The sequence below is a fragment of the Notolabrus celidotus genome, chromosome 22, assembly GCF_009762535.1.
Source record: "Notolabrus celidotus isolate fNotCel1 chromosome 22, fNotCel1.pri, whole genome shotgun sequence".
NCBI lineage: Eukaryota > Metazoa > Chordata > Actinopteri > Labriformes > Labridae > Notolabrus > Notolabrus celidotus.
In genome coordinates this window covers 10,497,907-10,781,070 of record NC_048293.1, presented here as the reverse complement: position 1 = coordinate 10,781,070, position 283,164 = coordinate 10,497,907, and the positions used below count along the sequence as shown (strand labels likewise).

At 40.3% G+C, this 283,164-nt stretch overlaps 20 protein-coding genes and 2 long non-coding RNA genes across 33 annotated transcripts in view; 10 read left to right on the top strand and 12 right to left on the bottom strand.

Annotated features, from left to right (window-relative positions):
• The window catches only part of ralgapa2 (Ral GTPase activating protein catalytic subunit alpha 2), a 105,468-nt gene extending 9,187 nt beyond the window's left edge, over nt 1-96,281 (top strand). The window contains exons 2-41 of one of the 2 annotated variants that reach the window (XM_034675645.1): nt 11,809-11,919; nt 12,317-12,366; nt 23,436-23,493; nt 26,427-26,470; nt 26,592-26,772; nt 26,942-27,057; nt 29,152-29,290; nt 30,638-30,846; nt 31,101-31,340; nt 31,583-31,765; nt 32,099-32,233; nt 32,340-32,488; nt 32,625-32,736; nt 33,067-33,304; nt 34,751-34,930; nt 40,041-40,160; nt 42,218-42,303; nt 42,404-42,494; nt 42,604-42,777; nt 44,185-44,364; nt 45,055-45,248; nt 45,826-45,924; nt 46,467-46,622; nt 50,296-50,424; nt 54,014-54,142; nt 54,365-54,423; nt 54,709-54,817; nt 57,784-57,894; nt 58,171-58,239; nt 58,498-58,635; nt 60,840-61,017; nt 62,904-63,741; nt 64,411-64,482; nt 65,093-65,216; nt 65,316-65,471; nt 68,167-68,325; nt 70,235-70,362; nt 87,993-88,114; nt 91,552-91,593; nt 93,611-96,281. In XM_034675645.1, the coding sequence (XP_034531536.1) occupies nt 11,809-11,919; nt 12,317-12,366; nt 23,436-23,493; nt 26,427-26,470; nt 26,592-26,772; nt 26,942-27,057; nt 29,152-29,290; nt 30,638-30,846; nt 31,101-31,340; nt 31,583-31,765; nt 32,099-32,233; nt 32,340-32,488; nt 32,625-32,736; nt 33,067-33,304; nt 34,751-34,930; nt 40,041-40,160; nt 42,218-42,303; nt 42,404-42,494; nt 42,604-42,777; nt 44,185-44,364; nt 45,055-45,248; nt 45,826-45,924; nt 46,467-46,622; nt 50,296-50,424; nt 54,014-54,142; nt 54,365-54,423; nt 54,709-54,817; nt 57,784-57,894; nt 58,171-58,239; nt 58,498-58,635; nt 60,840-61,017; nt 62,904-63,741; nt 64,411-64,482; nt 65,093-65,216; nt 65,316-65,471; nt 68,167-68,325; nt 70,235-70,362; nt 87,993-88,114; nt 91,552-91,556 (5,771 nt within the window). In that variant the 3' untranslated portion in view covers nt 91,557-91,593; nt 93,611-96,281. The remainder of the gene's footprint in view (nt 1-11,808; nt 11,920-12,316; nt 12,367-23,435; nt 23,494-26,426; nt 26,471-26,591; nt 26,773-26,941; nt 27,058-29,151; nt 29,291-30,637; nt 30,847-31,100; nt 31,341-31,582; nt 31,766-32,098; nt 32,234-32,339; nt 32,489-32,624; nt 32,737-33,066; nt 33,305-34,750; nt 34,931-40,040; nt 40,161-42,217; nt 42,304-42,403; nt 42,495-42,603; nt 42,778-44,184; nt 44,365-45,054; nt 45,249-45,825; nt 45,925-46,466; nt 46,623-50,295; nt 50,425-54,013; nt 54,143-54,364; nt 54,424-54,708; nt 54,818-57,783; nt 57,895-58,170; nt 58,240-58,497; nt 58,636-60,839; nt 61,018-62,903; nt 63,742-64,410; nt 64,483-65,092; nt 65,217-65,315; nt 65,472-68,166; nt 68,326-70,234; nt 70,363-87,992; nt 88,115-91,551; nt 91,594-93,610) is intronic. The other variant, XM_034675644.1, reaches the window with a different exon arrangement.
• Nucleotides 96,282-97,983: 1,702 nt separating this feature from the next.
• On the bottom strand, nt 97,984-102,653 carry insm1b (insulinoma-associated 1b). Its single transcript, XM_034674386.1, has 2 exons — nt 102,518-102,653; nt 97,984-100,954 (listed from the first exon to the last, which is right to left on the bottom strand). The coding sequence occupies exon 2, from the start codon at nt 100,479-100,481 to the stop codon at nt 99,006-99,008; it is 1,476 nt and encodes a 491-aa protein (XP_034530277.1). The 5' UTR covers nt 100,482-100,954; nt 102,518-102,653; the 3' UTR covers nt 97,984-99,005.
• A 12,608-nt stretch (nt 102,654-115,261) lies between these two features.
• LOC117806057 (kazal-type serine protease inhibitor domain-containing protein 1-like) lies at nt 115,262-117,784 on the bottom strand. Its single transcript, XM_034674726.1, has 4 exons — nt 116,936-117,784; nt 116,655-116,815; nt 115,546-115,693; nt 115,262-115,458 (listed from the first exon to the last, which is right to left on the bottom strand). The coding sequence occupies exons 1-4, from the start codon at nt 117,399-117,401 to the stop codon at nt 115,364-115,366; spliced, it is 870 nt and encodes a 289-aa protein (XP_034530617.1). The 5' UTR covers nt 117,402-117,784; the 3' UTR covers nt 115,262-115,363.
• Nucleotides 117,785-119,168: 1,384 nt separating this feature from the next.
• gale (UDP-galactose-4-epimerase) lies at nt 119,169-123,110 on the top strand. Of its 2 annotated transcripts, none has more exons than XM_034674723.1 (11): nt 119,169-119,324; nt 120,012-120,139; nt 120,336-120,448; nt 120,948-121,061; nt 121,399-121,575; nt 121,663-121,776; nt 121,900-121,966; nt 122,054-122,139; nt 122,254-122,331; nt 122,528-122,642; nt 122,749-123,110. In XM_034674723.1, exons 2-11 carry the CDS (start codon nt 120,019-120,021, stop codon nt 122,811-122,813), a joined length of 1,050 nt encoding a protein of 349 aa, XP_034530614.1. In that variant the 5' UTR covers nt 119,169-119,324; nt 120,012-120,018; the 3' UTR covers nt 122,814-123,110. The 2 variants fall into 2 exon arrangements, with proteins under 2 accessions (XP_034530614.1, XP_034530613.1); XM_034674722.1 differs by having other exon boundaries at nt 119,170-119,324; nt 120,333-120,448.
• A 396-nt stretch (nt 123,111-123,506) lies between these two features.
• On the top strand, nt 123,507-126,631 carry zbtb8a (zinc finger and BTB domain containing 8A). Of its 2 annotated transcripts, none has more exons than XM_034674720.1 (4): nt 123,507-123,698; nt 124,947-125,821; nt 125,960-126,129; nt 126,221-126,631. In XM_034674720.1, the coding sequence occupies exons 1-4, from the start codon at nt 123,634-123,636 to the stop codon at nt 126,536-126,538; spliced, it is 1,428 nt and encodes a 475-aa protein (XP_034530611.1). In that variant the 5' UTR covers nt 123,507-123,633; the 3' UTR covers nt 126,539-126,631. The 2 variants fall into 2 exon arrangements, with proteins under 2 accessions (XP_034530611.1, XP_034530612.1); XM_034674721.1 differs by lacking the exon at nt 123,507-123,698 and adding an exon at nt 123,913-123,946.
• Nucleotides 126,632-128,151: 1,520 nt separating this feature from the next.
• hmgcl (3-hydroxy-3-methylglutaryl-CoA lyase) lies at nt 128,152-131,315 on the top strand. The gene is made up of 9 exons (XM_034674724.1): nt 128,152-128,286; nt 128,515-128,598; nt 128,839-128,946; nt 129,079-129,174; nt 129,289-129,437; nt 129,537-129,600; nt 129,723-129,911; nt 130,245-130,370; nt 130,537-131,315. The coding sequence occupies exons 1-9, from the start codon at nt 128,191-128,193 to the stop codon at nt 130,636-130,638; spliced, it is 1,014 nt and encodes a 337-aa protein (XP_034530615.1). The 5' UTR covers nt 128,152-128,190; the 3' UTR covers nt 130,639-131,315.
• A 3,046-nt stretch (nt 131,316-134,361) lies between these two features.
• Nucleotides 134,362-137,162, bottom strand: cx35.4 (connexin 35.4). The gene is made up of 2 exons (XM_034674725.1): nt 137,011-137,162; nt 134,362-136,399 (listed from the first exon to the last, which is right to left on the bottom strand). The coding sequence occupies exon 2, from the start codon at nt 136,326-136,328 to the stop codon at nt 135,456-135,458; it is 873 nt and encodes a 290-aa protein (XP_034530616.1). The 5' UTR covers nt 136,329-136,399; nt 137,011-137,162; the 3' UTR covers nt 134,362-135,455.
• A 3,112-nt stretch (nt 137,163-140,274) lies between these two features.
• cx34.4 (connexin 34.4) lies at nt 140,275-142,430 on the bottom strand. The gene is given in 3 exon segments (XM_034674341.1): nt 140,275-141,038; nt 141,040-141,882; nt 142,287-142,430. Coding segments are annotated over 2 exon segments (792 nt in total). The 5' UTR covers nt 141,781-141,882; nt 142,287-142,430; the 3' UTR covers nt 140,275-140,987.
• A 404-nt stretch (nt 142,431-142,834) lies between these two features.
• On the bottom strand, nt 142,835-148,341 carry ppie (peptidylprolyl isomerase E (cyclophilin E)). Its single transcript, XM_034675815.1, has 10 exons — nt 148,211-148,341; nt 147,679-147,777; nt 147,537-147,580; nt 146,016-146,042; nt 145,808-145,889; nt 145,603-145,706; nt 144,776-144,899; nt 144,390-144,575; nt 144,130-144,272; nt 142,835-143,018 (listed from the first exon to the last, which is right to left on the bottom strand). The coding sequence occupies exons 1-10, from the start codon at nt 148,239-148,241 to the stop codon at nt 142,950-142,952; spliced, it is 909 nt and encodes a 302-aa protein (XP_034531706.1). The 5' UTR covers nt 148,242-148,341; the 3' UTR covers nt 142,835-142,949.
• Nucleotides 148,342-150,944: 2,603 nt separating this feature from the next.
• On the bottom strand, nt 150,945-161,559 carry pabpc4 (poly(A) binding protein, cytoplasmic 4 (inducible form)). The gene is given in 17 exon segments (XM_034674319.1): nt 150,945-151,346; nt 151,448-151,572; nt 152,030-152,160; nt 152,244-152,334; nt 152,428-152,558; nt 152,672-152,767; nt 153,647-153,738; nt 154,599-154,867; nt 155,004-155,099; nt 155,210-155,347; nt 155,425-155,465; nt 155,468-155,518; nt 155,604-155,743; nt 156,739-156,791; nt 156,793-156,855; nt 157,973-158,166; nt 160,600-161,559. Coding segments are annotated over 16 exon segments (1,884 nt in total). The 5' UTR covers nt 160,796-161,559; the 3' UTR covers nt 150,945-151,346; nt 151,448-151,470.
• Nucleotides 161,560-162,166: 607 nt separating this feature from the next.
• zpcx (zona pellucida protein C) lies at nt 162,167-164,887 on the bottom strand. The gene is made up of 9 exons (XM_034675575.1): nt 164,398-164,887; nt 164,204-164,316; nt 164,047-164,126; nt 163,787-163,958; nt 163,600-163,705; nt 163,438-163,523; nt 163,283-163,368; nt 162,345-163,179; nt 162,167-162,248 (listed from the first exon to the last, which is right to left on the bottom strand). Exons 1-9 carry the CDS (start codon nt 164,818-164,820, stop codon nt 162,227-162,229), a joined length of 1,923 nt encoding a protein of 640 aa, XP_034531466.1. The 5' UTR covers nt 164,821-164,887; the 3' UTR covers nt 162,167-162,226.
• Nucleotides 164,888-166,777: 1,890 nt separating this feature from the next.
• On the top strand, nt 166,778-172,368 carry tmem54a (transmembrane protein 54a). The gene is made up of 6 exons (XM_034675580.1): nt 166,778-167,070; nt 168,214-168,410; nt 168,653-168,712; nt 169,363-169,560; nt 169,673-169,810; nt 171,712-172,368. The coding sequence occupies exons 1-6, from the start codon at nt 167,058-167,060 to the stop codon at nt 171,844-171,846; spliced, it is 741 nt and encodes a 246-aa protein (XP_034531471.1). The 5' UTR covers nt 166,778-167,057; the 3' UTR covers nt 171,847-172,368.
• LOC117806602 (probable histone deacetylase 1-B) lies at nt 171,920-179,100 on the bottom strand. The gene is made up of 14 exons (XM_034675578.1): nt 178,789-179,100; nt 177,429-177,541; nt 177,231-177,348; nt 176,695-176,769; nt 176,430-176,568; nt 176,136-176,277; nt 175,930-176,022; nt 175,730-175,838; nt 175,495-175,635; nt 174,972-175,080; nt 174,676-174,806; nt 173,466-173,636; nt 173,277-173,328; nt 171,920-173,185 (listed from the first exon to the last, which is right to left on the bottom strand). Exons 1-14 carry the CDS (start codon nt 178,838-178,840, stop codon nt 173,158-173,160), a joined length of 1,473 nt encoding a protein of 490 aa, XP_034531469.1. The 5' UTR covers nt 178,841-179,100; the 3' UTR covers nt 171,920-173,157.
• Nucleotides 179,101-181,541: 2,441 nt separating this feature from the next.
• lck (LCK proto-oncogene, Src family tyrosine kinase) lies at nt 181,542-197,541 on the bottom strand. The gene is made up of 13 exons (XM_034675577.1): nt 197,371-197,541; nt 195,754-195,866; nt 195,116-195,170; nt 194,183-194,273; nt 193,022-193,120; nt 192,770-192,873; nt 190,965-191,114; nt 190,721-190,873; nt 188,954-189,133; nt 186,306-186,382; nt 182,633-182,786; nt 182,303-182,434; nt 181,542-182,178 (listed from the first exon to the last, which is right to left on the bottom strand). The coding sequence occupies exons 2-13, from the start codon at nt 195,859-195,861 to the stop codon at nt 181,982-181,984; spliced, it is 1,500 nt and encodes a 499-aa protein (XP_034531468.1). The 5' UTR covers nt 195,862-195,866; nt 197,371-197,541; the 3' UTR covers nt 181,542-181,981.
• Nucleotides 197,542-199,233: 1,692 nt separating this feature from the next.
• Nucleotides 199,234-201,690, bottom strand: fam167b (family with sequence similarity 167 member B). The gene is made up of 2 exons (XM_034675582.1): nt 201,262-201,690; nt 199,234-200,728 (listed from the first exon to the last, which is right to left on the bottom strand). The coding sequence occupies exons 1-2, from the start codon at nt 201,559-201,561 to the stop codon at nt 200,465-200,467; spliced, it is 564 nt and encodes a 187-aa protein (XP_034531473.1). The 5' UTR covers nt 201,562-201,690; the 3' UTR covers nt 199,234-200,464.
• A 1,493-nt stretch (nt 201,691-203,183) lies between these two features.
• Nucleotides 203,184-210,972, top strand: zgc:154055 (uncharacterized protein LOC556036 homolog). 2 transcript variants are annotated; one of them, XM_034675574.1, is made up of 12 exons: nt 203,184-203,694; nt 203,871-204,122; nt 205,157-205,213; nt 205,590-205,698; nt 205,835-205,960; nt 206,816-206,989; nt 207,076-207,293; nt 207,370-207,531; nt 207,636-207,777; nt 208,551-208,771; nt 208,907-209,058; nt 210,687-210,972. In XM_034675574.1, the coding sequence occupies exons 2-12, from the start codon at nt 203,938-203,940 to the stop codon at nt 210,785-210,787; spliced, it is 1,647 nt and encodes a 548-aa protein (XP_034531465.1). In that variant the 5' UTR covers nt 203,184-203,694; nt 203,871-203,937; the 3' UTR covers nt 210,788-210,972. The 2 variants fall into 2 exon arrangements, with proteins under 2 accessions (XP_034531465.1, XP_034531464.1); XM_034675573.1 differs by having other exon boundaries at nt 203,184-204,122.
• On the bottom strand, nt 207,495-217,188 carry LOC117806607. Its single transcript, XR_004629704.1, has 3 exons — nt 216,945-217,188; nt 208,536-208,748; nt 207,495-207,753 (listed from the first exon to the last, which is right to left on the bottom strand). It is a non-coding gene; the product is annotated as an uncharacterized LOC117806607 (long non-coding RNA).
• On the top strand, nt 211,071-215,271 carry tdh2 (L-threonine dehydrogenase 2). Its single transcript, XM_034675579.1, has 9 exons — nt 211,071-211,502; nt 211,652-211,857; nt 212,496-212,538; nt 212,618-212,688; nt 212,995-213,144; nt 213,232-213,404; nt 213,495-213,585; nt 213,680-213,949; nt 214,209-215,271. Exons 2-9 carry the CDS (start codon nt 211,665-211,667, stop codon nt 214,352-214,354), a joined length of 1,137 nt encoding a protein of 378 aa, XP_034531470.1. The 5' UTR covers nt 211,071-211,502; nt 211,652-211,664; the 3' UTR covers nt 214,355-215,271.
• On the top strand, nt 215,744-226,436 carry srrm1 (serine/arginine repetitive matrix 1). 7 transcript variants are annotated; one of them, XM_034675572.1, is made up of 18 exons: nt 215,786-215,870; nt 216,807-216,896; nt 217,054-217,176; nt 217,429-217,552; nt 219,333-219,503; nt 220,356-220,444; nt 220,545-220,769; nt 221,035-221,220; nt 221,347-221,466; nt 221,630-221,838; nt 222,253-222,333; nt 222,841-222,927; nt 223,124-223,259; nt 223,383-223,469; nt 223,546-224,028; nt 224,168-224,354; nt 225,238-225,411; nt 225,611-226,436. In XM_034675572.1, the coding sequence occupies exons 5-18, from the start codon at nt 219,348-219,350 to the stop codon at nt 225,620-225,622; spliced, it is 2,232 nt and encodes a 743-aa protein (XP_034531463.1). In that variant the 5' UTR covers nt 215,786-215,870; nt 216,807-216,896; nt 217,054-217,176; nt 217,429-217,552; nt 219,333-219,347; the 3' UTR covers nt 225,623-226,436. The 7 variants fall into 7 exon arrangements, with proteins under 7 accessions (XP_034531458.1, XP_034531456.1, XP_034531463.1 ...); XM_034675569.1 differs by having other exon boundaries at nt 225,604-226,436; XM_034675571.1 differs by having other exon boundaries at nt 215,795-215,870; nt 218,687-219,503.
• Nucleotides 226,437-227,097: 661 nt separating this feature from the next.
• Nucleotides 227,098-249,987, top strand: clic4 (chloride intracellular channel 4). Its single transcript, XM_034675581.1, has 6 exons — nt 227,098-227,502; nt 242,724-242,833; nt 245,165-245,290; nt 245,820-245,926; nt 247,026-247,207; nt 248,168-249,987. The coding sequence occupies exons 1-6, from the start codon at nt 227,434-227,436 to the stop codon at nt 248,330-248,332; spliced, it is 759 nt and encodes a 252-aa protein (XP_034531472.1). The 5' UTR covers nt 227,098-227,433; the 3' UTR covers nt 248,333-249,987.
• A 3,006-nt stretch (nt 249,988-252,993) lies between these two features.
• The window catches only part of LOC117806855, an 86,821-nt gene continuing 56,650 nt past the window's right edge, over nt 252,994-283,164 (top strand). Inside the window, exons 1-3 of one of the 2 annotated variants that reach the window (XR_004629773.1) lie at nt 252,994-253,302; nt 256,200-256,279; nt 271,817-272,078. This is a non-coding gene — a long non-coding RNA (uncharacterized LOC117806855). Of the gene's footprint in view, nt 253,303-256,199; nt 256,280-271,816; nt 272,366-283,164 lie in introns of those variants that run through there. The other variant, XR_004629772.1, reaches the window with a different exon arrangement.
• Nucleotides 269,281-283,164, bottom strand: part of runx3 (RUNX family transcription factor 3) — a 30,173-nt gene continuing 16,289 nt past the window's right edge. The window contains 3 exon segments of the mRNA XM_034675940.1: nt 269,281-271,979; nt 271,982-272,308; nt 277,135-277,209. Of these exon segments, the coding sequence (XP_034531831.1) occupies nt 271,828-271,979; nt 271,982-272,308; nt 277,135-277,209 (554 nt within the window). The 3' untranslated portion in view covers nt 269,281-271,827.

Sequence of the window (283,164 nt, the reverse complement as noted above, 5' to 3'; positions counted from 1 at the left end):
ACTACAGATGTGACAATATCTACAAACGAATGGAGTCATTTAGTTAAGATGTTTCTGTGTATTAACAATTCACAGAAAACTTTGGCAAGAAGGATCTTGTTTTTTTCAGTTTTGAGCTTATTGCATTTCTGTCATGTGTTTCAGAGCTTCCCTAAAACCCAAATTTTAGATACTGTATGATATAAATCACATGGTGTGGAATGAAAGGCTTTTTTTCTTTTAGCTACTGACCTGATGGAGAGCCAGAGATAGGAAAACACTAGTGCTCTGTGTTCTGCAGTGGATGATATCTGTGTAATTTAACACAGCATGTGAAAAACCAGTTTGTCTGGTTACACTGTTTACCTGTCCTGCTTTTGTAATAGCCAAACCAAGCCCATGACTTACAGTTTACAGTTGCCCCACTTTTTTTTTCTATCAAGAGGTTGATCTCAAAGTGGATTTTCAATGTTTCCTTTTTTGAATGCCCAAGCCCTAGCTAATCTGTAGTGGATTTCCAGGTTTTAAATCCTAGGGAAATAAACACTTAGCTTTCGCTTGCAGTATAAGCAGGCTTGTTAAACAGCAGGCTGCAACTTTGTGCTGAGTGACGATTGGAGAAAACTTTGTTTTTCAGGTCTTGTCTGAATGTGTTCTCTTCTTTGAACCGCTAAATGATACAATTTGTCTTGGAAAAAGAAGTTAGGAATTATTTCAAGATGTAGTTAAAGTGCCATTGTCATGTTTTTTATTTTGTAACTGGACAAAAACACAGATTTGGAGGAACTCTACAAAATAGAGTCAATAAATATGCATTATTTCTCTCTTTAGGTCTGTTCTCTAGACTTTACCACTGTGACTGCATGCACACATTACTGCACTTTTTCGCTGGTTTAAACTATGTTTTTATATTTACTTACTGTAGGCTTGAGGTTATGTATTTATTTCTTTATTTGTAGAGTCTTCTTTTAGCTTGTTATCTATTCTGTATGCTGCTGGACCTGAGTAATGTGTTTTGTTCCTTCATGTTTTTAAATATTACTGAATGACAATAAAATGAACCTTGAATTATTTAGGGATGTCCCAATCAGCTTTTTTGGCCCCCAATCTGACTTTTTAATATTGAATATTTGCCGATAGAGTCCTGATCCGATATTTGATATAGATAATAGTTGCACAAGAGATAAAAGAGTTGAGCTGCACATTATTTTTTTCCTTTAACAAAAATAAGTAATTAAAAGAATAACTAACATATGTCTTATGTTTATTCCATTCAACTTAATCCAGCTAGCATTGTTGTAAAACTCATAATTTGTTTTACAAGCTCTGCTGTATTAGACCCACGAAACCAGTATGCATGCATTTTAGCGCTTAAATCCTAGGCTGCTCTGAACGCAACTCTCATGAGAGTGCGTGATTCACAATGGCAGCATCAGGCTGCGAGACGGAGAACATAAATATTAGGAGTGACAGCGAGATTGAAACACACTGGTTGAATGCCACTAGCTACGGAGTGACATGCCGTTATAGAGTACAGCAGCTGCCGCTAGCCCAGAGGTTGCTAATGCTGTTGTAACGGACTGTCCTGTGTTTGGTTCATGTTTTTGCCTTTTTGAACCATATGTCCCTGGAGAGTTACCATAGGGTGCGTAAAGCATAATTATGCTTTGTCTGTGCCGTGTCTGGAGGCATGAACATAAATGTTGGGAGTGACAGCAAACCAAGTTGCATGCCACTAGCTACGTAGTGGCATACCGGTATCGAGAAAGGCAGCTAATGCTAATGTAAGAGTCTGTCCTGTGTTTGGTATGTTTTTCGGCTTTTTAGGCCATGTGTCCCTGGAGAGTTAGCATAGGGTAAATGGACCATATTTTTTCTGTAATGTGTCTGGCGGTGCACAATGTGAGTGCTACAATAAAATTTTAATCATGGCTCGAGTTCTACATCAATGTCCCATTTATTATTTTCTCATTATGTATACACGGTTAAGCAAACTTAGAATGCTCAATTACACTCACGCATTAGCTGTCACCTGCAAATTGTGTTCAGTGACAGCGGACGTAAATGATCAAATGAGATGTTTGGCTCAAATGCTGATCAATGATCAATTAAAGATTGCCAGATTGGCTGTGATCGGATAGTTGAGATCGGGATCGGGACATCCCTAGCATTACTATACATTTGTTAGAAAGGAAGATATTTTAGGGAAAAATATATCATACAAATAACTTAAACAAAATGTTTGCCTTTAATCAGTTGTTTTTCATTCAGAGAGAGACTTCAGTACAAGGCAGTCTTCAGTTTGACATCAATTCAAAACATATTAAAATCAGTTTTGTTTGGCTCTTCGGTAGGATATGGTCTAACCTCCATGCAAAGGAAGGTGTCCCTACAGTCCAGAATTAATCTTCTTTTTTCAGAACAACTAATATCTTGCATAGACAAAGATAAGGATTTCAGGGCTTCCAGAAGAGGAAGAGTGAAAGTTGCCAGTTTAACAGCTCTGCAGTGCTAAGCTGCTGAGATAAGCCACTCTCTCATGTGTGAGCTCAGCCTGGGTTAAGGTCAGGTCTGCCAGTTCTGCCATGACTCTTTCACACTGTGCTCTTCATAGACCCATAGGCCCCAATCTGTTACACAGCTAGACTCCGACTGCAAATTGAGAGGCATTCATGCTGCATTTGGCGCAGTGGCATCATAATGAAATTATATGCACCGATAGTGTTATGATTGCAGGAAAGCCCTTCCCACAGTGCTTACATATCTTTGACTTGTTTTAATGCTGCTGAAACTTGTTTTAAATGTGGATCAGAAGACTATCATCAGCTTCTCATTACTTGTTCAGAGACATTACAAGCCTGTTGACATTTTACATAAGACTTGCTTGTCACAGACTGCTTTACTTGTTTTGAAGAGAGGCTCTACTGCCTGTTCTGTTAACTCAGAAAGAGCTGCACGATTTGCTCTGTTGCTTTAGCCTGGCAGTTTGTTAATCATTCTCTGTAAACACATTGCTCATAGAGGATGATACATTGCAGGGCCGGTCAGTTATTCATGCTTCTTCTTGACTAGATCAAAATTCAGCCACTGCTGACTTAGAGGGATGTTGGTCCACAGTTAAGCTGTACAGTGTAAGCTTTTTTAGCTAAACCACTTCATAGAAGCCTTGTATTTTATCAGGGCTTCATATGTGGCTGGCACTACCTGCACAGCAGCGCTGTTGATGGCATCATGTGACTGACCTGCCCTCCCCAGCTGATTTCCATAAATATATGATTGATTTTGTTCTGTCACTGTGCTCAAGCATCAGTCTCCTCATCCACAAAGCTTCATCTGTCAGCTGACACGTTTCCATTTTTCTTCATATCATTGAACAGATTAAATACATTATAGAGTAGAATTAAACTGAATGTGGTTTGTGCTGCTTCCTTTCTGGCAGAGAATTTAATATGTTTTGATAATATTAAAAAGAACATTATTGTGTATGAAAGTCTGTTGTTATATATGTTTGTTATATATGAGTTACATTACACTAGTGCTCCTGCTAGCCACAATACGTGTCGGTGAGCTCTTCCCCTTTAATGAGAAAATTCCCAGAGGACCGGCAGGCAAGCTAGGCTCTGCAGACAGGGCCGCCTATTTTGCGTAATTTCGCCAAAGTTGAGAAAATATGATCCAGGAACTCATCACGGTGCAAATGCATGAACCTGTAGAAAAAATTTGAGCTATTCAGTTTGCCGTCAGAAAACCCCTTTCTTTTGGCACTATTTTCAGACGCAGACCGGTGTTCCCGTTTGTGCTCATGCAGCGGAAGAACACCGGTCTGCGAGGTGTGTCTGAAAACAGTGCCAAAAGAAAGGGGGTTTCTGTCAGCAAACTGAATAGCTCCATTGCTCAAAAAAACTGAAATATCCCTTTAAGGTCAAAGTGGGCGTCTGTCAGTGAGCCTTTTTGGTTTCCCTCGCCTATATGTCCAGATAATGTTTAAAAAATTGCACATAGAGAACATCTTTCTGATTTTTCAAATGATTACTTCTTTGCTGTCTTTTAAATTCTCACGTTGGTTTTTGTTTGCCACCATTTCATAAGAGTAACACCATACATGGTGTATCCAGCAGCTTCCGCATTAGCTTCCACCCCCGTATCTCTTCCACTATGTGTCAGTGCCCTCTAGGCATCCCTCTGCTGGGACCCTTAAAGAGTCCTCTGTGTCTGATCTGAGCAAACTGCCAGAAAACGTATCAGTCTTTTCTCTCTTCTCTTCTCCTCTCTGGCAAGAATCTAGTGCACCTGCAGTGTTAGCCAGCTCAGCCCAATGCAAATGAGTGCGAGTCTGATCAAAGGCCTGATTAGACCGCTTTTTTAGTATGAGGTGGCATATTAATGACTCTGCCTCAGGCGATATAAATGCATATATTGTATGTTTCCTAAACGTCAAACATGGTTTAACGCAACCTTTCAACATCGAATGTGAGTTCACACAGTGCATGCTGACTCAGTTTAAACAGGGAGCTGTGTGCAGAATAACACAAAGTTTGGTTTGAATGTGTAAATATACCATAGGCTTCAACTGACTCGTTGACCTTCACCCATTGGCTAACAACCCCTATGTGCACACCCACTGTGTACACTCTCTTTGTACTTGCAGGGCAAACCCACTTTAACACGAGGTCAGTAGAATAGCAAGCAACAGAAAAGCTTCAAATTAATCAGTTTAAGCTAGCAATTATTCTGCTTCTCCTATCAGATGGATGGTTTCATTCACTCCATCATTATCTTATGTCGTTTTTATGTACCAAGGGCATAAAAGGTGTGTGACTCTACAGTTTATTCAACCTTTTCACCCTTGACCCCAGAAATCACAGATCAACCCTCAGTCATGTAAGGGCATATGACATGTCAGAGTTTCATTTGTTCACCCTGTGGTCAGTAAATAACAACCAGTCTTTAAACTGACATTTGTGCTTTTTTATTCTTCCATAGAGTTCTTGTGGAAATGATAGTGAGTTTATGAAATCTGCCATTTTGGCCCATAGCTCTGGCTGCACATTAACATTTTCCAGTCACATGAGGTTGGAACATCTGCCCTTTACCGACAATTAACAGGAAACATGTTACAATAGAGAATAGTATCATCCAACCCAAACCTGTCAGGGTTGTCTGTTTGGCGTGCACTTTTTAATTCCACAAGGGAATATTGGTGGCCTCTGAATTAAGTTACCGCTGTCAGCAGTTTTTAGTCAGTTGAAAATAAGGCCGACTTAATGACCCCCATCCAAGTGAGTCTGCTTGCTTACTGTGGTTTAGGCAGCTTATGAGTAAAAGCTGTGTATTAAGCTCCACTCAGTAAGAAGTAGAATTATTAGGATAGCATTTTGGGCACACAATTGACCCTTGGTTTGGTTTGTTACTAAACTTGGCTTGGTTTCCCAGCACCCCTCCATCCCTTCTTATTTCCCTTTCATTAGTTTGTTACCAATCTCCAGTTTACAAGTGTTATGTGTGAATCACTTCATTCAGGCTTGGCATTACATTTGCTTCCTAGAACAGAGGGGCTCTGAAAACAGGAGAGCTAAAGCTATAGCAGCCCATTCATTATACGGTCACCAGTGTTTGAAACAAGGTCTCCTTAACAGCCCTATGTGATCACAGCTCTCTGCAGCTGCTGTTCATCCAGCACTGTTTCCCTATCTATGGCAAGAAGGTCTTGCAGAAAGAGTGGTGCCAGTTAAAGGACTCAGTTATCTTGCCAGACTAAGATGATATATAATGTCATCCCCTGAATTCTTAGGACCAGAAGAACAGGTTTCGTCTCTTTCAGGCTGTCACCTGAGAAGCCAGAATAGGCCACTGAAGGGTCTCACTAGATATTGCATGCACTTAATAATGCTGTATACTGTTGTAAATCTGCATCCTGTGATCCCAACCTTAACAAAAAGCCCTTCCTAAACTAGACAGAAGAAAAATTGTACATCTGTTGATAATTAATGGAACATTATGTCAGTTCTGCTTGATTGTTCTCATCAAGTTCTGCTTTTTTAGTCTTTCTCTCTGTAATGTATTAGTTCTTTTGATGTTGTTGTAAATGTAATTTAACCTGTTACTTAAAACAGTGTCCTCAATGAATTTCAAAGTAATAACAGAAGGGTCAGTTTTAGTTAACTAGACAGTTCTTCTTTAAGTATCAAATAAATTCCTATGGAAACTGTTTATTATTATTATTATTAGTAGTAGTAGTAGTAGTAGTAGTAGTAGTAGTAGTAGTAATAGTAGTAAAATTCTTATTGTAATTATAATTAGTAGTAATATTATTATTATTATTATTATTATTGTTATTATTATTAGTAGTAGTAGTAGAGGTGTGAAAAAATATTGATACAGCAATATATTGCGATACTTTCACCTCCAATATGATATCGATATTTTTGTAATAATAAAAATTCACATTTTAGCCGAGGAACTAGAATACAACTTCATTATTTCAAAAACAATAAAGTGGAAAAGTTGTTTTCAATCAAATAGTTTTGACTTAATTTGTCCTTTCAAATTTTGAGTAGTATTGTGTGATTTACATAAACTCCATCCCTATTTCTTCTTAGTTCACTGTGAGGAATATCGCAATATACCACAATATTGTGATATCGTGATATATCGTGATACTATCGTATCGTGACCTAAGTATTGTAATGCGTATCGTATCGTGAGGTTCTTGATAATACTCACCCCTCATTAGTAGTAGTAGTAGTAGTAGTATTTATTTTAAGAATGATCTACTTGATTGTTTTGGATCCAAAATTTGACATGTCTGTTAAAAGTAGTAAACAGCTACCTATCCCATGCATGTGAATTTATACCAACCTTTGACAGACACTGACATGTTTTATCCCCTCTGAAGAGAAACCACTAAAAGCAGATACACCTTGATTTTTACAATTTGACAGCCTTTGTCTAACTTTTACTGCTGGGAGGCTTATCACTGTCTTGTCAGGTTTTCCAAGATGGTTAGTGCCCGCCCGAGACTCTTGCTCCCTGTCAAAAGGCCTCTGATCTTTTTTTTCATTTTTTTTTTCAAGACCTCTCCTTCCATCCGTCATGCTCCAGAGGTTGGTTAGAGGTGTTTGAGCAGATGGAGAGCAGGGAGTTTGAAGACTGGAGTGCATAAAAAATGATGGCCCTGTGAGCAGAATGTGCAGTATGACATATGAAATTGACCCACCCTCCCTCAAGTCTTTCACACCCAACAATATTCAAATGAGAGTTGCATGTTCATTATGCATACTTCCTCTCTATACACCCTATCTTTCAAATATTCGCAATACAACTTCTGCACCCTTCAGACATTCAAAATGTTAAGTGGTAAGAAAGACATGTTGAAATCTGGATTAAATCAGAGAACACAGGCCAAAGCTACTCTATTTTGGGAGCCAAGGTAATGTGACAAATAAAAACACATGCTGTCTAATAAACAGTGTTTAAGAAAAATGAACCATGTATACTGAAGCAGCTTTACAATATATTCCTTGGGTGGCTTGTTATAACTAGATAGATTACAACCATATTAAGGATAATTTAACTGTCAATAAACCAGGCAGGCTCAATTAGGTTATATACAACCTCTGCCAATAAGAGTTGGGATCCTGTGAAAACTGTTGATATTAACAGATTTTGATGGTATACAGATGATTTAATGCCTTAATGTTGTTGAAAATAGTGCAAAGACAACAAAAGAAATGTTAAAACTGAAAATTGTTATTGTTTTATGAGAAATATATGCTCATTTTATTTGTGATGCCAGCAACATGTTTAAAAAAAATGGGACAAAACACTTTGAGGAACATGTCCCAACTAACTACATTTATTTGCAACAGGTTAGTAACATGACTGCATAAAAAAGGGTGTTCCAGAAAGGGGAAGAAATCGTTCAGCAATTCCTTATTAACTTAAAACAAACAATTGCAAAGAATTTGAGGATTTAATCAACTACAGTACATATCATTAAAAGATTCAGAGTACCTGGAGAAATCTTAGTATCAGTGATCAACCTTGTTCCTTTTGTACAGAGTGTCTAATCTTCAGGCCCTCAGGTGGCACTGCATTAAAAATAGATATGACTGTGTAGTGGAAGTCACTGCATGGGCTCAAAATCACATCTAAAAAACATGATTTGTGAACTTAATGTGTCACTGCATCCACTAATGCAGGTTAAAACTGCACCATGCAAAAAGGAAACTATATTTAAACCAATATATAAATGATCTAGAAACACTGGCAACTTCTTTGGGTCTGAGCCTATTTAAGATAGACTGAGGCGAAGTGGAAACTTTCCTCTGTTCTGACAAATCAAATTTGACATTAGGTTTGAAATCATCCTCTTTTCTTAAGATGGGAGACACAGTTAAAAATCCAGCCTCCATGATGGTATGGGGATATGTAAGGGCCCATGGCATGGCTAGTTTACCCACCATTAAAGCTGAATGATACATGCAGGTTTTGGAGCAACATATGCTGACAACATATGACACAAAAAATACGACCCTGAACTGCTTAACAGAGGAAATCCTATAGAAATGCAATATGCAGTCACTTATAGGTCAATACATACTTCTACTATTTAATTCTTCCTTGATGTGATTAGCTTAATGCCATCAGCAAGTTGAAACTAATGAGGTGTATCATTGTTTAGGAGACAAAGTTTATGCACTACTTATGATCTTCTGTGTGTAAGACACATGAGAAACATGTGGTTGAAGTTTTGAGCCACACATTTTCAAAGAAAAATTGCTCTCTGGCTTTAAATGTACATCTGGATCCACTGTCTAGATCTTAACTTTCAGCAAATGAGTCTGTTTTTTCCCATGTCAAGACTAGAAACTGGAGACATTCTTGCCTTTTATTTAATCACCCCGCCATGCATCATTATCTTTGCTTTAATCTTAGGGCAAAATAAGTCATCTAAGTATTTGTCACACACTACATCATTCCAGCACTAGTCTCCCCACGAGCTGGACTGCTTCTGGGAGTTTTCCAATTTGCCATGTGGTGGAGGAAAATAGTCGCAGCAGAAGGTGAACCTTAATTGCTGATATTGTGCCAGTGCTCCTCCTGGCCTATATTTGATTATTCAGGACAGGCCTATCTCATTACCACAGTGCTAGAAGTATGTCAAATAATAGGAGTTCATTACACAAGAAATTTGGGATTTTTCTTTTTTTACATGCCAGTCTGTTCACGCATGTACATGTACTGCTGATTTCCCCTCATTAACTACTGCTGCAGCATCTCACATGGCCATCAACATATCTCAGCATGGCCTCCAATCTAGACCACCATTCATCTTTTTCAAATGACTCATGCAAGCCGTGAACGGTAACTAACATCATGGCTTGATGTTCCCGCTCAAACATGTCTCTGTACGAAAGTGTTAAGCACAAGTATGATGATACACTAAGCTCATGTGACGACACACTACATGATATTGGGTTCACAAGAAAAAGACAATGTAACACTATTTTTAAGAACACTTAAATGATACATTATCTGAAGTTCAATTTTGAAATGTTTGACCGAATGTCAATTCAGTTCTTCTTTCTGATTTAGTATGAATTACTAAATACAGTAAAAGATAAGACAAACAATATTTCAGCACTTTAAAAGTGACGTCATACACATGTTAGTCTAATGTTGCTGAGAATTTGACTTGACGCACATTAGGGGCTTTTGCTTTCAATTGTCAATGAATCTTTATTTGTATAGCGCCAAATCACAACAAATATTATCTCATGACGCTTTTACAAACATAGCAGGTCTAAACCATACTCTGTTAAATCGTTAAAAGAGACCCAACACCAAGACAGGATATGACTCAATCTTTTCTCATCTTAATCCACCATGAGCATTGCACCTCGCAGTATTTAGCTTGTTACAGCGGCAAGAAAAAACTTCCTTTTAAAAGGCACAAACCTCGAGTAGAACCAGACTCATGTTAGACAGCCATCTGTCTTGACCAAATTGTAGTTACAAACATATTTACTCAGCTTTTCCACTGACATATTACTTTTTTCAAACCCTTTCTCAGGTCTGGATAGCAGTTATTGATATGTCTAGCTGTTTACATGACCTGACTGTAGCCTGTTGTCATAAACTCTAACCCCTGTGTATCTTTCTGCCTCAGTAACTATTTGCTGAAATAACATGTTTCATTTTTTCAACCTTTCCATCGCTTTCTGCTTACAGTAACAGTGAAAAGTTTGGACACACCTTCTCATTCAATGTTTTTTATTTATTTTAAATATTTTCAACATAGTAGATTCATACTGAAGACATCAAAACTATGAAATAATATGGTTTTGCCATAATATGGTTTACAACAGTAGTCAAATAGACCTATCCATTGTGTACTAGCCCTACCTCTGAACAACACAACTGATGGTCTCAAACACATTATATGATGGCAATTAATTCCACAAAATGAACCCTTGACAAGCCACCAGTAATTCAAAACCCTTCCAAGAGACGACCTGATAAAGCTGATTTTGGTTTGTCTAACACTTATTTGTTAATTAAATAATTCCATATGTATTCTTTCATAGTCTTGATGCATTCAAAATAAATGTACACTGTTGAAAATAATTAAGATAAATAAAAATCATTGAATGAGAAGGTGTGTCCAAGCTTTTGACTGGTACAGTACATGCTAACATGCTGTAGCCTAGACATTATGGAGCTAAATAAGAGGTGCTGTATTCCTGTCTGAATGTGATCGAGAAAGGGAGAAAGTGACAGATGGACAAAGTCAATGTGGATAAGTGCAAAAGTGAAAAGAAATTGGAACATATGATCATGGAGTGATCAAGTAAAAATGAAGATAAAATAAACTAAACTGCAGTCTGGAGTCTCTGTTACCAGGAACAAGTGGTGACAGCTGTCAAGTATTAAGAAAAAATAATCCCTCCACAGGTTGAACTTGCATTTAAATTTCAGACCACAATTATTTGTTAGGGACGCCCTCACCTGTAGAATAAACAAAGACACTGTCTGTAAATATCTAGCGGGAGAGTTTATTACCTTGACGAGAAATATTAGCATGCTTTCGCCTAGCACGAGACCTTGTCACACCCCAGTAGTTAAGTTGCTTATTCCAGCTCAAACTGTGTAAATGTATGTAGAATCCCATGCTTATTGTGGAACTTAAACTGTTTAGAATAACTACATAATAGTAACAATCAGGGTGGGAGCCAAGTCCAGCATATATTGTGATAGAGCTGCTTAAACAATGTAAAATAGCCCTAACTGAAGGTATGGATGAAGAGGGGGAGTCAAGTTTTGATGTCAAACAGGTGTATTTTACAAAATTGGAAACAGGTAAAAAGAGCTCTGTTCAACCGTGAAAAAAAATATTTTCATATTCAAATAAAATAAACCGACAGTCTAGTAGCCGTAGGTCAGTACAACTATGACACTTTTGGTGCATCTTCTGACCAAGATTTGATGTTGGATGTTCGCAACTGACATACCAATCCTGAGGGACACTGATGAAATATTTAGAACGTGACAGAAATTTTTGAATGGAGAAAATCATCAGCAATCTTAATATAGCCAAAGGCTAAAAAAATGTATATATACATGCCAGCAAAACCATAGTTAAAGTATGTATATCAAGTATTCTAGACAAAATCTATTCTCATTACAAGATGTATCTCTATCAGGTAAATGTCCTGATCCAGATTTAACATTTTTCCCAACAAGAAAAATGTAGTCTTCATGAGTGCTTTTTTTTATTCATTTCAAGTCAATGTCATTAAGAAGTGCTTCCCTTGTTTCCCCCCACAGATTTCATCGACAAGAGTGAACTGAAGGCGTTCTTCGAAATCAACTGTTCTCAGATTTATTTTATCTTCTATGAAAGTTTCATTACACTGGAGAGCAACCTAAAACAGAAAGGTAGGCACAAACAGCTTTTTTTCTCCCTTTCTTTGAGAATTGCACACCCAGCAGTTGACCACTATAATCAATGCTGGTTCAATAATTAACCCTCTCCCGGCTCTTTGTGGAAAGTGTTACTTTTAGGGCTTTAATGACCCTCTGCCCTACTGTGTAGTTGGCATTAGCCCACAGAGAAGCAATTTCAGTATATGTTAAGTGTACTTTGTGCACAATCTGACTCCAACAGTGAGGGACGGGGGATGAATTCTCACTGGGATTAAGCTCTCACAGGAACAAGTTTCTTTGAATAAGTGTTTGCCAAATGGCTTGTAGTATTGTACATTATTGATGAGCCTAATGCAGTATAGCTCTTAGTTATATGTGTAAAAACCTAACTACTTTCTTTATCTTTCAGGGAACAAATCTCAAAGGGAGGAGCTGGACTCTATCCTCTTTATTTTTGAAGTAAGTCATGTGTGTTTTTCTGTGTCACTGTCTTCATGTTTGGTTCCACCAATAGTGCTTCCTGTTGAACTCTTGGGTGGGATCGCTGTTTCCATGGTGCCATGCTACAACTCCAACTACTTCCTTGTTATTTAATAGAAACATTCAGAGATTGTGCAAATGAAAAAAAAATGGTTCTCCATCATTCTCCAAACTGTAGCAGGCTGTGTGAGAGCATAAGGTCATGTCCTGTGTTTTCAGTGTATATGCAAATCAGGGGAGGTATGCTTTGTTTTTGCGTGTGCAAGGTAGTGTTGTGTTTGTGGCTCCTCCCTCTGTTTTCATGAACTCTCTAATGTTGCATGTGCAGGTTAAAGTCCCTCACCTTGTTTTCCCACCTGACTGCATAGACAGCTCCAGTTTCCAATACAAACAGACTGCTCTCCAGTTACATTTGCTCAGGGCAGGGCTATAAGGATGGCAGCAGATCAAAAAAGAAATTGAGGGCAGTCTGTTTGTCCCTCCTTGTACAGTATGTCTCGTCCTATTTTTTATCACCTATAGCAAAGACATGGAAATGCCCCATGCATTTAGTTGAACATTGAGTAAGTTATTCTAAGTAGTGAATTCTTACTTTAGACTCAAATGAATGGCAGGTGTGTTTGTCATTTTAGAATTAGACAAGAATCTGCAGGATTCTGAAATTTCTGCTTGTCAGATAGATCTATTACAATGTAGGATCTGCTCTTGTGTTATCCGATTACATCTGTATGTCAGGGTGGTGCCTAATGTTTTATTAATGCATTTTAGTGCATGATTTATGTTTGTCTCCTGATGAGACTCAGGTCAGTCTTTGTATAATTTAGATTGAGTTACTCATTTTAAAATGTATGGCCAAGTTAGTTTGCTGTTTATCTCAATAACTCATTTAAATGCATTTCAAACTAGCTAGATTTCCCTTTATGCCTCACCAAGACACTTCCCCTGTCCATCTGCACACACCCAGCCATCTAACCTGTGACTAAAGCCTGGATTCATGCCTCCTACATATTTATGGAGTCATCTTTTCAAAAAGAACTAACATTGAAAGCAGCTTAACCCTCATTTGTCCCCTTTTAGCCCTTGTCTATGACGTTGTGTGCTCTTACCAGTGCACTGAGAAGATAAGCTTACTTTGAGTGCTGTATACAGGCAGATACAGGGTTGCTTTGATCTTGAGTACTGCTCGTACTGCTACACTGTGCAAACATTTCTTTATGCAATATTAGATCAGGCATGTCGGATCATATGTGGTAGTGAATATGACATCAATGAATACATTATACTCACAGACATGCAGTGCAAAAATGTATCATGATCTCCATGAGGTTATATCATGTAACAAAGGGAAAGGACAAATACAGTAAAGGATTAACTAGTAGGGAGGTAAGGATAAACTAACCCATGATTCGATACGATTCTCTAACGATTTTCAAGAAAACTGAATGGAACTCAACATTTGAATAACTATTATTTTATTTCAATTCTCAGATATGGACAGTTGCAATATATTTTTTTCCTGTCATTTTTCTTTGTAAACAAAGTCATCCTTTTTCATTTTTAAGGTGTGTTGTAATTCAAATAAAACCACTGCAGACTTTTTTTCCGCAACTTGATAAAACCACCATACAAAAATACCTTGTTGGAAATTTTCAGAACAATTATAGAGAAATTGAAGGTAAAAAATTCCCAAATAGGTATTAAATATTAAAACAAATAAGGTAAATCTCTTTAAATTAGCAATGTAAATTTCAAGTATTTTCTGTGATAGTTTTTTGGAAATGTTAACGATCAATTATCGTTTAATCATTAAAAAAACGTAAACTTTTCCATGTCAAAAAGAATGCCAAATGCATTTTTTTCCTCTAAATCAAATGTTCCTTCATGACAGTGTATAGTACTATGGGTATTAAGCTGCTCGGATAGTATTGAGGTGTTTAAAATGTTAACACGCTGAATATCAAGGAGTGAGGAGCAGGCTTATAAATAATCTCCGTGGACGCATGGTCATAAATTGAAGACTCAGACTACAACATGTGGATTTACTGCAACAAGACAACTGAACAGAATCAAATTTTGGACTCACAGTGACCCCTTTTCTCATTCTTATTGAGAAAAATAAGCATTTAGACGTGGTCAGGTGTCAGCCGGGAGCGCAACCGGGTCACAATCAGTCCGGCGGTGGAGCAAAAAAGCGCTCGTGGAGACCTGTCACTCAGCTGCTGCCCCAAGCTGAGCGTCTCCGCTGTGTGCAACACCTTTAGTCAGCTGATTCTGAAACATGCTTTAAACTTAAAACACCGCCGCTCAGCAAGTGACGAGAGAGCAGCGCATAAGACTTAATGATATTGAACAAGCAGAGTATAATGCAGAAAGCGCCTTCTACTGTTTGAATCGATTTTAATCCACCCTTATTTGTAGGGTATATATTATATATATATTATATTATATATTTGTCTATATCCTTGCATCCCTATTAACTAGGACAATATGATGAGGCATAGATTGTGTGTCCAGTTAATTTCCTTCTCTGCAACAAACACTCATGAATAACCTACGTTGAATATAAATTGGTGGCATGTTTTCATAAACATCTCAACACAGGTTGCTACTTTATGTGGTTGTGTATTTATTGTTTTAGTCACAGAAGTCTGCCAACCTTAACATAAGCCATTGCAGCAGTGTGTAAAGTAGAGTATGGATGGATTGTGGCCTTGCAACACACTTTAAGCTGTGTGATAGGTTAAAAACACCTTCAAAGCTCAACATTGTCTGTTTCTGCAGAAGATTTTCCTAGAAAGCCAGATTTTTCCGTATTCCTTTGGGGACCTGGGAAAATCTAGTCCCCATCACGCCCCATCACCTGACTTGCCGAGCATTCAAATCTGGTTGCCCATGTCTGTAGTGTGCTATATGAGGATTACTCTTCTGTCTCGATAAGAAATGTGACCCCTTTTTCCTAGGTAGCTGTGGGGGGAGTATGAGCCCTGATGCTTAGCTCGCTTGAGTAATAGATATCTAGAGGGGGTAAGCTTTTGTCCCTCCCCCTAAACTCCACTGGAGCACCCCACCCCCATCCCCACCGCCACCAGCAGCCACCGTCATCCCCTTCCAAGGTCTCTTTGTGTCTGCTTCCACAAAAGCATTCACCGTGGCACCATGTGCTTGTGTATCAGAACTGACAGAGAGAAGGACCTTATCTCTATAAAGAAGGTCACATTTATTGTTACTGTTATTCACTTTTACCTCTTAGTACCATCAAAGAAAAAGGCTCATGTTCTTTTTTTTTCACATTCAAGGTGGACTCACCTGATGTGAAATTGGATATGTGAAATTACTGAACAGCTTAACGGATCAACCGCCCTTATTATGACACACCTAAATTATTACTGGCACTGCTAATTGTTTTTGGAAGTTGAATAACAGGTTTAATGGAGACATGTGGGTAAGTAAGTCCCTGGGAAAGCTATCTCATGAAAGCAAAGTTGCAAATTCAGCAGAAGAGACAGTGGAAAGGGTTTGAAACAGTTATCAACCTGCTCGATCTTCCTAGGACACAAGAGTCAGTCACATGATGTTGACAAAATTTTAAGCAGGTGTAAATCTGCATAAAACAGGCAACCCTTTCAAACTGAACAACAGACTAAGATGTCATTTCTACGAGGAGGTAACTAAACCAGGGTCTAAATCTAGTTCCAGTGTTCCACCCTGAAAAGACCCTTGTTGGTGGGTAATACTTTCCAAAGGTCCAGGAACTTTAGATGGCAGGGCCTGCAATGCTGAACATTTCTTATTGGTAGAGTAACCACTTGGTTTAATAGCTCCTTAACCTACGTCTTTTTTTTTTTTTTAAGTCAGATAGCTTCAGGTTTTTCAGCTTTAAGTGTTATGAGTTTTAAGAGTGACTACATAAACTGGTAACCTTCAGATGAACATATCAATGGGTATAGAGTTCACAACGCTGGCCTGATTCACATAATCTTCATGAGACTTTAAGCCCCGGTGGAAATACTGACAACAATTGGTTATTTTTTTCCTTGATGAGTAGTTCCTGGAACTAAATGGTACCTATGTCCCATTGTTGTAGGCCTTTCCATTGGAGCCTGAAGTCTTGTGAAGATTATGCAAATCAGGCCAGTGACGTATGGAGAAGTACTAAAAGTAAATGCACTACACCCTCAGACCAGGAGAAACCAATAAGAGACAGACAAAGGCCATACAACAAAGGTGATGCCACACAAGGCAACAATCAAGAGAAACACAGTTGTGTGTAAAGCTATTGTGAAATCTAAACACTGCGGGTACTCTACCAATCAGAAATGTGCAGCATTGCAGGCCCTGCCCTCCAAAGTTCCTGGACCTTTGAAGTGTACTACCCAGCTTTCAAGGGGTAGATCAACTACCCTGGAAATTTAGACTCTGGTTTTGCTATCAAACCGATAGAGTTCCCTAGTTCCTGGGGAAAGCTCCTGCTGTTGAAAAGCACCCTAAGGAGATGATTCTAAGAGAGCTAGAGGGGTTCACTACTCAGGTGGTAGAAATTGTGCATACAATAGTGAAAATGGCAGATAGACAGACTCCAAGGGAATAACTGTTCTATGGTAAAGACCAATACCAAGGTTCTTTTTACTATTATTGTAAGTGCCTAGTTTAGTAAAGCAAGTTGAGGATGGGGGGTGTTATGAGCAGTAACACAGCATTCCTAACACGGAGATGCATGCAGGTGACACGATCTTGCTGAGGTATACTTAGCATCAACAGGACCTGACAGGCGTGTAGAAGTAGAGGATTCAGTCACAGAGAACTCTTAATAGGCAATACATGCAAGTGAACTTTGGCTTGCATGCAGGTGACCACAACACTTCATTTTGTGGTTACCTGCATGTTCAAGCTAAACACAAAACCACACTGTCCAAAAGCAAAAGTAGTAAAATCTGAGTTCAGGCTTTAACCCTGAAAGGTTGTGGATAGCACTAATCTAACCAGCCTATATGTGTTATTTATAGTATTGGAGTTCCATCCATCATTCTGTGTTTTCGCTTGTTGGACAATGTCTGCCATCCTTTGATAGCCATGGCTATATTATGTCAGAGTCAAGACATGGTTTATCTGACCTGTTTTGGTTGCTGCACAGACAATGTGCAAGCATATTTTAGTAAATACTAAGAAAAAGGTTATATAAAGCTAGACACTCATGAATGTCTAGGTGTGCTTCTAGAAATGAAGCTCAATAAGAGCACTCTCTGTAATGGATTTCTTTTGTGCGTGTGTGTGTTTGTCATAAGACCAGATTGAGCTTCTCAGGCCTTACATGACCCCAGTTTGTTTATGCTTCTGAATGACTTTAAATTACCTCTTGGTGTCTGTAAGCAGTTTGATCCTGGTGCCATTGAGGTTGTGGGACAGGTTATGAAGCTTTAGGGACCAATAAAGCTGACAGGGAAGTCTGTGCAAAGCTACTTTCTCCCCAGGATGTGACCTGAAAATGACCTGTCGTCCATCATCCGGACCTGAATCAGCAATTTGAGTTTCCCTTGGCATCCTCTTTGTAAACAAAACCCTCTTAAGGTTTGAGACTTTACCCCATGCATTTCCTTAAATGGATAATTCTTCTTATTAAAAGTACTAAATCTTGTTTTGATGGATCGTTGTGACTCGGGGTTATGCAAAAGCTGTTATCTTTTCAAAACTGCAGAAAATATGTGGCTGGAGATGTATTGCATTTAAATGTAAGAGGTTTGCTGGTCAAAATGACATCACTTCTAGATTCAGAGAAACCTTACAAAATCAACAAGTCACACAAAATTGTATATAGTACTTTCCAATAGTTATTTTTGTCTAGCTAAGCTAGATATAAAGCACTTACTAGTAAAGATGATTCAAGGATGTGACATATCATATTCTGTCTGCCGTAGTTCATGTTAAATACATCATTTATTACTCACTCATTTGACTGCCACTAATTAAAGTATGGTATAAGTAGAAGGTAATTGATAACACAGTTTTGCTGTATAAGCTGTAGAGGCATCATTCTTCATCCAAGGTTGCATCTCTGGAACTGTTCTTGACTTGTTTGTAAACATTATGCAGGAAAAATTAACCTTGGTCCATTTAGCTAAGTGGTTTCTTCCCCTGCCTCTCTCCTCTTTATGCTGTGCTTGTTATGACTGACAGGTTACCAACAGGGGGCTATTGGTGAATGCATACATGCAAATTTAGTAAGTGTTGCTTGGGTCTGCCCATTTTGATTTCAAGGGCTATGATTTAACCTCTGCTTATGCTAGGCCTTTGGAGTCAAACTACTTTAAAATTCTGACACACATTTTATAGACGTGAATGCTTCCCTTTTAAATGTTCCTCATGTGTTCCTCAAAAGCGCCGGCCAGATAGCTTTCTGTTTTTATGCACCAACACTGTGGAACTGTCTTCCTCTGGACATTAATACAGCAAGCTCTCTGGGTGTTTTAACAAGTAGACTTAAGACTCACCTTTTTAATCTGGCTTTAAACTTTGAGTACTTTCCTTTTAGCCTTCGACTGCATTATTACCATTATGACCATTGTTTTAACATAATTTTATTGATTTTATTTTACTCTTTCTTATTATATTATACTTTATTTTCATATTTATTTCCTGGTATTTATCTGATTTGATTTGATTGTTTTTATTATTATGATTTTATTTTTCTGATACTTCTTTGATTTGATTTTATTGATTTTATCGTCATTATTTCCTTTTTAATTATTGTATCACATTCCTTTCCACTTTTACTTATTGTTGTTTTCTGTCCCTGTTCTTTTGGGAAGCACTTTGGGTTGCATGCTTGAGTGTATGGAAATGCTATATATATTAAAATGAGTTGAGTTGAGATGAGTCGACTTGATCGGCAATATGCAAGACATGAAACTCAATATCACTTTAATTTTTTTCTATAACTATGATGTTTCTTGAAATAATTAATCTTAAATTATTCAAGTGTTTTCATGGCTGGGGACGAAAATGGCTCCAACATGGTCACTCTAGCATGGCTGAGGACAGTGGTAAAACTTGGTGGCTGAGTCCAGCGGCAGTGAGATGCACGGGGAGGAGTTTTATTACATTCTGCTACTGCCACCCTCTGGCTTTAGAGGAGAATGAAAACATCTTAGGCATATTTTGTTTAAACACATCTTTAAGAAAATTAGCAAAATGGAATTAGGTTTAAAATGATCAACTCAAGTAATTTGTATTTATATTGCACTTTTCATACGTTCAAGCATTAAGTCCAAAGTGCTTCACAAAAGAACAGAGAGACAACAGAAATAGATAAAAGTGGAAGGGGAAGTGATATAGAATACTTAGAAGATAAAATCATGACGATACAATCAATAAAAATAAAATCAGAGAAGTATCAGGAAAATAAAAAATAAAATTATTAAAATAAAATCAATAAACTAAAATCAGAGAAGTATCAGAAAAACAAAATAAAATCATTACAATGAAATCAATCAAATAAAATTAGATAAATAACAGAAAAATAAATATAAAATAGAAGAAAATAAAACAAAATATAATAAAATACAATTTTAAAAAATGAGGTTAAAACAATGGTCATAATGGTAACAATGCAGTCCAGGGCTAAAATGAAATTACTCCCAGTTAAAAAGACAGATTAAAAGGTGAGTCTTAAGTTTACTTGCCGTTTTAATGTCCAGAGGAAGAGAGTTCCACAGTTTTGGTGCATAAAAACGGCGCTTGTGAGAGACACATGAGGAACACTTAAAGGAAAAAATGTTCAATTTTCAGGTTTTTGCAATATGAGCTTTTGTCAGCCTTAATAGACAGAGACCTTTGATCACAATGAAGGCAAGCCAAGAAATTTAGTTGGCATGTAAATAAACACTTTGGTGTAGTTATCACACAGTAATAAACTTGGTTTGTACAGTGTCATTGTTTATTTTTTGCTTCAGTTTTGTTACACACATTTTGATTATGATATGTGCATCTCGTGTTAATAAGTACTGTATATTAGAAGGTATGTGCTTTGTCTCCAGTGTCATCGTGCCTTTGAAGAGGTTTCATTGTCCTCAAATGATATAATCATCACCAAGTTGTAACAAAAACAATATGCAAATGATTTTTTTTCTATGAGTATTATGTATCTGTTGCCATCAAAAAGCCCTTGCAGACCACCCCTTGGGGAAGTGTATTCTGTGGCATGATCAGGCCATGCGACTAGAAACCTAAGTGCGGATCATGTAAATGTGTTAAGGCTGTAGTTGTACCACAGTAATACCCCCATCTTTATGCTGGTGTATGGCTGCAGATTAGAGTAACTCCACCAACCCTCAGTCCATGTATTCGCTTCATATCAGCCAGTAAATTCCTCATTGTTGCGACCGCCATTCCAACACCACAGGGAGTCTTTCTGAGCTAGCTTCTCCATCTCATTCCCACTCTTCCATCCTGGTGCTCTGTAAGGAGGGAGAAAGACGGTGTTATTGTGTCTGCTTACGCACAAAACTCGCGCACGCACACACACAAAGGGAAAGGCTTAAGCAGGGCCACCCTGCTGTGTTACCGCCTAACATAATGTGTCTGCTGCCCCAAGGAGACTGAGTGTAGGAGGCCAGCACAGAGCCTGCACGGAGATGTTATAATCCCATGCGGATCAATAGCAAGGTGCAGCCAACGCTGGTACACGTAAATCATCACGTCTGTGGATCAGAGAGGAATTGAACAGCACTGATAGTCATCCAGTGCCCCCTTAAAGTGATGTATGTCTTTCAGTATCTGTGCTGTCACTGAGGATGATGGGGATTTACTCTCAGAGGACAAGAATGGAAAGTTAAAGATGGAGGATGACAGGGAAAGAAGGAAGTTGTTGACAAACTGAGACACTTAAAACATGAGGTGACTTCTAGGCCACCATAGCTCTCTGCTTTCTGTTGTATGATGGGGGCCAAAAATATGTTATTAAAGCAATCTTTCAGCACTTCTTTTGTGTTAATATGACATATCTGCACAACTACAACAAACAAGCATGTGAAAACTATTTCTTCTTATAAAAGCAGTTAGTTCCTCTGTTTACACATACTTAAAACTCACCTCTATTCTTATCACTCAATGTCAGAAAATCCTTGAGAGAACAACACAATGATTCTCCTGAGTCAAAAATGTTCTGCCATATCCGTTCTTTCTAAAGGATGTTATCTTTGTGCTTCTTTCATACACATTTTTGTAATGCTCTGTATCTTTCTGCTGTCTGTTTCCAGAGTTGGTTGTCTGGTTGAGTCGGTCAGAGCTGCATGTGTTAAGCAGTAAAGGGGCAGACTTGACCTCTACATTGCAATCATGAAGTCTTATTGGGTTAGTGATTAGGATTTGATGAGAAGAGAGCCATTGGGCCCTCAGTTGCTCACAGTGCACTGACTATTAACCAACCATATGTGCACATGCTCACACATCCATGAGCCCTCAGCCTTTTTTCCCCCTCTCTCTAGAGGGACCCTGTTAGCCTGTCCCTGCATTCAAGAATAATGATAGGCTGCTGAAAGGTTAGGGCACTCTAATTGAGTTGTAAAGTGATTGTTGGGGAGGTGATGACATTTCTCTGTGCTGGCCCGTGTTAAAGGGATATGCTTACACCCAAGGCCGAATGGAGGGAAATTTATATAATTTTTTCATAAGTGTCACTTTAAAAACAAAGTCAGCTGCTGCTTCCTCTCATTGGTTATTGTTGTTGTTGTCACACAGCGTCAGCAAAAAGCTATGCATGTCAGTCACATGTTAACAGAGCTAGATGGATGCTTTTAGTTGTCCCTTCAGCTAAAACTGAATATACTACTACTACTACTACTACTACTACTACTACTACTACTGATGTTAGTAATAATAATAATAATAAACATTATTATCATTATTAGTGGTAGTATTAATATTATTCACAATAATAATAAATGCTGTTATTATTACTATTAGTATTATTATACATATATATATATATATATTTTTACATTTTTTTATAGTGCCTTTTAAAGCAGTCACCTTACAATGCAAAGTAAATAAAAGAACAACAATATATATTAATTAAATAGATAAAATCCAAAGGACATGATGCAGTTATCATCGCTCTCTCTCTCTTATTCCCCTTTATCCCTCTTTCCAACCCAGCTCAGTCCAGGCAGATGGCAGTATGACATGAGTCTGGTTCTGCTCGAGGTTTCTGCCTGTTAAAAAGAAGGTTTTCCTAGCTGTTGTAACTAGCTAAATACTGCAACGTGCTATACTCATGGTGGATCAAGATCAGTAAGAAAGGACTGGATCTTGGGTCTTGATGTTGGGTCTTTGTTAATAATTTAACTTAGAGCGCGGTCTAGACCTGCAACCTTTGTAAAAGCATCTTGAGATAACGTTTGTTGTGATTTATACGGATAAAGATTGATGGATTGATGCAGTGTAAATAGTACATACAATTAACAGGATGGGATATAGTGCAGTGAAGAAATTTAATCACGTGTTTTGACAGTATTTGAGAGAGAGAGAGAGAGAGAGAGAGAGAGAGAGAGAGAGAGAGAGAGAGAGAGAGAGAGAGAGAGAGAGAGAGAGAGAGAGAGAGAGAGAGAGAGAGAGAGAGAGAGAGAGAGAGAGAGAGAGAGAGAGAGAGAGAGAGAGAGAGAGAGAGAGAGAGAGAGAGAGAGAGAGAGAGAGAGAGAGAGAGAGAGAGAAGAAAAAGATCTTAGAGGTATGGAGGACTAATCAGTTTGCTATCACATAAGACAAAGAAATCCAGAAAATAAACAATAAAAAAACCTGAAATTAGTTCAGAAGCATTTTCTCACTTAAGTCTTCAATGTACCATTGATTGATTATTAGATAACATAATCTTTTCTGTTCCTTTCGAAAATATATTCCTCATGGTAAAACCTAAAGCTGTTCAGTTGTGCAATGTGAATAGTAGAAGAACACACCCCTCCCCCTCTGTGTAACTTAAAGTAACCATTCTGTTATCTTCATTCCTGAAATGTTCTTAACTCATCATAACTGATCGCTGTTTGTTTTTTTTCCCTCAGAAAATTTTACAACACCTACCAGAGAAAATCTACAACCGTTGGCAGTTTCACAGTATAGGTACGTATCACTGACCATGTGACTTCCTTGAATGCTAAGCTTTGTCTTTCTGTTACACCTGACAGCTAGCTATGCACTGTGTATGTTTCTTTCCTCCTTATGCTTCTGTAACCTCTAAGATACACTTCAGGACAGGAAAAATGGCACCACAACTATGCCTAAGCCGACCATAATGAAGAGAAAATAATTAGTCGTAGAAGGGGATGTAAATGGAAAATGCAAATGAGTTCTTCATTTGAAATGCAAATAAGTAATTGAATTATGCTGGCATGATTTCAGTCTCACACGAAAAGGAAAACCCTTCCAAGAAGCGATAACCCCAATTATAACTGTTACTTGTCAGCCGTTGGATGCAGCCATTCAGGTCTTGATCATTGTTGTCGATTGGACATCTAGGCAGACAAATATCAAAACTATGGGTGGGACAGAATATCGACACAACATATCGTCTTACTGGCTCATGTGATATATATATTGTATCACTGGCATCATATATCTGTACATACATCTAAACAGATTTCCCTTCCAATTTTACTCAACCCATCACAACCTTATCAGTCCTCTTGGTGGCACTAATTGCATTCTTGCACTTCACCTTTTAGGAGCATTATGTATTATTCCCTTGATCAGATATTGGGATGTATCATTATAAGATTGATTTGTAATTTATCTATTAATACAAAACATGTTGTGACATCTTCCACACTGCCCTTTCAAGTTGCCACCTGGATTTAACGAAACAAATAGTAAAGAGCCTTGCATTGGATGATTACTGCAGTTATGAATATATTTCGGCTGGCAACAACTTATTTAACCCTAATTGATGGGGTGAGTAGCTTCTCATTTCTTAAACAACCATGTTGGAGGATATATCCTGTGGTCGTGGAAAGGATGTTAATCTGTTTCAGAAGGGTCAAATTATTGGCCAAGCAAAGAAAACAACTAAGGGGATTTGCTAGGGAGCATAAAGATTGGACTCTGGAGCAGTGGAAGAAGGTCATGTGGTCTGACGAGTTCAGATTAACCCTGTTCCAGAGTGATGGGTGCATCAGGGTAAGAAGAGAGGTGGAAGAAGTGATGCCCTCATCAAGCCTCGTGCCTACCATACAAGCCTGTTTGGGCGGTGTAATAATCTGGGGATCTTGGGGCAGTTGGTCAGGTCTAAGTTCAGCAACGTTATATACCCAAAGAATGAGGTCAGCTGACTACCTGAATATACTGATGACCAGGTCTTTCTATTAATGGAGTTTTTCTACCCTGATGGCACGGGCATATTCCAAGATGAAAATGCTAGGATTCATCGGGGCCAACATTGTGAATGAGTGGTTCAGGGAGCATTAGACATCATGTTAACACATGGATTGGCCACCAGAGAGTCTAGACCTCAGCTCCATTGAGAATCTTTGAGATGTACTGGAGAAGACTTTGCTCAGCGGTCCGATCATCAATACAAGATCTTGGCAGAAAATGAATGCAACTCTGGATGGAAATAAATGTTGTGACATTGAAGAAGCTTATCCAAACAATGCCACTGCAAATGTGTGCAATACTCAAAGCTAAGTATGAGATGTTCCAAGGAAATATTAGAGTGTGCAACTTTTTTGGGGGGGTCAGGAAGTGTATATTGTGGGCAGTGAAGCAGGTGTTTGGGGTGTGCCGAGATCACACGATACTAAAGTGTAGCAATGTTTCTCATCGTGGTGATTCGCTTTCTTGTGAGATCAGTACATACAGGATATTTCCTGTATGTTAAACCAAGAGGCGGCTGCCTTAGCCCAATTTCAGTCCCACCCCCAGCCCTCGTTGGGGGTGGTATGGACTGCATACCACAATAGATTGAAGTTTTCTTTTAAAAAAAAGTGTAAAAATATTGCCTCATCTCGTTCTTGTGAACTCCATGACTTGTATCGCCTCATCTTGTGAGCTTAGCTTACAGTCACACCCCTATCGAGAGTCCTTTTGGGTTCAACTCCCTCGGCCAGTTCGCCACTTTGGCCGTCATTGGACTGCAAGTCAGAGTCACGAGGCTCCCTCATGGCCTTTCCCTGAATTCCAATAAATGTTCTGTAGTCAGTTCATACTTCACTGTAAAAAAACAAAACACAGTGCCATCACAGTGGGCGTCTGCCTGATAGCTTCTTCCCATACCTGAGGTCTAATTGAATTATTGAGGGCTTTTTCTTTCACATTGTTCCTATCTTGTTTTTTTTTTTGCCCCAGATGCATTCCTTAAGGATGTGAGTGACTTGTTTGAAATTCTTTGAGCTGGTAGAGTAGGTCAGGAATGACATTAATGGCTTGTAGTGACCTTCTAGTGAAGTACACTTTGTTAAGTGACAAACATTTGACACCAACCCTTTAGAGCTGAAGAAAATACACCTTTCGTCATCTTTGTGTGCCTACTTCTACTTCCTTCTTTCCGGAGTCTATGACCTAGGAAATGATTTATTTTTTTATTTTTCATAGATGAAAATAGAATTGATTTGATCTGCTGAGAGGAGAATAATAAAAGCAGCACAAAAGCTCACTTATACGCTCATACATTCTTGCTGCTGTCCTAATCCCTAAATTTAAATTCACCATAAATGCCAGCCTAAATTTCTTCACAGCCCACAAGGACTTCATTAGAAGAGCTCTGTTTGCAGGCTATCAGGAGTATGTCCCATTTCACACACAAGGAGAATGTTTCCGCCTAGTGTCTCATTTGATTACAGCGTAACCATATTGTCTCCATGAGTGCACACCACTGCCAACTGGGGTTAATTTTCATCAGGAATATGTGAAGCCTTGTCACTGACCCCACCAAGGTCAATTCTCAGTGGTGGAAATGACAAACATCTCCCTTCTTGTTAGCTTTGTGATACTCGTGTCTCTGCTTATAGTGCAGGACACTTCTGATAAATACTGTATGTGGCTTTTATTCTGTCTTCCAGGTTCTATTCTAAAAAAGCTTCTACACACTGGAAATTCCTTCAAGGTAAGTTTCAATGACACAAGATTTAATAGATCACCATATTTAAGTTGTACGTTTAAGTTGGACTAATAAGAAATAAAACAGTATCCCTTAATAGTTCCCAATCTCCTCTTGTCTTGCCTAGATCCGCTGTGAGGGGATCCGTCTCTTCCTGCTGTGGCTGCAGGCCCTGAGGGACAACTGTGCTGAGGAGCAGTTCCTTATCTTTGCCTGCCTGGTGCCAGGATTCCCCGCTGTGCCCTCCTCAAGGGGGCCATGCACTCTCGACACCATCATATACAACCCCTTCTCCAACCCCCCTGATGGTGAAAATGGATGCTCTTCTTTAAATTGTCATATATTCTGAGACCTGTGTTGTAATAAGGGCAATCATTCAGGTTATCTTTAACTAACTTCCTTGACACTGGATTGTGTCTTAAAAATTTTGATTTCCTGCACATAACTGAGGTCTTTTGTATCTCTTGATTTGAACAGCAAAAGTGGTGCCTGAGGAGATCACCCCGCTGGTTCCGGCTGTGGTCGGAGAAAAAGTTGCGGATGATCAGACATGCTACATCCTTGAAACCCTTCTCAAGTACATGGTCATCCAGGTAAAAACTGATCATGGCAGAAAGTACACACACAGTTTTTTGTTTACATTGCTTTTAAGAGCTTCATTATTAGTGCAATTAAAATGTTCAAAATGATTAAACCCCTTCTGTTTGACAGTTACTGTACTGACCTAGTGGCAGCTTAAATGGAGCACCGCCTGCAAGCTACTTCAGGCAGCCAATTTGACCTGCACTGATTCATTCTGACACACCATCCTCTCAATGAGCTGACCAAACATCCTCTCACTTGGTGGTCTATTTAACCTGCCAATGCTACACAGTGTTCATTTTGGCAGCTATTTTAGATTTAGTCTAATTCTTTTGATGAAAATGCTCGTTAGTTTTAGTCACATTTTAGTTTTTCAGCCCTTAATAGTTTTAGTCTGGTTTTTATCGACTAAAACTGAAAACATTTTAGTCTAGTCTAAGTCACAATTTAGTCTTTGATTTTTGCCAAAACATTTCCTCTCTTTAAAGCTGCTGTGAGGAACTTCTGGTGTGTATCGATTCTGGCGCCCCCTTGTGCACAAAGTGATACCTCTTATCTCTTGTCATAAACATGCAAAAGTAGTGTTTTCAACAAAAACCTCATCCTGTTGTCTTTTAACAGTCAACTTTACCAGGTAATGTGATTAGTTTCCATGAAAACAGTCAAATAAAGGCTGTTCCTGAAGTCCATCATCTGGTCTGACACCTACCCCCTCAGGGCGGTTTCAGGCATTAAAAATGACAGCAGAGAAGGTGCCAGTGTTGCTGCTGATGGTCTTGTTTGCTATTGAAGGTCATAAAGAGCATCAGTATCATTTTCAGTCTGTTTCTCAGCCAGTTCAAAACTCCTCACAGGGCCTTTAAATTAATTAATTTAGACAATCAGATATTGGTATCAGAGTTGTACCAAGTTTTAATATGATCAATATTTCACTCTTTTAACACAAAAGAAAACATTCTTGATGTGACCACTGCAACAGTATTTTGATTCTCTTGTTTCAAATAAAAAATGCCGTGAACACCAAAATACAGGGCTGTATTGCACTTTTACGACGGTCCCTGAATGTACCTGCAGTGATGGTCAGTTCACAAATGCATCTGTATCTTTGATGACAACGAGTTGATCAAAACTTACTAATTGTGAGTGATGTATCACCAAACTTGATTGAATAAAGCTTCAGACTGAGCTTTTTTTGGTAATATCGGCAAAAATGTCAAATAGTAAACAGATGTCCCCCGGTTGTGTCTTTGTCACTAACGTACACCAGGGGGTAAAAATGATCAATGAAGGTGGGGTGGGCAGGCTCACACAACACACCTGCTGCAGGTAGTGACCAAGCTAACACTGCTAACCCTCAAATAATATATCAGCCTGCCACAGGAATGCATGGCTTTTATTTTGAAAGATCAGAAGCAAGGGAAAATATGGATTTTGAATGTCAGGCAGTGCGCCACTAATGATTCGTCTCGTAAAAAGAAAAAGAACAAACGTTCTTCAAAGTTTTTATTGTCAGTGATGCACTTTAGCTTGTCATATTCTCGTTTTCATCATGAAAAAACGGGTCGTTGAAGAACATTTAGCCTCATCATTTCATTAATGCAATTAACACGGGTGCTACTGCTGCCCTGCTCAAGTGCTGCATGCAAACTTCAACACCCCCTCCATCCCCGCATTTACCTGTAGGCTCCGATGGGGTTAGTCCCAGCTCATTACCCCTCAATTTCTGCATAGAAAGTGAATCTCCAAGGAGTAATGAGGTTCGGAGACTACTGTTCTGCTGCATTAATACACTTTAAGCTTAAAATTGTGTGAGTTGTCTGACTGAACTGGTTATAATGGGAAGAGTTCATTGACTACAAAGTGACGACACGTGTTCTACACAGACTGCTTTTCTTGTACAACACTAAGACAAAAACTTACTACCACAACATTTGTTAAGTGCTCAAGTCTTTTAATCTCTTACACAGCCCTCTATGTACTCTTTGTTTGTGCAACCTTGAGCAACTATTATGTTGCCAACGACACACCACCACTGTCTCACTGATGCTACCCATCTCCTCTCTCTGTGGTCTGACCTTGTCTGCCTTTTGTGCTCTGTCTGCCAGGCGTCCAGTTTAGAATGGAAGAACAAAGAAAACCAAGACACAGGCTTCAGGTTTCTCTTCAGCCTTTTCAAGAAGTACTACCTTCCACATCTTTTCCCCTCCTTCACCAAGCATACAAATCTCTACAAGCCTTTACTAGGTAAGCTGACATTCAATGTATAAGTACATTTTTGCCTTTCAGCTGAAGCCTTTTCAGACCGAGTTTTCTATCACTGGTTCGTTCTGTTAAGGTACACACACTACTCAAATTTCAAGAGCTGCTACTTGTTTAGTGAAAACCCTGTATGTTTATACTATGTAGTAAACTCAGTACATCAAACATGTATTTTAGTCTGATATTTGACACTAATATAGCTTTGGCTGTGAGCAGAGCAAGTGAGAGCGTCGCTCTTTCCAAACTGTGCTTAATTTTCTACGAACAGGAGTTTAGAGATACATTGACTTTTTTCTACACTCTTCTCAGTTTTTAATGTTGGTGTTATACTCCTTCACTTCACTAACTTGTACAGGTGAAGACTTTGCAGTTTAACAGCTGACAATTAAAATGTGGCTTTTCGCCAGTGCTGCATGATTAACGATTCACAACTATAGAAACCCCAAAAAATACTAAAAATTCCAATGTCAAAAATATGTCCTTTGACCCAAGCACCCTGACTGACACACTGTCTTTATCAATCAATCAATTAACCTTTATTTGTATAGCGCCAAATCACAACAAACTTTATCTTACCCGTACTCTATGTTAAATGATTAACAAAGACCCAACATCAAGACAGGATAAGATCCAGTCCCCTCTTACTGACAGGACTCGATCTTATCTCATCTTAATCCACCATGAGCATTGCAGCTCGCATTATTTAGCTAGTTACAGCGGCAAATAAAAACGTCCTTTTTTTAGGCAGAAACCTTGAGCAGAACCAGACTCATGTTAGACAGCCATCTGCCATGGCCAAGTTGGGGTTGGAAAGAGGGATAGAGGAGAATAAGAGAGAGAAAGTAATGATAGTGATGAGACGGCTAGTAGTAGTAGGAGTAGTAGTAGTAGAAGCAGCTGTTGCCGCTGGAGTTCAGCAGCTCCGTTGCAGCTATAGTCTGGAACGTCCACAGCTGCAGGTCATCTACCTCAGCAACTTAGATCTGTCTCAGGAGCAATGCGAGGAGTTCAATTTTGGCTAGACTTTTTAACAGCAAATATAAAACACATTTCCTTTAATATTCTGTTTTCTATAGGGTACTTAAAAAGATAGCTTGAAGTCTTTCTCTGAAACATTTACGATACTGAGACAGCTTTGTGTTCACCTGCAAACTATTAATATTCTGATTGACACATGCGAGTAGAGCAAGTTACTTTTAGATGCTTTATAATTGAGTGAACTCATTTTTTGTAACACCTTAATCTTGTTCCCATTGCTTTTCTTCTCATGTTCTTTTTCAATCCTCTTCCTCTTTTTCTTTCACCCTTCATCCCATTGTTCCATTCAATCAGACCTACCCCATCACAGACCAAAACCCTTGTATGTGCCAGTGACACGGAACAATGAAAGCACCTTCTGTACCAGGGACCAGTACCTGGCACCCCGTGTGGCCTTCATCACCTGGCTTGTCACCTTCTTCCTGGAGAAGAAGTATGTCAGCAGTGCTGCCATGGCGCAGAGCGCAAAGAACGGCACCGAGGTCATTCCCAAACTCATCCAGGTGAGCATAACGCTGTGGATTTCTCTGCTTGTCATTACTACTACTTGATTTAAAATACATAATACATATTGAGAATATTTTACCATAATGATCAATACAGTTGTTTATTCCCCTTAGAATTGGCCATAAACACAGTTAACTGAGTAAGGAATTTTCAGTCAGTGAGGCTAGCAACTAATTATCTTACAGTGTGATATCAACCTCATAGCATACCAAGTCACTATCAACTCTCACTGTGTCTCCTTGGTGCCCAGACTGTCACTGCAGGCAGTAGCAGCCAGGAAAAGGATAAGACATCAGATGGGGATCCCAATGGGCCAGCGGGGGAGCCTGAGAAGAGCCACTCCAACAGCAGCACACTGTCAGATCGACGGCCAAGTGATTCCAGTTTGTGTAGCATCGAGGAGGAGCACCGCTATGTCTATGACATGGTGCATGCCATCCTGCTTTCCACCAGGGACAATGTGAATTTTGTCAATGAGGTCTTCCATCAGGTACACTGGGATGCCAAAGCAATTTCTTTATTTGTTATTGTAAAGTTTAGTTACATCGCTTATCTTCAGAATCATGACAAGAATGCAGACTGGATGCTGACACAATAATAGCATGTACTCTGTCGCCCTCTACTGGCCATTTGTTAGCACTACTTAAAACCCTTCCTACTACCAGGATGCCTTCTTTACTGTCAATAATACTGCAATGGGTCAGACTTTAAGTTCATATTCTCGCTCCTTAGGCCTTCCTGCTACCGTCTTGTGAGGCATCAGCAACCAGGAAGGTGATCAAAGTGTACAGGAAGTGGATTCTTCAGGAGAAGCCCAGCTTCATGACAGAGCCTGAGAAACATGCCAGGATGGATGAAGTGGACGACAGCTCTAGACAGATTCTTAACACGGAGATCAACAGCATGCATGTAAAGGTGAGGCTTGTACTCGACAATACACCTTTTAAATATTACCAAGGAACACATTTGAGGTGACTTTAATCAAAAAACGGTAACGTATTGGGTTTCTTTTTAATTACTTAAAAACAAATGTATTATCTATTTGTTACAAGTTGTGATCTAGATTTAAATTTCAGTGATATATGTTGATGTAACATGGTTGGCAAATGAATCAGACCCTACTAAGGGATCTCAATAGAGCATAAACAGTCATGTTAAGATCTTAATGTGTCCTTTACAATAAAAATAAGACCCTTTATATCTTAAATATAGTGTCTCAGTTGACTGACCTGCCCTTTCCTCCACCAGACAATAGAGAGTCATGGCCACAAGCGGTCCTCCAGCTGGGGAAGGACTTACTCGTTCAGTAGCGCCATCAGTCGGGGATTTCTCACAGAGGAGGCGAACAGGGATGTCAAGGCTGGTATCCAGCCTACACTACAGGTCTGGTTCAATATTAAAAGTGGTATTTTTGTGTACTTATCACTTTAATGTACACTGTGCCCTACTTACTTTGTATTTCTGTCTGTTTGTGTGATTGTATTTGTAGGTGTTCCTGACCAATTCATCCAATGTGTTCCTGCTGGAGCCATGCCAGGATGTTCCTAAACTCCTGGATAACCAGGTTGAAGTGTGCAAGGGTGTTCTCAGCATCTACAGGCACATGATCATGGAGCACACCATGAACACACAGACATGGTCAGTTAGAGATGCTTATACACATTGAAGATTATTTCAGCTACCGTAATGCATCTGATATTGATCTTCAAATAATTCTCAATCACTACCATTTCCCATTTTTTGACGCTTGTTATTTACTGTCTGTGACCTACAGGGAGCAGTTGCTGCAGGTATTGCTGAGGATTACAGAGGCAGTGATGAAGAGGCCACAGGAAAACCAAAGAAAAGACAGCTTTGCTGAAAGTTTAGCCTCTATACTCTTCAGGGTATGTCTACTTTTTTCAACAAGTGATTTAATGTTTTGTTTTGTTTTTAAGGGGAGAGAGTGAGTGTGGGTTTATCATCATACTAACCCAAAGTAGTCTGTATAGTATGCTGTGATTACATAATTCTTGATGAGTAACCACAGGGGCAGGTGTGTGCGTGCATGTGTCTAAAATGTACTAGGTGTTGACACAAAGTCAAAGAGACATCACACAAATTAGATGCATCAGTGTGAGAATTGTGCTGCCACATCATATCAGAGTCTGGTATTCATCGCTGCAAATCTGTCAGTCAGAACTAATTCCTTGCTCCTTGTCTCATCTTGCATGCAGACCATCATTGTGGCATGGGTGCGGGCCAACCTTTGCGTATTTATCTCCCGGGAGCTATGGGACGAGCTGCTGGCAGTGCTGTCCTCTCTTACCTGCTGGGAGGAGCTGGTGACAGAGTGGGCCAGCATCATGGACTCGCTGACGGCTGTGCTGGCACGCTCAGTTTATGGCCTGGACATGGCCAACCTGCCTCTGGACAAACTCAGTGAACAGAAGGAGAAGAAGCAGAGAGGACGTGGTGAGAAATGGGAGAAGAAATTGAGATGTTTAAATTTTTCACTGAAAAAAAGGTTTAAATTGATTTCTTGAAAGGTTCTAGTCAATCTATCAATCTGTATTTGTAAAACACCAAATCACAACAAATGTTATCTCAAGATGCTTTTACAACATAGCTGGTCTAGACTGTACTCTATGTTAAATGATTAACAAAGACCCAACTTCAAGACCCCCTCTTACTGAAAGAGAGAGACAGTAAGTGATAGGGAGGTTGGGAGGAGAGGGGTGAGAAGTGTGCCATTTCCCCCGACAGTCTAAGCCTATAGCAGCATAACTAAGAGCTGGTCAAAGCCTGACCCAGCTCTAACTATAAGCTTTATCAAAAAAGAAAGTTTTAAGCCTAATCTTAAAAGTAGAGAAGGTGTCTGCCTCCCGGACCCTAACAGGTAAATGATTCCAAAGGAGAGGGGCCTGATAAGTTGCATTTTGGGTAAAGCAAGGCTTCTACCTCAAGAATTTGAGTGGGTAAAAGCAACATGTAAAGCCTTTTTATGGTCTAATTTTCCATTAGGTGTATATTACCTGAATCAGTTAAAATAAAGTAGATCAATTATCTGCACATATATGAAAGTGTCTGTCAGAGCACTCTATATTAATGTTGGAGCGGCAGTAGCTTAGTCTGTAGAGACTTGGCTTGCAAACCTGAGGGTTGCGGCTTCAAGTCCTGGTATGGACCAAGTTTGGAAATTGGGCTGGCCCTTGACCAAGACACTGAACCCCCAACTGCTCAAGGGGCTTATCAATGTGCAAGCCCCCTAACTCTGACTTCTATCCATGAATGCATTTCAATAGGATTCTGTTTGTGCATGTGTTTATTTCAGTCTGTGTGTCTGTAGCATAATCATAATTGTATGTGTAGCGTCCTTAACAGATGCAAAGTGTTGACAATTAACTTACAGTGATAAAAAAATCTGAAAAAAATTGTTAATAAAATAATAAATGTGAAAAAATAAATTAATAAAAAATAAGATAATGTATTATATTATGTACATTTTATAAATTGCCATTTTAGACATGTGGGGCTTTGACTGCGGGCTAATCAAAATGCATGTGACTTACCAACTTCCCCAGATTCATCCTTTGAGTTTCCTTCAGTCTGCATAGAGTGCTTTTTGATCCTACCACTGGTGGTCACAAACGTTTTTTAAAAAGTATGATCATTCACATTACTGCACAGAAGATCTTTATCTACGTGCTCAACAATGAGCTCATGCTAGGTTAGCTAATATACGTTCTATGTAAACACAGATGCTCACAGATTCTAAAACTGTGTATAAATATGAAGTTTATAGAATATCACTACGCTAATCATTGATTATTCTTTTTTTTATTCCAGCTCCTCTGTGTTACTCGATGCTCTGCTTGCTATTCTAAACCTTGGTTATCAGAAAGTGTTTTCTTCTTGCAGGAGTGATCCAGGACTCTCAGAAGGCGGCAGCTGTAGCACGTTCTTTCTCACTGAGTTGGAGGAACCAAGGGGATCAGGGTGGGCCCGGAGTTCAGGAGCCCATGAGAATTCGTTCCGCCACTACGTCAGGAGCTCCTGGTGTAGAGAAAGCCCGTAACAACGTCCGGCAGAAGGCCTCCGGTAAGAACATGTAATATTTTTCATAACAGCATTGTTGCTGTATGTCCCCATTCTCAAAATAAAATACAAAGGGATGGATTGATAAGACAGTCAGCACATATATACTAATCTATGTTCATGCTGTGTTAATCTTCTGGCTTTGTGTAAGCCAACATCACAGTGCTGATAAGCCTCAGGAGCACAGGGTTTATCAGATGTATTGACCGTGTGTGTAAGCCTTCAGACAGGTCCATGTGTACGCAAGCCCAGGTGTCACTGAAAGGCCCAACACTAAAGACAAAGAGGCCAGCAGATGGTCCCCATTGTTCCCCTAACATGTCACTGGCCAATGTCAACATGTTTCTATGTCAGCTCGATCGCAGGCATACAGCACAATCCCCCCTGATGACATGTCAAAGGCCAGTTTTGGACATTCATTGTCATTAGCTCAATTCAGACACTGCAAACCTTCCTTATCTGATGAGAATGTGGCAGGCTAATTATAAGTTTAGCTGAAAGGCAGTTGAGGAGTAACTAGCTGCAGTGCCTGTCTTTCTGGTCTTAATTTTGTCTAGACAGAATCTTAATGTGGAGGAGAAAAGACGCAGATGAACCCATAGCATTCCGTGCCCTCCTGTCCTTCCAATTACCACCAACATACTAAAATGACGAGGTTGTTGAGCTCGGAGCAGATGTATTTGTCTCAGAAGGATGAAGTCTTAGAAGGGGTTTGTGTGCAATTCTGTGTGTGTTTGCTGACTACATAGATTATGTGTCTCATGTGCATGTTAATGCACCTATTCTATTAGTCTGTTTATTTGTATCTGTATGCAAGCAAAGATGGACATTAAACACTACCGCTTCAAATTCCCTTCCCTTTCTTTGGCCTAATTGGATTCCTCCCCCATTGATCTTCAAAGGCCCGACAGCCCTCCTCCCTACTCCTCAAGAAAAGCCCACACATCAATTGCACTGCAGTTTTTTGATAGTTTCATTAAGAGTGTAATTAATGCTCATTAATATGCATAAATGGGAAGCAGTGGCGAGCTGCAGCAGAGACCATGTATCTCTCTCTTTCTGAAAGGCATAATTAAAGTGTGCTGAAAACAGAGAATAGAACTGTCCTCTTTCATTGCTCTCTTTGAGATTAAGTCTGAAGTGCCAGCACGATACAATGGCACTGCCTCAGCATTGAGAACTGTCAAAACTTGGCTGTACTTGTGCATGCAAATACAAACTAATATTGTTATGAACTCTTGTCTAAGGAAAGCAGCTGAGTATTTCATTATGGTACTCATTAATGTTCTCCAACTACAAAGAGCCAGTTGAACATGCTCTCACTTTGCCATATGCGTGTGGTTATCAGGTATAAATGAAATAATTAGTGTCTAAATTGTAATTAATAAGACAAAATCATTTTTAAGGAATTACGATCAGATATTGTAGGTTTGCCTGTATGCAGTAAATTTTTCCAATGTCTTGTTATACCTTCCAATAAAAGATTTGTATTTAAACACAACATCCTCCAAGAATACAATTTCAATATGAAAACTTAACACAGTGTGTGTATCAAAGCACAGGAAATTGATGTGATAGGTACATTAGATTTGGTAACTACTTCAAATAAGTGTCATTACTGCTGTTATGACTTCTTTTAATTTGATAATCAATCAGTCCATCTCTTTGTATAGCGCCAAATCACAACAAAGGTTATCTCAAGACGCTTTTACAAACATAGAGGTCTAGACCATACTCTATGTGAAATTATCAACAAAGACCCAACATCAAGACAGGATACGATCCAGTCCCCTCTTACTGACAGGACTCAACCATATCCCAATGCTCATTAGCATTGCACATTTCAGTATTTATTTAGTTACTGCGGCAAGGAAAAATTTCCTTTTAACAGGCAGAAACCTCGAGCAGAACCCGACTCATGTTAGACAGCCATCTGCCTTGACCAATAAGTTTAATACATTTAATCGTTTTTTTATTGCCTTTTTTTGTGTGAATGCACATGGACCTAGAAGTCAACACCAGTCCAGTTCTAAGCCTGTCTAATGTGTTGGATTACTAGACCATGTTACTGACTTAAACAACCAAAATTCATTTTTCCGGGATATACCACTATTTCCTAGTTTTTAATGAATTAAAGTCCATCTAGCTAACTAGCGAGCATACTATTATGTCAGGGTTTTTTTCTGGGTCACAATGAAGCAGAGGTGATACCTACCTATCAAATTCAAAAAAACATAAAGCTAACTTGTGTAATCAAGTCGCTACAAAAAACTTGGCTTACAAAAATAGATTGTGCCGTAGTGGGTCGGGGGGTGGGGGTCCAAGGGGTTAATTACAGCTATTTTGACTGTCAAGCACTTTATTTCCATGTATTCCAGTCAATTTTTATGCACAAATTTATCACGTAGTAATTATATATTTTTGTCACTTCATTGAGTCTATTTATTTTTCTAGTAAGATTGAGGTGCCATTACTTACACCATAGTCCAATAATGCTCATGAAAGACAGAGAGAGATGTCCTCTTACCTTGCAGAGTCGTGAATTATCCAGATTTCCATGTGATAAGAGCATACACTCTTGATTTGTGTTTTTATTGTAGTTTGAAAAAAAATGTTTTATGACTGTACCACTTTGTAGATATAAGCCTATTTCAGTACCACTCCCAGGTCTTGAAAACACTTGTAGATCTGTTTACATGACCTGTTGAACAACTCCTGACTGTGAATATGACTCCCCGTTGTCTCTTTTCCCCTTTGTGACCAATATTTATGGCAATAGCATGCTTATGTTTGTTTATTATCAATATGTAATTATCTATATGTCTGTGAAGGTTCCTACTCCCCAGGTCATTTTAATTTAAAGCTTGATGAGAAAAGGCAACTGGAAAGGCTTCTTCAGTCCTAGAAGCCTTTTGGAAGAGAGGTGAAACATCTTCAAGAAATTCTATCAGAGAAAAGAACTGGACTTGGTAGATTTTCTTGAGGACATTTCACCTCTCCTTCGAAGGACTTGTTCAGTTAGAACTCAAGAAGCCTTTCGGGGAAGAGGTTAAACATATTCAAGAAATCCTACCAAGTCCAGTTGCCTTTTCTGATCATCTACAATACCTCAGCTTGTCAGAGCTTTTCAATAACATGCTCCAATCAGAGTGCTTTATGTTAGATAAATAATAATTAAACATATTATGCTCTGACAGTGCCATAAAGAGAGAGAGAAAGAGACTGATAGCATTTGCATATTGATATAAGTGCAGGCTGGAGTCTCTGGAGCAGCGAAAAACTGTGACAGCTGTCTCAAATGAACGATTCATCTGCAGGTGAAACGTGCATTCAGAGACCTGCGTAATTAGTTTTCATACAAAATCCATAGTAGGAATGTCCTTGCTCTTAGAAGCTACAGTCTCTACGAAAAACATTCTACTTTTCTTCCCCTTGGGCAGGTATGGCAGGGTCTTTTCTGGGGCACAGCACTGATTCTGATACAGCAATGCTACCATAATAGTAACACTGTAATTGCTATTAAAATGACAAATGTAGTGAGCGATGTCCTTGGGAAACACCCTTCAAACTCTGACAAGTGCAGGGGCGGCATGAAACTAGGCAGAGGTTCCACCTTAAAATGTATTATGCAGGAAAAAAATCTGGTGGTCAGCATATCAGCTGCAACTCCTGAAAAGTCATTGTAAATGAATCATCTCCAAGAAGCCAGTTTGCAACCTTTTATTCTCACTGTACTGAATTGGCAGTTTCACTGGCTTCAAGCAGAGTTTTATTTTCAATCAATCAATCTTTATTTATATAGCACCAAATCACAACAAATGTTATCTCAATACGCTGAAACAAACAGCAGATCTAGACTATACTCTATGTTGAACTATTAACAAAGACCCAACATCAAGCCAGGTTATGATCCAGTCCCCTCTTAATACAGGATTCAGTCTTTTCTCATCTTAATCCACCATGAGCATTGCACCTTGCAGTATTTAGCTAGTTACAGCAGCAAAGGAAAACTTCCTTTTAACAGGCAGAAACCTTGAGCAGAACCAGACTCATGTTGGACAGCCATCTGCCTCGACCAACCAGCTATATATTGACCAAAATATGCCATTTCCCAATACTTCTCTCAGTCTTTCACTATGTGGGCAATCAATGGAAAGAAGGCTGTGGTTTCAACTTCCAGGAACAAGAAAGCAAACAATATCCTTTTAACAGGCAGAAACCTTGAGCAGAACCAGACTCATGTTAGACAACCATCTGCCTTGACTGAGTTGGGGTTGGAAAGAGGGATAGAGGAGATTAAGAGAGAGAGAGATGGTGATTTTAAGTCTTGTATGAACCTTTTTTTCCTCAGAGCATCAGTTGTATTCCTTGTGTTTTTGTTTTTTTGGTGTCTGTTTTACTGAACACTGTATTGACTTTGTTAAGGTCAAAAGCTACTTCAGCTCTGCCATGCTCTGTACTTTGCCTTAATTGAATACTGTCTTCTTCCCTCTACCTCTTTTTCTGTTTCCACTTCTTTGTTCTCTTCTGTCTTTGTTCCCTGATGGAAGCTAAGCGAAGCCAGTCAATCAGCAACTGTGTTCATCTATACGAGGCTTTGCCCACTACTAAAAGCGTTCCTATGCTGCTCCACACTGTGAGCTCTTTCTTGCCTGGTATCTCTTCTGGTAACTCTGCTTGCTCTCACAGACTCTCAGGTAAAGTGTTTTCTGAGAGCTGCATGTTTGTTTGTGTGTTTGTGATCTCCGCCCTTCTTCTCCATCCATCCATCCGTCACTGTCTGTTATATTCAACCTCTCACAGCTGTCTGTTGGGATGGACTTGGAGCAGAGAGGTTCATGTTTATCTGGAAATGAAGACTTTCTTGAACACATTTATTTGGAAATGGGAAAACCATTTAGGCACCCCTGCATTTGATAGGAGTATGGTCATAACAGTAGTTTCCCTGCATCATTACTGCATGTGTGCATGTCAGAATTTCCACCTATGTTTTAACAAATGTCAAAACAATTTCCCTTACACAGTGTCTTCCAGTCACTTAACAAAAAATTGCATTTTTTTTTTTTGTTGTTGAACTGTCCAATCATGTGTTTTATATTCTTCTGTCTGTCAGATGTTGAAGAGTGTCAGCTGTCAGAATGTGGGGGAGAGGAGGAGCTTGGCGGGGAAAGTCCTCTACCACGTAGCAGCAGCACCTCAGACATCACGCATCAAGTGTCGGACACTTTACCAGGTACAATCTGAGGCCCTCCTTGTGACATCTTTGATATATATGTCAGTATGAATAAACAAGATTTACTATCCTTTATTTTAACTACCAACATTAGGTTATCATACAGATGTTATATATGTATGTCATTTATTTTACTTTAAAAGGTAACACTCTGCTGCAAAATAAAGGCTACATTTTCTTAGCTTCAATCTTTCAGGACTCAAAAAGAAGATGTTAGTCCAAGGTCCCATTATAATGTACTGATGGTTTACATTACAATGCAAAGAAAGCTACTACCCTGTTAAATCCCAGCGACAGTAACAAATAGGTTGAGGGAGGGTTACTTTTCAAAGTTGTGTTTTTGGGCATTTTTGCCTTTATTGGATTGGAAAGCTGGAGAGAGACAGGTAAAGTGGGGACTAGAGAATAGGGGAAGACATGCAGCAAATAGTAGAGGCCGGGAGCCAAACCTGCTACCGCTACCACAAGGCCAACAGCGCCCCACAAATTGATAAATACAACCTATGGCAGCTGTGATACAGATAATGACTAATAATGGTTTAAGATTTAAGCATGTCCTATCAAATATCATGGCGGGGGCATGGTCACCCCTTGGTATCCCCTGAATCCACCTTTTTGTCACCTTCGACTAGACACACGCTGTGGCTAGTACAGCTTTGCTCCTTACAATTTCTTCATGCCTTTGTCTGATATTTTTATAACACTGATCAGCAGCACGTGTTATAAAGATGCTCCAAAAAACATAGCTCGCATTTTTCAATATTTCATCTGACGTCCCGTTATCACAACAGGTGATTTGTGTGTTGAAGAGGCTTGGTAACATCAATCAAAACTACAGCAACGAGCTGCAGAGCACGGGACGTACTGAGAGATGTGTGTCTTTGTCTCTCTTATCACTTGCAGCACTTGCAGATAACACAGTCAAATTGCTTAGTCCTGTTGTCAATATAACAGTGTACTCTGAAGGGACGTTCTGATGTAAACTATGGTTAAAGTTTTGGTGGCAGTTATTGTAAATTGTAAGTTACACCTTAGTGTATGTAGAAGATTGATTGCAAGAGACTGAACAAGATTCACATTTACGCTTTTACTTTAATTTGTTGCCTCCCAACTCCTCCACCACGCAGCCTCACTCCTCTTCCTCCTCTTCTCTCTGGCTGTTGACCCAGTTAAATTCCTTGTCCTTCCATTGTCAGACATTGTAACATTGTGTTGTGCTCCGGCTATATATATATACTTGCCAGTTGATGGTTCATGAGATGCACTTTTGACTTATGCGATGAACTAATGCCTAAATGTTGTGGAGGGTGAGACTATTCAACAGAGACCCATTATAATACATTTTGATTAACATGACATAAGCACTTGATAATGTAGGAAACAGCAGAGAATTGTCATCATTTGCATGGATGAACCAAAGCATTTGCAACTTGCTCAAAGAAATGAGAAACTGCTTTTTTGATGTGCACAAGTGACGCAATGATGTGAAGATTGAACAAGTAGTTTTAAGAATTTCAATTCTGATCTGAGAAATGTACCAAAGGGACTGAGAAAAACTGTAAACATTATTCACAACATATGCACATGGTTAAGGAGCAGGGGCAGATCATTCACTGAAAAGTCAAGCTTGAGTACCCGTCTCTGGTAAATGTGAAATAAAACAGTCATAAAAATCACCACCTCCTTTTATTTCTCACCAGGAATACCTTGATTGAATGTTTTGCTCCTCTAAAAGGAAAGGATAAGAATTGTGGTTTATCTATTGTTTATCTTGTTATCAGTTTTATTAGTTTATTTGACTGAGATCATGCTTCTTGAACAGAAAAAAATCAAATGAGATTGATAAACAATTTTCATATGTTGCCCTGATTTAAACCAGATGATAAACAGTCACTCTAAAATAATGCTTGTTTATCCAGTGACCTCAAAGACAGACCCCTTTTGTCTTAAATGTTCTGATAAAATAAATAAGATAAGCATTTTATATTGGGATAAAAAGAATGATGCAAGTTGCTGTGTGATAAATTAATTATTCTTTTTCTATTTTTTCCCCTCAGCCCAGAAAATAGAGTACTCCCCTTCTTCGTGTGGCTCTGAGAGCAGGACATCTGAGGGAAGGAGAGAGAGTACCGAGCCACCAGTGGTGAGGAGAATCATTTTGTGCTTCTATGTAACTTTAAACTAATATTACAGGATTTCCTGTACCACTGTCTCTTCTTTAATGTTTGTGTCTGTATTCTCAGATCATAATCCGGCAGAGCAGCAGTCCAGCTGAGACGGAATGCAATTCTGAGGGACATACAAACTACACTAGACCCAAACTCAGAGAGAAAAGTAACACAAGTCATCACTTTTTTCATGTTATTATCACTGTGATATCCGCAGAACCGTCATCTTAAACTTTATATTTTATTTATCCATCACTTTCATCCACCTTTTGAAGGCGAGAGTATAAGCAGCGAGACGTCCAACGGCTACCTCAATGAAGCTGAGGTTACCTGGCAGGCCTTTGATGAGGAAGCCGATACTCAATCAACTCAGTCGGCCCACATGGACGTGACAGCTGACCCCCAGAGCCAAGGGAGCTTACTTCTCAGCCACAATGAGGCTCTTGCAGGTATAAGAACTGTTAAAAACTCACCCCAAGCATTAGCTTCTGAGCTATTTTGACTGTGTTTTTATTCCAGATCATATGTATTCCAGAAACAATCAACAACAGTTGAGGAGACATCAGTTTTCCATAATTTGTAAATTGGTCTGTTGTGATAAGGTGCAGGATTATTACACGTTTAAGTCAAGCCCTGTTGGCCAAAAAGGAGGTCATAAAAGCTCTGCATAATGTTTTGATATCTGTCATCTAATGCTTTTATAAAGTGTTATCATTATTGTCATTAATATTATTTTTATTTATATAAAATTGTTATTATTAGTAGTAGTAGTAGTAGAAGTAGTAGAAGTAGTGGTAGTAGTAGTAGTAGTAGTAGTAGTAGTAGTAGTAGTATTATTATTATTATTATTATTATTATTATTATTATTAGATTCTAATTTTGTATTATTATCATCTTCATTATTATTATTAAATTATTATTTTTGGTATTATTACATTTATATTTTATTAGGTTATTATTATTATTATTATAATTATTATTATTGTTATTATTATTATATAAATAATAATTGCTATTGTTAATATTATCATTGTTATTATTATCATTATTATTATTATTATTACATTATTTTGGTATTATTATTACATTATTTTGATATTATTGTCATCATGTTGTTATTTTTATTATTATTATTATTATTTTATAAAAAATAATTGTTATTATTATTATCATTATTATTATTATAAAATTATTTTGGTATTATTATTATTATTATCATTATTATCATCATCATTATGACTTTTATTATTATTATTATAAAATTATTTTGGTATTATTATTATTATTATTATTATTATCATCATCATGACTTTTATTATTTTTATTATGATTATTATTAAACCGTAGAGCAAATCTTTACAAACACTCAGCACTAAGACTTTTTAAGAATTCAACGGCTCTGCAGGCTTAGCTAAGCTATGTATCATCTAGCTGGGTTTTGGTGCCTTCCATAACCATGGTCTTGATGGATAAGTCGTTGGCTGGCAGACTGTCACAGCAAGGAACTTAGACCTGCTTGCCAGAATCTGCTACTGTGTCTCTTTTGCCTGTTGCGTTGTGCTCACTTTGAAGAGAAAGTAAGGCCATGTCCTTCTGTTTGATGTGACAGAATATTTGTAAGTGGCAGTTACTTTTTAATTACTATAATATTCAAGATATTTCAAAATGGATATTATTCTGCTATCAAACGTTCCAGCTTTTCAGTTCTCCCTCCCTCCCCTCTCTCTCATCACTTTACCCTCCCTAGCCTTCTGTGTGAACTTTCTATGTGAACCTCATTGTGAAAATCATGAAGTTGTCACTCCTCCCCCATGCCCCCTTCCTCAAAGCCAGCTTTCCCCTTGTTGTTTTTTTAGGTCCTGAGTATCTCCATCCTCCCCACTCTGCACCCCCGTCCTACCACCACCACAACCACTACCACTACCCCCAGAACCCACCTGCTTCACCAGCCCTTCTGGTGCATACAGATTGCCCGCAGGACTGCCCCCTGGATGACAACATGCATCAGTCTGTCTTAAACATGCCACATCACTTGGGTACTGCTCCCCAGCTGCTACTCATCATCTATAGCATAGAACTCATCTGCCATTGACTCTACATGCTTTGTGTTTTCCAGCCTCACCTTGACTGTCTTTGCTTACATTGCACTTCGTTTCACCTTTGTCTTCTTTTTATTCATTCATTTTCCCTGACACTCTTGTTCAATTACTACATGGAATACATGAATTTGTCTCTTTTTTTTCATCCTGCTAAACATTTTGCTCAAAAGTTGCAAAATATTGGACTCACCTCTTTACGTTCCTCACATGCAATCTATTAGTTTCCCTCCTTTTCCTCCCCCTTCTTCTGCTGTCCACTAGATGGCAATGTCTGCTCACAAATCAACCTGAGTTGGCTGATGCATGTGACTTGTGCCTGGTTCCAAAAGTGTGACAAGTTTTATTAGACAGAGATCTTACTTGGGCACATTTGGAAAAAAATTCACAGGGAGCAAAAGGAATTGGTCAACAACTGCTCATACAATGACAGGAGGGGTTTACATTACTTTCATATACTACAAGTAAATCTGTTAATTATAACGCTTTATGAAAGTTGTGCATTTTTTGACTGATTCCTATAACCTCTATGTAATAGCATTTAATGTAGTTGTTACTGATGCAAACACATTTTAGGTGTTCATTTTCTCTCCCAAAAACTCCCAAAACCCTGTTTTTCTCACCTCGCAGATAGTAGTGAGTGTCTTGCTGATGATGTCAGCATCATAGCAGGTGGGACCCTGACTGGTTGGCATGCTGACTCTGCCTTTGTCCTGTGGAGGAGGATTCTGGGTATCATGGGAGATGTGAACATCATCCAATGCCCCAAAATCCACGCTAAGGTCTTTTCCTGTCTTTATGAGCTCTGGCACAAGCTGGCAAAGGTAAGGGGAAGGGGAAAACCATCAATTTGGTTCTGCTTGAGGTTTCTGCCTGTTAAAAGGAAGTTTTTTCCTTGCCGCTGTAACTATGTAAATACTGCAAAGTACAATGCTCATGGTGGATTAAGATGAGATAAGATCGAGTCCTGTCAGTAAGAGGAGACTGGATCTTATCCTGTCTTGATGTTGGGTCTTTGTTAATAATTTAACATTAACATGGAGTACGGTCTAGACCTGCTATGTTTGTAAAAGCATCTTGAGATAACGTTTGTTATTTGGCACTATAAAAATAAAATTGATTGATTGCCTGAATTTAAGGAGTTTATCTCAGATTAAGGAAAATTATACCCTGTTAATATATGTAACTTGCTGCAAAAGTCTGGGATACATTGACCCTACCCACTAACATAAAAGGGTGTGTTTCAGTGATCCGAGTGCCTATTGATCTAAGCTAACGGTATCCATGTAAATTGAAATAGTTGGCCGGTTCTGCTCTGTCTTACATACTAGATTAGAATACAAGATATAGAGATTATGCATGATGGTTATTTTAATTTATTCAATGAACATGTGCTTACAGATCCGGGACAATCTTGGGATCAGCGTGGACAACCAGTCCTCTCCTCCCCAGCCAGCCTTCATCCCCCCTCTTCGAATGCTGGCTTCCTGGCTTTTTAGGGTAACAAAAACAAAGACACAAAAGACAACAATCACAATAATTAAATACTGTGCACTTACAATCAATAATGTGCAGAGGTACTGAATGATAGATTGAAAATTTAGAGTAGTTTCAATGCTTTAATGTTATAGTATATGTTTGGATTAGCTAATGTACACAATATCTGGTAGGTGTTTCCCTAGGAAAAGCCTTTATGCTCAAGAGGGAATTGGATTAAAATTAATTAAATCAGAGTGACTTGTAGGCTTTAGCATGGAAAGAGGCTGTGGCTAAACATGCAATTAAATAAGCAGCATCTTATTGAACTATTTAAGGGACAAAAAAAAGTATCACATATTTAATGTAACATTATTAATGCAGAACAGCTCATCTGTTTGCATTACATTTTCAATGTCTACAGCCAATTCCAGTGGTGACAAGTTTCAGCCCAAAGAAAATCTCTTAATGTCCCTCATACATAACCTATAGATGTCAAACAAACAAGTTCTAGCATCTTCTTTATGGTACCAGACTCAGCGTCTCTTCTCTCCTCTCCTCTACAGGCCACCATGTTGCCTGCCGAGTACAAGGCTGGTAAGCTGCAGGCCTACAAGCTGATTTGTGAGATGATGACCAGGCACCAGGATGTGCTCCCCAACAGTGATTTCTTGGTGCACCTGTACCACATTATGCACAAGGGCATCACCAGTGACGACCAGGTATGGCCAGCAGGAGGCACCTTTAGGATGGCTGCCAGTTGCTTTGTTTTTTCACCACTAGATGGTACACTAGACAAGCTCTTGTGATGTACACACATTAGCCATGTGGAAAACAGGGAAGCTATGGCCTTAAGTTGAACATTTTGCCATTGTGTGACATGAAAGAGTGATTCCTAATCAATTATTAGTTATTGATGCAGATAGGCTATAATCTTGGCACATAAATGGGCTCAGTCAGTGGCACTTTTTTTTCTTTGCAGCTAATTAGAGGCAGAATGATAGCTGTTCCAGACAGGTGGAAGAATGAGGTTCATATAGGTGCTTTGGGTTGTAATTGTGTTGAGTCCTTGATTAAGGAAATTATTTTGAAAACCGTGTGCCAACCAGTGGTGATGAAGACCGCTTCTGTGTTTTGGCATTTTCAACCTCCTTCAGCCACACCCTTACTTGTTTTTAATTCTGGCCAGGCTCCATTTCTCCCAGACGAAGCTGAGTTAAGATGAATGGAGTCCCCAAAAACAAAGGAAGGGGATAAAAGTGTGTGTGGTTTGGGGGGTGTTTTGGATGCAAGTGTGTGTGTGTATATATGCCCTCCTGGCTTGGTCTCTATTGCGCCTTGGCAGTGCGACAAGCTTATTAGAATGTTTTCCATGTCGTTAAATAATGTTTTGAGCCCCTGCCGCGTATACGTGATTAATTAAGGATTGACGTCTGTCGCGCTCCGTTAGACTGACACGTCGGCCAGGGGCCCAGAGTAGGCTGGACTGCCTCCCTGCCTGCCTGCCTGCCTGTCTGTGTGTATGCAAGTGTGTGAAGGAGCGGGAGGGGAAACTGGGGAACGTAGTGGAGAGTAGAGCAATGAGGGGGGCACATTCAGGGACGAGGCAACATTCTCCAGCTTTTGTTGTGGCTCTGTATAATGCGTCGGGGGGCCAGAGCCAGGCTGGCCACTGAAGCATGCTCAAATTGGCCGGAGAAAAGAGTCCTCACGCCACACAATAGAGGACAGCCGCACGCCTGCTTAACATAAGAAAGTGGCTCTTACATCCCCCTCCTCCTTCCTCTCTGCCTTCACCCGAAACCCCCAACCAAGCAGAAAAAATAAAACAATATATATTTGCTTTCTGAATCTATCATACAAATACATATACATGTCTGTACATGTTTCTTTTTACTTTACTTATTTTTCATGCATTGATTTTTCTGTTAAATTAAAGAATAGTAACTGTCAGCCAAGTCTGGTCTGCAGATACTTTTTTATGATTGCTATAATGTAAATAAATTGCTGAACATTATGGTTGTTTTTTAGCTCAGACTTAAGCACACAGCCTTTATATTACTTTAGTGGATTCTAAACATGTGGAGCGTTTTCTTTGAACTACCTGCTCCTTAAGTCATAAATGCCTGCTTTAACCAACTGGGTTTATGGACAAAAAGGGGAGTCCCAGTGTAAACCATTTCCACTAAATTCAACTTAGCTTTGAGAAAATGACAGTTCCCTCCGAGGGATTCTCCTTCCAACTGACAGGCTGCCAAGGTCATGGCTATTGTCTTGATTGTTCGCTGGTCACTGCTCTCACAAAAGCTTGGCTGTAGCACAAAAGCAGTAATCTATCTAATAGGTCTACTGTCTGAGCTGCAGTAGTTAACAGCATATTTTGTTAAGTGTAGTGGAGTGTACACAACAAAGCATTTCTGCACATGCTGTTTAACATACAATACACTGGCTGACTTCTACTCTTGTGTTAGCACAAATTAGTTTTGTCATAAACATGTATTAGCATAGAAGATGTTGGGTACAAGGGCCTGTTATGTCTGTCACTGCAGAAGTGACGCCTTGTATAATTAATTTACAGCCAGATGAAATTGTGGCAGTTGACCCCTAAGTCACAAATGTGGTTGTTAATTGAACCTCCTACTTCATAGTTATGCAGGTGGGTTCTCTCTCTCATAACAGCCCTGTGAAGGGAAAACCCCAGATACTCACAGTGATAACAGTGGTGTTGAATTGCAACAGAAAATCTTCCCCATACTAAACTGGAAACATCCTGTAAACAAGACGAAAAAATGTGCGATGTTGCGCAGAGTGCTGTCATACCGAGCTGAACCCTATCACCCCAGGGACAAGCAGGTGGACAGCGTGTGCTTTCCTGGAGATGAGGCCAAATGAAAAGGCCTCTATTCAGAGTTACGTTAATGCACCTTTTGTTGATGCAGGGGCCATTCCTACTGCCAATACAGAGCCACACGCGGGGCTCAATTCCCATCTCTATACACACATCTCAAATCAGGTTCCCTCTACTTACACATACAATGGAAAACACTTTGTGTTCTACATTTGTGGCTTTCTCTAAAATGCTCACTTGAGGCAATCAAGCAACAGTTTGTTGCATGCTAATTACCTCTGACTGCACTGCACATTATGTTTCAGAGGTCAATTACCAACAAAATGAGGGTAAAATGGGCCCTCAGTCCTAAAGCTCTTCCCTGCAATTTTCCACATGTAGTGCATATTGTTGAGTTCTTACTTATTGCCCTTTGCCTGTTTATTTTATTCCTGTGTTTGCATCCCCTGTTTGCCAGTGCTTTGGGTAATTAATGTCAAAGATAGATAAATGTGTGCGTGTCGTGCGCATGTGTGTAAGATTGAGAGAGAAATTCTGTGCATCTGTTTTTTTCTATGGAGCTCTTTTGGTTCAGCTAAAGAGATCGCTAATGTTTGAACGGTCTGATTAACACAAGTTTATGGCCAGAAGGCAGGTGTTTCCATCTTGGACCTTGCCTTTGTGCACAAATGTACACACTCAGTATCAGATAAGAGTGAGGGCAATTTATCTTTTTTACAGAGTTGCTGCATTCTCATACCAATATTTGACCAACATAGATATTTGAAAAAAATATAGTTCAGTTGAATTTAATGAGATATTTTCTTTTTCTTTAAAAAAAACTTTCTTTTGTTCCTGAAAAGTAAAGAACTCAGCCTCTTTGCTGCAGCTGAATGCAGCATGGAAAACCTGTTAACAGCTTTTCATGCGCTTGTCTAGAATGGTATCACACTGTACATACTTGAGCAGTTTGTGCAGAGCCCTCTGCAGTACAGCATATGTCAATGTTGAAAGAGCACCCATCTGCCACTGAGCTGCCTGTACCTCAGCAAAACAATACCTTGTCTCTGGCTTTAATTACAGGTTTGCTTGTGTGTATAAACACGTGACTCACAAAAGTTGGGGTCTTTTGTTCTGCCTCTTATCCTCTGTGAACAATCCATCTGCTGCCCCTCTCTCTTTCTCTCTTTCAAACCCTGACTCCACTGTCTTTCTTTTTCCACTCTTTTTTTCTGCTCTTTGGTAAAAATGTACAGTTAAGTGCTTTATTCTCCTTAACTTGCTTGGCCTACCTGTTGGATAAAAAAAAGCCTTCTCTCTGCCCATATCTCTAATATTATGTCCCATTTGCCCGCATCAAACACAAAAATTTAACCCAAGGACATACTTTAGCAGTGCTGAGGTATTGATTTGTTGTTCAGAGCACTAATTGTAGTTAAGTCTTTAATTTCTGCATCAAGTCAAACCAGTAACTGATGGCTAATAACTTTAATATTAAAATGTGAATCACTGCGTGTCTTCTACTGATGTTTGTGAGTGTGTGCGTATGCATACATTTGTCTCCTCAGGATGTTTTGAACACTATGATCCGTTCCTGCTCTCCTCGTTTCTTCTTCCTCGGCCTCCCTGGTTTCACCATGCTTGTCGGAGATTTCATAACTGCTGCGGCCTGCATTCTCAGCTCAGGCTCTTCAGAGGTAAACACACGCTTTCAATACTCAGATTTATGTATGAACTAAACCAGAACCTTATTCTGATTTCAAGAACTAAAAAGAGTTGTTTGTAATGACAAATATTTCAAATATTTCAGGAATTTTGCTGCATTATGTTGTGTAGGAACAAAGAACAAAATAAACTTAAACAGGTTGCATGAACGAAAATCCTCCTCATATCTTTTGTGCACAGTTCCTGTCACAATTATTCATTACTCATGACTCTATGCATCCTTGTATTTAGCAACAATCCAAATTAGGGAAGACTGATTATTTATAGACTGTATAATATGGACATAGCATCTGTGACGTCACCCATCTGTTTCTGAAGCACTGTTTTAAGACCAATCGGTGGCAGGAGCCATATTGGAAATGCTGAAGTCAACCAAACTTCTGTCGAGCTAGTGTGAGGTAAAGAGGCGGGCTTTGAGCCTCCTAGCCAACAGCTACAGTGTTCCCAACTGTCAGTCAAGTCAGCTGTGCCTCTCACAAATACTCTTAATCTTAATATTGTCGAAACTGTTGCGTTATGAAAAAATTCACCCCCCCTACAGTGTGCCGATCCAGAAATGAGCTACCTAGACTACACTTGTTTTTTGTATTAGGCTGTAAACATGTTTATTTCTGCTGCAAAGATCATCTCTTTTGAATTGGTGTGTATGTGGTTTCTGGTACTGCAGTTTTTAACTTTTCCGCATTGGCTTCAATTCTCACGACCGGAAGTTGCCGCTTGGTAAGGCTGTATTGTGAATTCCAGTATCCATGTCTCTTGTGCGGCTTGCACGAAAACAAAGATAATGCAGGACTTTGCAAGGATGTCTAAAATTAACACCACCAACTATTTTTGGCCAGTAATGTCCTGAACATGTGTAAGTTTTGTTTTCTGGACTAACTTTGCTGTGGATAAAATGCTGTTTCTTCAGTGTGCTGTCTAACGTTTAATCTGACAGCTACCCCTCACAGCAGTTTAGAATCTAAAAATTATAATATAGAAATAGTCAGTTGTGTTGCTAATGGTATTGATTGCTTTTTGTGAGTCATAAGGAGGCATCACTGTTAGTATCAGTCTGTTTCATCACCAGTTAAAAACTCAACAAGAGCTTTAACCTATATCTACTTCACTTCCACATTATGTTGCACTAGCAGTATTAAAACTCATATCCCCATAAACAAAACATGGTTTAAAGGTCCCATATAATGGAAAACACATTTTCCTTGCTGATGCATGTATACCTTGGTCATCCTCCAGCAAATGTGGAAGCGAAATAGCTTACATTGTTTCCACAGCCCACCTACTGGGAAACACAGCTTCTACGAGGTGATTTGAATTATCTCATTTGGTGACGTCATGACAGGAGGGATTTTCACAGGCATGTATGCAAAACTAATCCTTGAGGGATTCTACTCCCTGTTATGCTGCCACATAAAGTTACACACAAAAGGCAAGAAAGCAACCCTTCACATGACAGGGCAGTGTTAGCAACATATGACTCAACTCATAGCAGGACTAAAATCAACATAGTTGCATTTGCAAAAAAAGAAAAAGAAGAGGCAGATAAGAAAAAATTACAAGAGTCAATGTCCAAATTAAGACTTATTTGACTTTACCATCAATACTGCATGTTAGATATGACTGCAGTAACTCCTGTTTATTCCCTGAAACAAACTTTTGCTCTGATGTATTCCTGTGTCAGTAGTTTTAGACGGAATATTTCAGCTGCAGCCTTGACTGTATGTTGATAATACAAATTAATTTAAAAACATGATCCATACAATAAGCACATGTCATTTTACATCTTTTAAGTGCTACACCTCAAAGACTCTAGTGTTAGCTGATTTCCGTCTTTGTTGAACTATGCAGTTCAATAAATAGCTTTCATCAATATTTTTCACGTGTAAAATCATACAGATCGGCAAATTGACCTACTGGTCTCTCTCCCTCCCCTCATGATCAGCTCACTGAGCTCCACGATCAACCAAACTGATTGGTCGGTACGTGGAGTTTCCTACAAACTTCTCCACTCTGCACTGGTCCCTGCAACAGTCTTTACTTTCCCCTCTCAGACAACTGTCTGACACCCAATCAGCGCATTGCCTCATTATCATTGCATCTCCTCCCACTCAGATCAGTGCATGGATAACGCCGTTAGAAACTGAGAGGCTGCAGAGATCCCACACAGGCTGAATGTGGGATGTTTATTGCAACTGAATTCAAATCCTTGCTTATAAGACAACTAGGACATGATGTAAATAGCTAAAATTACCTTTATATGGGACCTTTAAATATGCAACTCAAAAGTCCTCAGCTGTATTTGATAGTCAGTTAAACTATTCGATGTGATTAGATTTGTTAAATGCAAAGCATTCATCTTATTCAAAGAAGTTTTATTCTTTTTTTTTAATATTTGAAATATTTTATTTGGAGTAACCCCTTGAGATGTATCATATCGTTTTCGAGGGGGTCCTACAAGACAAACATATAATACACACTAGTAACCAATACACACATAAAATGAAAAAACAAAAACAAAACATATTCTGTGCTTGTGTATTCACATGAACACAGGCTTGTGGTGCCAACATTATGCATGGTTCTGACTGGATTTGAATTAATTTAAGTCTACTGTGAAAAGATTTAAGCTTAAACATGAGCAGGTTAATATTAATCAATCAATCTTTATTTGTTTAGTACCAAATCACAAGAATCGTTATCTCATGACGTTTTTACAAACATAGCAGGTCTAGACCATACTCTGTGTTAGATTAATGACAGGACTCGATCTTATCTCATCTTAATCCACCATGAGCATTGTACCCAGCAGTATTTAGCTAGTTATAGCGGCAAGGACAAACTCCCTTTTAACAGGCAGAAACCTTGAGCAGAACCAGACTCGTGTTAGACAGCCATCTGCTGAGACCGGTTGGGGTTGGAAAGAGGTAAAGGGCAGATGAATAGAGAGAGAGAGATGATAGTGTTGGGACAGGAGCAACAGTTGTAAGTCTGTAGTATGTCGTGTCCGTAGTAGCAGGCAGTCTGTGGCAGCGCCTCAGAGGAACCTACAAGACAATGGAGCTCAGGGACTCCAGAAAGGTCTATGGTTAGTAACTTCAATGGGACAGGGAGAGTTAAAGTAAGTAATAGGCAGAGAATGGGGAGAGATAGGATCCCAGTGTGTCAGTTCCCTCTGCAGTCTAAGCCTATAGCAGATAATTGTAAGATCCAGTCCCCTCCTACTGACGGGACTAGATCGTATCTCATCTTAATCCACCGTGAGCATTGCACCTCGCAGTAATTAACTAGTTACAGCAGCAAGGAAAAACTTCCTGTTAACAGGCAGAAACCTTGAGCAGAACCAGACCCATGTTAGACAGCCATCTGCTGAGACCGGTTGGGGTTGGAAACAGGGATATGGTAGAATAAGATATTAACTGTCCAAATTTAATACTGAGTGATCCAACTGATCCTCTCTGCTCAAATAGTTACCTTCCTATGTCCAGGAGGTTGATGTTGGTAATGTAGCTTGAGGGGATTGATGACGGCATGTAGGCTTATTTTTCCTCTCATCTCTGCCAGGCTCCGAGGATGGAGGCTCAGACAGTCCTTGGCTCCCTGGTGTGTTTTCCCAACCTTTACCTTGAGATTCCTATCCTGCAGCGAGTGCCTGGCTCTGATGACATCATTGTGGGCAATGAGGATATCAAGGTAAACAGTCAGCATGTGTCATGCCGGACATGTGGGTTGTGGATTTGTGTTTTTTTTATTTGAGAAAAGCCAGTCATACTTAATTTCCAGCATGTAAAATAAATCTTTATTCTGTAATACAAATTATCAAGTAATACCAATATTTGAATGTTAAATAGAGTCAATAGCTTATATTTCTATTTGCAAACATTGTGTAAACATAAGTTGTTTTTTGCTGTCAAGGATTATTTGATCAACATCCTGCTGGAGACTGCAACAAAGGAACACTGTGAAGGGGCCAGGTATGATTCTAATGTTGGCTATAGGTTTTTTGTTTTTGTTTTTATCATTAGATCACACTGTGATTTCTGTTAGGGTTTCCTTTGGACCATTGTAAATGTTTATTAAAATAAATGTATAACTTCATGTAGTGTAAAAAACAAATCTCAACACTGCACAATGTACATTAAACTCTGTGAGATGTATTAGTCTATTTATTAAAACGTTCCTCTCTTTTTTTATAACTACATTACAAACAATTCAAAACATGTACTATTCTCTGATGTATTACACCTTGTGTTTTTCAGGTGTATTGCCGTATGCAGTCTGGGTCTGTGGGTGTGTGAGGAGCTGATGCAAAAAGACATCCACCACCAGGTTAAAGATGCCATCAATGTTCTTGGAGTAACACTAAAGGTCAGTGGCCCTGTGCTGGAAGAAAGCTACGTTTGCACCAGGCATACAATTGCAATTTGATGTCTGCTAAGTAAAGTGTTATGAAACAGCTGCACTTTCTAAAAACGCTTGAATTAAAGCTTTTTTTGACCACTTTAATCAATCAGTGCTAGTCATAATTTCTTAAACTAAATGCTGCAGAGAGGCTGGGGATTTTAATCAGTCTTTCTGTTGTTTTACCTTCCAGGCCCTGTAGTGTTTAGCTCTCACAGAAATGATAGTTGATCACATATAAGTACTGCCCAACAGTTTCAACATAGTGAGTGGAGAACAGTGGGAGAGTAAAACACGTCCAGCGATGTGACTCCTGGGTATATTTCGAAAGAGCCCACTTTTTCTCCGTGAGTGAAGAGATGCAGCGAGTCAGAGGAGGCTGGGTTTTTTTTTCATGGAAAAGGGTTTTGGGCGGTGGCGTAATTTCCAGGCTACTCGCTCGCAGTAGATGTGGGCCAATTTAAGCAGCTACATCTCCCAGCTTCCTGCTCGAGTAACCCCCTCCACCCCCCTTTCTCTCTAATGGAGCAGTAATCACTCCCCTGTACAACTTGACACACAGACTCAGCCAGCCCAAAAATAGAGGGTATAGGCTGGGTGGGGGATCTAGGGGGAAGAGTGGCACTGAGAGTCTCTTTTCTAAAAGCAGGTGCTGAACTCTCAGGGCCCCTTTTTGTGTTTGGCCATTTCTGCACTCCCCACATTGTCTGCCCTTGTTACATGTTGAGAGGCATTCAAGTTGGAAGAAATGGGAAATTCTATTTCTCCAAAAAGAATTTCAAATCACTGAAGAAATCCACATTTGACAGAAAATTGTCAACAGCTCAAATCTTTCCTCCAATGAGTCTGGAGAAAATGAGCTGTGGTTTGAAGTGGAAATAAAATTATGCTGATTATATGCACATTAAGTAAAATTACCCAGAATTCTCTCATAGTCAGTCTGTGCCCACACTTTTTCTCCACACATTCAACAAGCATTGTCCCTCTGCCTTTACTAGAATTTGTGTATTTGAATGACACAGGACACAAATTCAACAAGGAAAAGTGCCAAGATATCCAAGAATATCTTACAAGAAATACTATGAGATACATGTAAACAGTGAAGCCTGAAAAATTAGGAGAATAAAAACTGTTTTGTCCGTGGAGTGCTTGTTTTTTAGAAATTAAATGCATATCAAAGGTACTGAAAGCATTTTGTGTGTAGAATTTCTCCACACCTTTTTTGTGTTTTTTGAACCCGGAAGAACTGCTGTCAATCAAGAACACACTCTTATTCTAATGAAAGAAAAACATCTAATGAGTGGCTACAGAAATTTGATCCAAGGAAATATCATCTACATTTTTCTATACATACAGTGCATTTGGAAAGTATTCATACCCCTTCCCTTTTTCTACATTTTGTTATGTTACAACCTTATTCTAAAGTGGAATAAATTCCATTTTCCCTCGACATTCTACACACAATACTCCATAATAACAAACTGAAAAAAAAAATTGTAGAAATGTTTGCAAAATGATTAAAAATAAAACACTCAAATATCACATGTACAAAAGTATTCACACCCTTTGCTTTGAAATTTAAAACTGAGCTCAGCTGCATTCTTTTTCCACTGATCATCCTTGAAATGTTTCTACAACTTGATTGGAGTCCACCTGTGGTAAATTCAACTTATTGGACATGATTTTGAAAGGCACACACCTTTCTATATAAGATCCCACAGTTGACAGTGTATGTCAGAGCACAAACCAAGCCATAAAGTCAAAGGAATTGTCTGTAGACCCCCGAAACAGGATTGTATCGAGGCACAGATCTGGGGAAGGGTACAGAAACATTTCTGATGCATTGAAGGTCCCAAAGAGCACAGTGGTGTCCATCATACGTAAATGGAAGAAGTTTGGAACCACCAGGACTCGTCCTAGAGCTGGCTGATGGACTAAAATGAGCGATCAGGGAGATGGGCGTTGGACAGGTCGATGACCAAGTACCCAACGATCACTGTAACAGAGCTCCAGTGTTCCTCTGTGGAGATAGGAGAACCTTCTAGAAGAATAACCATCTCTGCAGCACTCCACAAATCAGGCCTTTATGGTAGAGTGGCCAGACGGAAACCACTCCTCAGCACAAAGTACATGAAAGCCGGCTTGGAGTTTGCCAATAGGCACCTAAAGGACTCTCAGAGTCTGATGAAACCAAGATGGCCTGAATGCTAAGCGTCATGTCTGGAGGAAACCAGGCACCCCTTATCATAAGGCCAATAGCATCCCTACAGTGAAGCATGGTGGTAGCAGCATCGTGCTGTGGAGACGTTTTTCAGCAGCAGGAACTGGAAGACTATTCATGATCGAGGGAAAGATGAATGCAGCAAAGTACTGAGAGATCCTTGAGGAAAACCTGCTCCAGAGAACTCTGGACCTCAGACTACGGCGAATGTTCACAACACTCTGAATGTCCTCGAGTGGCCCAGCCAGAGCCTGGACTTGAACCCGATGGAACATCTCTGGAAAGACCTGAAACTAGCGATGCACCGATGCTCTCCATCCAAACTCATTGAGCTTGAGAGGATTTGCAAAGAAGAATGGGAGAAACTCCTCAGATCCAGGTGTGCTAAGCTTGTAGCATCATACCCGAGAAGACTGGAGGCTGTAATTACTGCCAGATGTGCTTTAACAAAGTATTGAGTAAAGGGTGTGAATACTTGCAATGTTTGAGTGTTTAATTTTTAATTAGTTTGCAAACATTTCTACAAATCAAATTTCACTTTGTTATTATGGAGTATTGTGTGTAGAATGTTGAGGGAAAAAGGAATTTAATCCACTTTTTCTACATTTTTTTATGTTACAGCATTATTCCAAAATGAAGGGGTATGAATACTTTCTGGATGCACTGTATGTTGCCTACTCTGTAAAAACCTATTGTTTGCTTTTTTGTGCAGTTTGGAAACAAAGCAGTGGCTCAGGTAGCCTGTGACGTTTTTCAGCTGCTCATCTCTCACTGGGAACATCTCCAGAGGTTGGAGTCAGCTCTGCCTAAGAAAATCATTGAGGTAACACACACATACACACCCACTCAGAGACACACGCATACAATGGAATTGTTAGCACCCATTAGGGAACTGTGAGAACAAACTACCAGTAAAAAAAATTGAATCCCCATCATGTCACTTTGGCTTTGAAATGTTAGTCTTACATGAACTATTACTCATCCATATATATACCCAACATCCTGTGGCATCGCATCCATTTAGCACACAGCCCTGACTCAGCTGATGAATAGGAGTGTGTCATCCAATTATCTTTCCTCTTGTTTTGTCCCAACACAGATCTTTGTGGCCACAATAGCTTTTTTGTTGCCGAGCGCAGAGCACTCAACAGTGGAAGCGGACAAAAAGGTACATTTTCGAAAGGAGGGGATATGAAATAGCTGACATCTAAAGGCCCTTGATCTATCATGCTGGAATGATGCATTTGCAGAGGAATGTTTCCACTGATGTCTTTTTTTTTCTCATTCCTTTTTTCTTTGCCTATATTTGTATTTGCAGCTCTCATCTATTACTGTTGTTTATCTTAAACTTTCCAACTCTTTTTCAATTAAGGATATGTTTTTGTTTCAAACTTGATCTGACTCCCTTCTTCTTGCCCATTGCTAGTTGATGGTGTCCCTGCTGCTCTGCCTGTTGGACTGGTGCATGGCCGTTCCTTTGAGTTTGCTCCTCGAACCCATCACCACGCCTTTGCAGGAGAACTGCAAATCCCACAAAGCCCCACTGCTGGACTATATCTACAGGGTGGGTACCCTCACTGGCAGACGTGATGAACGGCCTCTTCTCAACCAACCACTTTTGCCCTTACCCCCAAATGGACTTTCCACTTTAATTGGACTCACCTCCATTATGACCTCATGAATATGCCTCATAAAACATTATAGTAGCTTGACACCACAGCAGCCGCCCATAATTGACTTATTCTGTTGGCATTTCATCAAATGCAGAAAGTCTTACAGTTGGGTTTCTAGTAGCATCCACTTCCTCTGTTTAATTTGAGCCAAATATTCTGATTTCAAGCCATTTCTCCGTATTTTTGTCTCTAAGCCTTTATTTTATGGTCTGACCCTGAGGATGAGGGCCAAGCTGCAGGCACAAATGAATGAGGTATTATTCATTCCCTCCTGTCTGGGCAGATGCGGTCAACGGCAGATCTTTGTAAGGATGTCACCCCTGATAAGAAATGGTCCAATTATTCAAACTGAACCCTTTGTCCACTTGATAAGCTCTGGCTATAAATGCTTGTCCTGAAGATTTGAATGGAATATGTCTTAATATGAGAGCGACTGCAGCTGCTATGAAAGCAAAGACAATTAGACATGATTGGTTGTCTATCAGCATACAAAAGGCATGGCCCCTCTGGGTTTCATTGAAAACAATATATTACACCAGACAGCACAAGGTGTGACAATATTAATGCAGTATCAAGTTTAAAATCTATACATATCCACTGATACACCGGCTGCTAATTATTTTCTAAACAAAGCAGATAACCGTCTCCTTTTCCTTCCATCACTGGCCTGTAAGCATCCATATATTTTTCATGTGTCACCTTTCTTTAATTAAAGCTCAATATTTACTCCCGAGCTATTAAACCTGAGCACAAAATATGCTCCCATCTACTGAAAGTAGAAAGCGTCATGCAATCTCTCCTGAGAAGATGAAAAAGTGTGAAAAGCTGTTTTGGTGTCCAACAGCATGCAGATTGTATTCAGAGCAACACTACACTGGACCTCATTGGTCCAGTGGAGTTCTGTTCAAGCCTCTCCATCTGCTCTCTTCGCTTGCCTTAGCAGCCAGCTGCACCACTCTTGTGCGTTTATGTGTGTGAGGGAGAGACTGTGCATGTGTATTATGTGCGTCAGGAGCCAAGAGGATAGGTACATTAGTGCATGTGTGCACCACCTGTGTGATTCTGTTTGCATTTTTATTATTGGATTTATGTGTGCACAGAGGTGCTCTCTTATATCCATACAACCTGTGCTGGTTTAAGTACAGTATGCTTGTTTCACTGTACCTTCCAGGAACTGTTGCTATGCAAAGTGTAGTTGCTTAGTTGTCAAGCACAGCTGTGGGTTTCCCCCCTCCCTTTTGGTCTCTCCACCTCTCCACAGAGGAACCTCTTTGGTGCTTTGGCTAGCAGCTGTTTGGTTCAGGTCTTTTCAGTATCAAGCTTTCAATCCCTCCCCCCAGGCACCCAGAGGTCTGCTCTGTGGAATCATCCACATACTGTCTACATTGCCTCACACAATACTGTTTCAGATGGCAGGGCCAGCATGCCTCTCAGAGCGTCTCTTAGCCAAGTATGAGCGTATGTGAATACTGAATGGGATTAGCCTTTGCATGGCTTTACCCAAGTTGCTCTGCTCTGAATGAGAGGCCCCCTCATTTACATACATTAGGCATATGTTTTACCCAATCCTTTACAGCACCTAACCTTCAGTCAGATTATACAGTATACAGGTGTGTTTGTGTGTTGTCTATGTGCATGTCTGTTGTAGGAGCTGTGCACCAGGATAAAGTCTTAATTAAATCAAACAGTGTAAACCTGTCCAATGGCTGTAATCAACTGCCCCGGTGCGTCTTATCTAGCCCTGCCAACGGATGCTCTGCCATCTGTTATGTGGATCGATATACTCACACATCACAGGAGAAATGGATTAGTGGCAATAAAGACCCTCTCTTCTCTCCTCCCCCCCTTCCACCGCCTTATGATGTAAATAGACCATATATTTCTCTTTCATGTGCTCCTGGATCATGTCAATCTAGATCAGGCCTGCAGGGGTGTCACTGTTCACCGTCTCACCATATCTAACAGGATGGTGTTGTTACAATTCATAGCTCAAGTTCTGTTAATAAAGAGAATTTCAGTTTCGTGTTATAAAAGTTCCATCCAGGAAACTTTTTTTATTTTGGTACAGTAACTTAAGTTCTCTGCTTTTCTTTAGGTGCTGCACTGCTGTGTGGCTGGCTCCAACCTGCACACCCAACAGAGCCACTACCTCCTCAGCCTGTCAGACTTGTCAACTGACTACGACCTCATGTTGGGTCAGATTAAGAGCTTCGAACCACCACCCTCCCAGACGACTAGCACTGACTTTGGCAACCTGCTTACTGTAGCTGAAGGTAAGAACACAAACCCATTCTCACCTCTTATTTATCCATGTGAAGGATTTCACTCTGCTGATAGATGAAATTATGCTAGATTCATTCACTCTGTCGTTTGTGTTTATATGTGCAGATTTTTACATGCACGTGTGGAAGTAAAAATTCAGTTCATGGTTCATTGCTAGCTGTCACATCAAAGCTAACCCCAACATAACTAAATCTGATCCCACTTTGACTCACATTATTTTGGCTCCATACTACATTTCTGGTGGACTACAAAAGTGTAGTATGGAAAAAAATAGAGGGAAAAGCAAAGCCAAAGTGGCCCATCCATTTGGGGACTCTCTATTAAATGTCAATATCTTATTAAAAGTATAAAAAGGAAATCAGTCATCACAGGGAATGGGATGTTCGCATGAGTACTCAGCCCTAGAGTGAAGACCCATTATGGGGTTTTGATAAAATGTGATTTTTTTCCTTCTCTTTTTGTGACCTTGTGATTCCATTAGGCAATGTATTCCTCTCTCCTGTGTCCTTAACTTCTGAAAAGTCCTTTTAATTCAGATATACAGCGCATATGTCGACTGAAACAATGTTAGACATTTGAATTGTAGCTTTTGCCTGAAAAATTTCACCACTCTTCAGGGTTTTTTTGTGCACAGCTGCATAGAGTCTTAGTAGAAATAACAAAACACTATCAAAAGGGCAAACCAAAGAGTGCCGGCCTAGTTATATTCATGCCCCCACCTCATATTGATCAAGTCACATCAAAGGGCCAGCACATCTCTAATGCAGCTTGGCCTGCTTTCTAAAGAGCTTTCTCCACTTTGATGGGGGATGATGGTATTGATAGCACTGTCACAATGCAGGAGTGCATCTTCTTGTTTTTCCCCACATCACTGCAGAATAAAGCACTGCATGCCTTTCTCTTGGTTGTAAAAACCTGTGCATTTACATAAATGCAATTCACGAGGTAGAGTTCTATTAGGCAGCTTGTAAGGATGGTGGTTCTCATTAGCACTCAGCCAGTCCTGATGCTTGTCCATTGAAAGAAGACTCAATAAGCTTTTCAAAGTTGTCTCTCATGATTAGATGCTACCTACTAGAAAGTGTGCTTGCCAAGCTATTGTGAGAAATGAATAAAGTTCCCCTATTAGTGATCATAAATGAGATTTGGCTTTGTGTGAAGAGCTAACAGAGATGATAGCATGTTGACAAACAAATGTGGGGCTTTAGAAATATGGTAGTGAAGTCTGCTGTGGACATGTTATAAAAAATATGCAAGATGCCCACGTGCATTTTTTAATACCAAACCAAGCACCAACCTCCGGTCTTAAAAATTATGGAGCCCATGCGGAAGTGCTAAAAAATTGCAATTCCTCAAGCGTCCACTTGAGGCTGGAATCCACAAACACACCCATTCAAAAAAAGACGATATTTGCAGCAATAATAAACATGTTTACAGCCTGCTTCAAAAAACGGTTTAGGTCTGAATAGCTAATTTCTCAATCGGCACACACTGTACGAGGGGTGAATTTTTTTATTACTTGGTATTTTTGAAGATATTAAACTTACAAGTTTTCCCAAATAAGAACATGGTGGACTTGATTGACCGGCGGGCACCCTGTAGCTGTTAGCCAAAAAGTTAAAGGCCCGCCTCTTTACCTCACACTAGCACGGACGGATGTTGTTGTTGTGTTCTGCATTTCCAATTTGGCACCCGCCAACGATCGGCTTCAAAACAGATGGGGGACGTCACAGATTCTACGTCATTTTTTTTTTATACATGTCTATGTTCCAAATCCATTACAATTACCACTGATCACATTTTACATTTTATCTCACCTATTTACCTGAGACATGAAGTCTTTATTTCTATCTTCATCAACTCATTCTTCCAACAGAAAAGCGACGTCGGAACATGGAGCTGATTCCTCTGACAGCGCGGATGGTCATGACACACCTGGTAAACCACCTGGGCCATCATCCACTGAGCGGTGGCCCCGCACTTCTCCACAGCCTAGTGAGCGAAAATCATGACAACCCGTACGTGGAATCGTCAGAGCTGTCCTCTGAGGTCTTCAAAAGCCCCAACCTGCAGCTGTTTGTCTTCAATGACAGCACACTGGTTTCCTACCTGCAGATTCCGTCTGAGACCCCCGCTGTTGGACAGCCCCCTAAACCTTCTTCACAAGTGCGCGTCATAGTCCGGGACATCTCCGGCAAATACTCATGGGATGGCTCTATACTTTATTGCACAACCCAGGACGACTTTGTAGACATGGGAGTTTTTAATTCAGTTGATCACCCGCTGTCTCCCACCACCACAACGGTAACTCACTGCAGAAACCAGCCAAACTCTCCAACAAAGGGGTCACACAAAAGTAAATGCTCAGTCTCAGACTCCCTCTCAGACTGCTGTGAGGAAGAAGAGGTCGATATTCTGGATACGCTTTTGGAGGACCTGGGCCATAGCAGCCCAGAATGCCTGCCGCAGCCACAACTCAGGCTCAACCAGCCTGCAACCTCACCCCATGGGATGAACCTGGAGCAAGAGAGTGCCATCCTGGAGGCCATTTTGCGTCAGACTCAGCAGGAAGAGGAGCAAGTGAAAAGGTGGGATGCTGATGTAAGCTTTCGGGCTGCATGCCAGAGGGAACCCTCTCCCCAGGAACCCAAAGCTCCTTTCTACTTCTGCCGGCTGCTGCTTAATGACCTTGGCATGAACTCTTGGGACCGCAGGTACGCTACAACCTGAAATTGCTGACAATATGTGGCCCAGTTTACATTACACCAGAGAAGGCCAGAGATAATAAAAAAAGAATAGTTTGTAAAAAGTCACACAGGGTTCTTTCGTTTGTATCTCAACATATTTCTTCATCATTTAAATTTTTTTTTTTTTAAATGTTCACAATATACCAAAAAAAGAAATCTAAACAAATAATGTTATGCCCTCAAAAGTTTATTTTTGAGCCCAGGATACTTTCCTCTTTCCCAAGTATCGCAGCTGTTTGCTCGTTACTCAAAAGGGAAAGAGTGAAGTTAAAAGCACACTGGAGTCTGCAGTATCTTAATCTCCTCTCCACAGGATAAAAAGTGCCCAGCTGTTTTCACTAAGGTCTTCTTTGCAGAGCCACATCTTTGCAGTGCTTCCCCGTAAATTAAAAGCTTACACCTCTTAATGGTTATGGTGCGACGCGCACACAGCTAGTAGGAGATTGCTTTTTGCACCTGTGTCCATTTTGCCTTTGTTAATCTTGACTCCGAAACAAAAATTTGTCGGACAATTTGCTTGTAGATTATACCACTTTTACAAATGTCTGTTCATTGTTGCCATCATGACAGTTTCCTGAATTGTGTTTTATGGACAGAATTGGTAAAGTCTAAAAAAAAACCTTCTCTCTCTGACAGGAAAAGTTTCCATTTGCTGAAGAAGAACTCTAAACTCTTAAGGGAACTGAAGAATTTGGATTCCAGACAATGGTAATTCCTTTATGCAGTATGAGGTGGATCATAATGTGTCCTGTCTTGTGTTCTACATAAGTAAAAGTGGTTTGTGTAGCTTATCCTACTGATCACAGCCCAACAAAAATCACTCATTCTGCCCCCCTCTTGGAAGTCCAACTAATAAGATCTCCACATATCACTTATAACAGAAGCTCATTAAATAATTTTCAAAGTATTGGACGTCATTCTCCCAGATGACTGGACTGGGTTGGGCAATAACAACCTGTCGGGAAGCATGGAAAGTGCCCTTAATTTACCCATGCATGTTTTACTGCCATGGCAACAAGGAAAGCTGCGGGGGGTGTGGCTCTTTTCTGGACACATAATTGAAAAATTTAGCTAAGTTGTATTTGTCACATTCTACGTTCCGGAGTTTATTCAACAGCTCAATCACACTCCCACACAATTACCTTGATAAGTAAAGTGTAGTGCTTTGAGTAATTTCATTCACATTTCAAATGTTTTTTTTCCAAAGTAGCTGTTGTAATAAGAAGCTTCTCAAATTCTGTTGTGTTTATGAAATTGCTCAATGTTTTTTTTTTTTGTCGTTCTTTTAATAATTGCCACTTTCTATTTTGTTCTTCAGTCGGGAGACACACAAGATTGCAGTGTTCTACATTGGAGAAGGCCAAGAGGACAAGTGCTCTATCTTGTCTAACAGTGCAGGCAGCCAGGCTTATGAAGACTTTGTGTCTGGACTAGGATGGGAGGTGAAGACAACCGCACTCACTCAAACAAGCACTCTGTATCCACACATACAACCGGAATATTCACACTCACACACACTAAACTGTACAAGCATTCCTCAGGTGGACCTGGCCACACACTGTGGCTTTATGGGTGGCCTACAAAGGAATGGCAGCACAGGTCTAACAGCTCCTTACTATGCTACCTCCACCATGGAATCCATCTTCCATGTCTCTACGCGTATGCCGTCTGATTCTGATGACTGCCTCACCAAAAAGGTAAGAAGTCATGTTTCTTTTTCTGATCTAATCAACCTGTGTAACAGGTACATTTGTACACTTGTTCCGGCCTACTATTTTTTTTTATGTGTTAATAATTTCCCATCACAAGTTCAGAGAATATGATCCTTAAATAATTGCCTGCTTGATGCAGTGAAATGGCTACACAGCCCTTCCTGACCATAGCAGTATGTTGTTGTAGCCTTCAGTTTTGTGTTAAGCTGCGATCAGGAGGTGTGACTCCAGAGTGCGGGCATTGATTAGTGACCCCAGCCAGGCAGGCCTGAGGAGTAGAGAGTTGCAGGCGCGTGAGTGAAGAGAGGGCATGTGCCGTGGTGGTAATGACTGTGATTCTGCTAGCCCATGCACCCCTCCCTGTGTGCTGTGACCAAGGCCTGGATTCAACCATTAGCTCTCCCTGCTAGGGCAGGCGCCGGCCGGATGCCGGCAGGATCCTTTTATCCAATTCCTGCTGCCGCCACAGGAGCAATCGATTGGGTTCTGCAGTGGGATTCTGAGCTGTAGTGCACCAGTCATAGTTAGCACAAAGAAATGAGCCGCAAGGCCCCTGCCCGTGCTGCCAATCTTCTCATACAGTACCCTGCTGAGAAGGGAAATTCATCAGGCTCTCATCACATCCAGCCCCCCTCCAATACTCCACAGATCTCCCCCTCTCCATCTCACAAATAACCCCCTACTCCCTCCAACCCATCTTGAACGTCTATGTAATGACTGTAAAAATTAGTTAGACTGTGTCAAGATTTTGACTTTGGCTGTCCAGAGTGAGGCGTTGGAGGGGCCACCATGCCCAGGGAGGAGTGTGCTGCAACTCTACCTCCATTCATTTTCACTGGGAATTTCTGTAATTTTCTGATGCTCACCTTGCACAGATCCACACACCAGCCACAGGCTGCACAGAAATTGGCAGGCTGACTGCATGCATGGATGCTTCAGAAAAGATTTGAGGACCAGAGAGAAGAGAAAGTCGTATGAAGAATTGGAATGTGAAACTGGCTTTGTCCGTGGGATGTTTCCCTGTCAATTTAAAAATAACACTTTAAGTCCAGCAGTCACCCACTTTGCAGCCTGTAACCATAGAGGCATGCTGTGGGGGAGCGATGGATGGGTCAATTCTCGCTGGGCAGATTGCCTGTTAGTAGATGATGGAGGGGGGTCAGCTAAACCAAAAAGAAAAGACACAAAACCATGAATTCCTCAATCCAATTGTGGGTTTCGGGGCAATGCAGGCTGCAGCAGTAGCAGCTGGCTTCAGTAATTCGGTTACAGAAGTGACCTACAGGGTTGGGGTCAGGCTGTGTTGACTGTGGAGATGTGTATGTGTGTTGGTGGAGGAGAGAGAGGCAGAGATAGACAATTGCATTGGCTGACAAATACAAACCCAATATCTACACTTAACTGGGCTGCTGCAGGTTGTTTATATAAGCACCTTCTTGTGTTTTCGGGGTCCTCTGGTCTGCTGTCTCCATGTGTGTGAAGCCCATTTGCCGGGTGGAAGGTCAAAGAGGACTAATTGGACAAGAGCCTTTGACTTGAATCACATTGTATTAAATAAGTCTCAAACATTTGGGTGTGATTAACAAGGGAGTAAATAGATAGTTGCAGGCGATGATTGACTTGAGCATAAGCATCCTCATTAAACTTTGATTAAGATCATCCAAATGCAAATATCTTAACCCAAATTAACACCCTGTGTTGATTGTCTAGTGCAAATGCATATTCAACATTTTCTTTGAAATTGTCCCAGTGACTGACCTGCTTGGTACCTGCTGATCCTTGGACAGACAGACTGAACTGGCAGGCTTCGGTAATCAGCATGCCGTGGATTTGTTTAAGATTACCATATTACCATAATTAAGGGTTTATAATAGAATGTGCTAATTGCATTTTTGGTGGCGAGGGCATGCTTCTTAATGGCTCATTAGGCCCACAGTACATCGGCAGATGTTTTCTACAGAGTAGAGGCTGACTTTTCCGTGTCCATGATACCCCAAAAAACATCACTGGACTACAAGCTAGTAAGTAATCTTCACAGGGAATATAATGTAGCTGTGTCCTTTCATTTTACTTTAGAAAGAGGACAGCTATTTACCTATTTTAAACTAGCATAAGTCAATTTCCTTTCACTTAAATGTACCATCTTGCCCTACCCAGTTCATTTGTGTTTGTGAATAGGGTGGAAATTGGAAGCAATTTAGTCTCTGATGGGCCAAGTTAATTGGATCTGAATTATTTGGTTTTGAAATGTTCAATTTTGTGCATTTTGTGTTTGCAATTTGAATTTGTAATAAAAAGACTGTAAAAATAGTCAAAACCAGGACCTGGGCCCATATTTACACCATTGTTCTAAACAGGCTTTATGATGGGTTTTAAATTACTAACTTGCACTTACACCTTCTGCTTTTGCATGTATTGCTTAAAACAGTTATTGCACTTAATGTGTTTAACAGTAACTTATCAATTAGCATTATATAGCATGTGCTATTGGTCAATCCCTTCTTTATCTCTTAAATCTCAGTTCAGTCTAGAGATAATGTAGGTAGGAGTTACTGAGTGGATGCGCCAAGAGACATGCCCAGGGTTCTCTAAATTTGTGTTCCAGTCATTGTCACCATAGGGATGATAATTACCTGCACTTGTCATGCTCTTGATTAGGCTGATTTTGTTTGTTTGGCAGCTACGTCACCTGGGAAATGATGAGGTGCACATAGTGTGGTCAGAGCACACCAGGGACTACCGACGTGGCATCATCCCGACTGACTTTGGAGATGTGCTGGTTGTCATCTACCCAATGAAGAACCACATGTTTTTCATCCAGATCATGAAAAAACCACAGGTAAGCTACAACTGTCAGTACCGTTTTATGCTAAGACCATCTACCAGTATAGGTACTAAACATGGGTAAACTGAGTAGAACTTAGAAGTTAATTTAACGACATGTGATTTCATTTAATTATTAGCTTAAAGCTCCTGAGAGGAGTTTTTATCTGGTTATGAAACTGACTAAAATTAGTATTGATGCTACTTAATGGCCTTAAAAAAGCTAAAAAGAATTCCATTAAGATGAGTGACTATTTCTTATTGTTAATTTTGCTGTCTGAAATCAGTACCAGACTAAACCGTTAACTGCATGCCGCTGATACAGCTTTTTTTTTACATGTTCCAAAGCAAAGATAAGAAACACTGGTTATGTAAGGGTTATGTATGGTTAGCAGATGGTTATGCGAAAATAGAATCAAGCCAGGGTGTGACAAGATCCCCCTACTTCTTATCGGTGTCTTGTCCACTCTGAAGATCAAAATCAGCAAAGCTCACTTTGTCCACAGGGGATACCGAAATCAACACATACCACAAGTTCCTCCCAGGGTATTACATATATTAAGGTGATTAATGGGAAAGAAACCTATGACAATTAATTTCAGCATTGAATTTATTTCATGCCTCTTTTCACTTTTCATTAGTTAGAGAAGTCCATTTCCCTTGCATCCTGTTCCGGTTTTGTTGTGAATTGCATCAATTTTTCTCTTGCTTATGTCTAAATGAGCTCAAATCGAAGTTTTACCAACAGTGTAGATATGTGCTCCCAGAGATGGTGACCATGCTGTCTTTGCTAGCTTTAATCTTAGGTACTCGCTAACTCTACCCGATACATCCACTTCTACAGAGAATACTGACATTCCTTTGTCTGTGGACGAACAGCTTCTGAAGTTTAGGTGGATCCACAATATTTTTTTGTGTAAATATCAGAAGCTGTTTGTGAGAAAAATTTATTATAGACCTTTTTTGTCATACTTATATTTTAGGAGTTGTCCGTCTTCAAGTCTAAGTCTCTTTAGCACGTGATCATTTTCAGAGTGATTGTATATTTGTAATGCCTTAGCTTAGTTGCACCATAATAGATTAGTTAAATTGTGTAATTAAACTTAGGAAAAGGAAGATTTGTACTGTGATTGCAGCAGGAAATCACAGGACTCGTTTAAATTGGTCAATTAAACCGTACGACAGCATGCTCCAAGTTTGGTCCTTTTCCCTCTCCTTAGCTAAAGAACAGTTGGAAAAGGCTGCCACTGTTTTAACCTTGCCTAACTCCACCTCTCCCCACCCTATTCCAGCGCACATTTCTTTTCAAAATTCTACACATTTAACTTGTTTAACTTAAAGTTATCACCTTTTGTTTGAAATTTCTTAACATAGTGTCACAGAGGTTTCTGGTGTGTGGAGTATTATTTCTGGTAAAAGTCCACAAGCTGTGTAATTTGACTGGTTATCATCCAAGCTGAACTACCAAGTTGAAAGCAGCAGGACCTTTTGGAGAGTCTTTGACATTCACGTCAACTTCCAGGTCAACGACCATTGAGGTTTAGTGATTAAGGGCCCCCTTCCAATATGCATGAACAGACGCATGTACCCACACACACTCACAGGCTGCTGCTAAAATGCATATTGCCCCTTTGTATTTGTTCCATTGTTTAGTATTGATTGTCATTTTAATTTCATTTACCTAGCATTGATTCGCATTAGATCTGTGTGGTTGTCATGCAAAGTTAGGTAAAAATCCAATTTCAACTTGAACCCTTCCCCCAAACAGATGGATAAACGGTTAAAAATATAACAGGCAAAAATACTTTTGATCATTTTCTTGCACAAATAGCCTATGGACCTTACCCAAAACATTCCTGGATCAATGTGGAAGTTTTGATGTGTCTTGTTTTTATTTTTGTGTCTTGTTTCCTAACTTTTTCCAGGTTCCTTTCTTTGGGCCTCTGTTTGATGGCGCCATCATCACCGGGACGCTGCTGCCAAGCTTGGTGCGGGCCACTTGTATCAATGCCAGCAGAGCTGTCAAGTCCCGGCTGACACTCTACCAGAGTTTGTATCCTTTACTCTCAATGCCTTCTGCTTAATTCAGTGTTTGCCATCATGACAGGAATGGCTCTTAAAAATGCAACATTATTTTGAAAGTCAACCAATGATTGTACATACAGCTCGGACCATTTTGCTGTGGGTATATACTGTATTTAGTACTATTTTTTAGAATGGTACCATTAAGTGTTCAACACAACTGATCTTGTATTTTCAACACCACCAGTGGCTCATTGGGGTAAATTCATTGAGACATGTGGTGTGGTTGTCCTGTCAGCCAACGTATACAGCTGAGTGCTGACACTGATCTTTATGGGCTTGCTGATTTACATACAGCTATTAGGCCTGGGCTGTTTCACAGCCTGAAGCATCATGGGAGGTTATGCGAGGCTGTTTGAGCAGGAGCACTGATAATGTGTCATCATCTATCACTGCTGTTTTATAGAGCACAAGGAGAGCCAAAATAAGAGTACCCTCAACAAATACAAGTGCATACAAACACAAGCATGCACACAGATCCCTCCACCCATCCATCCAACAGTGTGCCGTTAAGGGCCTGACTCCAGCTGTAGTTGTCAGTTGGTTTAAAGGGAGTGTAATCACCAATGGAGATGAATTAGCATGTGAATGCCAGCAGCTCAGAGTTGGTGGGGGGGGGGCAGAGTCAGGATGGTCCCCGGAGGGAGAAACCTGATCTCTCTTAACGCCCCGCTCCTCCTCGGACAGCATGTACAGCGCCGCCTCACCAGAACCACGCTGCCCCTCTGGCGGTTGCTATAGAAACCTCCCCCAAGGAGTTTTCATTTGGTTGGAAGAGTAGTATCTATAGTGTTTGAAAAAAATAACATTAAAAAAAAGTTGTTTTGAACATTTTTTTCAATCATTACAACTGAGTCTTTTTATAACAAAGGCTTTTTGTCTTAAGTTGCACTATAACAGGCTGTGTATGATGTTTACAGTTGTGTGTGTGTAAGTATGTGCCTGTATGCATTTCACAGCACATCACTTCCACTGGCTCCCCACCTCGATCAGGCCTTGTGCGTGTGTCCCCTGGGGCATCCTGAGTGACAGATGTCTGTTACCCGACGCCAAGTGAATTAGCCCAGTGTGACTCTTAGTGCCAGAGGGGGGGCAGCCACAGGCCTGCCCGCCTTTTTGAGCCTCAGGGGGGTAGGGGGTGGGTTGGACAGTACTGGGCCTGTGGTGGGCCACAAAAGCCTTTACCTGGCATTCCTTAGCAGAGTAGCAGACTGCACAAAGGCATGATCTATGAGAGGAGATAAGCGCTGCCTCTGGAGTTCTGGCACTGATAGGTTGCCAGGCCTCACACACTCCAAGAGAGAAGATGAATGAATGTGCCAGGCAAAGCGTGCTGCCAGCATTAGTTATTTGCTGAAGCTTTTTGTCTTCTTAAGTAGAGAGACTCTAAGGACAGAGGTAATGCATAAACTGTTCGGTTTGGTGCAGGCACTACATTTAGGAGGATGTTCTGCTTGACACAAAGTCATGCAAAACAAAACAAAGTCTTCACTAGCAGGTGGAGTCACTTTTTCGTATGCATTCATCCTTGGACTTGCTGATGTTCTACACCAGTCTATTCACTTTTCAACTTCCAGCTGTCATTCTTCCATCTCCCTAGTTTATGTAGCTATTTTGCAGTCACAGATTGGAATAATGACCCATTTTCATGGGATTTTTTTTATGTGTGATTGATGAAAATCCTCATCCTTAGATTACCCCTCTACAATGCCTTAGCAATCCACAGTCTGCTCTCTGCCTGTGAGGCCACTCTCCAAGGTAATTAGTTGAATATTTCTTCAAAGAGAAGCTATATGACCCCTGCGTGTCCAGATAAAAGGCCAGTATGGCGCTGTGGCTCCCTCTCCCGCTCTGTCACAGGCTCAAGAGGACTCCAGCAGTCAGCTGCAACGCTCACAGGATCTCTCAGACTAATAGGATTTGATATTGAAAAATGACCGCCAAGAACATTTTCAGAAAATACACGCACAGATAGGCTACACAAGTGTTTTTCAAATGGATACCCCCCCACTTTTGTAGTTTTCCTTGTCACATACTCAATCCCTCTCTCTGTCTCCTCCATCTCTGATTGGGGAAATCTATTTAGTTGAGTTTGTTATTTTGTACAGTCTCCATCCCTCATTGTCAGTTTGAATTTGTGTCAATTATTTCAGTCAAGAATTAACCATGGCCTCATGGACATCGCATCACAAGCCTTTCACAGACAACTCATAATGTATCATCTATTATTTATACGCCTGATGGAAAACGCAGCTGGTCTGGCTTTGTGTCTTCTAAGTGTATTGTCTGCAACTCATCCACTTTTCACTGCTGCATTTTAAATTTTGACCACAGAATGTTCAATATAAAACAAATTAAGATTTTATCCAACCACCTTCTTTTTATTGATACACCAGCAACAGAGTAGTAATTGGATAATTGTTTCTCTATTAATGCAACCTATCACTGCATGCACACATACCGTGAGAAACATATTGGCATGAGGGAGAAGAGAAAGTTTGTTTCTGTCACGTGAATCCAGCCCATCACTGGATGTCTTTGCTGTTGGCTTGAAACCTTTGTATGATTACAATCCTTCAAAATGTCACTATGGTGTAATGTCTTCATCCAGACGCTGGGAGTTATCTCTGTCTTCACAAACACTTGAGTTTGATGTGGCGTCCATCACTCTTTGTGATGGGGAGTGTGTTAAGAAGTGTCAGTTTTGTCAGTGTGTGTGTTTCAGAGAGATGGCAAGTTTCTAATAGGTGAGATAGTGCAGAACTGACCTTGATTCACAGACACAGCCTCCCTACTGGAAGGAATCAATAGTTTTTGCACGCTGCCCCAAGTCCCCATCCTCTGTACTGACACACATAAACAGACACACACACACTCAGATTCATCTCCAGGCAACGATCAATAACCATAATCTGTTTCTGCCCATCGCCAGTCATGCGAGCCAGGCTTTTAGGTGGTGTGTGTGTGTGTGTGTGTGTGTGTGTGTGTGTGTGTGTGTGTGTGTGTGTGTGTGTGTGTGTGTGTGTGTGTGTGTGTGTGTGTGTGTGTGTGTGTGTGTGTGTGTGTGTGTGTGTGTGTGTGTGTGTGTGTAGCAGAAAGGAGGGAGCCTTGATCCTTTTGGGGAACCCAGAAAGCTGCTGAGGTCTGTCATGTTCCCTCACAGGCTTATGTGAGCATCTCTGCAGTCCCCTGCTCCCCTGTTTGCCAAAACAAGATTGAACATAATCTTAGTGAATGTCTACTAAAAACCTAATCATGATATACTGTATTCACTCCTTTGTGAGTTGGGGCTGGCCCCCACCCCTTCCACACACACAAACACACACACACACACACACACACACACAAACACACAGACGCCATCATAATTATTACAGTCACTGCATTGACAATGACACATTCTCTCACCCCTTCTGAGCAACTTATTGTCCCACTCTCACTGTGTCTTTGTCCGACAGCAGTGCGTTCTATTGTATACTGTAAGATTCCTCACCTAGCAGAGATGAAAGTGCGCCTGTATGCATGATGGGATGTCATGAATACGATCTGCCATGTTAGTGTTGTCTCACATGAATTATTTAGCATTGCTGATAGGTCTAATTTGCCAGCTGTTGTGCCATAACTGTCAGCAGTCTCATAGATAATACTCAGCAGTCTATATCACTGTGGAGCACAGTGCTTGACTGGGCACAGTGAGACGCCAAGCTTGTCATTATGTGTTGGATTCATGTAATGGTCTAAGCTGGTATGAGCGTAACTGGCCAACTTCCTGTTTATGGAAAACATGGCTGAGCATCAAAAAGGTTAAGTAAAAATATGTCCCACTTCAAATAAAGTAGTCTACAAGAGAGGCTAAAGAAATCACTTTGACTTGACTCAAAGTGTATTTGTATGACTTATTAAGCCTTTTAGTTAAAGTCTGTTGGCTGTGTTGGGGTGCGTAGGTGGTTGGGGTTAAGTATGGGATTTCAAGTGCTCTTTCGTGATGTTGGCCAGAGTAGTTTGGGCGGAGGTTTGCATTGGTGTTGTGAGTTCACGCAGTATTTGAGGGGCTACACATAGAGGAGGGGTCTCTCCCCCGCTGAATGTTTTAACCTAATCCCATTATCAGTGTAGCGCACTGCCTCTCGTCTTTTTCCCCTCCTTATCCCTACCCCCTCCCACCCTTCTCTCCAGCTGACCAGCTGTTCCTGCCGGGATTCACGACAATGTCCGATGTGTTCAGATCACTGAGTATCCCCCCACCCCCAAAACACACATACGAATACACAGAGTGCAGTCCATGCACAACCAAAGCAATTGCCTCTTCCACTGCTGGAGCTAAGGAAGGCCTAGAGGGAGGAGGGCGTTAGTTATGGGGGTGAGGAGGGGGCAAGCACGGGCCTGTCAAACCAAGAGCCCTGACTCAGGAGGCAGCCCGGCTCGGATGGCATATGGCGTCTAGCTTCATACAACATGCAAAAGTATTCTTTCCCTTCAACCCCCCCCATCATGCCCCCCCCCCACTCCCTGTCTCCCTCCCCTGCTGCTTGTGCAGAATGACTCATAGCATTACTCATTTTTTTTCTTCTGTCCCCCACACACCCCAACATCAATTCCTCCTCCTCCTTGCCACCCAGCCTGCAACAAAAGGCGTCCGCTGCATGGCACCCACACCCTTTAAGCCCTGGGGGCCCAGCCCATCCCAGCCAGCACTCTGAGGTCTGAGCTCTGTGGGGGCCGCCCCTTTTAAATACAGGTAGAGCAGGCGTGGAACCAGACGGCCAACAGCAGGGACCCAGAGCCCTGCCTGGGGAAGCGTACACACACACTGCTGGTGTCAAACTGTTGTGCCTGTTGGTGCATTTGTGTCTGTATGTATATGGAAGCTACCACCATTCTTTTGTGTGTCTGCTCTCACAAAACCATCATGCTTTGTGTTTGTGTGTTTATGCATTGTGTCCTATATGTGTCTCTCTGCAACCTCTGACAAATAATCATTGTTTGTTTTGTTTTTTTAATAATTCAACAAACATTAGATTTACTTCTTTCACTTGTAACTTCTGACTCGTTTTGTTCACTTTTCTCTATATTTCTATTTTAATAAAGTAAAATCAGACCGTCGGTTTCCAGAGAAAACCTGGTTTTAATACAGAATACAGTATACCTTATGATAATAAGATAAAAGAGTTTAATGTAGCATAAGTAGAAACTGTAGAGCTGACCCAAAGAGTGTTGCACTCTGCGTATTTCTAAACTTGAACCCCACCTCAAGGGCCCCTCCCCTTCTCTCTCTCCGTCTGTTATGTATTTGTGTCTGACATCTGTTTATTTGTTAGCATTAGCAGCAAAGTGAAAGCAAGCAAAACTCCCTGTTTATTTATTTATTTATTTGGGCTCCTGGTCCGCCCTATCCCTATTTTACACTTAGGTGGATCAGATTATGAGGTAGAATGAATTAAGGAAGACTGACCGATATCATTGTAATGACATATCTTTATTTTTTTTCTTTAATTGAAAAAACTAAATTACCACAATGTTCAATCTATTAGATGAAATATAGAGCTTATTTCTTGGAAAATTGTATTTAATTTAGTTAATAATTTGGAGGCTTTTGGAAGAGTGTTGAAAACTACAAATGTCCTTTCAAAGTCTCAAGGAGAAACTGAATTGCTATAGTTGCCTTTTTTGATAATGGATCGTTGGTCTCTGTCCGTCAGCCAAAATGTCCCCACGTTATGCCTTGGCGTTTGGAAAACATGTTTATTGTGATTGATGTGTGGCGGTGCTGGTTCTAGCATGCAAGTAAAAAACCTGTCTGTCTGCTTGAAGTGATACGCATCCAGCTAGCCATTCCATCTGTTCCCCCCAGTCCTGTTTAATTAATGAACTTTCTTTCTCCACCCCACAGCCAACCAGCACAACACTAAATAAAAGCTGTTGGACCCTCAGGTTTTCCAAATGGATGCTTGTTCTTAGCCCCCTCCCCTCCAGTTGGGTGCGTTCTCATTGATTAGTTATGTTTTGTTATCCCATCTTTTGTCTCGTGTTTTTTTTAAGGTAGGGTTAATGAGCTTTCCTGGCAGGCTGAAGCACTTGGAATCTAGGGATAAATGGGAATAGTTTTTTTGTTTTTGTTTGTTTGTTTTTTGCTTTGTTTTGCTTTATTCCTGTGATGGACTTGGCAGAGATGTGAAGCCTCGTGCCCCCACGTGTGTTTGGGTTTGTCCATCATTAATAATGTCTGTTTGTTTGTGTGTATGAATTACTTCCATTATCCCTCTTTAGAAGAAGGGAATAGAGTACACTCTTTAACAGTCGGCTGTCTCTTTTCATCTTCTAGTCATCTCAGCAAAACTTGTCTTGTCCTCCTTTAACCATCAAGTACTCTCTCTCTTCCTTTAAGTCCCCTCTTCCTTCCGTGTCTTTAGTTACAAGGCAGTGGACAGGCCTTTGTCCAGCTGGGGCTGCCCTCTTTTGTTTGTTCGGCCTTTTTTATCCTTGTGCTAATCGCCATGGTCGTGTGCCTGAGTTAGGCCCCATATTTCACGCTCAGCTCTCCTTTGTTTGACACACTGCCCCTGATAAGAATCCCAATTCTAGGGCCCCTCTGATATTGAAATCCAACAGCGGCGTAGAGAGAGCCTTCAATCATCCATTATCTGTGCTCCAGTGATTACCATTCAATCTCCCAGGGTCCATGCTCCTCATCACCAGCCCCAGAGCTGAGGCTGTCCCCTGAAAGAACCTGCATCCCTTAACGCCAGTGTCACATACAGGCATATCCACAGATATTTCCGACGCCGTCTTGAGACAGGCAGGCATTGAATGCTGCTGGGAAATGTCAGTGAAATGTCACTCATCATTCTCCTCTGGAATCTCTTGGTCTCTGATGTGGCCCTGGGTTTTTCTGGACTCTTGTGAGAACATCTTCTGACATTATTGGGTCTCTTTGTCCTTAAATGGCTATTGAATTTTCAATTCTCCTTTTTTGTCAGGAGAAAAGGATTGCTCTTTTAATTTTTACATAAGGCTACCTCTCCTATAATGTCACACACTTAATCTGCTCTTTTAAGAAGATATTAGTTGATTATTTATAAGTTGCACATTAATGCCTCTTTAAATAGTTCAAAGGCATTGCGGCTCTTCTGCTGGCCTGTGTCCATTGTTCCCGTTTAGAGGATGTCCTTGTGCCTGCAGCATTTGCATTTTTGCACTAAATGGAATTTTCTGTATTGAGAACAAGGTGAAGCAAACAAAGCCCTAAAAAAACAAAACATTGAAGTATTCACCTCTGTCCATTGTCTGTCTCTTCTTACGATGAGCAGCCTTTGATGTGTTAATGCTAGGAGTCTGGGTTTTATAGTCAAGTGATGTTGTGGCTAGAAGAGATATGCTGAAATACATTAGCCAAATCTTCCCATGTCTCTTCTATGTAACACGCTGTGATGATGTTGAGTTGAATGTAGAAGGAAGAGAGAGTATTTGGTTGGCAGCTGCAGAGATATGCTTAACATATTCTTGTAATTGGATCTCACCTCAAAAAAAGAAATGCATCTAAGGTACACATTAGAATAAGAGTTTATGCAACATGGGATTATAATTTAAGAACTTTTTGCATTCATTCTGCTCATTCCTATTGTTGTGGTGGCAATGTAGTGAGTCTTTGTGCTGCAGACGTCCACTTATCCCACACTCTCTGTTTAGATACACAATAGCCCTCAGTACCTTTGTTTAATGTAGTGTACACATCTTCATTAGTTATGTATAGCTTCTAATTACTATTGATGAGACTCTGGCTGATTTGGGTACAAATCTATAGCTTTTGTTATTCTAATGAGTGTTATTTATCCTCAGATCTTCAAGCCAGGGGGCTTTGGGATGGGGCTTTGTGCGGCCAGATATAGCCAGGCCGCTCTAGCTACACCCACTTGTTTTTGTATCTGCCGACTTTGACAAAATCCAGTTTGCCTCCCCCCATCATCAACAGCCTGCATGGATGTATAACACTTCCCGCTCCTCCATCTGTTTTTGTCCACCCATGAAAAGGTCCATTATAATCTGCAGGATGCACAGTTGACGTGCCACTGGCTGCATTTGAGCCAATCAGGGCTGCACGCTGAACTTCGACTACAATTTAAGAGGCCCCGACCCCTCCCCCAGCCCATTTTATTATCTGGGCTTTCTGTCTGAGATTTTGTGTGAGACAAGTTTTTATAACAACATTGTCTCCATCATTCCTTTTCCACTATGAAAGCTTCCATTCTGAATGGAGCTCCATGTATGCCCAATGGATGATGGCAGGCTCCTGATTAACCCTGGAGTAACTAGCTAATGTCAATGAAGGAGGGCCACCTGGCTGTGAGACTGTACAGTCAGCTGCCACTGAAGGGCCAGAATAGGAGACGACCAGGTGTTGGGCTCCAGCCCCCCTAATTGTTGCCATGTAATAGCCTGCTTGACTGCACAATATAGCCCAGGGGCGAGGATTAGAAAAAAGCTGTTGCCAACACAGAAGTCCATTTTCTTTATTGTGCAAGGTTTTTGTGAGTAGGTTTCTTTTTGAGGAATGCTTATGTATGTATATATGTACGCACAGAATATCGACAATACACACACACACACACACACACATACACAGTGTATATATATATATATATATATATATTTATATGTGTGTGTGTATATTTATATATTTATATATATATTTATATGTGTGTGTGTATATTTATATATACACACATAAAATTATAAAATCACTCCTGCCCCCCTTTTGCCCTGTGCATTTAGCCCTGCTGTAATCATATGTAACCCAGTGCCAATCATTATCATTCCCGCTAAATGCCTGGCATTTTGCAGAAGGCCAGGCAGCCTAATTGGCCCAATGAACCTTTCATAGTGGGGGCAATAAAGGAACAAGAGATTACATGTGCAGCGTGTCTCAGTGGAGAAGCAGACTTGGATGCTTGGCGTTAAGGCATCACAGTTATTCTGTTGCACATGCCACAAACATCATTAAAATTGCAGAAGCCTCTGCCCTCATTTTGTTTTAATATTTCATCAGTGTTTGTAGAACAGTGTTAACGTATGGTTAAAATCAAAGCCATTTGGCATGACCTAGAGTTGGCATGCTCCTTGTGTCTGTCAGTGTCAGACTGCTATTTAGATGTGTCAGATAGATTATTGAACATCAGGGTCCTCTGACTTCTCTGCTGCTTTAAGGTTGGGAACAGGTGGCCAAAAACCTCGTTAGAGACTGTATCCTTAAAATGATAATTATTACAGTTCAAATTTATCATGAAAGTTTGAAGAAAGAAAGGTGAAATACCTCACTAGTAATCAGATGGATTTCAATCAAAGTCTAGGTCCTGTGTACCCTTTCCTGTTTCATCTTTGACTTTTTATTAAAAGTTCAAATTTAGATCAGATAGATGCTGTTGTTCCCTGTCTCGGTTCTGAGCAATTCAAATATCAGGAACTGAAGGAACAATATGACACGTATTCACCTCAGATAGCTCATAAGATGCACACCTTTGTCCTGACCTAATAATGTTTCCAGAAGGCTGAGGCATTCATGCCACCCTGGCCATCATCACTGACAAAGAGAACCTTCAGAGATCTCTCACCCAGTGACAGAACTGTATCTGTTAATCTTCTTCCCTATGAGCCTTTTTGCTCATCTTATTATGACTTTCTGTTAATGCACGGTGAAGGCCTGTGTGACTGTCTGGCTGTAATGGGCCTGTGTTTGATTAATCATGTCGATCCATTGTGTTTCACATCTAAGGCTGCTGCGTTAGGACTCATCAATGGAGACCAGAGTCCTTTGAAAAAGAGATTGGTTACAGACTCAGCTCATCTGAATACACAACCCAGCAGGCTTTGATGGTTGTGTTGTGTTGAACAATACATGCTACAACAAATTATGATGTCACCAGATAGCTTGTGGCTATCCTGATTCTCAGTGGAGTGAGGATAACTTGTGGCTAGATCATTTATATGCGATGAAGCCCAAAAAATCAGTAGGTCCGGACAAAGTTTAGAGGTTAACATTGACTTTGTTGTAGGTGCATGTCTTATGATTTGTTGTGGAGCAGGAATCGATTTTAAGTGCCCCCGAGAGGGACGGTGGGCTGCCAGAGGCTTAAGCAAATGGGTGACTACTTCCTCCAGTCAACTCATAAATAACCTGCTCATACTAGCCTGCAGACATCAGATGTCTGCAGCAGCGGCAAACCTGTGTGAAATCACTGATGGGCAGTGATGATGTCACAAGTTAGGAGTGATGTCAGAGCCATAATTTCCCATGCTGCTGTCTGAATGCCAGATGGAGGGTAGAGAGGTGTGGAGGTTGGAGCTTAGAAAGCTCTTGCTGTGGGAAACTCACCCCTCAGGAGATGTCATTAACCTGGGCTTACTGTTTGACCCTGCTCCTTTGGGGCTCCTGAGCTCCAGTTTCCTGGACCTGCTCCTAATTAGGCTACTTGTTAAGACTCTCTGAAAGCAGCCATTTCTCTGGAGCATATGATGTTGTGTATGTCTATGCACACCCAGAAAATGGACACACAAACACCTCCACTCATCATAATGCATCTGTGACACATTCAGACATTTTCTGTTCAGTACTGTCTACAGCAAAAAGCTGTTAAATGAGACACCAAGGTTTGAGTAGCTGCTGTATAAAATGGGAATGGGACATACACTCACACCAACACCATGCAATCACCCTACTGGCAGGTTTCTGTCATACACACTCTCACTTTATCCATGTCTATCTGTTGTTCCTTCCCACACCGCCATTATTCCAGCAGCCAGCTTTATCGCCACATTCACTCTCTCTGTCCGTATCTTTCTCTCTCTCTCTCTGTCTCTCCATCTAAATGTCTCAGTCTTCCTGCCCGTTTTCCCATAATCACCTCACACCTTTAAGGGCCTCTGCTGAGACGAGCTTCACACCTCAGCCCTCGCTGTGACAACAGGTACCGCTGGCACTCACCGCCTGGCTTCCCTCCAATCAACACCTGCTCTGCTTTATTCCTCTTTCTTCCCATCCTTTTTTCCATCTTCCCCCTCCCTGTTTTCCATCTCCACCCTTGTTCTCCATTATTCTGTCTGTTGTTTTAGTGGCTCCACCAATCCATTTCCCAACTTCTAAATGTCATTTTTCTACATGTTTATTCCTTTACTGTAATGAATAACAGTTCATACATAAGCAGTCCAAGTCACTTTTAGAAAAACAGATTCCTCCTGGAGATGGCACTATGGTCCCCTGCTGATTTGAACCATATTATGTACACCAATTTGCTTCCTTCACCTCCTTTGGTAGCCAGGGTAATGACTGGCAAAAGCAACCTGTATGCAAGTTATTTCAAGGTGTGCCTGGCCAATATTTGCCGCTTATCAAATCTAACACTCCTTTGAATTCACTGCTGATGCAGCTCACCTAACCCCAATATATATATTTGAATAGATGCACATTATTTGTGTCTTCTGTGTGAATGACATGCAACTAAAGAAGGAACAAATTAAAGCATTGTTTTACTCCGCTTACTCTGACAACCCAACACAACCATGCACCCCACCATCCTTTCCTCTTAGTAAGCCAATTATACGACTGCTCAGAGTCAATGGTGCTGTGAGCTACTCCTGAGCTCTTCTCTTCATCAAGGTCAAGCTGATTGGCCCAGGTTAATGGGCAGACGTGGGGCTAAGAGAGGAGGGGGTCAAGCACCTAGAGGCACCCTCAACCTCGTCTCTAAACTGTCCCTCTTCACTACAAGAGCCCCTTTACCAGCAGTGCTTCTACAAACAGGGTTAACCTTGGCTTATGCCGAGGAGGCCCTATAGGAGCACTGGAATGGTTCTTTCACTGTAAAGGGATTGTGTATATTTGTCAAAATCTGTTCAAACATTTTTTTGAATTGGTGTGTTTGTGGTTTCCGGCACTTCAAGAGCCAGCCTTGATGAGCTGCAGTTTTTAGCACTTCCACACTGGACTCGTATTTTTAGACCAGAGGTTGCCGCTTGGTAAAATTGTCAAAAAAAAAATTGTTCTTTTTTTGTATTGTTCCTATGCACATAAATGCAATAAACACGTGTATACCAAAAACATTTGTAATTGCAACAATTTCTGGGAGAAATTGTGTATTTTCTGGAAAATTCCAGGGGTGCCAATACTTTCGTCCATGACTGTAGCTGGTCGGTCGAGGGAGATGGCAGTCTAACATGAATCTGGTTCTGCTCAAGGTTTCTGCCTGTTTAAAGCTAGTTTTTCCTTGCCGCTGCAACTTGTTAAATACTGAGGTGCAATGCTCATGATGGATTAAGATGAGATAAGACTGAGTCCTGCCTTAAGAGGGGACTGGATCTTATCCTGTCTTGATGTTGGGTCTTTGTTAATAATTTAACATAGAGTAGACCTGCTATGTTAGTAAAAGCGTCTTGAGATAATCTTTTTTGTGATTTGTCAAAGGGTGACAAATACTCTACATTGCAAAGCCTTTTGCACAAAGTCCGACTAAATTATTTAATTTTACTTCACTTGTCTGCTTTCTTGCATCCTCATTGAGATGTGATATTTTGCTTTAGGCACAGAAGTCGAAATATTAACAGCATCTTTGATAAAAGGGAGGGCAGGAGACACCTTCAGTGGATCTGTCCTCTGACTTGTGTATGTGACTGAGAAGTGGATAGAATGGAGCTTAAGTAGTGAAATGCCAGTATGGGGCTTCATAAGACCCCTGCTAATGCTCCTTTGCCTAATCTAGACTTTCACACTCTGTCCCGCCTTTTCAACAGATTAAGCATGTACGTGTGTGTGTGTGTCTCTATCCATCAATTTTTCTCCCTTCATTTGTGCAATTACTACAAAAGAAAGGTTAAGATTACCTAAGAGCTTGTCTTCACACATCTTTCCTTAAAAAAAATAATGCACCAAGAAGGGTTCTAGTCCTGCCCAAATATTTTAGTTTTGACTAGTCTAGTTTTAGTTAAGAGTTCAGTCTCCTTGTCACTGTTGCTCATATTCATATTGCATGATACTGACACCAATGCAACTCATTGTTTTTGAGTTCTTGTTTGTTTTGTCCCACCATGCTCCTAGAATCTTTGAATTTCCATTTGGTAAGCTCCAGATGGCCTGTTGCCCAGGGGTCATGGGGTTCTTAAACAGTTTTGGTAAGACCTTTTATAAGAGTCCATGTCCAAACGCTGAATTTTATAGTTTGATGACTTCTCTGTGAACTGTGGGACGGTGGATTGAGAGGTTAGAGGCATTCATTTCAATATCTTTTTATTACTTGAATAAGAAGGATAAAGGAGGTATTTCCCCCGAAATGTTGTTGCCTCATGTGTTCAGTTTGCAGTTTTATGTGTAAACATAATTTTAAAGTGACAAGTAATCTTGGTGATTGTCCCATGCTTTTCTTTTTATTGACAATTGGTTTTGGCAGTGCTTGAAGAAGTGTTTAAAGCTTTAGGACAATGTAGGAAAAGAAAGGTTGTGTGGCATTGTCACTGCTGACTTATTCTGAAATCAAGTACTTCAATCCAATAAGAAAGGAAATCTATTCACCTGTTTGTGCTGGTGGTGAGAGAAAGTGAAAGAAAGCACCCAAAAGTGCCTTTTAGTAAAGGAGTATTGACTGAGGCCATGATTGTCCCCGTCGGCTATGTGTGTTTTAAAAGATGTTGAGTGTGTGTCAGAGGCCTGTGGTGGCGTGAGGCCTTTTGTCAGCAGGAGCACAAAGATGGAGGCTGGATGGTAAGGATGCTGCTCTCCAGAGAGACACCAGTTCAGAGGTCAGGATAGAACCTTTTGAGTAGCTGTGTGTGCGTGGGTCGAGAGTGTTAGTGCACGTTATGGTTGTGTGTGTTGTGTCTATTTATGCACAATTGCCTGTGTGTGAGCATGTGTCTAGATAGTGGGTGGGGCTACGCACGGCTCAAAAAGGATCCCAGTGGACTGGCATTTTCCTGACAGGTCCCTGTGGACAGGGAAGAAGAAGCGATAGAGATGATGATGAGGATTGGTGGCGGTTGGCCGATTGGGTCCAGCAGGGATGGAGCAGCCTGCTAATGAAGAGCCATCTGAGGCCTCCATTCACCTTGAACATGGGCCACTGCAGCTGCCCTGACCTTGGCTTTGATCCATAAAGATGCTTGACCCCCACCATTCCCCCAGAGTTACCCCTCCTGCCATCTGGACAGCAGGCATGCATATGTATACATACGTGCACACACACACAGATACATATGCATGTACACACAGGCTGACCCATATGCACATGCACATATGCTGTTTAATTCAACCACAAACAGCGATAGTTTTGGGTAGGTTAGCTGCATTTTGTGTGTTGGTGCATTTGACCTGTAAATGTGTATTGTTTTGGTTACACAATTGCCCTTAGACCCACATGTTAACCACAAGTCCTTTTCTTGTGAACTATTGACAGAAGGAGGGGAGGGCAAGTGAGGGATTCACCAATGATATATTATCCCAAATGAAGCTTTTGTCTGTGTAGCCAATACTCCATTTTTATCCTTCATAACCACAACCTCCATTTTTCTACAAATCAAGTCCAGCTACTGAAAGTTATTTTACATTAGCCTGAATCTGTATTTCTTCTCTAACTGCTATCCCAACGGTTGCCACGCTCCGTAGATATTACATCGCTTTGACTCCCTTCTCTCTAATAAGAATTCAGCAGCTTGGAACATGGGGGGTCCTTGGAAATTCCCAAAGTGGTGCAACACACTTATCCTCCCACACACTGGCTTTTCTTTTTTGTCCACCTAGGTTAGCTGTGAGTGACAGTCATGTCACGGGTGACTTAAGTTGCTGTCCATCTGTGGAAATGCAGACCTGCCTGCATTTTCCTTTTCATATATTCCATTACTAGCTTTGTGAGATTTTTTTTTTTTTTACAGCTTAGTAAAGTGATGTTTCATGCAGTACAATAAAGCAGTTCATCACATTTTTATATTGCGTAACATTTTGTATTTTATGGTCTGTCTCTGAAGAAAAGTTTGACACAAAAGGCAGAGCTTTGCCAGACAGCCATCAATAGCAGAGGCAGCAGCTTATTTTTCCCCAAAAGTAGGTCAGAGTCAGCAGGTTTGGTGTCCATGACACGGACATGGTCTTTGCGTCACTGATGTGGACCTGTCCCTTGATTAAGTTACTGCATGGAGGCAGCAGCATCTGTGCATATGCAGGGGAACAAGCTGTGCCCATGGCTTAGTAATTAGAGACAAGCAGAAAGATGAGGGAGTGTGTGAGAGGGAGAGAATACAAGATTACCCCTCACTGTGCATCAGGTCTGATCTCTGCAGCAATTTTTTTACCCACAGATAACATCGTACATTTACTTAAGTGAGCTGATTATGGCTCTCGCTTTCACTCATCTCCAAAATACCTTTTATTAGCCTGCCTCCCTCACTGCCTGTCTTTCTCCCTGGCAGGCTGTCATATGTTTAATACTTGCTCTCAATAATTCTACACTATCTTTCCTCATTTTATTTTTTGAGGGTTTTTTTTCTCACCCACTTTAATCCATTTGTCTTACGAGGATAGAGAGCAGCGGAAGGAAGTAGTGGAGGAGAGGCGTGTGTCAGAGTCAGAGAGAGCGTCTGCTCCAGCTGGAGTCAATATTTGCTTTAGGAATCTCAATAACAGGCCTCCAGTCATCTGCATCTCTGATAATGGACAGCCATATGGCTCTGTTGACCCACGCTGTGCCGAGGTTGTCTCCCTCTCTCCTTATCCTTCTTTGCCTTTCATTTGTCAGTGTTCTAACTTCTTTCATTTATTTTTTATTAAGTCTTTCCTTCTACCGTACTTTGTCTCCTACCTATTACCTATTTGGGCACATTTTGTTCTTTTACAAACATCCCTCCTCATTGTCTGTCATCCATAAAAGCCTGGATATGACCCACCACACAGAACTGTGACCCAAGTTACCATGGCAGCAGAGACTAGGATGCCCACTCTTTGTCCAAAACTGTTTCCAGCAAGTGACAGAAAACAGTGACGTTGCATGTCTGGTTATGATGAAAGATTGATATGGAGCTCAGGAGGGATGTGCTGATATTTGCCTCAAGTGTTGCTGCTGGCTTGTCTTATAAATGGAGATGCTGACCCTGTAGTGATTATGTATTCGTTCAAAGCCACATATTTTGGCCCTTTTCTGTTTTCCAGCTCAAGATAGTAAATATGATAATTAAAGTTGCCAATGTTGCTTTTTAAAAAGATATGGAATATAATATAATAAAATCAGACTCACAAAGCAGCAGTAGTTTGCTTTATCAGGCCTACAGTCAACAGAAATAACAATCCCTCTCCCTTTTTTCCTGTGTTACCGTTTCCTTTGTCTCATTATGCTCTCTGTCCATCTCTGACTGTCCCCGTGAGCAGCTTGGCCACACTACCCCCTGGAGCTTCCCGGCTCAGGTGCCCGTCACCCCAGCTTTGCCACGGTTCCCTCAAAGCCATTGGTCATGGCTGCCTTGGCCCCCACTGTGGCGGCATGTGCCCACAGCAGGACCCCTGCCCAGTCACTGTCTCGTCCTATCTATCTAACCCAGACCGGAGCCTCCCGGCCCAGTCCAGCCTATCTCAGCTCATCCTGGTTCAGCCTTGGCGTCAGCAACAGACCAGTGCCACTCCACCCTGGCAGTCATAATGAGATGAGGGGGAGGGAGCCTCTTTGCTGAGAGTTCTCAGTGTGAGAGCGACAATTCTTGTTTGTCAAGCAATTTGTTGGGTGTTGTCTATCAAGGAAAACGGCCACAACAGATAGTTGTTTGAAAAATTAGGCTCATTGTCAAACATACACATGTATAGCTAAATATCAAAGGATCTTTGTATCATTATGCCATCACAGAGACCTTTTTTTCTCCAATGCATCACATTTCATCCTGCACTTGTCTCCATTCCACAGCATACTTTGCACAGTATACTTCTGATAATATGATAATAGCCATCAAAATGTTTTCCACAATCATCCAACAGCCATTTTGCAGGTTTATTTATTTATTTATTAATATGAGCTTTCCAATTTCAAATCCGGCCATCCATCCTGCATGCTGGCTGCCCAGGCTCCAGTCGCTGCTTGTCACTCTGAATTTCAAATGGCTCCAATTTTCCCCCTGATGGCACGGAGAAGTGGCAGGCAGCACATCGGGGAGGGTGGTCCTAGACATGCTGCCTGCAGCAGGGGTTCTATTAGAGAGAAGAGAGGGCTGAGAGGGGGGACAGGAGAGGTTTGGAGCATCACGCCAGTAGTCATGTATTCTTTCTTTCTTTTTTTATGATTATTTTGGAGACTGCTTTCTCATTTGGGGATGTGTGGCATGGCTGATTGTTCCATCTCTGCTTCTGGCTGGGTTGATGATGGTGGAGCTGCCCTGCCTGCCAGAACTGCCTCTCTCTCTCAGCTCACTCTCACCATACGTCGTACAGCTCTGGAAAAATGTGTTTCTAACTGTTGCTTTCATTTGGTCCTAACTAACAAATTGCTCCATTATTGGGTTTAATCACTCATAAAAGCATACAAATTGAGCTGCCTTGTGATTTTTCTTCCACATGCCATTACGTTTTGTTCCTTAATAAGAGCTTCTCAGCTATGAAGAGCGAGCTCTCTACTTGGAGGCTATTGTTCAGAACCACAGAGAGGTCATGACCTTTGAAGACTTCGCCTCGCAGGTCTTCTCCCCTTCTCCTGGCTATCCAATGAGTGGAGCAGGTGAGAAATGAACCACACTGCAGCTCTGTCCTCCTACATGTTTCTTCCATTACGTCTATTTTGCTTCATTTCTTTCTCTCATCCCTCTGTTGCCTCATCACATAAACCCTCTTTTGCCCTTCTTGGTCATCTCTTTTCTTGCCCCTCCTCATCAACAACACACCTGTTTGTCCCCTCTTCCTTGAATCCCTTCTTCCACGCCTACGCTCACTGATGAATATCAAACGATGGGCCCGGCTCTTCACGCTGTCCAACCGACATCAAACACACTGCTTTCTCCACTTCCTCAAGCCCCACTCATGTTACTTTGTTCATTTTTTTTGTTTCAAACTGCATCTTTCCATGCAATTACTTTCCTATGAATATAAGCAGCCTTGTTAAATGGCAGTTGGAGAGTGCATGTGTGTGTGTGTGTGTGTGTGTGTGTGTGTGTGTGTGTGTGTGTGTGCGTGCACATGTGTGCTTGTCTCCATGAGCTCATTCACAAACACTTAAGAGACCCGACCAACAAACAGCGGCTCACGGATGTCAGCACAGCACTCTTATCAGTCCATGATGAACAGAATGGAAAACGTGTCTTATCTTGTTCTTCTTACTTGTAGCAGCTCTGATCGATCTGCAACAGCACTGAAATCAATACAGGATTGCACTTTTCCACTCTATTGGATCTCGACACACGTTCTGTTTTGACAAGGAAAGCACTCCACAAAACCACACCATCCTGTTATTTTCAAATCTGTCAGTGCTTATTTATTTTAAGAGTGCTTTACAGCGTATGTAATATTTTCATTCCGTATGATGGCATGTGCAAATTAAATGTCCAAATTTTCTAGACGGTGTGTGTGTGTGTGTATGTAGGTATTCGGCTTGTCAGACAGCAGGTGTGATATTCAGTCTGTCGAAGGGACACGAGATGGTCAGACACATTACCATACTGTTTTCCCATCTCTTCTGCACAGGTGTAAAATCTCCCCAGACTGACCTCTAGTCACCTCCTCTTATCCTCAGCACCGAACATGCCTTAAGACAGTGACTGAGGGAAGAAATAGGCTGAGGAGCAGGTGGGAGAGGGACAGACTCTTTGCAGCTAGAAACAGAGAGGTTAGCCAGGCTTCAGAGTTATGTTTCACATTATCCAACATGTGTTGTTGCTAATGTGAGGCCATGACACATAAAATCTGTGAGGCTGATGTATCACCCTCACTGCAGCAGAAATGTCACACATATAAATTGATTCATGTAAAGTTGTGGTATATCATATACATATTTTACAAGCACCCACTTGAAGAAGGGGAACATTTAACCTCTTAAATGTGGCTAATTGCTGGAAAAATCTTTATAAAATATAGCTTAGAATTGTTAAAACCATCAAGGCTGTACGTGAGCTTCAATTTTTAGAGCTTTTAAGTTATCTACTTTAACAACTGCTTTGAGCTAAGGGTAATGCTGGGGTGTCTGTGAATCACACACTACATTTAGAGAGGCAATAATTCTTGTAGCAGCATCCTGGTTCAATTCCCATCCACAGCCCTTTCCACAAGTCATACCACACTCTCTACATCCTGTTTACAACTTTATCCACTAACCTGGCCTCCCAGTAAAGGCATAAAAAATGTATCATTAGTCTAAACATTTGGGGCGGCTGTGGCTCAGAGGTAGAGCGGATCCACTCTCCCCAAGAAGGTTAAGGGTTTGATCCCAGCTCCCATTGTGACATGCCGAAGTGTCCTTGGGTTAGGGTTGGACATTGAAACCTAATTTGCTCCCTTGACATAGTTAGTGTGTGAACACGTTTGAAGGATTATAGCCAGTCCTCCGCTAGCTTCCCTAGCCATTTAAGTGCACGCCGTATATACTGAGGTAATTGTTTTTGTTGCAGCTGTCATTGGTTGGGCTCCTGGCTACGACCCTTTGCTGCATGTCTTCCAACCTCTCTACTCCCCACATGTTCTGCCTCTCTTCAGATGTTCTGTCTAATAAGACAAAAAAGCAGAACAATAACTTGAAAAAAAGGAATGTGGTGTAACTGGGTGATGGGTAGCATAAAAAGCTTTGAGCAGTTTGAAAGACTAGGGAAACGCCATAAAATTACAAATCCATGTACAGTTTAACTGTATCCACATTATCTGCATAAATTGAAAGCTACTCTTTAGCTGAAATTTAGAATTTTGTTTTTGTTTGTTTTTAAACCACAGGTAATGTGTGTATATATATATATATATATATATATATATATATATATATATGAGGGGACATATTAAAAGGGTCCTTATATGCTGTGTCTGTCATACCTCATCCTCTATTATCCGTTATGTACACACAGTAGCTTGAATGCAGCAACGGCAGGCTGACACTACTCCTCATTCTCACCTTTCTGCAATGTGCTGCTTCACCTCCATGCTTTACGTGACTGAAAGAGCATATGTGCGTGTGAGTGAGGTGGGTTGGGTTGGGTTGGTGGGGGGGTTGGGAGGTCATATACAAGTTTGTCTGTCCACACGTCTGTTCGTTTCACCCCGCTCTGGCCCCCATTGCTGCCACTAACATGTCATCCATGCTCCATGACAGCGTGCAGGCGTTGGCCAGGGATGGTTTGGGACATGGAGTACCCCTGGGCCAAACTGGACTGTAAGACTCTGCCTGCTTCCTCCACACTAGGCATGATGCCCAGCCACGGCCCACCTAACATTTCCATTTATTCTTTCAAGTAGCTCTGGGTTGCACTTCATTTAAACATTTTTTAAAAGCAAAGCAGGAGTGAGATTTGAATACACATTCTGCATGTTTCACCACTTACACAGTAAGGCATCAAACCTCAGCACTTTAGCTTGTCAGTATCATCCTCAGTCTGTGATCCTAAATGCACTCTCATCCAGTCCAGCCAGTCGTGGCTTCCTGCATGAGCTAGTCCATCCATCATAGTGCTTTGCCCTGTTTCACCTGCACTGCTTTTCTCAGTTGTTGTTTTTTTATCTGTTATCTTTAAACTTTTCAAAATGAGTAGCTGGACCACAAGGAAGCTCATACTCCTCCCCCATGGATGGAACAACCCAGCTTCCATGACCCTGAGTGTTCCAGCATCTTTTACTCTCACCCTAACCCTCTTACAGTGACTCTTGTGGTCCTTTTTTTCTCAGTCTGTTGTTGCCATGTGAACTGCCCACTGGTTTCAAAAGAGTTTTTACTTTTGAAATGTGTGAATGGGCAGATTTTCATCTTCAGAGAAAATCCAACTTGTTGATTAAATTCACCAACCAAATCAGTTAACTTTGTGTGATTTTTAAACCTTCCAGTGTCGACTAACCTGGACGCCACACAAGCTGTTTGAAAATCCCTCCACTCCAACCCTCAAATCATGGACTTTTCAGCAGTATTGTGTTGTGTGGTGTGTCTACTGCTCTCTAAAATGATGCTCTACTGTGTTTTTCCCTTTTTAGATTAAAAATATCTTAAAGGTCCATATACTGTTTCTGGCGAAGGTAAGCCCCGAGTCAGACCGGAAGCTTGTTTCCGTCCAGCGGTCTACCTACCCTTCGCTCGTGCACTCACCTTGGCTGTTTTCCCCCACCTCTCCTTCTTTCATATAGCACTAACCTCGCTTTATTTACTGAGTGCTCTGAAAAAGAGAAGGGGACAGAGAAACCAGGCTGTTTATTGGGGGGGTGTCCTACTGTTGAGGCCAGGCTGGTAATTGAAAGTGATGCACTGTGGGGACAATTAGCACCTGACTAAGTAGCAGCATGAACAATACGGCTACACTTCTGGCCCTCGCTTCTGCATGTGGCGCGCCTTTATCTTTTCCCCCAGCAAGCACTTTTCTCTTTTCTTTCTTTCTTTGCTTTTTTTCCCCAATCCCTCCACCCCTCTCATTTCCTCCTGTTGGAGTGTGCCTGTTTGCCTGAGGCAGACTCTGAGACTAACACCTGCCGCACTGGAAGACGTCTTTGTCATCTTAAGCCTTGTTTAAACTGCTGCAGAGAGGGCCAATGGGATGGCAGGGCCCTTTAAAGACTCTTTGTCTTCTTTCTCTCAATCTTTACCTTCTTCCTCCCATCTATAATGAACCTTAGCACAAGGTGGTTTGGGCTAAGTAAGCAAATGCATGGAAATAAAAACACATTACTTTCTTATTTTAACCCAGTAACTTAATATGAAAATAAGGCCATACAGTGAAGAACATTAGAAACCGATGCAACCATGGTCATTAAGTGACACAGTGGAACAGTAGAAGTGATGACTGTTTAGTGCGGCATGTTTCAATTGCTGCTCATCAAGAAGGGAAGTCTGTTGAGTAGGTGGTGAACAGTACCACATGATTTTCTCTGTGTATTAGCTGGGATAGATCATGCCATCATGTCTTCAGAACACATGCAGCCAGAGTTCATCAAACTACGTTTCTATGAAAAAACAACAACAACTCTACTGGAGGAATGAGTAGAAGAATACGGGAATGCAGATTTCTTCCCACCATAAGGCCAGCCTACATTTTAGCCTAACCCTTCCCTTTTCTATATTCATATGCAGATTTGAGAATGCGTGTTCAGACCCCCCTCGCCTCCCCTCATGCCCTTCACAATGAACACACCAAATGTGTCAGCCCTTCTCGCCCAGCAAGCTTCGGCCCTGGATGCTGCCTGTGTCCACTGTGCTGCTGAGTGTCTGTTACTCCAGCCATCTGCCATTCCTTTTAGCCGCTGCAACTTGAGATGCTTCAGAAAAAAATGGCAGGAAATAAAAGGATAGGAAAGAAAATAGGCAACCAGATGCCACCTTTCTGACAAAGCAGAAAAAGTTGTTTAAACTTGAGGCATTGGGCGAAAAAAAAGGGGGTGGGGTGCATCAGGGGCACACTGAGGAAGTCGGGGCCAGTTTCACAATACTTCATTGTCCCTCACCAGCGTTGATGCCCACCTCCCAGCTTATTACTATTTGCCATCCCGCAATCATGGATGTGAAGTTTTTCTGAAAAAGCACAATGTTTGACAATGGGAATGCTCCACATGTTCACAACAAGAGCATAATGTGTAATTTTATTTTCATTCAAAGCATTCTGCTGTCACACGGCGAACTGAATACTTTTTTTTGCCCTTAGTTACAAAGGTTACCTCTCATTTTTATGTCCTATAAGCATTTAGGAAACTGTGTTGGGGAAATGGTAGTTTCTTCTTAAACAAGCTCTGCTTTTCTACAGCATGTGAATAAGGCATGTAATTTCAGAAACATATTGTATCTTTCTTATATCTTTATTCTGATGGCTCAAGGTGTCAAACAAACTCTAAAACTAACACTTTTTTCACAGTTTGTATCGCAAAATTTGTGAATGTTGGTGAATATCCCATGAACTGGGCAATCTTGATTTTGGGAGAACCATATGCATGACAAAGCATGATGGGATAAACAACAATCACACAAATGCCAATGGGCTCCAATCACATCTGACCAGCTCTGTCTTTTTTGATATTCTATCTACAAACTTTCTCTCCGTTTCTCTCCCAGGCTCCTTCACTGGCAGTGTGGGCACAGAAGCTGGAAGTACTGTAGGAACGACGGACTCTGTTGACCAGGTGTCTCCCACAATGCCCCGGGCCACAAAGAACCGAGTTTCGGGAAAACTCCGCCGCTCAGCCAGTGCTATAAGCAAATCCTCCAACTGAGCTTTTGAACCTGTCCCCCTTTCCCCCCCTCCCGATGCAGCCTTTAATCTTTTCTGGAAGAACCTCAAACACCCAGCCGTGACTGCAAAAACTGTCTTGGTTTTTTAGTTTGTTTGTTTGGAGTGTCTTGTTTTTCTTTGTTTGGTTTTGTGTCATATTAACATGTAACTGGAGCATATTGCAATTTTTAATTTAAGTGGCAATCATTGATTTTGTTGATACATTTCCATTTGTTGTGCTTGACTACTTAATCTACATGAACATGTGACTAAGCTATTTATGTTCATCCTGGTGGTTTCAGCTTAAGAATCAGCCGCATAGGAAGACTTGACTGAGAAGTCTTAAAACAAATGTCAGTTTAATTCTTATTTTCTAGTGCAGTCTCGATGCACTAGAGAGGGAAGTTCTTACTATAGTAAGGGAAAGGGAGTCTGCTTTACCCTATTTCTATATTGCATCTAGCTCAACATTTAATGTAAGGAAGCACTGAATGACACAGCTGTGAATGGCATCATGCAAAAACTGCACATGAGATTGGTATCCATTATAAACATGTCTGCCTTTTTACCTCTTTCTGCACCTGCCACAACCTTTCTGTGTCAAAGATACCACTCGGTCAGTGACAGGATGATGATGTCCTGCTTAGTAGCACCAGTTGGGACCATGTTTATGGACCATCTGCCTTCAGTGAAGAAACTAATGCATGGGGAATACCTCCCCAGAATGATTTTTACTCCCTGCACTTCCTGTGCGTCGAGTCTCTCGTACGTGCAGCCAGTGTTTTAATTGTTTTGAACCCAGAGTGGACAATCAATGATGTCTATCCTGCTTGTTGTTCTTCTTTTTTTTTATCTCTAGTTTTCCTTTTTAAATGAATTCCGATGGATTATGTCATGATTTGATTTATGCAACCTTGCTGGAATGAGAAAAAACTGCGTTTGTAATTGTTTTCTGATGTCGTTAACATGGGCTCATGTCCGGTAATTGAATACGTTTCTCCTGTCTCTTTCCTCTGCTATCAGTTTCCCTGTCTTCTAGATCTAAGAAATCGACATTCCAACGTTTTCAGACCGACGTTTTTGCACTCACTGTCATTGATTAACTTGCATCGAATGTTTCTCTTTTTCCTTGGATGTAAGTTGCTTTACGTTTCCATGTTGATGTGTATAGAAAGGACTATTTGATTAATTATTTCCTCTGTTTTTGTTTTATGTGTTCATGTGCTATTTAGAGGAAAAATACCGCCAGAGCCTCAGGTGAATCTTAACTCCATGCACTGGTGTTTGAGTGTGAGTGTGTGCATGTACGTGTGAGTTCCCAGGGGAGCTTCTTTCTCACAGTGCCTGTGTAATGTCTGTCCTTTTAAGATGCTGTCCTACACCACCCCTACTCCCCATAATCAGATTTTAGTTTATCTTCATTGTCTGAGAATAACCATGGTCACTCTGCATCACATCTCCGTGTTAGAGGACTAAAACAAAGGCTTTTACTCCTCCGTGTGTCTGAAGGTCTGTCTCATGCCTCGCACAACAAAAGCGTCAACAACAGATGGACTTGATCATTGCAATGAGCATTGAGTCTTTATTGTAAGTGGCGAGTTGCTCGGTATTTATCTGTGAATGGAATCAAGTGGCACCGACGACGACTCCTCTTTCCCATGATCCTCTCTTTTCCCCTGTTGCCTCCTGGTGAGCTGAAGGTGGCATGCCAGATCTGAACTTTTAACAACCGTCCCAGCAGCGACCTTCTCAAACCTGCCTGCTGATGTTGTGGTAGCCAGGTGTCCTCCCACACACACATACACAGTGACACTCACCCTCTGAGGGCTCCACCCAAGCTGCAACACTATCCCCATCTGTTGCACTACTATGCCTTACTTTACCCATGCTCTCCTGACACTCAGCTCTCATCTTGCCTTCTTTTGTGAGTTCATTCCCTGAGCAGAAACACAGGGGATCCAAACAATGGGAGGACTGACTCATCTTTTTTCCTTTTTTTTTTTTTTTTTTTTCTTGTTTATTTGAAGAATGTATAGATAAAGTCTAAGCCTGGATCACAGGCTGATTTTTATTTCCCCCAATGCCACTTGAAGGAACCTCCCAGGATGCTGATATAAAGATTGTAGGTTATAGATGATGTCTGTTGAGGGACCCGTGCTCCCCCTTTGGTGGCTTAGTTGCTGGAGTTGTTAGTTTGGACCAAGATAAGGATTGTGTCTTATATACGTGAAGAAATTGAGCTGGTGTTAGTTCTAGTGTGTTTCTTCTTCTCTTCTCATTTTAGAAATCCTTGTACATTGTGTCAAATTTGAGGGCTTCTGCACCCTCTAAATATAAATATATTAAATAATGCCTGTAATATAATCTTTGTATAAGGAAGAGGAAAAAAAAGCTTGAAGATTTCATCATTACCTGTCAACATATCAAACTGTTTTTAATGGCCGAAGTCCTACTATCTTTATTAGAAATGTGAAAATTGAAACATTTCATTAAATCAATTCGAAATTCTACGCATCTTTGTCTTTGTTCCTCTTCTTCATCAGCCTATTGTGTTAACCTCTGATTTTGTGGAGGTTTTATCTATGTGTTCGCACAGTCATGATGGTGCTGTTACCATGGGCTTCCTGACCCTGGCCTGGCAGTGCTAGCAGCAGCAGGGGTAACCTGACCCTCCTCCCATCTGTCTCCCCTGCTGCTTCGCTCTGCTTAGGGGAGGCCGGCATAATGGAACCTCAACAGGAGGCACAGGTGCAATGGTTGCAGCACCTACAGGTGACCTGTCTAGCCTGGGTCACATAAAGGCACAAGAAAAGCACTTGACTGTAATTGGAGCCTTTTAAAACTGTGTGTGTGAGAAAGGAGCCTGATGTTGCCTCATTTCAGATGATGCACATCAGAACAGGCTGGGGCTGGGTGTCCCAGCTCCTCTGAGGCTGACATTTTCTGTTATTACTACCTGACTGTATTATCTCATGTGTTACTCTTCTGGCTGTTACACATTATCTGTCTTATGCATTGCACTGATAGCTTACATTTTAAAAAGTTTGTGACATACTATTTGGCCTTGAGCATGTGCGGAGTATTAATAATGGTGGTGATCCTGGGTTATCCCCGTCTGACAGCATGTGTCTTTAAGCCTGGCAGGCCTGGTGAAACTGCCTGCTAAGTTACAGCTGACTTCATCCTCTACAGGTTAGGGAGGTCAAGTGTGAAGCCAACTGAGCCCTGATGGATCCTAAATCAGTAGAAAACTAACAAAAATCGAACTGCATGAGTCCTTTAAAGCAGACAGATGTTTTACTGCTCCAGAGGTGAGCTCTGATCCAGCACCTCTTTGTCCTGCCATGTCCTGACTCTGTACTAAGGAGTCGATTTATGATAAGGCCCTAAGTGCCTGTCTGTGACAGTCAAAAGGCGTCTGTTGAGCCACTGTAGAAATGATTTGTGATCAAGGAGTCTAACAAACGAGGAATCGAAGGCAAAGGTTTATACTGGGGGGGTTCAGTTGGGTTCTTTTTCTGTGTTGGTTGGATCAAGAATCTAACCATTTTGAAGTGAGAGTCTTTGCAGAAGAAAAGCATACTTTTCGGAACTTTTACTGTTAACACCTTTTTTTTTTTTCAAATTGGCTACCTCGGGGAGTCCACTGCCCCTGCGTGCGCTTTGAAAAACGTGGTCTGCCGAAAACTCAGTATTAAAACTCTCAAAACATGTTGGATGGGTAGGAATTGCTTGCTTCTGAATTTCAGAGTGTTTTGAATTGTTCTGAATACAACACTGATAATACAAAATTAAAACGAATTTATGGAGTGGCTTTTAAAAAAAAGTATGTCAGGGTTATTGCTGATGCATAATTACGCAAATTTGAAGTAGCGCAGTATGGTCCCTTTTGAGCCCTGAAGTAACAAAAGACAACAAATTCTGAGGCCTTTTCAAACTATTTAAAGTATATCTAATGTAAAAGAACCTGTCAGTGTCATCCTTGAATGATGTTATGTACTGAGAATTATCAGCCAAGAAATCCTCTGAGAGGAAACATTTACAGAAAGGCGCAGTGAACACACATCAACAAGCTGAGAAAGCCAGAGTCTTTAAAGTCAGTGATTCTTCTGATAGATGGAAACTTCCGCTTTAGAAATAGTCTCTAAAGGCCATGTTACTTGTTCTACTCCAAGTGAGGTAAAAATAAATCTACCTCGAGAGGTGTGTCCTTTTGAAAATATTTTATTTCGATAGACAACAACGATATACACTTACAATCAAAGCGCTATAAAAGCCAACATTTAAGAAAATAACTTGTCCTTAAAAAAGATTGCATCTAAGGTAAGAGCTTTACGTTTTTTCTTCTTTTACAAGAGCTGTGGAGATTGAAAAATCAAAACCTGACGACAATTATCACAACTCATACTGTAAATTTGACCCCCAAAAAAGACATTTTGGCTATACGACATGTAAACTGCCAGAACGATTCACAGAAAAAAATCACAACAAACACAACAATAAGTTACATAAAATAATTAGAATAAATAAATAAATAAACTCATGATGAAAAATATTGCAACAATCTTCAATAACAATAATAAAATATGTGCCAGCATTCAAAATCAAAACAGTCTATGATGACTTTTTTTAAGGCAGTTATACAGCAGGATTTGGATGTGTATGTAGGCTATGTCGGACTAAGCTTATTGTATACTAAAGGCATTTGTGGTTCTACTAAACAGGGAATGCTTCAGTCACTCTTCTTTTTTTCCCATCAGTACAAAGTCTATAAGTTTTGTCATTCACAAACTAGCGTAAAGCTACAGTGATCGAGCAATCACGGTCGGTGAATTGAGAAGGCTTTGATAGGGAAAAGGATTTCTGAGAATTTAAAAGACATTTCTTAGGTCTAGAAGCTATCATCGAACACATGTGCTGTCCTAGAAAAATACCCTTTAACAGTCAAACTAACGCTTTGTACTCTTTTTTTCTTGATAAACTAATTTGAGAAAAGAAATCTCAAAATAGGCCTATATGTAGTTCAAATATAGAGAGAAGCATTCAACAATCACTGATTGGCATGGAAAAGACACCTCATTAAACACCACTTAAACATCAAACCGCCCTGCCTTCATTGGCCTAAAGTTATGGCAGTGCGCGTCGAAAACTCTGGATTTTTCACAACCCAAAAGCCCCTTTTTTGTTTCTCAATTTTTTTTCTTTTTCCCCATTCAAGGCACAAGTTTGGTGATGTTTTCAGCAGGCGGGGCGCACCGGCATTTGGAGCAGGATCACCTGCCGGTTCTCTGAGGGGTGGCACTTGTTTATGTGCCTGGTGAGCCCCGGCGAGCTGTAGAGGGTGGCAGGGCAGTACTTGCACGGGTAGATCTGGGAGGAGTGCATGAGGCGCAGGTGTCTCTCCTGGCCGGCCCTGCTGGTGAAACTCTCCCCGCACACCGGGCACAGCAGGCAGTCCACCGGGCTCAGATTGAGAGGGCTTTGGTTCGAGGCTTCCTCTGAGGATGATGATGCTGAAGAGGAGGAGGAGGAAGAGGAGGAGGAGGAGGAGGAGAAGGATGATGAGGATGAGGCCAAGGGCTGCTCTGCCGCCCTGTCGCTGGTTTGAAACCCGTGCTCCTCCAGCACTTTCTTTTGCAGGACCTGGTGTCCCATGATGTGTTTTCTTAGGTATGCCTGTCGCTTAAACCTCTTCCCACAGAACTGGCAATCATAGGAACCATCTTCAGAGCCCGACTCGGACAGACCTGGACTCGGGGTGTCTCTGTCACTCATGTCTTTGGCTTCGTCAGAGACTGATTTGACACTTAGGGTTGGCATTTTGGCCGTTTCAGGTTTGATGCCCTGTGCGGTGGACATCGCAGGTGCGCCGGTGTTCCGGGGTTTGTGCCAACGACGGTGAGAGGCGAGGTTTGCCGGGCAGCTGAACATCTTGTCACACTCAGGACACCGGTACTCGACCCTGACTATGCGGGAGCACTTGTGCTGAGCCAGAGAGAAGGGATCAGCATACGCCTCCTTGCACAGCTGACACACAAACTCCCCTAAGGGCTTGTTTCCCCCGGAGGTCTGCGCCCTCGGCTTCATCTCCACGGGCCCCTCTTTGATTTTGAGACCCAGCACAGGAGAAGTAGTCATTTCGTCTTCAAAGTTTAGTTTTCTGATGGCTTTGGGCTTCTTGGGTGCGGGTTTAGATTTGCGCTCTGTGCCGTCAGCTGCGGGTCTTTTGGTAACGACCCGGTTGCTCGGTGCCGGGAGGCTGCTGGTGGTCCCGCTGCGACTGCTGTTGCTGGTGCCGATTTTCAGGTCGACCGGTGCGTAAAGGAGGTGGTCCAGGCCAGAGAGGGAGGCAGGTGTGGGGAATGACTCGGCAGAAATAGGCGAGCCTAGATTGAAACTTCGCTCAAAATATCCCCTGTCGTGCTCCTTGCTGATGGGCCGGGTGGGGCTGTAAAGGGCTTGGCATGCCGCCTCTGGGTTGCCGAACTGCGCCGGCTTCTCCAGTCGTGGCACCGACGCCTGGGCTGCAGTTAAATCTGGTGATGCTGCAGCGCGGTCCGGACTGGATGCCACGGACATCGGTGGGGAGGGGTCCGTGTGATACGGCAAGGCAGCTGGGGTGGGATGCTCCTGGTGATCATCTTCGTCTAACCGAGTCCTGTAGGAAACGTGCGTAGATTTCTTGTTTCTTTTTACCAGGAATCCTTTGGGCATCTTGGCGAGTTACAGCAAAAAGGCACTTCGGGGAGGTGGATGAAGTCTCGAGTATCCAGGTTTGTTAAAAATATGGCAACACTAGAAGCATATGGGACTTTATCTCCCCAGTATATCGATCCTTCTGTTGCTGAAATGTTTTCGTCTCCAAGGCATAGCTCCACTCTTTTTATGCCGGAATGATGCTATTGTTCTCACCCCCCCTATTGCAGCCTCCCCGACCAATCGGATGAAACCAAGATCCCAGTGGATTTGATTGTGGGAGGGCTTAGAGCCTGTGTTTGGTGGATTTCGTTGGAGGATGTGCAGATAGCTTAGCAGATGTACTGGCGGTTTATTACATTAATGTGTGCGCTCAGCCCCTCCCCGACAGAGGCACACGCCGGGACCCTCCTCCTTTTACGGTCTGATGGGCCCCTATACAACTGCACACGTGCCACGGCTTTGTGGCTCTCCTCTGGGGGGCCCCGACACTGCCAAAAGGAAATGTCCGTCACTGCCACAATCATCACAATTTAAAATTAAGACGGGATGAGACAAGTATGTTAAATACAAATGAAAATATCAGTTACATTCAATTTCTGCTGCGATGTTGTTGAAAGCTGTAAATCACTAAATAAATTCAACTGTAAGAGTAGTTGCTGATTTTAGTATTTCAAAATTTACCTCCACAGATCACAGTCCTTTTTTCCTTTCTATCCATACTGTAGACACTTTTACGCACGACCTTTACGCACACGAGGCGGGCCTCCCAATAAACCAAATAAGGCCGTTTTTATAGACCTTTATTTTATTGTGTCTTAAATAAACACTATAGAGGGAGTGTTTTCTTTATTTTTGGGCACGTGTCTGTCTCGGTAGTTTAACTCGACATATAAATCAGACATCTCGCTGCATACATAAGTAATAAGAAGGCCCTCTGGTCTTTGTGCACAATAGCCACGTCTGCCCGTGCTTGGATATCCCTGTCTCTTTTTTTCGTTTGAAAGGCAAATTGACCTCTTAACTGTGAAACGGGACTCACGGCCAATCTGGCCCACAGCTAGACGCGTGCTGGGCGGAATCAGTGCTCCAGACAAAGAAGGCCGCGGTTGAGACTTAGATTGTAAAATTGCTGCAGATATAACCAAAGCTCAGATGGAGCTGCTGTTGTTGCCGGCTACAGTCAGCACATGTCTGTTCTTTAAAAACAGTACAGTTTCAGGATTTAGTGGTAGAATCATTGTGCCGAAAGAAGCGTTTTAAGTTTAGGATCTATGTTTGCAATGATTTTAAAGTAAAGATAAACAATTACTTTGATAAATTATTTTGTTTACTGCAGCCTTATGTCTCGCCAGCAAAGGCAACTTTCTCCAACAAAAATGTGGCCTATTTTCTTCACCGCCCCCCTATGGTTTCTCTGCATACCTCATTTATTGGGTTTTTGTCCTTTTTTTCGTTCTAATGGCTAAATGTAGGCTGCAGTGCGCCACTTGGCAGAGAGTGCATTCTTTCTCCTTTCAGTCGGCAGACCAGGGAGGAATTAATCTCCATCGTCGTACATTGTTCCCCTCATTTGCATAAAGCTGCAGTATGACCAAGTCAAATAATTACACAATCGGAGCTGAGCCGCAGGCCTGTGCCTTCCTTTCAATAGGCCTCTGTGTCCCCGTGCCTTCTCACCTGCCTGAATGCACACCGTTATTTGGGAAAGATATGGCTCAATGACAGATCTGCTTGAGGAAAAATAAATGTTTTAAATTATCTTTGGATAAATATAAAAATGGATTACACCTTTACAAAATTTAGTAAAGAACAAAAGTTTGAACATATATTTGAAAGTAAGCACATTTAGCTGAAATCACAGTTTTCAGAAGGATAAGTTTCTTTGTCGAACTTATAGACTATCGTATGTCCACAAGTTGTTATTAGGCTTCTTTTTTTTGAAAACATACTTGTTTTCCGATGGCTTCACTGTAGTTTATATTGCACTAAAATACGGAAATGATCACATTTTTGTTAAAAGTGGGACGTGTTTGCGTCTTCTGATTTCTTACTTGCTGTCCTTTGAGTCTGCATCTATTAGTCGTGGTTTGTTGGGACTACAAGCTTTGATGGCATTTTAACGAGTTCCTCTTTCCCCAGTGATAATTTCTGTGTGGCGCGTGGGCCGGGTTGCTGGTGTTTGCTCTGAGGACGCATGCGCGTGTTTGATCAGTGGCGCGTGCTGCTCTGGTGGACGGGAAGCATAGGCGCCTGATTAGCATACAGCTGCAGCCGATTTAAGGCAGACTCAGCTACATCCTCCTAAACCTTATCGCATGCTATGGGATTTTAAATGCTTCTCTATTTTTCTTTCTCACTGCAGGCAATGCTTTCAACATAATTACTTATATGAAAGGCTACAAAAAAAGTCGAAAATCTCAAAATGAGTGGGCCTAATACCTAAAAAACGCTCTTGTCTAGAATCATGGTTCTCTTTTGTGGACCCAAATGTGGCGAGCTTTTTTACAAAGTAGACCCTTTGAAATGAAGCTTGAGCTACTTTCTGCCTGAAGCCAAAAAAACACGAGTTAATGGTTTTACTTAAAAAAAACAGAGGTTTGAGTAGAAGACGTGATGTTTCTGAACTTCTGGCACCACAGTCCAGTTCTTACGTCATTGCACCACCTACAGGATGAATTTAGTCTGAGAACAGGCTGAACAAGTTTTGCCCAGAGCATAGCTCTACATTTATTCATGTGAATTTCATCAGGCTGTTTCTTTTAAACATTTCTGTGCTATCTGGAGTTGTGGATCAGTTTGGCTGTTCCACAAAGATTAGAATACCCTTATTCTCACCATACATGTAGGGAAACCTGCTGTACTTCCCCAGTGAATGATTGGCTCCATGTGCTTTGCCATCTCAAGCTAATTTGAAAGAGCAATAGGACATGACTGTAATTGGTGCTCACTACATGGCCACCTTCAATGCATTGTCAATCAATTATTGTAATGGATTAGCTGAGGTCCTATTCTAGCTGGGTGTAATCTGATAGAGGGCTCTTTCAGCACCATGGAGAGAGCCAGCGAGGGACCCAGATTTAATCAGGCTGGCTGTGGACGCAGCACAACCCCGGCCTTAGCCTTTGTCCCTGGAACTGAGAGTAGGCAGTGACCAAAAAGAGAACAATGACACAGTAGAACAAAAGTGCCAGAGTTTAATGAAGTGATTGGTTTTTGAATGTAGTCCTATGTGGGTAGGTCCAATACCTATCTCTACAGAGGGAGAGCGGCCCGGCATTTCTGTATTCTCTTCTCTTCTGTGTGAAAAAAAATCCCCAAATATTTGTATTTGTTTTTGTTTTTGTTTTTGTTTTTGCTGTAAATTAACAACACAATATGTATTTTAAGTTTTTAAGGTTATAATGATCATTCAATTCTGGGAATGAGAGCAAGTACCGTAACCTCTATTTTCCATTCTGATTCTTTTTTTGAAGTATCCTTTCTTTTCCTTCCAGAATGAATTTCTGTTTTTAAAATCAACTATCAATTTTAGTGACTTAATTCTCTTCCACTGTCCTTGGCAAATTTCTGATAGCACTTAGTTGTAGAAGACCTGGGAACTATCAGCGGGCGTTCTTAGTGAAGTCAACAGGTGATAGTAAAACTTTGATAAGGCTGCACTTGTAAAGGGCAACCATAGTAAAATGTTTGTATGAGATTGTAGAAAAGAAGTCAGACTGTAGCTTCCAGAAGACCAATGGGGGGATTGCTTGTTTGGCCATGAGAGTAACATCGAGGTTACTGTCTAGACTTTAAAGTGTACTTTAGAAGGATGCCCATGAGAGCAGGTTACATTGAAAAGCTTTGTGAAGTGGTATGGCTCTGAGCTTAGGCCTAATGGACCTCAGTGTTGACTGGGAATGTCCCTGATGACATCTGTGCCTTTGACAATGATACTGATGAGCCTGTGCAGATAGCGAAAGACATATGCTGAAAAGGTTCTGAGAAATTGGCTGATAAATGTATATGCTCTGCAAATTAACTTAATTCTATTATGCATCTTTTGAGTGGAATTACGATCATATTCACTGGGAAATAGATATAAAATGTCATATCAAGAACTGCAAGAGGTTTCTGATGTCTTCAGATAAAACTATAGATGCTTTAATTGATTATATCTAACACTCTGGATGCAAAGAAGTACAAACAAAGGCTTCAAAGGGGCACCACCAGATTTTCTTTTCTTTTTAAAAAGCCTGTTATTAAAAATAGGTCTTCCTGCATCTCAGGCATATCAGTTGCTGAAGTCCCAGGGGCATGTTTAGCTCTAATTTACTCATCAAAAACATCAGAGTGTCTCTCGATAATCTCCACAGTCCATTGGTTGTTTGGGGTAGAGTCCCCTGCCAGAAAGCATGCCCTGGAATGTTAAACACTAATTCACCTCTGAGCTGTGGAGGTGGATAAAGTGATTGTTCTATCTGGGAGCTGATTAAAACAGCTCTGGCCTGTTTCTCCCCTCTGTGTTCACCTCTGACGTCCACCACATTCATTTCTGTATTCATGAGCGGATGAGAAAGCGCAGGCAGAGCTGCTGCCGTATTACAGATAATAAGGCCAGCGGGCACCACATTCGCTGCCACAGGTTTCCCCCTGCCCCGGCTCATTCAATTACTTCACAAGAGTCCTCTGAGGCACAGCTGCACTATGGGGGTGAAGAGGAGTAAATTGAGGTACATTCATGTAGACACACACACACACGCACACATCTCACAGACACAAAGAAGTGGAGGAGGCACACATGCTGTAGCAAGAGAAGGCGGCGTATAAAGGATTTTACTGACAGGCATTTTTGTTGGTAGTCAATACATTTCTGACACAAGTAGATGACAAAAAAGGTCCATCCTCTGATACCCACTGGCTCCCTGAAGATTGTAATGATACTGATAATGACTCCATGTAAGAAAAAAATAAATCAGGGCCATTGCTCATAGACTCCATATATGAGGTCACCATTATCTTGATGAACGTGTAGACAGCTGCTGTATCATTGCGGAGCATGAAGGATGGACCTTGGCAGACCTAATGGGCCATATCCTTAATCTATTGACATATGGAGCTACACATTATTCATCCCTCTCATTGGTTACAACTATTAGTCAGCTTATCTCACTTATTCATTATCTCACGAGAGTAGAAATCACTGTAAAATATAACATATCCATATCCACAGTTATAACAAAAACAATACTTTCAAATGTGGAAGATCTGTACGAGTTTGCCACTGGTTGTTGTCTCTCTGGTTGCTATCCATGGTACTGAAACTCTGCCTTTAAATTTTAAAGATGCAGCTGCCTCTTAGCAATGCAGGCTCTTTAAAACACACAGGACCAGAGGGAAATAAAGCCTGTGCCTTGATGTAACAAGTGTTTAGAGCTCAGATAGTAATGTTTTAACATCATGTTGGTAATACTTGATTTTTATGTCTTAAAGGAAAACTAACTCACTAATACTCTCATGTGTAAACTGTAGCCACCTAAAGCTTATTTTAGCACAAAGACACACATGTGTATGGCTCGGCCTAAATGTAAAAACAAACCCCTTCCAGTGCTTCCTAAATTAACAAATTATACATTGTATTATACATTTTATGTCTTGCCGTTTTTCTCAGTCGCTTTGGTACATTTCTTGAATCATCCTCGACATTTGCAAAACAGTAAGTGCATTTCTCAAAACAATTCGTACAAATAGCAAAACACCATGGATTACCTGCAAAAGCCAGTATCTTGCTCAAAATCCTCAGTTCATCTCTCAAAATTAAATATGTGTCAATGAACGCGTCAGTACCATCAGAATGACAAGTCCTTGAGTCATTGTGTACGGATAAGACAGTCAAATAGCTTAGTCATGGAGGGACGTTCTGATGTAAACTATGGTTAAAGTTTTGATGACAGTTATTGTAAATTGTAAGTTACACCGTAGTGTATTGTGGCTCTTATCTCATCAGGAACATGCATATGTCTTTTGCCTCTTCCTCTGTTTTGCCTCCCAACTCCTCCACCACACAGCCTCACTCCTCTTCCTCTTCTTCTCTCTGGCTGTTGACCCAGTTCAATTCCTTGTCCTTCCATTGTCAGACATTGTAACATTGTGTTGTGTTCCGGCTATATTTACACTTGCCAGTTGATGGTTCATGAGATGCACCTTTGAGCTATTTCAGAAAACTGGTTGATCTAATGTTTTACATATTTCCCTTTGTTAGAGAAAGTCAAAATTCACCTGGGAGCAATTTAACAATTCAAGACAGATTTAGAAAAAAAGTCTAATGGAAATGTACAGAAATATGACTGACATATTCTGACAACATGTTCAACAGTTTTGCATGTGAAGACTTGTGCAATGAACTAATGCCTAAATGTTGTGGAGGTTGAGACTATCCAACAGAGACCCATTATAGTACATTTTGATCAACATGACATAAGCACTTGATAATGTAGGAAACAGCAGAGAATTGTACATAATCATTTTCATGGATGTACCAAAGCATTTGCAACTTGTTCAACGAAATGAGAAACTGCTTTTTTGATGTGCACAAGTGACGCAATGATGTGAACAAGTAGTTTTAAGAATTTCAATTTTTGGAAAAAGGATAAATAAGGGCATTTTCCAAAATAACAAAAAAATAATGAAATACCAAGAGAGTCATCTTGTAGCAATCATACTTCAGGCTCAGTCAATGCATATTTTTTTCTTCTTTAATATTTTGTGGCTATAGTTCATGTTGCTTTGTGGTATGTGGAAATATTCAGGGCTCAAGTATTTAAGTACATCATTGACATATGTACATTAAAGAGGAACCTTTTGTTGACCCTTGACTTCGGAATGCTACATTTTCCAAACCAAGAATTCCCAGAACCGGCTCACTCCTCATTAGACTGCATAATTTGCATTCTCTTATAATTGTGCTGCTTCCTTGATTATTAAATGATCACCCTAATTAGGGAGAATAATAGGGTTAATCAGACTCTGCTCATCACACTTATTATTATTCCTGCAAAAAAATGAAGGAAAAGATACAGTACTTGATTAATTATATCAGCCTTTTCATCAGCTGGGCTACCATTCCCCCCTCTGAAATTAATATCATGTTGTAAATGGAAGGAAGGAGCTGGCCGGACACAGACAGATGAAAGATTTCACTCAAATTAATTAAGCACTAATTATGCGGTGGGAGTTGGGAGCAGTTTGCATAATGAGCTCTATCAAAAGAGATCAGTCATGGAGAGGGGCTGTAGAGTTTCTCTACAGCCTTCAGATGATATACAGACGCCACTGCAAGGCATCAAGAGGGCGACCACAGAAGTGGGAAGAGGGTTAAAGCACTTGGAGGATTGAGTCGTGAGGTTGAGGAGTGTTTTGTTTGTCAACATGCTGTGAGCCAGCAGCTTACTTGCTTGGTTATGTTTGTTCCATTCTAACTTAAATATATTACATTTGTCCTGGGGCTATGTGTGTCTATTTTCTCCCTCAGCGCAAGCATCAAATAATGAATTCCCTCCTCCAGCAGGAGGCAAGAGGAACAGAACGTCCCTTTAAATTCAAGCTAATCACAAACAACCTGCATTCACTCTCAAGGGAGCTTTAAGGACCCTAATCACCTCTCTCTTCATTTCTTGCAGTGTCCAGTCATTGTTGATCAGGGACTAAACGGTGGCTATCTCTCTTAGACAATAGCCAGAGGGATTAAATGGACAGAAACTCTATGTCTTAATTGTCTGTTTAATCACAGCCACTGTGTAGTGTATGGAGTTGAGTTACTTGAACTGATTTGTGCCACAGCAGCAGCAATCATGCATAGGCTAATCAGGCTGCACAGCCCAGCACTGCCCTTCAAGGTCTCCAAGTGGAATTACAAAGACTGTGATTAGTTAATCAAATGAAGAACCCAATGTCCTTCCTTTATTTGTGTATACACCTTATCTAAATGGAAATTGTATAGCTAAGGCACTTCTACAAGGACACATCTACATGTGAATGATCCTCCTTGAGCCCTTGGCAGCGAATACAGAATAAGATCTTTTATACCCAATCATCATGTTATGGCATCATGGAGTCTTTACATGTCTGAATGATATTTGTTGTCAATGCTCATGTGAATGATGCAATCAGTCAGTCTGTTGTGAGGTGAATCAGAAAGCACTAGAAAGCATCTCTTCAAATGCACATGATGATGAGAGCCAGAATGTCAAGACTGTATTATTTTGGGCGTGGAGAAAGCGAGCCAGCAGGGTAAGTAAGACATCTTATTTGTAGAAAATAAACTGGTTAACTTTGATGTAGATAGATCATACCAAGATTATATCCATTAACTTTGATTGATAACTGTTCTGTTCTCAAACACATTTTTTGAAAAAAATGTGTTTAATGTGTAGCTCATGTTTGGTCTCCACACTCTTGCAAATGAAATTAAATGAAAAAAAATCAATTAATCCTTATTTGTATAGTGCCAAATCACAACATGTTATCTCAAGACGCTTTTACAAACATAACAGGTCTAGACCATATACTCTATGTTATATTATTAACAAAGACCCAACATCAAGACAGGATACAATTGAGTCCCCTCTTATAGACAGGACTCAGTCTTATCTCATCTTAATGCACCATGAGCATTGCACCTCAGTATTTAGCTAGTTACAGCAGCAAGGTAAAACTTCCTTTTAACAGGCAGAAACCTTGAGCAGAACCAGACTCATGTTAGACTGCCATCTACCTTGACCGAGTCAGGGCTGGAAAGATGGATAGAGGATATTAAGAGAGAGAGAGAGAGAGAGAGAGAGAGAGAGAGAGAGAGAGAGAGAGAGAGAGAGAGAGAGAGAGATTTGGAAAGAGAATAATTGTAATGAAGAACTTGCAAAAGGAAAATACTTTGCTAAAGATTCATTGGAATTTATTTTTAGCATTTTTATTTGAAATGAAAGTATGTTGTTTTTTAATAATTTAGCATACTGTTGCTGCTGGAGTTACAGCTGGTGTCTGGAGTTCCATAGCAGAAAGTCGTCTATGGTAGAGATCCAGAGGAACCTACGAGATAAAGGAGCTCAGGGACTCCAGAAAGTAACTTTAATGGGACAGGGAGAGTTAAAGTAAGTGATTGAAGGGGGGGGGGGGGATCTACTAAGTTGTTAACAGAGCGAATGTGAGGGGCTCTGGTGGCCTAGCGTTCTAAGTGCCCCACATACAGAAGCTATAGTCCTCGTCGCAGAGGTCGCCGGTTCCACTTCCGGCCACGACTATATGCTGCATGTCTTCCACCATTCTACACTCCCCTCATTTCCTGTCTCTCTTCAGCTGTCCTATCAAATAAAGACATAAAAGCCCAAAAATATTACTTAAAAAAAAAACAGAGCAAATGTGCTAGCTGAGTATGTCATCCACTATTAGACTGATAGTTATGATTCAATGGGGAACTTGAAATAATAACAATTTTGAAATGATCTAATTAAAAAACATTTGGGATTATGTGCATAATTCTATTGATATATAGGCTATCATGTTTCTGTGTTTCGTTTGCCTGTTTAGCATAAGCAGTAAGAGGATGAATCGGAAAAATAATTTAACAGTACATGCATTATTTATAAAATTAAGGGGGATAACCCACCCAGCTGTGTTGATTTACCAGTATGGCTTGGGTTTTATTAAAGATAGGCAATTTCATTAAAATAAATGCCCTTTATTGAAATTGAGACAAGGCATGTTAAAGGAGCTCTTGATATATATCTTTGATGTTTTTCTGTTGCCTGTTGAGCCAGATGTTAACTTAAATAAAGTAATAAAACATTTGTAAAGCTGACATCTATAGCTATAGTTTAACTTATTGGCCAGCCCAAGATTATGACAGAAATATATTGACACTTAGATTGAAACATTGATCATGCATGTACATATTATGTTCATTATAAAAAAGAATAGCCATAGACAAATAAAAGGCAGTGCAATCACTCTGGGTTAGCCCATATTGGACTATCATACAATGTGTTGGCACAGAAAATATTCTTAAGTCATATTTTGCATCAAAGCAAACTTTGTCTTGCACAGAACCTTCTGTCAGTCATGCTGTTTGACATTGTGACTGCTGTCCAGAAGGAGAAAAGATTTCCCTCCACTGCTTTGTGGTGACTTCCTTCCATGGGCAGCAGACTTGACCTGCTAACTCCTCCTCGAATCACCTCTATTATTTGTCAGTGACAGCAGCCCTTTGGAGGATGGGGGCCACGCTGAAAGTTACAGGGTCGTGGATGTCCTAATCCATCTCTGTCTGAACTGCGATTGATTGTGATTTAGTGCGTGGGGCGGGAGATAGTGGGGTTCCATTCTGATGAGCGATAGGTGGGAACCCTTTGACTCCCAGCACATGGCAAGCAGAGGCAGGGCTGTGATGAGGGGTCACGGGCAGCTGGTGGGGGTAACTGGGGTGGATCTGGGGGTTGGATGGAGGCAATTTGGGGATCGCATGGATCACAAGATAAAAGGTGTCCGAAATCTTTGACAAAGCCAACCAACCAACTGCCTGAGTCTATCACTTAGCCCATCCATCACCCATTCGCTTTGTGGTTAGCGTAACAGCCCAAGCTAATCATTTCATGATCAGAGATAAACAAGTGACAGTGGATACAGCAATGTGGAATCAAAAGTATAAAGCTATAATAAGGCGTTAATGGGAGCTAGATGAATTCAGTCCCTGGCCTCCTGACTGAAATAAGAACCATGTAAGCACCTCACACTGAGCCTTTCATTAAATGTTTACCTGTTGAAGATACTTGCAATATGACGGCTGAACATCATTCACGGTTTCAGTGAGTGATGTAGCTTGCTTGGAGTTTGAAATGTTCGGCTGCTCTTAGATTTCAGAATGAAACTAACATTACTCTGAAGGGATTTACCCCATATGGCGCTCTGAGAAACTCAGAGGAGATATCCATCCAGATTAAAAGAATAAAAACTCATCTAGTGTGAAGAAGACATGCTTGATATCCTGTCAGCTGCTTGAATGTCCCATTTCTCTTCTACATATCACAAGACTCCAGATATGCATAATTTAAAGTATTTGACTGGAAGCAGAGGAAAATGGCTTTAACCAAAGTCAAATAATCTTCAAATCTCTATACTCAAGGGCAAAGTTGAGAGCTTTCCTTGAATGTTTTGACTGAGATTTGTCTCCCAGTTGAAGTGCATGCTGTGGAAGCTACAAGCTATCCTAGGAAGGATGTTACACCAAGATTTATCCTTGCTTCAGTGGGCCACTCCAGCAGCTTAACTTCATAATCAACCTGAGAGGCCTCCTCGGGGCTGGATTGTGAAATAAGAAGACAGATGTGAGGTTACTGGGAATATGAGTTCATCTGGTGTTTATTCTAACAATATTTTTTTACTTCTATCCAAAGTGTTTAAAATCATGTTTTCTTGAACTTTCTTAATTATCAAAGCAACATCAGTATTGTAAGAGCAGCAGTGAACAAAGACAGGTTTATTGTCAATCACAGGAAGTTGTGCCAGCCAGGTGAATGTGAAGCCAGTAACCTGATCTGCTGTTGACAGAACAGGGACAGGTGCTGCAGCCAAACTAATCCATACATGAATGCTAGACACAGGTCATCCATTAAGGCATATTGATTCAAAGCTTTAAAAGACTGCTCCTCAACAATCCCAGGCCTGGACGTACCTGTGCGGTTGCCATGATAATTGCAGTAATGCGAGATGGCTTGTCTGGAAAGGGAAAGGAATGTTCTCTGTTTATTCAGCTAATGCTGGAAACATTTTGTCACACAAGGGACCAGAGAACATCTCTAGAATTGATGTTTGAATTTCGTGAGGGGAAAATAAGATAACTGAGTTGTGTACTTAGGCTGAACTTTCTTGCTGCAAAAATGATATATGACTCAGGGAAGTTTGACGTCAGTAGGTTTGGAGTGGATACTTATGGGGTCTTATTTTAATATCTTGCATGACTATTTCAGATGATAATGTTGTGAAGGGGAAACGAGAACTCCCTTTGATTCAGTGCTTTTATCAAACCCACTCCCATAAGACCTCAAATGCCAAATAAAGGTTTACAGGCAGAGGCCAGACATCTGCTGCTCTCTGATTGGTTGACAAGCCAGCCGCAGTCTCACCTGTTATCCCCAGCCCAGTGCATGGTAAACACCCTCAGTCAGAGCTGCGGGGAGAAGGAGCCCATCTGGTCAGCAGCATTAACAACCAGCTCTTTAACAATGGCTTCCAGGAAAAGGAGAAGGGCACAACAGGCCATATCTGCCAATAAAAACAGGCTATGCATGACATTTAGCGCCTGATGCAGGGCTTAGCAGCGTACAGGTTACCCACTGTCCACACCAGCTCCTGGCAATAAAACAAAAGGCAATCTCACAGAGCGGGAGGACATTGTGTGTAAAGCCGCCTGTTTCAGGCTGTGATCTCATAATTTGTGTATAAAGATGCAAATAGAGCATATAAATAAAATGCATGAAGGGAATCATTTCAGGATGCTTTTACCTATACAACAGACAAATACAGAGGAAATAGTTTTTCAAACACTACAACCGACACCTTTTATATCCATCCCTATGAGAAAGAGTCATTTCGTCTGCAGAAAAGGGACTTTAAAGTATGATACGCTGTTGAGCAATAGTTGTTTTTGGCATTGTGTAAATAGGAAAAACACAAAACAATACAGGAAAAGGGAGTTTAAAAAGATCTTGATGTGGACGTAAAGCATAGTCGAAAATTTGAGTGTTTTTTTGACCAAACAGTGCCACCTTGTGTTCAAAATGTTCATGTCAGAAAACCCAAAAGGTTCAAATTGCACATGGAAATAAAACAAGTAGTTGTGTTCATTAAATTAGCTTTACTGGGGAGAGTGAAAAACTATGAAACATATTCAAACAATGGTAACTTTTCTGATCATTTACTTCATTTACTTCCCTGGGCAGTTGGCCTTGTGTTTTTTTCTGCAGATCAATGTTGTAGAAAAATACTGAAAATGAATCTAACAGCTTAGAACTCAAAGGTTACTGTAGCTGTTTAGGTGTACATGTTGCTGTTTTTATAACTGCCTCTGCCTTGCAAACAGGGATGGAGACAAAAGTCTAAATGAGATCTTGGGGATACAAAGAGGAGTGGGAAGACAGAAAGGTTAGGGATGGAGTTTGAACAGCAAGCAATGGGCTCTCTACAGCTGCTGGCACTAATGAGGATAATTACCCGAGTAATAACATTAGCCTATCTGAGGGAATGGAGGGGAAGGACAAGTGGTTGTGTTTGTGTGTGTGTGTGGGTGGGTATGCAAGCATGTGTGCGTGCATGTTGCTGCTGCTTGTGTATGTGCATGCATGGCAAAGCGCGTGCCTTTCCTTCTATCTCACTTGCAGTCTCTCCCTCATTCCCTGAATCTCAATATCTCTTTGTTAGCCCACAATAATTGTATTTGGGCCTCATATCCGCCATATCAGATTCGAGTTTGTACAAGGTAATTAGCAAGGGAAGGGAAGCCTCCACACCAGGAGGACAATTGCCCCCATGACATCATTCTGGCTCCACTCAGGAGGGGAAGCTTTTTTTCCTCTCCTTCTTCTTCCACTTCATCTTTCTTGTCATTCAGCTTTCAAAAAAGAGCACTGAATAGGGGCAAAAAAATACAGTGGCAGGCAAAAGTCGATGACATTGAAAAGGAGGAGAGTTGGGATTAAGAAAGTAAAGAAATGAAGAAAAGGAGGAGAGATAAAGGAGAGAAAGGGGTGAAAAGTGATTTGAGAAGAGATGGAGGGCTGTGTTTTCACCGCAGGCCTGTAATCTCCAATCAGCTTTGACTAACAGACAGCAGGGGAAAGTTCCTCAGCGTTAATGCAGCTTTCCATTCAGAAGGAGCCAGTGTATCCAGCTGGGAGTCAGGGGATGAGGGGAGGATTAACTGGCACTCAGGTGGAGAGAGATGAAGAGAATCAGACGGAGACCCTGCGGATGGTCACACCCTCTCTCACTCCCTCCATTACTCTCTTTCTCCCTCAGAGATTAGATGTACTGTACTCTGTTTTCTTTCTTTTCCTTTCAAGGAGTGTGCCAGTGTTAAAGGATCCTTTTATTATCATCCAGTGTATGATAATTAGACATATATTGTACATTCTTCTTAGCAATTAAGACTAGGGATTAACGTGTGTAAAAGTACAGGAGAGGATTAGGGCCACTGAAAAAAAATAAAAATAAGGTGCGATATTTTTTTTATTATCATTCTAAGATTAGAGTCATACTTCTGAGAAAAAAAACTTAATTCTGAGATTGTCATAATTATGTCATATTTATGATTTTAATCTTAGAATCTGTCTTTTAGATTAAAGTAAGAATTCTGAAATGTATGTCAGATTATGATTTTTTTTTCTCAGAAATCTGACTTTAATCTCAGAATTCTGACTTTTTCTCTGAAATCTGACTTTTATCTCAGAATTATGACTTTCAATCAGAATTTTACTTTTTTCTCAGTAATATGACTTTGAGATTAAAGTCAGGATTCTGAGATTAAAGTCAGAATTCAGAATTCTGACTTAAATCTTAGAATTTTGACTTATTATCTGATCTCAGAGTAATAAAAAAATATTGCACCTTGATTATTATCTTTTTTTTTTAGCATCCCTTGTCCTCTTCTGTATAAAAGAGCACAATATGAGAGTGATTAATAATAACAAGATGACTGATTATGAAGAAAAGATAGCTGCTCTGATAGCCGCATAGCTGATAAACGCTATGTTCTTCTTTTGAATTATGTTAGCTGATTCTTTATCTTAGTATACAGACTTTTTCTCTTTATACATCTTTGTTTACAGGCAATTGTAATAATTGTAACAATTGTAACAATTGACTAAAGTGAATCAAAGCAAGTTTTCCGTTGCCACTTGTCCATCACCACTGCCTTCTTTCAGATAATCAAAGTGTTCCAGTTCCTCCTCAACATGTTCCTTTATCCCTGCAGAACACATACAATCAAAAAATCAAGACAGAATAATTAAAATTTACCTTATGACAATATGCAGTATGATGATCAAAGACTCACCGTGCTTCAATACTGTGAGCTTTGCTTCTGCAAACATTTCTCCCAAGGCATTGTGGGAGATGCAAGAGTAGATCCCTGCATCTGAGACATGAAGACCCAGTATCTGTAGCCAGGTGGAGACACTGTAGCGCTGGGGCCCTCCTCGAGTCTGTCAAAAGACGGGATTAAATCTCAATATTTTCAAATGAATTCAAGATAAGAAATGTTTGCACTGGGCCTTTAACAACATAAGGATTAAACAAGAATCATATTCAATTATATTCATCATTTCTCTATTACTATCCTTATTGATACTCTAGCACAAACATCTTCCTGTGTTAAAAAAAAGTCTGATCATTTAGTACAACCCCTGTGTTGGGTATTATTACATATATAACTATAAACTTTCTGGTTCTCATCTCAGCCTTAGAACACAGAACAACAATCAACTGTTTTCCCATTTAAAGGAGTACTTCAGGAATCAGTCACTTCCACAAAGCGGAGGTCTCACAAGAAAAGGGGAAAACAGAAAAGTCAATATTTTGTTCACAAAGGGTAAAATATTCTGACTTCTATATTGGCCAACCTCCAAAAACAGTGGTTTTCTCGTCTCACAGAATGCTTCTTATTTGCATCTTTTAAGACATCATCCATCCCTCAGACTTTGAAAAGCCACAAACATACTCCCCATGATGAACTAGAAGGGCACTCAGAGGCCACAGACCTCCAACAGGACAAGTAGTCTGGTCTGCTTTGATATGTAAATATGCAGTCATAGCAATTTCAGGCTACATTTCCAGACTGTGAGAATTCAATTAGGTCAAATGTATAGCTTTTCTGAGAGTCTGATCTGTTTTCATTGCTTGTATATGAACCACATCCTCCATAATTGTTCTTTTTCAGGATTCAAATCGGGATCAAGAGTGACGATCCTTATTTGCCTATGCTACACACAAGTCTAGTAAAAATCAGTTGAGTGTTTCTTCAAAGAAAATCAATCAGAAGAACAAAAAGTGCCCGATTACTCAAAGACACCTTTATCCAATACTTGTAGTTAACAGAACAAGGACCCTTAAATTTAAAAAGTCATACTGAAATGATACTTTTCAATATTCAAATACACTTCTTACCTGAACAGAGATGTGAGGATCATCTCCTGGCAGAGAGTTGTCATGTCCTTTCTTCCTCCAGCTCAAGTATGGAAGAGGGTAAGCTGAGACCTCGCACCCAAACACGACATCACTTCCGATGTACTTTGAAAGGTTTCTCGGCGCCTTGAAAATGTGGGGAGCTGTGGAAGAAGAAAAGGGATACCCCAAGGTTCAAAGCTTGGCTCCCTTAAGATAATTCCTATCCAAATAAGATTAAATCTTCAAAATGCTAACTGTGACTGATAAAAGAGTGCAGTGACCTGAGTGGCAGGGACCCCTTTCCACAAGCTTGAGGGTGGTGTTAAGGCTGCTGGCGGTCTCTTTCATCTGACAAACATTAAGGTATGTCCATCCATCTGAACCACACACATGGCCTTTTTCCTCACATACACAGATAGGTTCTGGATCACCCCTGTGTCTCATCTTTGGTATTTTCTTCTGGCAGACCAGGCCCTCTCCACAGCTACCATAGAACTTCTGAGCCCCATCTGGGTCACACTGCTGCCCCTCAACATTACCACACTGCTCACAGCATCCACAGGCATCCTGAACCCGACCTGCAGGGCAGACAGAGACCAGGGGACAGAGGTGCTTGTTGCACTCCCCACAGCTGTCGCCTTCCTCCCACAGCCGCAGCCACCCACGGTGCTGAGGGGGCAACCCGAGGGAAAAAGAGAAACACACACTCATCCATATACAGAGCTTAGATATGCTATTGAACTTCATCCTTGTGTACAAAGTTGAAACAACAGATGTGAAAACTCTGTAAAATGGTTAAACTGTGTCTAATTTACAAGAACGACAGCAGTCCTGTTGTTCTGCTGATGTCAAACAGTCACATGTTGTTCCTCCTCAGAGTTTTAAGTGTTTCCTTCTGTCTCTGTCCACTTCTGAAAGGCTCTGTTGTTGTTACTATTACTATGTATCCCCACTGAATTATTCTTCCATTTCGTTTTCCTCCATCAGATCCAGCTGTATTCCAACAAAAAGACAGCATTTGCAGAGAGCAGACAGAGGACTTCACCTCCAAGGTATCTGACTCGTCCCATTTATGCTTGCGTCCCAGTTCTGCTCTCTTTCTTCCTGTGCCAGTGTCTCTGAGAAGGGCAGGGCTTTCAAATGGGCTTCAAAAATGACACATATGAACCAATCCTGCTCAATCTGCACTTTGTTGGCATATAATGGGAAAAAACATCCTTCTATAAAAAATAATGATTCAGTGTATAGTCAATATGCATCAAAAATCACATGAGGTACTGAAGTTAGTAGAATTATGTTTAATTTTAGAAGCACTCTTTCTTGTAATCTAATGTGAAATTCTTTATTTATGAAACGTTCGCGGATTTTTCATCATGATTTATGTACGTTTTGAGGAGGTTGTGCAGAGCATTGTCTAAAATTTCAAATAGTGAGTATAGGAATTTATGTTATGCTGCTATATTTGTTCTTAGTCATACTGTCAGTCATCATCTATACTCTATTTCTAAGTCAAACAGATGTTAACTGCAGATTTCCATTTGATCTTTCATTCCATCTATCTTCAGAACTCAGTGGTCTGAAATTATGCATGGAAAGACATGGCCATAGTCAATCAGGATACTTAAGATTCTTGGTTTTGACAGTAGATTAGGTAATAATGTTACAAACATTTTCCTCCAGGACTTGATTTGTTTGTTTGTTTCTGTATACACTGAGTATGCTTGAGGTTATAGTTTTTCAGTTTATATTTTTGAGAATAGTATCATTTTGATGCAATGTGCATACATTTGAACTGTATTCTCTGACGTCCTTTTATACATAAAGCCCTGAATAGTGTGAATAATTTTAATCATATGAAAATGCTGACTTCAATATTAAGATGTCTTTGATTCCACTGATCCTGGACATTTGTCAGGTAAGAAAATATGCGAATAAATAACATTGTTTTTTAGAAATTACTTAATTTATGTTGTGTTTTTTAGTTTGTTTTCACATTAGAGAGCCTTTATTTAGTACTATGCTGCATTCAAATTCATGGATACAGCTTTGCCTTGTAATCGAGGCTCTTGATTTGTTCTCTAAGTTACGTGGCACTTCTTCTTCTGCCCGTGTATTAAAGGTTGGACGGGTGGCTCGGCACAATCGCCTCCTTGTGTGAATGGTCAAAGGCAGGGCTTCTTAAAAAAAAGTGCGGCCTGACGTCACGGCATGTGAGGTTCTGACGTACAACGGCTCTGACTTACAGGACAGTTAAGGCAGCGGAAATGATCGTGTAAATCAGACTATTACTTCAGAATAAAGAAAATAACACGAAATTAACGTTTGATAAAAAAGACTTCTAAGTTACTTTTATTACACTACACGAAAATCATCCATCCACTGATTTCTTCATTATAGTCATAAACCGAGTTTAACCGGATTTAATGTTAGTTTCTACAAATTTAGAGTCCGTGAGCTTTTATTTTGAAAGTAAAACACAGGAAGTTATGTGCGATCGGTACACTTTTACTCCACGTTTAACCGGAAGTAACACATGTCTGCAGGAAAAGATCCTAGAATGAATTGACAGGTAGACCTTTTATTTTGTTCTCTCGCTCTACCTGTTTCTTCTGACTAGTTTACCGAGAGACCCCGACGTGAAGGATATTTACACCGAAGTTGGGGAACTAGGTAAGCCTTTCCTTTTTGTAAAAAACATATGGTCTCATCTGTCTCTGTGACAGTTTGTCGAGGAAGTTAAACAAATGGGCTACTGAAATTGATAAAGATGCAGGGATGAATAAAATAACATGATTTACTATGACTCTTTGAAAGGATAAAGTTTCACACATAGCTTAACTAATTGATTTGTCTTCTGTAATCTGGTCTGTAAAGTCCAAGCATAGTATACAAATGATTTAATGGGGAAATCTGGAAGAGTGTTGGCACATAACTCAGGCTTAACAGTTTCCCAAGCAGTAAGTGATAAAATGAAGTCAAGCAAGTTGTGCAATGTAGAGTACCATTTGAAATCTGGATTATCTCTAAAGATCTAATTATAGCTCACACTATAGAGGAGTAGTTGTTCCTGACTTTTGATCTTGCAGGGACCACAACTGTTTTATGTGGTAGGACAGGTTAGGGCTTGAATTTGCTGACGTGGGACAAAACGGGTGGGTCACATATTTGTCAAGTGGCATATTGAAGTGCTTAAGCAGCTCAGACAATAAGGATATCCTGTTTGTCAAGAGCAGGTGTTGATTATGGCTTCAGGTCATGTTACTTCTCAGGAATAAAATCATGCCAACTATTAAATAAAAACAGGGTTTTAAATGTAGGGTTAACTGCATGTACTAAATTGTGTGTTGTGTTTTACAGGTCTAAAATGGCAGAGAAGGTGCTGGTCACAGGTGGAGCTGGCTACATTGGGAGTCACTGTGTGATTGAGCTTATAGAAGCAGGTTATCAGCCTGTTGTTGTAGATAACTTCAGTAACGCTGTAAGAGGTAAGCTCCCTAACTGGAAACTCAGGCTAATGAATAACTTTGTATGTCTTCATGAACTTGGCTGTTCACTTTGTTTATTGGAATGATACTCATATCTATTATTATTGTGTGTGTGTGTGTGTGTGTGTGTGTGTGTGTGTGTGTGTGTGTGTGTGTGTGTGTGTGTGTGTTCTACATCTTCCTGTGACTGGAGGAGAGGGTGATGTGCCAGAGAGCATACGAAGGATAGAGAAGCTCCTGAACACCAGCATTGAGTTTCATGAATTGGATCTTTTGGATCAACCTGGTTTGGAAAAACTCTTCAAAAAGGTCAGAAAAGTTTCATAAATAATATCAGAAATGGAAAAATAATTTGCTTAAATGTTTAATGGATGAACAAAAAAAATTATATGTAGCATTTTTCACCATTCATCAAGTAAAAAAAATATAAGGGGGGATATTTTCAAGCAAAAATATGTTTTTCTCTCTATATATAATATTTTTGTTTATGTGAAAAATATATATATATTATAAGAGTTTTGATTGAAACATTTTTTCTTGAAAATATCCCCCAAAATATTTTTTTACTTGATGAATGGTGAAAAAAAGGAATATATTTATATATATAGATGGATGGATGGATGGATGGATGGATGGATGGATGGATGGAGGGTGGATGGATATATATTCCTGCCTGCCACTGTACATTCTCATAAAACATTGAAAATAGTTGGTGAGACTTATGGCCTGAATACTGTATGTGCATATTCATATAGAAAGGCATACCACATTGGTCATACCACTGACTGCATATCTCTTTGTGTTGCAGCATTCCTTTAGTGCAGTGGTGCACTTTGCTGGACTGAAGGCTGTTGGAGAGTCGGTGGAGCAGCCTTTACGCTATTACAGAGTCAACCTCACTGCCTCCATGAACCTGTTAGAGGTCAGTGTTAGCTTTTGTCATGTTCTCTGACACCCTCCGTGTTCTATGATGTCTGCACTTCCCTCATCATTTCAACCGTCCATCATTTCAAGCGATCATCATGTGCACTTTCCTCATAACTTTGCTTGAGAGTGGGTTTATTGATACTAGATTATGTAACTCTAACACTGCACTTTTGATAACTTTTGATAATATCTGGAATTCGCCCTGTCTAATGCAGACAAAGGTTCTGCAAACTCATATGGTGTTTGTGTGTGTGCACTTTGGACTGCTACCTCACTGGCATGCTGACTGTATGTGTGTGCTGAGAGTTTGTGTGCATCTGCATGTGTCTCAGGTGATGCAGGCTCACAAGGTGCACAATCTGGTCTTCAGCAGCTCAGCCACAGTGTACGGAGACCCTCAGCATCTTCCCATTGATGAGCAGCACCCTGTGGGTGGCTGCACCAACCCTTACGGCAAGACCAAGTACTTTATTGAGGAGATGATCATGGACCACTGTAAAGCTGAGAAGGTATTGATCAAGAAAAAGAAAGCCAGTCACAGGCAAATACAAAAATGTACTATACATGTTGTCTAATTCATGCTTCTTTGTATGCAGGATTGGAATGCAGTGCTGCTCCGCTATTTCAACCCAATTGGAGCTCATTCATCTGGCCTGATAGGAGAGGACCCTCAGGGTATCCCCAACAACCTGCTGCCATATGTTGCTCAGGTATGCTATCTGCCAAATTTTCAGCTACATGAGAGCATATAATGTGCATCCCACAGTGTGTTGTAGTTTTTGCTGCCAGGAAATTTGACATTGTTTGCATTGTTTAATTAATCTATCTCAAAGGTTGCCATTGGGAGAAGACAGTGCCTCAGTGTTTTTGGGAATGACTATGACACACCCGATGGCACAGGTAATTAAGGAGACCTTCACATATAAAAATTGTGGATTGAAATATTCTTTTGGGCAAGATTCAGAAACAGGTTTTCTCACTTTCTAGGTGTGAGGGATTATATCCATGTTGTAGACCTGGCGAAGGGACACATATCAGCTCTGAAGAAACTGAAGGAAGACTGTGGATGCAAGGTACATTTAAGAAAAGAAAAAAGGGGAGCTTTTGAACCACATTTACTTATTTATTACGACTTCACAATGTATATTTATAAGCTTGCCGGCATATGTTAATTACGGTGTCTGTAGGTTTACAACCTGGGAACAGGGAGAGGCTACTCGGTGCTCCAGATGGTGAAAGCCATGGAGAAGGCATCGGGAAGACAAGTGAGTGACAGCAGACCCCCCCACCCCGTTTAGTTCCTCATGAGAGTAACTTGGAGTAGTGACCAGATGTATTGTGTTTCACTGAGTGTTTAAGATTGACCAAGCTGATGCCATCAAGAGAGCTGAAGTTCCAGGTTTTATGCCAGACCGCCCTTCTTTTTGTCAGTTTAACACGTCTCGATTTGTCCTCTCATAGATCTCATACAAAGTTGCCCCGCGAAGAGGGGGAGACATAGCATCCTGCTACGCTGACCCATGTCTTGCAGAGAAGGAGCTGGGCTGGAAGGCCCAATTTGACCTGGAAATAATGTGTAAGAACATGCTTAAAGATCATTCATGAAAAAGTCTGCATTTATTGTGTATTTTCATACATTTTCACAAATATAGCTCAATAATTATATTTTTGAATCTGTGTAGGTGAGGATCTTTGGCGCTGGCAGTCCATGAACCCCACAGGTTTCTCAAATGGTACAGCTTCATGATGAATTTCCAGACTTGTGTTATCATCAAACATTCTGCTACATCATAGGGCCAAAGGGAACCATACACTTCCTCATCTTTGTATATCGCATTAAACATTAAACCTGAAGAGAAGCCATATGCTTTGTTTTGTTATGCTTAATTTTCCATTTGTTCTATATTCTCAATGGTACTTTAAAATTGTCTGTCTGGTTTCTCTTTCTTCTTATTTCAGATAAGCCTTTTTCTTTACTCTATGAATGTACTGATCTGTGAGCCATGACAATAAAAGAATAAACACATTTTCTTACTGAAGGTAATGAAGCCTGCATTTCCTCTTCATTTTGATGCAAAGCATGTAGACTGTCACAGTACTGACTAAATTGTGTGATCAAGTCAGACCCATAACACTAAGAATATTTTAGGGGAAGATATACTTTCATTCATATTTTGCAAATGCAGTAAATCCACTATTTAGCAGCAAAGAAACACAAGTACCTTTGGAAACATTAGTGATAGGTTATTAGGAAATCCACCTCTATGATCTTATCAATAGAGGGTGAGTGTCACATCAGTCCCAAAAAAATTATAGTGGAAATGTTAGGTTTTTTTTGGCTCGAGTCTTAGTGGTGTATATTCTGTCCATGCAGTGCATGTTAACGGTGCACTAGGGCTTTAAATGGCTCCTTGAACCCTCGGGCACCCAGTTAATAAACACCCACGTCAGCACAGTGCTTCAGTTGCTCTAACCGGGTTTCGGTCTTTAGGGCTGAACAGGAAGTGCCTGACTGTGGACCCTTGACGAGAAAAAAAGAGCAAAGAGAAAACGCAAAACAAATTAAAATGGATATGGTGGCGGACATGGGGGCGAGTAGGCTGTATCGGGCGCCGGGTGAATCGAGTCACCAGTGAGTATCGATGGATTTTGTCAGGCATTTCACGGCATGGGGCGTAAGCGGGTCCTTTCTGACACCTCACGCCTGGGAACGAGTAGCTCGGTTTGGGCAGCAGGCAAATCCTCCCCGCTGCTCTCTGCGCTCCGGACCTCCGGCGAGAAGTGGGGGTGGTCGGGAGCATGAAAACGGGCGTGTTAAGTGCGTCCCATCCCTAGTGTAACACAGTGTTCACGTAAATCAAAGCAGAAGGTTCAGATGCTGTAGGTTTGTGTCTGTTTTTCTATTGTGTGCTGGCTGAAGCCTGAAGTGGGCGTCGCTCCAGGACAGACTGGGCTGCTCTGGTGCGCCGCTACCCGCTTTTTTCTCTCTGGACTGCAGCACTCTGGTGTCTTTTTGTAGGTCGCTTGATGTCTGAATTAAAGGAGGATGGCTTGGTTTAGAAATAAGACTCGATTTCATGCAACACGAAGAGCACTTTTGAGTAATGCATGCGGGCGTTGCACTGTGTGGGTTATCGGGCGCTGCGGAGCCTCTCATCAAGCTTCACGCAATTCAAAAATAAATGTGTGTGGTTCATATTCGACGTAATGATGCCTAAATGGATTACTGTAGAAGATGAAGAAATACCCTGCAAATGGGGTTGCGGTATATTTTTTAGTCGTTAGATGACATGTCCAGCTACAGCAGTTTTATATGTTCTCCACCTATCAGCCTCATGTGTTTGTGACATCTGAGATTTTACGCGCGCCTCGGCTTCCCTCAAGGGATGATTACGGGGTTTTGTCACCCGATGCTCTCTGACTGGAGTCGGGTGTAGCCCATTAGAAGAAGATTTTGATTGAAGGGTCGTGCAACCAATCTTTATGCAGAATGGAGTCCTGGGGGCGGGCTGCTTGTGGAGCTGGAGATGGGCCAGTGTAGAAACAAAGGCAGTGGATAATTGATAACTACATCAAAGGGCTGACACGGCTATGTTTATTATGTGACCTGCAGTTAATATTTGAAGCCTTTATAGTGACCATTTACCAAGGTAAGCTGACTATCATAATCTTAGATGTCCCATGAATCACTCTCCAGTGTGTAGGCATACAGACCCATTAAATTCATAGCTTGTAAATCCAGCATCATCAGAATGAAAGTCTTAGTTTCTACCATAGATGTCCAAAAGGTCTGCAACACGTCTGATTTGTCATTTTCTTCCACAAGTTATTCTCTGGTGCAGAAACAGAAAGTGAGTTCTGTTATTGTTGTCTCCTGCAGGCAGCCTCAGAGGTGGTTCAACACCGCTGACATCACAGTGGCTCACCAAAGCAACCTGCTGAAGCAGTTAAACCAACAGCGCCGCCAAGAGCTTTTCTGTGACTGCAATGTGTTGGTGGAGGGCCAGCTCTTCAGGGCCCACCGCAACGTCTTGTTTGCCAGCAGTGGCTACTTTCGCATGCTGCTGTCCCAAGGGCCGGATGGGCTGTCCGACTCTGTCAATGCCACCTTCGATGTCTTCAGCCCTGAAACTTTCACTGTCATTTTAGATTTTATCTATTCTGGGCAGCTTGACCTCTCCAGTCACAATGTGATTGAGGTGATGTCTGCAGCCAGCTATTTGCAGATGAACAATGTCATCAACTACTGTAAGAACTTCATCAAATCCTCCTTGGATATCAGTGTGAAAGATGAAGATAGTGAACGCTGCCTTGGTTTGTCTGAGACCTGCAGTTTCACTAGTGGAACAGGAGAAGAGACGTCAGAGCAGCAGCAGCAGGGCCCCTGCTCTGTCAGCCCCCCACCAGCGCTCTGGACAAGAGACAACTCTAGATCCCAGTCTGGCTTTATGGGGAAAGACTCAGACCAAGAGGCATTGATCTCAGCCCCAAAGACTAACCCAAGTAGCCCCACTGATGACCTCAATGTAGAGGCAGATGAGCTGCAGGACCCTGAGGATCCTCTGTACACTTTGCCTGGGTCAGAGCGCCGGCGAGGCAAAGGAGGAACCAAGAGGAAAGCACCACATGGCACCCGCTCCAACCAACATGAAGATGTAGCCATCCAGGAGGCAAGGACACAGAAAGCAGAAAAGGCAGAGGAGCTATATGCTACTCTACCATCTATTGTGGGCGTTATTGGACATTTTAATAAAGGTGATATGGACTACACTAGAAAATGGAAAAGTTTTAGTTTCTGCTTTAACTTTAACCTTTAGACAAAGACAGAAATACTGATAAATGGGGAAGAACCAGAAAAGTCAAAGCTCTGCATGTTTTTCTTCCTTTTTTCAGACTCCAACCCCTCTATGCGGTTTAAATGCCCATTCTGCACACACACAGTGAAGAGAAAGGCAGATCTGAAGCGGCACTTGCGCTGTCACACAGGGGAGAGACCATATCCCTGTCAGGCCTGCAACAAACGCTTTACTCGCCTGGAGCATCTTCGTAGCCATTTTGAAACGGTAGGTTATCAAGGCTCAAAATGCTTTGTTTTCAAATTCTTTTTTATGTATTTTTCTTATGTCACTGTTATTTTATCTTACTTGTCTATAGATCCATCAAGCCAGGAAGCTGGTGTGCAGGAAGTGTAAGTGTCAGGTGACAGAGGAAACGGGTCATGTGGTGTGTGAGGGCACAAGACGCTATCGCATATGCACCACATGCATTCAGGAAGTGGGTTGTGACGAGATGCCCATGGACAGTCTAGATGGAACAAATGAAGAGCCAGCCCTGTTGCTGGGGGTGGATGGGGAGGAGGAGGGGGACACCAAGGGCAGCTGGATGGTAACTGATGACGATGACCTGGCTGAAGACTCGGGGGCTGACCTCATCATTCAACAAGTGGACGACAGTGATGAAGAGTTGGAATGAATTGAAACCAAAGTGTGTGCAGAAGCTAGCAGGAATATTGAGTGTGTGCTCATAGCCATGCAAGAGAATTTATGCATAAAATACTGTATGTGATCAGCTGTTGTATATACACAAGTTTATATTATGTTCTATAAGTTGTCTATCAGTTAATGAAATGGTTCATCTTTCCTTTCAAAGAGATTGTTGATTGTGATAAAACAGAATGATTTCTGTTAAGCTTCATGAAAATATGCAGTATCCAAAGCATGAAAAGTCAATGTTTCCTTTGCTTAAATTATAATTATATACTGACTCTTTCAAAGAGGTTTTTGTATATGCATGAAGAAATGCCTTTGCTTATTTTTGGGACTACTTCATTGAACTAGCAAACATTTAAGCAAACAGAGTGACAGGAAACGAAGATTTGTATATTTCAGTGTGTCATGGTTTCTGTGCTTTCTATGATTATGCTTTATTATAAATGCACTATGGTATAAAGCCAATTATAATTTATTTCATTGTTTTTTTTTTACTGTTTGACACATTAAATATATTTTTATACATTTCTTTGCCTCGTCATTTCATCTTCCTTTTTCTTGGCAACTGGAAAGCACAATGACATTTTCAAAAAATGAACACAAAAACGTAAAAGGAAAAATACATTTAAAAGTATACCAACATTTTCAGGATAACGAGGATAACGACTACTGAATTTTTTATTATTGAGTCAGAATTCTGAGAAAAAAGTCTGGATTCTTGGATTATCTATTCGGCCCCCATGCCATATTTTGCTATATTTAGTCTGCCAGGTCTCTTAGTGCAATAAAGCAATTATAACCTCAACCCTTTTAAATACGAACAAGTTATGGACATCTATTTTTTCAGGACAACTTGGGCTGTTACAATATGAACATTTTAATGATGACAAATTGAAACTTAAGTTGTACCACAATTATAATATTATATAAATAACAAAACGGAAATTGATTATCACAGATCTATATTCAAATCACAAACAAATCAGCATTAAATAGTAATGTGAACTTCTGAACATTGTTCCCTCAAGTCTTGGCTATTAGAAGAAAAAGAGCAACAACATCTGACTTTTTTCTCAAAATTCTGACTTTAATCTCCTTATAAAATATATGTACTACTCCTTACATTTTTTTCCAGTGACCCTAATCCTCTTCCATATACATTTAGTGCAATAAGGACAGAGTGGTGTTTTTTAAACTGCAACTTAAGCCTTAAATTATCCTGATCCTTAAGGAGTGTGTCAATTAAATCAAGTGCAAGAAAACAGGACAAAAGTTGCTGCACATGAACACTTGTTAAGTAATATCTAGCAATAAAATGAAAAACTATTTGAAATTGGTTGTGCTCTATATAATAAGATTCAAAAATAATATCTTAATAAGAGTCTTGAGCCATTTCAATACAGTTTGACTAAATAGTCAAAAATCAAGTGAAAAGGAGATGTATGAGTGATTCAAAAAAAACATTGGTGCTATGTAATGTCTTAGTACTTTTTAGTTATATTTTTTGAGTTTGATTATAAACCCCAATAGAAAACTTTCCCACCAGTAGATGGCGCCCTGTAGGTGCTTTCCGGTGCTTGTTTCCTCCCTCCAGTCCTGAGGACAAAGTGACGTCAGTCTGGAGGCTGGTCCAACATGGCGGCTGTCATGAGGCTTGTCAACAGAAGCACTTTAAGTTCAGCAATGGGTCAACAGTATTTGGCGTTCAGCTCCGCAGCAAAGCTACAAACAGTGAGTTTTGTAATGCTTTCATCTTCCAGATAGCAGTATAATTCACGTTTCACTAGCAGCCTCAGCGGCGGAGCTTGTCGTGCAACTGTGAGCGTCCTGAACGGTTCATTTGATACAATGGGTTACCTAACAGGAACTTTTTTTAGTTGGTTACTTAGTTGCAAATAATAATAATTATAAAACGCTTCTGTCTATGTGTGTTAAATGTATGTTTTTGTGTTTTTGTAGGCTGGCGTAAGAGCAGGTCAAGCTCTTCCTGAAAAAGTGAAAATAGTGGAGGTGGGACCAAGAGATGGTCTACAAAACGAAAAGGTAAACCGTGTAATGTTCATTTCACTGCACAGACTCATTACAACCTTAATGTCCCTGTTATTATTTAGATATTATATATATATGTATTTACTTAAAACTGGTTCTTGTGGTCATTTAGGTTGTATTGGATTTGAGCAGGTGCATTGTTAATGTGTTATGTAATCAGGTAGGGACCAATTGGTCATACATCTCAATCTTCAAGTGTCCCTCATTTTGGTGCTTTTCTGCTTTTACTTTAAGACCATTGTGCCAACGGAGACAAAAATAAATTTGATTGACATGCTGTCAGCGTCAGGGTTGGCAGTCATTGAGGCCACCAGCTTTGTATCTCCAAAATGGGTTCCACAGGTGAGTTAATTCTCTGAGAGCTATTCATATGGAATGTGCTGACACACCCACAGAGAGCAGTACAGAAACTGCATCTTGTGGGATTGTTTTCTCCCACATTAATTGGTTTCTGTCCCCTTTTTTGATCACCAGATGGCTGACCAAGTGGAGGTGATGAAGGGGATCTGTAGGAAACCTGGGGTGTCTTACCCAGTTCTTACCCCAAACCTCAAGGGTTTCCAGGCTGCTGTAAGTGTCAAACATCTTTCCTACAAACACATACTGCACATCCAGCTTTTTCTAACTGGTGCTGTAGCTAAAGTTCCCAGAAAAATCCCCTGTCTTTGCTCTTACATTCTACAGGTAAAAGCTGGTGCCTCAGAGGTTGCCATATTTGGTGCTGCATCTGAGCTGTTTAGTAAGAAGAACATAAACTGTTCAGTGGATGAGAGTTTACAGCGCTTTGAAGAGGTTATGAAAGCAGCTAAAGAGGCTGGTGTGCCAGTTCGAGGGTAGGATAACTTTAACTGTCAACAAAACATTAAATCATTTGAATTATAGTGTTTTCTTTTTTTTCTGCTTTGTTTAACCTATTTTTTTTGTCTCCACAGTTATGTGTCATGTGTTCTTGGATGTCCATATGAAGGCAAGGTAGCACCTGAAAAAGTTGCTCATGTGAGTTCCTAATGCACAAAATTACAAGAAAACCCAATCATTAGAAAAAATAAAAAATAAAAATAAATCAAATAACACAAAACTGTCTTTTTCTGCAACCATCTTTGTTTCCTATCTTGTAGGTAGCAAAGCGTCTTTACTCCATGGGCTGCTATGAGATCTCTCTAGGTGACACTATTGGAGTGGGGACTCCAGGTAGCATGACTGAAATGCTGGAAGCCGTATGCAGAGAAGTGCCAGTCAATGCCTTGGCTGTACACTGTCATGATACCTATGGTCAGGCCCTGGCTAACATCCTTGTAGCATTACAGGTCAGTCTTGGTTGTGATTATTGTTATGCTATCAGAATAATGGAAGTTTGGGTAGTCTATTAAAAGTGCAGTATGGGGGCGCTAGTGGCCTAGCGGTCTAAGTGCCCCACATACGGAGGCTATAGTGCTCGTCGCAGTGGTCGTCTATTCGACTCCCGGCTGCAACCATTTGCTGCATGTCTCTCTTCAGCTGTCCTATCAATAAAGGCAAAAAAAGAAGCCCAACAATATAACTTATAATAAATACATTCAAATAAAATAAATAAAAAACAGAAGTGCAATATGACTTCTGTTAATTTTAATTTTAATATGAATATTTATTTTGTTTTGCAGAAAGGAATCAGTGTGGTAGACTCTTCTGTAGCTGGACTTGGCGGCTGTCCCTACGCCCAGGGGGCATCTGGAAATGTGTCCACTGAAGATGTTGTCTATATGCTGCATGGACTTGGGATTCAAACAGTAAGTACCTCTCTTTGGCCTCCCATGTCTTTTATTCGCTACAAACTTATAGTTCAGTTTTTCAGTCGCTTATTAACTTGTGATTTATCTTAATTTTCTCTGCTTTCTTTAAGAAAAAGCTCTCTTAATCACTAGTTTGACCCTCAACTATTTGTTCTTTTCTTAGGGTGTTGACCTGCCAAAGTTGATGGATGCTGGAGCTTTCATCTGTCGCACCCTCAACAGAAAGACCAACTCTAAAGTGGCGCAGGCCACCTGTAAGCTGTAAACAAAAGCCTAACCGCACATGGTTAACAACCATACAACCCGGAGCAATCATCTTTAACATATTTAGCTCACCACATTATAACTATATTTATAATTTGTCCCTCACCTGTGTGAGAATTCTACTTTTAATACTGGGATGAAACAGACAATTACCTCTGGTTAGATATCTGATCAGTTATTCACACAGCTGAAAAAGTGCCTTATGTTAAGTCACTGTAATCCTTAATATCCTTCCTGTCTCAAGCCATGCCTTCACCTGTCTCTTTTAAAGTGTGCTTGCACTACTTTCCGGGCATTGGGTGAAAGCCAAATGGAAGCACAGACTTTGTTTATAATCTAGTAAAAATGTCTTGGAGGAAGGTAAACTCACTGTTGAAGTCATACAGAGACAGAAGTGTTGTTTTGATTTCTATCATCCTTAATATGTAGAGGCGACGGTCTATAAATGAATTATCTGAATAAGCAAAGGGGGAATCTTTGGAAGTTCAGCCTGAATGAACTTGGGCATTGTATGGTGTGTGAATATGAGATGTATTCCACTTATTTCAAAATAGTTTTGTATATGTAGAAATTCTAGTTTGACTGAATGTATTTAATTTAAATTCCCTGTCTTGAAATTCAAATGTACATATTTAACAAGATTGTGAATTTGGAAAATAAAATCTATTCATAAATAAATGAAATGCATCACAGAGCTACAATTTTTAATGTTGATATACATCTGATATCAGCCAAGTTGTTTATTTAAGGGTTAAAACTGCTTTTAAACTATTTAAATGGGTTAAAAGAAAGGATGAGAAAGTCAAGTTACTACTATGTTTATACAGTTTGCTAATAAAGCAGGTGCTAGATTGACAAATTCAGTAAAGGGTAAGAGGTTTTCAAAAAGTTAAATTTGCTATCAATTATATAAGAAAGGGAAAATTTGATGTCTTCTTGAATCATTTCATGCAAACTAAAATGTTTTTCAATTTAATTTTGAGAATTATGAACTACATTTTTTTATGTCTTTTATATCTAAACATAATGTATCTCTCATGCAACCACAGTCATGGAGAGGACTGCTGAATTGACAGTTGTCCAGATGGTAATCATCAACACCTTCCACAAGGAGGGTAAGCCACAGAGGTCATTGCTGAAAAGGCTTGCTGTCTCAGATTGCAGTATCAAAACATATTAACAGAAAGTTGACTGAACGGGAAAGTGTATTACGTAAAGGGGCACATGGACTGTTAAGAAAAGTCAAGAACTTCAGAGAGCTTCATAGGGGAGAGTGGTTCAGCTGTAGACCTCCACAACCAGGCCCCTACCTCTGCAGACCTACCCAGTGAAGCACCTCCACAGTCAGGTCCAGAAGTGATATTATTTGTTGTAGTGATTACGGCTATTCTTAAGTGTCCAAAACAGCGAAAAAGTAATTATGTATGTTCTGTACTTGCATTTTTTCATTTTTCACAGTTTTATTTATTCTAGACTTAAATCAAACTACTGAATGTCACACCAGTACAATGTCTTTTTTTGTTTTATAATAGTTACAAGAATGTTAGCGTCAGCTGTGATACACAAATTTTAGCACTAGTTACAATACACAAACATTAGCATTAGCTATATATGGATCATAGAGGACAAGCCTTTTCGTTTTTGAGCTTGGTTATAAAGTTCTTTCAAGAGGTTTTGTGGATCAGGTTAGTTATTTGTTCGTAATAAAGATGAATAATTTTACTGACGGTCTGTCCATAAGGAGAAAATGTTAACTGAAACATGCTGTCTTCACACTTAAGCAGCACTAAAAGATTTTGCTGTGCGATTAAGTCTTGTTTAATATTTGACCTGTTTTGACAGTTTTTCTGTCTGTCACACATCATTCCATCACTTCATGAAGCACAAAGCCTACTGTCGAATGCTGCAAAAGATGGTGTAACCTGTACCACTGCCCTCATTTAAACCCAAAAAGAGTCTCCAAGATGTGATTGGTCCCTGATGATGTTTAAGGATGGGCAGGGTCACAGTGTAGTTCCTCAGTAAAAAAACATCTATTGTTGTTTTCAGTGTGTGGTTTTTTGCTTTTCTAAAGTGAAGCACTTAATAATGCACAAGGTTAAACTAGAAATAATGAAACTTTAACTTTATCTAGAGTTTGCAGCCAATAGTGCAGTACTGTCTAACAATAAAATGAGAGTAAGGAATGCCAACATACTAGGATATATGAAAGGTATATTTCAGCTGAGATGTATCTGAAGTTCCAGTAGACTCATTGAGCTTTATTTCACCCTCAGTAGAGTTCATTTTACATTCTTACTTTATAAATCAATTTCAAATACTGAAATGTTACTGAAAGTGAACATCAGATTTTATTTTCTTACATGGGCTAAGGAGAGAGACCTGGACTGGTGCTCTGTGGCCCAAAGTCATCTTTTCAGATGTAAGTAAATTTTGCATTTCATTTGGAAATTAAGGTTTGCGAGTCAGGAGGAAGAGTGAAGAGGCATATAATCCAAGGTGTTTGAAGTACAGTGTGAAGGATGGGGTGCTATGTCATCCGAATCGGTCCGAAATCAACACAACTGTCTGCCAGGAGACTTGAGAGCACTTCATGGTCCTATCTGCTGACAAGCTTTATGGGGATGCCAATTCTCTTAGCACCTGCCCACTGCGCCCAAACTACAACCAAATGGTTCATTGACCATGATATTGTTGTGTTTGATTGGCCAGCCAACTCACCTGACCAGAGACACATAGAGAATCTGTGGGTTATTTTTCAAGAGGAAGATGAGAAACACCTGACCCCAAAACTACAAATGAGCTTCAAAAACACCACAGCAGTCCACACTATATCCGTAATATGTGATAAAGCCCCAGCCAAATATTGGGTCTATAAATATACTTAGTTGTCAGAGGTTTGACATTTCTGTATTCTAAATCTTTTTTTTTGTCTAGGAAATATACAAATTATTTGAAATGCTTGGTTTCTCAATTTCATGAGCTATAGGCCAAAATCATACCAAAATTGGCTTTAAATAATTCACTTGACATGCAATGAAATACAATCTTCAAAAGCTGAGCTTTTTAAATGAAATTATAATTTAAAAAAATAACTCTTTTTAAGATATTCTAATTTTTAAAGATGAACCTGTATATGTGGTATGTAAAACTTTGGATGTTAGATTTATTCTTTTTAAAGCCACCATCAGCAATTTCTATTTAGTAAAATTTAGTTGAGGTCACACATCAGTTCCCCTTTAAAAAGGGTCTTCTTTAACAATATTCATAGTGATTTTACAGTTTGTGACGGAAATGATTCAGAATAAACAGACAACTGTTTTCTTTGCCACTCCTTCTAATAACCTGATTGACAAGTCCAGCAGGCAGACTGAGATTCCCTAGTGCCGGCCTCCGCAACACTTCACATATGCAACAGAGGCAGGGGAAAAACGTGTCATAATGATAATGAGTCACAACAAATTTATATGGGTAAATGCTAACAGACATGATCTGTTGATGAGTAGAGTAAAAACTTAGTAATGAGTCAGCAGGATAAGAAAAGTTCCACTCCTTCAATAGAGGGAATGATGGGACATTGCATGTGAGGAAAAAAAAATGGGTAGTTTGTGGGGTCTTATATCAGTTGTGGTTTTCAAATAGCTCTATTATAAAAAACAAGTGAACACAAGCTATCAATAAGCAACCTTTGCTATTAAAACAGAAAACAAAAACACACGTTTAATTAATTTAATATATTTAAATTCATGAAAATGACTTTATTAACAATAAGTGCAGAAAGATGTTTTTCCATTTGATGTACATATATAACAATTAGGGACTCATATAAATGGGAAATAGTTCAATGAGCCATCTGTATGTCCAGCTTTCCCCCTTTCTTCACTGTGCTCCAGCTTTCAACACAGAATCAAGCAGCAGCATTCCTTTCGCCTTATTTGAATCAACAGTGGTCTTGGATGAGGCGAGTTTGTGTACAGGATGTCAAAACACAGACACTCTATGAACAACTTATGGCTTTGCAGCACAAGAGCAATCAAATACCTACCAAGGCTTTACCCAAATAAATATACCAGTGATGTATGCATTTTCTTGATGTAATAGATCTTAACTGAGCACATAAGTTGGGTAAAAATCCTTTTTTTTGGTCAGTTAGCAAACCTTCAAGTAATACTCAGCCATAACTGTATGACTCTGCAGTGTCTGCACTACCCTGCAGAATATTTTACCAATCTCATCATCTTCTTATCAGTAGAGCAAAGAATAAAGATGAAGCTATGGTTTCAGTACAGTTAAATAAAAGAGATCACTGAAATGTGTATCTAATGGGATGACAGCAAAGCATCTTGACACAACACTGTAGACACTGGCAGTGTGGGTGAATACCTCTGCCAGGTGTGTCCTGCTTTCTTGTGTTCAGTGTTTCCTTTCCGTCCCCTCCCATGTTAAACTACTATCACAAGAAAGACAGAGCAACCACACTGGAATGTTCTAATATGGGTGAAGGGGGTGAAGCTGAAAAGCAACACAGACCATTATTGTATTAAAAAAAAGAAGCCCACATCATTAACAAATCATTTTTGGCTCTATTTGACTTGTAAATATTGTGGATGTTTACTTGGAAACCAAAGTTCATTAGCTCTAAAAGAGTCTTAGATGTAGACACAGAGGCCCACAGGATGAATCCAGTACTGATGACTCAACTTCCAGGGTCTGACACACACACTGTAGTTTGGCTCATAGTTCTGAGTCTGTTTCTGAGGCTTGTCATTGGGTTCTCACCCAAGCAAATTCTTATCTCCTGCTCTTCCGTGTTTTCAATCATGAAGAAAGGGAAAGATTTGGAGCAGAGGCCCGAATCTTCTCTTCGAGTTTGAGTCCAGATGGCCCAAATGAAGGCTTAAATGCAGTTTTAAAGGCTGGAGGCCTTTCTTTTAAGTTCAACCTAGACCCCCTAGACCCAGGCAGGTTGCAGTTGTTGAAGGGGTCGTCGTTGTAGTTTTCATGATGCACAGCCATGTTACGATTGCGCCTCTTGACCTTGTTTGCACATCTTACGACGCGTTTGGAGATTAGATAAATGATCTCGCAGATGTTCAGGACAATACAGAGAGCCGAGGCGCCAACCATGAAGTAGGTGAAGACCTTCTTTTCAGTTGGGTGACCAATGTAACAGTCCACCTGGTTCGGGCAGGGTGACACCTCACACTTGACCAGCCTTGGCAGATAGAAGCTGTCGTAGATATGATGGAGGATGTAGAGAAAGGAGACTTCAATGCCTGTCTTTACAAAGAGGCTGATCAGATAGGTCCACCACAAGCCACCATGTTTTTTGCCCGTGTTGCTGTACAACTTGCTGGTGTCGCCATGCTTGGTCTTGTACTTGCGCTCACGGTCATCACGGTATGCCACATGCATAACCACCATGAAGGAGGGGCAGGTGACAAAGATGAGCTGCAAGGCCCACAGGCGGATGTGGGAGATGGGAAAGAAGTGGTCGTAGCAGACATTGGCACAGCCGGGCTGCTTGGTGTTACAGTCAAAGTCTTTCTGCTCATCGCCCCAAACTCGCTCCGCTGCCACAACGTACACCATCACCCTGAACACAAACACAACAGACAGCCATACCCGCCCAAATGCTGTGGAGTATTTATTCACCCCACTGAGCAGGGCTTGGAAGGTCTTCCAGTCCATATTGTAGACTGGCAGTCAAATGATCTTGTCTCTGGAGTTCCTCTTTTGCTGGTGGTATTTTGTCCTCAGACCTGGACATGGTAGAATGAAGAATGGTCAAAAATGTTTTATTGTCTTGGAAACATCCTGATATTTTAAAACTAGCAGTAGGCTACTTCTTTCTGCTGCGATTTAATGTGAAAACACCTCCTACTGGTCTCATCCACATACGTACCAGACGAAACCACTAACAATAACACATAGTTACGGGTAGGCCTGGAGCTAAACTGTTCATTAAGGAAACAAGTTGGACCAACGTTTTAACACACCCACAGTTAATATTTCTCTTCAGAGGTAACATTAACATCTAAATGGTTTTTATATAAATATTTGTTAAAGATAAAAAGTGAATAGAAGCAGCCATCTTCTGGTTATCTGTTCATATTTGTCGGAGTCACACTGCCCTTTACGCACAGACCAAATGCGTAGTTTAGACTTATTCTCGTATCAATAGTGGCTCTTTACCGACACGTGTTTTTTACTACCACAACGGAAAATGAAACTTCCATAGACTGACTCATACAAGACAAACATTTAGCACATTTTAAAACATCAATTTAAGATTGCCTCGAAAGGCGAACTTCACGAAGCGCTCCTCGCCTGACGCACAGAAAAATCGTTACTGAGAGTTTTATTCACTTACCGGGAGAAGTTTTAGTCCATTCTTAGCATATACAATTCGGAATTTTCATGTTTCCGATTAATTTCTTGCTGATTTAATGCCCCTTTAGTCCTTCAACGCACAGATTTGGCTCCCCGCGACAGGTAAAGGAGCGCTGTGTTGAGAAATGCGCCTGTGGGTGGGGTTACAGAAGAAAGAATGGAGCTGCCCCAGATGTTCCCCTTCTCTCCCTCCCTCCCTCCCTCCTTCTCTTCCCTCTCTCTCTCTCCCACTCACACGCCAATGTTAGATGGCAAACCAAATATTTTTTTTGCAAAACAGTTATTTCAGGTCTCAGGTACTAAGGACATGATTTGAGATGAGCTTACACACATGAACAATTATGTGTGGAGCCAATCAGCCTCATCAGTTTGAGGTCACATATGGTTTTGTTCTCTTATTGGCAACTAAAGGACAACAAGGGGTCCACTGAGGGTTTAATTAGGACCAAGATACAGTCTAGTTTTATTTCTCAATGACTCGTGAATAAATAAGAAACATGCACCGCTGACCATTCAAACTACAATAACTAATGTATATTACATTTGAAGTTGTATCACAAAGGGTTACATAAGGCAAACCATCCTTGTAATGATTAAGGAGACATACGATTTAGGCTCATTTTTTTATGTTCCAAGTTTCCAGGAAGGGCTCACATGTCTCAACAAGTTTGTGAGTACTTCACTCATAATACGTAAGCAGACACACCCTGAGGTGAATGCATTTTTTTTGTTGTTGGAGCTGTCTGCTTTTGTTGCAAGTTTCCTATGGCATTCTGAGTGTGAGACTGTACATACATGTGAATGGAGGAGGGGGGTCAGAGTGAGAAGATCAGCTCATCTGTCCCAGAATTAGAAGGTTAGTATGTAACCAAAAAAAAAAGTTTAATTTCCTTGTTCTTTTTTTGCTGCTCTTTCACTTTTTCCTTTGTTATTGCAACACCCACTAGAGTGCCAAAGTGTATTATGCTTCCTTTATTCTTTTTACAACTAAGCTCTACTCAGATAACACTGTCACATTCATAGACTCTCCGTCCTTTTAAGCTCATCCTTATTGTCACCAACCTCACTGGTCTGTTGGGAAAACAGATAGAAGTCACTATATCAAATAGCAGCATGATCAAATGCCTTCGCTGTGCCACAGCCTGCCAGTTCTTGTAGGCCTGTGCTGATGTTCGAGGCTATTGAAATCATAAATTCACTTTTGTGTATCACTTGTAGAGTCATGTCAAGTTAAGTCATGTTCTTTTTAGTGTTGTTTAGTACAATCACATACAATGTGCCAATGAGCTTGTTTCAGGCTTACAACAGCATCGTCTCCCAACCAAGCACATAGTTTTTACAAAGATAAGGAAGCACTTAACAAACGCATTTCCTGTAATCAGTCCAAGTAATCAGGTTTTTAAAAAGTAAGTAGCTTGAACATGTATTGAACAGTTAAATGCTTAGATTGCACAGCTTTTACAGTTGATTTTTCCCCCTTTGTTAATCGTATGAAAAATTGAGATGTGAAACTCCGATGCTGACCACAATCCAGTCTGGCACCAGGCTAAAACATGTTTAACCACAAATAGTTTACATGACTTTATAGTTTCGTTTATGTAGAAATGTAGAAAATAAACTGTTTCAGTTGTAAAAAGTAAGATTTTTCTAACACTGAGAGTATAAAGTAACATGCTACAGAGATATTGTAGTGTTTTCACTCTAAATGAAACACTCCATCTCAAAGTCTCACAGCTGAGAGCTAAAACTCTCAAAGGATTGTTAAAGGGATCAAATCCATCAGTGCTTTTTAAGAAAGTCATCCAAAGCTTGAGCACATGGACACAACTTATGCAATCGCAACATTAAGGGCAGTTAAGTACACAAGAACTGTATTCGAGTGGGGGAGGGGAAGAAAAGTTCCTTCTTGGCTCCTGATGAAGAACTGGTCCAGGCAGTTTGAGGGACACACCTGGAGGAATGTACTGTGTGACTCAACCTCTGCCAGCCGCAAGTCTCAACAAGATGCACCAACACATCAGGGTAAACAAACTCCTTTTCACTGCTAATGCTGTGATAGGAAGGAAATGTACCCGAGAGAAGAGAAAGCAAGGACAGAGGGAGAGAAAAACTAACCCATGAAGAGATGGGAGGTTCTTGAAATGGGAGTGATTGTTGGTTCATTTTGAGAACCACCCATACAGGCTGGGCAAACAAAACGAACAAAGAGAAGGGCACAGTCTGAAGTTTACTTATATAGTCAGAATCTATAGATGTTATACTTCATAGTATTTGAAGCTTAGATGTGGATACTATTCTCACCAGTACTAAGTGCCAGTTTAGATTTGGCAATTTGATTCTATCTATTTTATAGGATCAGAATTAAGAATTATTATCCACCTTCTCCTCTTGGTGTCTCTCCAATCAGATAATTTTGGTTCATATGCTTAGGACGCAGATACTTATCTGCAGCATATCCGCTGCCAACCTGCTAAGGCAGAGGTGATAAGCTACTTGTTAGCAGAAACTTGTCCTTCCTGAAATGTTGGCCTTGTTACTGAAGACACTCTACAGACCCCAATTGTTAATCCTCATTGAAACTGTTGAATGACGTTGTCTTTAATGGTTTTCATGAATGCTGCTGATATGCCTGCAGATCATCCTCTCACTATTTGTGGAACTGCTGTTTGATTTTTTAAAATGGCATTGCTCCAAGCAGGAACAATATTTGTTCTTCTTTGTATTGAGGTGGCAATTACTGCACAACTTTCAGAGTCGGGTATGTCAAAGAGTAAACTAAAAATACCTGCTCAACTTAGTAGCACTGAGAGAGTAAGGAATATGCCATTTCATTCTCACTAAATCTTGACTATCAAAGGTTGCAGTGTAGAAACAGCAATCATCCATTCACAGGCTACATGGATTGACAAATTCCAGTACTGGGTGGGTCCAAACCCGTCAGCACGCATGAATCAAACTGAGGAGTGGGAAGCTCCTCCTCTGCTCTCCTAAAAGTACCAATCAACCTAAACAATAAGAGTTCTGCTCCTAGCAACCTAGCAATCGGTGTGCCAACGAGGAGGGCCTTATGAAACACATGAAAAAAGTCAAAGAAGAAGAAAATCTCTGATCTTAAAGTTAACTTCCTTTCTTAGTTTGGATTTGTTGTGCAGTTCCTGCACATGTTCTGAAATGAATGCCATACACACTTTTCTGTTTGAGCCTTTCTAAACTCTATTGCTCAAAGAAAATGAAAACATTCTTATTTTAAAACATAAAAATTATCTTTAATGAAAAAATATGAACATTATGCAAACGTGTCTCAGCTCTAAATATGCACATATTGAAATCATTACTCTGTTTACGACATAACATTTCAACTTCATTACGCTCCTCTGTTTACAGAACACAGTTTGTAACATTTAACATTTGAAACAGTAACATGCACAATAGCACAGTCTAGTATACCTTTTGATAAATTATGTATAGAACACAGATAACAAAGAGTCTGATATGAACATGAGTGCAGGGTGAATACAGAGTGCAGTTTGGAGTAAAAGTCTGGAAGTTGGGTGCCGAGCAGGGGGAAAATCTTACACAGAAAACCACATGTGTTTGTAAAACCACAGTGTCCAGACCTCAGGGTGACTCATGTAATTGCTATCAAGGCTAAATTCAAAACTGCATCACAAAAAGTTGCTTTTTTCTCTTTGCATGGGCAAGTTTTCATCTGTAAAAATCTCCTCAGACCCAAACCCACAACAGTGGGCACATTCCAATGACATGTCTTGCAGTCCAGAATTACAAACAGTCTGACAGAGTACACAGAAACAGTAAGGAACTACCTTGACTGTATTCAGTTTCTCAGCAGAAAAATGTCTGCTGACAAGTCTTTGAAGGAAGTGCCTGTAGATTGAGGTAAGGCACATTTCCTCATCCATGTCTTTGTTTACAATTGAGTCTTTATTCTCACTATCTTCAAGATATGGCCACACTGTATGAAGGAGCTGGCGTTTGGGGTGTTTTTTTTGCCTGTAAGCTTGAGAGTGTTCGACTCCATCAAGTTGCTCCCACTGGACAGCGTGTTGGTCATGGTGTGGTGAGAATTGTTGACGGAGGAAAAACATTCACGGCAGCGTTTACCCACCAGGTAGACAATTTCGAAAATGGAGAGGAGGATGCAAACCAGGCTGGTAATAACCATGAAGAGGGTGAAGATTCTTTTCTCAGTTGGGCGAGCAATGAAGCAGTCCACCTTGTTGGGACAGGGCTTCTGTTCACACTTAATGAGTGAGGGGAAGTCATAACCCTCATAGATGTGATAGAGGAGGTAGACAAAGGTGGTGTCCACAGCTATTTTGAAGACCAGAGTGAGGACATACGTCCACCAAAGACCTCCACGTTTCTTGCCAGTGTTCAGGTAAAGACGGTGGCAGTGCTCTCCGTACTTGAGTCGGTTTTTACGTTCCCTGTCTTCCCTGTAGGCCACATGCATCGTCACCAGGAGAGACGGGCAGGTGACAAAGATAAGCTGCAGAGCCCACAGCCGGACATGGGACACTGGGAAGAAGTGGTCATAACAGACATTGTGGCACCCAGGCTGAGCTGTGTTGCATTTGAAGTCCTTTTGTTCATCACCCCATACCTTCTCTGCTGCCACCACAAACACCATGACCCTGAAGAGGAACACAATTGAAAGCCACACTCGGCCAAAGGCAGTGGAGTACTTATTCACTCCACTGAGGAGGCCCTGGAGGAATGCCCAGTTCATGATGAGGTTTGTTCACAGTCTGTCTTCTCTTCCTGCTGATGGAAGACAGGAGAAGCACTTCTCAGCTGAAACGGCACACTCAGAAGTCGGGGATGTGTCACACTAAGACAAAAAAGGAATACAGTCATACCATAGATAGAGGAAAAGTCAAAAGACACAGCAGAAACGAATCAAAGTGAGGTTTGATTGTCATGAATTCACGTGTAAACATCTTTAAGGTTCAAAAGATGAGGAAATTACGCACTTAAAAGTGTCTCGAATTTGACTAAATATAAACTTTGCGAATAAACAGAAACGCCTGGACCCGTCGCTGGACTGAAATACAGCCAGGCAACTCTCACTGAAGTCGCCGTTCGCTTCCCTAGCGCTGGGGTAAATACGCTGAAAGGATTGAACTTTCCACGCGCAATTACGCATAACCAAAATAACTGTCTGTTTCGAAAAAACCCGGACACGTTTACGTTTTCATACTGTTTAGTTAAAATCAAAATCATTTGAATACTTACAGTTTAAACCCTTGCGTTGCCGTTCGGTGTCGGAGCGGAGGAACAGGCTTTGGGATGAGCCTCGCCGATGAGATTCTCAACAGATTTCTCAACAGTGAGTGTGCGGGAGTGGAGGGGGTGGAGTTGTCTGCCTGCCATGCCTTCTCACCACTCAACCTGCTCAGGTGGGGCAGCCTTGATCCATCGAATACTTGATATCCGATCAGGTAAATAAAAAAATAAATATTTAATTCCTCCCTGTGTTGTTTTTTTCAAATGATTTCAAACACGTCTTTATTCTGAAATATATTAGACAATACTTTGGCATGTATAATTTATATGGTGTGGTTTTCTTAAACTTTCATAATTATTGGTTCATTCAAAAAGTAACTGTATTCTAATTTTAGCCGGGTTTTTTCTGAGAAAAATATTATAAAAACATATATTTATTAGATTTTTGATATCTAAATGATAAAGATGAAACCATACATAGATAATCATGCAGTAATAAATGGGTCAGATAACATCAGCAGACGTGACAAAGTTGGCAGTAAAGTAAACAGATGAGATTTATTTAAAAAAAGTTATTTATTGAAATATTTACATGACAGATGTGTATTCAAAGTACAAAAAGACCCTGAAAAAACTCCTCTCAGACACACTTAACCTGGAACACTTAATCATTCAAACATATTCTCCACAGTCAGAGATGATAACTTTCTGCTTTGTCTTGCCGTCCTTTGCTCCCTGAGCCTGCAAAAATGAAAAACACAGATACATTAATTACCTTTTCATTTTTCCTCTTTCTTTTTTTTTTTTTTTTTTTAGAGAAACAAGGTCAAGACTGACTGTAAAACAAAAAAATCTGTGGATCCTTATCAAAGCTCTGAAGTTCAGTTGACTGCTATACTAGTCTAATAATTTGCTCATTTTGGTGTCTGTCTCATGTAGCTCAAGATGAGTGAAAACCTATGGCCACTTTTACACCTGGTTTTAGTTTGTGTCCCGAGTGAGTGCACAGCTCCTACTATAGGAGTTCACACATCGCAGTTGATTACATCCCCACTTGTGCACACAGTGACTACTGGTGATCATATCTAACCTCCCTATTCTTTATGAAAACAAGCACATATCTTAATTACAAATAAAAAATCAGCAGATAAGCTGTGATGCTGCATCATAGCAGAGACACAGAAAGGGGGTTTAAGTGTTTATATAGAATTTTACACTGATCAGCCTTAAGATTATGACCATTATGACCTAGTATTGTGTAGGTCCCCTTTTCCTCAGGTAAGGGCAAATACGGCTTTGACCTGATGAGACATGGACTCTACGAGACCTCTAAATGTATGCTGTGGTATCTGGCACCAATATGTTAGCAGCAGATCCTTAAGTTTTGAGGTAGTGTGGGCAGTGGACAGGAGTCAGCATGGGCAGAGACTGATCTGCAGAGACACAACCCCATACAGCAAACTGTGATAAGAGATAAGATGAGATACTCAATATTCGTCTCACAACAGGGAAATTCATGGAGTTACAGCAGCAAACAAGAAGGTGAAATGTGTCTAGACTGGGGACATCTTACAAGAGGTGCTGTGATGAAGACGTTTTGGATCCAATGCATTGCTCATGGTGGATTAAGATGAGATAAAATTGAGTCCTGTCAGTAAGAGGGGACAGGATCTTATCCTGACTCGATGTTGGGTCTTTGTTAATAATTTAACAGAGTATGGTCTAGACTACTATGTTTGTAAAAGAGTCTTGAGATAAAGTTTGTTGTGATTTGGCCCTATACAAATAAAGAAAAAAAATCAGACATTCAAGTATTTAAAGTAATCATTTTGTGTTCCCATCCCTCTCTTACCTCCATTGCACGGAGCACATCCATCCCCTCTACCAGGTCTCCAAACACCACATGTTTGCCATCCAGCCAATCTGTTTTATCAGTGGTGATAAAGAACTGAGAGCCGTTTGTGTTTGCCCCCGAGTTGGCCATGGACAGCTGCCCTGCAAACAAGGATGACACAAAGTTTGGTCAGTTATTCACAAGATCTGCAAGTAAATATTAGCAATGAATCGGATCCAAAAAGGGACAGCACACCCCAACCGCCTGTTCCTTCTTACCTGGAGCAGTGTGTTTGAGAACAAAGTTTTCATCGTCAAACTTCCGACCATAGATGGATTTGCCACCGGTGCCATTGTGGTTTGTGAAGTCACCTCCTTGGCACATAAACTGAGGAATGATGCGATGGAAGCTACTGCCCTTGAAGCCAAAGCCCTTCTCATGTGTGCATAAGCAGCGGAAATTCTCTAATACAGAATACAGAAAGGATTTCAATGTTTGTTAAACCATTTTTTCAACACATTTGAGGCAGTGTTTTACTGAAGTATTTATATGTATAGCCTATTTCAATTCTAAACATAAGCAGAGCAAACATTGTGCAGCTACAGTATTTGCTAAAGATAATATTTTTGTCAACATTGTGATGATGACCACACAGCATACACACCTGCAGTCATGGGAACAATGTCAGCTCGGAGAAGGAAGCGTAGTCTCCCTGCTGGCTTGTTTCCAATCTTGATGTCCATGTAGACCTGAGGATTAACTCTGCCCTTTTTAGCTGGAGGTTCATCCTGCAAAAACAAAACATCCATATATCTCTATCTGAACGCATTTAGGGGTCACTAAGGCTATGTTCACACTGCAGGCAAAAGTGGCCCAAATCAGATTTTTTCAAATCAGATTTAGATCACTTCCATATGTGGTCCTGAATGAGATACAGTTCTGATTTTTTTTCAATTCGACCTCAGTGTGAACGGCCAAGGCTGATTTGATGCACATTTGATACTTTCACATCACTTTATAGCGACACACGTCACAATTCTGCGCGGCGGTAGCCTTGCAAAAATGGAGGAAAGCAACGATGGAGCAAGTCAATGGAGCGAGGTCTTGGAACTTATAAATATATGGTGTGACACTTCCATAGAAGCAAAGCTTGAGGGTTCATACCGTAACCAGTCTGTGTTTGAAAGTATATCGAAAGAACTTGCCAAGCGGGGACACAGAAAAAAAAAAATAAACAAAGGCAAACATGCTGACTTCCTCCATGTTTACGTTTGTGAAACAGCTGCATGTGACGTCATTGTTACTGTTCTTTTGCCCATGCGGGGCAGTTCGGAGCCGCAAACAGTTCACACTGGAATCGGATACAGGTCATATTATAGATGGTAATGTGAACAGGCAAACAAAAAATTGGATCAGAGCAAAAAATCGGAATTGATCATTAAGCCTTGCAGTGTGAACGTAGTCTAACACACACAAAGAAAGTTGTCATACCTCCTGTGCTGCAGTGTTGGTTGATTCTCCACCGGCTGCCTCCCCCTCTGCCTCCTCGCTGGTTTTCCCTGAAAATTTCTTCAGCCAGTCGTCATCCGACCATACTGAGGGAACACAAGAGTTAAATTCAGCACAACACAACAAGGAAAGGCTTTTTTAAAAAGGCAAAAGACTTTAAAAAAAAAAAAAGGTTTTCATCAATCACCTGGTCGGGAAGAGCCTTCTTTGATCCTCATGGGTTTAGCTGTGTTGACCCGAATAGTTCTTCCAAACAGCTCAGACTCATTCTAGCACAGATAAAGGGGGGGGGAATCAACTGTTAAACAAGAAGTTCAGTCTTTGTGCTAGCTGCAATTATGAGGTCTCAGAAATTCAACCCCACTGACAAATTTTCAGCAATGTGATGCTCTTACCATGTTATCAATAGCTGCTGCAGCATCCTACAGAACACAGAGAGCAAAACATTTCAATCAAGAACAACAAAATTGTCAATATGAACAATGCTTAGATTAAAATCAGCAGCTGTCCAATCAAATTGTTCATAGAGGATGGTGATATTAACATTGGTTAAGTTTAATTTATTTGGACATCATAAAATAACCTACAATACAGAGTAATAGTATAATAAGCATAGTGCAGGGGAGGTTAGAAGCCTTAACAAGACATATGGGAATAACAACAGTTATAACAAGTAGCAATACAGATTAGTTTTGCTGCTTAAATACCACAGCAGAGCTATAATAATGAATGGATCTCCTCAACATGTAATCTCTCTTATCAGTATTACTGCACCTCAAATCAAACTGAAGGGTCAAACGTGTCAGTAAGTCTGGTTTAAGTGTTTGGGGTGGCTGTGGCTCAGTGGGTTGAGTCGGTCGTCTATCAATTGGAGGATCTGTGGTTTGATCTCAGCTGGTAGTTACATGCGGAAGTGTTCTTGAGCAAGACACTGAACCCCAAATTGCTCCTGCTGTTGTTCAGTTGCGTGTGAATGGGTAGGAACGACATTAGCTAATATTGATGGTCCCTTAGTTACTATATAGCAGCTTCTACCATCAGTGAGTGAATGAGTGTTAATGGGTGAATGTGATGATGAGTGTAAAAGTGCTTTGAGTGGTCAGAAAGACTAGAAAGTGCTATATAAGTACAAGTCCATTTACCTCCTCATATTTTCTTAAAAATGCAAAATATTTCTTTGAGTGAGTTATGTTTACTCTGACTGTTAACTTGCTCAAGTAAAAATATCCAAGTTGCAATGTTAACTAACGAAGATCCTAACTCTGAGACACATTTAAAAGCTGTTTATCAAGTTAAGATCAGAATTATGCAGACTTTTTATTTTTAAATTTTATTTATTTATTTTCTCTTCCTTTTCCAACGTTTTGATTACTATTATTTATTTATTATTATTTGTTTGTTTGTGTGTGTGTGTGTGTGTGTGTGTGTGTGTGTGTGTGTGTGTGTGTGTGTGTGTGTGTGTGTGTGTGTGTGTTTACTTATTCATTATTGTTATTTTAATTTTTTTCTAATGAATTATCTTATTTCCCCTTTTGCTTACTTACACATTATGTAAAATCTGGGATGTGGGGTTGATGGGAGGGCTGGGGTGGGATGGGATGGGACAGGGTGGGGCATGGAAGGGGAATGGCAACCTTAAATACTGCAGCAGCTGTTCTATGTTTTGGGGTTTTTTTGTATGTGTTTACCAGCTGTGTATGCTGCAAGAAAAATGAATCATGATTAAATCTATGGAAAACTCAATAAAAAAAGTTAGAGAGAGAAACACCAGAAACCACATACACGCCCATTCAAAAAGATGATCTTTACAGCAAAAATAAACATGTTTACAGCCTGGTTCAAAATAAATACAATTTTTAAAAAATAATTATGCAGACTCATGTTTCTCAGTGCTTCAGCATACTAACAGTACTTACCTCTCCCATTTCAAACTCAATGAAAGCGAATCCTCTGTGCTTTTCTAGAAATAGAGCACAAGAAACATCATTTATCTTTGTTTTCATGTAAATCAAAGTGTTAAGATACCATCACACTTCAAATCAAAACTCCAGATCTTACCTGTCTCATAGTCCAACGGTATCTGGATGTCTGTGATGTCTCCAAACGGAATAAAAGCTGCATGTAAGACTTTTTCGTCCACCTCTTCTGCGAGTCCACCTGACAGGGACACAACGTAATGTTACTGGGACTGAGCTGGTGAGCTGCAGTACAACACACATCATCATTGATGATAATAGAGTAACAAGTGGACGTTCAAGAGAATTGGAGGAGTTCTTGGCTGTTGCTATTTCGTTAGTTGCTTAAATATATTAACACGTCAGTATCCAGTTTGACCTGAATCACTATAAGGCTAGAGATATTCAGTATTTTCAAAGTAATGCGCCTCGTTGGCATGTTCTGAAGTGAAGCCTCCTTGTTTCACTGGCAACATCTTCGCTATCCACGGCTTTTAAGGCTATATTTAGGTGTACCTTTCACGTGTCTAGTAGTATCAAATTACGAGTAGAATGTAACATCTCTTTGGCATTCCCCAGTTACTAAAATAAAGACTATAACTAATGCAGTTTCATTAAAAGTAACATCAACTTACCGACATACAGCACTCGTTTGTTAGCCGCCATATTGGATTCAACCCTTCAACTTTGACCCCAGCAGCTTGTCATTGGTGCAGTAAGACTAGAGCCCGCCTCCCAATGTTCAACTGCTCTCGAGCGCTGCCTGTCGGAGGAACCCACCACCAGCAACCCTTATCACTCAAATTTCACAGTGTAGTAGTGATTAGTAATAACAACATTACATGTTGAAGACAACATATGAAACCGACCTTACACCATGCCATACACACGTTTTATACAGCCTATGCTTACACATATAAAACCGACCTTACCAATCATAATACAGGTGGTGTTATGATTGGTAAGGTCGTTTTTGCCACCTTCCAATTATACAGCTGAGAACAAACTGAGTGGTTTGTGTGTGTATTCATACATAAACATATAAATACACAGTACACACACACACACACACACACACACACACACATATACACATAAATATATATATAAATATGTGTGTGATGTGTGTGTGTGGTGGGGGTGTTTCTATATACTGTGTATGTATATGTATATGTGCACTTACAAACCATTCAGTTTGTTCTCAGGAATATGACGTTTTTAAAATTCAGTCTGAGAGGCTGTTTGTATGCATTTATCCTGAAAGACATACATTGTATGTCAAGCACATTTGGTCATACAACTGATGTATGAAGTAACTGTTAATTAACATACCTTAACTAATGATGTTTAAATATTGAAATGTTCAAATTCTCTCAAGCGCTGCCTGTCAGAGGAACCCACCACCAGCAACCCTTATCACTCAAATTTCTCTGTGTAATATTGGCAGTATTGCACTTTTGTAGTATGTAAAGTAAATGCATTGATCAAATCAATGACTGGACGCGCCAGAATTTTCTTCAGTTAAACAAAGAAAAAACTAAAATGATTGTTTTTGGAGCCAAGGAAGAAAGGTTAAAGGTTACTGCTCAGATACAATCTGCACAGATGAAATGTTCAAACCAAGCCAGAAACCTTGGTGTAATCATAGACTCAGACCTTAATTTCAGTAGCCACATTAAGACAATTACAAAGTCAGCCTACTATCACTTTAAGAATATCAATAATCAAGGATTAAAGGACTTGTTTCTCAGCTGGATGCAGAAATGCATTTATCTTTAACAGACTAGACTACTGTAATGGGGTCTTTACAGGACTCCCTCAAAAGTCCATTAGACGACTGCAGCTCATACAGAATGCTGCTGCTCGAGTCCTCACAAGGACCAAAAAAGTAGACCACATCACTCCAGTTCTTAGATCCCTGATGCTTTATAAAGCACTGAATGGTTTAGGCCCAAAATATATTGCTGATCTGCTATTTCTAATTTTCCTTTTCTTTTCTGTTTTATTATATTTGTCATTTTAATTTTGCTCTTTTATACCTGTCTGAATGTTTCCAATGCTTTTAATGTTTTAATGTAAAGCACACTGAGTTACCCTCGTGTAAGAAATGCGCTATACAAATAAAGCTGCCTTGCCTGTGTGTGTGTGTGTGTGTGTGTGTGTGTGTGTGTGTGTGTGTGTGTGTGTGTGTGTGTGTGTGTGTGTGTGTGTGTGTGTGGTGTGTGTGTGTGTGTGTGTGTGTGTCAGTCTGAGAGGCTGTTTGTATGCATTTATCCTGAAAAGAACATTTTATGTCCAGCACATTTGGTCATACAACTGATGTATGAAGTTACTGTTAATTAACACACCTTAAATAATGATGTATTAAACACGTCATCACATGAAGTGATAGTGACAGGATCATAAGTTCATGGTGAACAACAGGAATGAATATATAAATCAAATTCATCATGAGTCATGCATTACTTCAACATGAATTAGGCATTATTTCACTGAAGAACTGTATCATTATTGCAAAGCGTTACCAATAGTTTTTTAACTTAACACATTCAGAGTTAACTCTGTGAACAATTAAATGAATGTTATCTAAAATAGTTGTTTTTATTCTCACATAAAATGTATATTATATAAATACAAATATCCGTAAATTTAGAGTTACTATTATATATTTTTTCCCCATACCACACCATGGAGAACCCTCTTATTGTAGACAGTATTGCTACCTTGGAGTTCTATTCTTTTAGCCATCTGAATATAAACACAGACCCACCTATTCCAGGAATAAATATAGTTCATATACGTAGCTTACATGTTGCAAAATATTTCCAAAACCAGCCACTCAAAGAGTCTGTTCAAACAGTCTGATGTACATTTCATTAAAGGTGTGCAAAATAGGTTTGACCTTTAGAATGCCAGCTTCCAGGGAGGGATGCATAGAATGGTGAACATTTGAGGAAAACACAATGGGACAGTTTGACCAGGACATTAAAACCTATTAAATTGTGATTTTATTGCATCATTATATCATTATTTACAATTTTTCTTTTGCATTGGATGAATCTTCACCCTGAGAGCTTAATATCAAACCATGCAAAAATGACAAACATGAAGACTCTGGAGTTACAAATTTCTGTTAAGAGTTTGCTCAATCCTTTGATGATTCATAGTTATGAAGTCACAAGTTTTCTATGCAAAGCTCAGTGAAGTGTTTTTGAAAAGTCATATTGAAAAAATTCCGTCTTTTCTTGGATTGCTTTCAAGAGAGAACATTTTGAACATCATCCCAAATAAGGAATTAGCTAGACAAGCATATACACTTGAAACCGTATAAATAAATGTAACGTAGACATTAAAGTAACACAAGAGTGGTAACCTTGATGTATCATCCCTTTATTAAGAATACCACACACCCATGATAACATGATAGGATGGAGGAGCCCGTCATTTCAAATCAAACATAAAACTGTCAAGCAAAGAAAAAGAACAAGGCTCATATTCCTTTTAGAAAAAGGTTTCTCTCCTTTGCCACAGAATCAAGGGCCTTATTCAAAACTCTTTAGCAGTATTTCTTTTGGTTTGCAGTTTAAAATAATTACAGAACTAGAAAATTATGAAATGTAACATTTTCAAATGTTAAAGTAGATTTTAAGAATTAAATTTCCTTTTTTTTTTCTTTTTCTTTTTTAATATCTGTGCACATTTGTCCAGAGGAGTCAGCGTTTGGAGTCAGCGTCGAAAGTCTCTCCCCACTTCTGCTCAGTTTTCTGTGTCCTGAAACAACACAATGACTTTTTATCACTACCTCAAAGCTGGAATTCTGTAAGACTAACTCAGTTAGTATGAACAGCTTCACTGATCATGTATTATCATACCATCTTACTACTGCAAGCAGCTCTCAGGACGTGGTGGCAGCAGCAGTTGTAGCCATGCTACCCACTTTTTGAGTGGCATCTTTCTTTGCCTGGTGGGCTTGTAGAACAGCAACAGCTTCTTCCACCTGTTCAAATATAACATCCAACACAAATAATTAACACAGTGACTGTGGTTGAAGCAGATGGCTGTCTAACATGAGTCTGGTTCTGCTCGAGGTTTCTGCCTGTTAAAAGGAAGTTTGTCCTTGCTGCTGTAACTAGCTAAACACTGCAAGGTGCAATGATCATGGCGGATTAAGATGAGATAAGATCAAGTCCTATCAGTAAGGGGGGACTGGATCTTATCCTGTCTTGATATTGGGTATTTCTTAATAATTTAACATAGAGTATGGTCTAGACCTGCTATGTTAGTAAAAGCGTCTTAAGATGACGTTTTTTTTTGTGATTTGGTGCAATACAAATAAAGATTGATTGATTGATTGATTGATTGATTGATTGATTGATTGATTGATTGATTGATTGATTGATTGATTGATTGAATAAATAAATATAAATGTGGCAAAATTGGAGGTAGAAACGTACCTTTGATCGCAGAGATTCATGAGACTCCAGCATATGTAGCAGTTCAGAGTTGTCAATCTCCAGCAACATGCCAGTGATCTTTCCTGCCAGGTTGGCATGCATTGACTGAATCAGTGGGAAAAGACGCTCTCCTATTTGGTAAAAGACAGAACCTTTAGCACATTTAAAGACTGAAAAGCATCACAGTATATGTATTATGCTATGTCATTTTTACCTAGCATCTGTTTCTGTTCTTGGGGGGGTGCAGCAGCCAGCATTGAGGCAGTGAGGGGCTCCTGGCCCTGAACGTGCACAGCCGGCTGAGCCTGGAGTACAAAAAGATAAGAACACAGAAATGAAATATTAAGCTTTAAGGTTTTGAAACAACTGGAACGAAATGAGATGTCTTTCATCCATACCTGCTGCAAAGCAATAGGTTGCACGACCTGGGGGTTTGGGTTACGGACACCGGTGGCATATTTATAAGGAGGCATAGCACGGGGGCCGGGGACTCCCATTGAGGGACGAGGAGCCATGGCCTGGCCAGCAGCTACAAGAAAAAAAACTAAATTAGCTCAAGGTCTTGACCACTTTGTCAGTGAAATGCAAAAGAAAACTTGTGGTGATGTCTCTTATGAATTGTTATTGTGAATGTGAACACACCTCGAGGTCCCTGTGTGCCACTTCCGGGTGACATGTGCCTCAGGTTGGCACGAGGTCCGGGCTGACGCAGTGAGCTGGGCATCCCTTGGAAACCACCTGGAAGTGACAAAAGAAGAGATACACAAAAATAAGACTTATACTGCTAACATTTGAAAATACATCTATTACTGCAGATTCTTTCCTGGCTTTGTTTCCAAGCAGCTGTGTTAAATAGTAAATCGACTGTTTTTATATAGGGCTTTCTCTACTCTTCGGACCACTCCAAGCGCTTTGGCATTACATGTAACTTTCACTCAAACACACTGATTTAAAGACAACCGACTCTACAACTGAGCCAATGCTGCCCGTGTTAAATACTTGACTCCGATTGGTCAAAATCTTTGCCAACAGTAATGCATTCTAAATAGTAAGAGCAGTGCAAGAAACAGTGTTGTTATCTTATATTTTATTCCTAATTTATTTCAACAGCACAAAACTTTAGATTTATGGTTCATAGTTGATCAGTCAACAGCACAGAAGAGACATCAGGAGGAAACCCGTGCAGAAACTAGTAAGGGATGCTAAAATATTCAAGGAGCCGAGTGAAAGAGACTTCGACCAAACAGACATGAAGCAACCACGAACCGCAACCGGGTGTGGGCTTTGGCAGTGTTATAGAATTGGTGAGTGAAAAGAAAACACCAGTAGAAAAGTCACAGGGAGAGGTGGCACTGTTATTTTCTGCATCTGTTGAAGAACGCTATTGTTTTAATGTACAGCCGATGATTTATGAAAGCAAAGAAGGCTAATGTTAAGACTTTAACTAGAGAAGACCCCTCTGATTAGCATTGCAGTCCTGTCTCACTCTGACAGGATTCTATTTTGCACAATTACCCACTCACCATACATTATCCATTATATAACCCTGATGTAAAGTAATAAAGAACATATCATAGGCAGCTGCAGCTGTTATATACAGTAGTGGCACATGCCTACCTTGGCCTCTGCCTCCTTGTTGCTGCCATCTGGGGTTGGGTCGCATTTGGGCCAGCTGATTGGGTGCATAGTATGTCGTCCTATTTTTGGGCCTGGTGGGTACAGATAAGAAAAAGGTAGCACTATAGGCATGTGATGGCTGTCTAACATGAGTCTGGTTCTGCTTGAGGTTTCTGCCTGTTTAAAGGAGGTTTGCCTTGCCGCTGTGACTAGCTAAATACTGAAAAGTGCAATGCTCATGGTGGATTAAGATGAGATAAGATCAAGTCCAGTAACAGGGGACTAGGTCGTATCCTGTCTCGATGTTGGGTCTTTATTAAAATTTAAAATAGATCATGGTCTCGACCCGCTCTGTTTGTAAAAGTGCCTTGAGATGACGTTTGTTGTGATTGGTGCTATACAAATAAAGATTTAAGATTTAAGATATGGCATAAAGGCATATTCTACTGACACACCTATTTTGACTCCTTCAAAGGTATGGTATTTTAATTGAAGTAACATTGAAACAAAAGTACCAAAACTAGCATCTTTGAATTATCAAATTCTACCCAGTGTTTACTTATCTCAAACCTACATCAACGGATTTTGTTGGCCAACAGTGGCTGTAAACACAACACTGACCTAATTGCACTTATCAATGTAAATCTGAGCCTAAACCAGGCCCCTTCTAATCTCACATATTGACCCTGTATTCAGGCTCTTTTACACACAAATTTTGCTCTTCATTCACTACTATAGAAAATATCTGGCCTCTTAAGCCATCGAAGATTCCACAATCTACACACCAGTTGAGTAATTTTGCTGGTATGTAGTTGGATGCTCAGCAAAGTAACATGCCTATCACATAAAGCTATGTGCAAATTCTCGTTGACTCACAGCCTGTGGATTATTAATTTCTAATATTGTAACAACATTCTCAATACACTGTTATCTCAGACTTTGATTCTCATACCTGTGGCACAGCTGGCATGAAGTAGCCACTGGTGGGCTGGAACTGATTGATATGGCGTTAGCAGGCATTGCCCTCATGCCAGCAATACGCTGCATGTACTGATTGGTAAGATGGGCTTTGCGCTCCTCTTTGCGCTGAGCGAGAGCCACATAGAGAGGTTTGGATCCAACGATGCGTCCGTTCATTTCAGTCACAGCCTTAGTGGCCTCTTCAGGGGAGGAGAAGCAGACAAAACCAAAGCCCTTGGAGCGGCCCTCCTCTAGCATCACCTAAAGACAAACACATTTTGTCTGGGTAAGTACAAAAATGTTGTAATTTTCATGCTGTTGCTTTATTCATAAATCAACTATGTGTTATCTCTTCTCTAGAGGTAATGAAAGTTCACATTTGTTTGATTTCCTTCACCTTTGCACTTGTAATAGATCCAAACGGAGAGAACTCCTTTCGCAGTTTCTCATCATCTATGGTGTCATCCAGGTTCTTGATGTAAAGATTCACACCCTGAAATGAAAGACTCACTGTTAAGATGCTTGAGGGTGAACATCTTTTTTCAGAACAACAGATTGAAGATAAAAAATAATTTGATTTATTAAGAGATTAACTCCATAGACCTGATAACGACTGATCCTCTCTTGTTTCAGCAGCTCAAACTTCCTCTTCAGCTCCGCCTGCCGCTCCATCTTCTTCTGAGCCCGGCCCACAAACACTGTCTTGCCATTGAAATCTGTGCCATTCATGTCCTCTACAGCCTTTAGTTGAGAATCATTATCATCAGAGGAAATTACCCATGAAAATCACTTGAAACATTTCCATGAGACTCAAGTACCTTGTTAGCATCCTCATGTTTCTCGTAGCTAACGAATCCAAGCCTCTGGATTTTCCGGTGGGGTCTGTCATCACCTTCACACTGAGGGTTTTGCCTGCAGAGGTTAAAAGTTGGTAAGTGGATGAAATACAGCAGAACCAGAATACAGATTTCTACCCTTGAATGCTGTCTAATTTTACCATATTTGTCAAAAAGCTCCTTCAGTCGCTCATCATCCATATCATCCCCAAAGTTCTTAATGTAAACATTGGTAAACTCTTTGGCTTTGGCACCAAGTTCAGCCTCCCGTTCCTTGCGAGATTTGAAACGACCCACAAACCTGAAAATAGAGTAAAAGAAGCAATATACAGTCCTTTAAAAGAGTACCGACATAGATAAATATCACAACAGGATCCATCTCTTGCTTTTTGTGCTCAAAAAACACTCCTGATTTGGGTTTTCCAGGTACAGAAAGATCCGCAATGACAGAGGGAGACCTGATCAAGGAAGCATGGGAGGTAAAAGGTAAATTCTTTTACACAAAACAAAAAAACAGGGACAACCATTGAACAAATTAACAGCTATATGTCATCATGTGACTCATCATTCCTGGGGTAAACAAAACCATACAACTGCTGTTAATATCACCACAGGCAGGCATATATGCTGGCATGCTTGAAAACACAGTGAGAACCATCTTAATTCTTGGTCCTGACTTGATGATGAGGTGGATGGAGTGGGGTGGAGGAACAGAGTCTCACAGTACAAAGGAAAGCTGAAGAGGACCAAATGATCTTATATACCTGGCTATGATGACCTCTCTCCTTCCGCCATCCAGTATTGCATTCCTGCATTCGATCCATCACTAAAACACACAAGCGTGGTCATACACACACACACATACAAACACTCCAAGGCGGGTGACCAGCAAGTGGACAAATGAGGCAACAGAAAATGCGTCTAGTAGAAAGATAAGAGTGAGTAAGAGTTTTTAGTTTGATATCTATCAGTTTGGAGGTTATCTACATACAGGCAGTAGTGAGAAGTGAGCTTAGTAGTCAGATTATTCACACACAGGCCCAAAAAAACTGAAAAAAAAGACACAAAAAGTCAGTTCACTCAGCACAAGTGTAAAGAGTCCGGTTTATACCTTACGACACAAAGTAAAACAGTTTCATACACATAAGCTTTTACCATTATCAGCACATGCTCAATTAGTACTCCAAACTTCTATATCTGAATGGTAGAACTTTCAATATTATCAAAATCATTTTAAAGTTTAAGACAAATTCTTCCAATTTTCCAAAACATTAACAATGATGATCAGACACTCACACCTTGCGGTCATTCAGGAGCATTCCATTCATCTTCTCAATGGCACGGTCGGCAGGCATCTTGGGTTTCAAAGTGGACAAAGGCATAGCCCTTGGAGCCATTTTCATCACACACCACCTGGGAGATGGGAAGACATGAAGCTAATGTGCATACAGTAGAAAGGTATCATGACTCATCTGGGCGGTTTGTTAAACTAAATGTGACAGTTTAAAATTTTGAGATGTATGCTTTGTCTCTCTTGCTGAGAACATTTTAAATCAAAACCCTTTAAAATACTGTTATCTAAATAAAACTCTGCTGCCCCTTCATTAACCACAGCAGCGGACAGTTGCAGACAGCTAGCCTTTATGGGGCGCTGTTTGTAAAGTTGTGCACACTGGAAATAACAGCAACAATTGTCCATATTTGTATGGGGGGGGGGGGGGGGGGGGGGGGGGGGGCGTTATTACAAAATGAAAGCTTCATAAAGCGATACAGATATCCCAACCATAGTCTGTCAGTACCGACTCCTACAGATAACTAGCCAGACTGCCTGTCGTAAAAATTTTGGAAAGGCAGTTTTCGAGGCTATTAAGAGATTTCACAATGCTCAGAAACAGTGCAGACCCAGTCTATGGTGCAGACAAGCTAAGTTGCTATTGCTAAGTCTGTATCACTTTATCAAGCTTTTAATTTGGTATTTCTGCTAAGTGGTAGTGTGAATTTGTATATTAGCTAAATATTTAGGATTGCAGGGCAACACTTAACATTTAGATTTAACATTTAACATTTATGTTTAACATTAAACATTTAGATTTAACATTTAAATTTATATCTAACATTTAGATTTAGATATAACATTTAGATTTAACAGTGATTGTAACTTATATATATTTTTCACAACAAAATTAAATGTGAAGAAGATCACAAATGTTTCTTGAAATGTGATTAAAAAAAAAAAAGAAAGTGACTTTTCAAAATTTGCAGTACGTTTGATGATATTTGGAGCTAAATGTGTAGAGTTGTTACTTTATTTCAGTGTGCACAACTCTACAAACGGTGCCCCATAGCCTTGCTCTACCAAAGTTAAAAACTGAACATTATGTGTTTCATTGTACAATTGCAGTCTGCGCCATTAAGCACAATTTGTGTAAACCTCCATGCAGGTACAGTTCTTTTCCCTCCAAAAGTAGGATAAAATGCATAAAAGCAACATCTCTCTTTACAAGTCCCACAGTAACCTCTATAAATGTACCTTGCAGGAGAGGATGTTTCCAAAGGCAGAGAAGGTGTCATACAGTGCTTTGTTGTCAATGGACTTGTCAAGGTTCTTGATGAACACGTTGCCCACTCCAGACTTCCTGAGAGAGGGATCTCTTTGGGACCACATGATTCTGATTGGTTTTCCCTTCACCACGTCAAAGTTCATCGTGTCCAGGGCTCTCTCGGCTGGGGTGGCAGAGAGGTGGGTGAAAGGTCATGGGTGTTTGTTTACATGGAACCATGAGTTTGAAAACATGCAAGTCACTGAGGTTCGTCTCTACCTATAATACACCATGCATTTCTGATCTCTATCAGTACCAGTTGTTGTAATCCAGCCATCTCCTTAAACCACAATCCCAGCATTAAACACTCTTGGAGAAATATCATAATTATACCATGGACGGTATTCAAATATTTTTTCCTTTTTTGGGGTGGAAGCTACAACAGTACTATAGCACTACTCGTACTCATATCAGTGCTGCCAGCCCATTCAAAAGCCTCATGTATCATGGTTAAGTTACTGCTATGGACCATGTGGCTGATGAGCAGCTGGGACAAGTGTGGTGGCAGCTGCACTCCTGGGAGCACATGGCTGCCTTCTCACTGCATGCTGCTTGGCCTAGCTCTACCTTGGCCAGTTGTATTGGTAGCACAGTAGGACATTAGATAAGACAAATGGGAAATAAATGAGGTGTTAATAGTTAATAGCCCTTTTTTTCCTTTGCAACAATCAAAAGTCTTCTTTGGGTGCAGCTCAATTCCTCTTATGCCATTTCTAAACAATGTTTTTAATCATATTACTATGCCAATTGCTTTAACTGTAATATGGCTTTCATGTCCATTTGGGTACACATGTCAAACATCCCTTTGTTCAGTCACTCCCCAGTAACACACAAACACACTCTCACACTCACACCATACACAGGGCAGGCTTTCCAACTAAAAGTGTCTGGTAAACAAAACGGAGCTGCCTTGCGTCTGCTGGCATCAGCAGTTTGGCTCACAATTGTACTTCATAGCAGTGTGTTCAGATAAGGTGTGTGATCGCTGTCAAACATGAGGACCTCTGAAGGTATAAAGAGGGAATCCCAGCATGAAAAGGGACAGAGTAATTTCAATGATACGATGTAGTTCTTTGTTTAAGGTGTACCATTAAGAACCGTTACGTTTGATAGTGTTTTCAAATGTTAGCAGAGTTGAAATACTCATTAACCATTTATGTCATGTTAGGAACTTTAATGTATTACTGGCAGGCACATTTTAGACTACTCAGAAAGACTTTCTATATTTAGAGAGGGGTCCTGTGAGGTATGTGCTGGCATGAGGGGAGAGTAGAGCATTCTCTATCATTGATGGGGAAGAGACACATTCAATAAGAATGCTAAGATGAGCAACAACAGGTCTTACGTGTGTTTACACATAATCCAACAGAGAACACACCATCTTAAGTTAACTACTCATTTGCTCCTTTTGAAATCAGCTGTACTGACAAGTCACAGTTCTGTGATCTTCCTAGTTTTGATTGTTTTTTTAAAAGGTAGCCAACTGTTGCCCCATAGACACGTGCTGGAACTCCATGTAAATACCTAAATTTACCATCCCCCATGTCTGCACCACCAATAACAAATGGTGTCCTCTTGCTCGTGGCTCTTATTACATTTACTCAAGAGCAATACTACCTCCTGGAATTGGGCCATTTGTAACCTATCATTACTACAACAGAGATAAGCACAGATATATTGTGACAGGTGTTAAACAGTGATGCAAACAGCAAAGAATTCAACAAAATGTAAACAGAACATCACTGCCCCCCCAAATGCAACCACAACAGCTGCTACTATAACTCAGTGCGTCCATGCCATTGACTGTACCTGGAAAAAACACTTTACACACAGTTGCTACATGTTTGAGTTGAAGCCACTTGGGCCTAATGCTTGAGTAACAATGAGAAAGTACTTTATGCAGTGAACCTACAGAAAAACAACCATATGATTCATATACAAGGTCAGAAATTAGGCTGGAGTTAAATCCAAACACAGATCAGATTGGGTTTGTAATATCTTGCATGATACAGACAATACAAATTGCACTGCAGGGGTTATTGTTCAGCTGTGCTTGTCTTTTTTTCTTGCTGTCAGTGAATGTATTAGCAGGTGGCTATGGGAATTAAATCACTCAGTGGCCCTTTAAATAGGTGCAGAAATGGGTCATTTAGGGCTGAAACTGTGATCTGCAATAGGCACATATTCCCTCATGCAGATATGTCAGTGATGACTTATCTAATATATCTAACGGTGCAGTTATGGGAACTCATGCCATATATTAGCACAGTACACAAGAACTGGGACATGCTTATATGGGTCAGATGAGTGCTTCCACCTACGAAGAAGTGTATGAATGTCCTGTGATTAGACAGTAATGTCACTTTAAACATAATTCATGCATTGTCATGCTTTCTTTCTTTTATTCCCAGGGACAGTGTCTCCCTGAGTTTGTATCGATTCTATATTCTAACATGATTGACATTGAGAACATATGGTGACATTGACAATGTTTAGTGAATGCTCTTACACGTATAAGTAACATGTTGGTGGTCACTGCAAACGTTTCGTGTCTTACCATCAGCAGGTTGGGAGAAGTTCACGTAAGCATATCCCAGGGATCGCCGGGTGATCATGTCTCGGCATACCCGAATGGAGAGCACCGGTCCGGCAGGGCTGAATTTCTCATACAGCATAGCCTCCGTGATGTCGGGGTGCAGGTCGCCAACGTAGAGAGAAGCCATCGGATAACTCCCGGTAGCTGCTGTGTTCATATCTTGGAATTCACTAAATGTAAGAACGCGAAGCTTCCCCTCAAATAGCGTGAGAAAAAAGCCGGTATGAACTGTAGTCTGGGTCCAAACTGCGCTTCAGATAATAAAGACACTGACAGCTGGCTCTCTGTTCCAGCGCGCTTAGACAATATCAACCTGAAAAATCACGAGATAAATCGATATCTCCTGAAGTGTTTCTTCCTTAAAAGACGCAAACTTCGGGATATGCCCGATGCCTCCTGTTTCAAGTGTTTTTGTTTTTTTTTGTTATTAATATTTTACTATTTTTAATCAACGTTTGTTTTTCTTTAAGTAGCTATTACGGTACTTGTTTTTATAAAGGTTTTGTAGATTTTATATTTTTATTTAATTTTATTTTAAGTTTTTTCAAGAACAGTGAGTTAGACACTCACGGTTGTTTTGTGGCCGGGGAAAGAGACTGCGTGAGGACAAGCATGGGCACTTTATAGAGAGCGGCGGTGCGGAGGAAATAGTGGCAAGGGTCAAACGTAGGATAGAAAAAACACACACACACACACTGAGCATGCGGTGTAAAAGAGAGAGCGCACACTGTACTACCCCAACTACACAGCCCGGCTCCCTACAGCGACATCTGGGTGGGAAGACAAAAGGCTTTCACAGAAGTTCCAGGCTTCATGTGCACTATTTTATAAGCTTGCTGAATTGATGATCCATCAAACAAAGATATTAAACATAGACATTTCCAGGGGCGTACTGAGGCTGTTTGAGGAGCTGGGGCGAAAACCTAAAAAAAAAAAAGGGGCACATTCATTCAAACCGCTGGAACTCACAGCTAAGTGTTAATTTCAATGTATTGAGGCAGAAGTAAAATTTTGAGCATCTGACACTTAATTCTCTGCATCATGTTGAATATTTTTGTTACCAATTGTGGTGGAAATTAAATCATGAAAAAGGAAAACACAAAACTAATGCTATATTTCTATATTATTGATTATATAACAATATTGACATAATATAATTATGGGCAAGAGGGCACTTTTTTTTTACATTAATTTCACTAGAGGGGCATCCAAAGGGCCCTTTTTGCATTCAATCCAACAAAGAGGAACCCTGAGGGCACTTTTTAAAAATTTAACAATTGAGGGGCACCCAGAGGGCACTTTTTTGCATTTAATACAATTTTAGGGACATCCAGAGGGCACCATAGGAAGCCAATTTTTAATGTATCTACTACAGTGGAATCAAAGAGGGCACTTAGCATGGTTTCTTTTGAACATGAGGGCACCACTGCCTATTATAAAAGGAGAGTGTCCTTTTTGACCCATTGTAAACCTGCGAGGCTCACCAGAAACTATGAAATTACTTAATATTTAAAAATGAAAACCAAAATACATTACCCAAGAGTTTTATTCACTTAAAGTACAGTATTAGAATGTGATGACATGGCAGTTATTCTTCTTTGTTAATCCTCCTGAAAGTAGAAGTTACAAGTTAGTTCATTTTTTACAAGCAAGAACAGGCTGATATTGGAACCAAACAATTTGAAAATATTTAACAATCCAGAGACCTTGTCAAATCAAGGAAAGCCGATAACATCCCTCCATGCCTGTGCTCCTGTTGTGCTTTATTCTTTTCCATTCCAAATCTCGCGGTCACACCTTTTGCCTTTTGATGCTTGACCACTTCTTCCTCATAACTCACAGTCTGCAACCCATCAGCGCTCTTGGAAAACTGAAGCTTGGAGCGGATAATCGGCCGAGCATCTTCTGTTTTTTCTTGGGCCACTACTGCTGCATCTGCCTGCATTTCAGTCAACTCATCTTTTTGGTCAAATTCATCCTGGTTCAGTACATTTACCGTTATCTCAGCTTGCAGTGGGGTGTCAACATCTTGAGGAGCCTCTGAGCTTAACATCCCAGATTTTCCAAACCACCTCTTTCTTTGAGATTCCTCTGCAATAGCTGCTTCATCTGGATGTTGGGGAAGTTCCCACCCAGAAACCAATGTGAGAAAATTCCAACTTTGGTCTCCAGTCTTACGTGTTTTTATGTTCAGAAGAGACTCCTGGTCTTTAGCTGAATGCTGCTGCTTTGGGGTGTCATTGAACTGCATCTCTTTAGACCCAGAACCAAGATTCTTGCTGTGTTCTGGTTCTTGCAACTGTCCAGGTAGCCAAAGGGTCAGTCTTGCAACTGGGTCCTCACTCAGCACCACTACACCCTCAGGGGGAGACGATAGTTTGCATCTTGATAAAGTAGCACCAGACACAATTGCATCTTTAGCTGCTGCAGCATCAGACTGCATGATAAACTCTTGTTGTTCAGAAACTGACAGCTCTGGACTTGTTGCTACCTCTTTGTCCAATATGACAAAGGGGCCAGTGCTGACAATAGCCTTGGCATCTGAAATGGCAAATAGAAAGTCTCTGTTGAGTTAAAACAGATTTTTTTTTCTATTTCCTGAGTCAACTTTTGTGAAAATAATGATAAATGTAAAAAAACTGACCTTCAGATAGGTGCTTGATTGACAGGCCTTTACACCTTGAGCTACAACACTTACACACTTCTGTAGTCCCACTCAGGTCCTCCCATCTGAAGTGTAAAAACATAATTCTCAAAGTACTGAAAAAACATAACTAACTTATTTTTATGTATAAATACCTTGATTGGATCACATTGTAGTTGCAGGATTTGGAGCTAAAGGTGACACCCTGGTCTGAGAGAAGGACACTGCAGTGGATGTACAGCTTCAAGGGGAAGAGAGTTTTAACAAAGAGTTGTGTAGTGGTAAAATGCCAGGGAGAAAAACACAAAAACACATACCTCTGATAGAAGATAAGATGTGTTCAGAACAAAATTAAGCACATCAGCTCTGTTGGAGGCCACAAAATGTACAGCAGCATGAGGAGAACCCAACGGGGCTGTGCACCTAGCAGGAAGTGAGGGAGTCACTGATGAGTGTGGTTCCAGCATCATAGACAAAGTTCACAATCAGTAACTGGCTTCTCACCCTTTATTCATAATGACTGCATGTCTTGGTTTAATCTGAGGATCAGCAGATGCTGACACAAAACACGACTGGATGTAAAGCTGCTGTTCAGGTCCAGTTCTGGCTGAAACTTGTAGGTTGATTTCCTGGCCTCTTTTGTACACATTAGACTCAGCCGTGTTGGTCCAGGATGCTGCAGGCAGAAGTACATTACAAGTACAAACATTCGAAAAATATGTAAAACATGAGCCAATGGTGTATTTATGACTCATATTACTTACGATTCACGGCTCTGATGTTGAAGGTCTTTCCATTTTTAGGGAGTGCCGTTGAAACAACGCCATTCTGATTACCATATGACCTGAAAATACATGTATCCCCTTTTAGTGTGCGGATTATTGGCTATTTAAATATATTTAAGTTACATAACTGAAGCACCTCTTTGGGATGCATGAGATGTGCAGTGTGGAAGGTGTTAGCCACAGGTTGTTGGGAGAATCTTTTAGATTCAAGTGGAGAGAATTGGTGAACACTGTGTTGCTATTCTGCATCTGCAAGAGAGAGTCTGGTCTCAAAAAAAACAAACTAAGTCATGGGAATACAATAACCAGGAAAAGCTTCAGTCAACTTACCAGCTGTTTTGTTCCACACTGATCCAAACTGTAAGTAAAGATAAATTGGTTCGGTAGCTCTCCATTGCTATAGCAGTCATTACCTAGCCGGAGCTCCTCTCCAGTCAATGTGACACCATTAGATCTCTTATTTACCAGTAGGATTAGCTTAGATTCATCACAAAAAACCTCTGCTATAGGAATCGTCATGACTGGAGGTAATCCAGCAAGCATATGAAATTCAGGGCTCCAAGTTTTCCATGAGCTGAAGAGAGAATCAGGTAAGAAATCAAAATCTCTCTTAAATGGAAAAGGCCCTATACTGTCAAAAAAAGCAGGAAACTCCTCAGGGAATGTGACATCTTGATACTTATCGAGTATGTCTGATTTAACAGCAATAACATGTCCAAAAAAAATGCAAAGAAATAACTCTATTGTCTCCATTGCTGACTACAAAGTGAGCCAAGCACTCTGATCACTTTTCTGCACAGGTGTATCATTAATGAACTGCAGCATGAGACACAGGTGTGTCATTAATGAGCTGCAGTGCAGGAGACACAGGTGCAGGCGATCAAGCTTACAGGAAGTGGTGCAGCCAGAAATTATACATCTGAATGTTGGTTTGTGATCTGCCAATAAATATAGAGAAGAAGCTCATTGAGACCTGGGGGATCTCAATGAGTACATTTTTTGGGTGATATTATACACAATTCTGGATTAAGAAGCTTTCAAGACTTAAAAGATACATATAAATTGTCAAGCAACACTTTCTTTTTGTTTTTACAACTGCGCTCTGCCATACGAGCTGCAAATATCCCCTTGATGCCCATCCAGTTATGGTAATTCTTAAGAAACTTTTACTTTTACCCAAAGGACATGTCTCACTGGTTTATAATATGCTGTTAGAACAAACACAAACTCCATTAGCAATTATATCTAAATGGAATAAAGACTGCTATAAGTCATCCATAAACTGGGCCAATGTCTGGAGAAATACATCTCATTCATTGCAAAATCCTAATCATAAATTAACAAATTTGTATTTTATTTATCAAACCTATTTGACACCTATATGACGCTACAGAAGGAGTATAGCTAGTTCTCCATACTGTTCTCTATGTGAGTTAAATCAGGTGGAGACATTCCTACATATCATGTGGGAGTGTCTACCTGTCCAAAAGTGTTGGATGCAAATGACAGAACTTCTAACTAAAAAGCTTGGTTTGACAAACACTCGCTCTCCTGAGCTCATGCTTTTGAATGATGAATCCAGGCAGATTTTTAACCAAACCCAAAGACTGCTGTGGTTATCAGCATGCACTGCGGCCAAAAAGATGCTGGCGGTAAGATGGAAGCCCCTGCACATTCTTTCTATAAATCAGTGGATTAATTTGTCCATAGAAATATTGACATAGGAGCTCTCTGTTGCTAGGATGAATGAGGCAGGCCAGGTTATCCTTAAAAACAGAATGGAGGCACTCAACTTGGCCAGAAGTATATTATGAATTAACCTGTTATATTATACCATTGTATTCATATATTGAATGTATCAATCCTTTACCTATTTATTTATTTATTTATTTATTTATTTATTTATTTATTTATTTATTTATTTATTCATTTATTTATCTATTTATTTGTTCATGCATTAGTCATTTTTTTCTTATTTATTAATCTGCCCATATGGGGGTCAGTCAAAAATGAATAAAAAGTGAAATGAAAAAAAATATGAGAAGAAGAAGAAGAAAAAGAAGAAGAAGAAGAAGAAGAGGAAGAAGAAGAAGAAAAAGAAAAAGGAAAAAAAGAAGAAGAAGAAGAAGAAGAAGAAGAAGAAAAAGAAAAAGAAAAAGAAAAAAAAGATTAAGAAGAAGAAGAAGAAAAAGAAGAAGAAGAAGAAGAAAAAGAAAATGAAAAAAAAAGAAGAAGAAAAAGAAAAAAAAATGAAGAAGAAGAAGAAGAAGAGGAAGAAGAAGAAGAAAAAGAAAAAGAAAAAAAGAAGAAGAAGAAGAAAAAGAAAAAAAAAGAAGAAGAAGAAGAAGAGGAAGAAGAAGAAGAAAAAGAAAAAGAAAAAAAAAGAAGAAAAAGAAAAAGAAAAAAAAAGAAGAAGAAGAAGAAGAAGAGGAAGAAGAAGAAGAAAAAGAAAAAGAAAAAAAATGAAGAAGAAGAAGAAGAAGAGGAAGAAGAAGAAGAAAAAGAAAAAGAAAAAAAAGAAGAAGAAGAAGAAAAAGAAAAAGAAAAAAAAGAAGAAGAAGAAGAAGAAGAAGAAGAAGAAGAAGAAGAAGAAGAAGAGGAAGAAGAAGAAGAAGAAGAAGAAGAAGAAGAAGAAGAAGAAGAAGAAGAGGAAGAAGAAGAAGAAAAAGAAAAAGAAAAAAAGATGAAGAAGAAGACAGGAATATTTTTCAGTGCTGGCAAGTTAGTGTAACTGACAGCTGATGGGTAAATATATCTGTTTCCTTCAAATATCTAACACTCTACCTCCTCCAGAGAAAATATCCTGTGGCTGCCGTCCATGGAGGCGGGGTTTATCCACTGAAAGGCGGGGAGTCACGTCTGTTGTCCGCAGGTGAGCGTCTGTCGAGGAAGAAAACGACGTATGAGAAGTAGAGCGCTGAAAAAACCTTCAAACATGACTCTAACATAAGTCGTACACGAACTGGATTCTTAAGGACATAAAATCGACCATGGTGAATTTAGGTAAGTGTAGTTTAATGTGTTTTTCACTGGAGTTAAAGAATATAGGCTGTGCCTGAGTTACGTGCTAAACTTTCTAGGCGTGGTCTGCACGCACGTTACCTGTACTAAAAGTAAAACCCCTGCATGCATTGTCTGATGTTTGGCTGTAGGAACAAAGTGTATCTCATACTTTTGTGTTCATGTTTCCGAGGTAGGGATAGTATTGTCACTTAGGCTATATATACAAAGTGGAACTCTATGTACCTGATGCATTGGATGGTCCGGGATAGCCTACATTATAAATGATGGATCAGATAAAGTCCTGAATTCTAATTTACACAATGATTGAATCCATTAAGAGTTCAAATATCAAACTTATGGTGCCTTAGTATAAAATAATATTTATTGTAGAGAAATACATGTTCGTAGGCATGTGTATACATTCACTTGTGTTAATATGCAAATACTGGGAATATATGATCATAGTGTTATTTTACATTGGAGAAACAAATGTGATAGTGTGGCAGCAAACAGCAGTCTAACAGTATTATGACCAAAAACATTGTGAGTTGTCCACAACACCCACATTAGATGTAGGCCACTAGGCAGGATTCTGTTTCTGGGCCCTTAGGTCAGATCAATGTTGTGTTGAATGTTTGTAGTGCCCCACCCATAGCTTTGTCCTGCTGGTCAAAAGGAGGGGCTTACTTGGCCTTAACTGAGCTGTTTCACCTTTCCTTTAAGTAAGGAACAAAATATCCCTCCTGGACCTCATTCATGTCACCATAGCTGCACCGTCTTGCACCATGCACTTAAGATCATCAGCTGTCTCTGTAGGGGTCTAATTTGTTATAGTTATGGTAACTGCCTTTTTTCTCAAGCATCGTCACATTGCTAACCACCAGGCCTGCTTCCTTTGACTTTGCTGAAACTGCAACGTCAGACAGCTCTCTCAAAAATGTAACCTTGCACATTACATTAGTTCCTGTAAATAACTGATGCACACTGCTTTTATTTACATACTCTTGTGCTGCACCAGTGTCACATGCCTCAGCCTAACAATACGCACCATTGTACAAACAATATAATGAACTAGTTGTTTTTCTCTTAAAAATTTCCACAGAGACCATGTTGCTTTGACTGTTTTATTTCTGCTTCTTCCAGGAGTATGCTGTGCCAGCCTCAAGGACAACAAGACCCTGATGAAGATGGGGCTGGGGCTGGTGCTGGTGGGCCATGTCAACTTCCTTCTTGGAGCACTTGTGCATGGCGCTGTGCTCAGGCACATCAACCTGCACTCTCAGGCTAGAACCATGGTGTACGCCATCTCTAATGTCATTGCCATCGTGGCTGGCTTAGTGGTAAGTGGAAGAAAACCTGCATGAAAACTTTAAAGCAATTTAATATTTAAAACACTCTAGACTCACCAAACTTGCAAAATGATTAATAGTATGCTGCTGTAACTCTATATCTAGTTATTGTGCAAATCTGTATGTTGTGTCAAAGTATTTTAGTCCTAAACCCTCATTTTGAGTTTTAGTAAAATATCACAAATTTGTCAAAAAGAACCTGCCTTTTTTCCTGAACATTTTGTGCTCCATAGGGAATCATCAGTGGAATAACGGCTATTGTCCTATCCAAAAACAAGAAAAACAGGATCCTGGTAAATACTGCTCCCCTCTCTTTGCCACTGCTTCTCCCTTCTCCATTGAACACACACACGGTTGTCTTTTGCTCCTGTTAGGACTTGCCCATCATGTTTGAGTAAGAGCAGGCAGGAGTGTATAGACAGAAAATGATCATTTCTGAAATCTGTAAAACTTGTGTACATTCAGGAGAAGAAATCAGTCCAATGCTTAACTATTTTAAACTTCTACTAGATTAAATTGTTTTACATTTTAAAACTCCTGTAACGAACTTTAGGATTGTGTTGATTTTTCATTACTCTGTGGTTAAAGCTGCGTCTGTTTTCATTGCTGACCTTGTCCTGTACATGTGAGATCAGTGTTTATTAATGAAACATCTAATCCTGTTTCTTTTAACCTAAAAATATACCACTCACTTTTAATCTTTGTGTATAAAATGTAAAAAAAGAGGCTTTGTTTGGCAGATAGATAGATATTACTTTCCAGAAATAATCAATCTTGTTGCCTCCTTTGTTCATTATATGGAGGCATCAGTATTCATTTCAGTCTGTTTCATTTCCAGCTAAAAACTCCTTTATATGAGCTTTCATTAGGAAAAATGCCTTTCACACATAATATTAAGAGTTGTGTTTTCACTAACATAAGAGGTCTTTGTTTTACCTTGCAGCAGTGGGTCCTGTTGGTCATCAGCTTCATTGCGGGTCTTCTGGCAGTTGCCTCCATCCTTGGCTTGTCAGTTTCTATGGTGAAAGCCATTATGCACAAAGGACGGAGCCTGCTAACGCACTGCACTTTCACTGATATAGATGCTGGCTCCTCTTCCAGCATCACTTACGAATGCCCCTTTGACCCCACTCGCATTTATGTAAGTTGAAATACATATTGGAAATTGCTAAAAGAAAAAAAAAAGAATTGATCTGATGAATTGAAATGCTTTAATGGTGCGATGTATTGTTTGTGCTTGTGTGTTGAACCAGGGGACAACAATCATTCTGTGGGTGCCTCTCATCTTGATGTGTTTGGTGGAAACAGTGTTCTCTTTCCGCTGCTTCGCTGCCTGTACTTCATACCTCTACCTCTGTCCTTGCAGGAAGAGGCCGATCATGGCCAAAAGGGTATGTTGCTGTTAGAGCACTGACACTGCCAAACTTGTAGTGTTTGTCATATGCCGTGTTTGTGACTTAAGTGCAGAAAAGGTACTGAATGCTGAGTATCTATCTCACCCATTATAAGTAATGTCAGCTGGACAGGTGCTGAAAACTGAAAACCATTATTGGAATATATATACTAATTGGGTAGTGAGATATGTGGGTTTCTAGTTGGTGAAAACTTAACTAGTTAAACTTTACAATAAGGAACGCAAAAAAATCCATGTAGTGAAATGAACAAATACTCCACTGTAGCTGTGTTTGATATACAACAAGTGCGAATATTACCACAGAAATCAGCACTTTTTAGCCTGTTAACTGATATAAAATAACATTCTGAATTTTACTATGGAGGGCTGTTTGTAAAGTTGTGCACACTTAAAATAACAGCAACAATTCTCCACATTTAGCTCTAATTATATCTTAAAAATGTATTGTGAATTATAAAAAAAAATCCCTTTTTTTAAAAAAATCACATTTAGAGGAATATTTGTGGCCATTTTCACATTTAGTTCTGTTGTGACAAATATGTTTAAGTTAAAATCACTGTTAAATCTAAACAGTAGAATTTGCTTACCTTGGACCGTAATAAATATTGGTTTCAACTGTCCAACAAACCCATTCCTTCATGTCTATGTACATTTTTTAATTTCAGGACATTTTTTAATGTGTTCTAAATCTAAATGTTAAATGTTGAATCTCTGTTAAATATAACTTTGAATGTTAAAAAATCTAAATGTTAAATCTAAATGATTCACTGCGATCCTGAATATTAAGCAAATATGCAAATTCAGTTGCTTTTATTTTGGTACTTTTCCTAGGCGACAGTGTGAATTTATATTAAGCATTTAGATTGAATGGTTATTTTATCTTAAATATATTTGTCACAACATAAATAAAGTGGGACAAGATCAAAAATGTTGCTTTAATGTGATAGAAAAGAGACATTTAAAAATTCACACTACATTTTTATGACATTTTGGAGCTAAATTTGGAGAATTGTTGCTGATATTTTCAGTGTGCACAACTTTACAAACGGCAACCCATACTATACTGCTTGAGGGTAACTCCAAAATTCACTACATAGATTATTTCACTATGAGGTGATTGTTGTTAAGTTTGTTTATAATTTTTAAACTAGTTTAAGAACTTGCATATCCCCAAGAAGAAACCTTAAACCAAGCTTGTGTTAAACAGTAAACTGACTATCATATAACTTTACCCAAAAAGCAAAGGGACTTTGAATTTTACATTGACATTTAGAAGCCAATGGTTAAGACCTGCTGACACGATGAACATAAGCAGAGCACTGTGGTTTTCTGTGTCTGTCTTCCTGTGCTAACTGCATAATCACATGGCTTGAACTTGAAAGTGAAATTAAAGAAGCATGTTTAAAAATGCACAAAACAGAAACAGTGGCTTGGTAAATCTACCTTCGTTTGACCTTGTCTACTCAAAGACTCAAACGTAATCATGCATTAGATGTTGATTTCATTATCAAGATTGCAATTATATATATATTCTCATCTTAAAACAAAGACAGCTAGTGAAACGTGTAACATTGTTGTCTGGCATGTATTACTGGCTCGGATAAAGTTTTTCCCCCATGCTCTATGAACAGACAGCTTTGTGGTCTGTGTTTGAACTTGTTGAAATAACATTTGTAAAAAAAAAATGTACCAATTCAAGGAGTGAACTCTTAATTTGTCGTGTTAATTCTAAAATGTTTTAAAGCAGCCTGGCACCATGTGTTAGAAATCCTTGCTATTGTTATCCCAGCTCTTAAATATAAATCTGATACTTACTGTATTGTCATGTCACATTTGCATATCTTAAGAACGTCTTCCTTATTTTTGTATGTGTTTTAGGTGCGCATCCAAAGAGCTTATCCTCCAGCCTCACCTCCAGCAAGAGCTCCATCACCAGATGTTGAAGCAGAGCCTGCTGAGCAGGATGAACTGCTGGACTCCGGGACTGCCGTGGAGCAGAGTGAATGGCTCTGATGCAGATAAACCTAATAAGATAGGTTGAAAACTGCTGGGCTCAATTTTATAAAAGGCACTGTCAATTGTGAAGTTGTATTCTGTTATGCATTTATTGTCTGAAAGCGACATTTGACTTTACCAGCAAAAGCAACTGCATTTTAATCCCCTTCTTATCAAGAGGGGGGACTTTTTGTAAAACAATATTGCTGTTGGTTTGGTCCCAAAGTATGCAATTTTCTGTGTGTACACTGTTATTGTCTTGAAAATACTGTTAGCTGTTACACTTGTCTTGGTATTAAAATGGTTTGCTTTTTAAAATGTGAAACTTCTTCCTGAGACCGAAAGTAACTGTTTGTAGTCTTACTTTGGAAATCCAATAACGTTATAGAAAAAAAGCTTTGTAAATTCTTAAGGGCAATTTTTTTTATTGGTTTTGAGAGTGTGTTCAACACACCAGGGTCAGATTTATAGGACATTTGCAAGCTCTGTTGTGAAACACTATTACTCATGTCTCAGAATATAAATATATACAACAAATGAGTTCTGGCATATATCTTGCTTCCTGTCTTGCACTGTGTAGTATTGGGCATAAAAGTCAAAATTTTCTTAGATAACTTTAAAATTGGTAGCAACTCAACACCTACAATGGTTGTGATGCAGGAGTCCAAGAAACTCACCAAAGATGTAAGTGTGTCAGTAAAAGTCCTACACTGAAAAAATAATCCTAAAATACAAGACCGTAATATATGTTGACTGTGACACATTATAGGTATTCAGGTACATACAACCCTCTTTACCACATATGGTGACCTTGGCAGGCAAGACCAGCGACACAGATGTATTACAGAAAAAGATCTATTGCATAAACATGCTTCAACTACATATTCAAAGACAAGACAAGAGTGTGACTGAAAGACAAAACAGAGTAGCCAAAATATCTATGATTTAAATAAATTAAATCCATCAGATATATAAAAGCATACATGTACTAAGCCATTTTTACAGAGTTGTTGCACAAGGGAAAGGCGAATGACATAGCATAAAAAGATAAAGGATATAAAATGAGAAGGCATACAAAAACAATACTCAAAAAACATTGACTGACTTCAGTCCATAAACAGCAAAGGTTGAAAAGGTGACCTAGAAAATCATGTTTAGATACCCGTCCTATTTTAAAGGGAGGGAGGGCCTCACTACTAAGGTATAGTCCTTCATGGATTTCCACAGCAGCAGCCTGGAAAGATGAGTTACCCAAAAATATTTTGCTTGGAAAAGAAAAAAAGGTTCCGTCCTGATCATTTGCGCTGGTATCAACATCTGCTGAGGACCTCAAGGTGTCTTGGACTCTTCTTTTGGCCTACAAGGGACATAAAGTAAATAAATAATCCAAATTCCCAGTAAACAAAAACCTAAACCGTATGGTAACTTAGTGTGGTGTGTTCTCTTACTTTGATGTGTCCATTTTCTCCTCTTCTGGCGCCTTCTCTTCTTCTTTTACTTCTAAGAAATGAACACAAAAAAAAACACTCTTAGCTCTCTGAATAACAACCTCTGTATCACATGGGATGATAAAACTTTAAAATATATTTTAACATGTGTAGATCAAGATTAAAAAAGGAAAAAAAGTGAATAGATACCTTTTGTTTCCTCTTCACCTTTCTTCTCCTTTTCTTCGCCCTCTTTCTCTCCTTCGGTTTTGGCCCGCTTGGCTTTCTTGAAGCTGGCTGTGTTTCTGCGGCCTCCTTCGCCTTCATCTTCTGAATCAGAGAACTCCTCCTCACATGCTATCCTCTTGTCATGAGCACGGACTAAAAATGAAGAGGACAAGGTTATTATAAAACATAGCACTGTGTTACAGAGAACTGACTGCTGAATATCTGTACTGTTTTAAATGTAAAAAGTAGCCTAATTTCTAATTTAGGGCAGATTTTACACTCTACTAATGTTTAGGGGCCAAAATAACATGTTGTAATTTGCAATTTCACCACTCATTGTCACTCTTATTTTACACTCTAGATCAATTATCAACTCATCATGGTTCTTTTTCATATTTTACATCCATTTGTGTTGCTGTTACTCAATTAACGAGAGTTTTCAGCAGTTGCTTTCAGCCGTTAACCCTATAGAGGTAATCATAAATGAGAGTCAGCACTTAAACTTCTCATTAAGAAAAGAGCTCTTCACTGATTGGCCAATTTTGTGCTCTACTAGTTGGGATGAACTGTATGTAACTCTACAATGAAAAAACTCAAGTTACAAACTAACTAGTTTCAATGTTTTGATAATGCTTATAGTTTGAGCTAGCTCAGGCTTGGACCAGCTCTTAGTTATGTTGCTATTGACTTAGACTGACAGGTGAACTGGTACCCTGACACACTGGGATCCTCACCCCTCCCTCTTTCCAACCCCAACTCGGTCGAGGCAGATGGTTGTCTAACATGACTCTGGTTCTAGTCGAGGTTTCTGCCTGTTTTAATGAAAGGATGCTTTTTCTTGCTGCTGTAACTAGCTAAATACTGCGAGGTGCATTGCTCATGGTGGATTAAGATGAGATAAGATTGAGTCCCGTCCGTAAGAGGGGACTGGATCTCCTCCTGTCTTGATGTTGGGTCTTTGTTAATAATTTAACATAGAGTATGGTCTAGACCTTCTATGTTTTTAAAAGCATCTTGAGATAACATTTGTTGTGATTTGGCACGATACAAATAAAGATTGATTGATTTATTGATTAAATGTATGGCTTCTTGTGGACTTGGCAACCTAACTGAAGACATAGCTTATACAGAGCCGGTATAACAGGCTCGTGTAAACGTGGAAGAAAAGTAAGTCTATGAGAGATGGTCTTACTGGAGATGCGTTTGTTGGGGTCATCCTCCTCCTCATCACCACTGTCCTCCTGCACAGCATCCTCAGGGATGGCCTGCATCTGAACTCCAGGGGCGTGGGGCAGCATACGCAAGTTCTCAAACAAGCGCTGCCTAAAAGGACAGATCACAGGTTAAACACAATCACACCTGGCAAAATAGCTAAGACAACATTGTAACTTAAGAAGATGCAGCATAATGTGCATTATGAAACTCACATTTCATTGAATACATTAAGAGTAAAAAAAGGGAAAGGTCCTGGCTGTTTCATTCACTTACTTGATCTTCTCCAGATAGTCATTGGTGTTCTGGTTGGTCATGTTGGAGGGGCTGATATGCAGCTTGAAGTCAGGACCAAAGTACTCAAAGTAGTCGTTGTAAGGGAGCTCTGTCAAGATCAAGAATGGTAATTTAGAAACTTTACATAATTTATCATGGTAACATAACAACAGTTATTAACTTGTTTGCACAAGGCTACTACAAATGTTTGTCTATTTTATTATTTCTAACTGGTTCAGTACGTTGTTTTCTCGACTCACTATGTAACGTGCCATAATGGCCTGAAGGATAACGTGTGTCTGTTATTTGTCTATATGTCAGCCCTTCAATACACTCGCAACCTGTCCAGGGTGTGCCTGGCCTTTCGCCCAATAACAGCTTAACCAACACAGCTAACAGGTCAAGGGCTATAGATTACTGATGGTTTTGTATATCTATATTAAAAAAAGTTGCCAAGAGTGACAATCTAAAAGTCCCAAACCAGGCAAGCTGTATTCAGTGCATCTTAGGCATTACTACTCACCATTGGGGATGGAGGTATCAAGGGCCACAGCAGTCTCGTAGGTCCAGCAGCGTGCAACATTGCGGATGGTGTAGCCTCCACCACCCAGCATTAGAAGTGGCAGATTGAAACTCTTCATGTACTCCACACACTTTGCATGACCTGCGCACAAGTATGAAAATAATTGAGAAAGTTGCAGCTGCACACCTCCTTACTATCAGGGTACGCAGGGCAGGGTTTTTTTCTGTTAAATTACCTTTAATGGTGAGGTTAAAACAACCAAGCCTGTCTCCTGACAGAGAGTCGGCTCCACACTGCAGAACCACTGCACTGGGCTGGTACATCTCCATCACCTTGGCCATTATCTACATACAAATAAATGAATAAATATCATTGGTGCATTTAAGTAAGATCTCAGCTACAAAAACATCACAGTCGACATGTCCATGTACTCACAGGTTTGAATATGGCTTCATAGGACTCATCATCAATTCCATCCCTCAGTGGGTAATTCACAGCGTAATATTTCCCCTTCCCTGCACCAATGTCCTGCAGAGAACAAAGCATAATTTAGTTCACTAAATGACAATGGCAAATTTAACTTTATTGTTTAAACACTCCCCTTAGCTTGGCGCATTTGTTGTTAAAATTCTCCTGCTTACCCTTAGGTCGCCTGTTCCAGGAAAGTACTCTCCATACTTGTGGAATGAAACGGTCATAACACGGTCTGTGGTGTAGAAAGCCTCCTCCACGCCATCCCCATGATGAATGTCGATATCTATGTACAGGACTCGCTGGTGGTACCTGAAAGGAGGGGAATGATCCTTTAGGTTCAGAAACGTTTGTCCTATGAGATATGTGTGTATCTGAGAACACATCTAATCAACCAATATCACAATCATTCTCTCCTGCAAACGTACTTAAATGCCTTTGATTGGGCTTTGCTTTGTACTCACTTCAGTAACTCCAGAATAGCCAGTACAATGTCATTGACATAGCAAAAGCCTGAGGCCTCAGACTTCTTAGCGTGATGCAGCCCTCCAGCCCAGTTGATGGCAATGTCAGTCTGCTGTTTGTTCAACTTAACTGCACCAGCTAGAGCACAGGAAGGGGGAGATAATTAACAGTCACAGCTTACACTACACTAAACCAGTTAGTAGTTTAACAAAAGCATGATGACCATCCAACATTACTTGTCTGCCTGAGTAACTAGCAACTTACCAATGGAGCCTCCACCTGAGAGCTGACAGAACTCAAACAAGCCATCAAACACCGGACAGTCCTCTCCCACATTGACTATAAAACAAGGACAGAGATTTCATTATTTTATTGATCTGTTCATCTCTAAAGAGTTTGATGGGGGTAAAGAAAGAAAGGTACTTTATTAATCCCCAGGGGGGAAATTCCATTTTTTCACTCGATTTTTTTGGACATGCTACACACATGGTATATACATACAATCATGCACACACATGCAGTGAACATGCTTAGGAGAGATGTCAGAGTGAGGATGCTGCCATCAACCAGCGCACCCCGAGCAGTTGGGGGTTCGGTGCCTTGCTCAAGGGCACCTCGGCCGTGCCCGGGCAAGTGAACCAGCACCTCTCCAGCCACCAGTCTACTTGCCAAACTTCGTCCATATTGGGACTCTAACCAGCGAGCCTTCGGTTCCCAAGCCAAGTCCCTATGGACTGAGCTACTGCCGCCCCCCTAAACATGGTGCATCAGATACATAGCCTTCCTCTGCTCATACTCACATCTTTGCATTTGTTTGCTGTACTCAGACATGTTGTCCGGCCGGATTGAGCGAAGAAATTTGATGTAATCATCACTGTGATACTTGGTCATCTCCTCTCCGCTGGCTTTGTGTGGACGCTGTAACACAGAGGGTAGTTATGTTAAAACACTAGAAACCCTATTGAGTTCTATAAACGTAAAAATGTGATATGACTTACATAGATCTCCATCTTTCTGTACAGGCCATAGTTGAGCAACAAGTTATGGGTCATGCGGATTCTGTGGGGCTTCATGGGGTGCCCCTGACCATAATAATAATTTCCAACATCACCTGAAATTAGAGTAAATAAAACATTTATTTTAATCATCAATCAATCAAGCTTTATTTATATAGTACCTTTCATACAAATCGAATGCAACCCAAAGTGCTTTACAGCGATTGAAAAATGAGAAAGAAGCAGAAATGAAACAATGGCAAGACATATTAGGGGACAATAATAAAATAATAAAATAGTAATAATACAAATTAAAAATAGGAACAGCATAAAATAAAATAAAATAGAGACCAATGCACACCAAAATAAAATATGTGTAATTAAAATAAGTTAAGGCATTAGAATTAAGAATAAAAAATAGTTAAAATAAATAGATTTTAAAAAAAGGGTGAGGATAAGAGTTGAAAAATAAAACTAAAGCTAAAAATATCAATAAAACTGAGAAGATAAATAAAAATTAAATAAATGAATTAATAAATAAATAAAAAATAGAATAAGATAACAGTTAAAATTACTAAAATAATAAAGCAACATTTAAATCAATATTACAGTAAAAGGTAAGTAATAAAATTGTTAAACCCTACATAAAAGCCAGACTGAATATAAAATCATTTCATGATTTTAAATGCAAAAATCACAAATGTCACGTGAACTTATCATAAAAGGAACTCAACAAGTGTACGTGAAGCACTTAAATGAAAGAGAAGGAAATGGAAGGTGTTATCATGAAAGGCTGAAAGGATGCTTGGATTGAACCTCTACGTTAACTTAAACACGGGGTGATCAAGTCTTGTCTTAGAAACTCTACTTCTGTCCCATTCTGCTACACTTAAAGGATGGCGCTTTATTAAACTTGAAGATTAACGTCGACCAAAATATGTTCACATGCCGAACTACCCGGCACGGTAACAAGATGGCCCATTTGAATGTTAGCTTGGTGTTAGCGTTAATTGCGGCGACAAGTACTAGTATCCCCTTTGTTAGCGCTCTTGCTAGTAACCCAGACTAATCTAGTTTAAGTACAGATATGTACCAGATAAACGCGTTAAATTGTACTCAAGGCCAAGGGGCACATTTACTGAGATTAAATGCACAATATTTGGGGATTAATACAATGTAAGGATTTAGCGACACGGTATTAGACTGAGATGAAGACAGCCGCCTGCGACTCAAGCTAGCTAGGTTAGCTAACGTGCCAGGTTAGCAAGAGGTGAAATAAACTGCAACCTTTGTTGGTGCAAAGTGGCGGTTTTCGTTCATTTATGCATCAACCGGCAACGTAACAGGTACACAAAGTACTCACCATCATAGTAGTAGCAAACTTTTTTCTTTGTTCCTTGAGAAGTAAGCGCCATTTTAGTGCTCTTTGGCTGGCTTCACCGCACACCGCAGGAGACAACAGCGACAAGAGGCGGATAGTTTGTATCACGGCCAATCAATGAGAGATGTAGGGGGAGCTGCTTTCAACAGGGGGCGACAGAGGTTTGGTCTGTCTCTCTGTCGTTGTGTGTTACATATACTACAATGCAGAGCCGGCCCTAACCGACTTGGTGCCCTAGGCAATATTTTAACTGGTGCCCCTGGTATTGTAACCAACTATTTTATACAGTCTATGATTTTAACCAACTCCAACGATCACATCACATACACACTTAAAACACAACTGACATCCTGCTTTATGTTTTACAGGTTTCCATTGTTTTAAAAATAAAAATAACCTCTAAAACAGGGGTGTCAAACATGCGGTCCGTGGGCCAAAGCCGGCCCGCCAGAGGTTCCAATCCGGCCCGCGGAAGGACTTTGTAAAGTGAAAAATTACAGAGAAGACATTATTAACTGCAATTTTTCAATAAAAGTAACTAATATTTTACATTTGTCTTCTGGGGGTTGTATAAAATCACAGTGCTGACTGAGATCTATTTCTCAAAGTGAGAAAATAGATTACTTACTGTTTGCATAATCTGGTTGACATTCATAAAGACTTTTTAGAGCACTATAAGATGATTCACTAACTACTAACACTAGCACTAACCCTGGATACAACACTGTCCAGCAAGCAAACTGTTCATGCTGGAGCTGAGGGGTTCAGGATAATCAACTTTACCTTCTTCATTATTATAATCTCTGTTCTTTTGCTTTTAACATTACACTGTGTCGGGTGGATGGGTAACCTTTGTGTTTGGTGTGTTTTCAGCAGGTTTCAGGGCTTAAAGAGTAAAATATTCTGCCCACTATGAGACTCATCATGGCCAAAAATACAACAGCTGTTTTTGTAGAAAGATAGTTCATTATATGGAACATTTACAGAATGTACTTGTACTTTTTTGCATTAAAACAAAGGAAACATTTGGAGTTTTCATTATTTATAGGTTATTATGTTGTGATTTTACTGGTCCGGCACACTTTAGATCAACTTGGGCTGTATGTGGCCCCTAAACTGAAATGAGTTTGACGCCCCTGCTCTAAAAGAACATTAATAAAATGGTAATAACACTGATGTTTTGCAGGGGATAAAAAAATATAATAAAAATACATAATATTGTAGTAGCAGAATTTATTCAGTCATTATATAACAGTAATTTTCACAGTGCAGACACTTTCAACAAAACAACAGTAATGTATTTAGTGGTGACTGAGAAGGCAGAAGCAAAATGCTTATTTAAGCCAAAGTGTAAAGAAAAACAACAAAAACTGATTTGCATTACAATATTTTTTAAAACCCAAAGTGAATCACAAGCTTTTAAATGTTTGCATCATTCCACAGTTTAATCCAAAATTAAATTTGATAAAAGATAAGATAAGATATTACTTTATTGATCCCCGGGGGGGAAATTCCGTTGTTACAGCAACCCATACATAAGTACAATTAAGAAAGAAGTTTCAATAAATAAAAATAAAAATAAAATAAAATAAAATAAAATAAAATAAAATAAGTAAAATTAAAGCTAGAATACAATTTAGATATATACAATGTTACAATGGAATTTAAATTAGATAGAAGTAATTACAGGCAGTATTAAAAAAAATCAGTTGAAAATGCAGTATAGGATGAGCCTAAACTGTATAAAATGCAAAAAAAGTGCCCTCTGGAGGCCCCTCAAATGTATAGAACATAAAAAAGTGCCCTCTGAATGCCCTTCAAATGTATAGAACATAAAGAAGTGCCCTCAGGATGCCCTTCAAATGTATAAAAAACAGAAAAAAGTGCTCTCTGGATGCCCCTCAGATGATTAGTAAAAAAAGTGCCCTTTGGATGCCCATCGAATGTATAATACATAAAAAAGTGCTTGCTGGATGCTCATAGAGTGCATAAAATGCAAAGAAATGCCCTCTGCATGCCCCCTTAAATGTGTAAAGCATAAAAAAGTGCCTTTAAGATGCCCCACCAATGTGTAGAATTTAGAAAAATGCCTTCTGGCTGCACCTCAAATGTATGAAATGTTAAAAAGTTCCCTCTGGATGTCCTTCAAATTTATACAACTTTTAAAAAGTGCTCTCTTGATACTCTTTCAAGGAGTTCAATGTAAAAGAAAAGTGGCCTCCGGATGCCCTTGTAGTTAATTATGGTATGTTATGTCATGTTAATTAGGTAATATAATCAATTACTTTAGAAATAAATAAATAGTTGTCTGTTTACTTTTTCTTTATTCATTTTCCATCACAATTGGGCACAAAAATATTTAACATGATGCATGAAATAAGTTTTAGGTGCTAAAAAAATGACCCCTCCAGACCCCCATCTCTTTTATCTCTGCATCAATACATTTAAATTCACTCTAAACTGTGAGTACAAGGGTTTGTTTTCACCCCTGCCCCCCAAACAGCCTGAGTATGCCTCTGGAGAAGTAGGCTATCATTAGAAGGTAATGGAATTACAATCATCGTATTTTGAATGGTTCCTTGTGCATCAGATTTAAAATGAGTGTACTTTAGTTTTGGTGTGAACTAACTTGACTGGCTTAACTTAACATACATTTCTATGTTTCTAGGTGCATAACATGAAAGTACAGTGTGACGGTATAAGGGTGAATGAAAAGAAAAAATGAAGTACTAATAGTAAGAGGTACATCTTTATTACATTTAACAAAGAAAAGTGATTAGTAAATGACTTGCATTATATTTATTATACCCGAGGGATGAAACATAGTTTGACAGTATGAACATATTAAAAATCAACACCAAAGAGCAGCTGCTTGTTCAGCCACATCTCAAGTTCCCAGTTACCTCAAGCATCATGATAGCCCTCCTTTCTGCCGTGTGGTCCAGCTGTTACAAGAGTTACAGGTCCACAGTTTTAAATTACATTGTATCATTTCAATAAGCTTACTTGAGAAGAAGGCTGATGCAGAAACAAAGTATTCTTACCTGGAAGAATCTTAGCATGTACTGTATCAAAGTAAAGGCATTTAATGTCCAACAACAAAACAAAATACAGCATCTATCTCAACAGGCTGCACCTTTTTTGAGTTTATTTATGGTGATCTGCTCTTTCAGGGCTATTCCTGGTACTGCCTCTCTGTGGCAGTGAAGAAATCCTCCAGAACGCTCCTCAGGTACTCAAAGGTAGGCCTATCTTCAGGGTTTTCCCTCCAGCACAAACACATGATGTTATAAAGCCCCTCTGAGCAGTTTTCTGGTCGTGGCATTCTGTAGCTCCTCTCAAGGTTCTGGATTACCTCTGGGTTGGACATACCTGAACACAGGATTAAATGTTGAAAACCAGTCAATGGATATGATTTTTTTTTCAGCAGACACATTCTCTGCTGGACTTGCAATTTGATGATAAGGTAGTATCAGTGTGGGCAATGAGTATTTACCAGGGTAAGGTATACGTCCGTATGTCACAATTTCTGTCAGAAGGATCCCAAATGACCACACATCCGATTTTATAGAAAAGGTGCCAAAGTTAATGGCCTCTGGAGCGGTCCATTTGATGGGGAACTTTGCACCTATGCACACAAGAAGAAACTTGAGTTGTCAAAATGAAATACAAAAAATTATCCAATTTCCTTTAAAATCTTTCCAGTACAAATTAATTCAATGAACAAATGCCTAACAAGAACATAAATGGGATTCTGTACGCCGCACAGTTTATCCTGTAAAAAGATTAATGGGCCAGATAGAACTGATATGAGTACTCTTTTTACCCTCTCTCGCTGTGTATTCGTTGTCCTCAATCAGTCGTGCCAGTCCAAAGTCAGCAATCTTACAGATGAGTTCATGAGACACCAGGATATTGGCAGCTCTCAGGTCTCGATGAATATAATTTCTCTGCTCAATAAAGGCCATTCCATCAGCAACCTGCAGGTGGCAGCATACCATCAGACATGCACCATACACGATGTAGATTTAGTACATTCAAGAGTAAAAACATGACTATGAAGGACCTGTGCATGTGTTAACACTGTGTTAATCTGTGTGTGTTGGGCAGATGAACAGAAGAATTCCTAAAACAGGGTGTATGCCACTTCCCCAGGTCAGTTCCTTTTTACCTCTGTACTCCACCCAGGTACGCTGCTGTGCCTCTGCTTCCTGAAGCTAAGAGCTACAGCCCTGATTCTGTACCTCACAACAGACTGGCTGATCATTCTAGCGAATATGTCTTTGATTCAGAATCAGAATCAGAAGCTTTTATTGTCATTGTAGTGCCACAACAAAATTAATATTGACACTCAAATCAAATGATGCACTCACGGACAAAAACAAATACACACATTCAATAAAGACAAGACATACCATAAAATCAATTTAAAAGGTAAAGTGTTGCAGTGTAATAAATAAATATATAAAAAGTGTCTATGTGCATCAAAGTGCGCAGTGTAGACTAGCAGCGATAAACCTTGTTTGTTTTTTGTTTATTGAGTGTGATGATGACTGTGAAAGATACTGTGTCTCTTAGTCTGGTTCGGGGTTTGGCAGTTCTGAGGCATCTGCCAGATGGTAACAGTTCAAAGAAGGGGTGACCAGGGTGGGGGGGTCTGAAATGATGTGTTTTGCTCTGTTGGTGTAGCATGAGGTGGCGAGTTTGTCCAGAGGGGTCAGGGGACAGCCATTGGTCTGCAGAAAAGATTCTCCAGCAGCTTGCTCTCAACCAAACATGAGTCATTTCCTCATTGGAACACCTCAGAGGAACTGTGGTGCTACATTTCATGTATGGGGCAAAGATGCGTGAGATATCTGAATCAGTAAAACCCCAATACATTTCTCAGAATTCATCATCTGGAACTATACCTTTTAAGAGTCTGAGTTGTGGGTGTCAGTGTTTGTGTGTTCAGAATTCTAACCCTCTCTATTTTGCTGGGTCAGTGGTGTATATTTCAGACATCTATCACATAGGTCCCATTGGCCCAGGGTCTTGTCAGACACGTGAGATGTACATAAGACGTGACTGTGTTTCAAATACTTCCACCGTTGTCATGACTGCCAACTCAGGGAACATAACACCTCTTTTGACTCTTTGCTCCATTTATTTGCTGTTTGGGTCAATTTGAAATTTAAACCATTATATGTGGTAAAGTTTCATACCAACTTTAATTGCCTTTAGCTAACATATTAGAGTTAAATCTTTCACTCCCCTGATCACATACAGGACAATATTTATTTTGAGCAGTGAACAGAGGTCATCAACAGGTCATCAATCACTTTAGTTTTAATGGTCATCACACAATTGTTTCTGGCATAGCCCGTTAACCTCAAAGTCAGAGTATACATAAGAAAACTGTTTTCAAAACATTGTTGTCTAGAGTATGTAAACCACAAAGCTCTGTCAAACTCTATCTCTCTGCACAAAGCCCTAAGGTGTCAGCGAAATATCCTGTTCACGAATCCTTTCACCTGTCTCTTGAAGTTGAAACTTCAGTTTGTCTTCCTGTGGTGGCGTTTTCCATCCCCACACCCTCAAAACATGTAAGTCAAACTTCCTATTCTGACATGCAACAGTCTAAGTAGTAGAGATCCGGATGAAATTTGATATTTTTGGAAAAAATCTTAAAGGTGCTGTGAGGAACTTTTGTTTTGTATTGATTCTGGCGCCCCCCTTGTAGACAAAGTGATGCCTCTTATCTCTTGTCCTACACATGCAAAAGTAGTGTTTTCAACAAAAACCTCATCCTGTTGTCTTTTAACAGCCAACTTTATCAGGCAATGTGATTATTTTCTATGAAAACAGTCAAATAAAGGCTGCTTCTGAAGCAAGATGTCCATCATCTGGTCTGACACCTACCTCCTCCGGGTGGTTTCAGGCATTAAAAATGACAACAGAGAAGGTGTCAGTGTTGCTGCTGATGGTCTTGTTTGCTATTGAAGGTCATAAAGAGCATCAGTATCATTTTTAGTCTGTTTCTCAGCCAGTTCAAAACTCCTCACAGGGCCTTTAATCACTCATAAAGGTTGATACCACTCTCATTTCTGCACAGTAATTATGTAGCGTCACTTGCCATTTAACTTAGCTTTAAGACTGGGAATAGAGTGGCGCAGCTAGCTAGCCCTGGCTCTGTCCTAGTACTTAAGTTTAAGTTAGTAGCCGGGTAATAAGCTTTGCATCAGGGTCTATTCCACCCTGTGGGGATTCTATACCCCATAACTACCTGCTAACCATACATTGCCCCTTACTTAACATTTTCTGAACTGTTAACAACAGAATAAATCAGGCATATAAACATTGAAATCTCCAACAGTATTTTTCCACCGAATAACATTTTTTTAAAATGTGTTAATGAGTGAGTTTGATTTGGGTTATGTGCTAAACTAAGCTAAGCTAAGCTAGGCTAGGGTAAGCTCAGCTAAGCTAATTGTCTAGTGGTTATATCTTAAAACTCAAAAGACAGGTTGAAAACAAGCAGCCAATGCAGAAGTGTTTAAAACTGCAGTTCCTTGAGTGTCCACTTGAGGCTGGCACCGGGAGTACCAGAAACCACAGACACAACAATTCGAAAAAGCTGTTATTTACAGCAGAAATAAACATGTTTACAGCCTGGTACAACAAAACGAGTTTTGTCTGAATAGCTTATTTCTCATATTGCAGCAGTTTAGAAGATGTTAAGATTACAAGTTTTCCATTATGAGAGGCACAGCTGACTTGATTGACAGGCGAGAACACTGTAGCTGTTGGCGAGGAGGCTCAAAGCCCGCCTCTTTACCTCACACTAGCTCAACAGAAGTAATACAGTTCAGCATTTTCAATGTGGCTCCTGCTTACAATTGGCATCAAAACAGCGCTTCAGAAACAGATGGGTGACGTCACAGATACTACGTCCATTAATCATACAGTCTTTGGTTGAAAAGTGATTTTTTTTTTTTTATCAAAAGCATAACAAAAAGACTAAAACTTACTGTTACAATGTTTAAATCTAATCTAACTTTTCCTATAAAAAACTGATACTTGCTTTTGGCTTTTCATTTTGTGAAGTCTTGTGAACTTTTACCAATTCAAGTTTATGTTGAGAAAACATGAACTGTTAACTGTTATTAACCGTAAACAGTAATTATCACTTTGGCACAGCATTACACTGTGGAATGATCAAAGCCAGCAAGACTAATTCAGAACAATAATCAGGAAATAGGCATCACATGATAAGTTTCAGTCTTTGCCCGCTATGATTTTGGCTGTCTGAGTCAGCACCTTGTGGAGTAGATACAACTTTGGCTGCCACTTGCATGCCGGTCCTGTTATAAGATAGGTGTTATAGCAATTTTGAAGCTTGTGTGAAAAGTGCTCGGACCACCCAATGTTGGGGATTAAATGAAAGGGAATCTGGTATTTGTAATGACAGGGGTACAGAGGTGAGAGCAGACACATTGATAGTTAAAGTGATGACTTGCCTGAGATGCCATGTCTATCAGAGTGTTCATTGGCAAATTGCTTCCTTCTGGTGTTTTCAGGTAATCCACTAAGCTACCTGTGAAAATGAGAATAGAGTTACACCTTGTTAGAAAATCAACCCTGTCATCCTTACTTGTTGAAAAATATGAACTCAACAAAACCTAAAATCCTGCTTTGCCCTGAAGATTGATGATATTTCCCCGTGCTATTAACACTTATTGCTCATAATAAAAATAGACAGAGATGGACCAGAATAACAGCTCAATCAGGGAACATCAGACTACAAGGGAAGTACACAGAGCATCAGTCAACATGATGCATGGTTTCCGACAGTTGACTTTCTGTTGAATTTGATTACAAAGAACAATACGTCTGCACACCAGTCAACCAAGTCAAACCAAAGGAAATACTTTAAGAGGAATGACCGTGCCAGGAAAGAGGAGGCCTTTGCTCCTCTGCTTAAGTCCGGAAGAGTGCTTTTGAAGTCTGAGAGCCAGAGGAACGCTCTTTGTCAAGGTCACAAAGGGAAGCTGGGATAACACGCCTGTTATTTTCCATCTTTGTTGTCTTCAGTAATAAAACAGGACAAACTGAAAAGACGGGAACTCCAAGCCATCCTTTCTCTTGATAACAGAGGCTGTGATTGTGTCCTGTCCACACGTGGATCCCAGACAAAGAGACAGCCTCATGGAGGGCCACTGCTGGTGGTTTACAGGCCACACATGCACCACTGCACAAAGGCACTCTAGTCAATGCAGCTGGATGGTGGCTGCTGTGTTAGTGACTGCATCTTTTTGTACATTTTGTGATTGTTCTTCTCAGTGAATAAGAATTACAAAGAATCATGGGCTAAAAAGAAAACTGCATAGTATCACTTCCATATGGCTGCTGCATTTTGATATTGAGTGTGGATTGTTGAGGTTGGTTTGCAGCTTACACTGCGTTTCTACCACATAACTCGTGCTGTGTTGTAATTTGTAGAAATGAAACTTGTGTTTTGTTATTCAAGAAGGCAGGGAGGGGAGGAAGATCAATTTGAAAGGTGCTGAACACACTGCCATTGTTGAAGACTGTTTACTACCATGACCTTATAGCATTCAGGTATTTGTGTCCATGTAACTGTGAGCGTCTGTGAATGCAAGTGCGTAATACATACACTGGAAAGACGCCAGGTCTAATCAGGAGTGAACAATAAACCAGTGAGTCACCCTCTCCTATTTTAACACCCCCTTGTCCTGGATGGACCAGGAGAGACTTCCCCTCTGTGAGTAAACACCAGAAGCCTGTCTGGAGAGGTTCTGGAAAAGAAGTGAAAGTTCATGTTTGCTTTGAAATATTTTAGTGGAGTGGTGAATACAGAAGGGTCATGAGGAGAAGCTGAAAATAGCCTATCAGAGGGCAGGCCACTTCAGCAGGGTAACATGCTTTGAGAGGCCGGGCTCATGACTTAGCTCCCTTATTTAGTTTCATACCGCTGCTTTCATCTACTATCACAAGAGACGGTTATACTGTAAAGTTCAAGTAATGTGGATCTTTTATTTTATTTCTTATGAAACACAAATAAATAGGAGGGCAGCTGTGGTTGTGTGAGCAGTGGGTAATTCAAAAGAACCACTGAGGTGGAACAAAAGTGTGAAAACAGCATGATCCAGTATTTTGTTGAAGCTTGTGCTCTGGCAAACAGAGACTGATAACAGATCAACATGTTTGATCCTGAACATCTCTGGCATTGACTGTAAACATCTTCTTTGTGTTTGCTCCAGGCACTGAGCTTACCATGACTCTTTCTTTGGTGTTCAAGGTAACAGAGCAACGGCTCAAGGAAGTGGTTGTTTCTGACAGGTTAAGACATGTTTTATGTGATGAAACTAAACTGCAATAAGCTGGTGTGATTACACAAGTGTTAGTTTGTGACGTCTCTCTAAATGATCATCCATTTCATGGACATACCCATGGACTAGGTCTTCCTTTTCATTCAGTGATGTTTGAAATTCCCTTTTGACTGTTTGTGTTATTAACAAATTCCTAGTGTAGGTGACACAGATCTTGAGCAGTGGTGTCCTGTTGGATTAGATAAAACATTACAAATTGCCGTCTCAGTTGCCCTTTCATTGGAAAATGCATGAAAATGTGCTCTCTGGATGCCCCACAGATATATAAAATGGAAAAAAGGCTCTTTAGATGCCCCTCAAATGTCCAAAACGTAAAGTAAGGGCCCTCTGGATGAACTATTGAATTTAATAAATAACCTCTGGATGCCCTTACGGTAAGTAAATTGTTAAAAAAGTGTCCTCAGGGTTCCTCTTCATTGGATTGAATGCACAATAGTGCCCTTGGGATGTCCCACCAGTGAATTAAATGAAAAAACTGATGTCTGATTGCCTTTGTACTATATTATGTTATGTTAATTATATAAAATAATCAATGACATAGATATATATCAATAGTACTGTGTTTTCCTTTATCATAATTCAATTTCCACCACTATTGGTCACAAAAATATTCACCACAATGCAGGGAATTAACTGTTAGATACTCAAATTTTTCAAGGGGAAGACCCTCAGACTTGAGAAGCTGGTGCCCTTTTTGTGTTTTGCTCCTGCCCCTCAAACAACCTGAGTACGCCACTTTGAGTATTTCTACCTACCATTCTCCATGTACTCTGTGACGATATAGATTGGCTCCTGGGTAACAACAGCAAAGAGGCGCACAAGGCGTGGATGCTGCAGGTTCTTCATCATGTTGGCCTCTGCCAGAAAAGCTTCCACCGTCATTGTGCCTATCTTCAGGTTCTTAATCGCCACTTTTCTGTCGTTGTTATAGATACCTGAAAATAGACACACACATTACTGGATTTCTTAAAAGTATTAATTCAAACAAGGCACTACTGCCTTGCTGGCAGCTCTCTTGAAGCTGTTTCAAGATATACATGTCAACAATTAGCAGCAGAATGAAAGCAAGCTTTCAATGGCTAACTAGCATTTAATACAAACTAAGCAAAGGTTGAAAGTGATATTCTTAGTTTTGCTGCTATTTACTTGAGTAGTCAAAGTATTAGATGCTTATTAGACATGTCAAAAACTGAGTATAGTTCATCTTGGGGGACACAAGTCAAGAGCTGTGAGACACTTGAAACATTTAGAGGCATCTGCAAAGGATCTTGAATATCTCTACAGTGCTGATGTCAGTGGCAATCCAGCAAATGGTCTAAAAGCTATTCAACTACAAACTGATGATTCAAACCATGTGTTGTTGCTAGCATATATGGAACCAACCAACAGAAATTGAAAGCATGTTTTGAATTAATTATAAAAAAAGTATTGAATGTGACACTAAACCGGAGATGCTTTTATGTCAATTTGTTTGAGTTTGACGATGGCATTGCCGTGAGTTATGGTTATATGCTGAACTAACAACAGTTTCACATGACTGTCACTCAAACAGGATCTCATTCCAGCTCTGGAACAATTACATTCACTTATGTTATGTCAAGCAAATCGTGTCAACAAGTTTTGTATCCAGTCATACCCCACATCGAGGGTTGCGCACAGTAAACTAAGCTTGGAATGTCAGTAAAAAATGAAGGTCACAGTTCAAAGCATTCCTCCATCTGTTGTATCTGCAGTTGAAATCTTCTCACCGTCATTGATGGTTGACGCTTATTTTCATTTCCGAAAGAAAAAAAAACATTACACAGCACATGACTGTCACTCCCATTATTCATTCTCTAAGTTTGTTCTTGAACCAGTGTTTGTATGAGGACAGAGAAACAAACGCAGTGCCCAGAATACATGCATGAAGATTCGATAAATAGATAGAGGCTGTGAAAAGAGGGCAAGTTTCATGGTTGGCAGTGTTTAGTGCTAACAGTGTTGTGTTTGGGATGTTATATTGTGCTGGCATTTGAGGATGGAAAATAAGAGCGGATGTGAAGATCCAGTGGGATAATTGTGGCTCAGATTATTCCAGCTGATACTCTTGTGATCAAAATATTTAACTTAATACTCTACAATGACAAAAGACATCAAAGCAAGTACTTTAAATACAATATGCCTTAAACCTGTGACCTTAGTGAAAAGATAGCTTCTTGTAGTTTCAGTGGTGTAGTATAACAGAAATAATACTTCCAGTTAACCAGCTTATACAAGCCTACAATTAAGGTTGTATAGGGGAAGCTGTTCTGCATACACAACAGGAAAAACTGTTAAAACGCTGTGCAGCAGACACAAAGTCAAACCTACAATGTGAGAGAGGAACTTGGTTTTGTAAATGTGCTGTATCTTTGTAAAAAAAGTTCCAACTTGAATGTTGATAAAGCTTCAGTGGTTGCATTGGATTTAATAAATCAATGATGTCACATATTCATAAACCATGTGAATATTAACATTCTTTTTTGATCTTCTCCGTCACTTACCCATCCAGACTTCTCCAAATTGTCCTGCTCCAAGTCTGCGCTCCAGTTTCAGAGACTCACGAGGAATCTCCCACTCATCCTGCCACCAAGGCTTCTGTGGTGCCCTCGATTGGCAAGGCTTCAACAGCTTTGTGCACAATCCATCTGCATCTCCTGGATGACAGAGAGAGAAAGACTAGGATAAAATGATTCCAGGGAACATTTTCATAGTAATATGTAATCCTGATTAAGAGGCTGTACGCACGTGAGTGATGCTGCACAAGCTCTTTCAGTGAGTTGAAGGATATCTTGGCTGTGATGTAGAAGCCTCCATTGTCCATGTTGCGGATTCTGTAGTGCTTGACTCCTTCGCCAGTGTTGTGGTCCAAGTCCCTGATTGATAAGGAGTATGACCCTGGAACATTGAAGGGAAAGAGAAGATTTCATTTCATGTGCTCAACAAATGCAACATTTTTCTAGTTTTATTGTAAAACTTTAATTGATACCACACATCCTTGGGGGCTAGCATTTTACTGTTTGTGCCCTTTTTCTGACAGAAAAAATAATAAATGGAACATGCATGTAGAACATGCAAGACTTAACATTTTGCAGTAAAGCAAAAGTGATACTAAAGGAAGATGAAGGGAGTTGGGGAACAGGAAGGGGGCTGTATCTTGTGTCTTGTGCTTGCAACACTGCCAGAAAGAGATGGGCTGTTTTCGAAACCGCCTACTATACAAGCAGTATGTACTGATTTGGCCAAAATGTAGTATGTGGTATGCAGTATGTGAACAAGAGAAATATCTGCAGTGTGCCAAAACTACTCGGATGTCGTACTGATTTGGGAAAATTTCTCAGTATGGCTCAATCTCAATGTCCACACTCACTGACTATGAGGTGCGTTCTTGCTAAGTCCACGAGGGCTTAGGGTTGTCTTACTGTCAAATCTTCAAGTGTGTGAGGGATCTCTTGCAGTCTTTTTGAGCCCTTTATGCCCCCTTTCCGTCAGTGGGCATTTTTGCAGACTTAGCATAAGGGAATTGTCCATAGTTCATAGCATTGTGACGTGAAACACGGGATTCCCAGAAAAGCCCTCAAGCATGGATGGGTAAACAAATGTGTGACATGACATTTTAAAAAGAGAGACGGTAAACAAGAAGAAGGATGAAAGGTACAACCAATGTTGGTGTAAAAAAAAAGTTTGTCTGTAAGTATAAATGTAGAAAACAGTCTTAATTATATGTTTATAGTTATATTTTTAGCCTATATATTTTAAATGTTGTGGTTAAGCAGTATGTACGGTAAGAGTCTGGATCACATGGCAGTTAGTCCATCCCTTCAGTGCCTTGAATTTGAGGAAGTAAAAATTGTGCAATGAAAATTCCCAATGCCGCTAAAGTGAGCTACATGACGTCATACAGGTAACGTGAGGAGTCGCAAAGTGCTGTCCCATTCCCAGTTCTATGGTTTTGAGCCCTTATAGCCGCCTACCCTCAATCCAGGTGACGTCAATTAAGTCAAGTAGGGCTCAGGGCTTAGGGTTCAGGGAGGACATTGAGATTGGGCCTATGCTGAGGCCCAGTCTCCCTCACGTACTGTTTCACACAATGCACAGCGCTAACGTTATGCTTCTTCTTTTTTCCGTATATAACGGGGGTCAACTCCATATAAACCACTTCTTAACTTTTAACTCATAAGTGATGCTAAAGAAGGAGTTTTGCTTTCAGCTTGGCCGTTGTTTACTTCTGCTTTCCAAAACTGGAAATCTAGCAATGTCTGGCCCAGCATACTGCAGAACAGATCCAACAGAGCAGTCATAAGACATACAACCTTCAGACACAGTATGCGGTACGCACTGCATTACTGCATCATAGGTAGTATCTAGCAGGCGGTTTTCAAAAACAGCCACTTCCTGGATTCTACAGCAAGTATACTGATGTTTAAAAATGCGACTCGGAGCACCTCTAAACCAATATACCAGACCATACCCAGATACACTGCTGAAAAACAACCGTGTGAAATATGAACGTAGTGTGTTAAATGTATAATACGACTGAAAGATGATTTCACCTGGGGTTGTCTCGCTCTCTCGAATCAGGAAGGAGCCCTGTGTATTCCCAGGAGCGAGAAGGAGCCTCATCGCTTCATTTCTAGAAATGTTCTTAAAGAACCACCTGCAGTACAAACACAAAGCATGCTTCACCCTGTGAGCTAACCACTTCCCTTCCCTCAGGGACACATTTTGCACCATATAAAACTGTGCTGAGGCTGGGTAACATGGAGGTGAGAGATGTATGATATCATGTTTCTTGTATGACGTACGTTTCAGTCTCCACCGTGGTCATTGCAACAAAGTTGTATGGGATGTAACCCTGCTGGCCTGTGGTGAGAGACTCGGCCAAATACCACTCTGGATCATCCCTGGGTGTTAGAAAAGATGAGTGAGTTTACATGTCGGTGATGTCTCATAGCAGTCTAGACTTTCTTGGATGAATGGTTGCACCTCAAGACAGCACTTTCAATAAAACCCCCACAGGCAAGGAGTTGCTTTGCAATTTAAAGGAACACACATTTAGCATTGAAATATCTTATTAAATATTTTGGAAAAAAAACTGAACATGAGACCGTAATGAGGAGAGACCAGCTCAATAAAACTAACCCAATACATTGTGAACTTATTTTTTAACCTCATTTCTTTGACTTAACCATTCATTAAAAGTTGCATTCAGTGTCTTTTCTTTGTATTAGTTCAGTGTCATGTGAGTAGAACACAACACTCTTGAATATAAATGTGCATATATTAAAGGTTTGTAGACCTGCAAACAGATATCATTTAAATCAAAAGATTTCAGTCAACCAAAACAAAAACAAAGAAAGACAAAATAAAAAATGATGTGTTTAAGTGTGTACCTTAAATGTACATTTCCCTATTTTTCATAACGATGCTTCAAAATTTCTAAAACAAATCACATCTTATGATCTCAAAATGTCTTGAAATTGAAAAATTAAACCAAAGTAACAAATCTGCCCCTTAATATTTTAAAATTTCACAGCCATTTTTTTATCATCAAAAATACATACATTGCAGCAATTTTCCTAACAGGTAGTTTTGTGTTGCTTAGCAAATGCATTCATGAACCTCTATATCTTGTATCTGTATGTTACAGAGGAACAGGTTTTTTTTTTCAAACCTATTTAGACTCATCATGAAGCTACATTTTTTATATTCTTTAGGACTGTTTTAAATACTTTTAACAGTAAAGAAAGAGAAGAAACATCTAGCCTGATCTGGGGCGTGACGACGCAACAAGTCCCCCAGTCAGAAATGTGATTGCATGTTTGAGTGTCAGACCACTATAGCTCACATTAGAGATCCAAGCTATGTTCTTGAAGTTGCAGGTGATAGTAAATACAACGAGTGAGTATGGTCAGAAATGCAAAATTTCAACAACAAGTTGAAGGATATAATAGTCAGCAGCTTACTTGTTGAGGATCTTGAGTTTGTCTCCCTTCTCAAAGCCCAGGTCCCCATCATGGTTGGGTTCATAACTGTATATTGCCACCACAAGGTTGTCTGCAAGAGAAGGTGAAATACATTAAAGGCGTTGTTCAAAAATGTAACGGTTGAAGCAGAGGAAAGGCTCAATTATTTGCTGGGTTTTTAAGTTCCTTTTGGTTGGATATATTGAATAGTGAATGCTATAGACGATGGTAATGGAAAAGAAAAAGAGAGATGGTTGCATATATTGATAACTTACTGTCTTCCATCAATAGTGTGTGACACCAGAAGGAGTTATTGGAAGTTCCAGCCATAAGGATTAGATTATTTTATTTTTTTTAAATAAATACTGCAGGAAATAAAAAGCAGATGCTCTTAGGGAAGTTGAAGCGCAAGTGGCATCATGAGGGGCTTATAGGTGTTATGGTGACTTAGAGGTGTTACTTAAAAATGGTGTAATCAATTTCCTTGCGTAAGAAATAAATACAGCATAATAGTTCATGGATTTTGTTTCACAATCATTTTTAAATACTGACACAATATAATATAAATTATAAGGAAAATTTGAGATGTTCCAAAAAAAAGTAATAAAAAAATCAATCAGTCAATGTTGTGAGTGTAAAATATATAATGCATACTAGGATAATTTAAGCTAAGCTAAATTGATATACGCCTGCTGAGTTATGCTTTAAACTTTGACAATCAGAATTAAGCGATTAAGCAATTAATTAAGAAAGACCATTTGCAGAATCAAATTTAAATTGACTTAAGTTAAAGGGAAAAAATAAGATTTTAGGTAGTACTCCCCTATGTACAATTTAAATTTTGATAGAGCAATTCAGACACTTATCGTAAGTGCACGAACTGCTCCTTTAACACTGACAAACAAATATAGAAGACAAATAGAATCTTGTCACCTGGTAAAGGAGATGTAGGAGGTGAATGCTGTGATGGGATCAGCTGGTCTGTGTACTGTGGAGAAAAGAAAGATCAGACCTGCATCTGAATAACAATACAAGATTGGGAAAAAGCAGGCACTATTAAATGTCCCATTCTCAGTCAAATAAATGAACCATTCTGTTTTATTACCTAGATATCATTTGCTGGTGGAGCTTGCATTTTAGATGTATTGTGGTTCTCACAGGTGGTTTACTCCTTTATTTTTAATCTAATGGGACATCTAGCTATAAACAGGAAACAACAACACTGAGTGGAGAATTACACTTCCATTTAATCGCCCATACAGAACTTCCCTCGCAGTTATAAAACCAATCCTGACTCCATTACACAACTGCATTTCATAATGTTCTTCCTAATGGCTTTGTAATTAAATCATCATGATAGGAATTGTGAAGGCCCATGTGATGCTGACACCCCCTCATTTTTAACAGTGTGTGTTTGTCCTTTAAGTGGTCATTCACATTCAACCACAGAAGCAACCAGAACCCATTCATGTCAGACTCAGACGCTCATTCATTTACTACTGACACATGTGCCTGTACGAATTAATAAAAACACACATATGACAGCACAAAAAAAGTGCATCAAAACTTACTGGATTGCATGACTGGGGAGGTATGGGACAGCTGCAGTGTTCACAGATTTCATCCAAGTTCTCGATCCAGTCCCCGTCTGAATAGTCCGAACTGCAGTTACATCCCATCTTTTCTGCAAAATAAAGAATCAGTTTATTTTTAAAAGGTATTCTACGGGAAAATCATGTTAAAAAAATAATGATTCATAATGATTTCTATAATGGTATCTTTTAAAATCTTTTTTTTTTTTTTTTTACCAACATCTTGGTTAGGTATAATCTTCTTGAATTAACTTTTAGTCCACTTTTTGAACATAATAAGCTGCTGTTTGAGTTACATGATATCTTTTTTTTAAAAATTCAGCTTCATTTTCTATGACAACAACAGGAGATGCAAAAAGTTTCATTTTCCTGCTCTAATTGAACATGACTGAGGGCCTTGCCTTAAAATGGAGGCTCAGTGGTGAAACTCTGAACCCAACAGATGTAAAAGCTGTCACAGCATACACACTTTAAACACTTCATAAACATTTGTAACACACAAAAATCTTTGCAGAATTGTTACCAATGACTAAATGGTTACACAGAGACATATCACAGGCCTTAAGAGTGAAAACCAAGCTCTTGAAAACAGTAAAAATACTAATCTCGTATAATCTTAAATCTGCACGTGTTCTGCATTGAGGTTTACTGTGGTGCACTGAACAAACCAGCTTTCTCAAGCTCACTTAGCTCCCACTGGAGCTCTCATGGAACAGGGTCAGTGGGCTAATCACAGCGTCCGTCTGTCCCAAAGGTTCAAAGCCGTGAGAAAAATCTGGGGACGCCTGACCCGGCAATAACAACCCACCACTGTACTGAGACCCTGAGGAACCAATAACAGCAGGATCACTGGGGTATGAGGAGTTTTCTTTATTTTTCAATGATCATCACTCCTACGCCTAATGGCCAGCTCTCAGGGAGTCACACAGAGTCAGCATTTTCCATTGAGGGGCTGCCCTCTTCTTTTTATGAACTACTGCTGAAGGCCTCTCCAAAAGAATACTAATGATTGTTATCGTTTGCAAAGTATTATGAGTATGGTGGAAATGAGGTCTGCAAGAGTCACTCGGGACATTTGGCATTTTTAATTAACTGGCTGAAGTATGTGGGTTACTATATCTTTTAAAACTTTCTCTTTTAAAAAAGGCACTGAAGAAAAAATATACTTTACAAATACAAATTAATTTAAAAATAAACCAAAATGTATAATTATCTAAAATTGTATTTTATTTTGTATTCAATGATGAAACACTCAATTGTTCTCATCTCATTTTCTTTTCATACTGACCTTATATACAAGTGACAGTGAAAACCCCAACATCTTTAAAAGCCTTAAAAAATAAATTTTAAAAATAATATATGGACACATTATTAGTACTTTAAGCTAACTGGCTGATATTTTGTCCATTACAAGAAGTTGATTATATAAATAAGTCATAAAATCCCACCAACATTAAATAACCTCTCTGGTTTACATCGCACGGCATATAAGACACATGTAATTACAAGGTAATTAACATTTTCTATCTATCCTTAACCACAGTCTTTTCTTATACAACATTTTGATCCTACGTCTCGATGAAGTTTGAAACTTACCTCTCTAGATATGAAATGTCTCTTCAAGCATCCAATAATATCAGATTTTAAGTTCCGCCATAGAAATGTTCCTCACTGAATAGGCAGTCTTCATAAAGAGGCTGTGAAGATCATCATTTGCTGCTCTTATCATAACCAACTCAGTGCTGCAATGCTGATGTGTGACTGTACACAACAATACGCAAACACACAGTTTTTAGAGGAGCTGAGGTAAGCGACCCACTGAGTTTCCTGTCGTTGAAAGGTTGAGGGTTGCTCTGTCGGCTTCTAACAGGTGCTTCACTATGCAGCTGCATGTGAGCAGGGGAAGCGTTACAGGCTCCATCGTAAAGGGGGTCAGGACAGCACCTTTTCCCAATGTGGGAGCCGAGATGCAAATGTTCCAATACAGTTCCAAGTCAGTGGTGAGCTTATATTTGTATGAATATGTGCCATTTCTGTGTATACCATCTGCATGTTGGTAACTTTTGAGGTAGTGTCAGAGGGGAAAAATGAACAAATCTCAGTCAATTGATGACCCTTAAACTTCTGTGTTAAATGGGGTGTACAACATGCACACATTTAACCCTGAGTGGAGACATGAATAAATCAAGCCTGTGCTGTCGTGTCTTCAACCTGTGGGCCACATTGCTGCTCTTGTGGTGAACGGCTGCCGCTAAGGAGTGTGCACTGGCAGGAAGTCAGTCCAAACATTACAGGAAGTGCACAGAGAAGTATACTCAGAAGACTGCCAAAGCATAGATTAAGTGTCACTTGCAATGAAACCACATTAGCTCACTCTTTTTTTCCATTAACATAAGCATGAGTTTGTCAATCTAGAAGGGTGGTTGCAGTAGTTTTCACTTTTTTTCTGTATGTTGATGTTGATGTACTGTATGTTATATGTTTCAATAAAAGAAAATAGACACATTCACTCCTATTTAACTAGTTTCTGAAGCCAGAATCAACAAAGTCTTCATGTATAGTGAAATTTCACCATCTTTTCACAAGGGTATTCCTAGTTTCCCCACTACCACAGCTGTTAGTACCTCCTAACGAGGTTGGAAATCACATTCTATTACGCAGTCAAATATAGATACAATCAACATGCATCAAGTTTTCCAACCCTCCTACCACCAGCTCCACAATGCAGGTGCTGGCCTCCTTCAAGCGTGCAAGTGCAGCATGTTTTTTTTGTTTGTTTTTTTGGCTCATAGAGACTATCATACAGTCTTAAAACCAAATTAAATATTAGTTTAATATTAAAACAAACTGAGAATACATTGGAGAATACACTCCTCTATCAGCCTCTGCTCATATGACATGTGGCATGATGTGGGGAAAAGGTCGAAGGAAAGTATCTTCAGGGCAGGGCTGAATAGCATGAGAAAGACAAGTCGGCAGTGCTTCATGATAAAAGCTTTCGCTGGATAAAGCCTGGTCGTACAATACCTTGACCTCTTAGCATTCTCCTCATGATATTCATTTCAACTTTAAAAGTCTGACAGCACACAAGAGGTCACACATGTCCTGGAGTATGTCATATTGTGATCATCCCAGCACTTGCTTTCATTTCACACAGTGACCGCACTCTGCCAAGGCATATTTGGTTTCTTGTTTGACTAATCATGTCGAACAATGTCTGGGTTTCTGCACATCCACTCTAAGGCCTCATTCATATGTTTAAATTTTACACCAGGTCATGAATGTCTCATGGACAAAAAATAAGAGACTATTGTGAATGGTGGCTTCTAGACTGGAGACAGATAACAAGGAGGAACGTGATGGAGTATTGGTGACCTTTGGTCTCAATATCATGAGACTGACAGCTTTGACAAAAACCCAGAACTCGTGTCTCTATACATCATTTTAATGCCAATCAAATAAAGGTGGTGACACAGATAGTCTCTTTAATATTGTTTTTTTTATATGCTGTTGACATTTAAAGGCATTTTTCATTCTCACTTGTAACACATACATTAAATTTAAAGTAGCATTGTTATACAACCTGCATAGAGTAACAATAAAGCTTATAGGTTTTTGTTTTTGCCATATAGTGTTTTTACAATAAATGTAAAACATCACTCGCCAAATATGTTGTATTCCTTCTATCATTACTTCAGTAAGGTTAAATAATAAACCATTTAACCTGTCTTGCAATTGCCCACTAATAAGAATCAAAATACACTTGGTCACTTTCCAGCCATATATGGTTAATCTGTGCTCTGTGGCATCTGAACAGGGTAATGGAAAACAGAAGGCATCAGGCATTGCCTCCTGGGTCCTGTCACTGCAGTGACAAGGCTAAGGAGATATTTTTGGTTTATAAAGAAGAGGCGTAAAAAATGCCAGTGTGAAACCACACTTCAGGGACAGTCAGAAAACATTGCCTTATCAAAGCAATAATCAGCTGTAAATTTCCGCAGTAGGCTACATTTTCTTAATCTGGCTGGACAAGGTGCGATCTCAATATTTTATCATACATTTCAGATTTACTTGTAATATAAAGGTGATCTCTAAGGATGGAAGAATGTCTCCTTGCAGCCGCACATTGTCAGATGTGACCAGTTGAATCAGAATGTAGCCTAACAAGATTAAATATGTGTTTAATGCTACAAAGATGGATCAGACTTCTTGGTTCTTGTCTTGTTCATTGATTTATCCTGCAGCCTTCCTCTCTAGTTCCTGACCCCTTGTTTTGAGCCTCCCATAATGTAATAAGCTGTGTAGTTGTGTGAAAAGCTCCCCAAATCTGATGTGAGCTCCTCCATTTTTTTTTTTTTACTGCTGATTCAAGATAGTAAACTTATTGCCCATTTACATGTTTTCATCAGCATCTCTACTCCACTATGTGAAAGAAACAGTCAGCAAACGAGAAGAGTAGGTTAAGTTCAGTCCAGCAGCAGGGTGTGTTGATACTGGTCCGCTCACCAAAGCTTCCTTGTTTATTTCAAGCCAACGTGCATGTCAAAGGAGTTGTTTTTGTTTGCACCCAGCACACAAGTGGCCAAGAGTCACTTTTCATTATAGTGCCGAAATACCCTGAGCAGAGAAATAAAGCCTCATAATATGCATGTATACAGAGGAGGTGATACGAATATCCTTCCTTGAGGTCTTAACACAAGGAGAATCGCCTGGAGTTAATGTTCATCTTGGTGACACCCAGGTGCTTGAGTGGCGTGGACAGGGCAAAGGCGGCCTTCATGGGGATATCACACAGCAGGTCAGACTCCTCATCGCACTCCTCCAGCTCATACGTTGCATCGTCCAGCATCTCCTTGTGGCGGTGGCACACCTGCTCTATCTTCAGTCGGTGGATCTCCCCACGCAGGTGAATCAGCTGACGGGCCAGATGGTTGTCCTGAACCTGCATCTCCCTCTGAAGAGCAGGAGCAGAGAATGGTGGGGTTGAAAAAAATCAGTAAGACACCAGAAAATATTTTGAGGTTTGGATTTTGATTGCTCCTTATTCACATATATGTTTGTTTATCTTCTTATACAAGTGTTCAGAAAATTGGCATGTGGGATATCAGGGCTGCAGCCTGTTGGAAACACAGACTTGACATTGTTTCACAAACTGTTTGCCAGGACTACTGAGGTCATTGAACTGGGCGCTTTATGGGGGAGCAAAGTGAGGATGATTCCAAAGACATAAAGAATCCTAGAATATTTGCCGTAATGAAGTGGTGGAGAACAATGTGATAAAGTGGCCAAAATTCCTTAGGGTGCCCTTGCTGTGCACGTCAAACATTCATTGACAGCAGATAACTTATACCTGAATACCTTCCCAAAAGGTGAAGCTGAAAGATTGGCATCTATAACACACATATGGGGGACAGGGGACTTTGCAAACTGTTTTATTTTAAGAGGTAACTTTAATGATACGACATTACAAGTTCAGAGGTAACTTACCAGCTCCTTCCTCAGAAACTCCAAAGCGTCATCAATAGTGTCAAAACCACAAATGTTGCTCACAACCACCTCTGAGCTCTCATTTCTCAAAGTCGCAGGAATGGAATCAGCTTCTCCTCCAGATCCCGGACTGTCAGCGGAATAACTTTCTTTCCACGATCGACTCTGGACCCGCTCCTGCCACTCCAGATAGGACGGTCTGCGGGTCTGTAACTTCAGCTTCTCTGTAAGTGCTTTCACGCTGTCCAGGTCCTCTGTCTCTCCTTCAGAGGAATCCCCTCCAAACTCTTTAAAATCCATCGGCGAAGTGATGAAAAGCAGTCCTTGGAAATGCGCCTATAGTTGGATCTGTGGATTGGCAGCTGAGTCTTGAGAGCGCAACAGGTCCTCACCTCCTTTATATGGATATGACACGCAGTGACCGCCCATCTTGCAGAGGACACAGAGGCTGGATATTAATTTACTCTTTATGACAGAAAGATGTCCAAATTCATCTTGTCGCTTAAGTTGCTATACATTGAATTCATTTGCAAACATATCTATGAATTTCAAAGGAATAAACTACTTTGTAAATCTACTCCTGAACCCACGAGCCTACATGTTTTTGGACATTTAAATCATCTTTGGAAAATAGCTGATCTCATTGGCCTACACTTTACCCATCAAATAACATCAAGAAAAACATAGAAATATCCACATAAATAAGGAAAAAGTCATTCACTATTACTTGATTGTTTGCCATATGTTTAATGTATAGGCTACACATAAAATGATAAGCCTTTATCAGCACGTTTAAGAGTAGGCCTATCATTAATAACTTTAGGACTCTAAATAAGCTGCCTTATTCTTACTGATGTATTAATGTGTCAATTAAATCAGTTGAGTTGGAACACTATTTCTTACAAAGAGGGGGAGTTTAAAACTGCATACACAGAAAATGACACTAATGATGTAGGCTACTTTTGAAATGAAATATTAAGCTCCCTACAAGTGGTATAACTACAGGTAGCATATTCCTCTTCAGTTTGTGTCTTGTCTTTTAAAATACACCCCTTAAATAATCAACCAGCTGTGTAAAAATGGTTGGAATGGTCATTAATTCAATGTTACATATCAAAGGTACAGTGTGTAGGAAGGAGAATATATAACTGTATTGCTGAACCCCCCGGAAAAGAAGCTCCTTTGATGCATGATATGATAAGTATGATCCTTCCTTTATGAAGTAATCTTTGTAAGAAAAATGTGCATGGTGTATAGTTTGTTCATTCTGTGCTACTGCAGAAATGTTGCAGAGCAAGATGGCATCCTCCATGGAAAGGGGTCTATCTCCTTCTGTAGATATTAAAGGCTCATTTTCAGTAAACAAATACAAAACTATTTTTAAATAAGGTGATTATACACTCACTGAAACATACTTATGATTACTATATTCCATTTTTGTCTGTTCTGCTAAACACTGCTAAATTATACACATTGCACCTTTAAGTTAAACCAATAGCCTACATAGGCTGTCATAGTAATAACAACATAGTATTTTGCTTTAATAGAATAAAGCAGGATACAACTGCCTTCTTAGTAAATTATTAATGGAAACCATTTACTTGTAAAGATTCCTTTCGTTTATTCTAACTGGGGGATGAAGAAGAGACTTAAACACTGCTCACTGCACCACATTTTAAAAGTACAGTGTGTAGAATTTTGCAGTGATTAGTAGAACAGACAAAAATTGAATACAATATTGATACGTTTGTTTCAATGACTGTATAATCACCTTATCTAAAAATTATTTTGTAATTGGGTCCGCGTTTGAATGTGCTGCCATCTAGTGGTGGTTTAATATAGAACACACGAATGGCTGCTGCTTCTTGCTTTTAACCCCCAACCGTGCACAAAACTTTAACCATCAATTTGTGCCACAATTCAGTGTGTAGCTCTTTCTCAGGAAACGTGCACTTCCGCTCTCTGTTCTCTCGAGCAACACGTCTCGTGCTAAGCTACTTCTCCTTAGTGAGAGAAGGTTAAGCAGTATTGGGGCCTGGCTATGTTAATGAGTAATGCATGATACAACTGCCTTCCCAGTAAATATATTAATGGAAATCATTCACTAGTATAGTTTCCTTTCGTTTATTGTAACCAGTGCATGAAAAGGAGACTCAAACACTGCTCACACCACCAAATTTGAACTAAAAGAGTAGTATGACGCGTCATGGGTTAAATTGGTCTAGGTTTGAATGTGCCTCCATCTGGTGGTGGTTTAATATACAACACACGACTTGCCGCTACTTTCCTTTTCCCCCTCAACCGTGCAAAAAACTTTTACCAACAATTTGTGACACAATTCAGTGTAGCTCTTTCTCAGGAAACGTGCACTTCCGCTCTCTTTTCTCTCTAGCAACACGTCTCGTGCTAAGCTACTTCCCTTCGCGAGAGAAGGTTTGGCATTATTGTGACCTATGTTCAGAAAATGTAAATCTATTATTAGACACTTTATCGTCAAACAAACAGAGCGCAAGTGCACTGCTACCCATAGGCCTACTGAGAGAGCACAGCTTTCGTTTTCATACGAGAAGAAAGGAAGATAAAGCCTTTAACTTGCTTTGTTACTTCAGACGTGCAGGGACACTTCTGAAGGTAATCATTCCGCAGCAGAGGGGTTTGGTTTATGACGAGGAGCAGATGGAGTTTGCTGAACACATCAAGACCGCTAATTTGGAGGATGTTGTCCTCCGACAGCCTCTACACCCTCCGAGCAGAGGCACCTTGTGCATCACCGGTCACCACCTGCTCTTCTCGGACAGGGAGGAAGGCAGCTCCCGGCAGGTTTTACTGCTTCTCAGGAACATCGATGCTATTGAGAAAAGGTGAGGGAGAGGAACTGACCATTACTTCAACAATGAACACAATTGAAAACTTGGATATATATACTTTTTTTTAAAAGCAAACTTAAGACCTACCTTTTTAGTCTCTCTTTTAACAGTCTTATTCTAATAGTAGTCTTATTCCATCTAACTTTATTTATTTATTATCCAGTTAAAAATTAAGTCACTTTTTAAAGTTCATACAGTCCTATTTTAAATCAATATAGACGCACATATATTATTTGTTAATACAGTTAATTCTTATTATTTGTTTTAATTTATTGTGGAATATATCATTTTTTAATTTAGTTATTAATTTGACCTTATCATCGTAATATTTTTTTACAGATTAACCCTCAGCATTTTAACATTTTATTCTGTTTTACTTTGCTGTATTTACTTTTAGTGTAGCATCTTAGTTTCTTTTACTGGTTTAATCTTTAAGTGTTTTATTATCTATTCATTCATATTATTTGGGTGATTTTAATTTCCTGTTTTGAGTTTAAAAAATGTTTTGTTTCCTCAGTTCGTTCAGTAACTTCGTTTTTAATCTTTAATTTATTTATTGATTTTATTATTATTATTATTATTATTATTATTATTATGGGATTGGGATGGCGGGGTCTTTTTTTATTTGAAATTATTCTATTTTTTAATATTCTTATGTACAGCACTTTGTGTTACAATATAATTGCATCAAAAGCGCTTTAAAAATAAAGTCTGATTGATTGATTGATTGATATCATTAAATGGAGATATACAACAATGGTATAAATATATTGCTTCCCATTGTTCCCACTTACCAATACATATTTCACCAAACTTGATTAACACCTTTAATGATGAAAGCTGTTTGACTGCTTTTTACCACTAATTATCTAGCATGGAGTTAAGGAATTAGTTGGTCTTGGTTAATTAAATTAACACACTGATTTGAACAACTTATCAGCCCCAAAGGCATCTACTGTTCCAGTGCATTCTCCCATGTCCGGTTGTCTAATGTCTAACTCCTTTATTCCTCAAATCTTTTTGACCAGTGTGGAAAATCTTTTGGCCTATTCCAACCTCTTCTCTAGTGCAGGCTGCAGTGAAAGGTTGGACATACTTTGTGTTGCCATATTTCTGGTGTGTGCTGCTTTTTTGTCCACTCAAAAAGGAGGTAGACAGTCTGCTAACAAGACTTAAAACCTGTCCTCTTTTTCCCCTCCACACATATAAAGTGTTATGTGTTGCTTGCTCCTAACAGCTACTTCTTCCGCCTAAGCATCGCAGAAACAACTTGATATATTGTGGGGAGACAAAGCCCCCTCCCACACATCATCCAGCTGTCTGGGTTTGCCTTCCTTCACAGCTGCAAGTCACACTTTCTGCACTGCTACAGTCAAAACATGTGGGCTTTAGGGCAGAGTGGACACGGGTGTTTTGTTTAGATTGCCCCAAATAAGAGTCATGGTGGGGTGTGTTTTTCAGAGTATCTGGATCTTCAGGGACGATAACCATCAAGTGTAAAGATCTACGTGTGCTCCAGCTTGATATCCCAGGCATGGAGCAGTGTCTCAACATTGCACGGTCTATTGAGGTATTAATAATCCTTCCAGCCTGCAAACATGGATACAAAAATCAGTGTTTTGTTCTAATCTTACATCTTTTCTTTTAATAAACAATGTCTTTACTGTTTCTTTTTTGCCCAATCTTATAAAGTTTTCTCTCCCTAGACTCTGTCCTGTCTGGACTGTGCCACGGAGATGTATCCTTTCTTTTACAGACCCTCTGATCTCTGCCTGCAGGACCACTGGGGTCTCTCAACCCCTGAAAAATACTACAGTCAAATGAAGGAGCTTGTAAGCGAGACATAAATATATGTTTCCTGTAAACCTGTTTTGACTCTGCAGGAATGTAACCCAACATGCATAAAACACACATGAACACACAGTCTCTCAGCCAACTTGTCCTAACAATGAGCCAACAGTCATATGACAGGAAAATGTCAGGGAAACTGAAAGAAGGGGCCAGGATTCAGGATATCCCCATTACTTAGCTTGTATTTGTTTTGCCTAAATTCCAGAATGTGCTGCACACAGCTTTTTTTTGTGCTTAATAGACTTATATTACACCTTCCTCTGGGAAATAGCATGTGGCTATAGTGAGAGGCTGACCCTGAGGGCAGCATTGTTCTGTGTTTTACTCTTTCACTCATGAGAACCTGCTTGCAGTATGATCAATGTATTCCCTCTCTCTCTTATTCTCCTCTATCCCTCTTTCCTTTTGTGATTGCGTCAGTTTGTGTTTAAAAATGATCAGAATGAAGAGTGTTACCAATGAGGAAAAAATCTGTCTTGAATATGTATAATGGACTTTTGAAAGGTTGGAGTATTCTATATCATAAGGGGGTTTAGCCTCCAACCATCAACATGTCTGTAGTCCTTTATTTACTGTTGTAAGATTTCAGCTCGTTGCTGAGTTCTTACATTCTCTGAAGTATGTGATTTGTCAGTAGATGGGTAAAGCATAGTTGAAGTCTCCTCCTATGATTTAGTCAGAGCTGGGTAGGTTTTTGATAATGATAAATCATTTAACGCCCTTCTAGGATGAAACAGAGTGATTAAACATGAGAATTCTGTGTAGTGCACCATTATTACAAAGGATTATATGAAGTATTAACTCAACATGAGATCCTTTCTCTCCTCTGTTTGCAGCATGATAGATGGAGACTAAGCGCTGTGAACAGAGACTACTCAGTGTGTCGCTCTTATCCTCCAGCTGCCATTGTCCCGAGGAACGTAAATGATGACTCACTAAAGAAGGTGGCCAAGTTCAGGCAGGGTGGACGTTTCCCTGTCCTCTGCTATTATCACAGGAAGAACGGCATGGTGTGTCTTTTGTAAATGTATCTCAATCCCAAGCCTTCACTTCATACCAACAACTTGATAACTCCAGTCAAACTTAAACTCTTTAGGTCATCATGCGCAGCAGTCAACCGCTGCAAGGAGCTAATAGGAAGCGCTGCAAAGAAGACGAGGAGCTCCTCCAGGCCGTGATTGATGGCTCAGACAAAGGATATATTATTGACACACGCTCCAGTCAGCAGGCAACGCAGGCCAGGATAACAGGGGGAGGATTCGAGTCCAAATCTTGTTATAGCCCCTTGAAGAGACTGCACAGACAAGTGGAAAGGTGAGTGCATGCGATGCTGTGACCCGTCTCATTAAACTAACCTCAAACACCTCATTTTCTTCCTTTGTGTCTGCAGAGGTAAAGCACTCCAAGAGAGTCTGATTAAGCTGGTAGAGGCCTGTAGTGATGAGTCCCAGAACATGGATCGATGGCTTAGTAAGCTTGAAAATTCAAAGTGGCTGTCTCACGTTCAAGCTGCTCTGTCGACTGCCGGCCTGCTTGCAGAGTGTGTGGAGAGGTAGGTAGATTTTAAAACTTGTCTGTATCTCTGATGAATGAACGCACATGCATCTTTCACATGTAGAGGACCAGGATTGTAATAAATCTATCTATGTTGTCCAGGGACGGACATTCTGTTCTGGTTCACGGCTCTGAAGGGACAGACTCCACTCTGCTCATCAGCACTCTGGCTCAGATTATCATGGACCCATGCTGTCGCTCACTGGAGGGTTTCCTGGCTCTGCTTGAGAGGGAGTGGGTACAGGTGAGTGTACAGCTTTGTATAGCTTACATATAGCCGAGTCTCTGTGTCAAAAATCATGTTTTAACATTGTAATAAAAGGCTTTTTATAAAGTTAAGAATTTAAAAGCAAGGGAAAGAGTCTTTCAAGAACAATTTTACATGTGGTTATTACCAAATGTCTGCCTAACGGATATTGCTCCACTTGTTACCCAAAGCAGGAAATGCCCCAAGTAGAAAAGTCATATTCTGCATTAATTAGCCAGAGATGTCACACCATTTACTTCCCTTTGAAGGGAAGGCATGGCCAAACTTGGATTTAACATTAGTCAACCATTATCCTTCAATGTGTTCCATTGTATACAAGTTATGTTTGTCAAGAGCCATGAAATATATTTATACTGTGTATATGTATATATATGTACACACACACACACACACACACACACACACACACACACACACACACACACACACACACACACACACACACACACACACAGATAGATAGATAGATAGAATCAGCTGCTCTTTCACAGACTATCTAAAAAGAAATAGAACTGGAAATGAACCACACTTTACCATACTTACAAAACCAAACCAAGTGAATCAGTTCCCCTATTTCTACTGTCCCCCAAACAAACACATTGGATGGATTTAGTATATGATTGAATTGATCAGATGGCCAGATATGGAGGATCTGCATAACACAATTACACACATTGACATTAAAGGGATTAGGCTTATGCCTAGCATTGATTTTAGCAGCTTATCTGAATCACCATTCTTTTCTTCAGGCTGGACATCCATTCATGCAGCGATGTGCCCACTCTGCCTTGTCCCATGCCCGTATCCAGCAAGAGTCCCCTGTCTTCCTGCTGCTGCTGGATTGTGTGTGGCAGCTGTTGCATCAGTTCCCCCTGGCACTGGGTTTCTCTGAGGCTCTGCTTCTGAGGCTGGCAACGGAGGCCTACGTGTCTGACTATGGCACCTTCCTGTGCAACAGTCATCAGGAAAGGTTGGTGTTACTCCTCAGTGTGACTGGGAGTTTGGAATAGATGGCTTGACACAAAAACAGTTTAATCCTATCAGGATTATCTTCATATTTATGGCCAAGATGTCAGACACCTCCCCTCTTGTTCCTCCCTTTCAGGTGGGCTCAAGGAGTGATGAAGAAGACTCACTGTTTGTTCCAAGCTCTGCTGAGGCCCAGTGAGAGAGACCGGTACTCTAACCCACTATATGAGCCCACTAAGCTTGCAATCTGGCCCTCGGTTCATCCTCAGTCCCTGCAGCTTTGGAGAGGTAAGCTTTGATTGGAAATGTAGTCAGAATAAAATTTTCTGCATCCGAATCAGCAACAGAAACTATGCTTTCAAGCTGTTAATTCCTGTCCTATTTGTTTGCTATATCCATGCTCATGGATATAGGATATCTTAGAAACTCAAAAATTATGATACATTTTCACATATATTAGATCAAATAAAAGGATGATGCTGGTACACAAAAGATCAAAAGTCACGTTCACTGTGAGATAATTCTGTCCTGGAAAAAAAGCTATCCAGGCCCCTATTCCTGTCACATCATGTGAACTCAATATGTCAGGGACACATGAGAGGTATTGGCCTCATTCACCAACATCTCTGAAGAGTTTTCTTGAATCGGTTCTGAAAAAGGTTTCAAAGAGAAGCCTATCCATGATGCTCTTTAACCACTAAAATGTTTACTCATGAGTTCATCAGTTGATGAATGCTATGTCCTTACTTGTACAGAAAAACTTCACTCCAATTCCCCTATAAGGGGATGACACTGCAGGGCCATGTGCTTATGTTTTATACTGTAATAACATTGTATGATTTACTCAGGACTGAAAAGAGAACTGGGACAGAATATTGATTATATTCAGAAGCGCTGTTTCTTTTCAACATTTATTATTATATTTAAATTGTAGCTTGATATTATTTTTGAACATAAATCTGTGCATGTTAGTTTAATATTAACATTTCATACATGTAGACCGACATACCTGACTAATAAAGCTGATTCTGATATTTATGGGCGTGCTGGATTCAAGCTACTGCTACTACTACTACTACTACTACTACTACTACTACTACTATCCGTCTTCTCACTGTCATCTCTCTCTCTCTCTCTCGCTCTCTCTTATTCTCCTCTATCGCTCTTTCCAACCCCAACTCGGTCAAGGCAGATTGCTGTCTAACATGAGTCTGGTTCTGCTCAAGGTTTCAGCCTTTTGAAATTTCGAGCTATACAAATAAAGATTGATTTATTGATTCAAAAATGTCACATTCATAATCTAACATTTAGATCAAACATTTCATGATTGACATAACATTTGACCACATTATTATTTATAACTGCCTGTAAAGGTACTTAGTGAAGGAAAACACATTATGCAATGATTTTGCACTGAAATTATTATTGTTAGGGTTTGTTATTAGCTATGGATAATTGTCAGATCAAAAGACATGGGTGAATATCCGTAAGTGAGTTTAAGTTTAAAGAGTCCCAATGTTGTTATACTTTGACACAAATGTTCTCACAGATTCAACGGGAACAAGCCTTATTAATAAAAAAGTGTCCCATGCTGTAACTCTCACATGCTTTCATTCTGTTGTCGTAGAGAGAGTAGAGAGAGTTGTTGGATGATACTTAATCCCTTTCATAAATGATTGTGGTGTAACACCTCTTGTGTTGTGTAGGCCTGAATGAATGACAAAATGAGAAGATGAAACTTGACTGCTAGATGCATACAACCATTAGGCAGTAATCATAGTGAAGACTGGTGTTTAGTATTAACATTATTTCTGATTTAATATATCATGATTACTTTATTATTTTGATACACGCTTACAACCTTGCTATCCATGATAATTCTCTGAATTGATTAAAGCGTCTATGCTGTTTGACAGGTTTCTTTCTGAGGTGGACCCAGCACGCTCGCTACCTTGCAGAGGCTCAGGAGGAAATACGGAACATGGTTGTTGAATGGGGAAAGCTGGCACTCAGCTGATGCCCTTTCAGAACATGAACAACTTCAGATTCTCAGCCTGAACATGTGGAGCATGTTTCAAAGTGGACTGTTGCCAGTGTACAATGTCTTACTTTGTGGTTTTTATATTGCAGAATTGTTTTCTCAACCAGCTGTGTGTGAATTATAGTATGTATCTTATACTTTCATAAAATGTGTGTTTTTTATATGAGACTTTATTGTGATACTCCCTTTAAATACTGAAAAAGTGTTGAATTTTCTCAAATTTGAACATGGTTTCCATCATGTAATCTTGTTCTGTCATAGATTCACTCATAACTATTATCAAAAGAGGAAGGCTATATAACAGACACACCTCCCAGTCCTGTTAAGCTCAGCTAAACACTCTTCACAATACAAATCCCTGTGCACAGCAAGTCAGCATGTTTGCACACATGGAGCTTTGCAAGGTGGAGACTGTAGTCCATTTCAATCAAGAGCCACTAGCTGGTGATTATACAAAGTGGACGAGAACCACATAGCCCAGCATGACTTTCTTTACCTGCTTATTTAGTCAGTGGTTCATAGGTGTACTGAAAGGACCACTCAGAAGGTAATCTTTTCATTGCACTATTTAAATGCCTGAAAAACTGCTTTCATTGCTCTTCTTTAGTAATTTGGTTTAGAATTTCTAAGTTCCGCCAACTGGTTTTGGACCAAGTATCATCTGTTGAGGTTTCCGATTTGGCCAGCACAGGTAATAATTGTTTTCCGTATCCTACTATAATTATAGTTCAAGATTTGTAAGAAGTTTCCTTTTAACAAAACAACTGATATACATTACTAGTATCCTGAATCTCTGCGTTGTTAGTACTTTCTAGATAGTTTGTTTTGACATTTTTAAAGGCTGCCACTGGACATGCAACAAGGCGTGCGGGTCTGTGTGCCCCCTGCGAGTGTACTGGGCCTGTTTTGTCGAGGCTGTTGGAGCAGGATGCGGAGTTTGCCTGGTCGCAGCTTTAGCTGTTTGCCCAGGCAGATGAGCAGGTGGAACAGTCAGGAGTCCTGTGGCCCCCCACCTCCTGATGAAAACCCCCGTGTCCTCATCACTGGTAAAAAAAAAAAAACAACAACAACAAAACAAAACTATTTTCTTATGCTACAGCTGCTTCATCCTGACATTTTTCCATGCAGGTAAAGATGTACTTTTAAACCTAATCTAAAAGCTGAACCTCTGAAACTACCATTGTTTTCCACTACTTTTAAAGCCCAGTGTTTTGTTCTGTTGACTGCAGAGCAGTTACAATAGCTGTTGAGTGCCTCCTATAGAAAAACTTTAAAGGGAGCTTAGAGAATAACTCACCCCCTTCCAAGCAGATAAAATGTTTACATTAAACCATGTGTTTTTTTAGGATTCACTGTATGGTGTAAACAACATCAATGAAATATTTTTCACAATGCTGTTGAGGTTTTTTTCTTTTTCTTTTTGAGTTGTTTTCATTCTGCATCAGCAGCAGGACCCCATTTAGCCTCATCACAATAGGTTGTGCACAGACAGTGCCTGTGATTTTAAAGAGCCAATGGGTGATGTGGAGAGAATAATAGCCTGCTGTCACTGTTTGTCCCATGATTAAGCTCTGGGAAAAACAAAAAGATGAAGGACAGTGTGCCAAAAACATTGGTTTCATTTTAATTTACATTATCATGTTTTGTGTGTACTGACTACATATTAAACTTTGTCTCTATGCAGGTGGTCTGGGACAGTTAGGGGTTGGACTTGCACAGTTACTGAGGTTGGATATGTACAAATTCTTCAAACATTTTAAATTGCCAAAGTATCAGAAATTCTATCATATCTTTATTATTGTTCAGGCAACAGTTTGGAACAGAGAACGTAATCCTGTCAGACATCAAGAAGCCTCCACCTCATGTTGTCAGCAGTGGTATGCAAAAACACCTTCTGTCTAGTCTTTTACTTTTTATGCTGTCTTTTACTCAAGCAGTTTTCGTCTTTATCTAATTAACATATAACATACTGCATGTTGCTAATTGTATTTATTTATTTATTTATTTAAAGGGACAGTGCATATTAATGAACATTTCAGCGTAGCATCCATGTAAATATGACAGAGTTAGCCATAAGGCTAATCTTCATCCGTAGTCCCTGGCAGGTCAAAGCAGAGTTCATAACAAATGATAAAGATAATTAATGTATGCTCTTAATTCACTATTTTATCTTTTTCCATTAGGTCCATTTGTATACGCTGATGTGTTGGACTACAAACATCTGAGAGAACTGGTTGTAAATAACCGCGTCACTTGGCTGGTCCACTACAGTGCTCTACTCAGTGCTGTGGGCGAGGCTAATGTGGCTTTGGCACGCAAGATCAACATCACAGGTCTACTGAATACAAACACCATTTTACATGTTGCACCCTCAAAGGGTATTAATAATATTATTTTTGGATCTTCTGCTGTCTATCTAGGCCTTCATAATGTGCTGGACTTGGCCTTAGAGAACTGCTTACGCCTCTTTGTCCCAAGCACCATTGGAGCATTTGGTCCTTCTTCCCCGCGTGACCCGGCCCCAGACCTCTGTGTCCAAAGACCTCGAACCATCTATGGTGTGTCAAAAGTACATGGAGAGCTGATGGGGGAGGTGGGTCAATCTGGAAACTATCTCAAAATGCGGAAACATATGCATGTGAAACATTGTGTCATCTCAAAATCCCCTCCTCTTTTTCCTCAGTATCTTCATCACAAATACGGTCTTGACTTCCGCTGTCTACGCTACCCAGGTGTTATATCAGTTAACACGCCTCCTGGAGGGGGAACAACAGGTATTGCATTACTGAGCATCTGCATATGGTACATAGATTCACTACTACAAACAAGATGTTATGAACTGAATACCCAATACCTCTTTCTTCACAGACTATGCTGTACAAATCTTCCATGATGCTCTGAGCACAGGTCACCATGAGTGCTACCTGCGTCCTGACACCCGTCTTCCCATGATGCATATCTCTGACTGCCACCGTGCTACAATAGAGTTCATGCAGGCCCCAGAGTGCCAACTGTCTCTGCGGACGTATAACATTGCCGCAATGAGCTTCACTCCAGAAGAGGTGGCCCAAGAAATCCGCAAGCACCTCCCTCACCTCAAGGTTACCTACAATCCTGACTCTGTGCGCCAGACCATCGGTATGACTAAACACAAGTAGTACATATAAGTACATTCTATTCTGTTCTATTCTATTCTATTCTATTCTATTCTATTCTATTCTATACCTATATAGATGAACTACAAATGCATGGGATACACCTTTTTTAAGAAGTTAAAAACTTTAAGGAAGTTTGTAAGATTTGTGGCAAACCATCAAAACAAAACAAAACAAAAATTTATTTTGGGATTGATATTGCCAATTGAAGTAATGTTGCTATCTTGTTTGCCACTTTGCAGCAGACAGCTGGCCTGTGAGGTTTGATGACTCAAATGCCAGGAGAGATTGGGGTTGGGCACCAGCCTTCGGGCTTGAGGAGCTGGTGTCGGACATGCTGCGCTCCATTCGAGACATGAGGACCAATGAGGGTTTGCCAGTTAGCTAGCAAAACCTGCTTTGAACAATTCCCTACTCCTGACTTCTATTCAGCCTTTATTTCCCAATAATATATTCCTTTTCACTTCACTTCACTTTCACTAGTTGTCAAACTACAGTATACTTCTTTCCACTTCACTTTCACAAGTTGTCAACCTGTACCCTCTGTTATTCTGGTACATGTCAAAATGAGCCAGGGGCTGTTTGTAAAGAAGGAACTCTCAGTCAAATTCTCCAATATATGGTGTAAAATATGACATAATATGTATGCGCTCACATACATTTCAGTCTTTTTCAGGGAATCATACACTGTCGAAGTCAGACTTTCTCTTCATATTTGTTGTTTTAATTGTTTTCATAGTAAAGGCAGCAATTTAAATATGGGAATGTTGCCTCAGATGGAACAGACAGGTAATTTTCCATAATTTTCCAGATTTCTAAATGTCATGTGAACCACATCCACATACTCTAAAGTCTGTTACAATGTCTAATGAAATGTCTGTCACAATAAGGAGCAGTTGTACATGTACAGTTACAAATACAGGGTACACTTTAATTTCTGGATCACTCAGTCTACTCTGGACTGCAATTACCTATCATGCATTTAGGCTGTATTAAAAGGCATTCTTCTACAATATAGTCTCTAAAGTGACAGTATGCACTGTATCTTCACCACCCTTGCTGTGACATCTAACAGTTAGCCTTTATGTATTTTTTTCAGCAGTGTGATTTGGGTTATAAAGGAGTATAAATAGCAAGTAAAGCCTTAATTACTATAGATTACTTTTGAAAACATTTATTTAAAAAATGCAGTGTACTTTGAATCAGACCTTGAATATTAAAAATGTTCATATCCAAACTGAAGTGATTTTTGTAAAGTCTTGTTCTCCAGCTATTCTGCATGCTCAATAAAAAGGCTTTTTGCTACTGAGTGGGTCATGATGATGTAACTTCTGATGCTGAAAATAGCGGGCCTGTCAATGCTCAGTACAATTTTAAGGTAGGCCTATTTGCAGTTGAGTATTTCTGTTTCAGTTGATTAACACTTAAACCTACTTCACATCAGGTCACTCCAATTCGTTTTGCTTTGCAAAACATATGATCAACAAACAGCATATGAGGCATTAGTTAAAGAATCAAACCAACCAACAGTTTATCAAGTCGTCTAAATTGGCTCTGTATCCACCAGCTAATGAATATACCTCTGAGAAGTGAATGGATCATTCCTTGTGAAGAATGACAAGATATTATATTCCATAATCATCAGAGAGGTCATATTCAATAGAATGAATGGTATTGATGTCACTAATTAAACTTTAGTGTCTGTTTCTGTGTTCTGTTTTGTTCATAGTTATACATGATTTACCATTCAGTACATAGAGAAACGGTGGTTGTAATGCCTGTTGCTTCCTGTTGAGGCGCAAGTTTCATCCGGCAAGCCTCTGTAAATTTCTCCGGGGGACACACGTCTTTCTTACAGCGCCTGTAATACCCATTCTCCGATCATGGACGCGGGATTCTTCCGCGTAAGACATTTACATTTACTTTTAACTTTTGATACCTTTCTGCTAAGTTGCATAGATCGTTTAACTACAATTAGACCGTGAATTTGAAATATGGATGTAGGTGAACGGCCATAGTTAGAAACGACACGGTTAGGGCTTCGTCTATGAACTGATGACAGTTTGGATTCCGACATGAGCCATGTTCTATCTTCGCTACAACCAGACAGCACATGGCGTTGCGCAGTTATTTGTATCCCACTATAGTCTTCTGTTAGCCTGTCTTTTTTGCACCATTGCAAGTCCGTGTTCAATTGTAAAGTCTTTCCAGAAATTAGTCAAGCCAGTCATGCTAGCTTGCTACTGCTAAATTGTTAGCCTTGACTAAAGATGGCGTCCGGGCTGTGTGTCGTTTCTGTCTCTTGGAGCTAGTCACGACCACTGCTACGCTAAAGTAAGCTAACATAGGTGGACCTAAATATGTTTTGGGTTGCGATACTACTATTAACCTCAAAATAACGGCCTTATGTTGTCGCCTTAAGCATGTGGCTCACGTTAGCCTTCCAGGGTCCCTGTGAGGATTAATCAGGCCTTTAGCTTAACTAACTTTAGCTTGTCTGACTTGTTTAACGGTGTAGATAAGTCACTGCGTAAAGTAGCTAGTCACGTGTCCTAACGTTAGCCAGTGCTGGACTTTTAACATCAACAAAACGTCGTATATATGATATACTAATATAATAGTAACATAAATAGCATCGTTTCTAACTTGGCTCTGGTTCCGAGACATGCATTACTTGTACTGTGACTCAAACACATATATATATATATATATTTTACATGTGTTAGTAACTGAAATAAAGGTTTGCATGTGCACCTTATACAGTCTATGATGTGCACATGCTTGAGGCTGTATTTATGAAGTAACAACACTCTAAGATTAAATTGTTGATGTTTCCTCAGGGCACAAGTGCGGAGCAAGACAATCGTTTCAGCAACAAGCAGAAGAAACTGCTGAAGCAGCTGAAATTTGCAGAATGTCTGGACAAGAAGGTATAAGATCACTAACGTTTACAGTTATTTTGCCCATTTAATACTCACTTCTCTTCCAAATGAAAAGCTGTATGAAGACATTGTATTCCTCTAGCTTCCTGTAAAGACAGAGGTCTGCCTTTGTGTCCTTTTCTGACTGTGTCTGCTTCTTCATTAGGTGGACATGACCAAAGTGAACCTAGAAGTCATCAAACCTTGGATTACACAGCGAGTGACAGAGATTCTGGGATTTGAGGATGACGTCGTCATAGAGTTCATATTTAACCAGCTTGAGGAAAAGGTAATGTCTTTAACAGTGTTTATTTATGTTGTATTTTTTTAAAAAACTGTCATAAATTTGAGGGCATGTCTTAGTCAGCAAGGACGAATGTAGGCAGATAATTGCACTTCCTAGTCAAATTGAAAACTGAGTGGGTTAAGTAGCAATTGGTAAACAACTGATATACAATGACATAACCATGTTTTGCTGTTCTGTGTCAAAGTGCCTTTATTCAGCAGTCTTCTAATGATGATGTGATTTATGATTTAAAAGGCCTGAACCAATATGGATGTTATACCTTGCATCAGAAGTATAGCACCAACACCTAATTAGCTCTCTCCTGAGCCCAAAGTCTCTGAGCCCAACTCTCCCTTCATGATGCAGTGTGTGTTTTGAGGTGAGTTATATGCAGGGCTTACCAATATCATGTCAGTGAAAGAAACACCTGAACAATGCCATGATCATAATCACTAGAGATATTTGCAGTGCATCATGTAACTGCAAAGAGTGTTTAAAGCTAAATGGAACTATAATCTTAAACCAGGTAAAGTTTAATAATATGCTGTTGCCTATTTTAAAGAATATTGAAACCCTCCTTACTATTATGTAAATAATAGCTTTAGGATGAGTAGTTTCTCACTGACGATCTCTGATTAAAAGTTAAAAGTTTTAAAGTTTAAGCCAGATTAAAAGTATCACATTCTTTGCACCCTGTTGGATGTGGCCAGAAGCGTTTTCCTTTGCACAAGTAACCCCCATATGACGGTGCCTAGAACACAGCTAGATGTATCTTTACATCACAGTAGCAGGTTGAGAACTTCAACCACTTAAGGTTAGCACAAACCACATCACTTTCTGTATATATTTATTAAGTTATTATTAAACTGTTACTTTAACATCCAACTGCACCCAGCATCTCTGTCAGTTGTGGTCAGATGTTTGGAGTTTATCCATCCAAATTAAATACTGGTCATGTTTTTGACCTTCACATCATTCCTACTATTAGAGCTGTAATGCTAAGTCCTACTGATGTTCTTCATATATTAAATAAAGTTTTTTGTATGAACTAAATTCTTTGTTTTAAATCCCTTAGGCAATCTATCTTATATCTTCAAAGATATTTCTTTAAAAATCTGAATGAAAACAGAGAAATATAGTGTGGTGGGCGGGGTTTATCAATGTAATTTATATACAGCACCCTGCATTAGATTATTACAAGGATCCATCTCATAGTATACTTTCAGGCAAGTGTGGTATGTATGGTATCAATTCTCATAGAATGCTAAAACCTTGTTTGATTATTTAAAGTGTATATGTTACACCAGCACTACGTGAAAGTGTTTTTTCAAGCTTTTTGTTTCATCTTTTACTCGCCATATGGTGGGCTGGTAAAGCTAAGTTTAAAGGGCACTGGTGACATTTGTTAATTGAATTGAGATTACGATATTTCACAATTATAATTGTTGAAATAAAACTCATTTTTTTGTGTAACTGTGTACTCATTATTGCTTGTTCGTCTCTTGCAATTTAGATAAATGATATAACATTAAGCTCAAGGTGGTTGAGTCTCAAGCAGTAGGGAGGCGGAAGCAAGCCAAGGGAGCTCCGTGCCCACTGATCCCACGGGACTCACTGAAGACACCGGAACTGTACTTGCAGTGTTGGGTTTTAAAGCACTCTGTATTGTGGCTTTTTGTTTAACTCCTGAATGTAGACTGTGGGGAGATTAGAGAACAAGGGGGTGGGTAGGGACACAGACATGTAAACTAGTGGGCATAACACTGAAAAAACAAATAATGGCAAAACATACATATATATATTTTTGTGGACTTTGTTTTGATAGATCTTACATCTTAGGAATACATCAGAAATGGAGATAGCATCAGTATTGCATGCAGTTGTATTCCACTAGACACATCTCCCCTCAGATAGCTCACATTCTCAGTTTGATGAGTTTGTGAGTATATTATTCACTTCTATTTTGATATTACCCAGATATGTTAAAATATCTTAAATGTTTCTAATATGGTTAATTACATAGTTACAGGTATAGTTAGTGAGGACTAGAAGGTAGGCAGTCCCTTTTTTTGGGATCCTACCTCCCCTTGATATTTTTCCATCCATTATTTCAATTGCCATATGGTCTTTTCTCTCCCCCCTTCGTGTGTGTGTTACAGCACCCCGATAGCAAGATGATGCAGATCAACCTGACAGGCTTCCTAAATGGGAAGAATGCCCGGGAGTTCATGAAGGACCTGTGGCCCCTATTGCTGAGTGCCCAGGAGAACATTGCTGGCATCCCCTCTGCTTTTCTAGAACAGAAGAAGGAGGAGATTAAACAGAGACAGGTGAGCTTGTGTCTAAACTACACTCACTGATGGTGAGTAGGGGGTGGTTGTAGTCCTGGCGAGTTAAAACAGGTGTTATTACATTAACAATGTCTTGGTAAAATGAAGTGTACTCATACCTATTTGGTAAATGCTGTTATCTTAATGGTAACTAGCAGGTTTTATACAACCATATAAACATTCAACACATTTTTGATGACAACATCAAGTGAATATTGTAGAATTGAATGTACACTGTTGAGGGACAATGCATGGTTTTACAAACATAGCAGGTCTTGACCGTACTTTTAAATTATTAACAAAGACCCAACATCAAGACAGGATAAGATCCAGTCCCCTCTTACTGACAGGACTCGATCTTATCTCATCTTAATCCACCTTGAGCATTGCATCTCACATTATTTAGCTAGTTACAGCGGCAAGGACAAACTTCCTTTTAACTTACTTTTTTTTCTCTTTGTAGCGATCAGTAACTTAGAGATGCACTCGCCAGCTCTGCTGCCCTTACCTGGATTGCAGGACAGGATCCAATAATAAACTATCCATGCTGTTTAGCCTAACAATTTAGCATGGTAACGAAAGTGTCCCAATATTTACCAGTAATGCTTATACACTAGTGTTTTTGCCTCAGAAGCAGACGTAAAATGTGCCAGAGCTCTTTTCCACAGATGGATTTGATATGATGTGTCAACTGCTCGTCTCTGCTCTTTTTATGCAGAATTAATAACCATTGTCAAGGGGTTTTGATCAATCAGAATGAAGTATTTCTCGCAGTTGGGTGTTTGGCAAGAAAGCTTGGTAATATATTTTAATAGAGGTGCATTTGTTCTCCCATTGTGTCGTTTCTGATAGATCGAACAGGAGAAGCTTGCTTCTCTGAAAAAGGTTGATGAGGATAAGAAGGACAACAGAGAGAGGGCTCAATCAAAGAGCCCAAGGAGGTAAGAATAAATATCTTATACATTGACATCAGGGGACAGAAGTTGGATTGCATTCTATTGTTTGGATATGAAAAGTAATACTGTCTACTTCTCTGGCCAGGCGGAAGACAAGGTCACCGTCACCACGGCGAAGGTCACCAGTGAAGCGGGAAAGAAAACGCAGTGCATCGCGCTCCCCAAGACGTAAACCCAGCCCAGTTGGTAGCAGTTCACCACCTCCACCCCTGATGCAGCTGCCCACAAAGCCTTTAGACCAGCTTGTGGAGTCAGAAACATCAGAAAGAGCTATGCCAGAACAAGTCATCCAAGACGCATCTACCACTTGGTTGGTAGACTTTCTCTTAAGTCTTAAATTTATTATTGGAATTAAAGTTTTATTTGATTATTCATTGTTTATATAACATTTAGTCTTGAATACTTTTAATTTTAGTGCTGGGTCTTTTCTAAATATTGAAGTGCTTTGAAAGGCATGTGAAGTTTCCTCTTGCCTTTTTTCATAGTTTGTCAGTCTTTAGTTGAGAAGGAGAGACTCAAGGTTAATTCATTGAAGTTTTGAAATGGGAACTTAGTTGAATTTCTCTGACCTGCAGTGACACAGTTGTGGAGGTGTTGAGAGCAGACCCTGTGATTGAAGTGAAAGACCCCTCACCTGAGAAAGTTCACAAGAGAGAAGAAAGGCCCAGGTCCAGGGAAAAGGACAAGGACAGCAGGAGGGAAAGACCACACCGCCGCTCTCGTTCTCATTCCCGCTCTCGCCGGCGACGTTCCCGTTCAAGGTAATTCTTAACATTTTCAATATATAGAGAAATTGGGAGTACAAAAGCATAACCAAACTCAAAGTAATTTCAAAATGTATGTATATATTTTTTAAGCTTTCTATGTTTTTCTCTAAACTTTATTAGATCGTACTCCCCTCGTAGAAGACCGAGTCCCAGGAGGAGAATGTCTCCTAGGCGAAGGAGTCCCCCAAGACGTGGCCCTACTGGTTCCAGACACAGACATAGACGCTCCCCTGTCCGTAGGTCAGTGACTACAGCCTACTGGTTAAAAAAAGCAGAGCTCAAATTTTATGTTGCTTCTCCTATTTACTTTGTTCTACTTGAAATCTGGCACCTGATTACCCTGGGCATAACGAGGACGCTGGGCCAGCTTTACTGTAAATTATATTGTGCTTGTTTCCTGCAGGAGGCGCTCTCGCTCTGCTTCATCCTCTGGCAGCAGCTCTTCAGGCTCTCGCTCACCTAAAAAAGCAATGAAAAGAATATCTAGCACACCTCCCCGAAAACAGGCCCATCCTCCTGATACTTCCATAAGCCCTGCAGGGAAGGACAGACGGTCTCAATCTCCTCGTGTCAGAAGAGGCAGAGGATCTGCATCACCAGCCAGATCATCCGGTATGATCTATATGATCTGTTCATTGCTCTCTCAAATGTTAATATTTTTTACTTGTTCTCAGGACCACATCAATTGATCAATCTTTATCTCAAGACACTTTTACAAACATAGCAGGTCTAGACCGTATTAAATTATTAACAAAGACCCAACATCAAGACAGGTTATGATCCAGTCCCCTCTTACTGACAGAACTCGATCTTATCTAACCTTAATCCACCATGAGTAGAGCCCTTTACAGTATTTAGCTATTTGCAACTGCATTGAAAACGTCCTTTTAACAGGCAGAAACAGTGAGCAGAACGAGACTCATGCTAGACAGCCATCTGCCTCAACCACATGAAATGGCTCCCTCTGCATTTAGTGTATACATCGTTTCAGAGATTCTTCTAAATGCTTGGTGTCTTGTTTTTTAGGTTTTAAGCGAAAACCAGGAGGCAGGGCTGATTCATCCCCTGAAAATGCCAAACCTAGACCTTCTGAGGGGTCCGAATCAGGTAAGCGATATATTAAGTCTGTTGAAAAAACCTCACTGGTCCCCTGCTCACAAGCAAGGAGTAACTGTGAAGTTTTTGGCAAATGTGATATTTAGGAGTGGACACATTTCGCATCATCACTTCACCCTGAACCAAACATGAAAAATATATAACTTTCATTATTTAGCATTTGGCTTGGTACCATTTTCTTGTTTGTAAAGCAGAAATGTGTACATTGATAACCCAAGACCTTACTGCACTTCTCTCATTTTTAAACTGATTTCAATTCTGGTTGATAAATGTGAGTGTCTTGTTTAAGCCATCACTTAAAAAAAAAAAGGCATGATGAAAAGCACTCAACTAAAACAAGGGACTGTGAGGGATATGAGACAATATATCCCACTTTGAAATTAAGTGGAAACTCTAGCAACATAGAAAACTCTCTTCTGTAGTTTCAACCTTTTTGGAGGCAGTCTGTTTCACTGGTTTTACAAACAATGACGAGACACTTAATGCTCTACATTTCAGAGGAGGATAAAAATGAGAAAGGGGCAACAGCAGATTCCGTGCAGCAACGTCGTCAATATCGCAGACAGAATCGTCAGTCTTCTTCAGGTTATAAGCGTTTTTATCCCCTTATGTCTTCCTTCATACCAAATTCTCTCTTTAAGTCTCTGTCCTTGTCATCTTGAACTCATTGTTTCATGGAATTCTGAAGCTTTGCCCTAACCCTAACCTTGGTGTGTTTCCCTAATCGCATTCAGTTAAAGCTAAAATTAAAAAATCATTGATGTCCTCTGTTTTATTTCAGATACTGGGTCTTCCTCCTCAGACAATGAGGGGCCCAAGAGGCCAAAAGCAGGGCCAGGTGCCAGAAATGGTGAAGTCAGGAGGAGACGCAGCCGTACCCCGTCTCCACGGAGGAGACACAGAGATATCTCTCCTAGGTCAGACACTAAATACAGGTTTTTGAAATGTTTTTATCTGAATGCTCAGACTTGATGTAAGACAAAAGTCCAAATTGTTCACTGTAGTCTTGTGTATAATGTTTTTGATATGTCCCCCTTCAGGAAAAGACGCTCTCCATCTCCTGGGCGCAGACGCCGCACCCCTTCTCCCCCACGTCGTCGCAGATCTCCTTCTCCTCCCAGACGAAGGTAAGGGTATTTTTTATAAAGTGTCATTTAATATTAGTAATTGACAAATCATTAAATTTAAATTGGTTCTCCCCAGGTCTCCTTCTCCACCTCCTCGTCGTCGTTCTCCATCCCCCAGGCGTTACTCTCCACCTATCCAACGTCGCTACAGCCCCTCACCTTTGCCTCCACAGAAGAGGAGGATGTCTATGTCTCCCTCAAAGCGCTCTTCTCCAGGGGCAAAGCGACGATTTTCCAGGTCCCCCAAGCGCAGAAGTTCTCCTCCTCAAAGGAGACGCCCATCCCCACCGTCCTCATCTCCACCCAGACACAGGAGGAGCCCAATGTTGCAATCCGTCAGGCCAAGCAGGGACACACGATCTCCTGTTGCAGCAGCCAGTCGCCACTCCCCATCTCCTGCCAACCGCAGTCGCACTGTCAGAGGTTCACCCAGTCCACAGGGGCGTTATGAAACCTCCAGCGCCTCTCCGACAAATCAGCGGAGACAGCAGTCCCCTTCACATAGCGGCAAACCCATCCGCAGAGTGTCACGCACACCAGAACCACGCAACAACCAGAGGTGATCAAAGCAACTACTATATAACTCAATTGCTTTAATGTCAGAATCATGAAGTTCTATCTTTTTAAACACTATGATGAACTTTTTTGTACATGTGCCATCATTGCCTGCCATAATGTCACCTTTATGCCCTCCACAGACCATCTCCAAGTCCCCAGCCTATGAGAAGAGCATCCTCCAGATCCAGATCTGTTTCTCCTCAACCAGCAGCTCAAAAACGTACAGCGCCAGCATCTGCCTCCCCATCACCGTCTCACTCAGCCAGTGGTTCTCCACCACCAGCCAAAAAGCCTAGCAGTGGCTCAGGCAGTCAATCCCCAAATAAGGTTTGATATTTCAGTTTATTGACCAATAAAATAGTTAAGAATTAGCTGCCACATCTTTCTCTTAGAAAGATGTTAAAATGAAAGTATGCCGATATCTTGCACTGCATGAATGGCTATACAGCTAGCGAGAGTCGTCTTTGTACGCCCGTATTACTCAATGTTCTAGTTTCTGACACAATCATCAAATTATTACATTATTAAATTGGAAATAACAGATTGTGAATAGGACTGTTCTGAAGGGGCTTATATCCTGGTCAGAAGTTTAAATTCTGACTAACAAACTAGTAATTCAGGTGCCAACTAGCAAAGGTGAAAACATCTTATAGTTGAGACAACTAAACACTCTTATCAGTAAGTAAAAGATGATGCACCAACATCAACCAATCACTGATACACTACTGAGAACCCTTGAATCCATTATGACATGGAAAAAGTGTACTGTTATTTAGTGGTCATCTCGGTCAGGACAGATGGCTGTCTAACATGAGTCTGGTTCTGCTCAAGGTTTCTGCCTGTAAAAAGGAAGTTTTTCCTTTAAACCTAAAAGACAAAATTAATTTCTGAAATGACGTACATACTCTGCAGAGGGAGCTATTTGTCTGATGTTTGTATAACATGAGTCTGTTTCTGCTTGAGGTTTCTGCCTGTTAAAAGGAAGTTTTTCCTTGCTGCTGCAAATAGCTACATTTCGTAAAGTCCTCTACTCATGGTGGATAAAGATAAGTTATTACTGAGTCTTACCATGTCTTGATGTTGGGTCTTTGTTGATACTTTAACATGGTCTAGACTTTCTTTTTTTGTGAAATGCATCTCAAGGTAATGTTTGTTGTGATTTGGCACTATACATATAAAGATTGATTGATGTGTTGTTTTTTTCTCGCAGAATTCGGATGTTGACGCCAGTGGGAAGAAAAAGAAGAAGAAGAAGGAGAAGAAACACAAGAAAGAGAAGAAACACAAGAAGCACAAGAAACATAAGAAGGAGAAGAGTGGTGGCACTGTGACAGGAGATGGACAAGAGAACCAGGGTGTGGAAGAGGATGGCGAGTCAAGAAAGGTTAAACCTGTTTTTGTTTAACTGGCAAAGTCCTTTGCTGTTCTTCTCACAGGAGACGCATTGTACACAAGAAGTGCATGTTTTTATTTTCTTGATTTTCTTTTTTTTTTCACCATGCACCGTCATTCTGATATTTGTGTCAGAGTAGCTTAAATGGAGAAAAATGTGTATTTCATGCGGTTTGTCTTTTAGGAATCAGACAGTGAAGTAGAGGACAGCTTGGATGACCTGGAAAAGCACCTTCGAGAGAAGGCCCTGCGCTCAATGAGGAAGGCCCAGATGTCTCCATCACAGATGTCCTGAAACAATGGACTTTCTCTTTAATGATTTTTCAACTCTTATCTTGTTTGTCAACAACCTGGTTCAGCTTTAGAATGTACAAATTGTGAATCTTGAGTTTTTTTGTTTCCTTTTTACTGGTTTGGTACTTTCTAAACTGTGTCTCATTAAGAGCTTGCTTTGTCAGTTGGTGTTTAATCTATACTGTAAACAAGCTTGTGTTGTCCATAATTTTAAATTGTTTAGCAGGGGAACGGTTAAGGCTCAGAGATGTGCATTAGGCAGGTTTAAAATGTTTTCCAAAGCCTACAGTAGATTCCATTGACAAAATGATTGCATGTGCATTGAAAGTCTCTGATGTGCATGAACCACCAGATTTTTAATTGTAGACATAAAAACCTACATACAGTAACACACTGTTACTAATGCCTTTGATATGTGGAAGCAGTTTTACCACTGTGATCTGTTATAATGGCATTAACAAAGTCTTGTCCCACATTGTAACTGAATAGAGCTGTTTGGCAGTGTTTAAAATGCTGTTTCCTAATTTTGAAGTAGTCTTGTTTTAAGACAATAATAATCTGATGTGATACAAAGTATGCTTTATTTTTTTCTTATGACTTAAAATGCAGTTTTATTTTGACACCCTGCATCAAGCTAATCTCTGTTGGACTTTGATTTATCTTTAGTACCCCTGGCTTTTGTCATCTTGTCATCCTTTCAGAATTAAAACCTTTTTATAGGAAGTGTGTGGTCCTAGTTTTGAATATTTTCACCAGTGTTTTGGATTAGGTCAGCAAAAGTTAGACTACATTGTAGTTGAGGTTTAATGAGGAGAATATATTTTAGTCTTTACGTGCCTTATCTATTTAAAAAAGAAAAGGGTTTCTTAAATACATTAGCACCGGTTAATTAGCCCTATATATCCGTGTATTGACAATTGCTTGTGGCTAACTTTTATGCTTGTCATTTGACAAGAACAGGATGTGTGAAGCAACTTGATAGTCAAAGGGGGGGGGACCTGCATATGATGTGGGGAGCCAGACCAAAATGGTACTCTTTGCAGATCTGCTTTACATAAATTCAATCAAATCTTTACTTTTTCATATCTTCCCAGTGCATTGGGTCCCGATACTGCTAGCCCAGGCCTGTGAAAGCTATACTTTTTAGTTCCTTTGGCTGACTTTTAGTGTCACAAAATGAACAATAGCAGGGAAAAACTAAACTATCCCCCCGTGAGGAATGTAAGTCGACGTTATTGACTTGGGTGATTTGAAAGGCGCCCAAAATAAAATGTATTATCATTATATTATTATTTATTTATTTATTTACTGTTATTAAGCTGCCACTTTCGGCCTTCCCAAACAGGAGACTCCCTCCTCAAGCCCTCCCACATTTCACATGTTTGCGCTTCTGATGACATCACAGCTTTAAGTATTCCCGTTGCTTCTCCCACGCGCCCTCATCACCGCTACTCCACCAGCATAAAGAGCCTCATGGTCCAAAGATGTTCCTGTAGCTTAGCTGGGTTTAAGTTCTGTGACACTGCTGCCGTCTTGTCTCCTGTGCTATAACAGACTTGAGCTGGTCCTCGCCAGGGTGAAGGGAAAAGAGAGAAAAAAAGCGCCTATCGAGCTTCAGTGCGAAAGAAGAGAGGTGGAGAACAGGACCAAGCTGAGTCCGGGCGTGGTAGCAGGAAAAAACTAACCTTTGTTAGCTGAACTTCAAATAGTAACTACAACAATGTCGTTGTCGGTACCGCAGAACGGAATAAAGGCGGATGACGAACCCGCAATCGAGCTTTTCGTGAAGGTAAGACCAACACATATCGCTTGGGAAAAGTTTGAAGTTTCTTTGTTTCACTGGTTAAACCAACATCACTGCACAGTGATGCGTGAGAGTACCTACTGTTTGAATTAGCATTGAAAGAAATATTGTGTACTCTTAAATTAAATAACCCTGCTTTGTCTTCTGTTTTTATAAAACGCTACGACCTATATAATGCTAACCTTACATTGGTGTCAAACCTGCGGGGTTAGCTTTAGGGAGCAAAAACGGTGATTTCTGATAGCTTAATTTGGAAATAAAATAGGTTGAGATCCTTAACCCTTCCCGTTACTGTGACCATGTGGAGCCCGCAGTGTCACAAGAAGGGCGGATGCAGTTGTGAGGGAAGGGGAGCCTGCCATGCTGAACGCTTGGCTAGCTAAGTCGTTTAACAAAAGCCCAGTAACATCACTGCAGCAGATTCTCTCCACACAACACTGCCTCACTTGTTGCTGTTGTATTTCCATGCGTACAAACTAAGATCTGTAACATATGTAGTAACTCAAAGTGATGGATCATGCGGGAGCCCATGCATTTGGTTCTATCTATCCATTTATAGATGCTGGAAATTACATTTCAGTGTTAAGTTGGGTGCTTGATCCCCTTGTGGTCACTATGACTGCAGTCCTGGACAGTTTAAAATGTAATTTACTTATAACCATGATACAATAAAAGAGAAAGCTGGATATTGGTACCCTGTGTTAGAACCGTTTTGCACTGGTGTAGCTCCCTAAAAGCATCTGGATTTAGATACTGTGATTGATTGGGCTTCATAAATGGACCTTACACTTATTCTTTTTTAGTATTGAAGTTCCTTAGTGCCTTCCCTGAAACTGAAATCTGTATCAAACTGCCTTCCCTGCCTATGGGGATGTTGAAGGGTTGTAAATGGCTGTTTTCCTTTCTTCAGCTGCCTGCTTCCAGGGCGGGAAAATGGCAGAAAATAAAAAGGGGGAGCTTTTGGGCTAGGGGGAGCTTGGGGGTCCTCATTTGACAAGAACAGGGTGTGTGATGGCATTACTGGACAGCAAAGCAACTTGATAGTCAAAGGGGGGGAAAACCTGCATATGATGTGGTGAGCTAGACCAAAATAGTACTCTGCAGATCTGCATTACATACATTCAATCAAATCTTTACATTTTTCATTGCATATCTTCCCAGTGCATTGGGTCCTGATACTGCTAGCTCAGGCCTGTGAAAGCTATACTTTATAGTTGCTTTGGCTTTGAATTGTGGTGACTTTTATGTTCTATTTTCACAAAAACCTCTATCCTATTTGGATTGCTCCTGTTGACCTATACTCAGGAGAAGACATTGATGGAGCTGGCCCCTGAGAGCAGAGGCAGACTAAATGGAAACAAACTGGCCAGCCACTTCTCTTGACTACCTCTTACAGCCTACAGAAGAGGTTACATCATCCCCTGGCCTGGAAGGGTTACACATGTGGCCAACTCTTCCTCTTTTGCCCCTCCTTCCCTGGACTGTGTGTGTAGCCTGTTGTGTGCAGACCAGACATTTCTTCCACTGTGAGCTCTGAACTTAGGTGGCTCTGTGTTCTGTGCCAGTGTCTGACATGTCTACATCTATTATGGATGCCGTTGTTCTCACTGTGCTGTGTTAAACACAGTCATGGGAGACAATGGACTGCCCACAGGTTGCCATAGGCACACTGTTCTGAGCCAGGCCTCTGGGAACAGCTGATAACGAACTGTGTACTCTCCACACACAACAGTGTTAGATCTGTTAGGGCGCTGCCACATATCAAAGCTCAAGCTGACTAATTATTTTTGTAGAACATTAGTTAACATAGTGTCTGAATGTTCAGGCTGAGCAATGTTTGCCTAGTAAAAACAGCTGACTGCTCCACGTTAGAGATTATTTGCCGATTAAGCAGATTGGGGTGTTTTTAGCAGCAGTTGTCCCATTGCTATGGGAACACTGATCATCTTTATGGGGTGGGGATGTGAGGTTTTATTGCTGTCAGTCGCAAATGAGCATGGTATAATGACTCTGTAATGTGAAAGATAGACCCTTGACCTCATCACAGTACAGCAGGTTAGATATTGTTTTGCTGATATGAGTAGTCGTATGTGCCTATGCACTGTAGAGATGGATTTCCAAGCATCCACCAATGTCTCTTTGACTTTGTACTAAAAAAATTGTTGAAATGGAAATAGGAAACCCTTTATCTGGTGTATTTATATGCTTTTATAGTGGGGAGTGGATCACTATTCTATGAAGATGCATATAATGACATTGAATTACATTTAAAATTTAAATAAGAATAAAAAAAGATTAGTATTTTTTTATTAGTAAATTAAAATTAAAATTAGTATTTTTAAAAGTTTTCTTTAATGTTTTAATTCAGTTTCTCAGCCATTAAAATCTACTCTGCATCAATCCAAGCATGCTGGTGAGTCATCCACCACCAGAGTGAGACCTTACTGTATGGCGGCTAGCAGAATATAAATGAATCAAGAGAAACAGACAGGCTTTATCTCTACTTGTGTATGCCTCTCTTAGCGGCAAGTGTGCCAAGGTCACACTACTGGTTGTGAAGCCTTCTGCTGCCTCCAGACTTCCATGCTCTTGCCAGCAGCAACAGCAGAGCCCGTGGGCATTTTGGAGAAGTGCTCTTAAGTCTGGTTGGCATAAGAACCCTGTCTATGTTTATGCTTGTCCTTGAGGATGACAATGCGATGGAAACCATGGCGACTGAATGCCAGAGAGATACCAACAGAGGCCACTTCTGTAGGAATGATCAGAGTCTGCATTGTTAGACAACTCTGTAAAACCAATTAATGATCAACCCAACGAAATGCATTCTCAGGTTTAACTATCTTTCCTCTCACTTGTTATATTCTGTTACAGTATGGTGTGTCCCACCATAATCTTTTTGATACACCAGACAGTTCTTTCAAGTGACTGGAAAGACTTCAGGGAGAACTGCACATTTCATATTGTGCTATCAGCTGCAACATGTGACTTATGCCTTGTGATATTCTGTTTTATGAAACACAATGAACCTTGTTCAATACTGACTGTGCTCCAGTTAATGCTGCTGCTTGAAATTACATGCATGGATGAAGTAAACTTGTATAGTCTTAACTAGTGTACAGTATTTAAAAGGTTACGTTGTGTTGGTTTGCATGTTGTATTTTAGCCTAAGATTATTGGGTATTGTGCCTCTTTTGATACAAACCAATCAATATAAATAGAGAAGTTTAGAGATAGACTGCTTAATGGTATTTTAAAATAAACAGCATCAGCCGATGCCTGAGCTCACAAGGCCAATTATGTTTGCAGACACTGCAGGCAGCCTCATCAGTGTGGCTGCTGTTGAGCAATGATAACCATAGACTGTATAGAAAATGGATGTAGTATCTGTGACGTCACCCATCTGTTCCTGAGTGCTGTTTTGAGCCAATCATCAGCAGGTACCATATTGGAAATGCTGAACACAACCAAACCTTGTCCAAGCTAGTGTGAGGTAAAGAGGCAGGCCTTCAGCCTTTTCACTAACAGCTACAGGGTGCCCGTCTGTAGATCAAGCCAGCCATGTCCTTATTTGGGCCAAACTTGTAAGTTTAATATCTTGGAAAATAAAAAAATTCGCCCCCCCCATACAGTGTGTGCGGATAGCTACTCAGACTTGAACCGTTTTTTTAACCAATAACAACAACAAAAATAATGATAATAATAATAATAATAATAATAATAATAATAATGTTTTTTATATATATATTGCTGCAAAGATCGTCTTTTTGAATGGGTGTGTATGTGGTTTTCCACACATAGATGCTCAATGAACTGCAGTTTTTAGCACTTACGCATGGGCTTCATATTTTAAGACCGAGTTTGCCGCTTGATGATAACGTCCTCTTAAATGGTAATACTTTTTTCCCATCTGTAATGACGGCATATCAAATCTGAAACAGTTGCTGGTTGGTGTTTAATATACATTCTGTTATGATTTATAGAAAAATGCAGTTTCGCATCTGACATAAATACCAGAATGTTCTGAAACCGATAGCATAACTCAATTTCATGAATTGAATCCATCTAAAAATCAATCTAAATGTGTTACAGGTGGATATGTACACCAATCCATTAGATTTTATGTTCATTAAATTATTGATAAAATACTGTATTAATCAAATGCAATATGCGCTATTGCCATTATAGATCAGCCAGTTTGACACCAGCAGTTGAAATAGGAATGTTGTTCTACCACTGGAGAAGTTTATGTTCCCCAAGTATAAAGTAATGCTGCAGTCAGCATCACGAGTTAGGGCACAATAGTTAATGAGATGTTGTTGTTGCAGGGAACTTTTTTTTACTGGAGAGTGAATTTGCCTTTCAGCATCTGGAGGACCTGTCTTAAATGTTACTGTCTGGTTGACTGACTTTGGACATTGGCCTGATCAAAACGTTGTAGAGGGGTTTTCCCCATGTGCTGTATTATTGTTAGGAGAGAATGTTTTGAAAGGTCAGTTTTGTGTTTGTGCCAGTAGAATAAAGACTGGTTGTGTTTATGTAATGAATAGAATCAGACATCCATATTTTGCTGGGAAAAGCTTGGTGTAATATGTCACAAGGAGGAAGAGCTGCTGGACCAGGAAGCTACTTGTTAATGAGGTATTTCTCCTGTGTGCTCAAGAACAGGATGCTCTGCCACCCTGATAGAGCATGGATCAGAGACTTCAAAGATTTGATCCTGAAGGACTCTTGTTGGTGCATGGATCTTTGTTTTACACATAGTGCTATACAGATTACTGCAGCAATTTTAACCTACCATATCAGAATACAGTGGAAAACAAGACCCTCTCTTTTCTGCCTCTCTGTTACATCATCCTCACTACCAGAAGAGCGCCATGACCCCTGAAAGGAGGAGAATCTTCTTGCTGGATACACATGTAACTCAATCAGTGTCAACATGATCCTGTCTGCTTGTGTTTCACGTTGCTGTGTTCCTCTTAGCAGTGAAGTGTATGTTATCCAAAGTGTGCTACCTGGCCAGGGAAGATAGGATGACAGTAAGGGTGTCCAAATCCTGATCTGAACTATCGGATCGGAGCAGCTCTGGGCGTTTTGGAATTGACCAGTGATCAGCATTTGAGCCGATAATCTCATCCGATCATTTACGTCCGCTGTGAACATAACTTGCAGCTGAAGGCTAACACGCGAGTGTAATTGAGCGTTCTGAGTTTGTTAAACCATGTGTACATAATGAGAAAATAATAAATGGGACATTGATGTAGAATTCAAGCCATGATTACAATTTTATTGTAGCACTCACATGTGCACCGCCAGACATGGCACAGAAAAAACCTCTGCTATATGCACAGACTGTGGTTCATAAAGGTGAAAACATAAACCAAACACAGGACAGTCTGTCACATAAGCATTTGCATCTTTGTGGCTAGCGGCAGCTGCTGTTCTCTTCCAGCATGTCCCTCCTAAACTAGCAGCAGCTGCCATTCTCTATACCGGCATGTCACTCCTAAAGTCCTGGCATCTGCCATTCTCTATACTGGCATGCCATTCCGTAGCTAGTGGCATGAAACCGGCGTGTTTCAAATCGATCTTGCTGTTCAAGATTCAAGATTCAAGATTCAAACGTTTTTATTGTCAATTTTCACTGTATATATGAGACATACAGGAAAAACGTTTCTCTCTTCCAGCTTTTAAATATCTAAAATTTAAATATAAAATACAATAAAATATAATAAAATACAGTATATAAAAACAGCCTATGTCAGCCTGTCACTCCTAATATTTACATTCTCCATCTTGCAGCCGGATGCTGCCATTGTGAATCACGCACTGTCTCGTGAGAGTTGCGTTCAGAGCAGCCTCGGATTTTAGCGTGCTGTAATGCATGCACACCAGTTTTGTGGGTCTCATACAGCAGAGCTTGTAAAACAGATTGAGTTTTACAACAATGCTAGCTGGATGATGTTAAATGGAATAAACATAAGACATATGTTATTTTTTTACTTACTTATTTTTGTTAAAGGAAAAAAAAAAGTGTGCAGCTCAACTTTCTTATCTCTTGTGCAACTATTATCTAGGCAAACACAAGTATCGGATCGGGACTTGGTATCGGCAAATATTCAATATTAAAAGATTGGATCGGATCAGGGGCTAAAAAAGCTGATCGGGACATTCCTAGATGAAGGCCATTTTTTTGACTCATCATCTCTTCATTGAGGTGCACAGAAGACAGAAAGTGTCCCAAATGTCAATCCAGACTTTGTTTCTCCTTGAATAGTAGTTGAGCACTATCAAGAAGTTAAACAATTACTTGTTTCACAATTATGGCTGGGCTCAATTTCCAGTACTTTTCAAAATTACATTTCAATACTGGTTTAAAATGCCACTCGAAATACATCAGGTAAAATGATCTACTATGCATATTAAGTCTGTTCTCATGCAAACCTTAAAGCTTAAATATGAGCCTTTCCTGGAGTGTGTTGATTTTAAGACTTAAAAAAACAGGAAGTATGTCTCCGAATGGACACTGAAATGAATTCTGAAAGGCAACAAAATAACCGGTTAACGCATATGCAAGCAAAGACTGTGTCCAGACAGACACACTGTCCGGCCACTGTTTGTGTGGCCATGGTACCGACATTTGCTGCCATGCATATCTGGCATATCTGGCATATGTGTTGTCACAGCATGCTGGCATTGTGTCGGTGCCAGGGGCTGGTTCACAGCTGTCTGGCTGCAGGGGTCATTTAGATTGAAGATTCTTTGTTTAGCCCTTTTTCTAGAGTTTTAGATACTTTAGACAAGATCATGCCAGTCTCCATGTTTTTCATATATGCAAACGTGAGGGAAAACAGATGTGTATATAGTTCATTATATAGCTTGTTGTTGTGTAAGACTCTTGAAACAACTGTCAGAGTGCAGGGTGATTGTTGGTTTATGCTGATCTCCCACATGGCTGTCTGCTCGGTCTATCCATCTTTTTAGATCTACATAAACCTTCACTAAACAGCCGTCCTGTTTCTTTGTAGAAATCTGAAACAGGCGCTTATCTTATCTTTTCTTCACTGAGGCTAAATACAGTATTTTAATATAATTAAGTTCAATTACATCAAGACTGTGTCATGATTATACATTAAGGCTCTTTGTAGGATTCAGTCTCCAACTTTCCACTGACGCTGGCGGCTCTGCACAGCGCTCATGTGCTTCCAACACAGTAGTCCTGTGTCTGACTGGAAGTCTTGAAGTTTCCACAGAGTGAAGTCAGCCTGAGTCAGAGCCACACCAGGGAAGTGATGGTGTTTCCATTTTCTAGTTAGATGTGACTGTACGTACACTCATCTGTCTGACAACAGTTACACACCTAGTCTGGCACTGCTTATTCAGACATAGAGCCTCTTTGGTTATGGTGAATAACATCGACTCTGTGTACTAAAAGCTGGCATTGAAGACCTGCTTGATTTCATATTCTTCTTCACTTATTTTTTTTGTATTTCCTGTTTTGTATTTGAGTTATAATCGACAAAGTTGGAGACAAATTTACATTTTGGAAAACGTTTGAATATTTTTATGAAACAAAATTACGCTAGCAAAACACACTTACCAAGGCCAAAACAAATTAATGTTTAAGAAAACAAATTTACAAAATCAGAAACAATTTTACAAGTGAGGGAACATTTCTACCACTCCCGAAACAAATTTTCAAATGGCAGATTCTGAAGGAAAAGGAATGTTCAACCAATTTTCAAAATAAATGACGCCTGTAATATGAAAGTGTGCAACAGCTTGAAAATTAATATATAGTTGACATTAACAACCTTGTTTCCACTTAAATATTTTGATTCAGACTGATAAGAGAACACCTCAAAATGTGTTCCTTCCAATCACAGCTATATCTGATTTGGAATTTCAAAATACATATTGTACATTTCCAATGGTTTTTATTTTGAATTTCCAAATCAGATATAGCTCTGAACACATTTTGTGTTGTTCTCTTTTCAGCCTGAATCAAAAAAATGTAGTGGAATCAGAGTTGTTAATGTCAAATATATATTGATTCCTTAGCTGTTGCACATTTTCATAATACAGACGTCTTTTATTTTGAAATTCGGCATATTCCTTTTACATTTGTAATATTGTTTTAGGACTGGTCAAAATGTTCCCTCGCTTGTAAAGGGGTCTCTGATTTTATAAATTTGTTTTCTTAAATGTTAATTTGTTTTGGACCCGGTAAAAGTTTTTTGCTAATATTATTCTGTTTTATAAAATGTGTTCCAAAATGTAAATTTGTCTTCAACTTTGTAAAAGTGTTTCATCCTTTTGTTAATTTGCATTGCACTTCCCAGCCACATTACCAAATAGATGCTAGTGATTATGGAATAGTATTTTGGCTTAAAATGCTCATCCCTACTTGAAATGATGTCATGTAAACATTATAATGAATCAGCAGCTTAAATTGTGTCATTTGGATGTAAAAGCCTTTTCCCTGTACTGTCATATTAATAAACCAGGTACCTCTGTCTTGGTAAACTAGCCTGCTGTGAGTTTAACTGCTCTGTCTGGACACAGTCCTAACCCCAGCCCAGTCTGTGTACTTGTCCAGCTAACAGGGAGAGGCGTTGCTATGAGGTTACCATGGCTGCCAACTCTCAAACGGACATTCCTGCTGTGTGTCATAGCAGGAGGAGGGAGGCTGCTTGAAACATCGTCAGTTCCTTATTCGGTCAAAGTGTGGCTTGAACTTGCTGAGCAGCCCACCCAATTTAGAAAATGAAGTGTGTTGGGGAGGGGAAGGAACGGGCCTCTGTGTTGCTAAATTTAGACCGTGAGCCAAGACTAGGAGGACCGTGCCCAGCCAGAACAGGATCCATTGTCCCTCTGTACTTTAACTGTAAACTCACACCACCAACATCCACACCACACAACATCAAGGACAATGTAGGGATACTTATGAGGGCTTTAAGTCTTAGTGAAGTATTAGTATGTATTTAATGAGTGTTAGAATTTGAGATGAGTTTATACACCTGTTAGTTACATTTTCATTGGAATGAATGTGTGCAGTGGCAATCTTTAACTGTGTACATGGCGGTTTAATCAGTCTAATTTAATTTAATTTAATTTGAGTTAATTGATTAGGACAATGCACATTAATCAACATTTCAACAGTGTGCCTCAATGTAAATATGCCGGAGTTAGCACAATAGCTAAATTGAATCAGTAGTCCTAAAGCAGGTACTCACATAAAACATAAGACAACAAGATTTAAAACTACAGGATGTCACAAAACAGTTAACAGGACACTACACAAACTGACTTACAAACAGATTCTACATACAAAATGTTTGTGACATTATATATTTATCAATCAACAAACTTAATCTCAAGATGCTTTTGCAAACATAGCACTCTATGTTAAATTATTAACAAAGACCCAACATCAAGACAGGATAAGACCCAGTCCCCTCTTACTGACAGGCCTTGATCTTATCTCATCTTTAATCCACCATGAGCATTGCACCTTGCAGTATTTAGCTCGTTACAGTGGCAAGGAAAAACTTATTTTTAACAGGTAGAGACCTCGAGCAGAACCAGACACATGTTAGACAGACATCTGCCTCGACCGAGTTGGGGTTGGAAAGAGGGAGAGGGAGAGAGGGAGAGGGAGAGGGAGGGAGAGGGAGGGAGAGAGAGAGAGGGAGAGAGAGAGAGAGGGAGAGAGAGAGAGAGAGAGAGAGAGAGAGAGAGGGAGGGAGAGAGAGAGGGAGAGAGAGAGGGAGAGAGAGGGAGAGAGAGAGGGAGAGAGAGAGAGAGAGAGAGAGAGAGAGAGAATCGTGTTGAGAAACCTTTATTATTCCTGATATGTGTCATGTTGGTCCTTACATCAGTGGCTTATTAGTGATGATAGGGGACACATTATAGAGTCATGGCTGTATGTGTGTGTGTTTGGGGAAAGTGTTTTAAATGCAGCATGCCCCCCCTTGCTGACTGAGGTCTCATTGTACTGCTTTGGGGCCATGCCGTCCAGGACACTGACTCCTAGATAACATCCGATTTGAGCATGACTCACCCTCCGCTGAGCAGCTGTGTGTGTTTGGCATTAAGTAAACAGGCATCTGTTGACTCATGGTCAATCCACTAAGCCTAAATAAAGCTCCAGAGTCTGTTAACAGGAGTCTGCTCATGCCACTTCTGTGGCCCAGACATTGTTTCACATCTGGGGAAAACGTATCCTTAAAAGGATGGTGCGACTTTGTGCAACAGGAGTTGGAATAGCAGGCGTCTAGCTTGGCACCTGAACCCAGCTTGTGTATGAACTGAATTGCAGGTTAACTTGTTGGAAAATGTTTTTTAACTGATGTGCCTCTCCTTATAAGGCCCAATTTGAAATAATTTCAAACCTCCCTGGGGGGATTTTATTGGGGTGTTTCTTTTTTCCTCTAAGCTAACTGGTAAAATGCCTGAAACTCTACAAACAGAAAGTGCTTTGTGATGCTGTGTAGAAGGTTCTCCAGAAGCCCCTTTGTGAATGCCACGCTGTAATGGTGGCACCCTGGAAAGTGTTAGAGGTAAAGGAATACAATGTTAGTAGGACTGTGATAAAACTTTCCAAACTAGCTTTGGGGCTTCATATTAACATCTAGTTTGTTTTTCTTTTGAGTCAGTCTCTTGGTTGCTACTTCAAAATGGTATTTACCTAAATTACAGCTGAAGAACACATCCCTCCACGTTGATGTAGGGAAACGTAGGGTAGGAACTTCTTCAAAGTGAAGCAGTTTACGTGCCACAGCATCATCATGTAAACTAAACAAAGCACCCTCTTCGATGGGAATTACAGGACATTTCTCAAATAGTTTCTCCCTCCTCCCCAAATGCCCAACCCCCCAGTAACTCCACAAAGGGGCCCAGGATAAGGGGGAAGGGATAAAGAAGGAAGAAGAAGAATCAAGCAGCATGCCCGGCAGCCCTCTGCCTCTAAAGCCCCTCCTCCTCCCTCCACTTAAAGCATCTATTACCACTTGTTGTTTGGCATGTCCATTAGCACTACTTGTAGTCCTTGATTCACTCCCTGTTTCCTGTAATACCTCTCTCTTTAGCTGTGTGTCTCTTTTTGTAGCAGAACTGTGCTGTAACTGTCTTTGGCGCAGCAAGAGTCTGCTCTGCTGCAGACTCCAGAGGGTAAGGCCTCTGCTCCAAAGAGAAAGAAGAGTGTGAAATGTCTTTCACAGCTGCGGTGGCCTTCTTCATGGCCCCTTGAGACAAAGAACTCAAAGATGAACTAAGATTGGAAGCAGCTTGTTATAGTGAAGCACAGAAAACATCTTTTTAGATTAACTGGTGTAGAAAGACAGCTTGTGTTACCTGTGAATTGCTTATCCTCTCCATGCTCATGTCCCTACTGTCTATGTTGTATGTGTCTGGCCATTACCATGGGAACTGTTTTCGGGGTGCATTACCACCATTGATTCAGAGCTTAATTTTTTTCTGTAGGTGTAGCGCTGTAGGGAAAATGGCGTAATCATCCATTGATGTCTGTCTGATCCCCTCAGTTTCAGTCTAGTCTGGCGTTTGCCATGATACCTCTACCAGCAATCTTTTTTTCACCAGCTTTATATTAGAAATGAATCATGTTGGGTGAAAAGAGGACTTTCATTTGCTGAACAAAAGCAGTGTTCTAATCCAAGCTTCTCAGATATTGAATGGGGCGGTGGAGTGGTTGGGGAGGGAAGGCTCAGTACAATGGGAGCCTGCAGGCAGATCAAACAGAGCCATCCCACTGGGCGTCACACAGAGGACAACAGCAGCCAGGCTGTCCGCACAAGCAAGGAGCTGCTGCACTGGCTGAACACAAGAGGACAAAGTCCACTATTGAAAACAGTTCACAACTTGCCTCTCTGATCCCAGAGCTAATTTTGGAGGCAGATGTTGGGCTAGGAGTGTGGAAAAAAGTGCACTCATGTATGTCTTTTGCATCATCATTAGAAATGCTAAACAGATACAAAAGGTAACAGAGGTCCTTCAGTGATGAAATGCTGAATTGAGAGGTGCATTCCATAGAGGCAATACTTGAATGACCTCTATGTATGTCCTTGTGAATAGATGAATAAGCTGCATTCTTTTTGGGCCTGCCTTGCCTTGAGAAAGGTATACCTCAACAGCAGGTTCACACAAAGCAACATATCTCTTCATTAAGTGATGTGTTTAAGAAGGATCATTTTCATTCTTAGAAACCAGGGATAAAACAGCGTTTTCCAGTGATGGCTCTCAGTTTTGCCATCGGGTTGTTCATAATAAGTTAGTCTTTCTTGGAGCAGTGCCCTAGTCAGCATATCTGATTTCATTAAGATACCGCTCAAAGCTCAGTTGATCAGATTAGATAATTATTCTGGCCTCTGATGTAGAATCCAGACCATATTTGTCCTTTGCCTCACCTTCCACAAATCCATAAAAGGCTGGGAGTTGAGCCCGGTGAAGGATAATTTAGAGTTTGAGAATGTGTGTGTGTGTGTGTGTGTGTGTGTGTGTGTGTGTGTGTGTGTGTGTGTGTGTGTGTGTGTGTGAGTGTGAGTGTGAGTGTGAGAGAGACAAAAGGCGCTTTTCGACCAGAATCCGGAACTAGGGACTGGGTTACCAGAACTACGTGCATTTCGACCGGTGGACCCAGGGTCTAAATTTATTTTTAGTATTTAATGACCGTCTTATGACGTTCATGAGGGATGCATCCAACTGAAAGTCGGCAGTTAACTGGGTCGTGGTTTAAACCAAAACACCGGCCAATCTGTGCCACAGCTTTTCAAGTAAAAAAACATTTCAAAGCTCGCACTTATCACCTCTCATGTTTTGATTCAGTGAATCCATCTGTGATGAAATATAGCACAATCTAAAACAGCGCAAGCTGAGTCTCTTCCATGCTAACAGGCTAACTGTTGTGTTGCTCATAATGATACCTGCCTGCCCGTCTGCTTTTATGGTGTCATTTGTGATGAATGGCATTCGTCTTTGTTTTACTGCGCTCTACTGGTCTGTTGGTGTACGGATTTTACCTTTTTTGCCTGACATGCAAAATCTACCCGGGACTTCAGCCCACGGTTGAAACCCAGACAACAATAGGGGCACAGAACCTTTTAGTTCAGGGTAAAGTAGTTCTGGGGGCCAAAAGACTGGAACGCTTGGGCAAAATGCACCTAACGGATGCTTTTTCACCAGCAACTTTTAATTCCAGGAACTTCTCTGTAAGGAACTACATTTTTCCTGTAGCCTTTTGTTGTCTGGGTTTCCACTGTAGCCTGAAGTCCCGTGAAGATTATGCAAATCAGGCCAGCGATGTATGAAGAAGCAATAGAGGTAATTACACTACACCACCAGGCCAGTAGAGGGCAGTAGGAGGAAGACAAAAGCCACACACATGATGATGACATATAAGGCAAAAGACATTGGCATTGTCATGTGCAATCAAGCGGCAACCTCCAGTCTTAATAATATGAAGCGCATGCAGAAGTGCTAAACTGCAGGTCATGGAGCGTCTGCTTGAGGCTGGCTGCAGAAACACCGGAAACCACATACACACTCATTAGAAAAAGACGATCTTTGCAGCATTAGTAAACATGTTTACAGCCTGGTTCAAAAAATGGTTTAGGCCTGAGTAGCTAATTTCTCTATCGGCACACACTGTACAGGGCAGTGAATTATTTAATAACGCTGTATTTTAAAGGCCCGCCTCTTTACCTCACACTAGCTCGGACGAAGTTTGGTTGTGTTCAGCATTTCAAATATGGCACCTGCTGACAATCGGCTTCAGAACAGCGCTAAGGAACAGATGGGTGACATCACGTTTAGTACGTCAATTTTTTATACAGTCTGTGTGTGCAACATAACAGCTTGTCTTATAGCATGGATGGGCAGTTTTTGATTGTGCTTGGTTGCATTGTAAACATTTGTTGAATCAACACTTTGAGGGGGACAAGTGCTAGTGGGAAAGCAGATTCAAAACACCTTAAATGCTCAACTTAGGGTGAAAAAACAGATTTTGAAGGTCACAACAGAGATCAGCTGGTGGTCTGATTTAATGTTCCCTGTTGACTTGTGACTGCCAGTTGGATGCATCCCTCCCAAATGGCTTTAGATATATATTCTTCTGCATTAAAATGAAAAACTAGGATGCATTCCTGAACACTTTGTTTGTGTTTCAACAGCTATTGTAAACTCGAAAACCACTGTTAGCTGAAGGAGTCACTCTTCAAACTGGAATAAAAACAATGCGGCTACTTTGCCAATCAGAAATGTTTAGCATTGCAGGCCCCACCCCCCAAAAGTTACTGGATCTTTGGAAAGTATTACTCCCCAGAGCAGGAACTTTTCAAGAGGTAGATCAGCTATCCCAGAACTACATTTAGACCCTGGTTCCTGCTGTTCAAAAGCACAGAAATCCCCAAAAGGTCCCTAGTTACTTTGGGGAAGGTTCAGCTGTTAAAAGTATCTAAAGATGGATGGAGTAGGCATCTCTGACAGTTCGCAGCACCCTCCATCAACATTTCTGTTTAGCATTATGTGTGTGAAATCCAGCTGTCATTACCTTATCTCCATGGAGTGATCCAATTTTGATGCTGTTGTTTTAAATGTTTGCAATTCCTTTTCCAAACTCAGCCCGTTTTCAGTCTGGCACTGAGCGATGAGTATTAATTTGCTGGACACACACTGCTGATACCCCATTCCTGCTGCCGCCATTCAGTTTTGTGTTTGTGCAATGTAGCAAAAGAGCAAACAAGAGGCTTGGTTATTCTTAATCACACCAGACGTCTCCTCTTACAGCATGCTCTTAGACAGTAGTTGTACAGATTAATGGAGGCCGAGTGTGCTGAGGCATTTAAACCAAGGAGGTCAGCTCTTCACTCTTTCTTTCCTGACTACTTTAGCCTTTTTGAGGGCAGCCTGTAATGTCTATAGAAGAGTCCTTGTCTGAAATGGGCCCTCTTTGGATGAGTGTAGTAAAATGCTCTAGTTCATAAATGGTGCTACAAAGATGTGATCTCTACCACGATTGCTATCTAGTGTTTAAGCTTCTGATCATTTAATCTGTGATGGCCCAACCTGTGCTTACTGGATGGACCACTTAAGATAGAAACAGGTGCCACTGTGTGCACACTCAGTCTTCAGGCTTGGCGCCTGTTTTATACTGCTTCTCCTATGCTAACCTGCTATCTGTCTGTTTATTTAAGGCGGGAAGTGACGGAGAAAGCATTGGGAACTGCCCCTTCTCCCAGAGGCTCTTCATGATCCTGTGGCTCAAAGGAGTTGTCTTCAATGTCACCACAGTGGACCTTAAGAGGTGGGTCCTAGCTCCATTTCCCCGGCTCCTCCCAGTCCCCTGTCCCCTTTTCCCTGTCCCCTTTTCCCTCATACTCCTCTGCTGAATCAGACGAAAAAACTATCCCTCTCTGTTTCTGCCTTTTGATAGACTGCTCGATCTTTCCTTGGCATTTTCACTCTGTAACGCTTTGATCCAACATCACCTCTAACACACTCAGTGCTTCCCTGCTGCTTATTTGGTTTTCCCATGACCCTTTCCCAGGCTGGAGGAGATTGGAGTAAAATAAACATGCAGACTCTAGAGAGACTATTTAAGGTTCTTCACTAGCTTACTTCCTGCCTACATTTTAGTAGGAAACATGTTATTTTTCAACCCTGGGATGAAAAAACTGGTGATCATCTACAATTTTAAGTACAACATTGCTTTTTTTTCTCCCATTTGCAAGCCAACTTGCTTTTCACATGTGGATACCAGAAGCTCTTTACCAAACCCACTATGTCTTCTGTGTGTATGATTCATCTAAATGCCCTCTTGAGGCTTTTTCCACGAATGCAGGACATGCAAATGCCAGATTATTTTCAGGCATGGTCAGTACCTCTGGTTTATATGGTCTTCTTCATCAAATGTATTTGACTTAGAGATTTCCAGCTGGAGCACTCTCCTGCTTACAAAATATGACTTTAACCCTGTAAACGCTGTGCCTTTTTAGAGGAATGAAGATGGCTCTGTTTGACTACAGATTCGATTTTCATACATGCCAGCACATTTAAAATGAGGGTGTGGTTTGGGGTTTATTTGCATGGCAAGTATTTGCATTTCCAACATTAAACAAAGCTTGCTGATATCCTGTAAAAGTCTATGGAGGATGTCCGCCTACTTAACTGGAACTGTTTGCCCCTTGTTCCTCAAACAACCCTTTGTTCAGCTGGAGTGACTGCTAAGTGCCTCAAGTTTTATGTCTTTCAAGAGCAAAAGGGGGTTTAAACTTTAAGTTTTCCATTCTATGTAGTGTCTGTATTATTGACCGTGTACTGCAAAAGAAGGCATGTGTTTGCCCTATTTATAGCTCTTTTATGGCTGTATTTTAATAGAAGAGTATGTTGTGCTGGACAAAAGATGACAAGATGACATCATTGCCCTGAGTTGATATGTTTTAAACACAAAGTCTCTCTTAGGTGGGCGCTATTGTGTTAATATTTTTTTTTTGTTTGTTTGTTTTAAGTCATATTTTCTGGCCGGTATGCAGTGGACGGAGCAAGAAACTGGGAGAGAGAGTCGGGAACAAAATGCAGGAAGGGGGCCACAGGCTGGAATCAAAGACAGGGGAGCACGACATAAACACTAGGCCAAACCAGTGCTGCTTCATTAAAAGCCTATGGTTCTCAAGGCAATATGCTATCCAATCCACTCCTTAGTAATGTCATTGAGTGAGGGTGCCACTTCCCCTTGGCATGCCAGAGAGTTGAAGTTATTTCCTGTCTTTTGTGCCCTCAGATGCCTTGACCCAAACTTCAGCTACCAGTGCAAACATTGTCAGATCCTTGACCATTAAAGAGCCTCTGTGACTGTTGTTGATGCTAGTAACATAAGATCAAAGTCGATTCACAGTGTCTGCTGGCTTACACCAATACATTAGGGTGAGTTGTTGAGACTCTGCTGTGCGATATGGGCTGTAACCATCTGGGTTCTACAGATTTCACAAGTCAGTGTTCACACCTCTTAATCAGCACATGCTCATTTGTGTTGTTATGTCGGTGGGGTCTGCCTGCCAGAGACATCTGGTACAAAATGTGCTGGATCGAAGGCTGCATCGAGGAAATGACACACAAACATGCTCATGGAGACAGACAAACATGTAGTTAAAGATATCACACTGTGAAGCTTTAGTAGGAGGAAAAAAAACGTTCTACTGTGCAGTGGGCTGTCATAGAGCAGCAGACTCTTTCGATGTTTGAATTATCTGAGATGAATAAACACGTAGCTGCTACAGACGTGCCAGACTCCAACAGCAACTGCTACTACTAATATTACTATCCATCTCTTCACTATCATCACTCTCTCTCTCTTATTCTCCTCTATTCCTCTTTCCAACCCCAACTCAGTCGAGGCAGATGGCTGTCTAACATGAGTCTGGTTCTGCTGGAGGTTTCTGCCTGTTAAACGGAAGTTTTTCCTTGCCACTGTAACTAGTTAAATACTGCGGGGTGCAATACTCATGCTCATGGACTAAGACGAGATAAGATTGAGTCCTGTCAGTAAGAGGGGACTGGATCGTACCCTGTCTGTAAGTTGGTCTGACTTAGCTGTGTTTTCTTCAGTTACTAAAGTTGCCCCATTTGTCTTTCACAGGAAGCCTGCAGACCTCCAGAACCTGGCCCCAGGCACACACCCACCCTTCGTCACCTTCAATGGAGAGGTCAAAACTGATGTCAACAAGATTGAGGAGTTCCTTGAAGATGTCCTCTGCCCACCAAAGTAAGTACTTCTCACCTCTGTAGCAAATCTAACAGCACAATGTTTGCCTCTAAGTGCTAAGAGTATATAGCATAGTATATAGTTTACTTACAATATGGCTCCTGCCTATCTGGAATCCCTCGTCCAGGTCTCGCCCACTGTTCTTTGTCAATATAAGGTGCCTGCGATTCAAGCCACTAGCCAGACTCTTCTACTTTGGAATGAATTACCCAACTCCATTAGAGCCACGGAGTCTCTCTCTACCTGTGAAAGACCAAGCTCTTTCGGGAACACATAATCACTAATGCTAGGCTCTTTTCCCTAAGTAGTACCTAGTGATGGAATGAGTTATTCAATTATATTCATCCCACTACATCCCATTGTACATTTGTGAAAACTTTTGAGACCTAGCTCTTTGTGAGGAAAAAATTGTGCATTTTGTTGAACTATTACAAGTGAGAAATGCTGTATACTACAGACCATTAACCTTTAACTTATCTTTACATACGTACATTATCCTTTGTTTATGTGTGTCTATGCTTACCTGCAGGTTTATCAAGCTTGGCGCAAAACACCCCGAGTCGAACACGGCTGGTATGGACATCTTTGCCAAGTTTTCAGCATACATTAAGAACTCAAAACCAGATGGAAATGAGGGTAATTACATTTATAAGTCTTACACACACACACACACATGCACACGCACACACACACACACACACACACGCACGCACGCACGCATGCACAGACACACGTGATTTGACGCACAGCTTATGTGCAAAGATATCCTTCTGGTTGTTAAGGGGGACTTTTCTGGTTGCTTGGTGACATTGGAAGCCCTACCCTGATTGGTGCATTACAGCCTCAGTGGGTAACACAGAGCTTTTGTTCAGCTGCTTCTATCTTCGCTGTCTCACCTGGAGCTCTCTGAAACCACAGAGCAGCTGAACCTGAGAACAGACAAGTGCTTTTGATGTCATCCTTCTGCTTTCAAATCTCTGCAGCCTGAACCTTGCCCAAGAAAGGTCATTTCTCAACAGATTGATTAATAAATATGAGAGATATATAGACTATTGTGTCACTGATTCTGATACAATTTGGGATTATTTTCCTAGAATAATTTTTATTGTATTTAAAAAAAATACCAAAACCATGTCATGTTTTAGTTGGCTGTTCTCTCCCCTGGGAAAATATTGAACCATGGTGAGCTGGATGTGAAATCCAAGGCTGTGTCAACAGTCTGAGGCTGAATTGTAAGGGTGAATGATAAGTACTCTCCAAGTAACAGCAAAAGTCTATTCTGGAACTGCCAAATCATGTGTGCAGCACATTCATGTCATATTTTCTACAATAGAAGGAGTGGTTAATGAATAATCCTCAAATAGAATAGATGGGTAGATAGCCAGATGTGTTACACGGTACCTGTGCAGTCTATTGAAATCTGTAGTTGGCAATGAGCTTCTGAAAGGTAGAACATGTAATTTGATATTATTACAGTATTTCACCACACTGAACATGCTTTGTATTAGATGTTGCATGTGTTCATAAGATGTCTGTAGTAGTTGCATCATGATGAAAGGCTGCCCTCTTGTGGTTTATCAGCATAGAAGTGTAGAAGCTTCAGTAGAAGGACTCTCGAGAAGCCATGATTTTGAACAGTTCCAATTATATTATTTGCACATTCTGAATATCTACAGTTGCTGAACTTGCATTAAAACTATGTGTTTTGTACAATATGTCTTGTGATTCTTTGTAGCTTTGGAGCGTGGACTTTTAAGGACACTGCAGATGCTGGACGTGTACCTCCGCTCACCGCTGCCTGATGAGATTGACCACCACAGCCTGGAGGACATCAAGGCTTCCACCCGCAACTTCCTGGATGGTGATGAAATGACCCTGGCTGACTGTAACCTGCTGCCTAAGCTGCATATAGTGAAGGTGAGCAAAATATGTAAATGGTACAGTGGACAGTGTTTTTTGGAAGTTATTTTGGGCCCATGCAATGATTTCCAATATGGGTCTGTTTTTAATTCAGTGCTGCCTGAAGGCCGTCTAGCCGTCCAGTATTGGTTTTGGCCGTGTCCTTTTTTTTTTCGCAAAGATTTCTTCAGATTCTCTGAATCTTTTTATGATATTTTGTACTGTAGCTTATGAAATTCCCAAATCCTTTCCAGTTTTACATTAAATTGAGGAACATTATTCTTAAACTGTTGAACTATTTGCTCACACAATCTCTCACTCAGTGGTGAACCTATTCTTTACTTCAAGTGACTCGGCCTGTCTGGAATCCCCCTTTTATACCCTGTCGTGTTATCAACCTTTTGCAAATAAACCCAATTGGTTAGGGTTAGGATGTTCCTCCAAGTGTTTGGTTTTATTTAGCATTACACAACATTTTCAGTGCTTTATTGTCCCTGTCCTGACACTTTTGAAATGTGTTGCAGGCATTAAATTTAAGTTGAGCATATATTTTTATAAAACCATCTGTTTTAAAATTTGCTTTGTTGCCTTTGCATTATTTTCAATTAAATATAGGGTTTAAAAGATTTGCATGCATCAAAATCTGTTTTATTAACATTTTGCAGTGTTTGAAATTTTATGGTATTGGGGTTGTACAAAAGTTAATTATTTACTTATTGTAGTAACTGTCAGGAGATTAAAATGTATACATTTTTATTTTTAGCACATTTTAATAACTATCTTTTAATGCTTCAGAAATAGATTATGTCCCTTACAACAGCCTCTAAGGGTTAGATTTGTAAGTTTTGCATTGAAGTAACACTATAAACAGCACGACTGCCCTTTTTGAGGTCATGTATAAAATCTATATTATCTATATTGTTGGTGCTCTCAGTTTCTTAGTTGGGTAGATGTCTAACTTCTGATAACTCCCTCCAGGTGGTGGCTAAAAAGTACAGAGGCTTTGACATCCCCAAAGAGATGACCGGGATCTGGAAGTACCTGAACAATGCCTACGCACGCGAGGAGTTCACCAACACTTGCCCCAGTGAAAAAGAAATTGAGATAGCTTATGCAGATGTAGCCAAGAGGCTGGTCAAATAAGCTCCTCTTTCCCTGATCCTTCACCCTCTGTAATTTCTGCCTCCCCACACCCCTACACCTCTACCCCCTAGCACCCGGGACTGATGTGCTCATCCACGAGAAAGAAAAAACTCTGGACTTATTTTCCTTCTCTCCTCATCCAGAGCAAACCCCAAATGCATGAACCTTTGCCAGCCTTTTGTTTTTCTCCCATTCCACGATTCAGAAAAGGTTAACTTTCTTTGCTAATTGCTTCTGTTTTTTCGTTTTCTGATGAATGTGACATGATGAGGCCACAAAGAAGCAGCCATCCATGTATCAGAGCTTATCAATGTTGGGAGCCACAACTCACACTCCCTGATAAGTGACCTTCAAGCAGACCCTCTCTCTGCTGCTTGCAGGCAGAGGGTTACAACCTGTCGTTAATTTTCTGTTTGCTGTTTGTTATTGAAAAAGCTATTTCAAGAATTTCTATAAAACAACACTGAGAAGCATTTTTCTGTCTTTTGGCTTATTAAGAGGCATTGTAAACAGTGTTGAAGCTTCAGTGTTTTAGGCTTAAGTGTTTGACCGGTTAAGAAGAAGTTGAAGCTCATCCAAACCTGAGTGGTTGACATATCAAATGAGAGATACTTTATTTTACTGTTGAGCTAAATCAAATTAAGTGTAACTGCAGGTAGAGCTACCTGGTATCCATGCTATGATTTTCTCATCGCCTCATATACACAACCGTCTTGTAGCTTAGCTCAGTAGAATGGTAGGGATTTTCTTGTACCGGCTGCATAAGTAACAACTCAGGAATAATCTAACCTGGGGTCTAAGATATATTCAACAGTATGTAGCTAACAAATCAGCATAAGATGGTGTTCAGACATATGTTAATCACCACGTTGCCATATAGATACTTAGAGATTGAACGGCACAAAATAGCACGCTGACTCTTTCTTTTCATATGACGCATACAAGAAAGTCTTCACTTGGTTGTGCTGACTGTAGCATTTTGGATTACTTGTGAATCAAAAAGGGGCACATTATTCTGGTCTCACTGTGGATAGGATAACTCCAACACCTCCAAAAGAAACCACATGTTTCCCCTGCTTCTCTCTCTATAGCCTACAGAATAAAGGAGGAATGCAGCACCAGAAAAAATGACAAGAAGAATATTTATGACACAAGGAATCAAAAAAGAGTAGCAGTGAAATGAATTCCCTGGTCTGATTCCACCCCTGTTCAGTATGTAGACTGATCCTTAAGGTAGCGAATGTATGTTATGAAACAGTAGCTCCAAAAGTGCTTTAATGCAGATAAAGCAAAACATGTTTGAATTTCTGTGGAATGCCATGTTTTTCAACATTTGTTATAAAACAAATTTGATAAAAGGAATTGTAAATATTTTTGTTCTGGTTGCTTTAAATTCAATGTTCAATTTTTTTTTTTTTTTTTTTACATTTCATCAAATTGTGTGGAAAATGGGTCATTTCTTAAGAACTTGGAATCAATCCAGGACAAACCATTTCCACATTGCCTTACTTGTTTTCCCTCTGCAGAAGTTTTGCAAGAGGGTTTTTTTAGATCATTTCATTACAGCATGGGTGTGTAAAAAGAAGATATCCACGCTTTGTCATGGCTTTTTTTTTAACAAGAATGACTGAAATAAAATTAACTTCTTATTGGCACTCTGACTTGTGATTTTTGGACATTTCGATTTCCTTACCTACAGCTGCAATTTAGTCCCTGCATTCAACAACCCTTACATTGATGTGATTACAAAACTACTCTTGTAGAAAAGGGGCTTATCATATTGTCAAGCCTCTTTCTTTAGCCTTCAATCTGTAACTTAAGCAAGTGTCCACCTCGCAGTATTTAGCTAGTTACAGCGGCAAGGAAAAACTTCCTTTTAACAGGCAGAAACCTCAAGCAGAACCAGACTCATGTTAGACAACCATCTGCCTTGACCGAGTTGGGGTTGGAACGAGGGATAGAGGAGAATAAGAGAGAGAGAGCGAAGATAGTGATGGGACGAATAGTAGTTGTAGTTCCAGCACGTCGCAGCTGGAGTCTGGAAAGTCTACGGCAGCGACTCAGAGGAACCTACGAGACAAGGGCACTCAGGGACTCCAGAAAGGTGGTTAGTTAGTTAGTCACTTTCAATCGGACAGGGAGAGTTCAAATAAGTGATGGGGGGAGATGGGGTCCCAGTGTGCCAGTTCCCCCGGCAGTCTAAGCCTATAGCAGCAGAACTAAGAGCTAGTGAAAGCCTGAGCCAGCTCTCACTATAAACTTTTAACATTTAATATATATAGTCTGATGCTTGACAGGATAGTGATTGACCTCCACTATTGCATTAGACATTTTCCCCTGAGGTCACTTGACTTGGCGTTACTGAGAACTCAAACAAACAATTCCCAGTGAGTCATAGCAGTGTGACAGTGAGCCAGCGTGTTTCACACCAGGATCTTGAAACTGAAGCAGCTGGAGAGAATTTTGCCAACATTTATTTTGCTTTGTACACATTTCCCTTTCCTACTGTAATGTGTTAAAGTGTCTTTAGTAGGGAATCTGTAATGCATTATTGCTCATATATCTGTGTCACTAATGTAAAAATAAATTTTGCGCTGGAGTGACAAGGGATGTACCAGTACTGGAAGCAATTATGAAATAGGCCATCTATCAAAATTTAAAGTGTCATATTTAGTTTCATTTAATTTGCTTATTTGTTTTAAAAAACAGAGAAGAATCTCACAAAGTTGATGTTATTTCACTCTTGAGTAAACTCTTCAAAAAAATGATTGTGACTATGTTTTGGGAAGCTTTGTCTTGTGAACATCTCAACAAAATTAGATTTCCTTCTCATTAAATTTCTTTATTCAATCTGTCTGGAGGCCATTGGTACAGGAACGTTTGGGAACCCCTGGGCCAAAGCATGCTTGTTTACAGCTCTCCATCTCCATGGAATGTCTCATGTGGGTGTCCGCACCGTGGGCTCCACCTCCCCTGAAGACGCCCTCTGGCTGTCAGCTTGATGATGTTTTGCAGCCAATTCTCTACTGTTCTGAGGCAACAAACAAGTCTATTCTGCAGAGTTGATTGCAGCCAAACTTTCGCAAGAGACCAAAAAAGAGGTGTGGGGGAGTACAGTTTTTGGATGCTCTCCACATCATTAAAGTGTCATGTTTCAGCCCCACACATTCCCTGCTGCCTTACTGCTGAAGTCTCCCCTTGTAATTCACAGGGAGGAAATTTAGCCAGGCCCAAACAGAGACAGACTCTGTGTGTCTGTGTGTCTGTGTGTGTGTGTGTGTGTGTGTGTGTGTGTGTGTGTGTGTGTGTGTGTGTGTGTGTGTGTGTGTGTGTGTGTGTGTGAGCAAGGAGAAGACATATCAAGTCTGGCTATCATTCAGACCACACAGTCATTACAAGCAGGATGAGTGTATTAGTGTAATTGGGTAATGAAGGTGAGGCAAGGAAGGGCCAAGTATTGTTCTTCAAACTTGTTCGTGTGTGTTTGTGTGTGTCTATACAACACACCATCAGAGGGAGCCAACTATTCAGTGTAGCGTTGAGCACACGTTCCACAGTTGTTTTGGGAGATGACATTTCTTCATTTGAATGGTACAAAATGTGGCCTTAAATGCAACGTTTTTACCTTTGAGTTCATTTCGACTGCACACTTCATGTCATCAGGTGAACCAATTAGCTTTATTTTTTATTCCATGGAACCTTTTCTGGCTGGCATCAACTCTCTCTCTGCATACAAGTTCAGCTTACAGGTTTTACACAACACCCATTTATACAGCTGGCTAAATATTGACTGGTAAAGTAGCTCGCTCAAGGGTACACAGTGATATCCCAAATGGGTCTTAGGCCTACAATGTGTGAAAATCCCTTTTTTTTTTGCATATTGACTCTGTATACCTGCAGTTGATGGGGTTAAATACTGTAGTATTCAGTTTACTTCATATTTATTTATTTATATATATTATTTATTTTTTACATATTTATTTCACTTTTTATTCAGTATACTCTGAGTGACAAAACACAGGAACAAATGGCAAAAAACACTGTCGCAAGACTGTCTGAAATATGAGTTTGATGTTGGGAAATAACTTTTCATCAAAAGTATCAAATCATTCTTTCTCAATAGCCAGCTCAAACTGAGCATCCTCACTTTTATAACCAGCTTGGATATTGGGAAGCTAGGAAGCCACCCAATATTCAGCAGCCTGAAGAGTCTATTTTCATGGCAATCTTGAAGCCCGATCTATATTTAGCCATCAACAGGGTTTAACAGTGCAGCTGTTTAACTGGAAATTTTACAGCTTTATTATTACGTTTTGGTATCTTCACCTCCATGCTGATAGAATACTGTCATATTTGAATGGAGCCAAATCCTTGTTAATTTAATTAGTTCCATATGTGCTAATTAAGAATCTTTATATGGCCCGTCAGAATGTTCAATTATTTCACTAGAATACATCAGACAATATTGTTATTATTATTATTATTATTATTATTATTATTATTATTATTATTATTATTGTTATTATCATTATTATCATCATTATTATTATTATTATTATTATTATTATTATTGTTGTTGTTGTTGTTGTTGTTGTTATTATTATTATTATTATTTTTATGACTGCACACAGGCTAGTTTCCAAGTTATTGAACAGCAGTTAGCTAGCTGTGGGAATCAGAGGGAATTTTAGTACAGCAAATAGTTGATGCTAGCAGATGCTAGTAGAACAGGAGAACTGAAGCAGCAGTTGCCAACCGGGCACAGGTCACGCGACATGTTGTTTTTGGTTAGCAGTAAAGTGAGACATGTACAGATTACAGCACCTCACAGTCCAAACAATGCTGGCAAGGAACTCTATCTGCTCCTTACGGCTTCAGAAACGTTGGCTTCATAGAGTTGGCACGCCAACTCCTCGTCTGCAACCAGTTAGCAAGGTAGATCCGAGGGTATACGTTGAACCTCCAACAAGGTAGGCCTATGTCTTTATTGCCAGGCCAATTTAACTTGAGAGCCAGTAGAATGTCACAATGAAAACAGCTTTCCCAGCTTTTGATTATTAATTTGGGAAACTAGTGGGACTGGTGAACTTTTTTTTTCTTTCAGGGGCTCAACTAGTAAATGCATTTAGACCCACTAGTTTACTAGCAAGATTTAAAAAAGCTTCACTAGTGCAGCAAGTTAACTAGTGAACATTTAGAAGCTACCAAGTTAACTAGTAGGATTCATTATTCCATCCTTAGTGTTACTACTGTAAATATTCAATACCTCACTATAGTAATCTAGTTGGATTAAAAAAATGTAACTTGTGTTGCTACTCTGCATATTCGAGTTTACTAGTAAACAAGTTAAACAATTGTAGGCTTACTAGTTAACTAGTAATGTTAAAATACCTCTCACTAGTAAAGATTTTGTTCTTTACTAGTCAACATGTAAGAGTTTTTGCTGTTGACCTGTTAACTTAGTGTTAGAGTTTCAACAATTAACTAGTGCTGTAAAAGATTGACCTAGTGCAGGAAACTGGTGCTTGATATCAAGGATATGGAATGAATACTCAAAACGGCTTTCCATAATTAACCCATCTTGACTTTTTTGGCAGCAGGTCAGGCTTTTTGTCAGATGGATTAGGGTAACTCATAAATTGCACTGAAATAAACACCAAAATGCTTAGAGTGATGCAGAGTGGCACACTGCAGGGGAGCATGAAACTTGAGATTATTATCTTACGGTGTGTCTAAATTGGTTTAAATTGCCCTGATTGTACATCATTTTGCAATCAATAAAATGGATGTCACAGGGTCAGAAAACCAAAGGAGGACCCAAGTGCAGACTTTAAAAAAAAGAAACATTTTAAAGCTAGGGTTTGGTAGTCATGGAAAACTAGCATGAATTTAAATGCATCATTTCCTCAGGACTCCCTCTTGGTTTCATAAATTGGATCCTAATGTCAGGGATTGGTTGGTGTTTTCCCAGGTTTACTCCAGCTGTAGATAGCGCCCTTTTTTTCCGCTCTTTTTTAGGAGCACATTGCCATCGGGACATAAAGATCATTTTAACCACTATAACAAAAAGTGTATCTAAATCTGACTACCAACCCCAGCTTTAATTAACAAAGAAATAAACAAAAGTTACTTAACTCAAAAAAAAAACAACAACACATAGGACACAGGAATCACTGGAGAAGACTTGACATGACACAGAAGGGAGGAAACACAGACACTATATACACACACTGGATAATGAGTAACAAGACACAGGTTAGGACAACTAGGGACAGGTGAAGACAATCAAAAAGGAGGGAAAACACAGGAAGTAAAACCAAATCAGAAACAAAGGAAACAAAAACTACACAATGTTAAACAGAAAACTCTTCACACAGGGAAGGCAACACTAGATATGAAACACTAAAACCACAAGGGAGATATAAGGTCAACTTATAACAAACAGAGTACACAGGGAGGGAAAAGGACTGAAACACAAGGAAAATCTGGAAAGTAAAAGAGGTAATCAAAAATCACAAAAAGAAAACTGCAGACCAAAACATGACAATGGAAACACTAAAGGTTCCCTCTTTACAAGAAATTGTATATTAGGGCCAATCTAGCCAAAGTTACAATAAGTTCTTAATTCTGACCATCTTTGCTCCAGTACAATGGAAGTGAATAAAATGTTGTCACACTTTTAAGAGTCTGCAAAACAGACCATTAAAACTGCCCCTTGTTTCTGGATAGTCTGCTACAGAAACAGACTTGTCTAGATTTTATCTGGAGGAAAAATTGTACAATGTGCTCACTATGGGTAGCCCACTTTGTTAGTTTCTTGTAAGCAACATTTACATGTATAGAGCTTAATGATTTGAGCTGAGTAGCTAATGGTAATGTGGAAAAAACAGACTGTGAGAGTAAAACTATTATGTTATATAATAATAACTATAATAGTGTAATGGTTTTAAATCTAAATGTGTCTAAGACCAAGGAAATTATTTTTGATTTTAGACGGAAGAAGGAGGCTGCAAAGGAGAGCATCATTCATATAAAAATTTGGCTTGTAAGATTGTACAAATACTTAGGAACGTATTTGGATGATTTGCTTAAATTTTATGTGAACACTGAGGCTATTATGAAGAGAGGTCAACAGAGGATTCATCTTTCAAGGAAGCTGAACTCTTTTTCAGTCAGTCCTATTAGCATTTGTCGTTTTTATCAGTCTTTTATTGAGAGTTTCTTTTATATGCTGGTTTCACAGCCGGAAACCGGACAGAAACAGCCTGAACAGTACTGTTAAAATCTGCTCGAAAAACATCGGCCTAAAACAGAAAGATATCGATTATTTCTGTGAGGCTAAAAATATTTAAGTTTCTTCTGGTCATGTTCTTGCGAGTTAATTTTCTCTGTTGCCTTTAGGACGCCGTTTTACTTTGCCTGTTTTTAAAATGAACCGCTGTTCTAAATCCTATATCCTATCTGCAATTAAATTGTTAAATGCTCCTTAAATTAGTAGAATATTTTGTTTATTATTTTTACCAGACTGACTCTTTTATCTTTCATTGTACTGATCTTTTATTGATTTTATTCTACCTACATTTTAATTATCAGTCTGCTGATACCAGGAGTGTACTGTAGCTCCTGTGTACAGTTAATATCTGCTCGTATGTCTCTGTTTGTATTTATGTTATTATTTTATACAATCTGCTGCAACAAATTACTCCTAGAGGGATTAATAACGTTGTTTGAATTAAATTTAATTGAATATGATGTTGCTGTAGCTGGCCCAGCTTGAGCCAGTGGTAGTAATGTCAATCAGTAATAATGTTGACTACTTTTTATGAATTAGCCTTAAAAAGTGTAAACATTGTGTTTTTCTTTTCAGCACAGCTACTATATGCCATTCTACTGTTCTGTATTGGGGTTGTGGCAGAAATCTCGGATGAACATCTAAGTAAACCACAGGTGAGTGAGAAATGTGTTACTCTGTCATTTTGGTGAGCAGAACCATTGAAGTTTGTTTGAAGACAACCGCAGTTCGAACAGTTCACCTTAAGAATTTGTGTTTTTCTGATACTTCACTATGTAAAGTTCTTAAGAAGCCATCTTCTTAAGAAGCTGGGTGCATGCTGCCTCAGTGACAAACACTGCCACTCCTTATTTGAACACTGTTATGGTCTAATGTTACCAAAAGGAATTCATAGTAGGTTTATTTGTGGCATCAGCCATTTCATTAACTCTCAGACCACAAAGTTACAGCCCAGCTTATCTGCCCTGCTGCAGTGCCCGCAGTCAACCAGTCAGGGTGGGTTTTGTGTGCTCACATTGTTTATTTTAACCCTCATTAAAATGTGGTGGGGTGGCTTTCTCTCTCCAGGGCTCAGTGGCTACTGTGGTGGGGAGATAGGGGACTGTGGTGTTTCCCCTTGGGCGTCCCACAAAAGGCTGTCTCACCCCCTTGCCACTCACCCCATCTGGGTCCTGCAGTCACACCCTGTGGCAAAGCTGCGGTAACTGCGGCTGTTGGCTGGTAAAGAGGCGCAGTGAGGGTACAAGGATACAAATTCAAGAGGAAAAATGCCATTCAGTGTTATTACCACTAGAGGGTACTCATCCACAGTGAGCCAAAGGGGGAGACTTTATCTGACTGCAAGTATTATCCTGGGGGTTTGTTCTTATCTCCTTTACATGGTCAGCACTTTTTCACGGGAAGCATAACAGAGGTCTTATGTGTTTGTGTGAAAGAGTCAGGGGATAAATGGAGATGTGGGTCTTAAAGTAAGTGGTTTTTAAGAGAAAAGAGGAACTCTTGAGTTCTCATCAGCTGTGGTCTTAAAAAGCACTTTGTGACGTCAGGTATTTCATACCTCCTGCGGCCTTTGTCGGGCTGTTTAGTCCCTTTATAAGACTACAATAGTGGCCTGTTTTATTTTGTCTGTGACGGAAAAACTATTAGACATGAAAGACTTTGCTCTGTCAGCAGCCACACCCCCACCTTAGCTCTATAGAGGAAGATGTACCTTGCAGTTTTTGTTGTGTTAGTGTGTCAGAGCCTGCAGCGAATATCTGTCTGGTATTTAGTGAGTTATTGTCATGTCTGCTGGTGCATGTGCTATCTAAACACACCAGTGTGCTATGTATAAAGTGTCTGAGTGTTTTTTCACCACTTTAACATACTCTTTTTTTAAAGTCATCAGGAAATGTCTGTTGGCTGTGCTGATACTTCCAGGTGTGTGCCTGCAGAAGAGACAGTGCGTGTGAATGTCTTTGTTCAAAGTGAGCTAGCAGGTTCCCTTTGAGAACTATATAGCACATCTAGGGGGAGAGAGGAGGTCTTTGAAGTTTTGGTTCTGCCATCCATCTCCAGCTCACTGGCTTTCTTTTCATGCCAGCCACTGCAAAGGCCAGGCCTGTCTGAGAGAAACGCCCCAACTGGCTCCTCCCTGCCGTTGTCGCCATAGTGAAATGACAACAGAGTAAAATCAAGTGCCCCAACTGACAGCGAAGCTCTTCCTAGTTTTGATTATGTTTTTTCTTTAAGCGGTTGTCAGGGGCAGCTGAGATACTCAAACAAGATCAATACAGCAGAATCAAGCAAACAAAGTGCAATTAACTTAAGATAAGATAGTCCTTTATTCGTCCCACATACGGGGAAATTTAAAGGACTGCATGTCCTTAATTGCTGTTGAAATTAAAGGACATGCAGGTACTCACCCACTATCCCAGTGTTTCTTTCTGATTTAAACCAGCTTCTACTTTACTCACTAGCAGCCACTGTGAATGTTCTGATCTTATGCTTTAACAATAAAGAAGGAGAATGATGGGCGATATTGATTGCCCTTAGCTGCTCCTTCCTAGCCTGTGTGCATAGTTTGTGTTGGCTAAGCCCTATAGCCTAATGGCTTTTAGACTTCCATTAGGTTGTTGCAGGCAGCGTGGTTTAAGTAAGTAACAAAAGGCTCTGTCGAAATGCTTTAAGCATTTATTAGACAGTCAGTGTTATTTCTCCAGCCTGTCGGCTCATCAGGAACACACAAGTTGTGTTCACACAGCCAAAAGACTAGTCATTTCAAGTGATTTTTGGCTCTACTGTTTTTTGCTAGGCCCTGAGCCGGATTAGTCTTCACTTTGGGGAATTTGTTATATTGAACAGTGAGAGCTGTGGCTCACTCACCCCGTAAACTTGCAGTGTCTTGAGACTTTTGCAGTAAAATGTCTGTCTCAGTCCCACAAACATGCAAAGAATTGCCAAGGAGTTCTGGACTTTTTCTAAGGTTCAGTTTATGAGTAGAGACCAAAGGCTCAATACAGGGAAAGAGGCTCAATAGAATTAGGATTATAAAGGGGCAACAGATCAGAGGGCCTCAACCAGCATGAAAGTACTTGTAACACTGAAGCTGCTCTATATTGAAAAGCTTCTTTTCTGGATTTTATTTACAACCTAGGTAGCAAAATTTTGTTTCCCTTCCACCAGTCAGTCTGCTGATATGCTGGTCCTTTTTGCCAAACAAGCCCCTTATTCTTTATGGATATTGTGCGGTTTGTTTCCGGATGGCCTGAGTGTCTTTAATGCCTCTCCATCCCTGCATTCCCTCAAAGCTCTGAACTTTAATGCATGGGTTACAATATTTTTCCACCAAGATGACTGTCGTTTGCCGGGAAAAGCCTCACTTTGTGTGAATGTGAATGTGCATGCGTGCACTTATGCTACTTTTGGAAGCATCCCTGTGTTCTCTCTGCACCAGCGCTCATGCTACGGAAGCCTCAAAGGTCTTTTTCTCCTGCGGTTGGACCACATAAGCCGGAATTCTGCTTTGGCTGGAAGTGTGTTTGTTTTTTGTCAGTCATAATACAGAAGACAAACTCCACTACTGTCTCTCCATTCTGTATTAACAAGTTGTATTTGGCCCTGGACTCACCATAAAGGGCCTGCTTTGGGTTGCCCCTCGTTACTGGTAACATCAACACTCTCTCTACACCAGACTGAGGCTTAAGATCTAATTTACCCCATGACCACTTTGGCTCCTAGACTAGTTTGAGATCTTGTTTTTTAATTTCAGAAGCTACTTGATGGATTAGACCCAACTTGACATTTTGCAATAAAAACTAAAAGTCATGTGTCTAAACTCCCCTTCTTTTATCTAAATAGTATCTATTTCCTGGTACATGTAATTAAAGTGATTAACCATTTGGCCCTCAGGGCCCCCAGAAGCACATATCAGATCTTCTCTAATACCTGGACTAATCTAAACTGGTTTGTCATTGGCTGGCTGCTCCCTGGTTTGCCAACCAAACAAGGAACAATAGAAGAAGAGAACAATGAGCTGGCTGCTGATCAGTAGGTCCCTGCTTGGCCTCTCCCAGACGCTACGTCTTATTTCCTTTTTGATTACTCACGCCTGCCTGATGAGCAGCATGCTCACACTCCTCCTCGTCTGTCTGCCTGCGAGAGACATCGCAAAGGAAAGACTTTTTGTAGGAGACTGGTTTTGATTTGCAGACTGGAATGCCTTTGTGATAATGTTGCAAGATTTGTTGGCAGGGGTGTGATAGATGAGCGAGACAAAAGTAGAAAGGTTTGGGCAGACTTATGATGTGTGAACGCTCATGATTCAATCACATTTAGTTATCAGTCACATGCTTTCTGAATGCTGCTCTGTTGAGTGTGTTGGTGTGCTTTCCTGTGCTGATTTATGTCCTTCTCCACTGATGGGCTTCCTGAATCGTCCCATAAACAGCCTTTAAACTGGGGTATAGTGTTGCTGGATATGAAAAGTCCAAACTGTATTGCCACCCAAGCATGAAGATTGCCTGCTGTGGGCTGGGTCCCGTATGCCTTGCTGTCTTGCTCCCACCAATGCTTTTTACCCCACCCCTCCTCTGCACCAAGCCAGAAGTAGGAAATCAAACCAATTACGGTTGTATTTAAAGAAAATTGGAGCAGGGCTGGAAAAGAGGGGGCATTTCCAAAAATCACAAAAAGAAAACTGAAGGGCTGCTCTTTGGGAAAATACATTGTGGGGCACATTAGAATGGCACAAGGAGAGATCTCTTGTTTTGATTTAGCATACAAGCATGATCTTTTTTAATGTAAATAACACATCTATATGCAGTCCTAGCTTACCAGCTTACCGTCTACCAAAATGTCTCTGTCTGTCTCTGTGAGTGAGGTTGATGGATTCTGCTCCCTGGTGGACCTGTCTGATGGATGGTTCTTAAAGACTGTCTGTGTTTATGTTCAGGTCTGCCATGCCCTTCTGCGAATGGCCTGCCAATATGCTGCACTTCATAAAGTGGCAGAATACATCAAGATGTCCAACAGTTCAAATTCTCCTTGGCTCGCTCTACTTCTAAAGCCCCTGCTGAGGTACAGTTTAGGGCCTCTTATAAAGCTCAAACACCTGTAGGCCTCAAACTAGGTAGAGTATGAAAGTATCAGTATGCTTGAACATGGCTCTTTGGCCAGAGTGTGTTATAGTCTGAGGCCTTGCTTACAGCCAAAATCCTGGTAAGGGATCAGTGTTGTATTTACCACCCCCTGATCTGATGCATCTATCCATTTTCACCTCTCCTTCTTTCTATCTGTCTTTTTCTCTCTCTGATCCTCCTCCTCGCTGTCATCTCTCTGGAAAGCCCCCTCATTACCAGGCCCTGAATGTAAAAGCTTCATTTTCCTTCCCCCCCACAAGCCCTCTTTGTTCCACGGGCCATTTGGCTGTTATATTTCAGCACTTAAAAGCAATTATTCTTGATATGAATGCTCCATAACAGACATAACCCGACAATCCAAGATATATTTCTTCCATCATCTTCCTTCATCTTCCTCTTTGCCTCTTGGGCAAAAACAAAAGCCGGAGAAATCAAGGTGTCTGGTGTCTGTAAACCAGCAGACAGAGAACATTTTACTGCTTGTGTGAGTGTGTCATACACACGTACACACACACACACACACACACACACACACACACACACACACACACACACACACACACACACACACACACACACACACAAACTTAGCCTTATGATATGTCTTTGTTCCTGCAGGTGCATGCACAGAAAACACACTCATACACACACAAACATAAACACAGCGTTTACTTCACACCTTTACATGCACACATCATAAAGAGTGAAAGATTATCTCCCATTACGGATGAAAACAAAACAGTGAGTGGGAGGTGTCCCCTGAGGAAGTCTACAGTCAATATAGTGGAACCATGGAACCATGGGAACTGGTAAGTAGAGGCCTGCAGGGCAGCCATTGCCAGACATGGGGGTGTGTGACACTGCCACACACACACTGCCACACACACAAGCACAGCGCAGACTATAGGAACACCAAGATGTTGGCTTCAATTCACCTCACCTGTCTAAGAATAACAATAGCTGACACTTTATTGGATGTCGGAAGAAGCTTGATTTATAAAGACTCGCCTTTGATGCCTTGATGACGATCAAATTGCCAAAATAGTAACATCAATAAACCTGACTGTTTGGGAAAGAGTGATGTTATAAGAGTGATGATGACAGACACATTTGTGGAGCTTGTTTTAATCTGTGACACGTGAGGATGACAAAAAAGATGCTTTTACCGTTATTGTTCTCTCCAGTAGTTAATAGAATACAGGAGGCTGTAGGTCATGACTTGTTTCTGAATATGCTTTGTATACTTTCATACTGATGAAAGTCATCAATATGGGTGGTCAGTCCCAGAATGATGGACGGGGCATAAGAACAGACAACTTCTCTGACTTTGCTGCGTGCAAAGTAGTTAATGCAGAAGAAGAAAGGAGGGGATGATAGGCTTTTAATGACAATTCATGTTCCCACATGATCTGAAACAGACATGAGCAAACCTCATTTTACCCATGGCTTGCGTACATGGATGAAAGTTAGGGTTATAGAAAGAAAGATAGAAAGTGTGTATGTGAACCGCTAATTCAGAGAGTTCCCCTGCTTGAGCAGGAAGTGTACAAAGACCTGGTCCGGAGGGATCCCTGTTTCCTCTCCTCGCCTTATGCCCCCCCCCTACTTTGGACCCTACCGTGATGGGGGAGAGCCTGGCAGAGAGCTACAGTGTGTGTGGTTTGAGCTCCTTGTGTTAGTGTGTGAGTGTGTGTGTGTATGATAATTTCCTGTTTTATGGAGGAAGCAGTGTTTGCATGTACGGATCATTATTGCAATCTTTTTCTGTGAGAAAAAAGTATAGAAAAAAAAATTGTGTCAGTTCTCATGAATCTTTATGGGAAACAACAAGCTTTGTTTTTGGGAAGTTGCCCGACCATATTAGAAGAACATGATTTGTTTCCCTTGTAAAGTGTAAAGACATGTCTAAATAGAACTTTGAAAAACATGCCATTTGGTTTTTTCTAGTCAACAAAAGTTGCTAAATACTCAAATATTCTACTGTCTTTTACCAACTAACTGATCAAATTAAGGCCAGATTGGTTAAACACAGAAAGCTGTGGTCATTATGCAATGACAGGAATCTTAATCAAAGCCATTGCTACCTCTTAAAGAAAGTTAGCTGCAGTGGTTTTAGCCAGAATGCCCTCTAACCAGTGTCTCAGCCACAGGTCCACCATGCAGTCGTTTGTTGGGTTTCTTTTATGAATGCATCAAGGCCTTCTTCTGACTCACTTACATGTGGAGCCATCTAATGAAAAGGAGAATAGGGAAGTCAGAACCCGTCTAACTTCAGCAAGTTGTTGTTAATCTCACCCTTTACCTCTCAGGACTATTAGGAAGTTTCTTAGCATGCATCAAAACATGACTTGTTTTATGTTTTGATGTAATAACAGAACTTTCTTATGAGTTATGGGGTGCTGTTTGTAAAGTTGTTCACACTGAAAAAAACAGTGTGAATTTGTATGGGGTGCCATAAGTACTAAAAACCCACCGCAAAAATGTTGGAAAAGCAGTTTTGGAGGTCAAGCTAAGTTGCTATTGCTAAGTCTGTATCGATTTATGAAGCTTTTATTTTGGTATTTCCGCTAGGTGGCAATGTGAATCTGCGTATTAACTAAATATTTAGTTTCACAAAGCAACATTTAACATCTAAATTTAACATTTAGATTTAACATTTAACATTTAGTATTAACACTTAAGATTTACATTTAACAATCAACATTTAGATTTAACATTAAAGATTTTGATTTTATTTTAACATTTAGCTTTAACAGTTAAGATTTACATTTATATTTTATTTAACATTCAGATTTAAAATGTAGCATTTATATTTAACATTTACATTTAACATTTACATTTATATTTAGCATTTGGATTTAACAGTGATTGTGACAGTGATTAAATATAATTTTCACAACAAAATTAAATGTAAAGAAGACAAATATTGCTCTAAATATGATAAAAAAAATTGACTTAGAAAATTCACAGTACATGTTATGACGTTTTGGTGCTAAATTCTGAGAATTGTTGCTGTTATTTTAAGAGTGCACAACTTTACAAACGGCGCCCCATACTTTCTCACTTAACCGTTTAAAGCAGATTATTTTGCATGAAAAAATTTCTTATGAATGAATGCTTGTGTGAAATGTCTTTTTTTGTGTATTGTTTGTTTGTTGTCCCAGAAAGTTCTTGTTGAATTTGTCTGTAAAAGGCAATAATAATAATAATAATAATAATAATTAAATAAAAAAATCTCCATTGATTGAGATCTTTTGAGTCGAGTAGACAGATTGTTGTTTTCCTTTTACTTCTGTGATTCTTTGAATATTGAACATTGAAGGTCTGAAATATGAACCATTACAGTCAGACCTGAGATAGAATGAGTCATATTGCGGTCAGCTGAAGTACTCTTTTGTACATCAGTCAGTTTAAAAATTAAATATGGAGCTAAATCTGAGATTAAATGTACGTCTCTGACTATGCTGTTTGGTGTTTAATGTTGTTTCTAAAGTGTATATCAACCTGTCAAAGCCTTATTGTCATTCCAGCCAGTACCTCTATACAACATCAAATCAATACACAGCTTGAATCAACTAAGCTCATGCCGAATAAGTCTGCCCAGAATCTAGGTGTCATGATTGATGACAAGCTTAACCTTTAAGGTTGATGTGGCCTCTATTGCATGGTCATGCTGATCTGCTCTGTATAACATTAGGAGGATCAGACCCTAAACCTGAGGGAGCTCCTTGCTTTTACTAAAGGCCTTAGTAGTACCTTGCATTGACAACTCCCTGCATACACATTTAAACTTCTTCAGATGATCCAGAACACAGCATTGCTTCTGATCTTCAACCAACCCAAAACAGCATGTCACTCCATTGTACATACCTCTCACTGGCTTCCAGTTGCTGCTTTCATCAAATTCAAAACCACCCCCTCTCGTCCACTACTGCCTGCTAATATAAAACGCCTGGTAGTCACATTTCAACAGGGCCACAAATCCAGCTAGTCAGACTCTTCTCCTCTGTAGTCCCCAGTGGTGGAATAACTTAGTTTCATTCTACATTTAAGAAAGTTTTAGACCTCGGTCTCTGGGAAAAACTCTGTAGTTTGTTGCAAGAGATGATGTTGATGACAACAGCATTGATGATGGTGTTATTGAGGTTTCATGATGATTACGATTATGTTATTGCTGATGCTTTGCTGTTTATAATATTAACTAGAAAACTGTATGCCAGCACCATAGACTGTATAAAACATTTAACCTTATCCGTGACGTCACCCATCTGTTCCTGAGCGCTGATTTGCAGCCAATCGTTGGCAGGTGCCATATTGGAAATGCTGAACACAACCAAACCTTGTTTGAGCTAGTGTGAGGTAAAGAGGCGGACCTTTAGCCTTTTCGCTAACAGCAACAGGGTGCCCGTCTGTCATTCAAGTCAGCCATGTCCTGCAGTTTTTAGCTCTTTTGCATGGGCTTCATATTTTAAGACCGGAGGTAGCCACTTGGTCAACACCTGTGGTCAATTGGACTTGAAGCATGTTGTTAAATATCTACTTTGATGAAGGAAAAATATTTCTGAGAATAAAGTCATATAAATCAATAATTAAGTCCATCAATCATCTCTTAGAATGCCTAGACATGCATCCCTTATGCCTCCTCAACTTTCCTTGAAAAAATGAATTCAATTTGCTAACTAGTAAATTGATTCTAAAAAAAATTATGTCACTAAAATGTGTTTGTTTTGTTGATTATCTAAGTTGTTTTTTGGCCCACAGCATGTCAGAAAATAGCGTGAAATAAGACAATATATTTAAATTCAGAATTTTTTATACCATCAACAGACTCAAACTCTGAATGTATTCAGATAGCTTGCCTATAAAATAGCTAAACCTAGCCGTTAAGAAGCTGGAACCAGAGATGATGTCTTGATTAATTAGTTTTGACCTCTTCAGAACATAAGTCTATACATTTTCCATAGTTAATTCAAAGATTTTCAAACTTTCAAGACACACTTTGAACCAAAGAGAAAGTTGTGCTTGTTGGTCACGTAATCCTTGAAGGTCAGATGTCAGTGCAGCCTACATAAGACTTTTCTTTGTTTATGAATACTGCACTAAACCGATTCTTAACAATAAACGTTTTTTAAACAGGCAGAAACCTCGAGCAGAACCAGACTCATGTTAGACAGACGCTGATTTGGGGTTTGAAAGAGGGATCAATAAATAAATTAATCAATCTTTATTTGTATACCGCCAAATCACAACAAACATTATCTCGCTTTTACAAACATAGGAGGTCTAGACCACTTTATGTCAAATTATGAACAGAGAACCAACCTCAACACAGGGTTAGACTCAGTCTTACCCCACCTTAATCCACCATGAGCATTGCACCTCGCTATATTTAACTTGTTACAGTGGTGAAGAAAAACTTCCTTTTAACAGGCAGAAACTTCAGGCAGAGCCAGACGCATGTTAGACAGCCATCATGCCTCGACCTAGTTGGGTCTGGAAAGAGGGATAGAGGAGAATAAGACACAGAGGGAGCGGTGATAGTGATGAGACGGATAGTAGCTGGTCGCAGTAGCTGTTGCCACTGGGGTCCAGCATGTCCATAGCAGCTGGAGTCTGGAACGTCCACAGCCGCAGGACGTCTACGGCAGCGACTCAGAGGAATCTTTAATTTGGACTCATCTTCAATGACATTTGGGATCACAGCAATTTTCTCTCACATATAGTTTTGACCTTAAGTTTGTGGTGTTGGCTCCATATATTGATCTGATAGCGATACTGTTTCTCATAGTGCCTCTTGTAAGCTTTTAGTCATCCTCTGGGTCTGAATGGGAACAGAGTCAACAGAGCTCCATAGAGAGGTAGTTCACTGTGGGAACTGAGATGTACTTGGTGTATCGCAACAGAGAGGTCTCCAAAGACTGAACATGGATGAGAAACTACCTTCACTGGGATCCCTCCATACTGGAAGAGCCCTTTCTCTCCCCCTCTCTAACTCTCTCAGTATCCTGCTCTCCGTCAGTATTGCAGCGCTAGCCACCAGTGTGAGAACAGTTGCATCACAGTTCTCGCGGTTTCTTAGCCCCTGGCCCCTGTGTTTCTCGGTCATTCTGTGGGAACCCTGATTTTGGACGGCAGCCTCTGTTCCCACCACCAGCTTGGTTAGAAAATAGACTTTTGGTCATGTACCAGGCACCCAAACCAAGCCGGTTCTAACCCGCTCCTTCTCACGGGTTCGGGGGAGGAGAGGTCAGCGGCCGCAGAAGAGGCCCTAATGCGTTTCGTATGCAGGTACCGCAGAGGCGACACGGGATACTGTGCTCATGAGAAATGAGAGGCTTTTAACGATTCTGTGCTCTTTCCAAAACACTCCCTCTCTTCCCTCTCTTTTTTCAGTTTCTCTCTGTTTCCTGCATCTTTCCCTCTGTCTGCCTTTCATTTGAATTTATAAATAGTGCTTTAATCTTGAGATCTTAAGCTAAAGCTCTGCAAAGGACAATGCTCAATTTTGTTAGAAGAAAAGAACAAAAGGCGCTGTTTATAAGGAAAAATGATTTACCCAACAAAGAACTTTTTCATCAATGATTTACATTGTTTTTAGTTTTCTTTATTCTTGTGACGTTCACAGTCATTCTTCCACTTCTCTTTATATTTCATCCACTTAAAAAGCAATTTTCTATGTTTTCTTGTGAACTAATTCATCGTGCCTTTGACTAGAATTAGATCCAGACCAGGAGCCTCATCCAGGAAAAAGTTTCCCCTCTTTCCTGAAGAGTTACAATTTTCGGAACAAGAAGAGCATAGCAGAACAGAGACAAGGGGAAAAAAACAGCTCCACTCATGTATGTCCATGACAAAGACACCAGAGCACCAGATGAGAGCTCCTCTGCTCCCCACATGTGTACTCGAGAGTTGGGTATCTCAGAGTGTGTGAAGACAGCTGGAAAATTCCCCTGAGCCTGCTCTAATTGAAAGCTTATCATCTTTTCTTTTGTGCTTCCTGAGCGGTGGAGATCAGTGAGGAGCTTCTCAGAGAGCTGCTCTCTGATGAGACCTGGAGGAGATTGTTGGGAATTTTTAAGACGGTGCTGATCTGTCATACACTCACACTCTGAAGTTGTGCTCAAAATGGGTGGGTGGGGGGGTAGTGTGAAATCTGTCAGCAGGGAATTATGTGTTTGTGAATGGGGGGGAGTTTCTTGTGCGTGAGTGGAAATGCTTTGTGTGTCCGGACTTAATTGAATACAGTGTGTATCGAGACTGTGTGTGTGTGACCTGAGGCTTTGTTGTTCTGCCAAAACTGCCCCCATAGAAGGCCTGACGCAGACACAGCAACAGACAGACAGACAGACAGACAGACAGACAGACAGACAGACAGACAGACAGACAGACAGACAGACAGACAGACAGACAGACAGACAGACAGACAGACAGACAGACAGACAGACAGACAGGATGGAACTAAAAGGGAAGAAAGAATAAAAGAGACAAGGAATGAGTAAAGATACAGGAGACCATTAAAATGGAAATAAAGGAGAAAAAAAACATTAAAGAACTGAAAGCCCTTTCATGGTGCATCAACAGGTGGCATTAGTTTAGGAGTGATTAAATGTGGGTACTGTATTTCAGGTTAACCACATGAGGCATCTGATATCAGACCACCCCACAAGGTAGTAGCTCAAATGTTTAATTTCTCTTGGATTCAAATGGGCCAAACAGATGCTATTAGTGCTGCATAAATTAACAACCACATAGCTGGTAAAAAAGACGAGCCGACATTCCAAACTTCTCCTGTATTGTTTTTAACAAGTGACAACTTGCGTGTGTTAACATGGAGGCTGCCAGGGCGGTGTTGGATTCCTGAGCTGTGCTTTATTTACTCTCTGTGTTCCACATTGTTGACAGCTGAAGCATTCTTAAATCTATGAGAAGTGTGGGTAATTGCCAGGAAGAGTCTCGCTATTAGAGGAGAAGAAGATTATTATTATTTAAGGAGGTTATTGGAAACAAACTACCAATGAAGTACCAGGAAGCATAAGTGATTTTCTGTTCAAGCTTAATAAAAAGCCAGGCGGACCTTTCATTGATCAGAATGTGCAAGTGTGAAATTCTGAACATTTATAGTGTATTCTTTCCTGCTCAAATGGCAGCTGATGTGATGGTGTTTGGCTTTCTGGAGGTGAATTATACCCTTCACCTTCATGTAAAACATTTTCAGCCTATAAACCTCCCCTTGTTAAACTATAAAAAAAACAATCCAGACTTCCAGACATTAAGTTTCGAAATTAGAGAACTCTCGTGATATTAAATTATTTTTTTGTAAAGTGAATAATGAAAAAAATGTTGAGCTTGAATCTAATATGGGTGGGATTTTCTCAAGAGTGTAAGACGTACATCTAAAGCTGAGAAAAAAATCTGTATTATTATTATATAGTTCAACTGGAAAAAAAAGTTGATTAAAATATTATAATAAACAGCTGTTAAAAGGACAAAAGTGAGACAAGGTTTTTTTTAATTAAAATGATTGAAAACTACATTTTTCGCAAACTTTACAAGCACTCAATATGGAAGCATTAACAACATTACATACATAGATGAGATCCTTAAATTAACATATCAATATCAGGTGTACATGCTTTGAGCATAAGAAAAATGAAAGGAACAAAATGGATTAACATTTTGGTATTTGTCAAGAGAACAACGCATCTTGTTAAGGGAAAAGTAATATTGTGCTCTTTAATTCACTAGACAATAAAACGAAACTTACTTGTACACTTCGGCTTTCTAGTTTTGCATAAAGAATGTTTTTAGAGATCAGTCGAGACAGGATTAATGTGCCACATATCGTTCCCATCATGACTGTATTACAGGCAGTTGTGAAGATCTTTGGTTTTCTTTTGAAGAAACCACACAAATATAAGTATATGTGTGGTCACTCTAGCTGCATGATTTTTGCCCATAGTGAGGTCAGGTCCTCTACCTTACAAAGGCTCCAGTGGAGAGAGCAGGAAAACATGCTATTCCTTTAAAACAAAAGGGACAGAAGAATGCAATGTTACTGAATAAGAGGTAAGGCAGAGGGTGAGATCTACAAACCATCTTGCATTAATTATTTGTACCTGAGCTGCAAATGCAAGCCTTTTTGGATCACTGTTTACTTTGGTAAGTCTTTAAAACCCTGGATTTCTTCTTATGGAAGCACCTTGATACCTGCTGTAACTTCCTTTATACTACTCATACCTAAGTGATCAGTATAGGTGTATGAGCTTTTGGCAGAGCCATGGCCCCTGGCACTGATAATCAGTACATTAAAGCAGAGGCGACTCAACCGTGAAGGCTTCAAAGCACTCACAGATTATCCACAACAAAAGAACCTGTGCACAACCAGGGATTGTTTTTTCCCTTGCATAATTGCCCCTTGGTGTTGGTAAGTAGACACCACTGACCCCACCTCTTCCTTCCATCCCTTCATCCTTATGCTTTTCCTCCTCCAGGGATAGGGGTGTCACGTGTAAGTGCAGAGGTAGGCCCTCCAGAAAGGGGGAATTTAAACACACATGATGCAGGAATGTGTGTGTCCCAAGATTTGAAATTGGTGTGTGTGTGAAATTCTTGTAGGAGAATTTGATGAAAGAACAATTTCTGTTTGTTCAGGATGTATATTTGAAGGAATATCAAATATTTTCTACAGAAAGGTTTCAGATAATTGCTCAATAAGAATAAGAAAATGTTCATTCATAGTGCAAAAATTAAGCAAATGGCTTGTTTAGCAATGGAAGGCAATTTGGAAATAGTTTAAAAGACAACTGCTCTAGAAACACCATCTATTTTACAAAATCTGTTGGGCATGGTTAATAAGAAATAAAGATTTAGTGCATCAAAGCTACATTGGAAGACAAAATAATTACATTAAAAGATTTTTTCATAATTTAGAGGCAATATATTACACAGAATCCAAATTTATACTTAACAACAAAATATGGTAAATATACTGTTCATGTATATAAAAAGGAAGGGTAGAGAGAAATGCTAAAAGATTTTTGGTATATGCTCACATTTCCTCAAAATTTGGCTCAAATAAATATCAAAAGTAAACTGTGTCATCCAGTTTCAAAACACCATACCAGTACTTTTTCAGGAAAGGGCTTAAATAAGAAAATTAAGGAAAAAGTAAAAAGTTAACACAGCAGGATTGAAATATTCCTGTAGACAAAGAAACCAATAATCAACCCTCTGCGTTCAGCTTTTACATTCCTTAAAACATCAACCATTGTCCTGTTGAAACTCAATACACTGATGACACTGCAGTGGAGAATTAATTTCTTAAACTTGTCAGTCCCGGCAGATAAAATGCTTTTCTTTTTAACATGCAGCACTTGTATTGAAGCATCCACTGCTTACCATAGCACCAAAGGCTGAATCTATTTAGATGATACATTTGGTAATAGGTGCTTCACATGTACTGGAAGTACAAGAAACTCCCCTGGATGCAACTGCAGATGTTTTCTCCTCTAACGTTATTTTTTTCTATATTTAATGTTTTACCGAAATTAAAGCTTAAAAGATGTAATTGCCACAGCAGTGAAGCCATGATTTTGAAGGATGTCGGTGCTACTTGGTCACTCAGTGAGCAAACATCCAGTCCAACTGCTCCTCTCAACCCTCCAAGTGAGTTGGATCAATCTGCGAGTCTGTGTGATGAAAGTCTGTGGGGGGTTTTTCAGTGGCCTTTCTGGTGCGTCATACATCCATTGTCTTTTGTCTCTCTGTGTACACCAGACAAGGGAGTCTGAATGAGGCTTCACGTCTATTCGCAGCTTCAGCGGAACATCTTCTCAACTTCTATGGCTTTTATAGTCATTTTAGAGTACATGTAGAACAGTGCAGGAGCTTACCAAGTATTTACAAAATATGCAGAATTCTTGAGAGAGTTGGTAAAAGGCAAAAAAGTCTTCAAAGCGAGTGCTGGAGAAATAAAAGACAAACATGCAGCATTTCTCTTTTTTTTTCTTTCAGTGTTCATCTTTTTCGCTCATTGTAATCATTATGTTTCTCCCTTTCCCTCTGACTGTCTAGCTGTGTGTCAGTCAGTAAGGCCTCCAAACAGACTCATCCAGACGACCTGAAGCACTCATGGCAGTAGGGGAATTGCTGTGGCTGCCGTCGGCCTCCACCCCCTCACTCTGGGCGTTCAAGCCTTGGTTCATCAGACTGTTGGTCCCTCCGGTGCCACCTGCCCAGAGCAGGACAGCAGGCGGGTGGGGGAGCGTTCACCCCCGGTGTTTCCCGGTGCCACCATGGAGAATTGGTAGGACCCTGAGCCTGTGCCGTAATACAGGTAGGAGTTGGACTGGAAGTTCTGGCTTTGGTTGTTTGAGTAAGGGGGTGGCAGGTAGGTGTGGTATCTAGAGGAGGCTGACATACTGAGGCCACTGATGCCAGTGCTGGAGGTGTTGGTGGAGTAGGGAAAGGCCCCAGGATAATGCATGCGTGGGTCTGAGAAGCGGGGGTCAGTCAGTGGTGAGAGAGATGGGAAGGTGGTCCGCTGTTGGAAGAGATCTGTTGTCCCTATTGGAAGAAATAAGACACAAAGTTGTAAAAAGACAACCAAATTTTTGCAATGAATAAAATGCTTTAGTGATATAAAACAAGAAGCTCAGGACTTTCTAATATTCTGTAATTTTGAATAATGACCTCCAGGACAGAAAACTTCCCCAAACCCACAATTCTGGGCTCAGATTTCTCGCCATATATCTCCATGGAAATTTTTGCTCCAAAAAATGAACTGATACACTTTCTTGAATATAACAGTCATCAGACACTGACAGCACATCAGCCCACAGCCCCATGCACAAGCCTGGAGTTAAGAAGAGGCCCCTGTGCCATGGCCCTTTTACCTCCCTTTAAAAGGAGGGCAAAGTACAGTATTCTATCTATCATCTAGCTTTGAAAAGAGGCATTGTCAGTGCAGAGGGGTGCTTTGTATAAACACTGACGGCTTGTTGTGCTGTTGTGCAACTCATCATAAATCATACTTATGTGACAGATGCAGACGGTCACAATCAGAAGCAGACAGGGAAGGAGAATGCAAAGAGGGAGGGAAGGAAAACAATGAAAAAAATGTTTTTTTTGTGGATATCCCTCGAACTAATGTGAATCACAGTCCAGGACCTGTCAAAGTTAACTGCCATGCGTAATCTCACAGGTAACAGAGCAGTGTGAGCGCAGCTGTAGGGATTTCAATTTCACTGCACACTCTCTAATTTTAGCAGCTGACAAAGGGGAAATAGAAGTATATAAATATTTTCAGGAAGGTTTAACTTGGCAGTGTAATTCTTTGAGAATTGAGGCTGCTGCTGTCACCAGGCTGTTCCCTTAAGCCAGTTCAGATTTTGGTTTCTTTAAGCTTGAACCTAAAAAGGAAATTTAGATGTAAAAGTTGCATTATAATTCTCCTACAGAGGTGTGAAAGTTAATGCCTTGCCTGGCAGGTTATGCATGTCAAGTCGTTGCACTCGTGACAGATATTTTAAGAGAAGGCAAGTTGGCAAGCTGCCAGGCTGGAATACTCTGTAGCTGTAAACGCCCTTTACCAGGTTGTTCAACACAAAGTCTGGGGAAGGTTTCTCACAACTGATGTTAATTTACAGTATCCCCTGCACACCTGCTGCTTGTACACATACTCATACACTAACACACACCTCAGTCCATGGTTATTTGCTTGTCTGCATGTGCCTTTCATGGGTCCAACGTGCCCACATGACTGCAAGTGTAAAATGTGGATTTGGATGGCAGAGAAAAGAGAGCTTGTATTTGTGAAATAGCAAGCTTTTGCACGCCACAGCCCTGAGGGGGGAGAATGCCAAACTTGCGTGCCACAGTCTTGTTCAAATGTCTTTTCCCTATGTCTCTAAAACTGGGTCCTTTTTCATCAACAAAAAATGGTTCCTGTACTATTTCCGTGGCCCCTGCTGTACTATTTTGTTAACAACACATTTCTGCAGTTGAGTTTTCTCTTTTCTTTTGGGATGGGGGAGTTTAGGGGGTGGTGGGGGGGGGGGGGCTGTTTCTTTTTCCAGAGCCTACTAGGCACCAGAGTCAAGCTTCATATCTGATTTCACGCGAGGAAAATCCCAGCCCTCAGCTGCTGTTGATTCGGGTGAAGTGGAGTCGGCCTACTAATTCCTACCGGACTCCCAAAAAGCCTTTGCTTTCTTTCTCTCTCTCTTTCTTTCTTTGTCTGTCTGTCCCTTCCTCTCACTCTGTCTGTGCTAAATTTAGGCTTTAGGGTGAAGCCCAGGAGGGGATGTGTGGTGTGGGGACTTGAGGGCTGTGGCTGCCGCAGCCCACCCTGCACATGATCTCTCGTTAATTTGAGTCTGTGGAAATGTGTCGTCTAAACTGTGGTGGGAACCGGCTCCTGTGTTCTGTCAGGGGAAACTGCCCTGGACACTTATCACAACACCTTAATGGGCTTGCACAGCATGAAGCTCTTGGCTTTGTGCCAGTAGGAGTCTGCTACCACCTTAAACTCTGTGCAGCACAGTAGCTCCCTCTTGAGGAGAGGGCTGAACAAACTGCCTTCTAATTAGAAGCAAAGCCATGAAGTCTGCTTTTTCTCCTTTTTAACCATGTTGCATACCTTACTGTATCCCCACCCTCCCCCACCCAGTATAAGTACAGGCCTCAGTGTTGTGGCTGTGGTAACTGTGGTGTATCTTTGGCAGAGAGGGTCTTCCTAACTGAGCCTTGTACTGTAGTAGCTGCCTGTAACCTCTACGGCCCAAAACCACACATGATCTCCATTAGGCTCATCTGAAATGTGTTGACTAAATTGCAGGGACAGGAGAGGGGATGGACCCCAGAGGGCTGGCTGGCAAATTCTTCTGTCTGTGATGTTCCCAGTCTATGAAGTGGGTAGCTGGGAATCAGGGCTTTTATAGAGAACATAGTGTTCCAGCCTTCTCTCTTCTCCTCTTGCTTTGAAGCATAGCACCGCACACTTACTTAATTCTGTAACGCCAAGGGTGGAGTCCTCCTCCTCCTCTATGCTTAGCTCAAGTCCACTAGTCCACAGTCAAGCGTGTAACCCAGATATGACAGGAGGTTTGCTTCATTTGCGTATGGGAGAAACTGATTTTGGTTGTTAACATAAGGGCAAGTTTGTGGCGGTCATGTCTCTGTGTGTAATTGTGTGCAGAGTCTTGTGTGTGTATGTGTGTTTGTGTCAGCATGTGGTGGCTGGCAATGGGGAGATGCAAATCCAGGCGCTCACCTGTGAAATGTTTACTCAGGCCTGATGCAAACCGTGACTGCCAGCGCCCGGGGAATGGTGTCTCAGGCAAATAAGTGACGGGAAAGAAAGGGAGAGAGCAAAACCTCATGTCTCATCTGGCTACGTAAAGGCATATACTCCTGTGCAGTCAGAATGTTCTCTAATCCCCTTGTATGTTATTCCTAAAGATTGCTGCAATGGCTTTTCTTTGATCTGCTTGTTTAGGTGGTTTGAACACTGGGAGCAGCAAGGATGAGCAGTCATTGTTGATAACAGGGTGGTGTTGACAAAGCAACACATAATGCCAGGGCAGATCTGCTGTTGTGCAGGCCAAAGAATAGGAGACCCAAATGAACACAAATGATCTCCAGGTGTTTTTTTAAGCAGCAAGCCGGCTTTGTGTCCTGAACATCATGCATCCAAATGCAAATAATAATCACCTCTGCACTGTGGCATCATGGCCAACAGCCCCAAAGCCTCATCCATGTTAGGCTCTTTATCAAGTGAGCGGAGAGAATTTTGCATGTCCCGAACTTGTGACATGACATACAAGCAAAGTTAAAGGAAGTTTGTGATTACAGAATACACAAGATTTTCCTAATGCATTAACAAACAAGGTGACATGATTAATATTGTTTCTAAGTAAATTTTTTGAGGGATATGATACTCCCAAAGAAGTGATGTTTGCTTTGTTTACTCTACGTGCACTGTCATTGTAAGGATTAAGTTGAACAAGTCCATACAGTATCATCATTGATCACACTGGCTCTGTCACATTCTTTATGATGTTGGTGTCTTTGCAGTTTATAATTTGGGCTGTTAGGTCTAAAATATTTTTGCATTTTACTCCAGCTCTTCTGTGAATCCCTTCATAGGCAGAAACATCTGAAAATATGTCAATGCTTAGTTTTGATGGCTTCAGGTATTTCATGTTAACAGCTCAATTGTTTAAAAAGAGCAAGGTCAGAAAACCAAATCCAAAAGTCTTCTTATCCATTCCTCTGTGTCTCTGAATGTGTGTCCTCACCACAGTATGAGTGGATGACTCAGCATGTCTAGTGTGGTGTGGTGGTTTCTAGGTCGGGGACAGTTAGGAGACTGAGGGGGTTGCAAAGATCCAAATCGCCCAGAAAGAAATGAAAGAAAGAGGGAGTGGGGGGGGGGGGCAGGCAGGGTGGTGGTGTTAAAGGAATGTTCTGGGGTGTAGTAGGGCTCTACAGGCAAAACAAAACAGACTCCAAAATTGTCACAACCAATGGCACACCCTGTGCTTTCAGCGCGTTTATCGCTTCCCTCCTTCCTTATTGACTATTTCTGTGTTTCAGTTTGAAAGGCTGCCAGAGCCAAATTTGTTAATATCATCCTTTTTTATTGGAAATTATGCAACTCAAAATTAATCTTAAGTGTTGGAGAATTTTTAATAAGGCTGTTTCTGCAGCATGATGTAAGCACCTCATCAGATACCTACTCTGGAGCAAAGGTGGCAGGCATATAGGATAACTACCTGCTACAGACCTGCCGGACTCCAGCGACAACAACTACTTCTACTGCTACTATCAGTTTCATCACTATCATCTCTCCCTCTCTCCCTCTCTCTCTCTCTCTCTCTCTCTCTCCATCTCACTCTCTCTCTCTCTCTCTCTCTCTCTCTCTCTCTCTCTCTCTCTCTCTCTCTCTCTCTCTCTCTCTCTCTTTTTTCCTTGCTGCTGTAACTAGCTAAATACTGTGATGTGTTCATGGTTAATTGAAATGAGCTAAGATCGAGTCCTGTCAGTAAGAGGGGACTGGATCTTATCATGTCTTGATGTTGGGTCTTTGTTAATAAATTAACATTGAGTGGTCTAGACCTGCTATGTTTTTTAAAGCGTCTTGAGATAACGTGAGTTGTGATTTGGTGCTATACAAATAAAGATTGATTGATTGATTGATCTATATAGAAATAATCGCTCATCTCTGTGATGATCTCATTTGGTGATCATTAGTAATTCTCCATACCCAGTTAAAAGTCTTCACAGGAGCTTTATGTGAGAGTATTTAAAAAAAGTCTGGAAGGGGTAGACAGTTGTGTAGAAGTCTATTCCATAATTAAACAGCAAAGACGTGTGTTGCAATGTCCCACCTGGCCATGGTCGAAGGTCCTCTTCCACTTTGCATGTCTTCAGAGCTGGGGGTTCCATTTGATCTTGCCACAGGGCTGGTGTGAGACACAAAATAATCCAAGAGTTAATACTAGACTCTGCTTAATTGTAGTCAGCCAGTCGTAGAATTCTGTTTGTGGAGGAATGCAAATTTAAGTCTTTCAACCAGTGCACTCTAGTGTGGGTTGTATGTTTGGGCTTTATATGTGTTACAGTCAATGGCTGTGTCCTCAACAGCATTGTACAAAAACTCCTCCAACTTGTCAGAACTGTCTTGACATCTAGCAGTTTTGAGATATCTCCTTGTCACAAGTTGGCCTGTGCTGACTGAGCAGCGAAGACTGGGAAGGGGAGGGGTGCTTTTCTCACCATAGTGAGAGCAGGATTGGAAAAATATGCTTGATAGGTGGAAGGGAGATATTTTTGGGTCTTTCAGGCGAGACACTGGAGGGACAGCGGGGACCTGTGAAGTACAGGACACTTGCTAGCCTGTCCAGCCAAGCTGTCAGGAAGCGAAGAAGGGTCAAGGACCTACTGGCCCAACGCGTGGGACCCTGCTTCACACTCAGCAGTCACACCGCAGGAAGGCTGGCATAAACAGGAGCTGTTTGCTTTGAGTCTGAAACGATGCAGTTGTTACAAGACATCTTGCACGGAGCAGTCTGAAATGGGCAGCCTCAGCACATCTGTTGTACTGAAGTATGTTCTGTATGCAAACATGTGTTAATGTTTTTGCTCGGATGTAAAAAAATATTTTAATTTCTATCAAAGACAAAATTTTGCAAATATAATATAACCACTTTCATTCAGTGCTCTATCTTTAATGGCAGCAGCAGTCAACCATGCCATATTACTACGACTCGGCTCCTCACTATTCACTTCAAACTTCAACCCTCCTATAGTAGCCTTTAGTAATAAGACAGATGCCAGAGGCAGAGAGGAGGTGGGCTGGGCCTTTCACCTACAGCCTCAGTGGGCTCAGCATGTGTAAGATCTATGCTTCCCCTGGAGCTCCTCTACTTCCTTTGCAAAGGCCCAAATCAGCACTCAGCCACCAAGAGGTCCTGCACTATGCTACACAATGGCAAATTCTTACACATAAATGGCCTTATTCAGACAAGCTTCCAAGCAGCTGGTGCGATTCACTCAAGAAAATAAACATTTCCTTCAAATATTTTGATTGGCCTGCAGACAACGTCAATACCAGAGGCACAGATTACCCCTGTTAATAAGAGGAACAGCTCTCTGGGTGGAGCTGAGGAGTGGGGCTGAAACGGGGAGAAGCGGTGACTGCGTCACAAATAAGAGCTTTGGGGTGGTGCCAGTGTAGTTTTGGGGAAGACACAAATAAACATGCGCTGCTTTTGAAGTTCATATGTAGATGAAAGGGGGAGCTGAAAAGATTTTTGAGCCAAAATGGCATCCATCCTCGTGACTCCGGATCCAGCAACGCCTCTGAGACATGTAATGCGCCTGCCGTAATGAAGCGTGTCATTGAGACACAGTGAATGCCGGTCCTTGTGCTGGCTTCCTGTTTCGTTCAGGCCTTAGGCGTCGCAACAGGGAGAAAATATGAGAGAGCAAGCAAGAGAGAAAGAAAGACGCCAGCGAGGAAAGGAGAGAGAAAGAGAGCGTGTTAGAGAGGGGAGGAACATGGCCTTGGCTCAGCTATGTGGGACATTTGATATGTCTTTTGAGCCCTCACTTATAACTTGAGCAAAAACAAACACATGGGCTGAAAAATCCTATGTTCTCTTTGAGAGCTTGTCATCCTCCCACCCTTACCTTCTTCCCAGATCAATAGAGACTGTTCATGGCACACATGTAGTTTCTGTAATTGCTGAAGAGTAAAACTCAGCCTGACTCTGATGTGAAATTATAATGTACATAAACAGTTGAGTTTAGTAAAAAACAACTTGCTCCCACTTCTCTTTTTCTTTCTTTTTTTTTCTACTTAGAAGGCAGCCTCCAAAGATTTTTTTTTTTGCTAAAGAACAAAAACATTTTCAGTTTGAATTATTCATCTCAGGGTCACAAGAAGAGTGTAACCACAAGTGAAGCTTTTAGGCACCATAACAAACAAACTCTGTGGCAGCCATTGACATATTATGTAAATAGTGTAGTTCAGAAGTAAAACAGTGTGCCTAAAGAACTGGTCCAGATTCCTGCTCATTTTGGTTGTATTGGCCTCAGAGGGCCAGCTTCCTGCTTGGGTTTGGCAGGATCAGCATGAAACCCAACTAGCGTAACTCAAAAGTCCACACCACAGCTACCTGACGGTGTTAATTTCCTGTCTCACCCTTGCTTCTAATTGGCTGATCATGTCATTCTCAATGTGTGAATTAGTATGCCGCAGCAGTAGCTATGTGCCACCTCGAACCTGGGGGGCCAGCCAGCTTGTTTATGTGGAGTAAACAGTGTGGTCACTGTGGATGAAGAAGGAGGGGCATTGCTGCATTAGCTTGGTCTTCTATCAAACAGGACTTTCTTAAGTTAAGTCCAGTCCAGAGGCCGCAGCCTAAACATACTGAGCAAGAGGGCCAAAGCACGACTGTAGCAGATGTGTGCCAGTTGTGCAAGAGGAAGCTCGAGCCGGTACAAACATTTGTAAGTGTCATGTATAGAAAAAGTTATATCATATTTTCTGGATGAATGCTGAGAAAGTTTTAAAAATTAACTGTGTATCATGCAAATTTTGCAAGATTTTTCATACATTATTAGTAACAAAACCACATGGCTCCCACATTCTGACAGACAGGCACACTCAAAGTAACAAAAACTCTTATGCACACACACACACTTTTGGGCCCTCATCAAAGCCTTAAGCACTTGACTTGATGGCGGAACGTAATGCAACTATCTGATATTCATCTTCAGAAAGGAACACACAGGTGTTGGAACAAAAACATGTTAAATGATACCCCCTCAAAAGTGCCTGGACTTTTTTTGGATGACTAAGTTGCTCCTCTTTTTCTTTTTTTCCCCCTTCCTTACTGTTAAAACACATTTAAGTTAAAAGAGCCGCTTTCGTCTCTGCTGCCTGTCAGTGGCTGCGCCAGGAGCTTGCTGAGTTTTGTTTACGTTTGAGATGGAACAAATGTAGAACTCCAATCTCACACATTTTAAGAAAATCAAAAACTTTTAACACTTGCTTTTGCTTTTCTTAAGAGTATAAATAACTATAGATGTTATAAAGTGTCACGCTAAGACTTTAAAACATCCATTACTTTTGTATTAGAAGAAAAAAAAAAACTGCCACCCACAGTCACATAGAATATACACATGTAATTCACTTGAGGTTTTAAAAACCAAGATAACAATTTAGTACTTGATTGTCTGAGTGTCAGATTTGCTTGACTGTACTAGTTGAACCACACTAGGCACACACACCCACACACCCACACACCCACACACCCACACACACACACACACACACACACACACACACACACACACACACACACATATACAAACTCCCTCCACCCTTGCTAAGAATCATTCCACATGTCTAGCAGGCTTACCTGTAGCCACAGAAGAACAAAAACAAGCAGTGAATGCAGCATCTGCCAGCAAGCAGGAATCCTGTCACTGCATGCACTGTAATGAGCTCTTAATTACCCTGTCTGTCTGGGGCGCTAAAGGAGAACTTGCAACACTAGCACTGAATCGTGTATGTGTGTCTGTGAGTGTTTTTGTTTTTTAATGTACCTATGGTGCAATTGTGTGTGTGTGTGTGTGTGTGTGTGTGTGTGTGTGTGTGTGTGTGTGTGTGTGTGTGTGTGTGTGTGTGTGTGTGTGTGTGTGTGTGTCAGAGAGAGAAAGAGAGACAGAGAGAGAGAATTAAGAATCAGCATCTTTGCGAAGATGTCTGGAGACACGTCCTGTTGACAAGAAAACTGAGACAGTATTTCATAGCTCAGACAACAAAATGAAGCAAGGAGGCTTTAGGAGGAGATGACACTGTATTTTCTTATTTAGTCGTCATCAAGAGGGAAAATGTAAGGTTCCAGCCACGGATAATGGAAAACATCTTTTGTAACAGCGAGACGGGAATCCATTTAATTATAATGTGTTGATGGGTGATCCATCACCCGGTAATTCTCAAACAAACAGGCCCTGGGATTTAAAGTATCTACAAAATACAACAGTGTCTGGCAAGGCTGCCAAAGCCAAGCGAGTGTGCTGTTGATATGTAAACACTTCCCTGTGTCTCTGAATGGGATTTACTACAACAAGTCTATTTTTGTTTTAGCTTTACTTGTAAATCTGCAGTGTTGCTGTCTGTGTGTGATCCTACACATACAAGAACACTGTGTGTGATATCTGCCGCCACATACATTTCCAATCTGCTGCTCAGACACTTCGACAGATAGACGAGGTGGGAGGGAGAAAGGTCCTGTGCTCTGTTATTTAATTATTTTACCACTCTTGCCCTGCGGTATGCCGTCATGATGGTAATACCACAGATTAAGGTGTGTGGTTTTTACAGCCCTTCCCCTTGTCTGTCTCATTCACACACACTTATAGACGGCTTCCAGACACTGGCGGCTGTAACGTGAAGCTCCAGGCCTTCACTGTCTCTGACAGTTCCAGCTGATGTTAATGTGTTGTGTCTACTCACAGTGTATGTACTGTATGGTGTGTGTGTGTGTGTGTGTGTGTGTGTGTGTGTGTGTGTGTGTGTGTGTGTGTGTGTGTGTGTGTGTGTGTGTGTGTGTGTGTGTGTGTGTGTGTGTGTGTGTGTGTGTCTGCGTGTGTGTTGCAACATCACAGGCCTTTGAAGCCTGACAAGTCTATGACGTCCTAATTCCTACCCTAATCCTGTGCAAGGCAGACAAGAGCACAGTAAAGAGCCACTCTTCTGCTGTCCGGACCAAGTCTGCACACCTCTCCCTGCCTTTCTTTGCCTATCCAAGCCCGCCCCCAGATACATAAAGCCCCAAGTAGAAACTTAGCTGCAGGTGCTGTTCTTTATTTGCAGACAACATACAACACTGACATCACCCTCTAAGCTGTCAGAAAAAATGCAATCACAGTTACTGTATTATGTTGAAGCTCAACTGTGTTTATTTTCAGTGGAACTCTGTGTTTCTGAATTGGCTGACTTGTTCTCTCCTCAGTACAAGCTGTGCAAGTGGAAATCAATGTCAACAGTAAGTAAAACATGGGTAGGAGACCCTGTGTTCTCAACAGTCAGCTGTTAGATAGGCTTTTACGGGTGACTCAGCACTAGCAAAGCTAAGCACAAGGCCAAACACCACAGTATGGATGTGATATCCAACGATAGAGTTCCACCCACACACGGCCGGGAGCTCTAAACAAGCCCTCTTGTACCCAGCAACATGCTGATACAAAGGTAATGAGATTCATTAGCTTGCATGAGAACTGGAGAGTGGGTGGGAGGGGAGGGCACACAGTGTGTTTGTGTGTATTTGTATGTGCGTGTGTGTGTGTATGTGTGTGTGTGTGTATGTGTGTGTGTGTGTTCGTGTGCATGTGTGTGTGTGTGTGTGCGTGTGTGTGTGTATGCGTGTGTTTGTTTGTGTGTGTGCATGTTCATGTGCGTGTTCGTGTGCATGTGTGTGTGTGTGTGTGTGTGTGTGTGTGTGTGTGTGTGTGTGTGTGTGTGTGTGTGTGTGTGTGTGTGTGTGTGTGTGTGTGTGTGTGTGTGTGTTTAGTCTGCATGCTTCCAGACATGGCATCCTGTTAAAGGGATCTGACATATGACAGAGTGAACACTCATCCTCACTCTAGCCATCACCCACGCAGCTGTCCGGAGCATACACATATACGCACACCTCACTCTGCCCCCTCTCCTGCCCCCTCACATTCAACCCGCCTGAGAGTGACGCGATTGCCAAGGTAACAAGCGGCTGTTACATTCCTAAGGTTGTAGTGTGTTTGTGTGTGTGTGTGTGTGTGTGTGTGTGTGTGTGTGTGTGTGTGTGTGTGTGTGTGTGTGTGTGTGTGTGTGTGTGTGTGTGTGTGTGTGTGTGTGTGTGTGTGTGTGT

Excerpts from the sequence above, each read along its gene's own strand:
- tmem54a (XM_034675580.1), top strand. Across the intron at positions 168,713-169,362 it reads ACAAGAAAAACAGGATCCTG|CAGTGGGTCCTGTTGGTCAT; the intron begins GTAAATACTGCT and ends TTTACCTTGCAG. Across the intron at positions 169,811-171,711 it reads GGCCGATCATGGCCAAAAGG|GTGCGCATCCAAAGAGCTTA; the intron begins GTATGTTGCTGT and ends TATGTGTTTTAG.
- ppie (XM_034675815.1), bottom strand. The coding sequence starts at position 148,241 with ATGGCGGCTAACAAACGAGTGCTGTATGTCG. Across the intron at positions 147,581-147,678 it reads ACCGTTGGACTATGAGACAG|AAAAGCACAGAGGATTCGCT; the intron begins GTAAGATCTGGA and ends CTCTATTTCTAG. Across the intron at positions 144,273-144,389 it reads TCTCAAACACACTGCTCCAG|GGCAGCTGTCCATGGCCAAC; the intron begins GTAAGAAGGAAC and ends CCTTGTTTGCAG.
- cx35.4 (XM_034674725.1), bottom strand. The coding sequence starts at position 136,328 with ATGGACTGGAAGACCTTCCAAGCCCTGCTCAGTGGGGTGAATAAATAC.
- zgc:154055 (XM_034675573.1), top strand. The coding sequence starts at position 203,458 with ATGACGCGTCATGGGTTAAATTGGTCTAGGTTTGAATGTGCCTCCATC. Across the intron at positions 207,294-207,369 it reads CTGCACAGACAAGTGGAAAG|AGGTAAAGCACTCCAAGAGA; the intron begins GTGAGTGCATGC and ends TTGTGTCTGCAG. Across the intron at positions 208,772-208,906 it reads TGCAACAGTCATCAGGAAAG|GTGGGCTCAAGGAGTGATGA; the intron begins GTTGGTGTTACT and ends CCTCCCTTTCAG.
- srrm1 (XM_034675565.1), top strand. The coding sequence starts at position 215,850 with ATGGACGCGGGATTCTTCCGC. Across the intron at positions 222,928-223,123 it reads GAATCGTCAGTCTTCTTCAG|ATACTGGGTCTTCCTCCTCA; the intron begins GTTATAAGCGTT and ends GTTTTATTTCAG. Across the intron at positions 224,355-225,237 it reads GCAGTCAATCCCCAAATAAG|AATTCGGATGTTGACGCCAG; the intron begins GTTTGATATTTC and ends TTTTTCTCGCAG.
- lck (XM_034675577.1), bottom strand. The coding sequence starts at position 195,861 with ATGGGATGTAACTGCAGTTCGGACTATTCAGACGGGGACTGGATCGAG. Across the intron at positions 182,787-186,305 it reads TGATAGACATGGCATCTCAG|GTTGCTGATGGAATGGCCTT; the intron begins GCAAGTCATCAC and ends TGCCACCTGCAG. Across the intron at positions 182,435-182,632 it reads CGAATACACAGCGAGAGAGG|GTGCAAAGTTCCCCATCAAA; the intron begins GTAAAAAGAGTA and ends TTGTGTGCATAG.
- hmgcl (XM_034674724.1), top strand. The coding sequence starts at position 128,191 with ATGGCGGCTGTCATGAGGCTTGTCAACAGAAGCACTTTAAGTTCAGCA. Across the intron at positions 128,287-128,514 it reads CCGCAGCAAAGCTACAAACA|GCTGGCGTAAGAGCAGGTCA; the intron begins GTGAGTTTTGTA and ends GTGTTTTTGTAG. Across the intron at positions 129,912-130,244 it reads ACATCCTTGTAGCATTACAG|AAAGGAATCAGTGTGGTAGA; the intron begins GTCAGTCTTGGT and ends TTTGTTTTGCAG.
- gale (XM_034674722.1), top strand. The coding sequence starts at position 120,019 with ATGGCAGAGAAGGTGCTGGTCACAGGTGGAGCTGGCTACATTGGGAGT. Across the intron at positions 122,140-122,253 it reads AGGAAGACTGTGGATGCAAG|GTTTACAACCTGGGAACAGG; the intron begins GTACATTTAAGA and ends CGGTGTCTGTAG. Across the intron at positions 122,643-122,748 it reads ATTTGACCTGGAAATAATGT|GTGAGGATCTTTGGCGCTGG; the intron begins GTAAGAACATGC and ends GAATCTGTGTAG.
- fam167b (XM_034675582.1), bottom strand. The coding sequence starts at position 201,561 with ATGGATTTTAAAGAGTTTGGAGGGGATTCCTCTGAAGGAGAGACAGAG. Across the intron at positions 200,729-201,261 it reads AGTTTCTGAGGAAGGAGCTG|AGGGAGATGCAGGTTCAGGA; the intron begins GTAAGTTACCTC and ends CCTGCTCTTCAG.
- tdh2 (XM_034675579.1), top strand. The coding sequence starts at position 211,665 with ATGCAACAAGGCGTGCGGGTCTGTGTGCCCCCTGCGAGTGTACTGGGC. Across the intron at positions 212,539-212,617 it reads GGACTTGCACAGTTACTGAG|GCAACAGTTTGGAACAGAGA; the intron begins GTTGGATATGTA and ends ATTATTGTTCAG. Across the intron at positions 213,145-213,231 it reads ACGCAAGATCAACATCACAG|GCCTTCATAATGTGCTGGAC; the intron begins GTCTACTGAATA and ends CTGTCTATCTAG.
- zbtb8a (XM_034674720.1), top strand. The coding sequence starts at position 123,634 with ATGGATATGGTGGCGGACATGGGGGCGAGTAGGCTGTATCGGGCGCCG. Across the intron at positions 123,699-124,946 it reads CCGGGTGAATCGAGTCACCA|GCAGCCTCAGAGGTGGTTCA; the intron begins GTGAGTATCGAT and ends TGTCTCCTGCAG. Across the intron at positions 126,130-126,220 it reads TTCGTAGCCATTTTGAAACG|ATCCATCAAGCCAGGAAGCT; the intron begins GTAGGTTATCAA and ends ACTTGTCTATAG.
- LOC117806057 (XM_034674726.1), bottom strand. The coding sequence starts at position 117,401 with ATGAAGTTCAATAGCATATCTAAGCTCTGTATATGGATGAGTGTGTGT. Across the intron at positions 116,816-116,935 it reads AAGGGGTCCCTGCCACTCAG|CTCCCCACATTTTCAAGGCG; the intron begins GTCACTGCACTC and ends CTTCTTCCACAG. Across the intron at positions 115,459-115,545 it reads GCTCACAGTATTGAAGCACG|GGATAAAGGAACATGTTGAG; the intron begins GTGAGTCTTTGA and ends TGTGTTCTGCAG.
- zpcx (XM_034675575.1), bottom strand. The coding sequence starts at position 164,820 with ATGGAGACAATAGAGTTATTTCTTTGCATTTTTTTTGGACATGTTATT. Across the intron at positions 163,524-163,599 it reads CATCTTATCTTCTATCAGAG|CTGTACATCCACTGCAGTGT; the intron begins GTATGTGTTTTT and ends TTCCCCTTGAAG. Across the intron at positions 162,249-162,344 it reads GCTTTCCTTGATTTGACAAG|GAGGATTAACAAAGAAGAAT; the intron begins GTCTCTGGATTG and ends TTCTACTTTCAG.
- LOC117806602 (XM_034675578.1), bottom strand. The coding sequence starts at position 178,840 with ATGGCGCTTACTTCTCAAGGAACAAAGAAAAAAGTTTGCTACTACTAT. Across the intron at positions 173,637-174,675 it reads CCCCAACAAACGCATCTCCA|TCCGTGCTCATGACAAGAGG; the intron begins GTAAGACCATCT and ends CTTCATTTTTAG. Across the intron at positions 173,329-173,465 it reads AGGTGAAGAGGAAACAAAAG|AAGTAAAAGAAGAAGAGAAG; the intron begins GTATCTATTCAC and ends TTCATTTCTTAG.
- insm1b (XM_034674386.1), bottom strand. The coding sequence starts at position 100,481 with ATGCCCAAAGGATTCCTGGTAAAAAGAAACAAGAAATCTACGCACGTT.
- clic4 (XM_034675581.1), top strand. The coding sequence starts at position 227,434 with ATGTCGTTGTCGGTACCGCAGAACGGAATAAAGGCGGATGACGAACCC. Across the intron at positions 245,927-247,025 it reads AAAACCAGATGGAAATGAGG|CTTTGGAGCGTGGACTTTTA; the intron begins GTAATTACATTT and ends GATTCTTTGTAG. Across the intron at positions 247,208-248,167 it reads CTAAGCTGCATATAGTGAAG|GTGGTGGCTAAAAAGTACAG; the intron begins GTGAGCAAAATA and ends AACTCCCTCCAG.